Raw genomic sequence first — 286,234 nt, 5'->3', positions numbered from 1 at the left:
CTTTTCCCTCATAGATCCGAAATTTGTGGGTATAGCCTGTAGCCCTTTCACAGAGCTTATACAATTTGACCCCATACCGGGCACGCTTGCTTGGGATGTATTGTTTGAAGCCAAGGCGCCCGGTAAAATGTATTAGGGACTCGTCTACGCAGATGTTTTGCTCTGGGGTATACAAATCTGCAAATTTCTGGTTGAAGTGGTCTATGAGGGGCCGAATTTTGTGGAGCCGGTCAAAAGCTAGGTGGCCTCTGGGACGGGAGGTGGTGTTGTCGCTAAAATGCAGGAAACTGAGGATGGCCTCAAATCGTGCCCTGGACATAGCAGCAGAGAACATGGGCATGTGATGAATCGGGTTCGTGGACCAATATGACCGCAATTCATGCTTATTAGTTAGACCCATGTTGAGGAGAAGGCCCAAAAAAATTTTAAGTTCGGAAACTTGGACTGGTTTCCACCGGAAAGGCTGGGCATAAAAGCTTCCCGGGTTGGCGGATATAAATTGTGTGGCATACCGGTTTGTCTCTGCCACGACTAAGTCCAAGAGCTCCGCAGTCAAGAACAGCTCAAAAAATCCCAGGGCCGAACCGATTTGAGCCGTCTCAACCCGAACTCCAGACTGGGCGGTGAAAGGGGGAACTAATGGTGCGGCTGAAGTTGGTGACTGCCAATCAGGGTTTGCCAGCACCTCAGGGATTCTAGGGGCTCTACGGGCCTGTCTGTGCGGTGGCTGCGACGGGGTAACTACTGCACGTGCCACCGTACCAGCTTCAACTGCCCTTCTGGTGCTCGCCACGTCACCATGTTGTACGGCAGTGCTGGTACTAGGTCCAGGGAGGGCTGCGCTGCTGGTGTATGCCTCACCACGTGATCCGGCAGCGACAGCCCCACTCTGCTGCTCTTGAAGCGGATCCTGCATAACCTGTGGTCTAGCAACACGGGGCCGGGTACGCCTGGTGCTATCAGGGACCTCCACCTCCTCGTCCGAACTTTGGGTCAGAGAGCCACTGCTTTCCACAGGTTCATATTCTGACCCGCTAGATTCATCAGATGAGGGTTCCCACTCCTCATCCGACTGGGTCAGAATCCTGTAGGCCTCTTCAGAAGAATACCCCCTGTTTGACATTTTGGACTACTAAATTTAGGGGTATTCCCTGAGACTACCCAAGAAAAAAAGCAAGCCTGTCTTACAAATGGGAGGCTAGCGAAGTACCGGAGGCCGCTGCGGTTGATAAAAAATATCAAAACTGATTTTTTTATCGCCGCAGTGCGTGTAAAATGAATCCGCAGTGATCAAAAAAATATATATTTTTTGTCACTGCGGTGGGGCGGGCGCGGGTGAACGCACGTGTGGGCGACCGATCAGGCCTGATCGGGCAAACACTGCGTTTTGGGTGGAGGGCGAGCTAAGGTGACACTAATACAATTATAGATCTGACCGTGATCAGTTTTGATCACTTACAGATACTATAAAAGTACAAATGCTGATTAGCGATACGCTAAACAGCGAATAAGTGACTGCGGTGCGGTGGGCTGGGCGCTAACTCACGCTAAACTACCTAACCAAGGGGCCTAAACTATCCAAAAACCTAACAGCCAATACTGGTGAAAAAAAAAAAGTGACAGTTTACACTGATCACTTTTTTTCCTTTCACTAGTGATTGACAGGGGCGATCAAAGGGGTGATCAAAGGGTTAATTGGGGTGCAGGGGTTGATCCGGGGCTAAGTGTGGTGTTTGGTGCTACTCACAGTTCAGTCTGCTCCTCTGCTGGATCCAACCGACGAAAAGGACCAGCAGAGGAGCCATATAACAGATCATATTTACTAATATGATCTGTTATATGGCTTGTGATTGGATTTTTTGAAAATCGCCAGCCTGCCAGCCAATGATCGTTGCTGGCAGGCTGGTGACAAACTTGTTCTTTAACTTTTGCCGGCCCGCGATGCGCATGCGCGGGCCGGCTTTGAGCGAAATCTCGCGTCTCGCGAGATGACGCGTATATGCGTGACTGTGCGCAGCGCTGCCACCTCCGGAACGCGAATCTGCGTTAGGCGGTCCGGAGGTGGTTAAATTGCCCTATATCTATATAGTGGGGGACGAGTGTGCATTATTTAGGGGATTATTGGGGGCATTTTAGTGTGGTTGCAATAGTGTATATATATGTATATAGGGGTGGTTTATATCCTAATACATTATTCACTTGCACAGGTAAACCTCTTCTTCCCTTTCATGACAGTGAGGGTCTGGGATTATTACAAGACTGCTTTATTATTGTCTGGGATTTAAATATCTTTATTCTACTATATTTCAGAATCCACCCATATGAGAGGATCCTCTCCAGTACGCTCAGCGATTCCCCAAGTTTAGCACGTTCCACCAATTGAAGGGAGGGGGCACCCAGCCATCTCCATAGTAAGTATGATGTATCACGTCACCGTATACTGTCCTATCATGTCTTTTCCTTTGTTAATATATTTTTTTATTTTTGTTTCCTTACTTTTTATTATCTTTATCGTTTATATTGAAGATGGTCTTTTGTCTGTCAATACTAGTTGAGAGACTATTACTATTTGTAATATTTATTACTAATACCAAATTGTTGTTATTCCATTATCTTATAGAAATGGCGAAAATGTAAATCCTTCATTGATTCCATTTGGTGACAGAGATTTTAGGCGATAAATCCATTTAGCCTCTTCTTGCTGCAGCTTATTATCAATGTCTCCCTGTCTCGGGCCTGCTTTTACCTTCTGTATACCCCAGATTTTTAGGCCTGAAGGGCTGCCTCTATGATATTTATTTATGTGTCTAGATAGAGGTGTATCCTCATTGGTTTTTAGGTTGCTGAGATGTTTGGAAATTCTTCTCAGCTCCTGAACTGTCTTCCCAACATACATTTTTGGACAGTCGCACTGAATCACGTATACTACTCCGGTAGTCTTGCAGTTGATGTAATCTTTTATGGTAAACGTCTTCCCATCTGTTGGATTTTCAAAGTCCTTTTTAGGTGACATGTATTTACAAAACGGGCATCCTCCACGGGGAAATGATTCCTGTGTGGATAGCCAGGTTTTGGTACCTTTTTTCCTCTGAAAGTGACTGCACCATAATCTCCTTTAGATTTCCCCCCCTTCTATAGGTTATTGATGTGTTTATAGATAGCACCTCCCTAAGATCTCTATCTGATCTGAGGATATGCCAATGTCTTTTGAAAATTCCATGTACTCTCTGATATTGGGAATTATATGTTCCTAAACATCGTATTGTCTTTTCATTTTTCTATTCCTTCCTTCTAAATAGACTATCTCTCTCAGTGTTTTTTGCTCTGTTATAGGCCTTATACAATGTTTTTCTAGGATATCCTCTGGCCAAAAATCTTTTATACAGTAGTTTTCTTTCCTCCTCAAAAACAGACTCATTCGTACTATTTCTTTTGGCTCTCAAGTACTGGGCTACTGGTATGCCTTTTTTGAGGGGCTGTGGATGACAGCTCTCCCAATGGAGAAAGCTGTTGGTTTCCTATAGATCTCAGTATTGATTTTATCATTGGTTTCTAGCTTAATTTTTAAATCTAGAAAATGTATACTTTTCTTCTGAATCTCTGCTGTAAATGTTAGGCCTATATCATTCTTGTTGAGGTTCTCAGCGAATTGCATAAAATCAAATTCTGTGCCATCCCAAAAAATTATAATGTCGTCTATATACCTTCCCCAGTATAAAATGTGATCTGTATAATGTGTTAAATGCTCAGTGAAAACAAAATTATCTTCCCACCATCCTAAAACTAAATTAGCAAAACTTGGTGCACAAACCGTCCCCATTGCAGTACCGTGTGTCTGTAAATAAAATTGTCCATCAAAAATGAAGAATATTGTCGTGAGGAAAAATCACAACAGTTTAATAACTAAATTATTGTGTTGGTGAAATTGGGTGCCCTTAGTGTAGAGGTAGGATGCTACTGCTTTAATACCTAGCTCGTGATGTATACTTGTGTATAATGCCTCAACGTCCAGGCTAGCTATGAGAGTGTTCTCATTAACATGTATGTCCTGTAACTTGAGAACCATATCACTCGTGTCTTTAAGGTAGGATGGAAGAGTTTGTACAAACGGCCTGATGATGGTATCTACATAGGCACTAATGCCTTCACATAAGTTGTTATTCCCTGAGACGATCGGTCTTCCAGGTATAGGTTCAAGTTTTTATATGAATTTTTGGCAACGCATAAAACGTCGCAATGGTTGGATGTGTTTTATACAGAACTTTGTATTCTTCTTTTGTGATCAATTCTCTGTCTATTGCCTCCATCAGTATCTTTTTTAGATCTTTACTATACTTCTCTGTTGGATTGCTCTCTAGTTTTTTATAAAAAAAAATTTTTTTTATCATCTAATAATCTCTTCACCATCCCTATATAGTCATGTTTATTCATCAGGACTACATTGCCTCCTTTATCAGAAGGTTTTATAATAAGATAATCTCTTGCAGTCAACTCTTGCAGTCGTTTTCCTTTTTATTTTTTCTAGATCCTCTGTCACAAGGTTAATGAACGTTTGTATGTTCCCAAAACCTGATAGAGGTGGAGTATACTTTGATTTTGGACGTATATTACTGAACGGGGCTTTTGGTCCTAAAATTTCTCCTGCTCCTTCTGTAAAGAGCTCCTCTAGAGTCTCTTCTAGAGCCTCTCTTTCTTTATTTTCTGTCTCGCCATATAGACGTTCTTTGATCTATATTTAAGTAATCACCCCCATGTAGTTAAGCCCTGGTAGGATGAGTGAAAAAGGAGAAAATGCACATTTTGATCTATTATATAAGTATTACAACGTACTAAGAAGGGGAAAAGTGAGGGGCATTCATTGAGGTAGCTGCACCAGCGTTTTGGAGAAGTGAGATAAAAGAAGATCTAAGTAAAAACACATGCGCTCTGGTAGTGTATGGCAAGAGAAATCTCTAAGTCCATACGCTTGCGCAGTTCCATCTGTATACTCACCGACTTGATAAATTCCTAAGTCCATGCGCATGCGCAGTACTTTTCCAGTGCGTACCGATGGAGAAGAACAATTCCGAAATTGACGCACATGAGCGAACATACACAGAATATCGCAAGACATAGCGGTCATCGGCAGAACACACCCCAAGCGCGCGACAACCTATCGGAGTGATAGAGGTACAGCAAGAAGGGAGGGAAGCTAGACGGAACGGCATCCCATAGGCAGTGGTGATCGCGTCATTGTAGTACGAGTCTTTAAGACACGGTCTCTGCCCCCAACACTCATACCTGCTCGATCCCCTGAGGACGCCGGGTGACCAGTGAAACATGTTGGGATGCAGGGTGTATGAGTGTGTGTGTTTTTAGGCTCAGTGGCAGAGAGGGATCTCCGCAATAGGAGTAAATTACAGTTAGTTGAGGCACAAAGATTTAAACAGCTGCTAGCCGCAAGACAGGCTGCAGTTGGTATCGACACTATATAAAAGCTGTGAGGCAACAGCAATAATACTGAGATATAGAGGAAAGAGGGAGCGATCCATGCCACTGATAGTATTAATTTGTCTTGTCGTTTAGCACTGACATATAAGTGTTCTTAAAAGGAATAATAAATAAAGGTAATGTTTTAAAGTAACAGCACATGACAAAAGACGTATAGGGGTCCGGTTGGACCACCAGTTAGTTCACTAATTTAGTAAAACGTCGACATGTGCTGTGAGGTCATATTAAATCCTAGCTCAGTGAAAGACTGACACCCTCAAGCTGTTTAGCTGATAGACAGTTCAGTTGCCCATAGCAACCGCCAAGCTTATAATAACAATGTAACTGTATTACCACCTCTTTGTGCCCCCTACTATCTCCTACGGTTAACCCTGTGTCATCATGTGTATTTATTCCAGATCAAGTGTCTGATACAAGTGTCTGTTTCATGGCTGTGCCATCCTCAAGTGCAGTACCAGGATAGGATCGAGGGTCACATATAAAAATGACCACACAATGCTGTTAGTCTGTTCATTTACCTGGTGCAGTCTGGAAGGGGTTAAGTAAGAGCCAATCATCCGGGTACTCAGTGTCGGCAGCTGGACCAGTGTCTGTCAGTAAAAGAACAAACTTGCTCCCCCGAAGGAGAAAACCCTGCAATCGTCGGGGGACCATAAATATATGGCTGAGTATATTGACAATGTGCGGTCAGAAATGGGTTAAGCGCCTCTGCAGTAAGGCAGTATTGACAGTCACTAAAGGGTTAACCCTTCAGAACACTGCCACCAACCTTAGTCATAGACACCTGTGACATCACAAGGACGTGTGTCATAAGGGAAGAACCCTTGTAAAAAGCAGGCGAGCGGCCATATTTGGTGCCGTACTTGATGGCCTGAGGACCTTGAGCTTGACTACCCCCGCCCACCGCACCTTGACGAAATTTGGAGGTTCTAGCAGGAAGCCCATCGCCCAATGGGAGGAAATGGACATCCACCTAGCCAACCAGATCAGCCCGGCTGCTGCAACCCCCTAGTATTTATGTGGCGGCCACATAGTGGCATTACCCTCTAAGCCCAAGGGAAGGGCAGCCCTCCAGCCATGGTTCCCTAGAGGTTTCCTCCACAGGGGGTTTTCCTCTCCTGAGTGCTGGAGGGTGATTCTCCGTGAGTCGGGGGTGTGCCATGTTTAATATTTTAAATAAACAATTTGGCCATTTATCCCCCAAATAATGTGTTCTGTGTCTTTATTCTGTCTCTTTATTTAGCATTCTTTGGTTTCAGGGGTGTATGCATGATTTTCTCAGGGAGGAGGTTAAAGGGGTATTCCCATCTGAGACATATAGGACATATATTAATAGGATGTGCCATAAATGTCTAATAGGTGCGAGTCCCACCTTTGGGACCTGCTCATATGTCCAGAACAGGAGTCTGCAGTAAAACGAGAGCACATTGCGCATGAGTGGCGGCTGCTCAATTTTTTGCTATAGGAGTTCCAAAAATAGCAAGCGAACTCGCCTGTTTTTGGACGTCCGATAGCGGCGAATGGAGAACAAGCAGCACAAGCGCGGCCACCTCTCCATTCACCACTATGGGACTCCTGAAAATAGCCAAACCAGAGCTCAGCTATATTCTGAAGTTCCATAGCAGTGAATGAAGTGTGGCCACCCCTGCGTGAATTGCTGTCTGTACACTTTGGGGGCGCCATCCTATGGATATGTCATAAATGTGCCAAATGGAAATGAAAATAATGAAATTAATTTTGAAATAACCAAGTTAGCAGAGCATTGCTAGGACACTTACCAGTTGTAGTAGTCCCAGCACCGTTGCACCGAATGAGAACAGTCGCTGGTGACGCCGACAGTAAATTACTGCTCAGGTGAACGCTGTGGGGTGAATGGATCAGTCTTCTACACCAGTTTTATGGCGTTGGAAAGTTGCAAATTTAGGTGCATGTCCCATTTTGTACCCACATTGGAACACAGCCTGGCCTAATAATATAAATGCGCAATATATATATATATATATATATAACAAAAAGAAATTCCGCAGCACTTCCAAGGCGTAAAATGAAAAAAAAAATTCTTTATTTACCAGACAGCAACGTTTCGATCCTTCTCTCTGGGATCTTTCTCAAGCAGTGAACATATACTAGCATAGCATGCTTTTTATACAGCTTAGTGTCATTAATCAATAAACATTTCTCAATTGATATATATTAATAAAATGATGCAAAAAATACTAAAAAAACATAATACAAACACGTGAATTCAAAAATTGTGTCAATCATGAGTTCCATATATATAGGATATAGAATTAATATCAAAAATAACATATTATAGTGCAATGCAAATATAAAACGACATGATTCATGATTATATCCATCTGATCATGATTAGCAGTGGTGAATAGTGCAGGTGTACCTGTTAAAAAACATTCACAATCCAAGAAGGTCCTACGGTGGAGATGGGACACAGACCACATGGAGTTCGGCGTATCAATAATGTAACTGCGCATGTCAAAGGACCTTAAAGATCCAGCTCATCATGTGATCTATGTTTTGGTCACATGATCGCTGAAATCATAATGTTAAAGTTCACGCCCTCTCTTAGGACAGCGTCATGCGTTCCAGAGTGGAGCGCAAAATATCCACTTGTATAGAGGAATCCAAGCGCCGCACTAAACAAGTGACGCGCATGCATCCCCATGGAGACCAGCAAATGCTGCGTCACTTGTTTAGTGCGGCGTTTGGATTCCTCTATACAAGTGGATATTTTGCGCTCCACTCTGGAACGCATGACGCTGTCCTAAGAGAGGGCGTGAACTTTAACATTATGATTTCAGCGATCATGTGACCAAAACATAGATCACATGATGAGCTGGATCTTTAAGGTCCTTTGACATGCGCAGTTACATTATTGATACGCCGAACTCCATGTGGTCTGTGTCCCATCTCCACCGTAGGACCTTCTTGGATTGTGAATGTTTTTTAACAGGTACACCTGCACTATTCACCACTGCTAATCATGATCAGATGGATATAATCATGAATCATGTCGTTTTATATTTGCATTGCACTATAATATGTTATTTTTGATATTAATTCTATATCCTATATATATGGAACTCATGATTGACACAATTTTTGAATTCACGTGTTTGTATTATGTTTTTTTAGTATTTTTTGCATCATTTTATTAATATATATCAATTGAGAAATGTTTATTGATTAATGACACTAAGCTGTATAAAAAGCATGCTATGCTAGAATATGTTCACTGCTTGAGAAAGATCCCAGAGAGAAGGATCGAAACGTTGCTGTCTGGTAAATAAAGAACTATTTTTTTCATTTTACGCCTTGGAAGTGCTGCGAAATTTCTTTTTGTTATATGCTTTGAAGGGGGACCGCCTTCATAGCCGCTTGCACTCCGCTGACATCGTTTTTCGCAGTGCGGCTCCTGTTGCCTTTTTTATATATATATATATATATATATATATACAGAGGAAAAATGGCGGCACTGGCTATAAATAAGTAAAAAATCGGGTGCACGTTCCTAGGGAATAGACTTCTCACCCCACAATAGAATCCAGAAAATGGACGGCACTCCAATAAGATGAAAAAATCGATGATACCTTTATTCAACCATCCGGTGCAACGTTTCGGCTCACAATGAGCCTTTTTCAAGCTGAGATACAATGTGAGTGAAAACAGACTTATAGGTGAATCAATTAACAAAGACACACCCATCTCTGGGCGTGTATACACAATTACAAAAAATGTGAACAAAAGACACATCCCACATCGGGTGTGTTCACAAAAACCTGTCAGTGTCATGATAACAAATGAAAAGGTGCAAAACAATAAGTGCTGGAGTGAAATAAAGAAAACATGTGGGTCCCATAATTATACATTACAAGTGCATTTGTAGGTTACATATCCCATGTGGATCTAAAGACACACCCATCGATCGGGCACACAGGACTAATCGATGTGTGTGTCCGGTACCACATGCGTATAGAGAAGGGAGCAGGGACATAGCAATATGGACATATCAGACATCACCTGGAGATATTGTAATGACCGGCGACACGCACAGGGAGGGAAAAGGGAAAGCCCTGCCCATGCGGCGATCACGTGCCTAAACCCTGGCTTTCCCTAGAATGAGCCCTAGATAATGAACGGGCCGGTGGGATCGCTAGTCCGCACCACTGAGACTAAGAGGGAAACACCAGGGAGAGGACAGACAATACAGACAAACACATACACCCAGGTGGGCGACCACAATAGACCACAAAGGTCCAACAGGGATCCGGAGGGTAGCGTTCTGGACCAACAACCAGAGAACGCAGCAACACAGCTCCAGAAGGTCAGAATAGATGTCCAGGCAGGAAGCTCTATATCTGGCAACCAGAGAAGTGTGAGAGGGGAATATAAGGAGGTTGGGAGTGCTGGACAAGGAACAGCTGAGGAGAAGGAGCTACGGATCCCTGAGTGAGCCAAAAGGGTTTGCAAAGCAAACCCAGAAAGCTACCATAAGGAAACAGCCCTATCTTACATAGAGCGCGCAGCCAACCGCTGCGACTTCCTGACCCCGGGTATAACAGAGTCAGGCGTGGTTCTAGACACCCTCGTGACAGATATATTCCATGTGGCTATTCAGCGCTGTGTACATTCCAATACGCAGACGCGGCGTAACACTCATCCCGGACTTAGAACATCATCAAAGCTTGCCGACATCGTTGCGTCATCAAGACGCCCTTGACTAGTCACGGCGCATGCCCAGTGTCAATCCAAATTACAGAGCGCCATCTTTGATACTGGAGGAATGCCCTTAACCTGTGTGACAGCGTACTGAGGTGTATTTAAGCATCGAACCTGTATGGGACCAGAGTGTGGCGGTCAAGACAGGTAGTGACAACAAGGTAAACCAATGTGTCAACAAACCATACCCAAGTATCAACCATGTACACACACGGTAACCGCAGTGTGAAAACAGGTACATACCATGGGTGTCATACCGCAACCTTCACTCAAGAGGGCTCTCCTCTCCAGGTATACAGATGCCACAGGTGGTAAATCCAACCAGCCAAAAAAAAGAATCTGGGCTGCATCGCCGCTAACTAGTGCAACAAGACATGTATATACATAAGCCCCAGGAGGTTCGCCGGTCCCAGCAATATGAAAAAATATGTATAAAAAACACAATAAAAAATGTAATAATATTGTATACACATAGCCCATGGAAATAGAACTCCTGTATATGATGCTGTGTCCAATTCTTCCACTTGCTCCTGCCCAAGGAAGTGTAAAGTAGTGATCTGAAGATAAAACAGAAAAGTACATAAATATATATCTTTTTTTATAGAAAATCTTGAAACAGATTTTAATAATCTCATAGTGTGTACACACGATACAGGACATTAACCTGATGACCATTGGAGGCAAACCACCCCTCATACCACATCACCAAGGTAAAACTCAATATTCAAGCCTTTAGGTTTTAGGCTGTCCAATCTATGGATCCAGCTCAGTTCCCGACGTTTAAGCATTTTGGACCTATCACCCCCACGTCTAGGTTGGGGTATGTGATCGACAATCCAGCATCTAAGATCATTCTCTCTGTGTTTGGCCTCAGAGAAATGCCTTGATACTGGTAAATCTACACGTTTTTTTCTAATACTCAAATGGTGGTTGTTTAACCGTGTCTTGAGGTCCGTTGTCGTTTCACCCACATACAACAGGTTACATGGGCAAGATAAAACATAAATAACATAACTGGAGTTGCATGTAAGGTGAAACGGAATATCATATGATACACCTGTACTGGTATGTACGAAAGCCTTCCCCTTTCTGATGTATCTGCAATTGACACAACCCAAGCAGGGGAAACACCCCAAGCCGGGTTGTGTCAAAGTAGTCTGTTTCAAGGACACCTTAGGACCTATGTCGGCTCTAACCAACTGGTCCCTAAGATTTCTTGAGCGCCGATAGGAGAAAAGTGGTGGGCACTGGAACTCAGGGATACCCTTGAAACAAGAGCCCAAGAGGTCCCAATGTCTCCTAAGATCAATAGAGTACTTAGGAGACATTGGGACCTCTTGGGCTCTTGTTTCAAGGGTATCCCTGAGTTCCAGTGCCCACCACTTTTCTCCTATCGGCGCTCAATAAATTTTAGGGACCAGTGTCAACAAAGGCTTTATTTATTATTCCTTTTAAGAACACTTATATGTCAGTGCTAAACGACAAGACAAACTAATACTATCAGTGGCATGGATCGCTCCCTCTTTCCTCTATATCTCAGTATTATTGCTTTTGCCACACAGCTTTTATATAGTGTTGATACCAACTGCAGCCTGTCTTGCGGCTAGCAGCTGTTTAAATCTTTGTGCCTCAACTAACTGTAATTTACTCTTATTGCGGAGATCCCTCTCTGCCACTGAGCCTAAAAACACACAAACTCATACACCCTGCATCCCAACATGTTTCACTGGTCACCCGGCGTCTTCAGGGGATCGTGCAGGTATGAGTGTTGGGGGCAGAGACCGTGTCTTAAAGACTCGTACTACAATGACGCGATCACCACTGCCTATGGGATGCCGTTCCGTCTAGCTTCCCTCCCTTCTTGCTGTACCTCAATCACTCCGATAGGTTGTCGCGCGCTTGGGGTGTGTTCTGCCGATGACCGCTATGTCTCGCAATATTCTGTGTATGTTCGCTCATGTGCGTCAACTTCGGAATTGTTCTTCTCCATCGGTACGCACTGGAAAAGTACTGCGCATGCGCATGGACTTAGGAATTCATCAAGTCGGTGAGTATACAGATGGAACTGCGCAAGCGTATGGACTTAGAGATTTCTCTTGCCATACACTACCAGAGCGCATGTGTTTTTACTTAGATCTTCTTTCATCTCACTTCTCCAAAACGCTGGTGCAGCTACCTCAATGAATGCCCCTCACTTTTCCCCTTCTTAGTACGTTGTAATACTTATATAATAGATCAAAATGTGCATTTTCTCCTTTTTCACTCATCCTACCAGGGCTTAACTACATGGGGGTGATTACTTAAATATTTTTAGGGTACAGTCACCCCTCTATATATATGTCAAAGGCTATTATGCCAAATCAAAACAAATACTTGAGACTCTTTTAGATTATCCCAATGGATGTATCATTTTTTTTATCGCTTATTAATATTACTTAACCACCTCAGCCCCTATGGCTTAAACACCCTGAAAGACCAGGCCACTTTTTACACTTCTGACCTACACTACTTTCACCGTTTATTGCTCGGTCATGCAACTTACCACCCAAATGAATTTTACCTCCTTTTCTTCTCACTAATAGAGCTTTCATTTGGTGGTATTTCATTGCTGCTGACATTTTTACTTTTTTTGTTATTAATCGAAATTTAACGATTTTTTTGCAAAAAAATGACATTTTTCACTTTCAGTTGTAAAATTTTGCATCCATATATAAATTTTGCTCTAAATTTATTGTTATACATGTCTTTGATAAAAAAAAATGTTTGGGTAAAAAAAAAATGGTTTGGGTAAAAGTTATAGCGTTTACAAACTATGGTACAAAAATGTGAATTTCCGCTTTTTGAAGCAGCTCTGACTTTCTGAGCACCTGTCATGTTTCCTGAGGTTCTACAATGGCCAGACAGTACAAACACCCCACAAATGACCCCATTTCGGAAAGTAGACACCCTAAGGTATTCGCTGATGGGCATAGTGAGTTTATAGAACTTTTTATTTTTTGTCACAAGTTAGCGGAAAATGCTGATTTTTTTTTTTCTTACAAAGTCTCATATTCCACTAACTTGTGACAAAAAATAAAAAGTTCTATGAACTCACTATGCCCATCAGTGAATACCTTGGGGTGTCTTCTTTCCAAAATGGGGTCACTTGTGGGGTAGTTATACTGCCCTGGCATTCTAGGGGCCCAAATGTGTGGTAAGGAGTTTGAAATCAAATTCTGTAAAAAATGGCCAGTGAAATCCGAAAGGTGCTCTTTGGAATGTGGGCCCCTTTGCCCACCTAGGCTGCAAAAAAGTGTCACACATGTGGTATCTCCGTATTCAGGAGAAGTTGGGGAATGTGTTTTGGGGTGTCATTTTACATATACCCATGCTGGGTGAGATAAATATCTTGGTCAAATGCCAACTTTGTATAAAAAAAACTGGAAAAGTTGTCTTTTGCCAAGATATTTCTCTCACCCAGCATGGGTATATGTAAAATGACACCCCAAAACACATTCCCCAACTTCTCCTGAATGCGGAGATACCACATATGTGACACTTTTTTGCAGCCTAGGTGGGCAAAGGGGCCCACATTCCAAAGAGCACCTTTCGGATTTCACTGGCCATTTTTTACAGAATTTGATTTCAAACTCCTTACCACACATTTGGGCCCCTAGAATGCCAGGGCAGTATAACTACCCCACAAGTGACCCGATTTTGGAGAGAAGACACCCCAAGGTATTCGCTGATGGGCTTAGTGAGTTCATGGAAGTTTTTATTTTTTGTCACAAGTTAGTGGAATATGAGACTTTGTAAGAAAAAAAAAAATCATCATTTTCCACTAACTTGTGACAAAAAATAAAAAATTCTATGAACTCGCTATGCCCATCAGCAAATACCTTGGGGTGTCTTCTTTCCAAAATGGGGTCACTTGTGGGGTAGTTATACTGCCCTGGCATTCTAGGGGCCCAAATGTGTGGTAAGTAGGTAAATGACCTGTGAAATCCGAAAGGTGCTCTTTGGAATGTGGGCCCCTTTGCCCACCTAGGCTGCAAAAAAGTGTCAAACATGTGGTATCTCCGTATTCAGGAGAAGTTGGGGAATGTGTTTTGAGGTGTCATTTTACATATACCCATGCTGGGTGAGAGAAATATCTTGGCAAAAGACAACTTTTCCCATTTTTTTATACAAAGTTGGCATTTGACCAAGATATTTATCTCACCCAGCATGGGTATATGTAAAATGACACCCCAAAACACATTCCCCAACTTCTCCTGAATACGGAGATACCACATGTGTGACACTTTTTTGCAGCCTAGGTGGGCAAAGGTGCCCAAATTCCTTTTAGGAGGGCATTTTTAGACATTTGGATACCAGACTTCTTCTCACGCTTTGGGGCCCCTAAAATACCAGGGCAGTATAAATACCCCACATGTGACCCCATTTTGGAAAGAAGACACCCCAAGGTATTCAATGAGGGGCATGGCGAGTTCATAGAAAAAAAAATTTTTTGCCACAAGTTAGCGGAAATTGATTTTTTTCTCACAAAGTCTCCCTTTCCGCTAACTTGGGACAAAAATTTCAATCTTTCATGGACTCAATATGCCCCTCAGCGAATACCTTGGGGTGTCTTCTTTCCAAAATGGTGTTATTTGTGGGGTGTTTGTACTGCCCTGGCATTTGAGGGTCTCCGCAATCATTACATGTATGCCCAGCATTAGGAGTTTCTGCTATTCTCCTTATATTGAGCATACAGGTAATGAGATTTTTTTTTTCCGTTCAGCCTCTGGGCTGAAAGAAAAAAATGAACGGCACAGATTTCTTCATTCGCATCGATCAATGTGGATGAAAAAATCTCTGCCAAAAAAAGAAAAAGGAGGGGAAAGGCGTCTGCCAGGACATAGGAGCTCCGCCCAACATCCATACCCACTTAGCTCGTATGCCCTGGCAAACCAGATTTCTCCATTCACATCAATCGATGTGGATGAATAAATCATTGCCGGGATTTTTTTTTTTATATATACAAAGTGTTTGCCAAAGTATATGAACACCGCCACCTCCTCAGCTCATATGCCTCGGCAAACGTATCTTTTACTGCAGAGGAGAAATCTCGTCTTGCAGCGCCGCATACACCGACTTGCGTGTAATCTGACAGCAGCGCAATGCTTCTGTCCGAATGCACATCAGTGCTGCAGCTAGTCGATCGGTTGGTCCACCTGGAAGGTAAAAAAAACAAAACAAAAAAGAAAAAACCAGGCCGCAACGCAATAAATTTATTAACTTTTGAACAGAACATATTAACTTTTTTTAACTTTTTTTAACTGAACGTAAACTTTTTTACTTACCGGTATTTTTTTTGTTTGTTTAGTTTTTTTTACCTTTTATAGAACAAACCTCTCCTTCCCCATGGGACAATGTGCAAAGCGCAAATCGCCCAAAGATGTGGCGAAGTACGTTATGCACTTTATCCCAGGTGAAAGGAGAGGTTTGCAGCAGCTGTGAGTAAAAGGGCCCTAATAGCCCTGTGTGCCTGTCCTGTGAGATGCAATCCCTATGCTAGGTGTACCTGTGTGTGGTACTTCCGGAAACACTCACCAAAGCATAGGGCAGGGTGGTCAGGACAATAAAGGTGACACCAAGTCCCAGACTGTCTTCCCACTGCTCCCCAGGTAGTCAGGGCAACCGACCGGCTCCAGGGTCTGATCTTTTCCCTCATAGATCCGAAATTTGTGGGTATAGCCTGTAGCCCTTTCACAGAGCTTATACAATTTGACCCCATACCGGGCACGCTTGCTTGGGATGTATTGTTTGAAGCCAAGGCGCCCGGTAAAATGTATTAGGGACTCGTCTACGCAGATGTTTTGCTCTGGGGTATACAAATCTGCAAATTTCTGGTTGAAGTGGTCTATGAGGGGCCGAATTTTGTGGAGCCGGTCAAAAGCTAGGTGGCCTCTGGGACGGGAGGTGGTGTTGTCGCTAAAATGCAGGAAACTGAGGATGGCCTCAAATCGTGCCCTGGACATAGCAGCAGAGAACATGGGCATGTGATGAATCGGGTTCGTGGACCAATATGACCGCAATTCATGCTTATTAGTTAGACCCATGTTGAGGAGAAGGCCCAAAAAAATTTTAAGTTCGGAAACTTGGACTGGTTTCCACCGGAAAGGCTGGGCATAAAAGCTTCCCGGGTTGGCGGATATAAATTGTGTGGCATACCGGTTTGTCTCTGCCACGACTAAGTCCAAGAGCTCCGCAGTCAAGAACAGCTCAAAAAATCCCAGGGCCGAACCGATTTGAGCCGTCTCAACCCGAACTCCAGACTGGGCGGTGAAAGGGGGAACTAATGGTGCGGCTGAAGTTGGTGACTGCCAATCAGGGTTTGCCAGCACCTCAGGGATTCTAGGGGCTCTACGGGCCTGTCTGTGCGGTGGCTGCGACGGGGTAACTACTGCACGTGCCACCGTACCAGCTTCAACTGCCCTTCTGGTGCTCGCCACGTCACCATGTTGTACGGCAGTGCTGGTACTAGGTCCAGGGAGGGCTGCGCTGCTGGTGTATGCCTCACCACGTGATCCGGCAGCGACAGCCCCACTCTGCTGCTCTTGAAGCGGATCCTGCATAACCTGTGGTCTAGCAACACGGGGCCGGGTACGCCTGGTGCTATCAGGGACCTCCACCTCCTCGTCCGAACTTTGGGTCAGAGAGCCACTGCTTTCCACAGGTTCATATTCTGACCCGCTAGATTCATCAGATGAGGGTTCCCACTCCTCATCCGACTGGGTCAGAATCCTGTAGGCCTCTTCAGAAGAATACCCCCTGTTTGACATTTTGGACTACTAAATTTAGGGGTATTCCCTGAGACTACCCAAGAAAAAAAGCAAGCCTGTCTTACAAATGGGAGGCTAGCGAAGTACCGGAGGCCGCTGCGGTTGATAAAAAATATCAAAACTGATTTTTTTATCGCCGCAGTGCGTGTAAAATGAATGTGCAGTGATCAAAAAAATATATATTTTTTGTCACTGCGGTGGGGCGGGCGCGGGTGAACGCACGTGTGGGCGACCGATCAGGCCTGATCGGGCAAACACTGCGTTTTGGGTGGAGGGCGAGCTAAGGTGACACTAATACAATTATAGATCTGACCGTGATCAGTTTTGATCACTTACAGATACTATAAAAGTACAAATGCTGATTAGCGATACGCTAAACAGCGAATAAGTGACTGCGGTGCGGTGGGCTGGGCGCTAACTCACGCTAAACTACCTAACCAAGGGGCCTAAACTATCCAAAAACCTAACAGCCAATACTGGTGAAAAAAAAAAAGTGACAGTTTACACTGATCACTTTTTTTCCTTTCACTAGTGATTGACAGGGGCGATCAAAGGGGTGATCAAAGGGTTAATTGGGGTGCAGGGGTTGATCCGGGGCTAAGTGTGGTGTTTGGTGCTACTCACAGTTCAGTCTGCTCCTCTGCTGGATCCAACCGACGAAAAGGACCAGCAGAGGAGCCATATAACAGATCATATTTACTAATATGATCTGTTATATGGCTTGTGATTGGATTTTTTGAAAATCGCCAGCCTGCCAGCCAATGATCGTTGCTGGCAGGCTGGTGACAAACTTGTTCTTTAACTTTTGCCGGCCCGCGATGCGCATGCGCGGGCCGGCTTTGAGCGAAATCTCGCGTCTCGCGAGATGACGCGTATATGCGTGACTGTGCGCAGCGCTGCCACCTCCGGAACGCGAATCTGCGTTAGGCGGTCCGGAGGTGGTTAAATTGCCCTATATCTATATAGTGGGGGACGAGTGTGCATTATTTAGGGGATTATTGGGGGCATTTTAGTGTGGTTGCAATAGTGTATATATATGTATATAGGGGTGGTTTATATCCTAATACATTATTCACTTGCACAGGTAAACCTCTTCTTCCCTTTCATGACAGTGAGGGTCTGGGATTATTACAAGACTGCTTTATTATTGTCTGGGATTTAAATATCTTTATTCTACTATATTTCAGAATCCACCCATATGAGAGGATCCTCTCCAGTACGCTCAGCGATTCCCCAAGTTTAGCACGTTCCACCAATTGAAGGGAGGGGGCACCCAGCCATCTCCATAGTAAGTATGATGTATCACGTCACCGTATACTGTCCTATCATGTCTTTTCCTTTGTTAATATATTTTTTTATTTTTGTTTCCTTACTTTTTATTATCTTTATCGTTTATATTGAAGATGGTCTTTTGTCTGTCAATACTAGTTGAGAGACTATTACTATTTGTAATATTTATTACTAATACCAAATTGTTGCTATTCCATTATCTTATAGAAATGGCGAAAATGTAAATCCTTCATTGGTGACAGAGATTTTAGGCGATAAATCCATTTAGCCTCTTCTTGCTGCAGCTTATTATCAATGTCTCCCTGTCTCGGGCCTGCTTTTACCTTCTGTATACCCCAGATTTTTAGGCCTGAAGGGCTGCCTCTATGATATTTATTTATGTGTCTAGATAGAGGTGTATCCTCATTTGTTTTTAGGTTGCTGAGATGTTTGGAAATTCTTCTCAGCTCCTGAACTGTCTTCCCAACATACATTTTTGGACAGTCGCACTGAATCACGTATACTACTCCGGTAGTCTTGCAGTTGATGTAATCTTTTATGGTAAACGTCTTCCCATCTGTTGGATTTTCAAAGTCCTTTTTAGGTGACATGTATTTACAAAACGGGCATCCTCCACGGGGAAATGATTCCTGTGTGGATAGCCAGGTTTTGGTACCTTTTTTCCTCTGAAAGTGACTGCACCATAATCTCCTTTAGATTTCCCCCCCTTCTATAGGTTATTGATGTGTTTATAGATAGCACCTCCCTAAGATCTCTATCTGATCTGAGGATATGCCAATGTCTTTTGAAAATTCCATGTACTCTCTGATATTGGGAATTATATGTTCCTAAACATCGTATTGTCTTTTCATTTTTCTATTCCTTCCTTCTAAATAGACTATCTCTCTCAGTGTTTTTTGCTCTGTTATAGGCCTTATACAATGTTTTTCTAGGATATCCTCTGGCCAAAAATCTTTTATACAGTAGTTTTCTTGCCTCCTCAAAAACAGACTCATTCGTACTATTTCTTTTGGCTCTCAAGTACTGGGCTACTGGTATGCCTTTTTTGAGGGGCTGTGGATGACAGCTCTCCCAATGGAGAAAGCTGTTGGTTTCCTATAGATCTCAGTATTGATTTTATCATTGGTTTCTAGCTTAATTTTTAAATCTAGAAAATGTATACTTTTCTTCTGAATCTCTGCTGTAAATGTTAGGCCTATATCATTCTTGTTGAGGTTCTCAGCGAATTGCATAAAATCAAATTCTGTGCCATCCCAAAAAATTATAATGTCGTCTATATACCTTCCCCAGTATAAAATGTGATCTGTATAATGTGTTAAATGCTCAGTGAAAACAAAATTATCTTCCCACCATCCTAAAACTAAATTAGCAAAACTTGGTGCACAAACCGTCCCCATTGCAGTACCGTGTGTCTGTAAATAAAATTGTCTATCAAAAATGAAGAATATTGTCGTGAGGAGAAATCACAACAGTTTAATAACTAAATTATTGTGTTGGTGAAATTGGGTGCCCTTAGTGTAGAGGTAGGATGCTACTGCTTTAATACCTAGCTCGTGATGTATACTTGTGTATAATGCCTCAACGTCCAGGCTAGCTATGAGAGTGTTCTCATTAACATGTATGTCCTGTAACTTGAGAACCATATCACTCGTGTCTTTAAGGTAGGATGGAAGAGTTTGTACAAACGGCCTGATGATGGTATCTACATAGGCACTAATGCCTTCACATAAGTTGTTATTCCCTGAGACGATCGGTCTTCCAGGTATAGGTTCAAGTTTTTATATGAATTTTTGGCAACGCATAAAACGTCGCAATGGTTGGATGTGTTTTATACAGAACTTTGTATTCTTCTTTTGTGATCAATTCTCTGTCTATTGCCTCCATCAGTATCTTTTTTAGATCTTTACTATACTTCTCTGTTGGATTGCTCTCTAGTTTTTTATAAAAAAAATTTTTTTTTATCATCTAATAATCTCTTCACCATCCCTATATAGTCATGTTTATTCATCAGGACTACATTGCCTCCTTTATCAGAAGGTTTTATAATAAGATAATCTCTTGCAGTCAACTCTTGCAGTCGTTTTCCTTTTTATTTTTTCTAGATCCTCTGTCACAAGGTTAATGAACGTTTGTATGTTCCCAAAACCTGATAGAGGTGGAGTATACTTTGATTTTGGACGTATATTACTGAACGGGGCTTTTGGTCCTAAAATTTCTCCTGCTCCTTCTGTAAAGAGCTCCTCTAGAGTCTCTTCTAGAGCCTCTCTTTCTTTATTTTCTGTCTCGCCATATAGACGTTCTTTGATCTATATTTAAGTAATCACCCCCATGTAGTTAAGCCCTGGTAGGATGAGTGAAAAAGGAGAAAATGCACATTTTGATCTATTATATAAGTATTACAACGTACTAAGAAGGGGAAAAGTGAGGGGCATTCATTGAGGTAGCTGCACCAGCGTTTTGGAGAAGTGAGATAAAAGAAGATCTAAGTAAAAACACATGCGCTCTTGTAGTGTATGGCAAGAGAAATCTCTAAGTCCATACGCTTGCGCAGTTCCATCTGTATACTCACCGACTTGATAAATTCCTAAGTCCATGCGCATGCGCAGTACTTTTCCAGTGCGTACCGATGGAGAAGAACAATTCCGAAATTGACGCACATGAGCGAACATACACAGAATATCGCAAGACATAGCGGTCATCGGCAGAACACACCCCAAGCGCGCGACAACCTATCGGAGTGATAGAGGTACAGCAAGAAGGGAGGGAAGCTAGACGGAACGGCATCCCATAGGCAGTCATTGTAGTACGAGTCTTTAAGACACGGTCTCTGCCCCCAACACTCATACCTGCACGATCCCCTGAAGACGCCGGGTGACCAGTGAAACATGTTGGGATGCAGGGTGTATGAGTGTGTGTGTTTTTAGGCTCAGTGGCAGAGAGGGAGCTCCGCAATAGGAGTAAATTACAGTTAGTTGAGGCACAAAGATTTAAACAGCTGCTAGCCGCAAGACAGGCTGCAGTTGGTATCGACACTATATAAAAGCTGTGAGGCAACAGCAATAATACTGAGATATAGAGGAAAGAGGGAGCGATCCATGCCACTGATAGTATTAGTTTGTCTTGTCGTTTAGCACTGACATATAAGTGTTCTTAAAAGGAATAATAAATAAAGGTAATGTTTTAAAGTAACAGCACATGACAAAAGACGTATAAGGGTCCGGTTGGACCACCAGTTAGTTCACTAATTTAGTAAAACGTCGACATGTGCTGTGAGGTCATATTAAATCCTAGCTCAGTGAAAGACTGACACCCTCAAGCTGTTTAGCTGATAGACAGTTCAGTTGCCCATAGCAACCGCCAAGCTTATAATAACAATGTAACTGTATTACCACCTCTTTGTGCCCCCTACTATCTCCTACGGTTAACCCTGTGTCATCATGTGTATTTATTCCAGATCAAGTGTCTGATACAAGTGTCTGTTTCATGGCTGTGCCATCCTCAAGTGCAGTACCAGGATAGGATCGAGGGTCACATATAAAAATGACCACACAATGCTGTTAGTCTGTTCATTTACCTGGTGCAGTCTGGAAGGGGTTAAGTAAGAGCCAATCATCCGGGTACTCGGTGTCGGCAGCTGGACCAGTGTCTGTCAGTAACAGAACAAACTTGCTCCCCCGAAGGAGAAAACCCTGCAATCGTCGGGGGACCATAAATATATAGCTGAGTATATTGACAATGTGCGGTCAGAAATGGGTTAAGCGCCTCTGCAGTAAGGCATATTGACAGTCACTAAAGGGTTAACCCTTCAGAACACTGCCACCAACCTTAGTCATAGACACCTGTGACATCACAAGGACGTGTGTCATAAGGGAAGAACCCTTGTAAAAAGCAGGCGAGCGGCCATATTTGGTGCCGTACTTGATGGCCTGAGGACCTTGAGCTTGACTACCCCCGCCCACCGCACCTTGACAAAATTTGGAGGTTCTAGCAGGAAGCCCATCGCCCAATGGGAGGAAATGGACATCCACCTAGCCAACCAGATCAGCCCGGCTGCTGCAACCCCCTAGTATTTATGTGGCGGCCACATAGTGGCATTACCCTCTAAGCCCAAGGGAAGGGCAGCCCTCCAGCCATGGTTCCCTAGAGGTTTCCTCCACAGGGGGTTTTCCTCTCCTGAGTGCTGGAGGGTGACTCTCCGTGAGTCGGGGGTTTGCCATTTTTTATATTTTAAATAAACAATTTGGCCATTTATCCCTCAATTAATGTGTTCTGTGTCTTTATTCTGTCTCTTTATTTTGCATTCTTTGGTTTCAGGGGTGTATGCATGATTTTGTCAGAGAGGAGGTTAAAGGGGTATTCCCATCTGGGACATATAGGGCATATATTGATAGGATGTGCCATAAATGTCTAATAGGTGCGAGTCCCACCTTTGGGACCTGCTCATATGTCCAGAACAGGAGTCCGAAGATAAAGGAGACCACATTGCGCATGAGTGGCGTCCTCTCCATTTTTTGCTATGGGAGTTCCAAAAATAGCAAGCGAACTCGCCTGTTTTTGGATGTCCGATAGCGGCGAATGGAGAACAAGCATGGGACTCCTGAAAATAGCCAAACCAGAGCTCAGCTATATTCTGAAGTTCCATAGGGGTGAATGAAGTGTGGCCACCCCTGCGTGACTTGCTGTCTGTACACTTTGGGGGCGCTATACTATGGATATGTCATAAATGTCCCAAATGGAAATACCCCTTAAAATGAAATTCATTTTGAAATAACCAAGTTAGCAGAATATTGCTAGGACTCTTAGCAGCTTTAGGAGTCCCAGCACCGTTGCACCGAATGAGAACAGTCACTGGTGACGCCGACAGTAAATGACTGCTCAGGTGAACGCTGTGGGGTGAATGGATCAGTCTTCTACACCAGTTTTATGGCGTTGGAAAGTTGCAAATTTAGGTGCATGTCCCATTTTGTACCTCTATTGGAACACAGCCTGGCCTAATAATATAAATGCGCAACATATATATATATATATATATATATATATATAGGGATTACATACAATAAATAATAATATAGGCGCACCTCCCCCTTGAGGAATTGGTTCTCATTCATCAAAGCTATCTACCAGTAAGTCTTCATTGCCCATAGCAACCAATCAGAGAGCAGCTTTATTTTTCCTGATCAGTTAAAGAAATTAAAGCCGAGCTCTGATTGGTTGCTAAGAGCAACAAAGAAAGTCCTTGGTAAATAAGGCCTAAGACGTACTTTGGAACAGATTTTTCGCATGTCAGTACAGCAATAACATCACAAGTCGCAGTACTAGTACCCTCATTGTGCCCTTTTACCATAAGTTCCCCTCATACATTTAGTAAAGTGTCTGGGATTGCCCTAATAACTACCAACCATAGTTAGTGCCAGCCACACTCCTCCTACAGATCCTAGAATTATGGGACCCTTGTGCTATCCACAGTATCCCCATTAGAGATAGTGAGCGATAACGCCATATAAATGCCAACCAATGCCCCCATAGGTTTCATCTGCTGTCTCTATAACTGGCAGCCATAGTTCGCCAAGAAATCCCAGCAATACTGACCCCTACAGTGATGCCAGGGGTGATAGCCCCATAACTGCTAGTCAATGTGCCACCATAACTGCCAGCCACTGTACCTCCATAATTGAAAGCCACTGTGTCCCCACACTGCCTGCCACTGAGACTCCATAAGTGAAATACACATTGCGCCTACCACTCCCAGCAATTTTGCTAACACAGGAGCTATCTACACTGATGCCAAAAGGTGACAACTATGGTGCCCCTACCAGGAGCGTCGTTAGGTCAAAACATTCGGTGCTGGAGCCCAGGATGTTTTGTCCAGTGCCCCGAAACTTTATGCTGGTGGGATTTTTATATATATTTTTTAATTAGGCTATTCCTCGCAGTCTGGGCAATCCCACAGATCATCCCCCAACTTCCCTTGTACTTGTTCCGCTACTTGTAGGCTGCGCGGGCATGAGTTCAGAACTTCAGTCACTTCGGTCCACAATTCTGTTCTGCAGCGCGTGATCCCGCAAGACCCACCGGGATCACGCGCCGCAGAACAGAATTGCGGACCGAAGTGACTGAAGTTTTGAACTCATGCCCGCGCAGCCTGCAAGTAGCGGAACAAGTACAAGGGGGGTTAATGGGTTCCAACTTCCTACACTTGTTGATGGGTTCCTTCACAGATTACAACTGATTCTGGCATCCAAGCAGCACAATCTGTGATTAGTTTATAGTTGGGGGGTTTGCTTAATTTTAAATTAGGCTGACCATAGATTAGGATGATCTGTGGGGTTGCCCAGACGGCTAGGCCCTTCACTGTAGTTATTAACCCCTTTCAGCAGTCCCCCATTCACTGAAGCACTGAAGGGGGGACTGCTGAAAGGGGTTAATAACTACTGTGAAGGCCCCAACCCAATGGCGATGAGGGTGTGACTTCATGGGATGGGGGCGTGGCTTCATGGGGGCTCATGCCCCAGATGTCTTCAGACCCTAGCAATGCCCCTGGCCCCTACACATGCCATCCACATAATAGATGGGCATAGTGGCTGCAACCTAACAGAGCAACCACAGTGCTACCATAAAAGACAGCTATTGACAGTGCTATATGAGTGCCAGTCAGTGCCCAAAAACATTTTATCCACTGCCTCGATAACTGCTTGCCATAGTTTTTTTTATTCCTCCTGTAAGAAACTTTACTCACTTGACCAGTGTACAGCAACTACCTTAGTGGACACCTAATCTAGGGGCCTTTACCCCACCAAGGCCGGGCACCTTGGTTACACGTTCCCGGTGCAAACAAAACCTCTTTTAGAATGCTTCCTGCAGCATTCTGGGTGACACATATCTCCCATCATAAATATCACTGCCTCACAATTCCCCCCCCCCTTTGTTAAAACCTGTGGGGGTGAACACATGCCATACAGTGGACTATGGACAGTGCATCTGCATTCCCCTGCAGCGTCCCTGCCCTGTGTTCCATTGTAAACTTAAAATTTTGCATGAAGAGGAACCATCTGGTGACCCGAGCATTCCTCTCCTTCGCCTGACACATCCACGTGAGAGGTGAATGATCGGTCACCAGGCGGAATGTCCTCCCCAGCAGATAATAGCGGAGAGACTCGAGTGCCCACTTGATGGCGAGGCATTCCCTCTCCACTATACTATACCTAGTTTCGGCTGGCATTAGCTTGCGGCTCAGGAAACTAACGGGATGCTCCTCCCGGTTAACCTCCTCAGACAGCACTGCACCTAGATCTACTTCAGAGGGATCTGTCTGTACAAGAAACTCTTTATTGAAGTCAGGTGTAACCAGGACAGATGTCCCACACAACACCGACTTCAATGTCCTGAAGGCCTCCTCTGCCTGAACACCCCAGCGGACCATTACGGACTTCCGCCCTTTCAGGAGGTCTGTTAATGGAGCTAACAAGTGACAACGTGGCAAAATTGGGAATAAACCTCCGGTAATATCCCACTAACCCTAGGAAGGCTTTCACCTGCCTCGTCATAAGGGGCCGGGGCCAGTTCTCTATGGCTTCTATTTTATTTCCCTGGGGTTTGATGACTCCCCACCCAATTACATACCCCAGGTACCGAGCTTCTTCCAACTCTATAGTACATTTCTTTGGGTTGGCGGTCAATCCCGCTTTCCGGAGAGAATCTACCACCGCCTACACCAGGGGTGGCCAACCTTACAGACACAAAGAGCCACCGCATAGGAAATATTTTTTTATATTTTAATAGTTCACACTTTTTTGGGCATGGCGATATGTAATATGTTTATTTTTTATTGTTTGTAAATTTTATATGTAAAATTGGGAAAGGGAGCAATTTAGGCTACTTTCACACTAGCGTTGTTTTAATCCGGCGTTCAATTCCGACACCGGAACTGCCCGCCGGATCCGGAAAAACGTGTGAGAACGGATTACATTTGAATCCTGATCAGGATTTTGATCACAATGAAAAAATGCATTGAAAAAAACGGATCCGCCATTTATGGACTTTAACTTTTTTTTCAAATTTTTCGGGTTTAACATGCAAAATCCGGTTTGACTGAACACACAGCGACGGATCCGGCGTTAATGCAAGTCAATGGGAAAAAGACCGGATCCGGCGTTCAGTCAAAGTGTTCAGGATTTTTGGCCGGAGGTAAAAATACTGCATGCTACGTTTTTCTGAAAAGCCTGATCAGTCAAAAAGACTGAAGTGAAAACTGATGCATCCTGAACGGATTACTCTCCATTCAGAATGCATTAGGATAAAACTGATCAGTTCTTTTCCGGATTTGAGCCCCTAGGACGGAACTCAGCGCCGGAAAAGAAAAACGCTAGTGTGAAAATACCCTTAAACGTTTAGTATTTTGCTGTAACTTTTTTTTATTTATTATTTACTATTAGCCCCCTTAGGGGCTAGAACCCTTGTCCTATTCACCCTAATAGAGATCTATTAGGGTGAATAGGACTTCACACTCTCCCTGCTGCCCTGTGCATAGTACACACAACAGCAAAGAGTTTACCATGGCAGCCAGGGCTTCAGTAGTGTCCTGGCTGCCATGGTAACAGATCGGAGCCCCAGGATTACACTGCTGGGGCTCCGATTGGAACTGCCACCAATGAAGAGGGGGGAGGGGACCCTGTGACCACCGCCACCAATGATACTAATACTTGGGGGGGGGGGGCACTGCACCACCAATGGTTAGAATTTATAATCCTAGGTGCGGCGCACTGCGCCATCAATGAATGTAATTAACACATTAATTCAAGTATAGGAGGCAGCGGGTGCCGGCGGCGGTATCACATACCCAGCCTCAATAACAGGGCATGCGATCCGCCGTGCAGCACCTGAGGGGTTAATTTCCGTGGTTCGGCGGGTCGCATGCCCTGTTATTGAGGCCGGGTGCCAGTTATGTGATACCGCTGCCATCACCCTCTGCCTCCTATACTTGAATTAATGTGTTAATTACATTCATTGGTGGTGCAGTGGCCACAGCCGCTCCCCTTCTCCTCTCTGCTATCTCCCCATTGGTGGCAGCGGCAGCCACATCACGGTGGAGAGGGAGGGACTCCCTCTTTTCTTTCTCCACTGTGCTAGTGAAGAGAACATGGTACGCGCTGAGAGCGGCGCATGCCATGTTCTCTATTAGGCTGCGCAGCTGCTTCCCATCTCCACCGCAAGAGCTGCACTTGAAGCGGCAAAGAGCCGCATGCAGCTCGAGAGCCGCGGGTTGGCCACCCCTGGCCTACACCTTCGGTAAGTGACTCTCCCAGTCCATGCTAAATACGACTATATCATCGAGGTAGGCGGAACTGGTACTGACGATGGGGCCGAAGGATGATATCATTGACCGCTGGAATGTGGCTGGAGCGCCACTTAAGCCAAAGGGCAACACCTTATATTGAAACAGCCCTTCGGGGGTGACAAAGGCAGTTTTCTCAGTTGCAGCCTCCATTAAGGGCACCTGCCAGTACCCTTTTGTGAGGTCCAAGACCGAAAAGTATCAAGCTTGCCCTAATCGCTCTATCAACTCATCGACCCGAGGCATGGGGTAGGCGTCAAACTTTGATATCTCATTGAGCTTTTGGAAGTCGTTACAGAACTGTAACGTTCCATCTGTTTTTAGTATAAGGACTATTGGACTAGCCCACTCACTCCGGGACTCATCAATGACCCCTAGTCGCAGCATCGACTTCACTTCCTCAGAGATGGCTTGTCGCCGAGACTCAGGCACCCGATATGGCTTTAAGCGAACTTTGACCTGGGGCTCAGTGACAATGTCATGCCGGACTACGGAGGTACGTCCAGGAAGTTTGGAGAATACATCCCTATTCTGACTCACAAACTCCCTGGCCTCCTGAACCTGTTTAGTAGACAGGCCATCCGCTATCTTCACCGCGACGGAGGCTTTCCCCGGGACCGCCGGTGGCAACTGAGCCTTTCCCGCAGCCAAGACAGAGAGTGGGCTGTCCCCAAACAGACTTTTCCTATCTTTCCAGGGCTTTAGTAAATTAACATGGTATACCTGCTCCGGCTTTCGCCGACCTGGCTGGTATACCTTGTGGTTTACTGTCCCCACTTTCTCTATCACCTCGTAAGGTCCTTGCCATCTTGCAAAGAACTTACTGTCGACCGTGGGCACAAGTACCAGTACCCGTCCGTTAAACATCCGTACCTGGGTTGTATACCCAACTCTGGGCCACTTGTGCCACCTCCATATGTTCCCGGACAATCGGCAGAACTGTCCCTATCCTTTTTTGCATTTTTTCTATATGTTCGATGACACTCTTATGTGGGTTGGGCTGTTGCTCTTCTTTAGCAACGTCGAGCAACCCCCGAGGATGTCTGCCGTACAATAGTTCAAAGGGCGAGAACCCAGTGGAGGCATGTTCTTTAAAGTTTTGTTAAACCTTTCCACCAGTCCGTCTGTTTGGGGATGGTAAACAGACGTGCGTAAGTGTTTAACATTTAACAACCGGCAGAGTTCCTTCATAACCTTACACATAAAGGGAGTACCCTGGTCTGTCAAAATCTCCTTAGGTATCCCTACCCAGCGATGGACTGGCCATCGGGAGTACCGGGAGAATCCCGGTGGGCCGATCGAATTATGGGCCGGCCAGGGCCGCCATCAGGGGGGTAAAGCAGATACCCCAGTAAGGGGCCCGGACCCCGGGGGGGCCCGGCCGGTCGCGAGCCATTTTAATTTTTTTGCTGTCAGTGTGTTAACACTTTAAAATCAGCGCTCATCTCTTTACTAACTGACTCAGCTCCAGTAACAGCAGGCAGTGTGGGGGCGGCGCTCACTCACTGACGTCACACGCCTGCTCCTCCCACTAGGCGGCGCAGGCGCGTGACGTCAGTGAGTGAGCGCTGCCGCCCGCACTTGTTACTGGAGGCTGGACTGGAGGGTGGAGGGAGCTGAATGTAAGGTAGTAAAGAGATGAGCGCTGTGTTAAAATTAAAGTTACTGTCTGCAGCCTGCAGGATACCGATTTATTAATGTATACTACTGTGAGTGGCGGGGAGGGGGATCTATGGATGACGGCACTGTTATAGGGAGGGCGGGGGATCCGTGGATGGCACTGTTATGGGGGGGGGGTCTGTCATGTGGATGACACTTATGGGGGGGGGGGGGTCTGTGGATGACACTTATGGGGGGGATCTGTGGATGGCACCATTATGGAGGGGGATCTGTGGATGACACTGTTATGGAGGGGGATCTGTGGATGACACTTATGGAGGGGGATCTGTGGATGACACTGTTATGGAGGGGGATCTGTGGATGGCACCGTTATGGAAGGGGATCTGTGGATGGCACCGTTATGGAGGGAGATCTGTGGATGGCACCGTTATGGAGGGGGATCTGTGGATGGCACCGTTATGGGGAATCTGTGGATGATACATACCGTATATAACATCTTATGCTATATGTGTCATCCACAGATCCACCCCATGACAATGTCATCCACAGATCCCCCTCCATAACAGTGTTCTGTGGATGACACTATTATGGGGGGGATCTGTGGATGACACTATTATGGGGGGGGATCTGTGGATGACACTGTTATGGGGGGGATCTGTGGATGACACTGTTATGGGGGGATCTGTGGATGAACTGTTTCTTGTTGTTATATTTAAAAATAAGATGTTATTTATAACTGTTTTCCTTATTTATGACACCCGCCATTGAATGGAGTGTAACTTACACATGTCATTCTAAAGGCATCTGTAATGTTGGCATGCATTCTTTTTTTCTAAATTAAGAGTAAAAATAAAAAACCTGTTTATACTTACAGTGGAATGTTTTTACTTATGTTTTTTTTTGAGTGTGTTTGGGAAAAATAAAGTGGGCCGGTCTGGCTGAAGTCCAGGGCCACTTTATTGTCCCAGTCCATCCCTGTCCCTACCCAAGAAAACATGCCCATTCATTCTTTGGCTATAAGCTTAACCGATGTATGGCGCAGTGGAACCGCCTCATGATACCTAGTAGCATAATCTAAGACCACCAAGATATGCTGATGACCTCTGGCCAACTTATTTATTGGACCCACCAGATCCATGGCTATCCTTTCGAACGGTACCTCTATGATTGGCATAGGTACTAATTGACTACGGTAGTGGGGCTGGTTACCTGACACTACCTTACCTGACAAAAAAAACTCTCAGGCGATTGGCCAGCGCTACAGCATGGGATAAGGAGACGCCGGCAGGCTCAACTGGGTGGAGCCGAACATATGAAGATACCAGAGGCTATACCGGGAGAACGGAGCGGCGCCCAGGTATAACAGTAAGTGCAGAGAGATCCCTGGGCGCCGCTCTCCATGTCTGTATACTTAGTTTAGATTTTCTATTCTAGTGAAAGGTCCTCTTTAACTTCCTCATATATCCCAGTCCAAAAAAAACTCTGCAATATTCGCTCTTGGGTCTTTTTCACCCCAAGATGACCTCCCAGTACATGCATGTGGGCCAAGTTTAATACCATCCGGCGGTAGGGCTGTGGTACCACCAACTGCTCTAGTACCTCTTGTTGAACCTTGTCCACCCTGCACAATAGGTCTTCTATAACTGCCAGGTGGGGAAACACAGATTCTGTACCTGGGTGCTGAGCTACCCATTGATTACAGTTACCCTTTCTCTCGCCCGCACCAATGTAGGATCCTGGAGTTGGGCTGTCCCAAACGTGTCTCGGGACACCTCCAGGTCCGGGATGGATGGGGTCTCTACAATCTCGCCAGCCAACACCTCTAGGGGAAACCTATCAGGGTTACACTCTAGACCTGTGGTGGGGACCCCTACAGCTGGTACCCCAGAATTGGGGTCTTCGGGTTCAGGACCCGGACAGTTTTCCTCCCCAAGAGAATGCATTCCTTCCTTCCATAAGGTCCAGAAAATAAGTAAGTCTCTTCCCAAAATGGCATCATAAGGGACATGTCGCACTACCGCCACAACATGTTGTACTTCCCTGCCTGACGCAGACAGGGTAACCCTCGTTGTTGGATACTCCCGGAGGTCCCCATGGATACAGACTAGGGCTGGCGTGTCTCCCTCATCTGAGCAGAGCCCGCATTATTGCCTGGGTCACCATATACCGCTCAACCAAAAAAAAAAGCATTTTTCTGTCCGCGATGTGTCAGAGAAAACGGATCCGTCCCCATTGACTTACATTGTGTGCCAGGATGGATCCGTTTTGTCTGACACAAAAGAAAACGGATCCGTCCCCCATTGACTTACAACCGGATTCGTTCAGAACGGATGCAGACGGTTGTATTATTATGACGGATCCAGCAAAAACACTGGTGTGAAAGTAACCTTAGATACACAGATAAATAGACAGATAGATAGACAGATAAATAGATAGATGATAGATAGATAGATAGATAGACAGATAAATAGATAGATAGATAGATAGATAGATAATAGATTAAATAGATAGACAGACAGATAGATAGATGATAGGTAGGTAGATAGATAGATAGATAGATAGACAGACAGACAGATAGATAGATAGATATGAGATAGATAGATAGATAGATAGATAGATAGATAGGTAGATAGATGATAGATAGATAGTTAAATAAATAGATAGATAGATAATAGATTAAATAGATAGATGATAGGTAGGTAGATAGATAATAGATAGATAGATAATAGATAGATAGATAGATAGATAGATAGATAGATAGATAGATAGATAGATAATAGATAGATAGATAATAGATAGATAGATAGATAGATAGATAGATAGATAGATAATAGATAGATAGATAGATAGATAGATAGATAGATAGATAATAGATTAAATAGATAGATAGATAGATAGATAATAGATTAAATAGATAGATAGATATGAGATACAGGTAGATAGATAGATAGATAATAGATTAGATAGATAGATAGATAGATAGATGATAGATAGATAGATAGATAGATAGAGAGATAACAGATAGATAGATAGATAGATAGAGAGATAACAGGTAGATAGATAGATAGATAATAGATTAGATAGATAGATAGATAGATAGATGATAGATAGATAGATAGATAGATAGATAGATAGATAGATAGATAGATAGACAGACAGACAGACTTCCTGCTGGATGATGTTGGTTCTATATGAAGCAGCTAACCCTGGAAGGTTTGCTGCTAGTATTTCTTAACCAGCTCACTAGTGCCATCTAATGGTCATAACATTATGTGTGGTATCGGTGGTACTGCCACTTACTTAAGACTTATTGCTATGTCTATTCTTCTAATGTATATCCTAATAAACTGCAGTGTGTTATAGGACACGGTATGTCTGTATACTTATATGTAACGTCCTATCGGTCATGGTTTCATGTTTGTTTCTGCACAGTTAACGGCTCAGGCAAACCACTATATAACCAGATAAAAAGACATCAGTACATAAGAGTGGCGCTACCCGTCTCAGCCATTGCTCCTTTTTAAAAATTAGCATGAAGAAGTGGTGCAACTTCTGCCCACTTCAGTTATGTTTCATCTACAGGCATGGATATCGTCATCATGTCAATATGAAGAGTACCAGGGGCTGGCAGAGAGTGGTGCCCTGGCAATCTAATCAGTAGCCAATTTCATATTGATGAGTGACCAAAAGCAATAGACCTGTGATTTGCACTGGGGTTTGCTTGAGGAGGAAGGGGGGATTTCTAGCTATAGGGGCTGTATATGGGGGCTGTGTGACTGTCACTAGATACTGACATTGTATGAGGACACTGGCTGTCACAGTACGAGGCCTTGTGGCTGTCATTCTATGGTAGGTCAGTCCTGCAGCTAGTACTACTGATAGGATTGCCACCGTGGGGGACTGCCATATACCCCCGATGCCCAGGGGGACCCACCTAAGCCCTCCTCATGGCCACCAGTCAAGTATATAACAATCTGATGCTCTCAGCATTATTAATGTAGGAGCATTAGGCACTTATTCAGCTGGTCAGCCGCCGCAGGTGCCCTCCTGACTTCAACTGTATTGCCGTTCTCAGGGCGATGACACAGTTCCATACTGTGGTGAGGGCACCAGTATTTTGTGCTGCACTGTGGTATTTGGTTCTGCTGGGGCGGTATTTGTTTTGCACTATAGTATTGCTGGCCCCGCCTACTTCTGTTGTCCCTGCATACATGCGTTATCCTGCCTTCTGTCAATTTGGACCCGCTTACAACATAGGTTTTAGGCCAATTTTTAGGTTTATTTCTAGGGCCACTTTAAGTTCCCAATCCGCTCCTGGTTACCACCTAGCCAACCAGTCAGGCTGACATCAGGAGGCTAGTATAGGTTAAAAAAATATAGTAATAAAGTCATCTGTGACCTCTCTGTATTAAAAACAAAAAAGAAAAACACAGTAACTACTCACCTTGTCCTGTTCCTGAAGCTCACAGTCCTCTCTCCCCTGCAGGCACAGATCGCTCTGCAGCACTGTGTGGACGAAGCTTATGCAGATTACCCGGCTGCAGGCTCCACCCACACAGGCCAGCAGCGCAATCTGTGCCTGCAGGCTGAATGGTGGAGCAGGGAGAAGTCTTCCTGCTTCACCATTCCATGCGCCGCCGGCCTGAAGGAGGGGAGGAGCGCGGGGAGCTGAGCGGTGAGTGACAGGACCCAGCTCCCTGCGCTTCAACAATGAGCGCTTCCAACTGTATTGATGGAAGCGCTCATTGCTTCTGGCCTCTGGCAGCTGTGCTGTGCGGGTATGCCGGGTGCTGACGCCGGCCTTGCTGACGTCTCTCTGTATATTCAGTTTCCAGCTTTCTAGTGGGAGAGGTGGAGTGGAGAATGACAGGCTAACAGAAGCATTGTTGCAGTTTTAATGGGCCATAGACTTTAACAGAATTTCAATACAAGTCTATGGGAATAACTAAGCAGTTTTTCCAGACATAAACAAATCTTTAAATGTAAACAACAGAGTTAAAGCAGACAGTCAAAAGGTCAGTATGTTTATTTTTCCCTCCAAAACTTTGCATAGTCACTTATAGTAACTGTGGGGCACCCTTAGGTCACCTGTACATGAGTGCAGGTGAACGCACATAAGATCCGCACAAATTTCTGTGCGAGTTTATGTGCTTTTTTGCAGCACATCCGCCCAAAAAACGGTTTTAACGCAGATCTCATCCTTCCATTAAAAAGGGTGAAATCCGCAGCTAAAAACCGCAAACATTATTGACATGCTGCAGATTTGGAAATCCACAATGCAGGTGAATTTCTGCATGGAAACAATCCGGAAAGTGTACATTAGATTAGTCTGAGATCCTCCGTTCTGTAATACGTTGCGGTTTCTCCACGCAGGAATCCACATGGAAAAACTGCACATATTCCACAACGTGCGCAGGTTGCCTAAGGGTCTGTCTGTGCTGCAATCTTGGTCACACGGCAGCTATCACGGGCAAGAATCATAGTGTTGAGGTGCTAGCATAGATATGAATAGGGTCGCACTGTGATCACTATGTAACTGAACCCGTGATTAGGAAATCTGCTTGTGATGCCTCCATAAACCACAGTGGAACCAGTGATAAGCAGCGCCTGCTATTGGATATTTTGATCCGCGCGACGGGGAGATGCAGCTGCGGCCGTGCAGGGATCCAGAGTAACACGGGTGCTGGGGAACGGGGTAAGTATGATCCATAGGAGGGGCCCGGGCATTGTGGGAGGGAACATTTTTAGAATTGGATAACCCCTTAAACGCTGTATCAGACAGCCAGATCAGGCAGACGATTGTTGGGAGGGAATCGTTCCTTCCCGGCCTCGCTAGTGGAGGAAACCCGCTGTTATGACACGCAGCGATCTCCTCCACATCATAGGGAGGAGCGATCATTATGCCATTGCTTGTCCCCATGCTGTCCAGTTGTTTGCCGGCAGCAGATTGTGATTACACAGCATGATCTGCCACCGGCAAATGAGTTTTAAGCAAGCTTAAAGGGAGTCTGTCACCAACCGGACCGGTTTTAAGCTGATCACATAGTTCAGTGGGGCACATGACATGACATAGATGTTACATGTGTTTAGTTTTCAGATCCTCTAAATCGTTTTTATGATATGCTAATAGGCCATCTCAAGCGGCCAGGGAGGAGAATTTGCTGAAAGGGCCCAGGTTCCACTGCCTTACTTGCGTCTAACGCTGCCCCTTAGTAAGCTCCAGCCTAGGGTGGCCACTGGCTTCACCCAAGAAAGCCGGACCTCACCGGCCATGCCCCCAAACCGATAAACCACGCCCACCTCCGTGAGTCCATACCTCCTGCCTCCGTGAAGCCACGCTGCCATCGCCAACCGGGAAAAAAAACGGAGGGAGGAGAGGGAAGAAGTTTCTGAGCGGAAGGTGAGCTGGGTGTGCTTCTTTCCCCCTCAGTCAGCCACAGGGAGCCATGTCTGCGGCTCTAGTGACTGACTGGGGGTGAGAGAAGCCTCAGTCAGTTGCTGCAGCTCACGCTCTAACAGCGCAGTGCTGCTGTCTGAGCGTGAGCTACTGAAAGGGTGGACATCCCTGTCCAGAAAACCGGACTGTCCGGCCTAAAACCAGACATCTGGCCATCCTACTCCAGCCAGCCCTGTGTCTCTGTGACATTTTTCCCTGTAGCCCCTGCACACTTTACTGCCAGGCCCGGGCATGCGCAGTGTGCAGCCAGCCAGTCGCAGGGGCAACACGTGAGGTGCACGGTGGACCGATGAGGGGCCAAATGATATAACACACAGTTCATCAGTTTACTCACGGTCAGCAGAAAGCCTCCCTGGGCTGGCAGCACAGTGTTGAGGTGGACAGCACGAAATCCTCCGGGGCACGCTCTGTGGTAGGAAGCATCAGCCAAGATGGTGGTTGAGGTGCCCTTGATGTCAGGGGTGCTTAGGTTGCTTGTTGCGGCTGAGTCCCTTGATGGTTTTTGTTGTGACGCCAGTACCGTTAATGGTGGTACAACCATTAGTAGTAATAATGAGGTAGACAGTGGTAGGATACAACTCACAACTTTTACTGTGGATGACTCTGGTTGCAGCAGTACAAAAATGCAGTCTCGTGATGTTAACAGAGTTGATTCTGCAAATCCACTGTTTCTAGGCTTTACAGGTTTGACTTGGAGCTGTGGGTTCGGTGTACCTTGTTCCTATTGATGTGCTGGGTCCTATTCCTTGTTCTTTCCCTACAAGCTGAACATTTGGACAGGAAAACTCATCTGTCTCTCAGAAGTATGGAGTGGCTGCCAGAAGCTATAAGTCCTCCACCATGCGCAAAGGTGTCTGTGGCCCTCAATAATGGCTCTTATCACCGATGATTCCTTAGGAAGCTTGTTTCTATTCCAGGGAGGCAAACTCTTCTCCTACTGGTCAGGGATGCAAGTCTATAGTCCGGCCACAGAAGGAAAACGCTCTTCTGCGCCTCACATCTTAGTATCACCTCTTAGCAAAGTTGGCTCCACTCACTAATCTGTGTCATGGAGTCTTCAGTCTACATTCTCTCCCACTAATCTAATCTGACTTCCTCAGATCTGCTCTCATCTCTGACTACATTTTTAATCTGCCTAATCCCCACTCAACTGACTAACTAGGCCTGACCTAGGTATATATAAGACCTGAACTTTATCCCCATCTAGTGGTGGGATGTATAAATTACACCTAATCTGCCTGGTAACAGGGATTTTACAGATACATTAATACAAAGTACCACAATACAACATAATGCAATTGACAAGGTAAAAAGTGCTTTTAAGCATTGCCCACACACACGGACGCTGCAAGTGTTATACCCACTGTGGGCAGAGGTACAGAGATATGTAGTGCGTATGCGCCAGTTACTGGTGCAAAATAGGCGCATTTGCACTGCATATCTCTGTGCCTCTGCCCACAGTGGGTATAACACTGCGCATGCCCGGGCCTGGCGGTGAAGCGTGCAGGGGCTACAGGGAAATATGATGTCTCAGAGACACAAGGCTGGCCGGAGATTTACTTGGTCACCTCTCCCCTAGGGTCTGCCTGCCAGCTACCTGTCTGCTAAAGGGTTATTCTATGATAATATAAAGTGTAATAAAACAACAATAGATGCTATACTTACCTATTGTAACATCCCAGAGTTATGTTACGAAACGCTTTTACCCCGCTACAACTTGTTAAGTGTATTTATACTGTCATCTAATGTAATTTTATCTAATTTTCTCACATATGTGCATATTCTAAGCCTGTTACATATTTATTGCTGTAAGTTTTATGTTTACCAGCAGGTGGCAGCAATGTGTTCAACAGGGACTTAGCTACAGTTTAGTGTTGCTGAGCTGGAATAGTTCATTCCAGTTTAGCTCCCCCCTCTTTGAGCAGAGTGGGCTCGCCCATGTCCTGCCTCATGGGGAGGGAAGGAAGTTCAGTTGGTGTGTGCCAGCCACCCCTGCTAGGGGAAGGCTGTGCTTTTAGGATCTCCCAGATATAGGGAATCCAGACAGGATCTTGTCTCGGCTGAGACAAAAGATCATAATTCCCAGTCTGAGCCCTTCAGCCTCAGCTGGTGGAAAGCAAGCAGCCACCTCCAGAACTCCAGGAAGAAGCATACCCTGTGAGCACAACTGTGAGTACTGTCCAGAGACCAGGAGAAGCCAAATTCCTCCTCAGCTAGTAAGTCCCATACACAGCAGAAGACAGATAGCGCAGAAGATATAAATTCCTGCCACATTACAGAGCTACAAGCAGACGACTTATCCTGCAAAGAGCTCCAGGCACATGATAGAAGCAGAAGATAGATTCCTGGCACACATTGCCAATACCTGCTGGGACCAGACTATTGCTGTATCTCGCATGGATTAATGCTGCAACAAGTAAAGACCAGTTTGAACTATATTCCAAGTCTGGATCTCAATTACTGCTACTAAATTCCTCAATTACTCCTACTAGCAACACACTCATTTTATTGCAAGTGAGACAGGATCCAGGAGTCCAGTCGTACCCAGGTAGGAGACACCGTTGACACTATTACTACTATCACACAGAGACATTACACCACTCTGGCATTCCTAATCTGGTACGTGAGTTTCAACACCTTAAAGGGCCCTGTGTTAGTACCCTGCACACGCTGCAATTGGCGTCACGAACAAACCATAGACTATCATTTACACCTGACCCAGCCAGGGATGGACTGGGACAATAAAGTGGCCCTGGACTTCAGCCAGACCGGCCCACTTTATTTTTCCCAAACACACTCAAAAAAGGGGTTATGTCTCTTCAGCAAGTGGCATTTATCTTGTAGAGAAAGTTAATACAAGGCACTTACTAATGTATTGTGATTGTCCATATTGCTTCCTTTGCTGGCGGGAGTCATTTTTCCATCACATTATGCACTGCTCGTTTCCATGGTTTTGACCACCCTGTAATCCAGCAGCGGTGGTCATGCTTGCACACTATAGGAGTAGCCGGGATTGTGGGAGTGCACATAGTTTGGTGCTTTTTTCGACCACCAATGCTGGATTACAGGGAGGTCGTAACCATGATGACGAGCCATGTATAATGTGCTGGGAGACATTTTGTCTCTATGGCACTATCTGCCCTAATAGTGATACAGTGCCCACATAGAGCACGATAGTGCCCTCCTATTCACAGAAAAATAGCGCATTTGTACCCATATAGTACCTACCTAGGTGCATAGAAAGTGCCATACTTTGGCTCTATGTCGGCACTGTATGACTGTGGCCAAAGTACTGTAGGTTTTCACTTTAGGTAGGTACTGTATGGCACCATAAGCAAGAAATACACCATTTATCTGTGCATAACATGGCGCTATCTGAGCACTGTATGACCGTGGGAAGACCTGGGCATACTATGCTCAGATAAGTTGTGTATTTAGTGTCTACAGTGCCCACAAAGTGCCATATCATACCTACCTAGAGCTAAAACGTGGGCAGAAAGTGCCATACTTTGCCTATAATTATACTCTGTCTACACAAGTATGGCGCTTTCCGAGTATGGGTTCTATATGGCACTATGTGGGCACGACAGGCACTAAATGCGCCATTTATCTGTGGATAGTATGGCACTATCTGCCCACAATCATACAGTGCCCACATAGAACCAAATATCGCCGTACCGTACCCACACTATTATATGGCAGTGCCCAGAGCGCCATATGTTGACTATGTGGGCAGATAGTGCCCTACTATGCCCAGATAAATAGTGCCCTTAGTGACTGCAGTGCCACACTGTACCCACCTAGAGCCAATCTGTGCACAGAAAGTGCCATACTTTGTCCACAGTGACAAAGTGCCCTTTCTGTGCACAGTCTGGCACTGGCTCCAGGTAGGTATTCTACTACACGTGGGGGCACAGCGCTCATCTCTTTAGTAAAGAGTCTTTACTACCTTACATATTCAGCTCCCGCCTCCAGCCTCCAGTAACAAGTGCGGGCGGCAGCGCTCACTCACTGACGTCACGCGCCTGCGCCGCCTAGTGGGAGGAGCAGGCGTGTGACGTCAGTGAGTGAGCGCCGCCCCCACACTGCCTGCTGTTACTGGAGCTTTACCCCCCTGATGCCTGGCGGCCCTGGCCGGCCCATAATTCGATCGGCCCACCGGGATTCTCCCGGTACTCCCGATGGCCAGTCCATCGCTGGACCCAGCCATTGCATATTATTGGTGTCAGAGTGCATTTCCCAATCCGGCTTACTGCACTATCATGTCAGGAGAGGCACCGCGGCATGCTGGTCGGTGGGGTCGCCAATGTCCAGTGGGTATCGCAGGTCCCATTAATTAGAAAAGGACCCATGTAATATACTGACACTGGAGGATGCGTCACCCCAGCGTGCAGTGCCGTCAGGGCCGGCGTTAGGGGGGGACAAACAGGCAATTGCTCAGGGCCCCCATCCCAAAATGGGGCCCCCTGCTGAGCTGCCAAAACAGAAGTGGAAGAGAGCTGGTGGCCGCACCTGAGAAGAGTACAGACAGCACAGCAAGGAGCGCTGGTCCCTGGTCTACCGCCCACTGTAGCCCGCCCGTAGGGTCCTTATGCTGTAGTGAGGAGCTGGGTGCTGCATCCATAGCACCGGCTCCACAGCAGTCAGGCAGACCTTGGCCACGCCCCCTTCCGCTATCTCACCGGAGGCCCTGCACTGTGAAGGTAATGGCCTCCTCTGCTCCTGTGGTTTGTAATCTATCTCATATCTATCTATCTGTCTATTTATGTATCTATCTACCTACCTATCTATCTATCTATCTATCTATCTATCTATCTATCTATCTATCTCATATCTATCTATCTGTCTATTTATGTATCTATCTACCTACCTGTCTATCTATCTATCTATCTATCTATCTATCTATCTATCTATCTATCTATCTATCTATCTATCTATCTATCTATCTATTTATCTCATATTTATCTAGAAAAGAAAATTCCATGTTGCTCCCAAAAGTTGTTCAAAGGCCGTGTTCTTTAATCATCAATGCAATGTTTCAGTCCTCTTAGGGCTCGTTCACACAAACGCTTTTTGCGTTCCGTATACGGGCCGTTTTTTGTGTTCTGTATACGGTCCGTATACGGAACCAGTCATTTCAATGGTTCCGCACAAAAAACTGAATGTACTCCGTATGCATTCCATTTCTGTATTTCCGTTTTTCCGTTCAAAGATAGAAAATGTCCTATTATTGCCCGTAAATCACGTTCCGTGGCTCCATTCAAGTCAATGGGTCCGCAAAAAAACCTGAACTCATGCGGAACCATCTATTGAAAATGTTATGCCCAGCCCCATTTTTTCTATGTAATTACTGTATACTGTATATGCGATACGGAAAAACGGAACTGGAAACACTACTGAATCAAAAAACAGAAAAACTGATCCGTTAAAAACGGCCCGCAAAACACTGTAAAAGCCATACGGTCGTGTGAACGAGCCCTTACCAGGACTTTTCTCAAGCATTATAAAAATACTGTGTGAGAAAAGTCCTGGTAAGACGAGTGAAACGTGATTAAAGAACACGACCTTTGAACAATTTTTGGGAGCAGCGTGGAATTTTCTTTTCTAGTTAGACCTCTTTCCCACGGGCGTGTACGCCCCGTTGCCGTATTGCGGAACCGCATTTGAGGATCCGCAATCCATGGGTGCCGTTTCGTGGGCATTCCGCATCACGGATGCGGACCCATTCACTTTAATGCGGAGATGCGGAATGGTGCAGAACGGAAGCACGGAACTTGAATGGGTCCGCGATCCGGCCGTTTCGCAAAAAGATAGGACATGTTCTATCTTTTAGCGGAACGGAAGTACGGGACGAAACCCCACGGAAGCACTCCGTAGTGCTGTCTATTTATCTATCTAAAATGATAGAAGAAAGGCAGCATTTTGACTCCAGTGAAACAAGTGGATTCCTTTATCCCCCGACCCTCCCGGCTCCCTCCTGTTGGCAGTCTATACATTGCTCAGCTCCAGTGTGTATCGTGTGCATTCCTTATTACTGAGCCATTGCATTCTTTTTTTATTGAATCTTGGTATAAATCTGGCTTTTGAACACAAATCGGCCGTTCCGTGCATTGGGGACTGCAATTTGCTGTCCCCAATGCACGGGCACCATCCATGCAGTTGCCGCAAACGGAAACAGACCCATTCAACTTGAAAGGGTCCGTGATCCGTCCGCACTGCAAAAAAATAGAACATATAGAAACCTCACAGCAGCGCTCCATAGTTCTTCCGCAGGGTTCCGTGCCTCCGTTCCGCACCTTCTGGATTGCGGATCCATTCAAGTGAATGGGTCCACATCCATGATATGATGAGCACACAGTCGGTGCCCACATATTGCAGACAAGCAACGGCCGTCTGCCTGAGCCCTTAGGCTTCATGCACACGGCCGTTGTTCTGGTCCGCACCCAAGCCGCAGATTTTGCGGCTCGGGTGCGGACCCATTCACTTCAATGGGGCCGCAAAAGATGCAGACAGCACACGGAGCGCTCCGTTCCGTGGCCCCGCAAAAAAAATATATAACATGTCCTATTCTTGTCCGTTTTGCGGACAAGAATAGGCATTTCTGCAATGGGCCACCCGTTCCGTTCATTCTGTGCATGAGGCCCTTATTTCCATCAGTTATTGTGAGCCAAACACACAGAGCAGGAGGAAATCTTTCCACTACACCTTATCTCTGAGAAGCCTTCACTACTGGTTTGGGCTCACAATAACTGATGGAAATAACTGACCAAACTGAAGTGTGACCTGGGCCTGACCTGCTCCCTGACACTGGCTCTGGTGCTCTCCGACCTCTGCTCAGGTCCCTGGATGTCATCATCCATTTTGACGCTGCCTGCAACCAATCGTGGGCCACGGCGGGGACTTCTCCGCTTGCGTCATAAATAAATGTGACTGTTGATACAGTACTTCAGAATTTGGGGCCCTACTTTTAATTTCACCCAGGGCCACATTTAGTCTAAAACCGGCCCTGAGTGCCGTCTCTCCACACCCAATGTCAGGTCTTCCTGGTCAATTCCTTTAGAGAGAATCACCGAAATGCAACACCCTAACAACGCTGCAAGAAATGTCTTTCCTGGGGCTAAAAGCTGGGGCGGCGGTTGTCCGGGACGCCATATATCTGCTACATGTGCTCTGCCACTGCATTTCTTCTATACCCAGAAATAACTGTAAGGCCTCATGCACACGACCGTGTTTTTAGTCCGCGTCCAATCTACATTTTTTGTGGTTCGGACATGGACCCATTCATTTCTATGGGACCAATGTCATCCGCGTGCGGTCTACATCAGTGCGGCCATTCCGTAAATTATAGAACGCCCTATTCTTGTCACACAGTGATTTCGTCAGTGATTTCCACCAGTGATTGCGACTAGTGTTGAGTGAACTTCTGTTTTCAAGTTCGGCGTACAAGGCTCGGGTTATCTAAGAATTCCGTTGTGGATTCCGCTACCACGGACCATAAGTTATGGTCCGTGGTAGCGGAATCCATAATGGACTTCTTAGATAACCTGAACCTTGTACGCCGAACTTGAAAACAGAAGTTCGCTCATCCCTATTTGCGATTGCGGACAATAGGACATGTTCTGTCTTTTTGTGGGGACGCGGAACAAAACTACGGATGCAGACAGCACGAGGTGTGCTGTCCACATCTTTTGCGGACAAAATTGTGGAACGGATGCGGACCCAGAACTACGGATGTGTGAATGGACCCTTAAATCAATCAGTACGTGTGCTGTCTGCAGAAAATGCGGAAAGCACACATCAGTGAAAAACAGAAATGTGGACGAGGCCTTACTCATGCACACGACCGTAGTTTTGGTCCGCATCCGAGCCGCAGTTTTTGCGGCTCAGATACGGACCCATTCACTTCAATGGGGCCGCCAAAGATGTGGACAGCACTCCGTGTGCTGTCCGCATCCGTTGCTCCGTTCCGTGGCCCCGCAAAAAATAAATAAATAACACGTCCTATTCTTAGGCATTTCTACAACGGGCCGCCCATTACGGAAATTACGGAAGTCACACGGGCGGCTTCCGTTTTTTGCAGACCTCATAAAACGGAATGGTGGTGTGCATGTAGCTAAGGGCTCGTTCACACAAACGTTTTTTGCGTTCCGTATACGGAACCATTCATTTCAATGGTTCCGCCAAAAAACGGAATGTTCTCTGTATGCATTCCGTTTCCGTATTTTCATTCCGTTGAAAGATAGAACATGTCCTATTATTGCCCGCAAATCACGTTCCGTGGCTCCATTCAAGTCAATGGGTCCGTAAAAAAACCGGAACACATACAGAAATGCATCCGTATCCGTTCCGTTTTTGCGGAACCATCTACTGAAAATGTTATGCCCAGCCCAATTTTTTCTATGTAATTACTGTATACTGAACATGGCATACGGAAAAACGGAACAGAAACGGAAACAAAAAAACAGAACGGATCTGTGAAAGGGCTCTTTCACACCTGCATTATTGTCTTCCGGCATAGAGTTCCGTCGTCGGGGCTCTATGCCGGAAGAATCCTGATCAGGATTATCCCCATGCATTCTGAATGGAGAGAAATCCGTTCAGGATGCATCAGGATGTCTTCAGTTCCGGAACGGAACGTTTTTTGGCCGGAGAAAATACCGCAGCATGCTGCGCTTTTTGCTCCGGCCAAAAATCCGGAACACTTGCCGCAAGGCCGGATCCGGAATTAATGCCCATTGGAAGGCATTGATCCGGATCCGGCCTTAAGCTAAACGTCGTTTCGGCGCATTGCAGGAGCCGACATTTAGCTTTTTCTGAATGGTTACCATGGCTGCCAGGACACTAAAGTCCTGGCAGCCATGGTAAGTGTAGTGGGAGCGGGGGAGCAGTATACTTACCGTCCGTGCGGCTCCCCGTGTGCTCCAGAGTGACGTCAGGGCGCCCCAAGCGCATGGATCACGTGATCGCATGGACACGTCATCCATGCGCATGGGGCGCTCTGACGTCATTCTGGAGCGCCCCGGGAGCCGCACGGACTGTAAGTATACCGCTCCCCCGCTCCTACTATGGCAACCAGGACTTTAATAGCATCCTGGGTGCCATAGTAACACTGAAAGCATTTTGAAGACGGATCCGTCTTCAAATGCTTTCAGTACACTTGCGTTTTTCCGGTTCCGGCGGGCACCTCCGGCAACGGAAGTGCATGCCGGATCCCAACAACGCAAGTGTGAAAGAGGCCAAAAACGGCCCGCAAAACACTGAAAAAAGACATACGGTCGTGTGAACGAGCCCTTATAGTGACCTCCGTATTCTGTCCATCTAGTTGAATTCACACTGAGAAACCCATTGCTTTTCTATCTCTGCTGCACGTCTAAGGGCTCCCCCTTGCGGCACTACACAGCTTGAACGGCACCCAATGACGTCACCGCTCCTACAGAATGACCTCTACAGGCTCCTCCCAGGACCCCGAGAATCGAAACTGGATAGTCGCGCGGTGACGTGGTGACGTCGCTAGGAGCGCCAGCCAATGAGCGCGCACGTTGTGGGCAGGGTGACGGACAGCTGTCATGGCCGCCTCCTTGAGATGCCGGTTTGAAGTGATGAGCGGAGTGCTGTGCAGGACATGGAGCTCGGCCGGGGGGCGGAAGCGGCGCTGTGTCCTGCCCTGGTCCCGGGCACACTTGTATGGAGCAGTGAGGGCAGCTAGCCGCTCCGTGTGTATGGAGCTGGGGGGCAGGTAACGCATGACACGTGACACAGGCTCTGAGACCGGGAGCGTGTGCTGTAGGGGTGGCAGGTCACTATGGAGACGCTGGGCAGCTGCTTGGAGAGCAATCCCCTCATCTGAGGACTGGTCACTTCTCCTAGTAAATAATACCGCAGCACTTTTCATCTGATGTTCCTCTGTTAATCCTACTAGAAATGTGTAAATACATCCCACAACTGAGTGTTGCCATTCCTCTTGCTTAAAGGGGTTTTCTGGGGGTTTGATATTGATGTCATGAGCATCTGAGTGTTGGGGGGTCTTCCACCTGGCACCCCCGCCGATCAGCTGTTTGAAGAGGTGGCCTGATGACTGCATACCCAATAGGACTGCGCTGCACATAGGCCACATGACCCCTTCAAATGGCTGATCAGCGGGGGTGCCTGGGGTCGGACCCCTACCGATCAGATACTGATGTCCTATCCTGGGGATAGATCAGTAATATGGACACCGTCAGCTCTGTGTTACACTGGTTCAGGGATACACCCTATTAACCAGGGGAATGTGACCTGCAGTTCATTCACACATTCCTAGGAGGAATAACAGAGGGACAGCACAACACAGAGTTGTAAGAGAAGATGATCCAGACTTGTTACTTCTTGAGGACTGGAATTACCGGCTAATACAGACATGTCAGGTCTTTAGGGGCTTTATCTCTCTTGGACGGGGATCGCACATCGGTGGGGTTTTCCATCACTGTCTAGTTTGGGCATAACTGCTCGGATCTCCACTGATCCCAAAAATGAAGGGGCGGTGTAGGGGAAAACATCCCCCTTTGGCTTTTCTCCTGACATTGTAGCAGTGTTTTCTTAGGCTACTTTCACACTGGCGTTCTGGCTTTCCGTTTGTGAAATCAGTTTCAGGGCTCTCACGAGCGGTCCAAAACGGATCAGTTTTGCCCTTAATGCATTCTGAATGGAAAAGGATCCGCTCAGAATGCATCAGTTTGCCTCCGATCAGTCTCCGCTCCGCTCTGGTGTCCGTCTGACGAAACTGAGCCAAATGGGGACGGATCCGTTTTCTCGGACACAATAGAAAACGGATCCGTCCCCCATTGACTTTCAATGGTGTTCAAGACGGATCCGTCATGGCTATAGAAGACATAATACAACCGGATCCGTTCATGACGGATGCATGTAGTTGTATTATTGTAACTGAAGCGTTTTTTGCAGATCCATGACTGATCCGCAAAAACCGTTAGTGTGAAAGTAGCCTCAGTCGACTGTGTTGCAGTTCTCGTGCTCGTCACCAGTGTGTCTTACTGAGTGCAGTAGCCCCTGGGTGGCAGGGATCGGGGTTCCATCTGTGGGCATGCATTAAAGCTACATTCATGTGACCATATCTGTTTTCTGGTCCCCAAATTACGGATTCGCCAAATACAGAGAATTCCCATGTGCGTCCTGCACTTTCAGCAGGCCTTGTTCTAGAGAAGTCTGTTCTCGCCTGCAAAACGGACAAGAACAGGACATGTTCTGTAATTGGCGGTATGGCCGCACGGATGTGGTCAGCAGACGGGTGACATCCATGTGCCGTCCGCATTTTTGTTGGCTCCATAGAAACATGGCCGCTGACCGAAAGTCCGGTTGTGTGAATGTAGCTTTAAGGCTCGTGCACGCGACCGTAGCCTGTTTTGCGGGCCACTCCTGCTCTATAGAACAGACCTATTCTTGGCCGTAAGACGGGCAAGAATAGGACACGTTCTCTTTTTATACGGAAGTGGACAGCCCACGGTGTGCTGTCCGCTTATTTTGCCGCCCCATTGAAGTTAATGCGCCGCCTACAACCTATACAAACTGCGGATCGGATGCAGACCAAAAATGCGTTCATGTGCATGAGGCCTTACTTGTTGTAGGATCCCCATGCTGTTTAAAATGTCCCATCTTTGGGGATCTACGTGCCGTACATGAAGCCAGCGGTGGAGGTCACCTGGCAGACATATAATGGTGGGGTTCACACGACTGTATGTATTTTGTGGTCTGCAAAATGAGGATCCACAAAAAATAAGCATGACGTCCGCGTTGCATCCGTTTTTGTTTTTTTGCAGATCCATTGTAACAATGCCTATTCCTGTCCGCAAAACGGATAAGAATAGGACATGGTCTATAATTTAGCAGATGGCACGGAACAGACGTACGGATGTAGACAGCGCACACGGTGCTGTCCGCATTTTTTGTGGACCCATTGAAATCGGTCTGCATCAGACCCGCAAAAAATGCAGATCGGATGCGGACCAAAAATACGGTCGTGTGAATGGGGCCTTACAAGGAGGTTCTCACTCCTGCCACGATGATGGTGGTGAAAATCTCCAAAAGAAATCGCATGCCGAAAAAGTGCACAGCATGTTTGTAAGGCTCACTCCCTGCCAGCGCTGTGACCTGCACAGAGGGGTCAGGAATGTCGCCCAGAGGACGCGCTCACGCTTTGTAGGACTGATTCCATGGACAGGACTGTGGAACTGTGCGGACATTTTGGTCATGTTCACTGATCCTTCAGCGTTGGGGTTGGGTGGTGACATTTCCATGCTATCCTGGTCATTTCCCAGTAACCCATCCCTTGGTATCCGTTCATATGGAACCATCACTTATCCCTGAGGTCAGTGCAGATTTAGCCAAGGATTTATCTAAGTTGCTCGTATCAACCCATCAGCTTCCCATTTTCATTTTTCACAGCTCCTTTGGGAAATGAAAGGATCCATCGGATTGGTTGCTGTGGAAAAGCTAAGCCCGTTTTCCATTACACCACTTTTGATAACTCTCCCCCAAGTCTTAAAGGGGTTGTCTCACTTCAGTAAGTGGCATTTATCATGTAGAGAACGTTAATACAAGGCACTTACTAATGTATTGGGATTGTCCATATTGCTTCCTTTACTGGCTGGATTCATTTTTCCATCACATTATGCACTGCTCGTTTCCATGGTTACTGACCACCCTGCAATTCATCAGTGGTAGTTGTGCTTGCACACTATATAGTCCGGTGAGCGCACATAGGCTGGTGCTTTTTCCTATATTGTGCAAGCACGGCCACCACTGCTGGATTTCAGGGTGGTCGTAACCATGGAAACGAGCAGTGTATAATGTGATAGAAAAATAAACCCAGCCAGCAAAGGAGGCAATATGGACAATAACGATACATTAGCAAGTGCCTTGTATTAACGTTCTCTACATGATAAATGCCACTTACTGAAGTGAGACAGCCCCTTTAAGGGGGTTCACCCCCAAAGTGTGTTCTATAGCATGTCCTAACACACTGATCGTGGCTCCCATTCACGTCAATGAGCAAAGACGCACTTGTTCTTTCTCAGAAGGAATGGTGTTTTTAAGGATGTGGAAGGATGTCTTTAACAAATGAATAAACACAATAAAATATTTCTAAAACCGTGCGACATAGTAAAGATCTGTAGTGAATGGTGGCGGTCCGGTCATGTGGGGTATGCACTCTCCAGGCTCCTCAGTTTGGCACTGTTTTAGGGAGAACGTATCTATGAGGATGGTAAACTCTTTTGCGAGGCTTATTATTTTGCATATAATTTTAGGATTTGCTGAAAAATAATTATTTATTAATTTTTTATTTTTTTTTGCCCTCAGGAAGTTGGAAATAGCTTCGGGGAAGTTAGCCCGGTTTGCAGACGGATGTGCTGTAGTAAAGGTAAGAGCCTATCAGTACAGGATATGGCCACAGGCTTCACCTAGACCAGGGATCAGCCACCTTCAGCACTCCAGCTGTGAAACTACAACTCCCAGCATGCACACTTTCTTGGCTGTTCTTGTAATTTCCATGGAAGTGAAAGTAGGATTCTGGGAGTTGCAGGTTCAGAACGGCTGGCGTGCCGGAGGTTGCTGATCCCTGACCCCATCTATCTGGTAGGGAGGTGTGTATCTGGCAGCTCCTTAATATGTTGTTGGAATTATTTCTGATAAGCCTGGACAGTCTACTTTACAGTACTGGAAGTGATGGTGGACTAGGAGGCCTGCAGGGCGAAGATCTGAAGGCGTTTTTCCAGAATTGACTTTTATCACCTATCCACATACATGCCTGGTCACTAAAACACGCACCTTCACAAGTCCCTCATTCCACGTAGCTGTATGATCGCGGTGAGGAAGAGTTTGAATGGGGGAGCGGTTGAGCATGCACCCTGCCCTTCTATTCAGTATCTATGGGCCTGACGGGTGCAGCCGCCTACGGTTCTCAGCAGCTTTTTCAGCCCCCAGACACAGGAGAGCACATGTTCAGCTGTCACTCCATTTAAACAAAGCAGTCTTGCAGTGAGGAGAAGGATCAGGGTCCTCGGGGCCCCCCTCCCCCCCTGGCAGTGATCAAAGTAGACCCTATTTTTTTTTACCTATTCTATGGATAGGTAGGTAAGTCAGTTCTGGTGTCCTCTGTTCATAGACTCCTACCCCTTGATTCAATTAAAGCTGCCCAAAAACCTTAGAGACCTTTTGGCCTGAGCGATGTAAAATGTATGGTCTCCCTAAGCAGTGCTTGGACATTTGTCAGACATGTGGAGGGCTGAAAGGGAGCAGTTTTGACTAGGGGCCAAGGAGAACAGTACAAATGTACCTTTTATGCAGCTTTTATTATCAGGAGTAGCGTGAATATGAGGATTTGATTCTACAAGCTAGTGCACCGTAAAGAAAATCTCTCCCTTTCCAACTGTTTGCATAGACACACATAGCTGTAGTTCACCTGATTAAAAAAATGTTAAACTGAGGCTCCGTTCCTGAGTCATGATTTTATTCCTTAATATGCAAATGAGGTCCCTTGTGCAATGAGGACATCACACCATTGCTCTTGTTGCACCCAAGGTACACTCCTTTCTGTGGCCATCCCCTCCCTTGCTGCTTTGCCACTGCTTGGCTCTGTATATTAAAGCAGAGCGGGAGGGATTGGTCACAGAAAGGAGCAGAGCATGGGGGCAGCAAAAGCAATGGTGACGCCTCACCATTGCACCAAAAGCCTAATTTGTATATTAAGAAAAAATATCATACCTTGGGAACTGAGCCTCGGATCTAGAAAAGATAAATAGCATTTTAATCAGGTGAACCACAGCTATTTGTGCAAACAAATGATAGGGAGGTCACTGGTGCCAGATTCCCTTTATGGGGCAGAAGCTGCTAGAATAAAACTTCATATTCACACTACTCCTGATAATTAAAGCTTTGCTCTGTGCTTTAAGCTGCTTGACGGCCTCTCCCCTCTACTCGGAGTGACAGCTGTAACATCCAACCAGGAGACTACTATAGCTGTCATGCACAGCAGTGGGGGAGGAGCTGTGAAGCAGTTCAATGCAGAAAACATTTCATGGTGAAGCTTCGCCTCTTGGGCACTTAAATTTAGAGCAGTGTCTGAAAGAATAAAACTTCATATTATCACTGATCCTGATAATAACAAAATATATCCTTAGCATGCTTAAAACTGCTGACAGATTCCCTCGAAATCCCCCTTTTTTTTGTTTAATTAGTGGTGAGGCTAGATGTGGATCCCCATCTTATGACATATCAGACGTTAGTTTTTTTTTTTTTTGTTTTTTTTTTAAAATAAATTATTGTATAATAGTCTAAGTACTAAATGCAGTGATGCAGGTAAGGACATTGTATAAGGTATTTCCTATTATGAGAGCAAGGTTAGTAGTCCTGGCCGACATTTACAGCGGACTGCAGTAAGATCTAGTTGGCTTTACACCCCCGGGGCCTCATGTACATGACTGCGTAGATCTCGGTCCATAATTCCAAATGTATTTCAATTGATGGGCACTTTAATATGAGTTAATCTGTTATGTAAATTTAAATATTGTCATTTACATATAATTATTATTTTTCATTAAGCTCGGTGATACATCTGTAATGGTAACAGCTGTGAGTAAAACAAAGCCGTCTCCATCTCAGTTCATGCCGTTGGTGGTGAGTACAGATCAGTTAAAATCATAAGTAGAACCACAGTGTGAATTCTGTTGTGTCCTCGTTGGACAGTCCCCTTCCATGAGACTGGTACCCCGGCGATCAGCTGATCGTGGTTGGTGAGCCAGCCCCATGACAGTATTATTCAAAGGCTTTAGCTTTCCATATAGCAGGGATCAGCACCTTCCAGCTGTTGTAAAACTACAATTCCCAGCATGCTCCATTCGTTTCTGAGTTCTTAGAAGAGCACAGCAAGTATGCATGCTGGGAGTTGTAGTTTCACAACAACTGGAGTGCCAGAGGTTACCTACCCCTGCACTACAGTGATGGCTGGTCTTTCCAGCTTCTCCAACTAATTGTTGAGGGTCCCAGGGGTCTATTACTTTCATATACCCTAATGTCTCATACATTTATCCCTTATCCCTTTATACTTAGAGAAAGAGGCTGTCATTCAGAGTTAAAAATTGCTAAATGACTGGAGTGCGGTTAAAATAATAAAACAAGTTCCACATACCGGCTCACCCCCATGCTTTGTTCACAAGTTTACTGAAAGTACAGTGCCACTTTAAGTAAAACTTGTTTTATTTTAACCCCTTATCTGTCATTTAGCATTTTTTATTTTAACTCTAATAACCCGTTTAATTGCTATAGTTTCACATTTCTTATGGTGGTGTTTATTAACCACCTCAGCCCCCAGTGCTTAAACACCCTGAAAGACCAGGCCACTTTTTACACTTCTGACCTACACTACTTTCACCGTTTATTGCTCGGTCATGCAACTTACCACCCAAATGAATTTTACCTCCTTTTCTTCTCACTAATAGAGCTTTCATTTGGTGGTATTTCATTGCTGCTGACATTTTTACTTTTTTTGTTATTAATCGAAATTTAACGATTTTTTTGCAAAAAAAAGACATTTTTCACTTTCAGTTGTAAAATTTTGCAAAAAAAAACGACATCCATATAGAAATTTTGCTCTAAATTTATAGTTCTACATGTCTTTGATAAAAAAAAAATGTTTGGGTAAAAAAAAAATGGTTTGGGTAAAAGTTATAGCGTTTACAAACTATGGTACAAAAATGTGAATTTCCGCTTTTTGAAGCAGCTCTGACTTTCTGAGCACCTGTCATGTTTCCTGAGGTTCTACAATGGCCAGACAGTACAAACACCCCACAAATGACCCCATTTCGGAAAGTACACACCCTAAGGTATTCGCTGATGGGCATAGTGAGTTCATAGAAGTTTTTATTTTTTGTCACAAGTTAGCGGAAAATGATGATTTTTTTTTTATTTTATTTTTTTCTTACAAAGTCTCATATTCCACTAACTTGTGACAAAAAATAAAAACTTCTATGAACTCACTATGCCCATCACGAAATACCTTGGGGTCTCTTCTTTCCAAAATGGGGTCACTTGTGGGGTAGTTATACTGCCCTGGCATTCTAGGGGCCCAAATGTGTGGTAAGGAGTTTGAAATCAAATTCTGTAAAAAATGACGAGTGAAATCCGAAAGGTGCTCTTTGGAATATGGGCCCCTTTGCCCACCTAGGCTGCAAAAAAGTGTCACACATCTGGTATCTCTGTATTCAGGAGAAGTTGAGGAATGTGTTTTGGGGTGTCTTTTTACATATACCCATGCTGGGTGAGATAAATATCTTGGTCAAATGCCAACTTTGTATAAAAAAATGGGAAAAGTTGTCTTTTGCCAAGATATTTCTCTCACCCAGCATGGGTATATGTAAAAAGACACCCCAAAACACATTCCCCACCTTCTCCTGAGTACGGCAATACCAGATGTGTGACACTTTTTTGCAGCCTAGGTGGGCAAAGGGGCCCATATTCCAAAGAGTACCTTTCGGATTTCACTCGTCATTTTTTACAGAATTTGATTTCAAACTCCTTACCACACATTTGGGCCCCTAGAATGCCAGGGCAGTATAACTACCCCACAAGTGACCCCATTTTGGAAAGAAGACACCCCAAGGTATTTCGTGAGGGGCATGGCAAGTTCCTAGAATTTTTTATTTTTTGTCACAAGTTAGTGGAAAATGATGATTTTTTTTTTTTTTTTTTTTTTTCATACAAAGTCTCATATTCCACTAACTTGTGACAAAAAATAAAAACTTCCATGAACTCACTATGCCCATCAGCGAATACCTTGGGGTCTCTTCTTTCCAAAATGGGGTCACTTGTGGGGTAGTTATACTGCCCTGGCATTCTAGGGGCCCAAATGTGTGGTAAGGAGTTTGAAATCAAATTCTGTAAAAAATGACGAGTGAAATCCGAAAGGTGCTCTTTGGAATGTGGGCCCCTTTGCCCACCTAGGCTGCAAAAAAGTGTCACACATCTGGTATCTCCGTATTCAGTAGAAGTTGGGGAATGTGTTTTGGGGTGTCTTTTTACATATACCCATGCTGGGTGAGAGAAATATCTTGGTCAAATGCCAACTTTGTATAAAAAAATGGGAAAAGTTGTCTTTTGCCAAGATATTTCTCTCACCCAGCAGGGGTATATGTAAAATTACACCCCAAAACACATTCCCCACCTTCTCCTGAGTACGGAGATACCAGATGTGTGACACTTTTTTGCAGCCTAGGTGGGCAAAGGGGCCCATATTCCAAAGAGCACCTTTCGGATTTCACAGGTCATTTATTACAGAATTTGATTTCAAACTCCTTACCACACATTTGGGCCACTAGAATGCCAGGGCAGTATAACTACCCCACAAGTGACCCCATTTTGGAAAGAAGACACCCCAAGGTATTCGCTGATGGGCATAGTGAGTTCATGGAAGTTTTTATTTTTTGTCACAAGTTAGTGGAATATGAGACTTTGTATGGAAAAAAAAAAATCAGCATTTTCCACTAACTTGTGACAAAAAATAAAAAATTCTAGGAACTCGCCATGCCCCTCACGGAATACCTTGGGGTGTCTTCTTTCCAAAATGGGGTCACTTGTGGGGTAGTTATACTGCCCTGGCATTTTCCAGGGGCCCTAATGTGTGGTAAGTAGGTAAATGACCTGTGAAATCCTAAAGGTGCTCTTTGGAATATGGGCCCCTTTGCCCACCTAGGCTGCAAAAAAGTGTCACACATGTGGTATCGCCGTATTCAGGAGAAGTTGGGGAATGTGTTTTGGGGTGTCATTTTACATATACCCTTGCTGGGTGAGAGAAATATCTTGGCAAAAGACAACTTTTCCCATTTTTTTATACAAAGTTGGCATTTGACCAAGATATTTCTCTCACCCAGCATGGGTATATGTAAAATGACACCCCAAAACACATTCCCCAACTTCTCCTGAGTACGGCGATACCAGATGTGTGACACTTTTTTGCAGCCTAGATGCGCAAAGGTGCCCAAATTCCTTTTAGGAGGGCATTTTTAGACATTTGGATACCAGACTTCTTCTCACGCTTTGGGGCCCCTAGAATGCCAGGGCAGTATAAATACCCCACATGTGACCCCATTTTGGAAAGAAGACACCCCAAGGTATTCAATGAGGGGCATGGCGAGTTCATAGAAAAAAAATTTTTTTGCCACAAGTTAGCGGAAATTGATATTTTTAATTTTTTTCTCACAAAGTCTCCCGTTCCGCTAACTTGGGACAAAAATTTCAATCTTTCATGGACTCAATATGCCCCTCACGGAATACCTGGGGGTGTCTTCTTTCCGAAATGGGGTCACATGTGGGGTATTTATACTGCCCTGGCATTCTAGGGGCCCTAAAGCGTGAGAAGAAGTCTGGAATATAAATGTCTAAAAAATTTTACGCATTTGGATTCCGTGAGGGGTATGGTGAGTTCATGTGAGATTTTATTTTTTGACACAAGTTAGTGGAATATGAGACTTTGTAAGAAAAAAAAAATAAAAATCCGCTAACTTGGGCCAAAAAAATGTCTGAATGGAGCCTGACAGGGGGGGTGATCAATGACAGGGGGAGTGATCAATGACAGGGGGGGGTGATCAATGACAGGGGGAGTGATCAATGACAGGGGGAGTGATCAATGACAGGGGGGGTGATCAATGACAGGGGGAGTGATCAATGACAGGGGGGGTGATCAATGACAGGGGGGGGGGATCAATGACAGGGGGGGTGATCAATGACAGGGGGAGTGATCAATGACAGGGGGAGTGATCAATGACAGGGGGAGTGATCAATGACAGGGGGAGTGATCAATGACAGGGGGAGTGATCAATGACAGGGGGGGTGATCAATGACAGGGGGGTGATCAATGACAGGGGGGTGATCAGAGAGTCTATATGGGGTGATAACCACAGTCATTGATCACGCCCGTGTAAGGCTTCATTCAGACGTCCGTATGCGTTTTGCGGATCCGATCCATCTATCAGTGGATCCGTAAAAATCATGCGGACATCTGAATGGAGCTTTACAGGGGGTTGATCAATGACAGGGGGGTGATCAGGGAGTCTATATGGGGTGATCACCACAGTCATTGATCATGCCCCTGTAAGGCTTCATTCAGACGTCCGGATGCGTTTTGCGGATCCGATCCATCTATCAGTGGATCCGTAAAAATCATGCGGACGTCTGAATGGAGCTTTACAGGGGGTTGATCAATGACAGGGGTGTAATCAATGACAGGGGGGTGATCAGGGAGTCTATATGGGGTGATAACCACAGTCATTGATCACGCCCCTGTAAGGCTTCATTCAGACGTCCGGATGCGTTTTGCGGATCCGATCCATCTATCAGTGCATCCGTAAAAATCATGCGGACATCTGAATGGAGCTTTACAGGGGGTTGATCAATGACAGGGGGGTGATCAGGGAGTCTATATGGGGTGATAACCACAGTCATTGATCACGCCCCTGTAAGGCTTCATTCAGACGTCCGTATGCGTTTTGCGGATCCGATCCATCTATCAGTGCATCCGTAAAAATCATGCGGACATCTGAATGGAGCTTTACAAGGGGGTGATCAGGGAGTCTATATGGGGTGATCACCACAGTCATTGATCATGCCCCTGTAAGGCTTCATTCAGACGTCCGGATGCGTTTTGCGGATCGGATCCATCTATCAGTGCATCCGTAAAAATCATGCGGACATCTGAATGGAGCTTTACAGGGGGGTGATCAGGGAGTCTATATGGGGTGATCACCACAGTCATTGATCATGCCCCTGTAAGGCTTCATTCAGACGTCCGGATGCGTTTTGCGGATCGGATCCATCTATCAGTGCATCCGTAAAAATCATGCGGACATCTGAATGGAGCTTTACAGGGGGGTGATCAGGGAGTCTATATGGGGTGATCACCACAGTCATTGATCATGCCCCTGTAAGGCTTCATTCAGACGTCCGGATGCGTTTTGCGGATCCGATCCATCTATCAGTGCATCCGTAAAAATCATGCGGACGTCTGAATGGAGCTTTACAGGGGGGTAATCAATGACAGGGGTGTAATCAATGACGGGGGTGATCAGGGAGTCTATATGGGGTGATAACCACAGTCATTGATCACGCCCCTGTAAGGCTTTATTCAGACGTCCGGATGCGTTTTGCGGATCCGATCCATCTATCAGTGGATCCGTAAAAATCATGCGGACGTCTGAATGGAGCTTTACAGGGGGTTGATCAATGACAGGGGGGTAATCAATGACAGGGGGGTGATCAGGGAGTCTATATGGGGTGATCAGGGGTGATCAGGGGCTAATAAGGGGTTAATAAGTGACGGGGGGGGGGTGTAGTGTAGTGTAGTGGTGCTTGGTGGGACTTTACTGAGCTACCTGTGTCCTCTGGTGGTCGATCCAAACAAAGGGGACCACCAGAGGACCAGGTAGCAGGTATATTAGACGCTGTTATCAAAACAGCGTCTAATATACCTGTTAGGGGTTAAAAAAAACACATCTCCAGCCTGCCAGCGAACGATCGCCGCTGGCAGGCTGGAGATCAACTCTCTTACCTTCCGTTCCTGTGAGCGCGCGCGCCTGTGTGCGCGCGTTCACAGGAAGTCTCGGCTCGCGCGAGATGACGCATATATGCGTGACTCTGCGCAGGGCTGCCACCTCCGGAACGCGATCCTGCGTTAGGCGGTCCGGAGGTGGTTAAATACATCCACTTGGTGAGAATATATTAATATTTTTTACCCGTCTCTTATAGGTTGACTACAGACAGAAAGCTGCCGCTGCAGGAAGGATACCTACAAATCATCTGAGAAGAGAACTGGGCTCAACTCCACATGAAATTCTAACCAGCAGAGTTATAGGTACTTAAAACAATAAGTTTTATTAAAAAGGACCTAAACTTTTGGTGAAACTGCGATCGTGGAGCGGTGCTCTGCCCTATCTGGTTTCCTCTGCTTAGCTTTTTCAGCTTGCAGAGTACAGATACACAGAAAGTAAGATAATTGTTTGCAATTTCTCGCTCGTATCATTGGGGGACACAGGACCGTGGGTATAGCTGCTTGCTGCCACTAGGAGGCGACACTAGGCTGAAAAGTGATAACTCCTCCCCTGCCGGCTATACCCCCTCCAGCCTAGAGAGAGCATATCCATATTTAGCTTGGTGTCGTAGGAGGCAGACCTCCTTTTTTCTTTCTGGTTTTATCTTTTTTCCATTTAGGTAGGGGAAACAGAGGTGCCTAACCCTCGGTCTACCCCGGGAGCTAGACCAGTGTCGGATTCCCTCACCGCTCGACCTCCCCAAGAAGCAAAAGTGGACAAGGGCAGCCCAGCTCCCCTGCTTCCCACCAGCCAAAGGGTCACCTGGATCCGGCGAGACCCCCCACCATTCCAGTCTCCTGCCACTTCGGGTGCCAGCTGCTGAAGAGGTGACCCTGCTGGTAATCTGAGGAGGGATGAAGAGAAGAGGATAAAGATGGGGTGAGTAGTCCGGATTGGGTGAGTATCCAATGGAGGACCTCTGAAAGTTCCCAATCCACCCTCCTGGGTCGTTTGGTTGATTAAGCACTGCCTTTACAATTCGGTGAGTGGACCCGTAGAAGTTCCTATTCCATCCCCTGGGTAGTTTGGTTGTTATATCACCTCCGGCGCAGCCTGCAACTGCCATGGGCTAGATGCTGAGAGGTAGAACTGCGTATGAGCAGGACATACCGTATTTTTCGCCCCATAAGACGCACTTTTTCTCCCCCCAAAATGGGGGGAAAATGCCCCTGCGTCTTATGGGGCGAATGCTGGCAGTTTTACATCGCAAGCTGCGATGTACGAGCGAGCGGGGACTCGGGGAGGGACTGGGAGGAGGAGCTGGGGGCCGGCAATAGCGGCGGGGCGGTGCAGTCAGTGTACTATAGCCCCGCCGCTCCGGTATACTAATATAAGATGTCTTATTCAATTAATAGTTATTAAACATGCCCCCTCACTCCTAATAGTACCTTACATCCTAACCGCTTCAGTAGAATGCAGGCAGGCAGGCCGGGCGGGCGGCAGCGTAACTCCCTGATGTCACGTGCCTGCGCCGCCTACTTTATGAATGAAGCAGGCGGTGCAGGCAAGTGACGTCAGTGAGTGACGCGCCGGCCTGCCTGCCTGCATTGTACTGAAGCGATTAGGATGTAAGGTACTATTAGGAGTGAGGGGGCATGTTTAATAACTATTAATTGAATAAGACATCTTATATTTGTATACTGAAGCAGCGGGGCTATAGTACACTGACTGCACCGCACCGCCGCTATTGCCGGCCCCCAGCTCCTCCTCCCAGAGTCCCCGCTCGCTCGTACATCGCAGCTTGCGATGTAAAACTGCCAGCATTCACCCCATAAGACGCAGGGGCATTTTGTATACTGGAGCGGCGGGGGGGGGGGGGGTGATCTGTGGGTGACATTTTTATGGGGGACATCTGTGGATGGCACAGTTATGGGCTGGGGGGGTCTGTGGATGGCACTGTTATGGGCTGGGGGGGTCTGTGGATGGCACATATATAACAGTGCCACCCACAGATCCCCCCCTGTAACAGTGCCACCCACAGATCCCCCCTGTAACAGTGCCACCCACAGATCCCCCCTGTAACAGTGCCACCCACAGATCCCCCCTGTAACAGTGCAAGCCACAGATCCCCCCTGTAACAGTGCAAGCCACAGAACCCCCCGTAACAGTGTCCGCCATCCACAGATCCCTCCCCATAACAGTGTCCGCCATCCACAGATCCCTCCCCATAACAGTGTCCGTCATCCACAGATCCCTCCCCATAACAGTGTCGGTCATCCACAGATCCCCCCAATAACAGTGTCGGTCATCCACAGATCCCCCCAATAACAGTGTCGGTCATCCACAGATCCCCCCAATAACAGTGTCGGTCATCCACAGATCCCCCCAATAACAGTGTCAGTCATCCACAGATCCCCCCAATAACAGTGTCGGTCATCCACAGATCCCCCCAATAACAGTGTCGGTCATCCACAGATCCCCCCAATAACAGTGTCGGTCATCCACAGATCCCCCCAATAACAGTGTCGGTCATCCACAGATCCCCCCAATAACAGTGTCGGTCATCCACAGATCCCCCCAATAACAGTGTCGGTCATCCACAGATCCCCCCAATAACAGTGTCGGTCATCCACAGATCCCCCCCAATAACAGTGTCGGTCATCAACAGATCCCCCCCCCCCCCACAACAGTGTCCGTCATCCACAGATCCCCCCCCCCATAAGTGTCTGTCATCCACAGATCCCCCCCCCCCCATAAGTGTCCGTCATTATCCACAGATCCCCCCCCCCCCATAAGTGTCCGTCATCCACAGATTCCCCCCCCCATAACAGTGTCCGTCATCCACAGATCCCCCCCCATAACAGTGTCCGTCATCCACAGATCCCCCCCCCCATAACAGTGTCCGTTATCCACAGACCCCCCCCATAACAGTGTCCGTCATCCACAGACCCCCCCCATAACAGTGTCCGTCATCCACAGATCCCCCCCCCCATAACAGTGTCCGTCATCCACAGATCCCCCCCCCCATAACAGTGTCCGTCATCCACAGATCCCCCCCCCCCCATAACAGTGTCCGTCATCCACAGATCCCCCCCATAAGTGTCCGTGATCCACAGATCCCCCCCATAACAGTGTCCGTGATCCACAGATCCCCCCCATAACAGGGTCCGTCATCCACAGATCCTCCCCATAACAGTGTCCGTCATCCACAGATCCCCCCCATAACAGTGTCCGTCATCCACAGATCCCCCAGTAATAGTGCCATCCACAGACCACCATTAGTTCCAACCCCACCAAACACACAGCACACCTTTTGGTTAAAAATATTTTTTTTTATTATTTTCCTCCCCAAAAACCTAGGTGCGTCTAATAGGGCGAAAAATACGGTATTTCCTCCTTGCTCACCTCCACACCTCACCCTTCCTCCCTAGGGTCACGCTCAGAACCCTCCCTCCCTCCCTGGAGGGTTTAGTTCCGAGGGGGGGGTATCAGTTATTCGGACTCTGACATGAATCCGGTTCAATCTTCCAAGATTGCGTGCATGCTAGCCAGCAGTACTGGTTGTATGCATTACCCCCTTCCTTAGGCGGCATTTGCACTACTACTGGATACAGTACTTACCTTATGTATTACCTCCTTCCATAGGTGGACTAACTGCACTAGCACTGGTCTCAGTGCCAGCCATAGGCGTTCCCCCTTCCGTAGGTGGCGGAATTGCAGTTCCACTAGGTACAATACTGGCCGTATGCATTAGCCTCTTTTATAGGTGGCGTTATGGCATTATCACTGGTTGCAGTGTTTACCGTATGCATTACCCCCTTACATAGGTGGAGACATGGCACTTCCCACAGGGTACATGACTCGTCGTATGCATTACCCCCTTCTATAAGGGGTGTAATTTCTCTACCATTGGATTCAGTTCCTGCCTTGTGCATTAACCCCTTCCATAGGTGGTGTACTTGCACTACCTTGGGATACAGTACTTGCCGTATATATTTCTCCCCTCCATAGGTGGGGTAATTACCCTACCGTTGGATACGGTTCTAACTGTTGCGCTACCCCCTTCCTTAACTGGAGGATTGCACTACCACTGGATGCTATTCCATCAGTCGTTTGCCATCACCATGCTTCCTGTGGCATTACCTCCTTCCACAAGTGATCCGTTAATGGGGGAATCACTAAGCATCTTTGCATGCTATAATTCAACTACGCCACGACACTTGATGCCTTGGCTTCCTTCACAGGGGGGCCGTGGCAACAGTCGGTTCCCGCTGGTGCCTTGTACTCTTAATCTAGTGGCATATGGATACTGTGGCTACTTCGATATTGTATCCTTCTATTCTTCTGGCGTTGGTTGGGGGCTCAAATATGTCGACCTTAGTTCTCTCAGGGGGGTCACCCAGCAACACTTAAGTGTCCCAGAGACCCCATCCCCATGGGCCTCCACCGGTCAGGTTGGTCATGGTATTGGTCCTCGACAACGTGTAGTGCGCATGCCATTACACAGAATATTGTGATTACGATCCAGCGAGCAGAATGTTGCACTGACTCTGTATTCTTTGTCCACCACTCTTTCTTATCTAGGTGAGGGTGTTATGCTCGCACTCTGCAGTGGCTACTACAGCGTGTTCTCCTCCGCAGGGGAAGTTTTCACGCTAGGGCTAGAGATCGTAGTCGCTGCAGTGGGGCAGCCCCCCTCAGGTAGGGGTTCTACCCTGGCACTGCTTCGGCGGTCGCTCCTGTTCAGCGCCCTTTTCAGGTGGAGTGTTAAGGCTAGCTCTACTGAACTGGGACAGCATGGTACCATGGCTTCTACTGGATGTCCTCATGCCTCCCCCTCAGTTTTACGCTGGCGGAGCATGCTGTAGCTCCTACTGTACAAGGGGTATTTGCGTCCCACTACATAATAGGGTTCCTACTGCACAGCTCCTTCGTCAGGTGTCGGATTCTTCTAACACTGGAATTGGTGGCCTCTACGGTGTGGCCTCCTCCTCAGCTGGAGTATGGCGTTAGCATTACTTTCGTGGCTTCCCTTGTATGGCCTCCTCCTTAGGCGCAGTATTGCATTACCACTAGATTCTGTAGAGCGCCAGTCCCAGATGGGAATGGGCTTTAGCCCTGCCCTCTTACTGGTTTACACTACCGATAATTGACCGTTGCTCTGACAACTGTTGTCCTTCTGACGTCAACTCGGGCTTTGCGATGGCGTAATTGCCATAGCTGATCAGCAACTACTTTCGGGTGCGCTCTACTGGGTAGCTTAGTCCCTGCGGCACTCGTCTACCACTAGATTGCCGTTATAAGCGGGACTTGGGTGCTAATAGTTGATGCCGTGACGCAATTGGTGCTACCTCTCTTTAGATATGAGTAATGTCTACGGCACCTCAAGCCGATGGTGGTCATTCCTTTCACTGCTCATTCCGGGGGTGGACTACGAGTCTCCCCACGCCACGCAGAGCGGGTGTCTGTCACGCCTTGCCACCGCTGGTAGGGGTTTCGTTCTGGGAACGGAACACCTTTTTCTTTTCCTGTCCCTCCTCGAGCTGGATGGCTGACCACCTTCCCCTTCTGTCTAGCTGACCAGTAGCCATGGGTTGTACGGCTCTGGAATCCCATCTCTATTTTTTCCACGTGACAAGGGTACCTCTGGTACGGTGGGGGCGTTGGATGTCGTAACCGCACTCCACCCGGCAAGAGTATTTCTCTCATCTTGGTCCTACTTTTCTGCCCTACCAGGCAGGGTTGCCACATTGTCAAAATATGGTCACTGACGGGGCTTCCCATCACCGGTGATGCTCACATCGGCTTTACTTCTACCTTTCTCCAAGGTATTGGTTCTTTGGCCTGCAGTTGGGCATGCCTGGCTCAGGCGTTTTTTTTCTCTGTGGTTTCTCAAGCAGCTTCTCTCGCTAGAAGTCTCACCACAAGCCTTTACGGCTCTAGGGGCATTGGTCTACCAATTTACCACTTCCTAGGGGGCATTCTCTTGACCAGAGGAGGATCTTGCGGACCTGGATTTTTGGTTCTGCTTCCACAGTTGCGGCCAGGAGCTGGCTTCGTCCAAACGAACTGTAGGTTGTTTGGTGGAGTTTCAGTGAGGATTAGGTCCTCCCTCTGGGACGTCTTCTTCTCCTTTTTATTTCTGGGAAGGCAGCATTCCGGGTGGCGGGATCATCCACCCAGCGTTTTTCGGAGTTGATAGCGCCGTCTTGCACGTACATTTTTCTTTTGTCATAAACATAAGGCAGTGCTCCGCCCAGTATCTTAGTCGCCCTTTCACGTCATCACAGACATGGGTTTCTCTTCTTTCTCCCTCGCATTATGAAGAGCGAGCTCTCCATTAGCCATGTAATTTGGCCTCTGAGGTTTGCTTGTCCATGAATAGCGCCTACCGCCGTACAGACTTTTACCAGTTTTTTCCTGGAGGTCCTTGTCAAAGCTTGACGGCCTCCAAATGGATGTTTTCCAGGTATATCTGTTTGACAGTTGCTCGGGCATTCCGCTCCCGGGGTAAGGCACCGCCCAGCGGAGTTATAGCCCACCCGACCAGCGGTCAGCGCTTCTCGGGTTCATCTCCTCCATGCATCAGCTTTCCAGTTGTAGAAGGCAGTGTCTTGGTCTTCCGGGCACACGTTCACCAAGTTTTACCGGGTGCCTTCCTAGGCATCGGCAGATGCTGCTCCGGGCAGCAGGGTCTTGCAGGCGGCAGTGGATTACGCATCCTCGAGGGCGCTTTCTCCATGGGCGTGTGGTTCTTCCCTCCCCGTGGACTGCTTTGGAACGTCCCACGGTCCTGTGTCCCCAATGATACGAACGAGAAAACAAGATTTTTGTGAACTCACCTGTAAAATCTTTCTCGCTTAGTTCATTGGGGGACACAGCTCCCACCCAGTGATTTCTGTTTGCAGCAAATGATGGCGGTTGGTGGGGCCAGTATGGTCCTCAGTTCTGGTTCGGTCCGACTGGCATTTGTCAGTTATTGGTTGTTTACCGTGTTGTTGTTTTTTTTTTTTTCCTCTCCATCCTACTCCTATTGCTTGGGCACAAACTGACATGCTCTCTCCAGGCTGGAGGGGGTATAGCTGGCAGGGGAGGAGTTATCACTTTTCAGCCTATTGTCGCCTCCTAGTGGCAGCAAGCAGCTATACCCACGGTCCTGTGTCCCCCAATGAACTAATGAAAACTCGTGGGTTTTTTTTCCTAAAAAGTTACTAACCTTTTAGACACTTTATGCAAAAATGTTCAAAATGCTTGGAAACTCATTTTTGTGATATACTTTATTTACCGATTTTACTGTTTTAGCAGGGTATGGGTTCCACTGTACTACTGGGATGGGGGCAGCAGCGAGCTTAAAGCTCTGCACAGCACTTTGGTACACGAGACCCCACACTTATGTGCTATGCAGAGCTTTTAGCTAAGGATACTTCGTAAAACAGCAAAAACATTACATGCAGTGTATTAAAGGGGCCATTGTTACTTTCCCAGAAACAGCACCACACCTGTCTTTGGGTTGCTTCTGGTGTTGCAGCTGATCTCCAGTGAAATGAATAGCTCTGAGCTGCAGTACTTGGCACAATCAGTGGACAGGTATGTCACTGTTTTTAGTAGGTAGCAACCATGTTTTTCTAATTCTGTATAACCCCTTTAAATACATGACCGAGGGGCCTGAAATTTGAAGCCAGTTTCACCCATTGTTTACAGCAACTTGTATGTGCTTATTAGATACTGAGGAGCAGGTTGACCTCAACTCAGCACTTGTACTGCACCTCCTAGTTTCCCAGTATGAGTGCATTAACCATGCAACAAAGTGCCAAGTCCTACATTTCTGATCAATTTCCATTTTTAGTTTTGTTTTAATTTAAGGGGTGTTCTCAGAAATTGGTGGCATATCGCTAGGATATGCCACCAATGTCAGGTAGGTACAGGTCCCAGAACAGGATCAACAAAGTGAATGGAGAACAGCTGCGCTTGAGCGGCCACCCTTCATTCATTTTTATGGGAGTACCGAAAAGAGGCAAGCCCTCACCTTTTTCCACCAGTCCCGTAGAGGTGAATGGAGCAGTGGCTGACTTCCGAAACTCCCACAGAAGTGAAGGGAGAGCACGTCGCTCATGCTTGGTGTGCTCTTGTTCACTTTGGGGGCCCTGTTCTAGACATAGGTGCACCAATGTCTGGGGTGACGCAACCCCTTTAAGAAGAAAAAAAATTTAAGGAAAAAGTTGTAATACAAAAGTCATCCTTGGCCTCACCCACTTTATCCCACTTCTGTGTCGGTGTACAGGTGCTTCCTAAATATGGCACTCATTCTGAACAATATATTTCTCAATGTATTCAAGCCAAACAACTGTCATAAATACAATGATAATTCCACTTCCCATCTATTAAAAAAGGTGTCTGCCTGCAGCCACCAATAGGGGGAGCTCAGTACATAGGAATTAATTCTTTTACATTTGGCCTTCATTGAACTTTTGCCATACTGCATGATGGAAGTCACTGTGTATGTTGCTCATTTTGATCTAAAATATTCTGTGTTCCTAGATCGTTCAATTCGGCCTCTATTTCATGCCGGTTATTTTTATGATACACAGGTGAGTGTTACAGCTTATTTAAAGGAGTTTCTGGATGGAGTTCTTGTGCAGCTGTGTCAGGTATTGCAGCTCTGCTCTGGTAACTGGGCCGTGTAGGAGCTGCAGTATCAGACACAGTCCATAGACTAGACAAGAGCGGCACTGCTGCTGGGGGGTAAAAAAAACATTAAAGGGGTTCTGCACTTTGTTTTAACTGATGATCTATCATCTGGATAGATCAACATCTGATCGTCGGGGGTCCGACACCTGGGACCCCCGCCGATCAGCTGTTTGAGAAGGCAGCGGCGCTCCAGGAGCGCTGCGGCCTTCTCACTGTTTACCGCAGGGCCAGTGACGTCACGACTTGTATCAACTAGCGTGGGCGGGGCTAAGCTCTGATCTGTTGCCTTGAATGGAGCTTAGCCTCGCCCACACTAGTTGATACTAGTCGTGACATCAGTGGGCCGGCGGTAAACAGTGAGAATTCCGCAGCGCTCCTGGAGCGCTGCTGCCTTCTCAAACAGCTGATCGGCGGGGGTCCCGGGTGTCTGATTCCCACCAATCAGAAGCTGATGACCTATCCAGAGGATAGATCATCAGTTAAAACAAAGTGCAGAACCCCTTTAAACTTTTTACGATACGTTATATTCATACTTGTGTATGTGCGCTAATGCTGTTGCAATTTATTTTCCCAACTACAGATCCTGTGTAACTTATTAGCAGTGGATGGGATCAATGAACCCGATGTCTTGGCAATAAATGGAGGTATTTACAGCAGTGTTTCCCAATTTCCTGGGTTTTCTAACTGTAAGTAAGTTATGGGATATCAGTAGGGTATACCATGACTTACAAATTAATGGGGACTGTGACCCATCACTAATCACTAGAGTGTAGACACTGCAGTGGAAATGAAGCATAAGGCTAGGGCCATACAGTGACTTGTGGCAGAAAAGTCGCGCAACATTTTTAATAATGGTAGTCAATGGTGTCGCACTGGGATAGTCGCAAAAAAATCCATCCAGGTTGGGTTTCTGTGCGACACCATTGACTATTATTACAAAAAATGTTGTGCGATATCACGGTGTATCCGTAGCCTAATGGTCCCTTCTAGTATTCTTCCCTGCACAATAGCACTCCCAGTGCCACACTGCAGGTTATCTCTACTCGCTTGTATGGGGTTTGGGTTTCAGTTCCTGCATTAAGCCTGGTCAGAAGCTGGGCTACATAAAGAAATGGTCCAGTAGTTCATTCGTTCTAGAAATTGCGCTGATCGCAGACATTTGACCCTTCAGTTGCCATTGTGAAATGTGACCATAGCATCTGAAGGCTGAAAACTCGGGAGCGCTGCGCTTCCAAGCCTGGAACGGCTCCACATAGTGGTGATTGGAGGAACCGTTCATTCCCTGCAGCAGCCTGGTCCTCCAGAATGACCCAGGGCCACTGCAGCTATGTTCCTGTGGAGGCCCTCCCTGTTACAGGGTTCCATAGGAACATATTGGAATTCTCATGCACTCCAATGGTAATACATTGGAGTCTATCACAGAAGCGATCTGATGATCACATGTGCACGTTTCCTAGGGGAAGTTTAAAAAATATATACACTGCTCAAAAAAATAAAGGGAACACAAAAATAACACATCCTAGATCTGAATTAATTAAATATTTTTCTGAAATACTTTGTTCTTTACATAGTTGAATGTGCTGACAACAAAATCACACAAAAATAAAAAAATGGAAATCAAATTTTTTAACCAATGGAGGTCTGGATTTGGAGTCACACTCAAAATTAAAGTGGAAAAACACACTACAGGCTGATCCAACTTTGATGTAATGTCCTTAAAACAAGTCAAAATGAGGCTCAGTAGTGTGTGTGGCCTCCACGTGCCTGTATGACCTCCCTACAACGCCTGTGCATGCTCCTGATGAGGTGGCGGATGGTCTCCTGAGGGATCTCCTCCCAGACCTGGACTAAAGCATCTGCCAACTCCTGGACAGTCTGTGGTGCAACGTGACGTTGGTGGATAGAGCGAGACATCATGTCCCAGATGTGCTCAATTGGATTCAGGTCTGGGGAACGGGCGGGCCAGTCCATAGCATCAATGCCTTGGTCTTGCAGGAACTGCTGACACACTCCAGCCACATGAGGTCTAGCATTGTCTTGCATTAGGAGGAACCCAGGGCCAACCGCACCAGCATATGGTCTCACAAGGGGTCTGAGGATCTCATCTCGGTACCTAATGGCAGTCAGGCTACCTCTGGCGAGCACATGGAGGGCTGTGCGGCCCTCCAAAGAAATGCCACCCCACACCATTACTGACCCAATGCCAAACCGGTCATGCTGGAGGATGTTGCAGGCAGCAGAACGTTCTCCACGGCGTCTCCAGACTCTGTCACATCTGTCACATGTGCTCCGTGTGAACCTGCTTTCATCTGTGAAGAGCACAGGGCGCCAGTGGCGAATTTGCCAATCTTGGTGTTCTCTGGCAAATGCCAAACGTCCTGCACGGTGTTGGGCTGTAAGCACAACCCCCACCTGTGGACGTCGGGCCCTCATATCACCCTCATGGAGTCTGTTTCTGACCGTTTGAGTAGACACATGCACATTTGTGGCCTGCTGGAGGTCATTTTGCAGGGCTCTGGCAGTGCTCCTCCTGTTCCTCCTTGCACAAAGGCGGAGGTAGCGGTCCTGCTGCTGGGTTGTTGCCCTCCTACGGCCTCCTCCACGTCTCCTGATGTACTGGCCTGTCTCCTGGTAGCGCCTCCATGCTCTGGACACTACGCTGACAGACACAGCAAACCTTCTTGCCACAGCTCGCATTGATGTGCCATCCTGGATAAGCTGCACTACCTGAGCCACTTGTGTGGGTTTTAGACTCCGTCTCATGCTACCACTAGAGTGAAAGCACCGCCAGCATTCAAAAGTGACCAAAACATCAGCCAGGAAGCATAGGAACTGAGAAGTGGTCAGGTCACCACCTGCAGAACCACTCCTTTATTGGGGGTGTCTTGCTAATTGCCTATAATTTCCACCTGTTGTCTATCCCATTTGCACAACAGCATGTGAAATTGATTGTCACTCAGTGTTGCTTCCTAAGTGGACAGTTTGATTTCACAGAAGTGTGATTGACTTGGAGTTACATTGTGTTGTTTAAGTGTTCCTTTTATTTTTTTGAGCAGTGTATATATATTTATAAATCGCCCCCATTTTCCCAAAATTTAAATAAACAAAGAAATCATAGGCATCGCCCTGACCGAAAACCCTGTTCTATTAAAATATAAAGATATGTATCCCATAGCGTCGTAACGGAAAAAAAACCCCATCAAATTCACCTCCCTGGTGCCAAAATAGTATCAATAAAAACTACAGACTAACCCTCAAAAATTAAGCCCTCGCCCATCTCTGTAGCCATAACTATAAAAAAAAACTTATGGGGTCAGAATATGGTGATGAAAAGAAAAAACTTTTTTTTTTCAAAATTTCTATTTCCATGTTAAGACACAAGAAAAACTATGTGATTGTGGTATGTAATGGTACTGACCCAGAGAATGAAGGGCACAGGTCAGTTTAAAAAAAAAAAAATCCCTTCAGAAAAGAGTGTCGTGGATATGAACTGCTTCAGGCCAAATCCAGAAGTGGATTCAAAAAAGTATAAAAGAAAGATTTTTTGTATCCACTCTTGTGTTTTGGATAAAAATAAAACTTCCACAAAATTGCATGTGTGAATCCAGCCCTTGAAGAATCTTGAACCTTTCTTCAGTTGGACAATAACTACATGCTATGATGTATTGAACCTCTGACTTCACCCTGTCTGTGTCTTTTTAGCCTCCGCTGCACTGGCGTTGTCGGATATACCTTGGAATGGGCCAGTAGGTAAGATAAGACTGGAATAGAAATTAAAGGGAGTCGGTCACCAACGTTTTACATTGTACACTGCCCATATTGCATTCTTGCAATGCGCATGCGCACTCCAATAACCACTGTGGGCATCGGCTTTGTTTGCAGTCGTAGTCAGCAGCAACTGGTGGCTTGCCGTACAGTCAGACAACCAAGGGACCCAGCACTAACCAACTGTTGCTGCTTCCCTTAATATTGTCAGAGTTTTAAAGGTTTGCCCTACCCCAAAAAACATTTTTAGTGATGGCCTGGAAAATTGTGTTTATACTCCGCTGCTCTGTTCCATCACTGAGACTCCGATCCCTGCTCCTTTTGGCAGGTTGACCAGAAGTGTGATGCCCCATCCATGGTCACGTGCACCACGCTGCAGCCTTTGAATTGAAAAATTCCATGGCTAAATGTTTCATTACATCCAATTACAAAAGTATTCAGATCCAGGTGTTGGTTTGAAAAATGTAGAATATTATTCATGGTACAACCCCTTTAAGAGCCCTAATACACTTTAGACAGCAGTCACCAAATGCTTGTTCCACTGACAGCTATTACTTCTGACTCCCTATACACTATTGGCTCAGCTGAATGTGCTTGTATTTTCAACAGGGAGAGGGGAATAAACTGGCAGTAGTTCATCACACGTAACAGAGGACTACATGCCCCATCATTCTTTTCTCTGATACATGTAGTTGGTCGGTCAGTTCTTTGAAAAACAGTGTAATCAGCTGACTTTCTTCTAACTTGTATAGGCACCTTAAGGCCTCTTTCACACGGGCGTCATGTTTTTGGCCCGGATAAGATGCGGGTGCGTTGCGGGAAAATGCGCGATTTTTCCGCCCGAGTGCAAAACATTGTAATGCGTTTTGCACGCGCGTGAGAAAAATCAGTATTTTTGGTACCCAAACCCGAACTTCTTCACAGAAGTTCGGGTTTGGAATCGGTGTTGTGTAGATTGTATTATTTTCCCTTATAACATGGTTACAAGGGAAAATAATAGCATTCTGAATACAGAATGCATAGTACAATAGCGCTGGAGGGGTTAAAAAATAAATAAATTTACTCACCTTAATCCACTTGCTCGCGCAGCCGACATCTCTTCTGTCTTCTTCTTTGCTGTGCACAGGAAAAGGACCTGTGGTGACGTCACTGCGCTCAACACATGGTCCATCACATGATCCAGCACCATGGTAAAAAAAGATCATGTTGATGGACCATGTGATGAGTGCAGTGACGTCACCACAGGTCCTTTTCCTGTGCACAGCAAAGATGAAGACAGAAGAGAAGCCGGGCTGCGCGAGCAAGTGGATTAAGGCGAGTTAAATAATTTTTTTTTAACCCCTCCAGCCCTATTGTACTATGCATTCTGTATTAAGAATGCTATTATTTTCCCTTATAACCATGTTATAAGGGAAAATAATAATGATCGGGTCCCCATCCCGATCGTCTCCTAGCAACCGTGCGTGAAAATCGCACCGCTCCCGCACTTGCTTGCGGATGCTTGCGATTTTCACGCAGCCCCATTCACTTCTATGTGGCCTGCGTTGCGTGAAAAACGCACAAAATAGAGCATGCTGCGATTTTCACGCAACGCACAAGTGATGCGTGAAAATCACCGCTCATGTGCACAGCCCCATAGAAATTAACCCCTTAAGGACACAGCCTTTTTACACCTTAGGACCAGGCCATTTTTTGCAATTCTGACCAGAGTCCCTTTAAGTGCTGATAACTTTAAAACGCTTTGACTTATCCAGGCCGTTCTGAGATTGTTTTTTCGTCACATATTGTACTTCATGACACTGGTAAAATGAAGCCAAAAAAATTATTTTTTTTGCACCAAAAAATACCTATTTTAACAAAAATTTGGAAAAAATTTGCAAATTTCAAAGTTTGTTTCTCTACTTCTGTAATACATAGTAATACCCCCAAAAATTGTGATGACTTTACATTCCCCATATGTCTACTTTATGTTTGAATTGTTTTGGGAATGATATTTTATTTTTTGGGGATGTTATAAGGCTTAGAAGTTTAGAAGCAAATCTTGAAATTTTTCAGAAATTTACAAAAACTCAATTTTTAGGGACCAGTTCAGGTCTGAAGTCACTTTGCAAGGCTTACATAATAGAAACCACCCAAAAATGACCCCATCTAAGAAACTACACCCCTCAAGGTATTCAAAACTGATTTTGCATACGTTGTTAACCCTTTAGGTGTTGCACAAGTTATTGGCAAATGGGGAGGAAATTTGAGAATTTCATTTTTTTGTCTAATTTTTCATTTTAACCCATTTTTTCCACTAACAAATCAAGGGTTAACAGCCAAACAAGACTGTATCTTTATTGCCCTGACTCTGCCGTTTACAGAAACACCCAATATGTGGCCGTAAACTACTGTACGGCCACACAGCGGGGCGTACAGTGAAAGGTGCGCCGTATGGTTTTTGGAAGGCTGATTTTTATGGACTGGTTTATTTACACCATGTCCCATTTGAAGCCCCCCTGATGCACCCCTAGAGGAGAAACTCCCTAAAAGTGACCCCATCTAAGAAACTACACCCCTCAAGGTATTCAAAACTGATTTTACATACATCGTTAACCCTTTAGGTGTTGCACAAGAGTTATTGGCAAATGGCGATGAAATTTGAGAACTTCATTTTTTTGCCTAATTTTCCATTTTAACCCATTTTTTCCACTAACAAAGCAAGGGTTAACAGCCAAACAAGACTGTATCTTTATTGCCCTGACTCTGCTGTTTACAGAAACACCCCATATGTGGCCGTAAACTACTGTACTGGCACACAGCGGGGCGTAGAGTGAAAGGTGCGCCGTATGGTTTTTGGAGGGCTGATTTTGCTGGACTGTTTTTTTGGCACCATGTCCCATTTGAAGCCCCCCTGATGCACCCCTAGAGTAGAAACTCCATAAAAGTGACCCCATCTAAGAAACTACACCCCTCAAGGTATTCAAAACTGATTTTACAAACTTTGTTAACCCTTTAGGTGTTGCACAAGATTTAATGGAAAATAGAGATACAATTTCAAAATTTCACTTTTTTGGCAGATTTTCCATTTTAATATTTTTTTTCCAGTTACAAAGCAAGGGTTAACAGCCAAACAAAACTCATTATTTATGGCCCTGATTCTGTAGTTTACAGAAACACCCCATATGTGGTCGTAAACAGCTGTACGGCCACACGGCAGGGCGCAGAAGGAAAGGAATGCCATACGGTTTTTGGAAGGCAGATTTTGCTGGACAGTTTTTTTTTTTACACCATGTCCCATTTGAAGCCCCCCTGATGCACCCCTAGAGTAGAAACTCCAAAAAAGTGACCCCATTTTAGAAACTACGGGATAGGGTGGCAGTTTTGTTGGTACTAGTTTAGGGTACATATGATTTTTGGTTGCTCTATATTACACTTTTTGTGCGGCAAGGTAACAAGAAATAGATTTTTTGGCACGTTTTTATTTTTTGTTATTTACAACATTCATCTGACAGGTTAGATCATGTGGTAATTTTATAGAGCAGGTTGTCACGGACGCGGCGATACCTAATATGTATACAATTTTTTTTATTTATGTAAGTTTTACACAATAATTTCATTTTTAAAACAAAAAAAATGTTTTAGTGTCTCCATAGTCTAAGAGCCATAGTTTTTTCAGTTTTTGGGCGATTATCTTAAGTAGGGTCTCATTTTTTGCGGGATGAAATGACGGTTTGATTGGCATCTATTTTGGGGTGCATATGACTTTTTGATTGCTTGCTATTACACTTTTTGTGACGTAAGATGACAAAAAATGGCTTTTTTTACACTGTTTTTATTTTAATTTTTTTACGGTGGTCATCTGAGGGGTTAGATCATGTGATATTTTTATAGAGCCGGTCGATACGGACGCGGCGATACCTAAGGCTACTTTCACACTAGCGTTCGGAGCGGATCCGTCTGCATTAAAACTTAGAAAATTTTCTAAGTATGAAAGTAGCCTGAGCGGATCCGTTCAGACTTTACATTGTAAGTCAATGGGGAACGGATCCGCTTGAAGATTGAGCCATTTGGTGTCATCTTCAAGCGGATCCGTCCCCATTGACTTACATTGTAAGTCTGGACGGATCCGCTCGCCTCCGCACGGCCAGGCGGACACCCGAACGCTGCAAGCAGCGTTCAGGTGTCCGCTCACTGAGCGGAGCGGAGGCTGAGCGCTGGCAGGCGGATGCATTCTCAGTGGATCCGCCTCCATTGAGAATGCATTGCGGCCGGGCGGCTGCGTTCAGGACCGCTCGTGAGCCCCTTCAAACGGAGCGCACGAGCGGACACCTGAACGCAGGTGTGAAAGTAGCCTTATATGTATACTTTTTTTTTATTTATGTAAGTTTTACACAATGATTTCATTTTTGAAACAAAAAAAATCATGTTTTAGTGTTTCCATAGTCTAAGAGCCATAGTTTTTTCAGTTTTTGGGCGATTATCTTGAGTAGGGTATGATTTTTGCGGGATGAGATGACGGTTTGATTGTTACAATTTTGGCGTACATGCGACTTTTTTGATCACTTTTATTACCTTTTTTGGGAAGTAAGGTGGGCAAAATTTCAATTTCATCATAGTTTTTTATTTTTATGGCGTTCACCGTTCGGGTAAAGTAACATAACCGTTTTATAGATCAGGTCGTTACGGACGCGGCGATACCAAACGTGTAGGGAATTTTATTTTTTTAATTTTTAATCAGTGATAAATGTGTTTTTTTATTTTTACTTTTTTTTCCACTTTTTTTCACTTTTTTAACTTTTTTTTTGACCCAGACCCACTTGGTTCTTGAAGATCCAGTGGGTCTGATGTCTGTATAATACAGTACAGAACAATATATATTGTACTGTACTGTATTTTACTTACACTGAACAGATCTATGCTTTTAGCATAGATCTGTTCAGCACCATGGACAGCAGGACGCCTGAGAGGCGTCGTGTTGCCATGGGAACCTTCCCCGTCTGCTCAGAACTTCGCAGACGGGGAAGGGTAAGCACAGGGCTGAGGGGAACTCTCTGGGGGCTCTCTCCCTCTCCCATCGGGGGGCTGCAAAGGCACAGCAGCCCCCCGATGGGAGAGGGAGGGAGCTCCCTGCGCTGTTAACCTTTTCCATACAGCGGTCCGTACGGACCGCTGTATGGAAAGGGTTAAATGGCTGACATCGCATCGCAGATGTCAGCCGTTTATACCAGGGTGCCAGCAATGTGCTGGCACCCTGGTATACCCACTAGAAACCAACGATTATACAAGGGGAGGCGGGCGGGGGATCGCGATCCTGCCTGCCGCACCGCCCGCCTCCCGCACCGCCCACACCGCCCGCAACCCTCCCCCTGCACCTCCCGCCACCATAAAATCATTCGGGGGTGCAGGGGGGGGTTAATAAAACATTATTTTAGGCATATAAAGTTTCTGATCAGAAACTGCAGAAATCGCAGCAAACCGCAGGTCTGAATTGACCTGCGGTTTGCCGCGATCGCCGACATGGGGGGGTCACGGGACCCCCCCGCGCATTTAGCCTAGGTGCCTGCTCAATGATTTGAGCAGGCACCAGGTTCCGATCACTGCCGGCCGGGCGGCAGTGATCGGAACAACACATGACGTACCGGTACGTCATGTGTCCTTAAGTACCAGGACATCATGACGTACCAGTACGTCATGTGTCCTTAAGAGGTTAATGGGTCCGGATTCAGTGCGGGTGCAATTCGTTCATCTCACGCATTGCACCCGCGCAGAAAACTCGCCCGTGTGAAAGGGGCCTAAGGCCTCTTTCACACGAGCGTGACAGATTAGGTCCGGATGCGTTCAGGGTGCGTTCAGTGAAACTCGCACTATTTTGCAAGCAAGTCCTGCACCTAGAGGCTCCCGTCTCCCACCTCAAGTCACGCCTTCCAAGTGTTGATTGACAGTGCCTCGCATCCTTCTGCCTACCCTGTGCCCTGTGGAAATCTTGCACCGTTCGCTATTCTGCGCTGGCGCATTGAGGAAGCTGGCAGCCTGCGAGTGTCCTTCCCTCACCACGCCTGCGCAGAATACCAAACGGCGCAAGATTTCCCCAGGGCACAGGGTAGGCAGAAGGATGCGAACAATGCCTGGCTCTGTCAATCAACACTTGGAAGGCGTGACTTGAGGTGGGGGACAGGAGCCTCTAGGTGCAGGAGCAATGCCCCCCCCACCCCCACCCCCAATCCTAGATGCTAATTTACATATTATAAAAGTAAGAATTCTAATGTCAGCCAGTTTAATACTGAAAATTCTAGTGCCAGAAACCCTTTAAAATAATAATGTTGCTTGCAGCCACCCCTGCTCATTGAATACCAATTGATACAGATCCTATTGCATTCAATGGGAGCTGCATAAATCTATTTGCAGTGAGCTCCCCCTTGTGGTGGCTGCCAGTAAACACAATTGTATCATTTTAACTATAGCTATGTAAATTGTAGATGCAGCATGTGTTAACAAGTGCCATCCTTTTGGCTGTACTATGAAATTTACTATAACTACAGCTAAACAGAAAACGAAATTCTGATAATCTGCCAACTCCTGGATCTTTTGGGTGCTGCTTTATAGAAAATTAATATGGGCACAATTGTAGTATAGCTCTTTTTTTCTTTTCTTTTTTCTGCTTCAGAGTTGGGATCCTTTCTGAGTTTTGCTGAGTTTCTAAAAGTTTGTGTATCTGGCATTTCATAAACCATTTGACGTGTTCTAGTGACGTCAGAAGTTTTGATAGGTCGGGTTCCAGCTGCTGAGACTCCCACTGATCGGTGTACAGGCCCTTAGACTCAGATCTCCTCGGAGGCGTACAGAAAGTCCTTACGCCGTTAACCCTGCCTACCTGAAGAGAGCCGTTCAAAACACTAAGCCGATTGCTTCTGCCCCTTTGTTTCAATGGATGATGGGGATCTCGACACTCTGCCTCCACCAAGCAAAACTTCTGATATGTCTCCAGTACATGTTAAAAGCTTTATGAAATGACCGAAACCCTTTAATGTGAGCTGTGGGGTCCGTATTGCAGTCGCAGAGATGGTAGAAATTCTCTGGTTGTAGTGATTACTTTCCGGACTTTACCCCCTAATTCTTAGGACCGCACGGCTTGGATCTCTTTAGTGTAATATGTGTTATTTGCTATTGATGCTTTGTATTTGATGTAGTTCCCTTTTGTTTCCTCCTAATCGAGTATTTCCTTTGTTTTGTCCATATAGGAGCTGTTAGAATTGGCCTGATCGATGGAGAGTTTATTGTTAACCCTAGCAGAAAAGAAATGTCAAGCAGTTTATTGAATCTGGTAGTTACTGGGGCTGCCCAAAACCAAGTAGGTAAGTAACCTGTTGGCATCTTTTTTGTTTTTTTTCGTATCTCTTTCTAGCCATGATATGCATAGATAATATTGCCACTTTTGTTGCTGCGTACATTTAAGTCTTCCTCTATACGTCACTCTTTAAGGCCTCATGCACACGACCGTTGTTTTATTCCGTGTCCGTTGTTCCGTTTTTTGTGATTTTCTGCAGACCCATTGACTTTCAATGGGTCCGTTGAAAACTCGGCTAATGCACCGGTTGTCATCCGCATCCGTGGTTCCAGTCCGTTAAAAAAATATAACCTGTCCTATTTTTTTCACGGAAAATGGTTCGCGGACCCATTCAAGTCAATGGGACCGTGAAAAAACGCGGAGGCACACAAGATTGTCATCCGCGTCCGTTTTTTTCCTATCATTTGCATGGCAAACTTGACTTAGACTTCTTTTTACTTTCCTTCATGTCTGGTAAACCTCCAAAAGTAAAGGAAGACACACGGAAACGGATCACGGAACAACGGAACCCCATTTTGCGGCCTCATGTACACGACCGTATTTGGTTTCCGCGTCCGCTCCGTTTTTTTTGCGGATAGGATGCGGACCCATCCTGTCCGCATCAGAATGTCCGCAACAAAAATAGTGCATGTCCTATTTTTTTCTAGTTTGCGGACAAGGATAGGCATTATTACAATGGATCCGCAAAAAAAAAACGGATGCCATACGGAACGTCAAAACACATACGGTCGTGTGCATGAGGCCTAAGATCCATTTCTAAACCAGTTCGACTTCACAGAAGTTCATAGATTTTCTATTTGTCATTGTTCAAACACCTTTTCCGTCTCTCTTTGGTAGTCATGCTTGAGGCGGCAGCAGAGAATGTTCTACAGCAGGATTTGTGTCACGCTGTTAAACTGGGAGTGAAGCAAACAAGTCAAATAATCAACTGCATACAGCAATTAGCAAAAGAACATGGGAAGCCAAAGCGCGCTGTACAGAAAATGTACACCCCTCCTGAGGAGATTGTAGAGACTGCAAAGACGTGAGTAAAGCTTTGTCAAGGATTGCCAAAAAAATGTTCACCCCCCACCAATCCAAAAGTAATTAAGGGCAGAGACACACGAGCGAGTCCAATGTAATAGTGTGAGTACCCATTTTGACCTCTGCTTCCCTGACCGGATCGCACTGCATTATAGTGATTTATAGGGCTGTGTCGCTGTGAGACCTGGAATCTATTGAATTACACTGACGTATTGCTGTTAAAGAGGACCTTTCATTGGTTTGTAGTAAGTGAGATAAATATCTGTACCTGCGGGGTACCCCCTGCTGTGCTGCCACCCTGCCTGTTTTATTTTTTTTAAATAGCGCTTCTGCGCCCCGTTATGGCCCCCGCAAATTTCGCACTCAGTATGCTAATACTGAGCAGCAGAGCAATGGGGAGGCGACGCAGTCTTTCTCTGTCAGCTTCTCCTTCTCCCCTGGCTGTAGCGCTGTTCAATCACAGCGCAGAGCGTCACAGCCAGGGAGTTTTTTTCTCCCTGGCTGTGACGCTCTGCGCTGCGATTGGACAGCGCTACAACCAGGGAGAAGGAGACGCCCACAGAGAAAGACGGTGTCTCCTCCCCATTGCTCTGCTGCTCAGTATTAGCATACTGAGTGCGAAATTTGCGGGGGGCCATAACGGGGCGCAGGAGCGCTATTTTAAAAAAATAAAACAGGCAGGGTGGCAGCACAGCAGGGGGTACCCCGCAGGTACAGATATTTATCTCACTTACTACAAACCAATGAAAGGTCCTCTTTAATGTAATACAGTACAGTTCGGGACTCTCAGGGACACATTATAATGATGTGCGATCCTGTCATAGGATCGGAGGTCAGAATGGAGTGAATTTCTCGCATTGCACTTGTTTGTGTGTGTCTGGCCTAAGCCTAAGGGCTTGAATGTGTTTAAAGGGGTTATCCAGCAATGGGGGTCCAAGTCCTGGCACCTTCGCAGATCAGCTCTTTCAAGGAGTCACCGCGCTCTGGTGAGCGCAGCCAGCTCCTGCCATTTCTCCAAGCACAGTACCGTACAGTGGTTGTGCCTGGTACTGCATTGAAGTGAATGGGACTGACCTGCAGTTAGGCCATTTGACCGATGTACGGTGACATCATCACATGGTCTAGAAAGAGGCCGCGGCGCCAGCATCTTCTAGCAGCTGATTGGCAGGGTTCCTGGGTGTTGGACCTCCACTGATCTGATATTGATGACTTATCCAGAGGATAGGTCCTCAATATTAACTACCAGATAATCCCTTTAAGGCCGCACTTACACAAATTCATCTGTATGGGAGTTCTGGAAATAGCGAACTAGAACTCGGCTATTTTCGGTACTCCCATAGGAGTGAATGGAGGGTGGCCATGCTTGTGCAGTGTGTCCTCGTTCCCTTTGGGGTCCCTGGTGAGACTGTCATTGGCTGCAGATTTGTGTGGAAAAACCGCTTCGTAATGCAGTTCCAGTAAAGAGAATGAGATTTGCAAAATCTTGTGTACGCTTTGAATATCTTTTAGAAATTGATGTGTCGTGCAGATTTGAAAATCTGCAGCATGTTGATTGTTTGTGTCATTCCACACCTTTTATATATAGTGATTTTCCCCATAGACTTCAATGGGGTTGTTAATATAAACTGAAAATCCTCAATAAAAAAAGCACCGAAACAGTGATAAATAGTGCGGATGTGCTTTTTGCCGTGGATTTTCTACATACAAATACGCAACTTGTGCAGGTAGCCTAAGGGCTCACTCTGATCATTTTGTACCCCCCCAAGGGTCGGGCTCAGGACGTATTTAGTTTTTTCCCCACTGTGGTTGACCCTACAGTTTGCTGTGCAATGGATCAGTGATAAATGGACCACACAAGGATGGCACCTTGTGTGTGATGGTTTTCATAGACCTATTGAAGAGAATGGGCATGTTCCGTCTATAAAATAGGGCAATGTGGTGCATGCTCATCTGGGTTTTTTCTGGACCACATGGACAGCACGTGGACATGATTCACTTGCTTTGCTTCTTAGCAGCACATGTATCTTCTGTTCTGCATGTGCCACGCATTGAATACATTAAGGAAAAAACTAAGCAAGGTTTGACTTGAAAATAAAGTGGATTAGTATCACCCAGTCGTGCCTTACAAGCATCTCCACTAGGTGGTGCTAGTGTATTTTTATTTTTTGTGTCCTTATATTTTTTTGCTAGCTTTTATATTATGAGCATTTTTAGTTATTGAAAGGTATTTAAGGTTGAGGTATAAGTAGTAGTTTTTTTGTCTTGACCTATATGAGTGGCTTGTATTTCTATGTCCTGTTATCTGTGAGGCCGCATTGTTTCTAAAATGGGAGGCATAACACTGAATAAGAATAATGATGAATTGATAGCATTTAACAGAAACCTGTCATCAGGTTAATGCTGCCAAAACCGTGGGCAGCATGAATTCCCAATAGGGTTCCTCGTGACAGAGCTACTCTACATAGCTTTATAAATGAGAATGGCACACGGAGAAGAGTACACTTGTTTAGAGTTACTTTTCATTATTTAAAGGGGCATCCAACCCTTTGTAACCTGTGACCTATCCACATGAATGGGGCTGAGTTGCACCTAGGCCACGTGACTAATGGTCATGACATCACAGGCCCTAGGGTCAGCTGCGAGAAGGTTGTCGCCCTCACAGGAGCATCGGGTCTTCTCTCAAGCAAATGTCGGCGGGGGCCCAGGTGTCTCACTCCGATCTACCAGAGGATAGGTCATCAGTTACAAAGACTCTGATAACACCTTTAATCATTTCAAGGGGTTGCCTCATTACAGAGACTTATCCTCTATCCACATTATAGGGCATAGGTGTCTGATTTGTGGGGGTCTGACCATTGGGACCCCCACTGATCACAAAAGTGGAAGTCCTGTGTTCTACCCCCCTTCGAATGGAGTAGGAGTTGCTCCGTTCATCTGTATAGGACTGCCAGCAGAGCGCAAGCTCCTGTGGGTAAGGGGATAAATGCAACCCCTTTAAGAGTATAGAATATTTGAAGCTACAAGAAAATTTATACTAGAACCTTCAGAATCACAGGTGCATATCCATGAAGCAAACATGATTATAAAAAACAAAATGGCTGCACACCGTTATATATACAAACAATAGAGCTAAGAAATGGGGGTCATTCTAGATAACAAGTGGTACAATACCTAGTGAATATTGTAGGCTTAGGAAGTCCAAAGAGAGGCAGTATACTAGTGTTAGGGACCCATCTGCGGAAGCCACCTTGACGCCTGGTAGATGGGCCCGACACGTATGTGCACTAAGAGCTTCCATTACTCATTTCTAGTCGGTATTGTACCACTTTTATTTAGAATGACCCCCATTTCTTAGCTCTATTGTTTGTATGTATAACGGTGTGCAGCCATTTTCTTTTTTAGAATATTTGAAGCTGTCATTGTATTGCTTCTTGCTGATTTCATTCTAATTTACTTCTGCTCTTTTTCCCCCCTCAGGCTTGCATCAGAGAGGCTATATGCAATTTTTTCAGATTTCACACATGATAAAGTAAGGGTTAAAAGCTTTGTTTTCTCTTTGTTTCTTTTTTTTGTGTGAATAATTTTCTCAGTTGAACTACACATTATATGTAAGTGACAGAACTGAGGATTTGGAGAATAATATTTAACGTTCATTGCACAGAATATTACAGGTGTTTCTGTCACACACAGTCTGTCTTAAAGTTTGGTGCTGCCAGGGTCCCTACACTTTTTTTTGACATTCTCAACATGGGGGGAGGCCTTAGCAGAAAGGGGTTTACAGGGGTTGACCGGGCTTTTAATAATGAGTCATAGGTCATTAATATCAGATCAGTGGTGGTCCGACACCTGGCACCCCTGCCGATCAGCTGTATGAGGAGATGGCACAGCAGGAAGAGAGAAGGGAGACGGCACGTGCGCGCTGCGTCGGACCCCCCGCCGATCTGATATCGCTGACCTATCCTCTGGACAACCCCTTTAAGATGTGCCATTTTGCACCAAATTGCGCCCCAATTCTGGTGTAAAAATCTGTCTAAAAAGTAAGCCAACTAATAGTTGGTGTAGAGTTAGGGTCCATTCACACGTCCCTAGTGTATTGCGGATCCACAATACACCCGGCCGGCACCCCCCATAGAACTGCCTATTCTTTTCCGCAATTGCGGACAATGTAGGACATGTTCTATTTTTTGCGAAGCTGCAGCCAGGAAGTTCGGGGCCGCCGGATGACAATGAGGATAGCACACTGTGTACTGTCCGCATCTTTTCTGTCCCCATAGAGAATGAATGGGTCCGCACCCGTTCCGCAAAATTGTGGGAACGGATGCGGACCCATTTGCGGACGTGTGAATGGAGCCTTAGTGAAATTTTTTTATCCCTACACCACATTTATCATTCAGCCTGAGCCCCTGTAATAATTGTGGTGCTGGTCTAGACAGCGGGTGTAAGCTTACGCCATCTTTAGGATTAGTAAATTCAGTGTACCTCTAATGTGATATGGTGACAGGCAAGGAGCACCGTGGTGATGCAGAGTATTAAATGTCAAAAGGACAGGGAAACTGAAATCTGTGAACATCGGTACAGAAAACACACAGACAATGCAAAAGGCAGTGGGCGGAAAACCAGAGAAGGGGAGCAGCCCAGCAGTCATCACGAACCAAGCCACAGATCACGTACGTAGGAGACGGTATGCAAAAATCGCAAATCACGTCTCCCACAGAGAGTATGAAATCTAAGAGTCCATCGATCCCATCTTTTATGAAACTTGGCCTCCTTGTTACTGTGTTTTATAAATCCATTTCTTGTGGGGTAGCGTCTTATTTATGGAGTGTGTCCAGTCACAGTGCCAGCCATCCAGTATCGGGCAACAGTCTTCCTGTCCTGGTACAAGGTTTCATTGAGAAATATCAGCAGTGGACAGGAATAGCTCATGATCGTCAAACACTAGGCATACCTCTGCCACGGTTATTCCCATGTTGTCATATAAAAACTTAAGGATCTGCTCCCAAAACCCCTTCACCTGAGAACAGGACCATATTGAATGGAAAAAGGAAGCAAATACCTCATTACGTTTGGGACAAAGGTCAGGGAATTTGGGACTAAGGGTACTTTCACACTAGCGTTAGTCTTTTCCGGTATTGAGTTCTGTCCTCGGGGCTCAATACTGGAAAAAAACGGATCAGTTTTATCCTAATGCATTCTGAATGGAGAGCAATCCGTTCAGGATGCATCAGGATATCTTCAGTCACTCTTACGGTATTTGGCCGGAGAAAATACTGCAGCATGCTGCAGTATTTTCTCCGTCCAAAATTCCGGAACACTTGCCGGAAAGCCGGATCTGGCGTTATTTTCCATTGAAATGCATTAATGCCGGATCCGGTACCAAGTATTCCAGCAAAACGGATCTGGTTTTCCGGTGTTTCAATGCATTTGTTATCCGGATCCGTCTACAAATGCTATCCGTTTTCACACGGATTTGCGGATCCGGCCGGAACTGCCTGCTGGATCTTCACAACGCAAGTGTGAAAGTATCCTAAATCCTAAGTTTATGAAGCCTCCACGTGGTCATATAGGCTCTCTGAAGTATATAAACCTGAGACATTCTTTCACTTTGACTTGGGGTCAACAAGTTAAGGCCCCTTTACGCTGCCCGTACAGTGGGCAGATCGTTGCTAACGCGCATTCCTCACTTGCTAGCAATAATCTGTCGGTGTAAAGCCTCTGCCGGTTACCCAGTGAACAAGTGAAACACTCATCCATTGGGTAATTGGATTGTGCGGTCTGCATCTGCTGCTGGCAAACAATGATTCAGTATGGGGGACGAGCGATAGTATTAGTGATCATTCCTCCCCATACTGCAGAGGAGATTGCTGCATGTACAGTGCCTTGCAAAACTATTCACCCCCTTGACTTATTTTGTATTTTGGTGCCTCACAACCTGGAATTAACATGGATTGTTTGAGGATTTGCATCATTTATTTACAGAACATGCCGACAACTTTGAAGATGTTTGTTTTTTATTGTGAAGCAAACAACAAATAGAACAAAATAACAGAAAAAGTCGATGAGTATAACTATTCACCCCCCTAAAGTCAATACTTTGTAGAGCCACCTTTTGTGGCAATCACAGCTCCAATTCTCTTTGGATAAGTCTCTATGAACTTGCCACATCCTACCACTGGGATTTTTGCCCATTCCTCCTTGCAAAACTGCTCCAGCTCCTTCAAGTTGGATGGTTTGTACTTGTGAACAGCAATCTTTAAGTCTGACCACAGATTTTCTATTGGATTGCGATCTAGGCTTTGACTAGGCCATTCCAACACATTTATATGTTTCCCCTTAAACCACTCAAGTGTTGCTTTAGCCGTGTGTTTGGGGTCATTGTCCTGCTGGAAGGTGAACCTCCATCCTAGCCTCAAATCACGCGCAGAGTGGTACAGGTTTTACTCAAGAATATCCCTGTATTTAGCACCATCCATCTTTCCCTCAACTACGACCAGTTTCCCAATCCCGGCAGCTGAAAAACATCCCCACAGCATGCTGCCACCACCATGTTTCATTCTGGGGTTGGTGTTCTTTGGGTGATGTGATGTGTTTGTTGGGTTTGCGCCACACATAGCGGTTTCTATGATGGCCGAAAAGTTCAATTTTAGTCTCATCAGACCAGAGCACCTTCCTCCATACATTTTGGGAGTCTCCCACATGCCTTTTGGCAAACTCACAACGTGCCTTTTTGTTTTTAGCTGAAAGTAATGGCTTTCTTCTGGCCACTCCGCCATAAAGCCCAACTCTATGGAGCGTATGGCTTATTGTCGTCTTATGTACAGATACTTCAGTCTCTGCAGCTCCCCCATGGTTACATTAGGTCTCTGTGCTGCCTCTGATTAATGCCCTCTTTGCCCGGTCCGTGAGTTTTGGTGGGCGGCCGTCTCTTGGCAGGTTTGCTGTTGGGCCATGTTCTTTCCATTTGGTTATGATAGATTTGATGGTGCTCCTGGGGAACATCAAAGATTTGGATATTTTTTTTTTTATAACCTAACCCTGACTTGTACTTCCTAGCAACATTGTCCCTTACTTGTTTGGAGAAATAACCTTTAAAAAAACGTTGTTGCGGACGTTTTTTTAAAGGTTATTTCTCTTCATCTGCCACCTGCCTTGAGCACACGCAGAGGACCGCGGCCGCAGCTCAAGACAACCGCACGCTGGTCGGGACACCAAATAACCAGCAAAGCGATCTACAGTTGTTGTGACTCTTAACAACATCTGGTAAGCAGACTCGTAAGCTTTTTAACACAATAAGGAAGCGTTTAATGCACATGTGGCGCTCTACTCTCCCAATTTTATCTCTACATACTTACTTGTTTGGAGAGTTCCTTGGTCTTCATGGCAGTGTTGGGTTAGTGATGCCTCTGGCTTAGGTGTTGCAGCCTCTGGGGCCTTTCAAAAGAGATGTGCATATGTAATGACAGATCATGTGACACTTAGATTGCACACAGGTGGACATCATTTCACTAATTATGTGACTTCTGAAGGTAATTGGTTGGGCTTTTTTGGGCTTTCTAACAAAGGGGGTGAATACTTGCGCACATGCAAATTTTCTGTTTTCTATTTCTAAACAATAGTTTTATGTATTTTTCTCATTTCACTTCACCAACTTAGACTATTGTGTTCTGATCATCACATACAATTCAGATTATCAAAACATTGAACTTAAAGGGAACCTGTCACCGTGTTCTGACATATAAAACCAAATGTACCTTAATTCTTGTTTACCCTGATAGTTCCCAGCGATCGATCGATAATCTTGTCAGGACTAACATGTGCTATTTTATCGCCCTATAACGCTTTCCTGCCTTTTATGCTAATTAATAGAAAAGAGTCATATCTTACATGCTTGACCAGAGAAGAGTCATATTTTCTCTGAGTCAAGCTCCTTAGCTCTGCCTAAGAAACGCCCCTACAGATAAAATCCCGCCTGAGCTTCCTTGCTTCGAGTCTAGGTAAGCGCGCCGCCTAACCGCCCCCTCTTTTGTTAGATTGACAGCCTGCAGTGGGGACGGTTGGGGGGGTGCTTACCTAGACTCGAAGCAAGGAAGCCTCATTTGCATATGACCTGCGGGGGATTAAAAGTTGTTTTACCAGCGCCTCAGACATCTTACACAAGAACATCATTAGAAGCCTGATGTTAACAGCTTTAAGGTACTGCTGACGGTTTATGATCCATTTTGGTGCTGACAGGTTCCCTTTTAAAGAGGACCTTTCACAACTGTACAAAATAAAAACTAACTAGATCAGTGGGCAGAGTGGTGCCCAGGGGTCCCCCTGCACTTACTAGTATGTCTGGGCGCCGCTCCGTTTGCCCGGTATAGGCTCCGGTGTCTGCGCTCCCTCTGACTGATTTTTTGTATGAGGCGTGTCTTGCTGCAGCGCTGGCCAATCGCAGCGCACAGCTCATAGCCTGGCTAGAAGGAGGAGCGGGGGGTCGATCCAGTGCTGAGGGGAGGAACCAGGCTCTGTTCAGTGCTGAGGGGAGGAACCAGGCTCTGTTCAGTGCTGAGGGGAGGAACCAGGCTCTGTTCAGTGCTGAGGGGAGGAACCAGGCTCTGTTCAGTGCTGAGGGGAGGAACCAGGCTCTGTTCAGTGCTGAGGGGAGGAACCAGGCTCTGTTCAGTGCTGAGGGGAGGAACCAGGCTCTGTTCAGTGCTGAGGGGAGGAACCAGGCTCTGTTCAGTGCTGAGGGGAGGAACCAGGCTCTGTTCAGTGCTGAGGGGAGGAACCAGGCTCTGTTCAGTGCTGAGGGGAGGAACCAGGCTCTGTTCAGTGCTGAGGGGAGAAACCAGGCTCTGTTCAGTGCTGAGGGGAGGAACCAGGCTCTGTTCAGTGCTGAGGGGAGGAACCAGGCTCTGTTCAGTGCTCGGAGAAAACGTGCTGAGGGGAGGAGCTGGGCTCCATTCAGTTGGGTGCGCCTGGGCACCGGTTAGCTACGGGACCGCCCCTTGGACTTCTTTTAAGTAATTTGCATATGAATTGAGACATTTTACAGGGGCTCAGATTATAAAAAATCGGATAATAAAGGTATGTTTAAGATACTGTACATGTCAACTGCAGGGCACCAAGAACAGTTTAAAGGGGTCGTCTCACTTCAGCAAGTGGCATTTATTGCATGGAGAAAGTTAATAGAAGGCGCTTACTAATGTATTGTGATTGTCCATATTGCTTCCTTTGCTGGCTTGAATAATTTTTCCATCACATTATACACTGCTTGTTTCCATGGTTACGACCACTCTGCAATCCATCAGTGGTGGTTGTGCTTGCACGCTATAGGGAAAAGCACCAGCCTATGTGCGCTCCCAAGGTCCCAACCATGAGAGAGGCCAATGCTTTTTCCTATAGTGTGCCAGCATGACCACCACTGATGGATTGCAGGCTGCTCGTAACCATGGAAACGAGCAGTGTATAATGTGATGGAAAAATGATTCTAGCCAGCAAATGAAGCAATATGGACAATCACAATACGTTAGTAAGTGGCTTGTATTAACGTTCTCTACGCAATAAATGCCACTTACTGAAGTGAGACAACCCCTTTAATTTGTGAATTTGAGGTGACAGACTCCCATTAAAACATGTCTTCTTTGGATACAGAAATCTACATCTGTACCCTAATCAAAAAGGTGTGATATATTAGTATGGTCCTCCGGGCTAACTGACCAAGAAGCATCAACCAGGATCACCATGTGGCTCCGTTCTACGTGATCCTGACAGGCTGCAGTAATCTACCCATGGCCGAACAGTAGATCTTAGTAGTAGTTTGGGGTACAGCAGTATCTGCTGGTACATAATAATGTGTTTGCACTTTATTTTTATTTTTTTTAGATCTCTAGAGATGAATCTGTGAATAAGGTCAGGCTTGAAACGGAGGAAGTGCTGAAAGGTATTACTTAATATATGAAATGACTGATGATTAATGTAAAAAGTGAAAATGAAATCGTATAGTACTTGACAATATCCTTCTATAGCTATCAGCCTTGTAGCTCAAATTTATAAATTCCCCCATTTATTGAACCAGTTGCTCTGCTAGATTTATTTCAAACGTGTCCTTTCTGCTGCAGCTGTCTCTCTGTAAGGGTCCATTCACGCGTCCGCACTTTGGGTCGGACCCATTCATTTTCAATGGGAACAGAAAAGTTGCGGACAGCACAGTGTGCTGTCCACATCCGCATTTCCGGTCCGCGGGCCTGAACTTCCTGTCCTTGACTTCGCAAAAAAAATAGAACATGTCCTATTGTCTGCAGCATTTCTATTGGGGTGCCGGGTGCGGACATGTGAATGGACGCTTTAAGGTCACAGCTGCTAACAGAAAATGGGGCTGTTGTCAGTTGAAGGATGGGACTGAGCATGTGCATCCACCTTAGCGATTTTACCAGGAAATAAGGAATAGAACAAACAGCAGGTGGCGCTGTGCAGATACATTTTGTTGAGTAACTCAGCGGCTCCACTAAATTAATATTACATGCAATTCTAAAGCAATCAGATCTTGGTGCTAGTTTGGAAAATGGAGAATATTTTTCACAGCCAAACCCCTTAAAATGTATTATTATACAATCCTAATTGGTCTATTTATGTAAAACCAGATAGCCCGTTTCATTTTGAGGGTTTTGAATACACAAATTACTAAAATATTTTATTTGTATTATTTTTTTAATGTTAAAAGGGGTTTTCAAGATTTTGATATCCTTGGAATAGGTCATCAATATCAGATCAGCCTCATCAAACAGCCAATTGATGGGCACCACAGGTGTCGGACCCCCATCCTGATGTTATAATATTGGAAAACCCTTAAACGTATTAATTTGTTGTTCTCACTTTACAATGTGCAACTGTCAACCTTGTTTCTTTCTAGACAAATTCCCAAGTGCAGATTCGTTTGATGTAATTGAGGCTTTCAATATCGTTGCTAAAGAAGTTTTTAGAAACATCATACTAAACGAGTATAGAAGGTATTGTGTCTCTTCTACCCACTATATGTAACTCGGCAGAGTTGGCAACATGGGCGTATTCTTAACCATTGAATCCTTTCGCTGAAGGTGTGATGGCAGAGACTTAACATCCCTCAGAGATATCAGCTGTGATGTCGATCTGTTTAAACCGCTCCATGGTTCTGCTTTATTCCAGCGGGGGCAAACTCAGGTAGGTGTTTTCCTGTGAAAAACCTCTCTAGCGTAGCATATATTGTCACTATGTGAATAAAGAGCAACTGTCTGCATGATGAACCCTATTAAACCAGGCATACAGCCTGCTAGAGGTGATCGTGCTGATAAAAACGAAACCCTGATTATGGCTATCCGTTGCCCCGCTGCTGAGAAAACGGCTTTTTCTGTACATGTGCAAAAGACCTTCCTGGAGCACCAAGGGCCTGACCACAGCCCTTGGAGCACCAGTTTGTTACAGCAGTTCAGCTTTAGTCCCTCACCCCTTCACCTGGATTGACAGGACTAGACATCTTTTCTAACCCAGTCTTCTTGCACCTGTGCTGTGTTTCTACCAGGGGACACGGCACAGGCGCAAGAAGACTGGGCTAGACAAAATGTCTGACACATTAAAGGGGTTCTCCGGGCTTTTAATATTGATGAGCTGTCCTCAGGATAGGTCATCAATATCAGATCGGCGGGGGTCTGACATCCGGCACCCCCGCCGATCAGCTGTTTGAAGAGGAGGCGCGCGCCGTGCCAGCGCTGCCTCCTCTTCACTGTTTACCTTCTCGACGTCACTTCTGCAGCGGTGAGCAGGTGTAATTACACCCAAGCCGTCCCATTCATTTCAATGGGACAGATCACTCCTATACACTGCGTGCAGAATTATTAGGCAAATGAGTATTTTGACCACATCATCCTCTTTATGCAAGTTGTCTTACTCCAAGCTGTATAGGCTCGAAAGCCTACTACCAATTAAGCATATTAGGTGATGTGCATCTCTGTAATGAGAAGGGGTGTGGTCCCATGACATCAACACCCTATATTAGGTGTGCATAATTATTAGGCAACTTTCTTTCCTTTGGCAAAATGGGTCAAAAGAAGGACTTGACAGGCTCAGAAAAGTCAAAAATAGTGAGATATCTTGCAGAGGGATGCAGCACTCTTAAAATTGCAAAGCTTCTGAAGCGTGATCATCGAACAATCAAGCGTTTCATTCAAAATAGTCAACAGGGTCGCAAGAAGCGTGTGGAAAAACCAAGGCGCAAAATAACTGCCCATGAACTGAGAAAAGTCAAGCGTGCAGCTGCCAAGATGCCACTTGCCACCAGTTTGGCCATATTTCAGAGCTGCAACATCACTGGAGTGCCCAAAAGCACAAGGTGTGCAATACTAAGAGACATGGCCAAGGTAAGAAAGGCTGAAAGACGACCACCACTGAACAAGACACACAAACTGAAACGTCAAGACTGGGCCAAGAAATATCTCAAGACTGATTTTTCTAAGGTTTTATGGACTAATGAAATGAGAGTGAGTCTTGGTGGGCCAGATGGATGGGCCCGTGGCTGGATTGGTAAAGGGCAGAGAGCTCCAGTCCGACTCAGACGCCAGCAAGGTGGAGGTGGAGTACTGGTTTGGGCTGGTATCATCAAAGATGAGCTTGTGGGGCCTTTTCGGGTTGAGGATGGAGTCAAGCTCAACTCCCAGTCCTACTGCCAGTTTCTGGAAGACACCTTCTTCAAGCAGTGGTACAGGAAGAAGTCTGCATCCTTCAAGAAAAACATGATTTTCATGCAGGACAATGCTCCATCACACGCGTCCAAGTACTCCACAGCGTGGCTGGCAAGAAAGGGTATAAAAGAAGAAAATCTAATGACATGGCCTCCTTGTTCACCTGATCTGAACCCCATTGAGAACCTGTGGTCCATCATCAAATGTGAGATTTACAAGGAGGGAAAACGGTACACCTCTCTGAACAGTGTCTGGGAGGCTGTGGTTGCTGCTGCACGCAATGTTGATGGTGAACAGATCAAAACACTGACAGAATCCATGGATGGCAGGCTTTTGAGTGTCCTTGCAAAGAAAGGTGGCTATATTGGTCACTGATTTGTTTTTGTTTTGTTTTTGAATGTCAGAAATGTATATTTGTGAATGTTGAGATGTTATATTGGTTTCACTGGTAAAAATAAATAATTGAAATGGGTATATATTTGTTTTTTGTTAAGTTGCCTAATAATTATGCACAGTAATAGTCACCTGCACACACACACACATCCCCCTAAAATAGCTAAAACTAAAAACAAACTAAAAACTACTTCCAAAAATATTCAGCTTTGATATTAATGAATTTTTTGGGTTCATTGAGAACATGGTTGTTGTTCAATAATAAAATTAATCCTCAAAAATACAACTTGCCTAATAATTCTGCACTCCCTGTACAAGTGTTTGGGAACGATCCTTCCCATTGAAATGAATGGGACGGTTAGGTGTAATTACACCTGCTCACCACTGCAGAGGCAACAGCGAGAGGGTAAACAGTGAAGAGGAGTCAGCGCTGGCACGGCGGGGGTGCCAGGTGTCGGACCCCCGCCGATCTGATATTGATGACCTATCCTGAGATCCTATCAATATTAAAAGCCCCGAGAACCCCTTTATCAATATTTAAAGGGATTCTCGACAACCAATAAATTATCTTTGTTATGGTCTGCATTCCAGGCATCATCTTTGGTCCCTCACATAGAACTAGACTTCCATTGGCTGAACCCTCTGACAGCCGCTAGCATGAGGAGAGAGAAGCCTCACATAGCATGGCCTCTCTCCTTGATACAGGAGATGGGCTCAATACAAAGTCTTAAAGCCCGTCTTAATCCCGTCTTCTGCAGCAAGCGGAGAGAGCGTGCTATGTGAGCGCTTCTTTGTTCTAGTGTTTGTGGGGGTCTCGACTTACGACATATCAAAAGTTTTTTTGAAAGCTCAGGAACACTTTAATGGATGGATTTGGATAAATGTTTTTAAACATGGTGTTTGTTATGCTAAACTGCATTTCTTTTCTTTGATTAGGTTTTATCTACGGTTACCTTTGATTCTATTGAGTCCAGTATGAAGGCTGATCACATTACAACAGCATTAAGGTTAGAAAAATATGACTGCTTCCTTCTGAAATCAGCGCCACACCTGTCAACAGGTTGTGTGTGGTACTGCAGCTTGGCCCTATTCATTTCTAAGGAGCTGCAGTATCAAAGAATGTGTAGCTGTGTAAATAATGGAAGGAATACTGATGGACTACCACTAATCTAACGCATAGCAATTGTTCACACAGATGTTTCATTGTGCTTGTGGTACGGTTGTGGTAATTTTTACCGGTATAGGCTATACAAGGCCATTATGATGTGCTTTAGTAGTGAGTGTCCATGAGCCTGGATACCTGAAGGTACCTTTAACAATGGGGATCAGCTTTGAAATGCCCTTTCAGATGTGACTTATATTCTGTAAATAAGTCCTAGCTGTGAATGGCTATTGGCTTTTAAATTTGTTTTCTGAGATTTTCATATTGATGGGCTATCTTCAGGATAGGTCATCAATATCAGATCAGCGGGGCTGCCGATAATCGTACCCTTGCCTATCTGATATTGATCAAGTGAATGGGGCTGTGCTGCAGTACCGATACAGCCGGCGTTGCGCTTGGTAAACTGTGAAAAGGCTACGGTGCTCCCCAGCCTCCTCAAACAGCTGATCAGTGGTGGTCCCGGGTATCGCAAGGATAGGTCATCGATATGGGACATATTATACCCCCATATCTTTTATATTTTCCTGAAAGTCGCCTTGCACATTGTTAAAATACCACAGAACGCTTAACACTCATGGACACCTTCATGCACTTTTGCACGAAAGCTTGAAAGGAGTCTGTCAGCAGTTGTGACCCTGCAAAACTGCTGACAGTGCCATGTTGGAGACCTGTTTAAACATATCTATGTGGGTGATTTTGATATCAACAATACTTTGATAGAACCATTTTAATCCGTTGCACACAAATCCCACTAGTAACACACAGGCAGTCCCACACTTTGAAGTGAGCTGCTTCACAAACCCCCCACTGCTCCGGGTGGTACTGTAGCATTAGCGACCACTTTCAGGGCATTTGCAGATGTGTGCACTTAGCAGTACAATGTCTCTTTGGCCTCATGCACACAACAGTATTTTTTTGCGGTCCACAAAAAGCTGTTCCGTGATCAGTTTCCGTTTTTGTTTCCGTGTGTCTTCCTTGATTTTTGGAGGATCACCAGACATGAAAAGTGAAAAAAAAAATCTAAGTCAAGCTTGCCTTGAAAATGTTAGGAAAAAAACGGACGCGTGGACGCGGATGACAATCTTGTGTGCCTCCGTGTTTTTTCACGAACCCATTGACTTGAATGGGACCGCGAACCGTTGTCCGTGGAAAAAAATAGGACAGGTCATATTTTTTTGACGGACTGGAAACACGGATCACGGACGCGGATGACAAACGGTGCATTATCAGAGTTTTCAACGGACCCATTGAAAGTCAATGGGTCCGCAGAAAACCACGAAAAACGGAACAACTGACACGGAACGCAACAACGGTCGTGTGCATGAGGCCTTTCAATGTAATGCTGATACTACAACCACCCAGTTAGGGCAGCTATCTGTTGCTGTCAGCAGTTTTGCTGGGTGAAAACTGCTAGCAGACTCCCTTTAACATTTTTGTGGCTAAAAGTGTAGTCTAAGGCCGAATGCACACGGCTGTGGAACACGGACGTGAGCGGTCCGTGGTATCCCGGCCTGGCATCCTGCTGACAGCAGGAGCGCACGGCATCATTGGTTGCTATGACGCTGTGCGCTTCATGCCGCCACTGCACTACAGTAATACATTCGTATGATCTATAGGAGTGTATTACTGTAGTGCAGCAGCGGCATGAAGTGCATGGCGTCATAGCAACCAATGACGCCGTGCTCTCCTGCTGTCAGCAGGATGCCAGGCTGGGATACCACGGACCGCTCACGTCCGTGTTCCACGGCTGTGTGCATTCGGCCTAAGCAAGAAAAAGTTCAGAATGTGCAGACTTCATAAATGGCACCTATGCCTGCATGCACATATCATTACACAATCACCAAAAGGAAAGTGACCTGCTCGTCTTCTCAGCCTTTTGCATTCCCACATGCACATACCATTTCAGAATCGCCAAAAATAAATGGCCTGCTGCTCAGGTGGCTGTGCAGGATGAAGATGCCACCATATCAGACGTTCTCCCTTCTCGGTTTTGCAGCACCCCTGCATTCGATGCATACACAGACCGTGGATCTAAAGTTTTCCAACTTCTAACAAGTGCTGCATCTCAGGAAATATCAGAGGTGTCATGTAGATCGGCACATGCTGTATATTCAGAGTTCTTCTCTAGATCTCCTGAATTCAGTATCTCTAAGGCCCCTTTCACATGGGCGAGATTTACGCGCGGGTGCAATGCGTTAGGTGAGCGCATTGGACCCATTCATTTCTATGGGGCTGTGCACCTGAGCGGTGATTCTCACTGCATCACTTGTGCGTTGCGTGAAAATCGCAGCATGCTCCTCTTTGTGCCTTTTTCACGCAACGCAGGCCCCATAGAAGTGAATGGGGCTGCGTGAAAATCGCAAGCATCCGCAAGCAAGTGCGGATGCGGTGCAATTTTCACGCACGGTTACTAGGAGACTATCGGGATGGAGACCCGATCATTATTATTTTCCCTTATAACATGGTTATAAAGGAAAATAATAGCATTCTTAAAACAGAATGCATAGTACAATGGGGCTGGAGGGGTTAAAAAACTTTAACTCACCTTAATCCACTTGTTTGCGCAGCCCGAGTCCTCTTCATCTTTGCTGTGCACATGAAAAGGACCTGTAGTAACGTCACAACGCTCATTACATGGTCCGGCACATGATCCATCACCATGGTAAAAAGATCATGTGATGGACCATGTGATGAGCGCAGTGACGTCATCAAAGGTCCTATTCCTCAAAGAAGAAGATCGAAGAGAAGCCGGGTTGCGCGAACAAGTGGATTAAGGTGAGTTAAATTATTAGGTGTATTAAGAATGTATTATTTTCCCTTATAACATGGTTATAAGAGAAAATAATAGCAATCTACACAACCTTGAACCCAAACATGAACTTCTGTGAAGAAGTTCGGGTCTGGGTACCACATTCAGTTTTTTATCATGCGAGTGCAAAACACATTGCACCCGCGCGATAAAAACTGAACAACGGAAAAACTGACTGCAATTGGGTACCTACTCGCGCGGGTTTGCCGCATTGCACCCGGGACGCCTCTGGAGCCAAAGCGTGACGCCCGTGTGAAAGAGGCCTAAAGTAAAATGTAGGGCTGGAATGGGAACCCTAAAAAAACATAAGTGACCCCAATGTTGAAGGGGGGGGGGGGTCACAATTAGATGGGGCCTATACACGTTAGCAAGGTCAGTAACATCGTAGTTCAGCACAGAATGCGATTCCAACGAACCAAAATATATGCCCAAAAGCTGTCCCTCTGTGGTGGCCATCAATAGCTGCCATGTTCTCTCCTCCTCCAACTGTCTCTGATAAGGACATGAACCAGGGGTCTTAGACCAAGCCAGCCCCTACCTTCAGCATACTGCCTGGACGTCCTCTAATAGTTCCTTCCTGTAGTATGTACCCCGCCAGCGGCAGTGAGGAGGGTTGGCATGGTCCACCAGGAAAGTTCCCTCTAGGTCAGTGATGGGGAACCTTTTAGAGACAGAGTGCCCAAACTGCATTCCAAAACCCACTTATTTATCGCAAAGTGCCGACATGGCAATTTACCCTGAACATTACAATCCAATATAGTATATCTTCAATGTACTTTATCAGGTAGCTATAATATCCTGCCTACATTCAGTGCGCTGCCTACGATGTTCATAGTGCGCCCTGCGCTGATGAATGGCAGGTAAAGTCTAAGGCATATTGGTACACCATAGACTTTTTTCAGGGTTCGGTTGCCCACAGAGTGCCGCCTCTGGCACCCGTGCCATAGGTTCGCCATCACTGCTCTAGGTTCTATGGCTGGTATTTTATCTGTGCGATGAACACTCACAACAAGACACTTGGTACCTTTTTTATTTTTCAAAAGATTTGAGAACCAAATCTTTCCACCATGCGATGTCATTTAAGATGGATATTAGCTATGTACATGATCATTTTTCATAATTTTTTATTTTTGTCCATGCAAAATCGGTCGCAAACAATACCTCTCTTGAGTCGCCAAAACATCACTGCTATAATGTCAGGATATAGTATTTTTTACTCTAAAGTGAATCCTGTTTACTACCAAAATCTATTTCACTCGTGCTGTACAATACAATTTCTCAGTGATCAGTTTTTCCTATCTGGTGAGATGGCGGTACACGGTGACAAATCATGTAGTCATACACTTGACATTCACATTTCTGGAAATGGAGTGAGTGGGTGGGTTCTTACAAGCTACATTACATGCGTGCCTCAAAAAAAACACTTTCCTGGCTGATATTTGTATTAGATTGTGCTGAGAAATTCTATTTACCGTTTGGCCTTGACACGCTTCATTTTTATTTTTCTAGTGGTGTGAAAGACAAGAACTTTATGCTGCATTATGAGGTAAAGTGACTTACATTGCATAATGAGCAGCTATTGCAAAGCCAATCACTCCTGTGCAGCGCAGACCTATTCTGTGGAGTTGTACTAAGAATGTCCTCCGTTACTGTTTTCAGTCTAATTTCCCTCAAACGCACATCCCCCCCCCCCCAGGCCCTATAAACACTAAGGCAGTGTTCACACTTATTGGCCCTATAAACATTTGTAAGTTACTGTTCACATTTATTGGCTTTGCCATTGACAATCCATTATGGCGTTTTCAAAGAATTCACAGATGAAGTCTGAGGCAAAAACCCGATTTTTCTTCCCCGGATGCACCAGTGCGTTGGGGTTTATCTGCTTCTTTTCTGTCTGGAATCTGCAGCAATAACGCAGCGATGCTGTGGATTTAAAAATCTGCGGCATATTAGTTTTCTCTTTGTCAGTGGGGGTGTAAAATACCCCATTTACTTGAATTTAAGGGAATTTCTGATACTTAGATATTCATGACTTATCCTCCTATCAGATCGGGGTAGGGGTCCGACATCCAGCACCCACACTGATCCGTTCTTTCAGGCAGCCGCTGGTACTGTAAACTGTACAGTGGCCGGAGGCAAGGTACTGCAGCTTAGTTCCCATTCAAGTGAATGTCGTTCACTGGCGCCGGCGCACTGCAGCTCATTTCGCAATGTGGACAGAACCTTCTGCTTCCGACTCCGTCTACTGTAGAGTTGCCCCAGCTGATCAGTGGGGTTGTCAGACCCCACTGATCTGATATTGATGACCTATCCTAGAATAGGTCATCAGTAAGTACCAAAAAACGGCTTTAAAGATGTTTTGGTGAGGGTCCGAAACCTTGCATTCCGACCGATCAGGTGTTCCCTGCAGCCTTTAGTGCTGCGACTAGCCCTTTGAATGGAGCAGGAAGCACAGCTCCGTTCAAAGTGTAGTGGTCGTGTCGGGTTACTGCAGCTCAGCTCTTATTCTCTTCAATGGTAGCTGGGCTGCAGTAACACAGGGCGGCCACTACACTTTGAACGGAGCTGTGCTTCCTGCTAGATCCAGCACTGGAAGCTGCAGGGAACACCTGATCGGTTGGGATGCGAGGTTTCGAACCCTCACCAATCGGATATTAGTGACCTGTCCGGAGTGTAGGTCATAAATATCAGGAGCTTGAAAAACCCCTTTAACTGCACAATGTCAGTCGATTCCAAACAGGTGAGCGCAGCATAAATCCCTTGAGATATTGGTAGGAAGATTCAACCACTACAGACATTATGGTTTATTAACGCTGTGTTTTGGCCTATGTGACAGTATCCTGTACATAATAATAAATGTGGTACATGATTGTAGATTGTACTCTCCACAGTCTTACTGGTTGTGCTTTTCAGTTTCCTCCATATGCTACAAATGAGATTGGAAAGGTCATGGGAATGAATAGGAGAGAACTTGGTCATGGTAAGTAAACCTGCATGAAACTGTGAAGGGAATGTAGCGCTCTACCAGTGCTGTGCACCCTTAAGGGGCTTTCCAGGACTTTTAGATTATGACTTATGCTTAGAATAGGTCATAATATGTGATTGGCGGGCGATCTGACACGCCAACCCCCTTCCCCCAATCATCAGTTTTTTCAGTAGCTCCAGCACAGGAAATATCCACTGGAACTGCAGAGCTCCTTCCACTGTGTAGTAGACAGAGCTGGTTACTGCAGCACTGGTCCCATTCAACTTAAAGGCATTGTCTGGGGTTACAGATGAACCCGGACATATCCCCTTTTTCACCACGCAGCCCCTCTGAAATGAGCATCGGAGCATTTTCTGTTTGCAAACTTAGACTGCTAGGCGGGGGCTTCCGCCTAGCAGTGTTCCCGGTGACGTCACCAGCATTAATGGGTGGGCTTTAGCACTGCCCTAGTCTGCTAAAGCCCACCCATTAGTGTCAGTGACATCACCGGGAACAGCTTCCGCCTAGTAGAGACCCGGATATGCTGAAAAATCCCTTGCCTGCGCAATTTCATGAAATGCTCCGATGCTCATCTCAGAGGGTCTGTCTGGGTTTAGAAGGGGATATGTCCAGGTTCAGCTCTGAACCAGGACAACCCCTTTAATGGGACCAGTGCTGAAATAACAGTCTCCATCTACTGTAGTGCTGGGGCCTATTTCTGATGCTTTTGAAAAACAGCTTGTCGGAGAGGGTTTTGGAACTGGGATCCCTGCCGAACAAATATTGATGATCTATTCTAATCATAGACCATCAATCTAAAAGTCCCTGAAAAACCCTTTGATTTTAAGGATTGGTGTGGATCCTGGGAGCCTGACCCACACGGATCAGAAAGTGATGGCATATCTTAGTGATGGAAATAACCCTTTAACTATTTTTAATAGAAGCTGGTTCAGCTTTGATAACCACTGACAGTTGTCTGTTATTGCCGAGGCAAACTCCATCTAGCAGATGACCATGTAATATATTGACAAACCAGGTCCCAAGAGAACCCACACTTACACAACCAGCCGCCTGGTCTGGTTCATAGAGGGATCTCCTGAACTCCATAAGTTCTAATGGTTTTAGCAATGCTATAAAAGGCAAACACATTATGAAGGAATGTACTCGGCACTTCTGGTTGAAGTTGACTCTGTTGAGCATACAGGCAAAACTTTGCAATAAATGTGGTTTTGTTTGATGCACGCTCAGCATTTCTATTGTTTTTGAGAATTCTCTCTTTGCTCGGTACTTAGGTGCGCTAGCAGAGAAAGCCTTAAAGGCAGTGATACCGAAAGATTTTCCTTTCACGATAAGAGTAACGGCAGAAGTACTGGAGTCCAATGGTAAGCAAAATGTAAATGATGACGAATATACTGTATTCTACATCCCCTCAGTACTTGTGGTGATCCACCGCATTGGAAATGAAGAACTTATTTCTAGAAGGCTGTACTGTATGTATGTATGTATGTATGTATGTATGTATGTATGTAGCAGCACGCCTTCATTAGATACACACATTCATCCTGTTATTTATATGTCGTGTGGTTGGCCTTATTATCGCTATACAGCTAAGTACCTTCACATCTGACCACCAAGTGCCGTCATCATAATAGATGCAGCGGTCTCCTACACTGACGAGCAGGCAATTGTCAGGAAGGAACGCTCTCTTCCCCACAATCGTCTGCTCAATTGAACGATAATAAGGGGTCTTAAAGGGGTTATCCAGGAGAAGACATTTATGACTTCTCTTCAGGATAGGTCATCAGTATCAGATCTGCAGGGGTGCAACACCCGCCGATCAGTGGTTACAAGAAGCCTTGAGCGCTGCAGCCTCTTAGGCCATCACTGGACATCGGCCACATGGACTAGTTGCAGGTCAGCCCTATTCAAGTCAGTGCTGCAATACCAAGCACTACCACTATATGATGTACGGCACTGTTCTCGGGAAGCTGCCGGGAGCCTGCATCGTTCACCAGAGCTCCAGTAAGCGCAGCGGCTTCCTGAAACAGTTATCGTGGAGGTGCTGGGACTTGGACCCCCGAAGATGTGACAATGATGACCTATCCTAGGAATAGGTCATTATTATCATTTCCCACATAACCCCTTTAACTCTGGAATGCATTTTATTTGAGCCGGAGCCAGAAGTGGATTCAAATGGAATGGGAAATATAAAGGAATGAATTTTACGTCTGGCTTTGCTCAGAAAACTGCACCTCGAACTGCATGTTTTTCCGGCCTAACTGACAGTAAGAGCCCGTTCACACAACATTTTTTTTTGTGTTCCGTGGCAAAAACACCTAAAAAACCTCCCATTTATTTCAATCGGAGGCAGAGCTTGCTTTTTTCCCACAGTGTGTGTGGAAAAAAGAAGCTGCATGCTCTGTCTTGGAGCAGAATCTGCACTGATTCTTCCATTGAAACGAATGGGAAGCTGCAAAAACACACCAAAACTGCACAGAAAATGGCGGGTTTTCAAAATCCGTTGTGTGAACATGACCTAAAGCTTTAAACACTGCAGTAACTAAGTATTTGACTGTGTTGTTGTCTGTTTTTAATGCTCATTTTTTGCATAATTATTTCTAAATAATAAAAAATAAAAAAAATTCTCATCTGTGTCATTGGGGGCAAAAACCTTGGGTATAGCTGCTGCCACTAAGAGGCGGACACTAAGCAAAAAGTGTTAAAGGGAACCTGTCATCAACTTTGTGCTGCCGATACTAACAGCAGAATAAAGTAGAGACAGGTGAGTTAATTTCAGCGGTCTGTCATTTATAAGGTAACAGTAATGCTAAGTTCACAAATCGCGGGCCGCAATACACGGCCACAGTTCCGTGTGAATTCCGCATCACGGATGCGGACCCATTCACTTCAATGGGTGCGCTAATCCGGAATCGCGGAACGGCCGCACAGGACGGGACCCCTCGGAAGCACTACGGAGTGCCTCCTGGGGTTACGTCCCGTTCTTCCGTTACGCAAAAAGATAGAACAGGTCCTATCTTTTAGCGGAACGGCCGGATCGCGGACCCATTAAAGTGAATGGGTCCGCGATCCGATGCGGCTGACCTACGGCCGGCGATCGTGCATTGCGGGCCGCAGCACAGGCACGGGTCACACACGTTCGTGTGAACTCGGCCTAAGTGGTTGCCGAGAACCAACATCACAATCATTGCAGACTGAGCCTGGAAAAGAGTCACGGCCACCTGAGAAGAGTCCTGGTTCTTCATGTATTCCTGCTCTCCTGCCCGCCTGCTGATGACTGACAGTCTTCTACCTAGTTTTCTCCCTTTCTCTCTAGGAGAGAACTGCCAATCATCAGCAGATGGGCGAGAGAGCAGGAGATTATAATAACCAGGACTCTTCTCAGGTAGATTTGACTCTTTTCAAGGCCTGGGCTGCAATGACTGTTACTATTTTATGCTGCCTTCAGTGAGATCAGCATAAAGTTGATGACAGGTTCCCTTTAACTCCTCCCTCCAGCTATACCCCTTCTGCAGGCGGTGAGCTAATCAGTTGTAGCTTAGTGTCCGTAGGAAGCAGACATCTTCTCTGCAGGTCTTGCTGTTTTTCACACACTTGGGGCCCAGGGTGGAATTATCCCCCAGTTACCCATCTGGCAGCATATAGGGATGCCCCCAAAAATCCCCAGTAGCCAGGTCAGATGAAAAGGTGGTATGGAGGACCACCAAATCCTCCACTGCCCACCAGCCTCGGGTCTTCACTACCTCGGGCACCGTGCCACTGTACTCTGCTGGAACCAAAGCTGGACTTCAGGGATCTGGAATGAGGGGAGTATGGGGACAAAACCGTTTTACCACCACAACCATCAATCCCTCGCCTCCCAGCAACCCTTGGCCTTGGTCTTTCTCTCCACCTCCATTCTGGCTCCTCCTTCTTCTCTTCCTCCCGGCTCTTGGATGAAGGCACATGTGTTCTGGCCTGCTCCTGGGACCCTCTGCTCTCCAAACGAGTAGGCTCTTCCCTAGGTGGCAACCCTCCTCTATACCTCCAGCAGGCTTAGTTATTAGCTAATTTTGTTTTGTCGACATCCGTTTCCCTAGTTGTGTCGTCCTCCAGGGACTCATTTTTCTCCCCCAAGGTCCCCATCTTGTCCGACCTTAGAGGGGAAGCACCCAGACAGGAGTCCACCATCGCTACCTACTTTGCTTGCGCACACTGATTAGCTTACTGCTTGCAGGAGAGGTATAGCTGGTGAGAGGCATTAACAGTTTTTGCTTGGTGGCAGTAGCTATACCCAATGTCTTTGCTGTGTCCCCCAATGAACGAGACTAGAAAAGGATTTTATGGTAACAAAAAATCCAATTTTTTTTCACTCTTTTTGCTTGCCTGTTTTTATTTCTCTTAGGCTCCTCATCCATGGCTTCTGCTTGTGGCGGTTCTTTGGCTTTAATGGATGCAGGTAATAAAGTGTTTTCAGATCATTTCATTGGCATTCTCATTTTTATTTTGGCTCTGACAAATGATAATGAGTCTTAGTGATCCATTTAGAGGTGACTGGTGCAATCTTGTCACTAGGGTCGAACTCTTTAAAAGGGTTCTCCGGGAATGATTAAAAATGGCCGCCAGCAACCTGGCTTAGAATGTGAGGAGAACTGGTTGCCTCCACTTGCAGAGCTGCCTAGGGGGATGAGAGGGCGGGGCCTTATTATGCACGATACTGTTCTACGATAGATGGTAATGGTACGATCCTGCCTATGATATGTCATCATGGCTGAGCAGCCTGACGGGAAAACCCACCAATATGTAGTATATGCAAGTGCCAGAGCGTAATGTGTAGTGAGGCCCCGCTACCTCCCCTCCCAGGCAGCTTTACAAGTGGAGGAAACCATTTCTGCTCATTTTTTAGGACAAATTGATGGCGGCCATTTTAAATCATTCCAGGAGAAGGGATGATTCATAAATAACCTTTGTCCAAGATAATTAAAAATCTCGGACAATGCCTACAATACCTTAGAATAAAAAAACTATATATGCTCACCAGCTTTCTCTGTCGCCGCTCTTCGGTTCGGGTATTCCTGACGCAGTTTGTTTACAGACAGCCTAGATGAGTCACGCGAGTGCAGCAGCAGTCAGATGTATCTCAGCAAGTCACTCTGCATGTCACCAACACGGTGACATGCCGATATATGGTACCCGACCTCTGCAGCCAGTCACTGACCTCCGCTATAATTGGCTGCAGTGGTCATGTGCCTTATCCAGGTTTGTAAGCAGACCGCAGCAGGAGTACCAGATGAACGCTGGAGAAAGGGATGAGTATATAATGTTTTTTTTTATTTTTATTATTTTCTTAATTTTAAGCTATTGTGGGAGTTGTCCATGACTTCTCGGACAACCCCTTTAAATCTTACTAATACATTATATTACATGTAGCAATAAACATTACATTTTTTAAAGCCGGACACTCAGAGTGGGCCCTCAGGATCATCTCCTCTAGTGGGCCCTCAGGATCATCTCCTCTAGTGGGCCCTCAGGATCATCTCCTCTAGTGGGCCCTCAGGATCATCTCGTCCGACTCTGGAGATAGGGTTATATGGCTATTTCCTTATCACAGTTTTTTAACTTAGACCCATGTCAGGTTAGATATCAGAGGATCCATGTAGGGACACCGGATGAGTAGGAGCTAAATTTGTGTCACTGTGCACATTTCACACAAATACCGTAGATTACAGAAAATGAAGATTATTATTTTTTTCATTGCTATACCATGAGTTGTTTGTGGCTCTGACTGAACTACCCCATCAAGCAAATTTCTTCCTGCTAGCGGCCGATGAACCTAGCTGCAGAATGGCAACTGTGTGGTGGTTTGTTTTTTTGGTTTTTCCTTTTGCGTCTAATTTCGATATATCCGTTGTCAAAGCATCATTAGATATTACTTTTCTTTACTCCAGTAAATGAACCAGACTAGTAACATATGGACTATTCAAATGTTGATTACTGTCATTCTAATTCTGTTATAATTTCAAGGGGTACCTATTTCTGCTCCGGTTGCTGGTGTTGCAGTTGGTTTAATAACAAAGTACAGCCAAGAAAAACCTGAAGAAATGGAGGATTATCGCATACTAACTGATATATTAGTGAGTGCAATTTCTTTTGTTTCTGTGGATTAAGGTAAACTGATGAATATTGTTGACACTAAAACAATTATGACCAGTAGGTTTCAGCGACCCTCCGGTCCTAAAATGATACAGTCAACATAGCTGGTGCCTTACATGACTCCCATGCTGCCTCTGTTCTTGTCCACCCTGGGATTCCTTTCAAAGTGACCTCCTCAGGCTCGCGCAGAGAAGTGTGGGGAACTCCAACCCCACTGCAAGGGAAAGTCTGAAACAGTGGCTACCATTTTGAAAAGACTGCGACAAGGCAGCAGAAAAGCGGACTGGAGGGTATCAAATATTGTTATATACGATTTGTTTGTAGATCATCTTAGAAGATTGATGCCAGAGAGGGGCTTGAAAACAAGCCATCAGACAGCCAGACTGATTTGTTACTGGACAGCATCCTGCAGCTGCCATGTACTGTGAAACCTGGAAGGTGCAGAAACCAAACAAAAAACATTTTCTTAAAAAGCTCCAAAGGTGCCAACAGCCTTTTAAGACGGCTTGTCACCAGTTTAAATATATAAAACAGTACTTTCCCGAAGTCTCACTGCTCCCAAGAGTATTCAGAGTATTAATTATTTTTTTCTTTCTAGCCACCCTTCCTCGTCTCCAAGATACAGGACCCGTTACTTCTGGCTCCCAGTGTGTGAATGTGCCAGTGGTCACCAGGGGGTGGTCGCAAGGACTCTTCTCACTAGAGGGATTGATCTTCATTGCTCTGACATGGACTATTAAGTACAGACATCAACAGAGTGGTAAGCTCACTGTGATCTTGCGAGAGATACCTTCTCTCACAAGACAACAGTGTCCTCACTTCAGCTCACAGTGAAGGCATCATGGAGCGAAGGCCTAGAGAGCCAGGGAGGAAAACCCAACAGCAGAGTTGGCACGGACCTGCACCACTGAAGCTACCCAGGTGAAGCTCCAGCCTGGCATGCTTGTAAATTGGGTTCTCTGATGACTTCACTGAGGGATTGCCACTGACATTATCCATGGTGATTGGACAGCCATCAGGGTCCATTGAAGTCCATGAAGTGCCCTCCCCCCCTTGGGAAAAGAGTCCTGGTCACCATCCGCTTGGCATTTATATACTGGGTGCCAGAAGTAACAGGGCCTTCATCTTGGGAATGACGGGAGAGGGACAAGAGATTACAGAATACTCAGTACTTAAAACTGGTGACTGGGTCACTGTACTTTCACACAAATTTGTTTGTTTTAATAGAGAATAGTGTAACTAGTAAATTTCTAAATCACCTCAAAAATATGCCTGCATCCACATGAAGAAAAATCTGTAAAGTCATGGCGACTAGTGGCCTCACTTTCACCTAATTTGCAGTCCACTGTCTGTTGTCAGGCATGACCCATCCCTAGTAATAGAGACGCAGAAGTCGGCTCACAGAAGATGGACACGTGTCAGAGGTAGCTGAGATTGTGAGCCTGATAAAAGAACTGCTTCTACACTGCTTTTGGAGATTATAGGTGCGTCCTGCCTTTCTGGAAGTGTGATCCCCCCTCCCCTTATCCATTCTGTGAACTCTGGAGATGAAGGCAAACATAGTGGGAAGTAAGGGAAAGGACGTCACAGCAGTACAGTGCTTGCAGATTCCACAGAAGGGAGACATGGAATAATATGGCTGAAAAAGATATTGCGGAAGCCCAAAAAAGACCCCTTCCTTCACCCTTATGATTGTAAAAAGAAGCACAGACATTATGCAAACTTATTTTGAAAATTCAGGTACTCAAGTCCCGAAAAATAATTTAAAAGGTTATTAAAGTGATGCTCCAGTACAAACCTAACATTTAAAGGGGTTTTCCCATCTCGGACAATGTGGGCATATCGCTAGCATATGCCCCCACTGTCTGATAGGTGCGGGTCCCACCTCTGAGACCCACACCTACACCAAGAACGGAGCCCCGAAAGTTGTGGAGGGCGCATTTACAGCCACCCTCTATTCATTTCTATGGGGCCACTGAAAATAGACAAGAGCTGGCTCGGCTATTTCCGTCAGCCCCACAGAAATGAATGGAAGCGGTGGCCGCGCAAGCGCAGTGCACTCCCATTCACTACTACGGGGAGAGCAATTGGTGGTGGCCAGACCCAGGGAAACACGAGGTCCTCCTGCCACCACTTTCCCTGTTCCATTATTGTCTGATAGGTGCGAGTACCAGATCAGACAATGGGGGAATATCCTAGCGATATGCCCCCATTGTCACGACGAGTGAGGAATCGCTCTTTTCTCGCCAATTGTGATCTTTCATCCTTCTAAAAAATGATCATTCCTCAATCACAGATCCGTTCATATAATGTGCAGTCGACTACTCGCTTACAGATCACGTAGAGGCGCGGTCCTTTGTAGAGAACGATTAACTAGCGAAAGTAAGAACGGACATCGCTCTATGTAATAAACACATTTTTGGTCGCTAACGAGTCGCAAAATCTTTGATCTTTAATTGTTATCTGTAAGACATCTGCTGGTCTAATACAAGCCTCAGTCACTTGACCTAAACCCAACAACAATGGTTTGGGATGTACTGGATTGGAGAGGGAATGAAAAGCTGCTAGAAGTGCTCAGCATATATGAGAACTGCTCAAAGTTTGTTGGAAAAGCTTCTTCTTAGGTGGCTACTGCAAGAAGTTCATCGGGAGAATGTCAAGGATGTGCAACTGCGGTGGGATCCAGCAATGCACCATAGCTTCCATCATGAATAAAAGTGAACAAACACTATTGCAGTGTCTTCACAGGACTGAGTTTGTTGAAGCATATACTTCACCTTTATGTTACAGCAAACCATCTTCTATCATGTTTTGCAGACTGTCCAAGATTATACTTTTTTTTTTATCGTTGTTTTTAACTGCCTTCGTTTCTGTGTAATTGACACTTCCTCCTTTTGCCTCCCACAACTGACTCGCTGCTGACGTTTCCATTACAGGATGTGTTTCCCAGTAGATGCATGGTTGTAAATGTGCTTTCATACAAATAGTACATCCTTTTGTTCAGTGGCTCACCGCAAATAGATGTTTTTCTTTTCATTTTCTGTCACATGCAGACAACTTTACAGTCATGTCTTGGATTTTTAGATCATGATATGTCAAGCAAATATGTGTATAAGGAAGGAAAATCCAGTATGCAATGTATAATTCTTACAGGGCATGAACACCTTTTGAGGGATGGATATATATATATATATATATATATATATATATATATATTTATATATTAGCACTTTTCTTGGGCTAAAAATCATTTTTCCAGTTGGTCGTTATTAAAAATTTTCAACAATTTGTCTTCTACAGCCTCTAGTTTTCACTGCCTCTTCAGTCTGTTCTTTCTCCTTCTCACTGGAATCCGTCAATCAGTAGGCCTTGTCTCTAGTTTCCCGACTGCCCATAAACGCTCATTTAACCTTAACAGTTTGATAACAATTTAGCTTCAATGAGTGTTTATGAGCTGTTAGGAAAGGACAGATAAGGTCTACAGATCGAGCCATCGGAGCCACTCTCTAACAGATTTCAGTGAGCAGCAGAAAGAACAGTCTACAGTCAGTGAGACCTAAAGGCTATAGAAGGCAGACAGTTGGAAATGTTTAATAGAGACTAATTGGAGAAACTATTTTAGCACAAAATAACTAGGATACCGTGGTAAAAGAAATATGGCCCCAGGGATGTCCATACCCTTTACCCCTTTTATGTCCTATTTCTGGTACCGATGTGGCTTAAAAAGCGTTTTCCTGACCAAATAATTATTGACCTACATTTAGGATAGGTTTAATATCTGATTGGTTGATGTCCGACTCCTTCTGATCAGCTGCTGGAAAGGGTTGCATCCTCATCCTGTGACGTCACATGGCTTTTGCATCCTCATCCTGTGACGTCACATGGCCTTTGCATCCTCATCCTGTGACGTCACATGGCTTTTGCATCCTCATCCTGTGACGTCACATGGCCTTTGCATCCTCATCCTGTGACGTCACATGGCCTTTGCCTCCTCATCCTGTGACGTCACATGGCCTTTGCCTCCTCATCCTGTGACGTCACATGGCCTTTGCCTCCTCATCCTGTGACGTCACATGGCCTTTGCCTCCTCATCCTGTGACGTCACATGGCCTTTGCCTCCTCATCCTGTGACGTCACATGGCCTTTGCCTCCTCATCCTGTGACGTCACATGGCCTTTGCCTCCTCATCCTGTGACGTCACATGGCCTTTGCCTCCTCATCCTGTGACGTCACATGGCCTTTGCCTCCTCATCCTGTGACGTCACATGGCCTTTGCCTCCTCATCCTGTGACGTCACATGGCCTTTGCCTCCTCATCCTGTGACGTCCCATGGCCTTTGCCTCCTCATCCTGTGACGTCACATGGCCTTTGCCTCCTCATCCTGTGACGTCACATGGCCTTTGCCTCCTCATCCTGTGACGTCACATGGCCTTTGCCTCCTCATCCTGTGACGTCACATGGCCTCAGGGATGGAGCTGCTCTACAAGATACAGTGCTGTGCTTCTGTACAGCCAATTCAAACAGCTGATCGGCGGGGCGCCGCTAGTTAGACCCCCACCAATCAATGAATAGTCTTGGACAACCATCCCCTTTAATGATGACAACCCATTTTATTACTGAACTTTTGCTGGCATAGAGGCAGTAACTTCCTACACTGACAGAAGGTGTCTTGAGAACAAGGAAAATGCAGCCTAGAGATCCGTATGTGTCTTCTGACATACTGAATTGTAGACATTGGGACAGATTTACTAATTGTATAGATGATATAAACCTAGACCTGCACCATTTATCACAGACTCTCTTGTAACTCTTTGGGGGAGATTTTTTTCAAAACTGGTATAAAGAAAAAACTGGCTTAGTTGCCCATAGCAACCAATCGGATTCCACCTTTACATTTTCCAAAGCAGCTCTGAAAAATTAAGGTGGAATCGGATTGGTTGCTTTTGGCAACTAAGCCAGTTTTTCTTTGAACCAGTTTTGATAAATCCTCCCCATAACAACTGTTGGTTGGCTTAAATTGTCACAGAATTTTCTTCCCAAAATGGGGCTCAATTTTGCTGCTTCTTAGACCACACCTTTCTTGGCCCAGATAGTTTTTCTAAACCCAGAAACGCCAAATGGCGTCACGAAATTACACCAAAATCTAGGTGCACTCACATTAGTAAATGTGGGTCATTGTATTTCAGGGCATAGAAGATTACTTGGGTGACATGGATTTTAAGATGGCTGGCACTAGCAAAGGTATAACCGCTTTGCAAGTAAGTTACCTTTTCCATTTAGTTTTCTTTCTTCTTATTATTTTTTTTATGTTTTCCCCTTTTTACCAGCTTTTACTTTAAAGTTATTTGCTTAAAACTTTTCTCTCTTTATTTTTATAGGCAGATATTAAGATCCCAGGATTACCGCTGAAAGTTGTCATGGAAGCTATCCAGCAGGCTAGTGGTAAGGTTTTATCACCAGATTAAAAAGCTTTTTTTTTCTTTTGTTGATCCGAGGCTCCATCACTGAGATATGATACGTTTTTTTTTTTAATATGCAAATTAGGCCCCTGGTGCAAGGAGGGCATCACCGTTTCTTTTGTCACGCCAAGCTCCTCTCCTTTCTGTGCCAGCCGCCCCTCACTGCTTTGTCACTGCTTGGCCTTGTCAATCAAAGCAGTGAGAGAGTCTGGCCACAGAAGTGAGTGGAGCTTGGGTGCAACAAGAGCAATGGTGATGCCAGTGTTGAACCAAAAGCCTAATTTAGATATTGCAAAAAAGTATTCTAACTTGGGAACGGAGCCTCAGATCAACAAAAGAAAACCAGCGTTTTTAATCAGATGAACTACAGCTATGCAAGTAGTTGGATACGGAGTTCACTGGTGACAGATTCCCTTTGAGGGGGTTGTCTGGTCTCAGGAAAAAAAAAAACTCTGTATCAGCCTTCAATAAATAACCGTTAAGTACTTCCTTGGTAGGTCCCCTGCTCTTGCTCCTGTTCTCCCGGCGGGCTCTATTTACCCAGCTGCAGCAGTAATGTCACAGAACACTTGACTGCTGCAGCCAATCACTGGCCTCAACGGTGCTCCAAAGAGGCCAGTGAATAGCTGCAGCAGTCATGTGTGGATGTGATGTCACCGCTGTAGTCTGATAAATATTGCCCAGGCAGGAGAACCAGAATGGTGGCTCAAGATCTGCCAGGTAAGTACTTACCTGCTACCGAGAGTTGTCCGGTTTCCTCACTGGACAACCCCTTTAATAATAGATGGAAGAGTGCTAGCATTTTAGTATAGAAACATAGAATGTGTCGGCAGATAAGAACCATTTGGCCCATCTAGTCTGCCCAATATACTGAATACTATGAATAGCCCTTGGCCCTATCTTATATGAAGGATGGCCTTATGCCTATCCCATGCATGCTTAAACCCCTTCACTGTATTTGCAGCTACCACTTCTGCAGGAAGGCTATTCCATGCATCCACTACTCTCTCAGTAAAGTAATACTTCCTGATATTACTTTTAAACCTTTGCCCCTCTAATTTAAAACCATGTCCTCTTGTAGCAGTTTTTCTTCTAAATATTCTCTCCTCTTTTACCTTGTTGATTCCCTTTATGTATTTAAAAGTTTCTATCATATCCCCTCTGTCTCGTCGTTCTTCCAAGCTTTACATGTTCTTCCAAGCTATACATGCATGGGATGAGCTGCAATAACAGACTTATGGAGCATATACAAGAGGGGCAATGTCTGATACAAATCTTTACAGTCCCTTTGTTCTAGTCAGTGAAGTTCCCTTAAAGGGGTATTCCCATCTCAGACAATGGGGGCATATCGCTAGGATATGCCCCCATTGTCTGATAGATGCGGGTCCTACTCGGGGGTCCGTCCATCACCAAGCGCTGCTCCCATAGAAGTGAATGGGAGTGCACCGATCGCGCGCTGCCCCTGCTCATATTCATTTCTATGGGGCAGACGGAAACAGCCGAGCCAGAGCTCGGCTATTTTCGGCGGCCCCATAGAAATGAATGGAGGGCGGCTGCTTATACGCAGTGCGCCCTCCGTTCATTGACCCGCACCTATCAGACAATGGAAGCATATCCTAGCGATATGCCCTCATTGTCTGAGACGGGAAAACCCCTTTAAGTCAGACTTGCACCCATCAGATAATGACAGCATACTCTAGAGGAGCAAAAGAGTAACAATGTTTAGAACTTTTGACTTTCAGGCCCCATATCTCATCATCCACTACAGCTTCGAACGTGAGCCTACCATCATTTTATAGACAATCATCTTGGCTATCTCATACATAAATTGGATCTTTTTCTTGTATACTACAAATTGCAACCTGTTCTCATATTCCCTAATAGCTGTGTATTATTCGGTTGATTCCCAAGTGAAAGGTCACTGGTTCGAATTGAGGAGCAGCCATAAGGAAGATTTCCCAAGAAAAGAGAAACCGCATCATCCAGCTCATTGATAGCGGTATCTCGGCTAAGAAAATTGCCAAACTGCATCATGTGAGTGCCATGATAGTTGGAAGAATACGAAATGAAGTCTGTCCATCTATTCTAAAGCCAAGAGGCGGACGTCCAGGCAAAATATCAGTCAACAAGTCGGATCATCAGGCGGTCTATCAGTTCTGTCTCAACAAACTCGACAGTAGAGGTGGCTCGTATGCTTCGTAATAGTGAGATCACATGAGTCCATGATAGCCCCATGTGACACGCATTACACAAGTGTGGAATGATGGCGAGAAGAAAGGTGAAGAGGTCTCAACTTCAATATCATCCTAAGAAGCGTCAGCTTGAGTTTGCAAAAAAGCATGAACAGTGGACAGTAGAAGATTGGAAACGTGATTTGGAGCAATGAGACTGACATCAATAGACTGGGCTCTGATGGGTGCAAATGGGTCTGGAAGAAACATGGGAAAAGGGGCTAACAGATTAAGAAATTGAAGGAATTAAGTTTGGTGGAGCAAGCCAGATGATATGGGGTTGTTTCACAGCCAAAGGCGTTGGATACTTGATCAGGATCGATGGTGGCCTCAATGCTGAGCTATATGTGAGTATCCTACAAGACGAGTTACTCTCTACACTCGAGTACTTCGGGTATGAAGAGGACGACATTGGTGTTCCATCAGGATAACGACCCAAAGCATACGTCGAGATTGGCGAAGAAATGCTTCAATGACAATGAATTAGAGGTGCTGTTTGGCCCCAGTCCTCAACCCAATCGAACACTTGTAGGTAGAGTTGAAGAAAAATCTGTATTCTTACCCAAGTGTTAGACCAGTATGCACCTACACTGAGAACGTGACCTGGCAACAAATTTTGGTCGAGACATGCTTGAATCTGATCGAGAGCATGCCCAGAAGGATTCAGGCAGTGTTGAATGCCAATGGTGGTTTTACAAAATAATGAAAATTTAGAATTTTAGGAGCAGAACAGGAACAATGTAGTTACAGGACAAGAATCTGCATAACTAATCATATGCTAAATAGTTGTAAGTCAATTTATATATGAGATAACCAAGATGATTGTCTATAAAATGATGGTAGTCTCATGTTCAAAGCTGTAGTGGATGGTGAGATATGGAGCCTGAAAGTCAAAAGTTCAAAAGATTGTTACTCTTTCGCTCGTCAGTGTATGCTGTTACGGTAGTGTTAAAAATTTAAACTTTCCTTAATGAAATTATGAACAGTACCCATTGTTCATAAATCTATGTTCCTTTATCAGACCAGTTGTAAGAAGAGAAGGTACACTTTACACAGCTATTTACTAGTTATTAAAAAACATGAAAAATTGGCCTGGACCGACTTCTTCCAGTTACTGTGTAAAGAACTTCAGCACAACGCCATGTAACGGGAAGCGGCACTCCTTCAGGAAAAAGCTAATGAATTACTGCAAACCAGAGCAACCGAGTCCGCTTTTTCTCTCAACCAGTCAGATCCCTACATTGGTGGGGAAACCTATTTAATATTTTTTTTGTAGAAAAGAGTGTAAAATTATGTATCTGTCAAACTTGTCTTGCATGTTTTATCTTCTTTCTTTATTATCCTCTTTAGTTGCGAAAAAAGAAATCCTGCAGATCATGAATAAAAGACTCTCTAAGCCGAGAGAAAACCGGAAAGAGAACAGTCCTGTAATTGGTAATAAATCAAAAATTAAAGGGGTTGTCTCACCTTGCAGCCTGGATCTTTAGCTGTGCACTTCCAGTTCATTCTGGGGGCCGCCACACTTCATTTGATGGCACAGGGAGCGCGGTAATCACGCCCACAGCTTGCCTGTGCCCTGCTCGCTCCCCTGGCTGAGAGTGCAAGGGCGCACTATATTACAAAGTTAAAAGCCGCCCGAACAGCTGTCATCTATCACAGATGACAGCCCAGATTCCGAACATGTAGTAGTTCACCCCCATGCCTGCAGCTCTCAGGATTCTGACATTATCGGGAGCTGTTCAACCCAGTACATAGGAGGTGGCCGGGACAGGAGGGAGCTAGTGCGCATGAGCAGCTTTAGGAGCTCGCTCCCGTGATCCCAACCACCATACAAGCCAGCTCTGTACTTCACAATGAGCAGATTGCAGTGGTGGCCGTAACCTCTGACAACGGGCATGCTCTAAAGGGCTACAAGATGAGGATCATCTAGGAGAGGAGGCAGTTTTGAAGCATGAAGTATATTAGTAAGTTGTTTATTATGGGGTTATATTGAACATAACTACCATTGTTCCAAGTGAGACAACCCCTTCCTAGTAAAATAGGAATTGAACTGAGGGTTTAAGAGTAGCAGAAACACTAAGGTAGCTTAGTCTACTTGGTGATGGCAGTTTACTGTCTAAAAAAGTGTGCCAATACACTTGTCTTCTATTCAGCCATATCTCTTACACCCAGTGGAGTTTTGGATTCTACTGAGAAGTTTTGCAGATTGTTGTATCCAAGAATATATTTGCTGACATTACTTTTTTTTTTTTCTACATTTATGCAATTATGGCATAAATGGGGTTTTCAGGCTCCTGATACTGAAGACCTATCCTTAGGATAGATCATTAAAGGGGTTGTCTCACCTGATCTCTTGATCGGAGCGCTCAAAGTGACACCACGCATACAAAGTTGCCCTCCATTCATTTTTCTAGCTGTGCCAAAAATAGCTTGGCTATTTTTGGCATAGTGGGACTCGCACCTATCTAGTAAACGTGGACGGCAAAGTGAAGGAGGGCGCACCACGCATCTGCAGCCACCCTGGTGGCCAGACCCAGCACTGATGGCCACTACTTTGCCGGCTTCGTTTTGTGGCTGCGTTTACAAGATAGGTGTGTGCTCCAGAGGTCTGACCCGCACCTGTCAGACAATATAAGATATGCCCCTATTGTCTGAGATGGGAATACCCCTTTAAAGGGTTTTTCCGAGATTTCAATATTGATGACCTATCCCCAGGATAGGTCACCCATATCAGATTGGCAGGGGTCCACCACCCGGCAACCCCACCGATCAGCTGTTTGAAGAGAAGGCCGCTGTGATGTCGACGTTGAGCAGGTGTTGGGAGTTCAGTGCAGTGTGTTAGTATGGAGGACAATGAGTGATGTTTCTGGTCACAAGACCCTCCATCATATAGACCGGACCTCTATGTGGACAGCACAGAAGATTTGCCCAACGAGGAGCCATGGCTTATGAGATATAGCAAACAGCAGACAATATCAGCAAAGGTTATATTAGTAAATGTAATATAGACATCTAAGGCCTCATTCACACATACGTGGACCACGGTCCGTGACAATCCGGCCTGCTGAGTGCACGAGCGCACAGTGTCATTGGTTGCTATGACACCGTGTGCTTCGTGCCTCCGCCGCTGTACAGTAATACACTCGTATTGCCTTACATACACATTGGTCAGAAAGTGGTCAACCCCTGTAATTTGTAAAGTTTTTGTGTATATTGAGTTAAGACAGTCATTTTTACTTTGTGGTATGGTGTTGAGAAGATAGCGCTTTACCTGATGGATGAACTTTTTTTTGTTTTTGTTTTTTTATGCCTTTATCTCAATATCATATTAGACATTATACAAATTTTTGCCATTTCTATTTCATTCCCCAGAAACTGTCCAAGTACCCTTATCCAAGAGAACCAGATTTGTTGGGCCTGGAGGATATAATTTAAAAAAACTTCAAGCAGAAACAGGTCAGTGCCACCGCTTTAAGCCTTTGTGCGTGTGATGCAAATGCATCACTCTAATTTCTCTTCCCAATCCTTTGCAATGCCCATATTTAACACATTAATTGCCACGGTTAAATGCAGAAATGCACAGACAAGATTATATTTGGGCTTTATGGCTTGAGATATTGAGCGAATCAAAGAAACCAATTGAAAACTATTCCTGCCGAGTTTGTGTGCAGGATGAGCTTTCAGTTGCTCTGTAGAGCAGGACAGTGTCATGCAGGTAGAGCCCAAGTGTTAAGCAAGTACCAAATAGAAGTGTGTCCATGGAGGTTTAATCTCTTAAAGAGTCACTTCCTTTCACACAATTTCATTTAACCCCTTAGTGACTAAGGACGTACTGTGTACGTCATGATGTGGTGTTAGTTACTTCATCATGACGTGCACAGTACGTCATGAGATCAAAGTGTCACCGCAAGTATACTTGTGGTGACACCGGCATCAAAACGGGTGCTATGGACAGCTGAGCTGTCCGGGCACCTGGCAGGGGACCAATCACAGCGGTCCCTGCCTTTTGGATCGCTTCGATTGGTCAGTCAGATTTGACTGACCAATCGCAGCATTCAGCAGCGCAGCTCTGATCTTCTCAGTGAGTGTTGAGGAGATCGGGGCTGCGCTGCTGTGTCTATTGTGCCCCTATCACGTAGCCGACATAAGGATCCGCTCAGGCTACTTTCAGGCTTATAAATTTTTCTAAGTTATAATGCAGACGGATCCGTTCTGAACGGATGCAAACGTCTGCATTATAGGAGCGGATCCGTCTGATGAAACATCAGACGGACCCGCTCCGAACGCTAGTGTGAAAGTAGCCTTAAAACGTCAACTCTTCCTGGAAAAAACGAGCCCCTGCACTTCATCAACTTCAATTCGCTCATCTCTAATCGATATCATTAATAAAAAAATTAAATAATAGAGAACCCAGCACTGAACACCACTTATAACCCGGAACCATTCTGATAAGACTATCGTTATAAATGTAAAAAAAATATATGGCGTTCAGAAAATGGGACACAAACATACCGTAATTTTTTTTCAAAAATGCTTAATTATGTAAAACTGAAACAAACAAAGAAAGTAGACGTATTTGATATCACTGCGTCTGTAACAACCTGCTCTATAAAAATAGCACATGATCTAACCTGTCAGATGAACATTGTAAAAAAAATAAAAATAAAAACGGTGCCAAAACATCCATTCTTTGGTTACCTTGCCTCACAAAAAAACATAATAGAGAGCTATTAAAAATAACATGTACCAATAAAACTGTCACCTTATCCCGTAGTGGGGTCACTTTTTGATTGTTTCTACTGTAGGGGTGCATCTGGGGGGCTTCAAATGGGACATGGTGTCTAAAAACCAGTCCAGCAAAATCTGCCCTCCAAAAACCATACGGCGCTCCTTTTCTTCTGCCCCCTGCCATGCGCCCATACAGCAGTTTACCACCACATGTGGGGTGTTTCTGTAAACCGCAGAATCAGAGTAATAAATATTGAGTTTTGTTTGGCTGTTAACCCTCGATGTGTTAAAGAAAAAAATTTATTAAAATAGAAAATCTAACAAAAAAGTGAAATTTAGAAATTTCAGCTCATATTTTTCCTTTAATTCTTGTGGAGTATCTAAAGGGTTAACAAAGTTTGTAAAATCAGTTTTGAGTAACCTGAGCGGTGTAGTTTCCAAAATTGGATTATTTATGGGGGGTCTCTACTATGTAAGCCCCAGAAAGTGACTTCAGACCTGAACTGGTCCTTAAAAAGTGGGTTTTGGAAATTTTCTGAAAAATTTTAAGAATTGCTTCTAAAATTCTAAGCCTTCTAACGTCCCAAAAAAATAAAATGACATTTACAAAATGATGTCAACATAAAGTGGACATATGGGAAATGTTAAGTAATAAATATTTTATGAGGTATCACTTTCTGTTTTAAAAGCAGAGAAATTGAAATTTTTGAAATTGTGAGTTTTTCAAAATTTTTGGTAAATTTGGGATTTTTTCATAAATAAAGGTGAAATATATTGTCTCAAATTTATGACTGTCAAGGTGCAAAATGCTCCGGTCATTAAGGGGTTAATAGGGAATGGTGTGAATAGAACATTTCTCGCCCATATTCCTTGGGGGACACAGGAAACCATGGTATAGCTCTGCTCCCTAGGAGGCGTGACACTAAGCGAAAGCTGTAAGCCCCTCCTCCATCAGCTATACCCTTCAGCCTGGAGAAGAGACTGCCAGTTTTTGCTTAGTGTCCAAGGAGGCAAGACACCCCCTGCTTATGCAGGGTTGTTATCCTATGATTTTTATTTTTTACGTATTTGTTGTTTTTAACTCGGTTTTTTTCTACCTACAGGGACAACAGAGGCGCATTAGACCCCTCTGTTTCTCCCGGGGTTGAGTTGCGCCAGTGCCGGTAATTCCGCACTGCCGCCTCCCCCACAGAAGACAAGGTGGACCAGGGCAGCCTCGCTCCCCTGCGTCCCGCCAGCTCAGGGTCGCCCGCACGCCAAGTCCCTCCCCCGGCTTCCTGCCACCGCGGTGCCAGGAGCTGAAGGGGCGACCCCGCTGGATGGACTGAGGGCGAAGACAGCGTATGGTGAGAGTGGCTGCTCCAGCCTCCCCTTCCTCCCTCCCACCGCTGCTACCAACATGGCCACTGTTACATGACCACTGCAAACCCCCCCCCGCCCCCCCCCCCGCCCCCCCCCCCCCCCCCCCGCATATCGGGACGTTACCGGGCATAGTTGGAGGGCAGTCTATCTGGGCAAGTCCTAGAACGCTGCCTTACAGGGGACGGCTGCAGACTTGCAAGCCGTCTGCTACATCTAGGCGCGGTGGGAGCCGTTCTCCTGGCATGAACGGCGCCATGTCATGGCCGGCACTTCAACATCCTTGGGGGTTAAAATCATTTTGCCGCGCGCGCGCGGCTCTGCTTCGGCTTCAGCGCGGCAGAGGGGGGCGGAGCTTCCTTACACATTCAGCTCCGTGCTGCTGCGCTCCGCTACTTCCGGGTTCATCTCTCTGCCGTGCGATCCTGAAGCCTTTCAGCTCCGTGCTGCTGCCTCTCCTCCACAGCCTCCTCAGTCTGTTCCCCTTACAGCTGCCGCTTGTATCATCGGGTCTGGTAGGACTGTTTAACCCCCTCCGTGCCACAGTACTGTTGCTTTAAAGTGCAACATCTTTCCACCATGTCAGACCCTTCTGCAGCCGCCAAGCCATGGTACCATGCCTGTACCGCTTGTAGGGAACCCTTTCCCCGGGGGCAGTCTGATCCGCACTGTACTGCATGCCGAGCTCCACCGCAGCCTCAGTCGCCCGCTGTGTCGCTCCCTGCTTCCTCTGACCCGCCTGACTGGGCTAGATCCCTGTCCCAGGCCGTGGAAAGCCTCACTCATGTCGTGGGCCGCCTAATAGACAGGCCACCTACCCCGCAGGACGCCACTCTGACTGTCGCGCCCTCCGGGTCCACTGCTTCTGCCGCTGCAGCGGGTTCATCCTCTCCTAGTGACCCCTCCCGAGCTAGGCACTCTCAGAAGCGTATTAGAGTAGAGCGAGCCTCCTCCTCGGATGCCTCCCTCTCCCCGCCACGCGTGCGCACCCAGACGAGCCTCTCCTCTCCAAAGGATTCGCTCTCTGAAGGTGAATTGGCGGCTTCAGATTTGGAAATGGACTCGGCCCTGCCGTCCAAGCTAGCCTCAGCGATGGCTCAACTCATCTCTGATATACGTGACACCTTTAAGGTGCAGGATGACCCCCCTAGCTCGGACGCAGCTAGCGTCTCCTTTATCAGACCCAGGCAGGCCTCAAAAGTCTTTCCAATCCACTCTGATTTCTCCTCCGTGGTGTCTAAGGCTTGGGCTCGCCCGGACGCCCGTTTTGTCAACCCAAAGAAGCTGGACATTTGCTATCCTTTTCCAGCCGATGTCGTGGCCACCTGGTCTTCCCCACCCAAGGTAGACCCCCCTGTGGCCCGGCTGTCAAAGAACACGGCCATCCCTGTTCCCGACGGGTCCTCTCTTCAGTCAGCGGAGGACCGTCGCATGGAGACCCTGTCCAAGGGCATTTTTGCTGCCTCCGGTTCTGCCCTCAGACCGGTTTTTGCCTCTGCTTGGGCAGGGAAAGCAATCTCTGCTTGGGGTACGCAGCTGGAACAGGAGTTGGACTCGGACATCCCCATCCAGGACCTACGTTCCTTGGCCCAGCTTATTATTCGGGCCGGGAATTTTGTCTGTGAGGCCTCCCTTGATGCGGGAGCCCTTATTGCGCGCTCCTCCGCCCTGGCAGTTGCCGTCAGGAGGGAGCTCTGGCTGAAGGTCTGGAAAGCGGACGCTGCCTCCAAACGTTCCTTGGCGGGGCTACCGTTTGCGGGTTCCCGCCTTTTCGGGGTCCGCTTAGACGAACTTATTTCAGAGGCCACGGGTGGTAAAAGCACCCATCTTCCTCAACCCCAAGCCAGGGGCGCCCCCCGCGGACGCCCTGGTGCGTCTCGTTTTCGGTCCTCCCGCAGGGCCTCTGGGGCTCCCACCACAGCTGCCGCTTCGGCTCCTCCCCAGGACAAGCGTAGGAAGCCGTTTTTTCGGGCGCAGCCCTCCTGGCGCAAGCCGCAGGCTGCCCGCACACCCGCAGCAAAACAGTCCTCTGCCTGAAGGCGCGCCCCCACCCACCCGGGTGGGGGGCCGGCTCCTCCTTTTCAAGGACGTCTGGATGGCTCACGTCTCCGACGCCTGGGCCCTCGAAATTGTGTCCTCCGGATACAAAATCGAATTTGCATCCTTCCCTCCGGATCGGTTCTTTCGCTCCCGCCCCACGCGAGACCCGAAAGACGCGGCCGCGTTCTCCGCGGCCGTTCAAGCTTTACTGGACAGGGGGGTGATTACCCCCGTTCCTCTAGAGGAAAGATTCCAAGGGTTCTACTCGAACCTCTTTGTAGTTCCCAAGAAGGGAGGTTCGGTGCGGCCCATTTTGGACCTCAAAAAGCTCAACCGTTTTCTCCTCCTTCGACGGTTTCGGATGGAGTCCCTCCGCTCCGCGGTGGCTTCCCTGGAGCAGGGAGATTTCATGTCTTCCATCGATATACAGGATGCCTACCTCCATGTTCCGGTAGCCCAGTGTCACCATCGCTTCCTTCGATTCGCCGTGGGGGATCTCCACTTCCAATTTGTCGCCCTTCCCTTTGGACTGGCAACAGCCCCCCGGGTGTTCACCAAGGTCCTGGCCCCGGTTTTAGCCTTACTCCGTTCCAGGGGTGTTTTTCTGCTACCGTACTTGGACGATATCCTCATCAAGGCTCCGTCCCTTTCTCAAGCGGTTGCCAGCGTGGATCTCACTCTAGAGACTCTGGCGAGGTTTGGTTGGGTCATCAACTTCCCCAAGTCCTCCCTTCCCCCCTCCAGACAACTCGTCTTCCTGGGAATGCTTTTAGACACGGGAACGGCGGAGGTACGTCTTCCCTCGGAAAAACGTCTGATCCTCCGTGGGGCGGTTCGGGGTCTCCTTCTCCACCGTCGACCGTCCTTCCGCTTCTGCATGCGGGTATTGGGGCAGATGGTTGCCTGCTTCGAGGCGATCCCATTTGCGCAGTTTCACTCCCGCCCTCTCCAACGGGCGATCCTCTCCTCCTGGGACAAATCGCCGCAGTCTCTGGATCATCCCTTCCATCTGTCGCCTCCGGTGCGGTCATCTCTCCGCTGGTGGTTACAGTCCCCTCTTCTGGGCAGGTCCTTTCTGCCACTCAACTGGTTGGTGGTTACAACCGATGCCAGTCTCTCGGGCTGGGGAGGCGTGTTTCCTCCCCGATCCGTCCAGGGCATTTGGTCTCCATCGGAGTCCAAACTCTCGATCAATGTCCTGGAACTGAGAGCGGCCCTTCTGTCTCTACGACACTGGACTCATCTGCTGAAGGGTCATCCAGTTCGTGTACAATCAGACAACGCCACGGCCGTGGCGTACATAAACCACCAGGGGGGCACTCGCAGCGCTGCAGCGATGCGGGAGGTCACCAGCATTCTCCGTTGGGCGGAAGCCCACGTCCCGGCCCTATCTGCAATTTTTATTCCAGGGGTGGACAATTGGGCGGCGGACTTCCTCAGTCGCACCACCGTCGACCCCGGCGAGTGGTCTCTTCACCCGGAGGTATTCGAGGCCATTTGCCTTCGTTGGGGCATTCCGGACGTGGACCTCATGGCCTCAAAATTCAATCACAAGGTCCCCGCCTATCTGTCCAGGGCCAGGGATCCGGGAGCTTGCGGAGCCGACGCCCTCGTTCTTCCTTGGCGAGGCTTCGCGCGCCCATACATATTCCCTCCCATCCCTCTCCTGCCCAAGGTCCTTCGGAAGATCGCGGCGGAAGGCGTCTCGGTGATTCTGGTCGCTCCGGACTGGCCCCGCCGGTCTTGGTATGCCGACCTCATGCTGCTCCTGGCAGACGCGCCCTGGCCACTGCCCGCCAGGGAAGATCTTCTCTCTCAGGGACCGATCTTCCACCCGCGTTTAGGGTCCCTACGTTTGACGGCGTGGTTGTTGAGACCACCGTCCTGACACGTAGGGGTTTTTCTGCGGATGTCGTCCGCACCATGATCCGCGCCCGTAAGCCGTCCTCTTCTAGGATCTATTATAGGACCTGGAGGACTTTTTTGGGGTTCTGTACCGATCTGGGGATTCCTCCGCTCCGCTTTTCTCTCCCCACCGTTTTGTCCTTCCTGCAGAGCGGACTGGCCCAAGGTCTAGGCCTTAGTTCTTTGAAGGGTCAGGTATCTGCGCTGTCCATTTTGTTTCAGCGCCCACTGGCCCCCCTTGGTCCTGTCAAGACCTTCCTTCAGGGCGTGGCTCACGCGGTTCCCCCGTATCGCCCTCCGGTACCGCCCTGGGACCTGAACCTGGTTCTCTCAGCGCTCCAGGCTTCTCCTTTCGAGCCACTGCGGACGGTTTCCTTGCGACTTCTGTCCTGCAAGGTTATTTTCCTTGTAGCCATCACCTCTCTTCGGAGGGTGTCCGAATTGGCTGCACTCTCCTGTCTGGAACCTTTCCTAGTGTTCCACCAGGACAAGGTGGTTCTTCGTCCGGTCCCTTCCTTCCTTCCTAAGGTGGTCTCCGCCTTTCATCTGAACGAGGACATCGTTCTCCCCTCTTTGTGTCCTTCCCCTTCCCATCCGCGGGAGAGGAAGCTTCATCGCCTGGACGTTGTCAGGGCGCTCAAGATTTACCTGGAAGTAACCAGATCTTTCAGGCATACTGACTCGCTCTTTGTGGTCCCGGAAGGGTCGCGCAGAGGGATGGCGGCATCCAAAGTTGCTATCGCTCGTTTTGTCAAGATGGCTGTTACTGAGGCTTATCTCGCCAAGGGCAGGGTTCCTCCCCTTGGTGTTACCGCTCACTCCACTAGAGCGGTCGGGGCTTCCTGGGCTCAGAGAAATCGGGCTTCTTCGGAGCAGATTTGCAAGGCGGCCACTTGGTCCTCCTTGCACACCTTCACCAAGTTCTACAGGGTGCATACTCATGCGTCGGCTGACGCTGCTTTAGGCCGTCTGGTGTTGCAGGCGGCAGTTGATTGATGCCTCTGGCGTTGGTTGAGTTTGTTCTGGTCCCTCCCTTCTGGGACTGCTCTGGAACGTCCCATGGTTTCCTGTGTCCCCCAAGGAATATGGGCGAGAAAAGGAGACTTTTGTATTACTTACCAGTAAAGTCTCTTTCTCGCTCTTCCTTGGGGGACACAGCACCCGCCCTTCATTGGGTTACAGTTGTGGTTCCGGCTTGGTTGCCCCCGTTGGGGCTCGACAGTTCTTTTTCCGGTTGGTGGTTATCTTTCACTACTTGGACACGCAACTGGCAGTCTCTTCTCCAGGCTGAAGGGTATAGCTGATGGAGGAGGGGCTTACAGCTTTCGCTTAGTGTCACGCCTCCTAGGGAGCAGAGCTATACCATGGTTTCCTGTGTCCCCCAAGGAAGAGCGAGAAAGAGACTTTACTGGTAAGTAATACAAAAGTCTCCTTTTCTAAATCACTTAATTTATAAAATATGCCTGCATCCCCCTGAAAAAAGCTGTAACGTTATGACCACTAGGGGTCTCACTTCCACCTTCCAGTCCACTGCTTGTTGTCAGGCAAGATACGTCCCTAGTAACAGAGACTCAGAAGATGGTTCACAGGAAGTGGGGGTATGTCAGAGCTAGCTGAGATCCTGGACCTGGTAAAAGAACTGATTTTGAAGATTATAGGAGCTCCTGCCTTTTTGTAAGTGTGATGTATCCCTCCTTTATCTGTTCTTTTAACTCTCGAGCTGAAAACAAACATAGTGGGAAGTAAGGGAAAGGACGTCACAGCAGTACAGTGCTGGCAGAAGGGAGACACCCCTGCTTCTGAGTAAAATGCATCTAGCTGTGCAGCTGAAACAGGGAATAATATGGCTGGAAAAAAAAAATTGTGATTTTTTGGAAAACCTTGGTATGTTTTAAAATAGTACCTTGCAGTGTCCCCAAAATAGTGCAGTTAAAATAGAGTTCCTAAAAACAGCACCATGCATAGTGCCCCCAAAAATAGTGCCAATCTGTGGCATGTGGGAGTGGCCTAAACGACTGATTGAAATCAGAATGTTTTAACCACATGAAACCCCAGAAATCTTATCAAGTCTTGTGGAATGGTTCTACTATAACTCGCATGTCAACGAACAGGGTATCTCCTCCACTTGTCGCAGACTGAGAGGGACAGATTTCTTGAACTGAGACACCTTGGTTTATCACTCTTAAAGATAGCTTTTTGCCCAGGCCGGGATGTCAGCGCTGTTCAACGTTACATGCCCCAGTGTTTGGGAGAACAATGACAAACTGGAATTACAGCAAGAGGTGCACAGAGGCTAACTTCTGCACGAACGTATGATCTGATTATAAGAATGGCGCGTAGTCATCCATTCTGTACTGAAAGTGAAATTGAATGTTACATCCCAAGCCTAGGGCGACAAACAGTGTCTACACAAACCATCCAATGACGTTTGCCTGACTGAGTCAGACTTCCAGCTACAGGAATTCCCTTGACCTCACACCACTGCTCTCAAAGGCTGTCATGGTGCACAGCATTGTGTGATATCCAGTGATTGATATGGAGACTATGGGGACAGTGCCATAAGAGGCCTTCATAAGGCATTGTCACACCTGTCCTTCTCCCATGATTACCGTGTAGTGTGGCATAATGTACTGTAGACAAATCCTTCTAGTCTTCATATCAGTGTTAGATTGATTTGATCATGGAACCAGTGGTACTGTTATTTTTCCAAAGTGTCCCTGGAGCCGTTATTCATCAGGACATCGCTAGGCCGCATGTTGCTTGTACTACTGTGAGCAGCCTCTGCAGCCTAACCATCCGGACTTGTCTCGCGTTGAGTACATCTGGGACGTCATTGTTCGGCAATTGCAAAGGGAGCTGCCAGCAGTGGATCTTGATGATTTGCGTGCCCAAGTGCATTCAGTCTGGCAGAACATTCCTCAGACAACCAATAAAAAAAAGTCAGTGGCCTACACACTTGTTAGCGGTGTATGGATGCACCACCATTTCTCCCAGTGCGATCCTGAAGCCAAACATCCACAAGATATGACCAGAATTTCAGCAGTACAGGGGTAGTAGGAAAAAAAAAATAATTTTTTATTTATTTTTTTGGTGTGTGTGTGTGTGTGCAAGTAAACTTTGGGTTTTTATTCTCCAGGGGTAACCGTTAGTCAGTTAGATGAAGAAGTGTTTTCCGTTTTTGCGCCAACACCTAGTGCCATGCAAGAGGCCAGGGAGTTCATCAGTGACATCTGCAAAGATGATGTAAGCATTACCCTTCTGTGCCCCAACCAATGATCATGGTGTTCTTTATACTTTCTCCTTCCTAAAGAATTTTCTGTTTTGCAGCAAGATTTTCAGTTAGAGTTTGGAGCCATATATACAGCCACCATAACAGAAATAAGGTAAGGTTGAGTCTTAATCTTGTGGCCTTATTTTATAATTAAAGTGTGAAACTTTGAACGTTCACTGATGACTATGAGCTTCCTATTATTAATCTGAATTCTACCATTTGAATGGTAAAAGGCTATACATTGATGACCTATCTTGGTCTGATCACCAGAATGAAGGAGGAGCAGCATGACACAACCGCCTCCTTGCAGTATCCAGCAGGATGACGTCCACATGAGGGTGGCTGTGCCTGGTGCAGCTCAGGTAGTTCACTTGAATGGGTTGAACTACTGTGCAAGGCATGGCTACACTTTGCTGCTCCTGAGACAACAGAGACCCGCCAATCATATATTGATCTGTCCAGAGCACAGGTCAGAAATTGATAATTACAGAAAATCCTTTAAGAAAATTGGAATGGATCTGTGCTGCAGTTTCCAGTCCAGGAGCGTTTCTGTGCAGGGAAAAACTGAAGAGGTCGTAGCCAGGGATGTGGAGTGGTTAAGCCAAAGTTCTGACTCCGGCTCCTTCATAAATGGCCAATAATTTAGTAATACATTTACTGTAGTAAAATGGTAACATTGGGCTTTTTCTTACTATCATGTAAGTAATCAGGCTACTTAGATGGAACATAAACCATACTTATTGGAATACAATTTCTGAAATTACCTAAATTCCTCTAGGTAAATTTGCAATGCACTTTGCATATAACCTGAAAAAGCTCCATGTATGTCCTGGAGAATCATGTGCAAGTCTAAATGGGAATAAACATGTAAAATGTGAAGCTGCTATATTCAGTGCTGCCATCAAGGGGTTGTCTGGGGAAAAAAATAACTTTTCACAGGTACCTGCAGCCTGCCTCCGCTGTGGAAAGATGTATACTTGCCTGCTACCCACAGTTCTGGTCCTGTGCACTGGCTCCCCTGTGTCCATCTTCCGGTACGCGGTTTGTTTACTTCTGGTGACCATGCCCATGCTGGGGACGAATTAAACAATCCGAGGACGGGAAGATGGACACACGGGAGCCAGCACACACACAGGACCGGAGTGGCGGGGAGTAGGTAAGTATCAATCTTTCCATAGCACAGGCAAGCAGGGGGCACCTGTGAAAAGTTACCGTATATACCGGCGTATAAGACGACTTTTGAGCCCTAGAAAATATTTTCTAGAGTGGGGGGTCGTCTTATACGCCGGGTATGGCGGGTGCTGCAGTGCTGAGACCCCCGAATTATCAACAGAGAGAGCCCGGGGCCTTGTATCCCCAGCAGCTGAGAGCTGCTATGTAACCCATGGCATATGCCCCCCCTGCTCTGTACCTTGTATACCGCCCCCTGCTCTGTACCTTGTATGCCTCCCCCCGGCTCTGTACTTTGTATGCTCCTTGTACCGCCATCTTCCCGGCCGCTCGCATCTCGCTCCTACGCATGTGCGAGATTTCATGCGGCGAGCATGGATACACGGGATCCTCACGGCCGCTCGCATCTCGCTCCTGCGCATGTGCGAGATCTCCATGCGGCGTATCTAAGTGCGGCGCAGATGTGCATATGTGAATGTGAATATGAAGAATAACATAACAAAAACATGTTCAGGGTATAGGTGGCACATGTTTAGGGTCTGGGAGGCAGGGAGGGAGGACAAGGAAGGTGGTTTTTACATGTTTGATGACAAACAGCATGTCATACTTATTTGAATTAAAATTACCATATTGATATCAGATCTAATGCTTTTTACATTTTTCTTTGGTGTGTGTTGAAAAAGGGGTAGTCTTATACGGCGAGTATATCCCAAACTCTATATTTTCAGTGTAAAAGTTGGGGGTCATCTTATACGCCCAGTCGTCTTATACACCGGCATATACGGTACTTATTCCTGGACAACACCGTAAATGCTGTCTTCCTGTTCTTTGTAGCCGTTTTGAGATTACTGCAGACTTGCCCAGTGGTGAACTTCTTTCTCTCATCTCTGGAGGAGGAACTATCTACTGAGCACGTGCAGAACAGTTTAAGGCATTGTAACTAAGGGTGTTTGAACAGTATGAAGATGCCTAGTATAAGGGACAAGAGAGAACACGGGAGAGGTGAGAACTGATGACCACTAGAACACCCTGCTTATCACTAATTATAGTATAAGGGACAGGAGAGAGAACACAGGAGAGGCGAGAACTGATTTTCTATCACCAGTGGAACACCCTGCTTATCACGGTTTATAGCAGGGATCAGCAACCTTTGGCACTCCAGCTGCTGCAAAACTACAACTCCCAGCATACAAACTTACTCGGCTGTTCTTGTAATTCCCACAGAAGTGAAAGGAGGATTCTGGGAGTTGTAGTTTCAGAACAGCTGGAGTGCCGGCCATTGCTGATCCCTGGTTTATAGTATAAGGGACACAGGAGAGGTGAGAACTGATTTTCTATCACCACTAGAACACCCTGCTTATCACTAATTATAGTATAAGGTACAGGAGAGGTGAGAACTGATTTTCTATCACCACTAGAACTCTGATCACTGTGCTGGATAAAAAAGGGCCTTATAACATAAAATATATTCATGATTAACTTTTCTAAATATATAAGAAAGTATTACTAAATTAATTATACAATAACAGTACATTTCTACTGATTCAGATTCCACCCAAAACTAGCTTTTTACCTGGTTGTAGCCTTTATTCTTAGATTAGTCCTAGAGTTTTGACCACCACTGATGAGAATGTTATGGTATAACTTTCGATAATTTTCAATGATGATCAACGCCATCAACAGAAGTTTTTATCAACGCCATCAACAGAAGTTGCTTCTGCCTGTTGTTCTCCATTTACACCACAACCGAAGTTTGATTTCTAAAAAAATATATATTTGTAAGATTTCTAGATTTATCTGTTTACTAGCATATTTTTTTCCTTTTTATCAGTGTTTGACACTATTCAGTGATGTGTTATATGGTTACATTTTTTCAGAGATATTGGCGTGATGGTAAAGCTGTACCCAAATATGACTCCGGTTTTGCTTCATAATTCACAGCTTGATCATCGAAAAGTAAGTACGTTTTAAAGGACAGCTGATATGGGGGGGGGGGGGGGGGGGGTCAGGAGTCCGTCCCACACCGGTCAGATATTGATGACTTGTCCTGAGGATATGTCATCAGTATTAAACACTAAAACAACCCCTTTAAAACATATGAAGATGCTACAATTTACAGAAATTCACGTGTAAACCCACTTATGCCAATGCAGTTCCTGTAGTAGCAGTCCCTGAAATCTGCTCTGAGAAAACAAATTGATGCAGAATATATATTATATAGTTGATAAGGTTGGAAAAAGACACTTTGGACTTGTTCAATGAATCAACCATCACAACTTCCTGTGGCAGATAGTCCTACTGCTCTTACAGTAATAAATCCCTGTCTATAATGTCTTACCTCTGGCGTAGAATATAACCTCTTGTCATGGCTATAGGCTTAGGTATAAAAAACGAGATTTTGTGAAACTCGCCTGTAAAATCTCTTTCTTGCGGGGTTCATTGGGGGACACAGGACCGTGGGTATAGCTTGCTGCTGCCGCTAGGAGGCGACACTAGGCTGAAAAAAGACTTAGCTCCTCCCCTGCAGGCTATACCCCCTCCAGCCTGGAGAGAGCATGTCAGTTTGTGCACAAGCAGTAGGAGCAGTAGAAAACATGTGCCAAGTAAAGGAGAATGCAACAATAATAAATACTGGGTGGGTGCTGTGTCCCCCAATGAACCCCGCGAGAAAGAGATTTTACAGGTGAGTTTCACAAAATCTCGTTTTCTCGCTGGTATCATTGGGGGACACAGGACCGTGGGACGTCCTAAAGCAGTCCACGGAGAGGGAAAAAGATCCACGCCCATGGAATAGCACCCACGAGAATGCTAAATGCACTGCTGCCTGCGAGACCCGGAAGCCCGGAGCCGCACTGTCGATGCCTAGGAAGCACCTGGCAAAAAAACTTGGTGAACGTGCGCCAGGAAGATCAAGGCGCTGCCGTATACAACCGCGAAGCTGATGCAGGGTGAAACACTTATCCCCCGAAGAGCTGACCGCTGGTCAGATGTCCCGAACTCCGCTGGGTGGTGTCTTGCCCTGGGAGCGTAATGCCTAAGCAGCCGCCAACGGATCCACCTGGAACACCCCTTCGTGACCATCGAGCACCTCCAAGGACCTCCAGGAATGACCAGGTAAAAATCCGCACAGCGGAAGAGCTAGTCATGGACAAGACTCCGAGCTCGAATACATTCTGATGGAGAGCTCACTCTCTCGAGTGCGAGGGAGTAGGGAAAACAATGTCCTGTCGACATGGAAGGCGGCGACTACCGTCAGCAAAAAGAAGGTAATGAGCGGAGCACTGCCTTATGCGCGTACCTGATAAGAAAAACGTACTTACAAGAAAAGTACTCCCAACTCCCAAAGTCGTTGGGTGGAAAAGCCCGCCCCCAGGAATGCCACCTTCCCAGAATAAAGAGGGGAAGAAGACTCACAGAGAGGGGACATGTTCCTCACTGAAACGCCACCAAACGACCCATCGGTCGTCTGGACGAAACCAGATACCTGGCCCTAACCCTGGATGTAGATGACTTGGAAAAATGTACGTAAAAGAAGGCGCTATCAACTCGGAAAGCCGCCGGGTGGAAGATCCCGCCATCTTCTCTCCTCTCATTGGCGGCAGCACAGGGGGAGGGAGACACTGCTTCCTTCTCCTCTGTGCTGCTGAGGGAACACGGAGAGCGCTGACAGCAGCGCGATCCTTGTTCCCAATACGTTATCGGTATATCGGCAAAATAGATGCCGATACTGATAACTGTCAAAATCCTGAATATCGGCAAAACCGATAATCGGTCGATCCCTAAATCAAACCACCCAGGAGGTGGAATCGGACCCTCCACAGGACCGCTCGCTGGATTGAGTGGGCGGTACTTAATCAACCCACGACCCCAGAGGGTGGATTGGGAACTTCCAGAGGTCACCCTTGGAATGCACAGGTGGAGAATTATCAACCAAATGACCCAGGAGGGTGGATTGGGAATCCTTCAGGTGTGCTCCCCTGTAATTGCGCAGGTGGAGCATTATCAACCAAACGGCCTCGTAGGGCGGATTGGGAATACTCAGATGTGCTCCCCTTGATTTTGTGCAGGCGGAGTATTATCAACCAAACGGCCTCAGAGGGCGGATTGGGAGTCCTCCAGATGTGCTTCCCTGATTTTGCGCAGGTGGAGTATCATCAACCAAACGGCCCCGTAGGGCGGATTGGGAATTACAGAGGTCCTGGACTGGATAGCACAGGTGATGGCATATCAACCAGACGACCCAGAAGGGTGGTTTGGGAATTCTTCTGTCCTTTGTCAACCAAACGACCCCGGAGGGCGGATTGGGAACTGTGAGCAATCCTCCACTGTCCGGATAGGACATGGGCCAGTCTGGTATCACACCATCAGGATGGTCCGGCGGTGATGTGGGCTGAGGGGCGCAGGACTATCGGTAATGTCCCCGCAAAATGAATCGGAGGCAGGTTACATTTCTTAAACTTAAATCATTTGGTCTGCAGAAAGGGGGCACTGGCATGTCCAGTGCCTGCTGCAAAAATGCGGCTTACCATGAAGGGTTAACCCAGCTTAGAGGACCGGAGGCCGGAGCTCAGCTGGCACCTGGGGAGGGGGACCGCTAGCCGGGGAAAATTCGCGCCAAAGGGACGAACCCGCCCCCTCCAGCATCGGAATGAAAGTTGTGGCCTAGTAGGCCGCAAAGCCGGGACATAATGTCGGCGCATGACCAACCGGTACAAGGAGGGACTTGGCAGTTCAACCTCCCAATCGGTGGTCGGATGTGTCCGCTGCATCCACCTGCTGCGGCCGCAACAGCGCGTGCCGAGTACCGGAGGCCCGAAGAGAAGCCGGGGCCTAAATTTTTCGGCGCCCGGTCGAACGGGCCGGGAAGCGTTATGTCCGGAGCGGCGCTCAAGCGCCCTGTTGCATACCGGCCGCGGGTGCTCACCCCGCAGGCCGGATAAGGTGAGGCCGCGGAATGAGATCCCCCATCAGAGATGCGCCCTTAGATGATCCCCCCCCCCCCCCCCCGATTATGATGGGGGAACCCAGGCCCCGAGACATAGCTAGAAGTCCAAACCTACCTCAGGTGGCTGAGGTAATGTGGGGGCCCTCACTAGGGAATGGTCCACTTTAAAGACAAGAAGGTATTTACTGACGAGGTGACCGAGGGGGAGCTGAGGATACTTACCCACTCCAGAGTACTCACCTGCCTTCATCTGTGTTCTTCACCCTTGTGACAAGGACCAGCAGAGCCACCTCTTCAGTCCCTGGCACAAGTGACAGGGACCAGGTTGAAGGGCAGGAACAGGTGGCCCTATGGCTGGGGGGAGCAGGAAGGTCAAGCCCTCCTGGTCCTCTTTGTCTTCTTGTGGGAGGCAGAGCGGTGGAATAAGCGTCACCGGTCAGCCTCCCCGGGGATGCAGAGCTCTTAGTAGCTCTGGACCCCCAACCTAAAAGGAAATAAAAATAAAAAAAAGAGCAGGGGGTCTGCCTCCTACGACACTAAGCTAAAACTGACATGCTCTCTCCAGGCTGGAGGGGGTATAGCCTGCAGGGGAGGAGCTAAGTCTTTTTTCAGCCTAGTGTCGCCTCCTAGTGGCAGCAGCAAGCTATACCCACAGTCCTGTGTCCCCCAATGATACCAGCAAGAAAGATCTCTGTAGTGCCCTATTTTGTATTTGTACGTTGAAATTACATCACCCCCTAAGTCGTCTGTTTTCCAGACTAAACAAACCCACGTTTAAAGGGGTTATCCAATGTCATAAACAGCCCCCCCATGTGCCGGGCCCCTCAGAGGGAATATACTTACCTGGTCCCTGCACCACCACCACTGCTGCTTCTCCCTGTACACTGATGAAAACATCCGGTGTCCGGTGGGAGCAGCCAATGGCAGACGGGGAAGAGTCACCCGCGATACTAGGGAGGCTCGTCCCCGCCCCTGCCTGCCGTTGGCTGCTCTCCCCCGACACCGGATGTTTTCATCCGTGTACAGGGAGAAGCGGGGAGCGGGGTAAGTATATTCCCTCTGAGGGGCCCGACACGTGGGGGGGGGTTGTTGTATGATGATGGATAACCCCTTTAACCTGTCTGGGTACTGCAGTCACCTTGCTTGCCCTTCTCTGCACCCGCCAAGTCCTTCATATACACAGATGTCCATAATTGTAAGCATATTGAGTGTGCAATGAAATAAACTTTACAGTCTCCACCTTGCAAAAGTAAGTGCCCCCTACCCCTCAGAAATTTCTATTAAGGAGCTCCAGGAGGAGCCAAACGCTGGAGTCCTCCTATTAATGAGCTGCATGAGTCCCCCTGACCTCCCATGAATGGCCGACAACAGTCTTCCTGCCAGCAGTGGGGGGAGGCAGGAACTCATTAGTATGAGGACTCTAGCGAGCATGCACTGCATTCAGTGGACTTAAATGTGACAATGAGGCATTTAAAGTAGGGGTGGGCGATATGGCCTAAAATCTATATTGCAATATAATTTTAAGCATGTGCGATATGCGATATATATTGCGATATATTGTTTTCTATATTGGGGAGGGGGGGTTTAAACTTTTTTTTTACTTTTTATTTAATAACTATTAGCCTCCTTAAGGGCTAGAACCCTTGTCATATTCACCTTAATAGAGCTCTATTAGGGTGAATAGGACTTTACACTCTCCCTGCTGCCCTGTGCTTTGTGCACACAACAGCTGGGAGCTGACCATGGCAGCCAGCCTCTGATGTGTCCCCCCCAGCCTCTGATGTGTCCCCCCCCCCCCAGCCTCTGATGTGTCGTCGTCCCCCCAGCCTCTGATGTGTCCCCCCCCCAGCCTCTGATGTGCCCCCCCCCCCAGCCTCTGATGTGCCCCCCCCAGCCTCTGATGTGCCCCCCCCAGCCTCTGATGTGTCCCCCCCAGCCTCTGATGTGTCCCCCCCAGCCTCTGATGTGTCCCCCCCAGCCTCTGATGTGTCCCCCCCAGCCTCTGATGTGTCCCCCCCAGCCTCTGATGTGTCCCCCCCAGCCTCTGATGTGTCCCCCCCAGCCTCTGATGTGTCCCCCCCAGCCTCTGATGTGTCGTCCCCCCCCCAGCCTCTGATGTGTCCCCCCCCCAGCCTCTGATGTGTCCCCCCCCAGCCTCTGATCCGCCCCCTCTGATAACTCCAGGCCAGGACTTCAGTAGCGTGACTCCTGGCTGCCATGGTAACCGATCGGAGCCCCAGCATTACACTGCTGGGACTCCGATCGGAACTGCCCACTTCCACCAATGATGGGGGGGAAGGGAGGGGGACCCTGTGGGATATGGCCGGCACATTCATTGGTGGTGCAGTGGCCACAGTCCCTCCCCTCCTCCTCCTACTCTGTCCTCATTGGTGTTCAGCGGCAGCCGCGCACAGTGGGGAGGGAGGAACTCTCTCCTTCTCCCTCCACTGTGCCGGCCGGCTCATCAGGAGAAAAGGGTGCGCGCAGAGAGCGCGATCATATCGCGGTCCGGCGATATGGCGAAAATCCATTTCGTGGCCCAAATTTATATCGCCGATACCGCCCACCCCTAATTTAAAGTGACTTTTGAACAATTCTCTTTAAATGGCTCATCAATGTGAGCAAAAGAAGAAAAAACACTGTCTACTTTCACACTAGCGTTTTGGCTTTCCGTTTGTGAGATCCGTTCTGGGCTCTCACAAGCGGTCCAAAACGGATCAGTTTTGCCCTAATAAATTCTAAATGGAAAAGGATCCGCTCAGAGTGAATCAGTTTGCCATCAGTTTCTCCATTCCGCTCTGGAGGCTGCCTGCAGCGTTTTGGTGTACGTCTGACGAAACTGAGCCAAACGTAACCGTCCTGGCACACAATGTAAGTCAATGGGGACAGATCCGTTTTCTATGGCACAATAGAAAACTGATCCGTCCCCCATTGACTTTCAATGGTGTTCAAGATGGATCCGTCATGGCTATAGAAGACATAATACAACCGGATCTGTTCATGATGGATGCATTTGGTTGTATTATTGTAACGGAAGCGTTTTTTGCAGATCAATGACGCTAGTGTGAAAGTAGCCTAAGAAATAATTCTCTAAAGGTGGACATCACTTTCCAGAATACTGATTGTTCATGTGAGCTTCCTATCATGATGAGGTTAATGCTGAATGTTTTTCAGATACAACATCCAAATGCATTGGGTTTTGAAATTGGTCAGCAGATCCAGGTATTTATACTAACAGTATTGTTATGTTTTTTTATGCTTTTTTTATGCTATAGATTTTGGTTGTTTTTTTTTTTTATTAATGAAGTGCCTGATATTCTGTCATCAGTCTTAAAATAGTTATTTGGGGAGCTTAAAAAAAAAGCCAGAGCCCATTGCAATCTTACAATTTAGTGCCCCCTTGCTAAAACAGATGGGGGGAGATTTATCAAGACTGGTATTCCCATACGCCAGTCTTAATCTCTGTGCGCTGGAGTAAGATGCACCTGGTTTATTAAGAAGCAAATTAGTCTCGTCTCTGGCTCTCCGTGCTCCAGAAACTCGAGTCTGGCGTCGGCTTCAGCTGTAACTTACACCAGTTTCTGGCGTCAGTTAAAGTAAATCCGTCAGGCTGCGCTAAGCCACACACGCCTCCTGCCAAGCCTCACCCCTTTTCTCGCCACTTCAGAAAAGTGGCGAGAAGCTTAAAAAGTTGCTAATTATGTCATGCATCATAATATGCAATTTTTTTTTTTTTTTTTTTTAAAGCATTAGTAAATGTCCCCCATTTCACAACTTCTAGCTTGCACTTCTGTATTGTAGGTGAGCACTGAAAGACTACAAGTCCCAGCATTTTCTCTGCATTACTGCTGTTTCCACCCTCTCACGCAATTCTTGTGATTAATACAAGGCCAGTCCCTTGCTTGAAGACAGCATCCTTCTCCCCTTTGTCTCCGGACGTCTGCGATCACATGAGCTCCAGGGGCCGTCAGTCACACTGTCCAGCCCCTGGCAGTGGCATGAACGATGACAACCCAACAGCAAGGGGTTCATCGCACAGAAAAAATACACAACTCGCTCTGTCCGTCAACTGAGGGTTGTAGTGGAGCGAACATGGCTTACGTTGGCTTATGAAGATATATTAGTATGGGCTCATTCACACGACCGTATGAGTCTGCATCCGTTTTGCGGAACAGGAACGGACCCATTCATTTCAATGGGTCTGCAAAAGATGCAGACAGCACACCGTTTGCAGTCCGTATCCGGTTTTCCGTTCCGCGCCCCTCCAAAAAATATAGAGCATGTCCTATTCTGGACTGCACGCTTCGCTGCAGGGCCCGGGCGTTGGATTACGAATGCAGATGATAATGACGCTGCAAGGCTACAGTGCTGGCCGGGCGATACAGAGGGGAGGACTCAGATGCAAGTAAGGCGGTGGGCACTGGCAGCACACTCGCCGCCTCTGGGCACTTACGATGGCTAATTTGTATATCTTTAAAACTTTGTTTTTGGTGCTTTGGAGACTCTGAAACACTAAAGCAAGGTACCATCAGTGTTATGTATTGGCGGCCCACAGAGCTATATTATCAGTTTAAATCATGTCATGTAGGTGACAGACTCCCTTAAAAAATAAATAAACTTTTAAAAAAATCTCTTTTCTTTGCAGTGCCATTTTCTGACAGCCTTCCATGCAGTTAATGACAGGCCTGGGAACCGTCAGAAGGCCCCAGGCTGGAGCCGTGTGATTTAGCTGCAGGGGCTCGCATCAGAACGCAGAGTGAGGCCCTCCCTCTGCCTAACCCCACAGATGCCGCGATTGCTATTGACCACGGCATCTGAGGGGTTAAATATTGGGGTTCCCCATCGTCACTGCTGATCTCACTCATTGCGGCGGGTGCCTGCTGTATTTTACCCGGGCAGCTCGCTCCATACAACCCCTCAAGCATAATGACATACATATACGTGATTATGCATTAAAGCGGTTATCCAAGAGTATAAAGTATCCCCCCGTGTGCCGGGCCCCCCACATGGAATATACTTGCGCTGCTCCCTGCGGCACTCCTGGTCCCCACACCGCTGCTGCTGTTTCTTCCGGTACACGGCTGAATCGTGGGTGACGCTAGGGAGGCTCATCCCCGCCTGCCATTGGCTGCTCCCCCCCTGACACCGGATGTTTTCATCCATGCATGGGGAGAAGCAGCAGCGGCGATGCGGGGACCAGAAGCACTGCGGGGAGCCAGGTGAGTATATTCCATGTGAGGGGCCCGGCACAGCACTTTTTGGATAACCCCTTTAAGGGGCTAAGAAATGTGCATATGATTTTATGACTGAGTCACTATTTTGTGACTTTATGAATTCTGGGGTGCAGGGGGTGTTAAGTTCTGTATAATTTTTGTTTTGTAATCGCTCAGTAGATGGCAGTGGAATAATAATGGTTCGCTCAGCAGAAAACGTACAGCCATGTTTCTTTTTCTCCCAGGTAAAATACTTTGGCCGTGATCCGACTGATGGTAGAATGAGGCTGTCCAGAAAAGTTCTGCAGTCCCCGGCCAGCACTGTGACCAGGACCCTGAGTGACAAGAACAGTATTACCATGGGCGGAGCAAACTCTTCAGCGTCACCATAGACATAACCTGTGTATCCGTGACCCCACTCTGTATATTCTGTATATAAATTATTTTAAATACTGGATAAATATTTGATACAGTGTCAATAAATGGCGTGTGATTCCTTTCTTACATCCTGCTGTGTTGTGGTATGACGGTATTCATGTGTAGTATATAGTCCAGTGCGTTGTCAGCAGCTGTCAGAACTGCTGATAGCACCCTATAGGTGATGGGAAGAATGCCACAGACATGCATTATATGGACTAAAGTATTGGGACACTTACAGGAGCATTTCTGACCAACTGTTCTAAATCCATAGGCATTAAGTCTACAAGATTTTGGAGTGTACAGTAAGTGTGGGAATTTTTTCCCATTCATGCAGAAAGTTGAAGCATTAAAGGGGTATTCCAGTTCTTATTATTGTGCAAAACTTAAATAAATAAGAAAAAGTATACATATTAGGTATTGCCACGTCCGTAACGATCTGCTCTATAAACATGTCACATGACCAGGTGAACGCTATAAAAATAAATAAATAAAAACTGCGCTAAAACAACCAATTTTTTGGTCACCTTGCCCCATAAAGTAAAATAATGAATGATCAAAAAAATCATTCGTACCCAAAAATGGTACCAATAAAAACGTCAACTCTTCTTGCAAAAAACGAGCCCCTGCCCCTGTTCATAAAATGGAGACACCCAAAAAAAAAAAATTCTTTATTATGTAAGACTGGAACAAACAAACAAAGTAGACATATTTGATATCATTGCGTCCGTAACTACTTGGTCTATAGAAATAGCACATGATCTACCCTGTCAGATGAATGTTGTAAAAAATAAAAATTATATGTACCCCAAAATAGTACCAATAAAACTGGCACCTTATCCTCTAGTTTCCAAAATGGGGTCACTTTTTGGGAGTTTCTACTGTAAAGGTGCATCAGGTGGGCTTCAAATGGGACATGCCATCTAAAAACCAGTTCAGATAAATCTGCCTTCCAAAAACCATACGGCAGTCCTTTTCTTCTGCGCCCTGCCGTGTGCCCTTACATCAGTTTACGACCACTTGGGGTGTTTCTGTAAACCGCAGAGTCAGGGTAATAAATATAGAATTTTGTTTGGCTGCTAACGCTCTATGTGTTAAAGAGAAAAATGGATTAAAATGGAAATCTGCCAAAAAAGTGAAAATTAGAAATGTCATATTCATTTTCCTTTAATTCTTCTGGAACACCTAAAGAGTTAACAAAGTTTGTAAAATCTGTTTTGAGTAACTTGAGGGGTGTAGTTTTTAAAAAGGGGTCATTTATGGGGGGTTTCCACTATGTAAGCCCCACAAAGTGACTTCAGTCCTGAACTGGTCCTTAAAAAGTGTGTTTTGGAAATTTTCTTAAAAATTGTAAGAATTGCTTCTACAATTCTAAGCCTTCTAACGTCCTAAAAAAATAAAATGACATTTCCAAAATGATGCCAACATAAAGTAGACATATGGGGAATGTTAAGTAATAAATATTTTATCACTTTCTGTTTTAAAAGAAGAGAAATAGAAAATTGGAATATTGAGAATTTTTCAAGGATGTTTGTAAATTTTGAATTATTTTATATATAAAGGTGAACTATATCGACTCAAATTTACCACTGTCATGAAGTAAAATGTGTCACGAGAAAACAATCTCAGAATGGCTTGGATAAGTAAAAGCGTTCCAAAGTTATTACCATATAACGTGACACATGTCAGATTTGCAAAATTAGGCTGTCAGCAAGGGGGAAATGCCCGGACGGGAAGTGGTTAAACAGCTGATTGACAAGAGTGCTGGGAGTCGAACCCTCACTAATCAGACATTGATGCGGGCAGGTCATCAATATCAACCTCCCGGACAACCCCTTTTAATGTTCAGAGCCCTGGACTGTGTGCACGGAGTGCTTCCCACCCTTTGCTGACCGCTCCCTGATCGGACACTAGAACTTTCATTTAGAGCAGAGGACCTGAGTGACAGACCACCTCTAGGACACTTGCGGTTATGGCACCAAGGGGATGAAACGCTTAATTTCTCTGGCGTGCTGCCTTCATGACCATCACTCTAGGAATATCTCTACCACTCTCTCCTTCACCTATAAAGTGCTGCCAGCAGTTCTGAGCAGTTTAAGGGTGCATTCACACGACCGTATTAATGGATCCGCATCTGTTCCACAATTTTGCGAAACGGGTGCGAACCCATTCATTTTAATGGGGCCGCAAAAGCGGCGGGCAACACACTGTCTGCATCCATTGTTCCGTTCCGCGGCCCCGCAAAAAATATGGAGCATGTCCACTTGCGGACAAGAATAGGCATTCTCTATATAGTGCAGGCCATGTGCGGTCCGGAAAATGCGGAACGCACATGGCCGGGATAAGTGTTTTGCGGCCCGCAATACACGGTCGTGTGAATGCACCCTTAATCTGCTGACAGACTACACGTAAGGGATTGCTCTCTCTAGCAGGGTGGCAGTGAGATTCCTTTGCAGACAACAGGATTAAAGTCCAAATTGATGCTTTATTTTATGACACTCCGGCAATTTACAGGCAAACCCAGTTATAAATCACTAGGTACGGTGAAGTTCCAGCACCACAAAACATAAACAAAATAAACTCTAGCCCATCTGGGCTCTAACTAAGGCCTCCTGCACACGTGTGCGCCTGTGGTCATATTGCGGATCCGCAATACACGGGCACCGTTCCGTTTGGGTCCACATCCATGATGCGGAATGCATTCACTTCAATGGGTCCGCAAATACGGAGATACGGAACCCTATGGGAGCACTACGGAGTGCTTCCGTGGGGTTTCGTCCCGTACTTCCATTCTGCAAAAAAAAAAAAGTCCTATCTTTTTGCGGATCGCGGACCCATCAAAGTGAATGGGTCCATGATCCGCTGCCCCACGGACGGTGTTCGAGCATTACCACGGGGCGCACATGTTTGTGTGCAGGAGGCCTAAAACAGATTAGTTACATGCTCGCCTATTGCGCGCAGGTCACACACAGAGAATCTGGCGTCTCAAGACAGCCAGCTTCCTAGACTTTTCCAGGCGTAACTCTCTCTGACAGCCTGGGATGTGCTGATTTCCCCTAACTATCCCAGCTGGCTACACCTGGGGATCCCTCGGGGGGGAAAACCTTCCCTGGAATGGGGGTGGACTGGGGAGGTCCCACTACCAAACCTACCTTCCCAGTCCAAATAAAATCCAGCCCTTGAATTTTTAACATAACTGTCTCAGCAACCTACACCTTGCTAAAACCACTTTAGCTTTTCTGGATTTTACTTACCTCACCCAGTTGAGGAACCTGGGTGAGATCTATACCCCATTCCAGGACTTTTCCATACACTTTACCACACCTCATATACAGGTCCTTCTCAAAAAATTAGCATATTGTGATAAAGTTCATTATTTTCTGTAATGTACTGATAAACATTAGACTTTCATATATTTTAGATTCATTACACACAACTGAAGTAGTTCAAGTAGTTTTCTTGTTTTAATATTGATGATTTTGGCATACAGCTTATGAAAACCCAAAATTCCTATCTCAAAAAATTTGCATATCATGAAAAGGTTCTCTAAACGAGCTATTAACCTAATCATCTGAATCAACTAATTAACTCTAAACACCTGCAAAAGATTCCTGAGGCTTTTAAAAACTCCCAGCCTGGTTCATTACTCAAAACCACAATCATGGGTAAGACTGCCGACCTGACTGCTGTCCAGAAGGCCATCATTGACACCCTCAAGCAAGAGGGTAAGACACAGAAAGAAATTTCTGAACGAATAGGCTGTTCCCAGAGTGCTGTATCAAGGCACCTCAGTGGGAAGGAAAAAGTGTGGCAGAAAATGCTGCACAACGAGAAGAGGTGACCGGACCCTGAGGAAGAATGTGGAGAAGGACCGATTCCAGACCTTGGGGGACCTGCGGAAGCAGTGGACTGAGTCTGGAGTAGAAACATCCAGAGCCACCGTGTACTGGCGTGTGCAGAAAATGGGCTACAGGTGCCGCTTTCCCCAGGTCAAGCCACTTTTGAACCAGAAACAGCGGCAGAAGCGCCTGACCTAGGCTACAGAGAAGCTTTTTTCAGATGAAAGCAAATTTTGCATGTCATTCGGAAATCAAGGTGCCAGAGTCTGGAGGAAGACTGTGGAGAGGGAAATGCCAAAATGCCTGAAGTCCAGTGTCAAGTACCCACAGTCAGTGATGGTCTGGGGTGCCATGTCAGCTGCTGGTGTTGGTCCACTGTGTTTTATCAAGGGCAGGGTCAATGCAGCTAGCTATCAGGAGATTTTGGAGCACTTCATGCTTCCATCTGCTGAAAAGCTTTATGGAGATGAAGATTTCATTTTTCAGCACGACCTGGCACCTGCTTACAGTGCCAAAACCACTGGTAAATGGTTTACTGACCATGGTATTACTGTGCTCAATTGGCCTGCCAACTCTCCTGACCTGAACCCCATAGAGAATCTGTGGGATATTGGGAAGAGAAAGTTGAGAGACGCAAGACCCAACACTCTGGATGAGCTTAAGGCCGCTATCGAAGCATCCTGGGCCTCCATAACACCTCAGCAGTGCCACAGGCTGATTGCCTCCATGCCACGCCGCATTGAAGCAGTCATTTCTGCAAAAGGATTCCCGACCAAGTATTGAGTGCATAACTGAACTTAATTATTTGAAGGTTGACTTTTTTTGTATTAAAAACACTTTTCTTTTATTGGTCGGATGAAATATGCTAATTTTTTGAGATAGGAATTTTGGGTTTTCATGAGCTGTATGCCAAAATCATCAATATTAAAACAAGAAAAGGCTTGAACTACTTCAGTTGTGTGTAATGAATCTAAAATATATGAAAGTCTAATGTTTATCAGTACATTACAGAAAATAATAAACTTTATCACAATATGCTAATTTTTTGGAGAAGGACCTGTACTACCACTACAATAGCATGCTCCAGTTTAGTAATACAGAATGGTGTACTAATGCGTTTTATGCCTCGTATGTACTGTTAAAGCGGCTTTTAATTAAAGCCTTTAAGATACACTCTGGTGCTCCAAATCAAAGTACCTCCCAGGGGTTAATATCCACGCGTGGCTGAGAGATTAGATGCTGACACATAGTTGGTCAATGCAATCTCTAATTTATTACAGAAAGTAAGTGGTATATGTATCTTCAGAAAAGGGCAGTACTTTCTGAGGCCCAGGCATTATTTTATTGGCTCAAAAGGAAGAAGAGATAAGAGATAACACCCTGGCATCTGCGCACTGGGCACTACTTTGGAATGTGAACTAATGTAAACATCTGGTTATCGTCGCCATTTTGTAATGGCTTCTATTCTAACAATACTGCATACGTCATATGTGACACTTCAAGGAGGTGCTTCTCTATAGGCAGTGAATAATATATACACTGCTCAAAAAAATAAAGGGAACACAAAAATAACACATCCTAGATCTGAATTAATTAAATATTCTTCTGAAATACTTTGTTCTTTACATAGTTGAATATGCTGACAACAAAATCACACAAAAATAAAAATCACATTTTTTAACCCATGGAGGTCTGGATTTGGAGTCACACTCAAAATTAAAGTGGAAAAACACACTACAGGCTGATCCAACTTTGATGCAATGTCCTTAAAACAAGTCAAAATGAGGCTCAGTAGTGTGTGTGGCCTCCACGTGCCTGTATGACCTCCCTACAACGCCTGTGCATGCTCCTGATGAGGTGGCAGATGGTCTCCTGAGGGATCTCCTCCCAGACCTGGACTAAAGCATCTGCCAACTCCTGGACAGTCTGTGGTGCAACGTGACGTTGGTGGATAGAGCGAGACATGATGTCCCAGATGTGCTCAATTGGATTCAGGTCTGGGGAACGGGCGGGCCAGTCCATAGCATCAATGCCTTCGTCTTGCAGGAACTGCTGACACACTCCAGCCACATGAGGTCTAGCATTGTCTTGCATTAGGAGGAACCCAGGGCCAACCGCACCAGCATATGGTCTCACAAGGGGTCTGAGGATCTCATCTCGGTACCTAATGATAGTCAGGCTACCTCTGGCGAGCACATGGAGGGCTGTGCGGCCCTCCAAAGAAATGCCATCCCACACCATTACTGACCCAATGCCAAACCGGTCATGCTGGAGGATGTTGCAGGCAGCAGAACGTTCTCCACGGCGTCTCCAGACTCTGTCACATGTGCTCAGTGTGAACCTGCTTTCATCTGTGAAGAGCACAGGGCGTCAGTGGCGAATTTGCCAATCTTGGTGTTCTCTGGCAAATGCCAAACGTCCTGCACGGTGTTGGGCTGTAAGCACAACCCCCACCTGTGGACGTCGGGCCCTTATATCACCCTCATGGAGTCTGTTTCTGACCGTTTGAGCAGACACATGCACATTTGTGGCCTGCTGGAGGTCATTTTGCAGGGTTCTGGCAGTGCTCCTCCTGTTCCTCCTTGCACAAAGGCGGAGGTAGCGGTCCTGCTGCTGGGTTGTTGCCCTCCTACGGCCTCCTCCACGTCTCCTGATGTACTGGCCTGTCTCCTGGTAGCGCCTCCATGCTCTGGACACTATGCTGACAGACACCGCAAACCTTCTTGCCACAGCTCGCATTGATGTGCCATCCTGGATAAGCTGCACTACCTGAGCCACTTGTGTGGGTTGTAGACTCCGTCTCATGCTACCACTAGAGTGAAAGCACCGCCAGCATTCAAAAGTGACCAAAACATCAGCCAGGAAGCATAGGAACTGAGAAGTGGTCTGTGATCACCACCTGCAGAACCACTCCTTTATTGGGGGTGTCTTGCTAATTGCCTATAATTTCCACCTGTTGTCTATCCCATTTGCACAACAGCATGTGAAATTGATTGTCACTCAGTGTTGCTTCCTAAGTGGACAGTTTGATTTCACAGAAGTGTGATTGACTTGGAGTTACATTGTGTTGTTTAAGTGTTCCCTTTATTTTTTTGAGCAGTGTACATATCATCAAGTCATATGATTGGCTTATGCATTCCTCCACACTCTATATACCTCCCTTGGGACACCTGTAGAAAGATGAGAAAAATCGCGCGCCTCTGTTCATTCGGCGCAGGCGCTCTGAGATGAGGAGGCTCGTCTCCTCAGAACTCCCTCAGTGCGCCGATGACATCACCGAAAGAGAAGACGTCATCGGCGCAGTTGCACTGAGGGAGTTCTGAGGAGACGAGCCTCCTCATCTCAGAGCGCCTGCGCCGAATGAACAGAGGCGCGCGATTTTTGAAATACTGACAGGGCCGGCCGGAGGAGGAGATCACGGCTGGCCCTGTCAATCAACACGGCGAGGGGGCGGTTTTCTGCTGCGGCTACCAGCAAGTAGACGCCCTACTTGCTGGTAGAGACCGGATTTACATATTATAAAACTTCGTTTTCTAAAGAAACGGCCGCATGAAAGTAAGTGACAAGATTATATTCTCCTATATCGCGCTATAAGGAATGTAACTATCCCAAAAAAAAAATATGACTTTTGTGGGGTGACAGAAGCCCTTTAATCCCAAAAAAAACTTTCCACTGCATTTCATTGCTGTCATTAAAGGACCTGCTGAGATCATTTCAGTAATCGTCTTGTTAACTCAGGTGAGAATGTTGACGAGCACAAGGCTGGAGATCATTATGTCAGGCTGATTGGGTTAAAATGGCAGACTTGACATGTTAAAAGGAGGGTGATGCTTGAAATCATTGTTCTTCCATTGTTAACCATGGTGACCTGCAAAGAAATGCGTGCAGCCATCATTGCGTTGCATAAAAATGGCATTCACAGGCAAGGATATTGTGGCTACTAAAATTGCACCTCAATCAACAATTTATAGATCCATCAAGAACTTCAAGGAAAGAGGTTCAATTCTTGTTAAGAAGGCTTCAGGGCATCCAAGAAAGTCCAGCAAGCGCCAGGATCGTCTCCTAAAGAGGATTCAGCTGCGGGATCGGAGTGCCACCATTGCAGAGCTTGCTCAGGAATGGCAGCAGGCAGGTGTGAGCGCATCTGCACGCACAGTGAGGCGAAGACTTTTGGAAAATGGCCTGGTGTCAAGAAGGGCAGCAAAGAAGCCACTTCTCTCCAACAAAAACATCAGGGACAGATTGATCTTCTGCAGAAAGTATGGTGAATGGACTGCTGAGGACTGGGGCAAAGTCATATTCTCCGATGAAGCCTCTTTCCGATTGTTTGGGGAATCTGGAAAAAGGCTTGTCCGGAGAAGAAAAGGTGAGCGCTACCATCAGTCCTGTGTCATGCCAACAGTAAAGCATCCTGAGACCATTCATGTGTGGGGTTGCTTCTCCCATGAATAAAGAATGGTACCAAAACACCCTCCAACAGCAACTTCTTCCAACAATCCAACAACAGTTTGCTGAAGAACAATGCATTTTCCAGCACGATGGAGCACCGTGCCATGAGGCAAAAGTGATAACTAAGTGGCTCGGGGACCAAAACGTTGACATTTTGGGTCCATGGCCTGGAAACTCCCCAGATCTTAATCCCATTGAGAACTTGTGGTCAATCCTCAGGAGGCGGGTGGACAAACAAAAACCCACTATTTCTGACAAACTCCAAGAAGTGATTATGAAAGAATGGGTTGCTATCAGTCAGGAATTGGCCCAGAAGTTGATTGAGAGCATGCCCAGTCGAATTGCAGAGGTCCTGAAAAAGAAGGGCCAACATTGCAAATACTGACTCTTTGCATAAATGTCATGTAATTGTCGATAAAAGCCTTTGAAACGTATGAAGTGCGTGTAATTATATTTCACTACATCACAGAAACAACTGAAACAAAGATCTAAAAGCCGTTTAGCAGCAAACTTTGTGAAGACTAATATTTGTGTTATTCTCAAAACTTTTGGCCACGACTGTAGTTACCATGTCTCTATTACATTATCTTCTATGAAGTAATTGATACTCAATATGTACCGTCATCCCAGTCTGCTAAAATAGGGTACACGGTTGGGGTCTGTCCACACTAGTATCATGGCTTCCAATAAATTGACTTTAATGGATCATTTTGGGTTTCCAGTATTTTTTATGACACAAATAGCGCTACAGCCATTAAAATACTGGGAGCGGATGAAGGAACCCAGTGGAGAATGAAACGTCTGTGTGACCGAGGGTAAGATTATCAGATACCAAGATGAATATGCCGTAATGGTGGTGCACGCTGCTAGGTGGCTTTACATGGCCACAATTTATAGTTGCCAGACCATCGAGCGCTTACACAGCGATTTGCTGATCTTATGATCACGTTTTTAGCAATGATCTAAAGTAGAGGGATTGCTGGGACTCCCACTGATCACATGACTGGAGCAGCCGCACACATTCAGCTCCATGGGAGGAGAGGCCCAGTACAGTGCCATAGAGCTGAATGAAGTGGATTCACTGCGGACTCCAGCGACTCATTGCTATGATCTGTTGGGGTTCCACCAGTCAGACCCCCTCCGATCAGACACTTACTCCCTGAGAGCACACACATCCGGGGGCTGGAGCCCTCTGCATACATTGATCCCGTCATTGTGTCCATCAAAGAGAGGTGGATTGGGGGGAGGGGGGGGGGGTCTCAAGTTTTAAGCCCATATTACACAGCCCGATATTGTCGGGAAGGAAGCGTTCCCTCCCAGCAATCGCCCGCTCGGTAGCAGAGGAGACCACTGCTGTTACATGCAGTGATCTCCTCCTCAGTATAGGGAGGAGCGATCGTTATACTGATCAGGATTACACACCACAATCTGCCGCCAGCAGACGATGATTTTTAAACCTGTGAAAAGATCCTGATTACCCGATGAAGGTGTGTCCTTCCCGCTGCCACTATCTCTGTGGGGGCACTCGTACCTGTGCCCGCTCCACTCTGTCAAAGCCTGGCATAGCGCATTTGATGCCGTGTGCACGCTGGGAGTCATAGTTTCTCCACAGCTGGAGGGCGGCAGGTTGCTGACCGCTGGTGTAGTGGATGGAGCCGGTCACTGCTCTGCTATTCCAGCTCCATTCAGCACACAGTGGTCACAGCTGTTCATTGAGGGACTGGGGGTACTGAACCCCCCACCGAATCAAGATTGGGAATAGGCCATCAATATAAAAATCCAGGAGAACCCCTTTAAGTTCCCAAAATGCAATTCCCTCTGATATGGGAGAAGTAGCAGACCATAGGAGTCAGCTTTGGATGTGACTGGAGTAGAACACGCCGGAGCTGTCACATGGAGGTCGCTGACTACAGAGCCGCCCTGTGTGGACGTGACCAGCGTGTTGTGGAAACAGCTGACGGTGGGCGGAGCCCGGGCCGCAGTCACTGTCACTGGCCGCCTCTGATTGGCTGGCGGCATTGTTTGTTTTCCTGCCGTTTCCCTGGGGTCATAAAGATAAACCCTGTCCATTTATTTACTCGCTCGATTCCAAGCCAAAGTCTTGCGAGTAGGAAACTGTAGAGGGCGACAGAGAGCAAGCCGCGAAGAGCCAGCCGCCATCTTTCTTTCGGGTCATTTCCTTCTGCCGTGCTCAGCGTGGAGCCTCCGTCTCTCTGTATCTGTATTATATGAGGTTTTACTGGTCGTATTGTATCTGGTGACCAATATATACGCCGTTGTCTCGTTTGACTCTCGTTATATTACACATCTATGATACAGTTCACTGCCTTGCCCACATAAAATATGCCCGCCATTGACCTCCCCCTCCCTGCATGATGACTCTGCCCTCTGGCGGCCTCCACCATTTCGCGGAAGTCCGTGCAAAGCTTTTTGACCCTGGAAGGACACGGTAGCCATTACTTGGCCAGCGCCCTCTGCTGGTAATCCGTGTTTCGCGGAAGTCTTTAGTGGGTTTCTTGTCCCTGGAAAGGCACCGTAGCCCCTGCTGAACTGGCCAGTGCAACCTGTTTCATTTATCGTTGGAGGAAGAGAAAGGAGAGAATCGGGTTACAAGATGGCGGCTGTGTGATCTACCAGTCAAGCCGAGGAGGCAGAGGGATCGGCGCTGGCGGGAGGAGGACGGTGACACCGGATCCATCAGGAGACGAGAAACCCGCGGCCCCCGGGGCTCCTCCTGCTAATAGCCAGCGGCTCCAACTTCAGGCAACCGGCAAAGGATGAGCCGCGGTGGGGGCTTACCGTGAAGAAAGCCGGGGCGAGAACGAGCGGGCGGCATCATGTCTGACACCAGGCGGCGGGTCAAGGTCTACACCCTGAACGAGGAGCGCCAGTGGGACGACCGGGGCACCGGCCATGTGTCCTCCACCTATGTGGACCGGCTGAAGGGGATCTCGCTGCTGGTGCGGGCCGAGGCTGACGGTGAGAGGGGGGTTGTTACAGCACGAGAACTACACGTCCCAGCATGGCCTGAGTGTGTGGAGGGGGCTGAGATTTACTGCTTCAGAGGTAAACCTGGCAGAGCCCCTCCTGGCCTATCACGTGTCCAGGGGTGGAAGCCCCCCTTATACTGACTGTAGTAGGTAGGATAGTAGCCCCTGCAGTGTAATATTGGGGAAGGTATGATCGCCTTGAGGTAATACTGGCAGAGCCCCTCCTGGCCCTATCACGTGTCCAGGGATGGAAGCCCCCCTTATACTGACTGTAGTAGGTAGGATAGTAGCCCCTGCAGTGTAATATTGGGGAAGGTGTGATCGCCTTGAGGTAATACTGGCAGAGCCCCTCCTGGCCCTATCACGTGTCCAGGGATGGAAGCCCCCCTTATACTGACTAGTAGGTAGGATAGTAGCCCCTGCAGTGTAATATTGGGGAAGGTATGATCGCCTTGAGGTAATACTGGCAGAGCCCCTCCTGGCCCTATCACGTGTCCAGGGGTGGAAGCCCCTCTTATACTGACTGTAGTAGGTAGGATAGTAGCCCCTGCAGTGTAATATTGGGGAAGGTGTGATCGCCCTGAGGTAATACTGGCGGAGCCCCTCCTGGCGCTATCACGTGTCCAGGGATGGAAGCCCCCCTTATACTGACTAGTAGGTAGGATAGTAGCCCCTGCAGTGTAATATTGGGGAAGGTATGATCGCCTTGAGGTAATACTGGCAGAGCCCCTCCTGGCGCTATCGCGTGTCCAGGGGTGGAAGCCCCCCTTATACTGACTGTAGTAGGTAGGATAGTAGCCCCTGCAGTGTAATATTGGGGAAGGTATGATCGCCCTGAGGTAATACTGGCAGAGCCCCTCCTGGCGCTATCATCGCCCCATGGTAAGGTATGATCGCCCCATGGTAAGTGGCTTCAGAGTCGCATGCTGCGCTAATTTTGCCACACCCCCTTATGTGTTGATGGATCCGTCAGGCGCAGGTCCTGTTCTCAGCAGCAGCCATGATGCTGGTGCAATGTACGTTTATTTAAATCCTGAAAAAAAAAAAAAAAAAAGCTCTGTTCACACCTACATCATAACTGGAAACCACAGCGCATGCGCTCCCGGATCTGTTGCACTGCGTTCATCGCTGGTGACCCACGGACCCCCACTAATTTCCATAGAAAATTAACCAAAGCGTTAGAGTATTTCTGACTAGTCTTTGGACTTAAAGGAATTGTCCAACATTATATCAGACCTCTTAGTGGCCGACCCATGGTGGTGATCATACTTAAAGGGGTTGTCTAACATTTATATTTGACCTCAGAGTAGCCGACGACCGGTGTTGACCGTACTTAAAGGGGTAGGACGCGTTTTATAGCATTTTACATTTCCCTACTGTATCTTTCCATCGTATAACTTACCTTCCTTCCTGACCCCCGCTTTGCTGTTAGTTTGTGGTCGCATCCTCTGCTGTAAACAGTGGCAGTGCTGTTCGTGGCACAGTCATATGACCTCATCCAGTGGAGGACTCGCTTCAACCAACCGTCCATTCAGTAGTGCACGCCCCTGGCTTTCATTTTACTGCGCAGACTCAGATCATCCTCCTCTGCTTGCTCCCGTCCCACCGAGTGTTATTACTTCTACTGTGCAGACGCAGGAGGAAGCGTTCTGCGCATGCCCAATCTTCTCCTGCTCTGCATCAAGGTATATGGAGGCTCCGGTCCTTGTTTTCCCTGTGCCGACTCCCTGTGAAGCGTTTAGTTTAGACAGCGCATGCGCCACTTCCCTGGGGGCCGGTGCAGTGGAAACTAGGCGCCTGCATATATCACGATGCAGAGCAGGATAAAATTAAGCGCGTGCTGAACGCTTCCTCCTGCGTCTGCGCAGTACAAGAATGAACGCCTAATGGGACAGGAGCAAGTGGAGGAGGATGATATCGCGCCTGTGCAGTGAAATGGAAGCCGGGGGCGTGCACTAATGGATAGACGGATGGTTGAAGCGAGTCATACGACCGTGCCACGAACAGCCACTGTTTACAGCAGAGGATGCGACTGCAAACTAAGAAAAGCGGGGGCAGGAAGGAAGGTAAGTTATACGATGGGTAGATACAGTAGAGAAATGTAAAATGCTATAAAAGTGTCCTACCCCTTTAAGGGTACCCTGCCGCTAGGTTCGGTCTCTATTGCTCCACCGCCGGCTCTTCATCCCCCTGGTGACCCCTCCCTTGCATCATGTGACCGTTTGTCGTGATGCAAGAGGAGTAGGTCACTGCTGCAGTCAACTATTGGCTGCAGCGGTCACATGCATGTCAGCAGGATACTGACATCCGAGCAGAGCTGGCCGTGGAGCAGCAGAGACCAAACCCAGTGGTGGGGACCAGGTAAGTGATCATCGGCCACTGTGAGGTCGGATATGTTGGACAACTCCTTTAAAGTGGTACTCCCATATCAGACATTGGTGGCATATCGCTAGAAAATGTCAGATGGGTGCGGGTCTCACCTCTGGGACCTGCTCCGATCTAGAGAACAAGGCCTCCTGAACTGAAGGAGACCATAAGTGTGGCCACCCTCCATGCACCTCCGTGGGAGTTCTAGAAATAACCAAGCTCTGGCTCAGCTATTTCAGGCAGTGAATGGAGGAGAGGTGGCTGCGCAATGCCCAGCGAGCTCCCTATTCGCCATTATGGGACTTGCTATGGTATTGTAGGAACTCCCATAGCAGTAAATGGAGAGCGCTGCGCATGCAATGTGTGCTCTCGTTCACTTTGAGGGGGTCCCGTTCAGTTGTCATCAATGTCTGGGATGGGTATAACCCTTAAAGGGGTGGTCCGGGTTCAGAGCTGAGCCCAGACATTCCTCCATTTTCACCCCGGCAGCCCCCCTGACATGAGCATCGGAGAAGTTCATGCTCCTATGCTCTCCTTTGACCTGCGCTAAATCGCGCAGGGCAAAGGCATTTTTTGGAAATCCGGTGACGTACCGGGGCTCTCCATGGGGCTGCCAGGAAGCCCAGTGACGTCACCAGCACTGATGGGCGGGATTTACCGCTGCCCTAGCCAGTTAAACGGCTAGGGCAGCGCTAAAGCCCGCCCATCTGAGCCGGTGACGTCACCGAACACACTGCCGGGCGGAAGTTACCGCCCGGCAGTGTGTTATTGTAAACAAAAGAGCCCGTGCCCTGCGCGATTTAGCGCAGGGCAAGGGAGCGCATCGGAGCATGAACTACTCCGATGCTAGCCTCAGGGGGGCTGCCAGCTCTGAACCCGGACAACCCCTTTAAGAGGTCCTTCTGCCAATGACACTTGCGGATTGTCCATCCAGTATACCCTATCTGTTTGATGGGAGGAGAATCCCACTGCCGAGACCCCCAGCAGTCATGTACAGATCAGGGAGGGCTCGAGAGCTGGACAGATACGGTGATCGCACTCGCTGGTTCTGAGGTCTAACGCTCGGAAATTGCCTAAAAAATGGTTCTCGTAAACAGTGCCCCAAGAAGAACTCGGCACCCCCCAAACTTGTATCAAAATAAAGCCCCAAAAGCACCCGTAGCCCTGTACAAACCTCTACAGCCTGCAGGACCGGTGCACAAAGAAATCCGATTTCATTCAGTCTCGCACAAAGTGGAAGCCATCGTGATGTGCGGTATGAAATGGCACATCCGATCCCATAAATGCCTAATAGCAGTGTACAGAAACGTCAAGCCAGACAAGAAGCTCAAACGAAATTGCCAGGAGTGGAGGTTGGGCCCCTGGATGCCGCCATTTTAGTGTGTGCGCAGTTTATCTGCTCCCTGCATTTGCTGTTTAGGTTCTGCCCCAGTCATGTCCTCCAGCCCTAAGGGTGGGAAAATACATTGTACCCTTCACCACGTGTCTGCAGCAGTGCTACTTAATGTGCCAAGATGGCTGAAGCCTAGCGGGAAGCTGTCTTCACATCACCTTTATCGCCGCAGTTTGATAGATGCCGTCGCGGGTATGTTAAATTGATGCCATATTTTCTGCTGTATACTGGCAGACAGGGGGCGAGGTAAGGCAATGTTGATTGTGTATGGCGGGAGTTTTCCTGACGTGCACGCTAAATGGACATTCACATCTCTGTGCGATATAGATAAGGCGCTTCCTTCTGAAACCCAGTTCAAGGGGACCTCTCACATTGAACCTGGTGTCCGAGCTGAAGGCAGCAGGTTATAGAGCAGGAGGAGCTGAGCAGATTGGTATGTAGTTTTATGGGAAAATATTCAATCTAAATAGTTTAATTTATATTCCTGCTCATTCTGGGCTTTAAAGTCAATGAGTCGGTCCTATCGGTGATTGACAGCGATCTCTGTGTACACCGTCATAGAGGGAAGGCCGGCAGTCACTGGAAGATTCATACTTGCCTACTCCCAGCCACTCCAGTCCTGGCTTGTCTCTTCCTGCCATGGCCAAGTGTGCCGCTGAAGCCAGTCATTGGCTGCAGTCGCCCCAAGTGACTTGGCACACATGGGAATGTCCATGCCCCAGCCAGAAGAAGCAATCTGGAGACCAGAAGATGGCTTTTTTTTTTTAAGCGGGACAATGCTCGACTACACACAGCAAAGATTTTTTTCAGGCATGTCTCCTCCAGATTACCAAACTTCCTGTCTTCCCCACTCTCATGTATGGGACCAATGTGCCACAGGATGCCATATGGAACCTGTATGCCTCCATGCCCAACCATATCCAGGCTAGAGACGGCCCAGCAGGTCCTAGAGCTCCTCTCAGTTCTACGGTATTCCCCAATAAACGTATGTTGTAATCACCTACATACAAAGCATTGAGAATGTCTTCAGGCCCTTTCACTTTTTTCACATTTTATGTGCTTATGCTAAAATTAAAAAGAAAAACAAGCACTTAATACCCTATAATGAGAGTTAAAACGGACTTGGGCCCCTTTCACACGAGCGAGTGCAATGCGTGACGTGAACGCAGAGCACCCGCACTGAATCCTCACCCATTCATTTCAATGTGTTCTGCGTTGCGTGAAAAAGGCACCATGTTCTATATTCTGCGTTTTTTCACGCAGCCCTGGCCCCATAGAAGTGAATGGGGCCTCAGTGAAAAACGCATTGCATCCGGAAACAAGTGCGGGTGCGATGAGTTATTCACTGATTGTTGCTAGGAGATGTTGTTTGTAAACCTTCAGGTTTTTTATCACGCGCGTGAAAAACACATCAAAATGCATTGCACCTGCGTGGAAAAAACTGACTGAACTTGCTTGCAAAATGGTGCGAGTATCACTGAACGCATCCAGAGCCAATCCGTCACGCCGTGTGAAAGAGGCCTAAGGCTGCACCACCGCAGCTGCCGCGTTTTGGCAGTTCATTTCAGCACAGTCACTGAAATTGGGTTTAGACTTGCGTCTAAAGTGTCTTAAAGACCTAATGAGGGACGTTTTACGCCAATAGTGGCATAAATAAAAAGTCTCACATTATGGTGCCCGCCACAATTTGTGACCTTTTTTTAGGCTTCTCACCACTTTTCCAGAGTGGCGATAAAAGGGGTGCGGTTTAGTGTAGGCCGGCAGGGCTTTGCGCCAGGAAATGGCGGAAGTTATAGGTGAAGTCTGCGCCAATCTGTAGCTGGCGTAGACTTCCGTTTCGGGCAGAGAATTGTCTGATTTGTTAAGAAGCTTCTGCCTCTTACATAAATAAGGCTGGAGGGCGGATGTGCCCCAATGTCTGTAAGGTTAGCGCCTCACTCTAGGCCGCAGGTTTCAAGCTTTATTCCCATATTTCTAGGACAAGGCGCTCCAGATTGGTTGTATAATGGGGAGACACGAGGAGCTTCTGATGAGAAAAACGTGTGACTACCTGACCGTTTCCGGGGTGAGCGCTGTGCTGGGACAACGGAGGGAGGTTTACTATGGAAAATGCGCTAGAATTCTGCACATTGTATAGATTATTATAAAAAAAAAAATATTGTATTTATTTTAATTTTTTTTGGGCTTTGCACATATTCACTTCCCATGGAGCATTGCCCATAATTCTCCACCCCATGTAGTGCTTCCAGTAAGTCTCCATACGGGACTGATTGATATTAGTTCGGCCGTGATCCGTTATGGAAGAAACAGAGCATTAAAGGGTTTCTGTCACCAGATTTAACCCTATAAAGCTAGCTGACATTAGCGATGTGCTAATGTCAGCTAAACCTAACTAGCCTATTCCTACTTTTATCTATGCCCCCGTTACGCCAGACGCTCGCAGGTTTTCAGCTTCCTCACCGTCCCTGCGCCGAATGCTGAACGGCACGAGGTGTCTCCAGAGCACAGGGCTGGCGACAGATGCGAGCGCTGCCTGGCCCTGCCAATCAGGACTTGGAGGAGGCGACAAAGGTGGGAGAACGGAGCCTCTAGGAGCAGGAACAAGGCCCCAAGAGACAGAAACCCTTTAAGAGATAAGGAGCAGGTCCAATGGCAGCAGAATCAGAAGCTAAGGCCTTGTTCACATCTATTAATCAGACGCAGAACAGCCTACCGGATATCGCAGGATTTGGCATTGCCGGATTCTGTACTTTACTGCCGTGTACCCATTGGCTGTAATGAGGTCTGGTGGTGGTCCGGCCGCCTTCCAGCATAAATGCCAGGTTTCGGCCAGGAATGAACAAATACATGCAACAGTGTTTTTCTTGACTGGCAGCCAGCATTTGTGCCCGATCTCATCGCATTGACGGAGATTTGCACTCTGCCTTATCCTACAACATCTCATGGCCCCTGACCCAAGAGCCATCGCTGCTTTCTAGGCCTCCAGCTGAGCTGATTTTTCTGATGTTTCTCCTGGAGATGTAGCAGTTCATGGTGCTAAGCTGGTCTACACATCAGATGTGCTTCTGGCCTCTCCTCCGACAGCTGATGTTGGTGCAAGATGGGGATTGGACATGTTGGATTTCAGCTGCCTGATCCTCTTGTTAGCGGAAAGGCTTCTGGCAGCAGCTTTTCCCCTCTCCCGTTTACTACGTATGGGAGCATGGGGAGAGGCCTGTGGCTGTCCCAGCACAGTCTGTCTGTATCCAGCCAGAGTCACACTGTAAAGGGACCCACCCCCCGACTGGTGACACCCAGAAGGACCTGACTGCTGGTAATACTTCCGGAAGGAATAATAGAGGAATGGCACAGCATGGAATCATAACGATAAATGGTCCAGTATTATTACATGGGAAACAGAAGTTTTTACTAAAACGGACATTACAGGTGAGAGATCCTCTAAGTATGGCGAAATGTTAAGCCTGTCCGTCTGATCTGTCGGCAGGCAGGCCCCGAAAGACACAAGCCGCATGGCAAATGTTCCTCCAGCACCAAACCTCTGTGCCCGAGCAATAGGGATAAAGTCTGGCTCCCAGGTTGGGCTATTGGTCTACAGTAAAATGTCTGCCCCGGATGCAGGAAGGGGCTTTACCTCTGGCACCCGGCCTGATCTAGACAAGAGGGGAGGAAGAAGTTCTAAAAGATAACTTTTCATTGTACTGTTAAAAATTTGCCAGTGTTACACATATATGTACAAGTGTGCCCAGGTGCCAGATGAGGTGATGTCCACAAATACCGGTACCGTACCCTAAGCTGGTTCTGCTGGAGTCCGGTAAGGTTGTCACATTGGGGTATTTATTGGATTTGAGGTTCGACATGCCTCCAACCTGTTGATACCAGCTGGGCACATCTGTACAGATGTGAAACATTGACGTTTTTTTAACAGTACAATTAAGTTATGTTTTAGAACTTATTCCTCTCCTGTCTAGTTTTGCTGATTTAGGGAGAGTTATCTTGTGTGGGCGTTTTCGTTATAGCCTTCCCCTCACCCCTTATGGTATTTGTGTGTTTTTTTTAATTGGTCGCTATTTTTCTGCTCCACAATTCCTTTACTGCTGGAGTGCAAAAAAAAATTAAAAAAATACATTCTGGCTCCTGAAGGTCAAATGCTGGGTTTACAGGGCCAAGTTGTCGGGCAGATTATCGGGGACAAACTTTCTTTAAATAAAAAAAAGAGCTTATTCCCGATAATCTACGTGTGTAAATGTTCCGCCGATCTTCGGGTGATGCCGTCTTTCCTGCATCACCTGGGCAGCAGATCGTGCGATCCAAACGGCAATCTGCTGCCCAGAATCAATGCAACTGTATGAGGACGAGCGATGGCAATAGTGACTGTGGAGGTGATCGCTACATGTAAATGCTGCGCTTCTCCCTCCCTGAACGAGCGGAAGACTGTCGGTAAGGAGCGCTTCCTTCCCAATAACCGGCCGCACCTCTAATCTGACTGTCCCATTCATGTAAATTAGGGATGCTCAGCCTGCGGCCCTCCAGCTGTTGTTAAACTACAACTCCCATCATGCCCTCCTGTAGGCTGTCTGGGCATGCTGGGAGTTGTAGTTTTGAAACAGCGGAGGGCCGCAGGTTGGGCATCCCTGATCTAAATGGAATTTGTAATAAGCCATGCTCGCGTGGCAGAGATTTTCAGATTCATACAATTCTGCTGCATGTCAACATGCTCTAAAGGTCCTTTTACATGGGCCAAGAGAGCAGGTAGTGATCTGGAACCATCAACCCTATGGACCTTTATTCCTGATCGTCTGCTCATTGGCTAGATTTACATGTAGCAGGGATGTGCGGTATGTGGCTGGATGATCGTTACCATAGTCCGTCCCAGGGTTAGGCAACCTCCGGCATTTCAACTGTTGTGAAACTCCAACTCCCAGCATGCATACTTGCTCTGCGCAGAACTCTCATAGAAAATGATTAGAGCATGCTGGGAATTGTAGTTTCACAACAGCTGGCAAGCCGAAGGTTGCTGAGCCCTGTCAATCAGTTTCCACAGGGCACCATATTGGCGATGAACAGGGATCTTGGGTGATTGACAGATGAGATCCCCCAACAAATAAGCTTTTGCCTGCTTGTTGGGGATTGGCGGCACGTTTTCTCGGGCAGTTATCAGCAGCTATTGCCTTAAAGTTGGCAGTCGCTTGGGCATAGTGGAGAACACAATTAAAGTGTAGGGGGGTCAAACAAGGAAGGGTTAGGAATAAGGCATGCCACAGTTCTGGACAAGGCCTTGCTCTAATACAGGCATCCTCAAACTGCGGCCCTCCAGCTGTTGCAAAACTACAACTCCCAGCATGCCCGAACAGCCTACAGGTATCAGCCTACAGCAGCACATTGTGGGAGTTGTAGTTTTACAACAGCTGGAGGGCCGCAGTTTGAGGAGGCCTGCTCTAATACTTGAACAGTGTGAAGAATATTGAATGCGATGATTTCTGGCTTTATTCTCATTCTTCGTGTTTCTGTCTTCAGGTTCGTTGCTTTTAGAGTCGAAGATTAACCCGAATACTGCATATCAAAAGCAGCAGGTGTGTATTGGTTTGGTCACGGCGTATTTTATGTGGATTTCCACACGGATTTTACTGTTTCTATTTAGACAACACCAGGGAATTGCGCCTGCGCAGTTCATTCATTGATGTAGCTGCCCACGGTGGGTAATGTGCTGTGCATGCCCGGGCCCGGCAGTGACGCTCCCAGGCGCAGGTTTTCATTGAGCTGAGACAGTGACGTAAAGGGCCCTTTACAGGTGCCGAGTATCTGCCAGATGATCACTAATGAGCATTCGTGGGAACACTTGTTAGCGATTTATCTGGCGGTGTAAAAGTGCCACCGATTACCGGATGAGTGAAACGCTCGTTCATCTGGTAATAGATGATTTATGCAGACCCAAAAACCGGCATTTGCCGGCAGCAGATTGTGCTGTGTAAACAGCATCTGCAACAATGAGTCTGTACGGGGACGAGCAATGGCATTAGAGTGCGCTCCTCCCCATACGGCGGCGGAGATCGCTTTACTTATATATGGCGGTCTCCTTCACTGACGAGCAGGCATTTACTGGGTAGGAACGCTTCCTTCCCGACAATCGCCTGCTGTATCTTCCTGTGTAAAGGGTCCTTAAGGCCTCTTTCACACGGGCGAGATTTCCACGCGGGTGCAATGCGTGAGGTGAACGCATTGCACCCGCACTGAATCCGGACACATTCATTTCTATGGGGCTGTGCACATGAGCGGTAATTTTCACGCATCACTTGTGCTTTGCGTGAAAATCGCAGCATGCTCTATATTGTGCGTTTTTCATGCAACGCAGGCCCCATAGAAGTGAATGGGGCTGCGTCAAAATCGCAAGCAAGTGCGGATGCGGTGCGATTTTCACGCACGGTTGCTAGGAGACGATCGGGATGGGGACCCGATCATTATTATTTTCCCTTTTATAATATGGATATAAGGGAAAATAATAGTATTCTTAATACAGAATGCTTGGTAAAATAGTGATGGAGGGGTTAAAATATATATATATATATATATATATATATATATATATATATATATTTATATTTATATTTATATATTTATTTTAACTCGCCTTAATCCACATGTTTGCGCAGCCCGGCTTCTCTTCTTTAAGGAAAAGGACCTGTGGTGACGTCACTGCGCTCATCACATGGTCCATCACCATGGTGATGGATCATGTGACTGAACATGTGATGAGCACAGTGACGTCACCACATTTCCTTTTCCTCCTGGACAGCATAGACAGAAGAGAAGCCGGGCTGCGCAAACAAGTGGATTAAGGTGAGTTAAAATTTTATTTATTTTTTTCTTTCCCCTCCAGCGCTATTGTACTTTGCATTCTGTATTCAGAATGCTATTATTTTCCCTTATAACCATGTAATAAGGGAAAATAATAAAATCTACACAACACCTAACCCGAACTTCTGTGAAGAGGTTTGGGTACCAAACATGCCGATTTTTTTAATTTTATTTTTTATTTTTTCTCACGCGCGTGCAAAACGCATTAAGACTCTTTGCACTCGCGGGGGAAAATCGCGCATTTTCCCGCACGTCACCCGCAACGCCTGTGTGAACCCAGCCTAAGGAGGAGCGAATGCCTGATTTGAGTTCTGGCATGTATTGGATAGCACTGACAGCATTGTGTCAGTGTTACTCTATACATTTCAGAACTCTAAGGGTTACATATCCTAAATCAGTATAATGCTATAGGACCCCGGCAGTGTTAGGGAGGTCAGTACGGGAACTTCTGCAGACGCACACGTTGAGCTTGCTCTGTGAAACCAGCCTAAGGAGGACACGGCCGGGCTTACAGTGATCAATGACTAGCACCAGGGGGCGCTTGTGAGCTCATTAGCATATCGCTTCAAAGCAGCTTCGTAGCAGAGGAAGACAGAGGTACCGTTTGTGGACACTGTATATCGCCTACAGTACAATGAGGGACGTTTATTATGTGAAAAGTAGTGGTCTATCAAATCTCTATAAAACATGTTATTTGAGGTTGGAGCTAAGCCATGTCCTTGCTTTTGCCTAGGATACACTGATAGTTTGGTCTGAAGGGGAAAACTATGACTTGGCTCTCAGTTTTCAAGAAAAAGCCGGCTGTGACGAAATATGGGAAAAGATTTGTCAGGTAATGTGTCTTTTATTACTAAAATACGTTTGACCTATTTCACAGCTTCAGCTGCGCTTCACACACATCCGTAGGAATTGCATTGTCACTTTTTTTTTATATATATCCGAGACGCTGTGTTGAGCAAGGACCAAGACTGAATTTTCCAGTTCACTTGAAATGAAACTGGAAATTATTAACACTTTCCAGCTTGGATTGCCTTATGTTATCACAGGGTTTGAGTCATGCAACTGGCCTGTACCTAAGATCAGAGGCATTACCGAAACCCGGGAACAGTCTATTCGTTATTTGTTTGCTGCCTTTTCGGAGCCAGAAATGGATTTTTCTGTTAATAAAGCCTGAGGATTGTTTAATGCAGGACACGTTGTACCTAGTGAACCCATTTATTATATATCATGTAGTGGGGAGCAGGAGTAAAATGTAAATGGAGTGGAATTGAGGGGGAAAAAGTCATAGGTTTCGTTTTCACGGCATTCCCTATACGCCAAAAATTACATGTTAACTTCTTTCTGTGGGGCAGCACGGTTACAGCGATGCCATATTTTTATAGTTTTTCTTGTGTAAAACGGGTTTGAACTATTCTCTGGATACGTCATCAGTATCTTATCGGTGGGGGTCTGACACCCGGGATCCCCACCAATCAGCTGTTTGAGAAGGCACTTTCAGTAGCGCTGCGGCCTTCTCACAGCTTTGCCTTGGCTGTGTGACGTCACGTTCATCGGTCACATGGCTTAGGCGCAGTTCCGCCCCATTGAAGTGAACAGGGAGAAGGCCACTGTGTTACTGCGAGCATTGGTGCCTTCTCATACAGCTAATCATCAGGGTCCCTGGTGTTGAACCCCCACCAATCCAGAGGAGAGTTCATCAGTATCTGAAGTCTCGGGGGAAAAACCCCTTTTAATGCTTTAAAAAAAAAATTGGGGAGGTATACGGGATAAATACCCTTATTTTTTTAAAAAAAGGGTATTTATCCCATATACCTCCCCAAATTTTTTTTATAAAAAGTGATCAAAGTCACACCCCAATATGGAATCAATGGAAAATATAAAAATCAGCAAACAAAAAATTAGTCCTCAAACAGCTCTGTTAATATAAAAGTTATAGGGTTGAGAATATGGTTAAAAAAAAAAAATTAAATAAAATAGTTTTTTATTTTTTAGTATGAGGATTTTAGGACACAGCAGTACTGATGATCTATATTCTGTTTTGCATTTATAAGTTTCCCTAGGGGAATTTAACACGTGATTGTCGGATTGCCTGTCCCATAGACTGCAATGAGTTACCATTGCAGCTAGTGGGGGAATCGCTGAGTTCTATCGAGCTGTGGCACAGGCAGGGCTTGATAGGAATTTTGCTATGGCAGGCCTTGGAGCCTTCAGAAAGCCTGAGACTATAGCAACTAAACACCTCACACAATCTTGTTACGGGGGAGCCATTTGGTCAATGGGTCCCAGTAATTGAATGCTCAAATGCTTTTCTCACAAATGACCACGGCATCTGAGGGGTTACAAGTCCGTGATCGGCATTGTCACTGATCATGGATCCTGGCACCAAGCGTCAGGGGGAATAAGCCTCCACTAGAAGTGATTTTATTTATTTTTCCCCCTTTTGTAAACTTGTTTGTTATTCCTTTTTCATGTATTTTAATATATATAGGTTCAAGGCAAAGACCCCTCTGTGGAAGTCACACAAGACCCGATTGATGAATCGGAAGAAGAACGCTTTGAGGAGATGCCTGACTCAAGCAACTTGATTGATCTTCCTACTTGTGAACTCAGTAAACTTGAAGAGATTGCTGACCTTGTTACCTCAGTCCTATCATCACCTATCCGCAGAGAGAAGCTAGCTCTGGCTCTGGAGAATGAGGGCTATATTAAGAAACTGTTGCAGCTCTTCCAAACCTGCGAGAATCTGGACAACGCAGAAGGTTTGCATCATTTATACGAGATCATACGAGGAATCTTATTTCTCAATAAAGCAACTCTGTTTGAGGTGATGTTTTCGGACGAGTGTATTATGGATGTTGTGGGGTGCTTGGAGTACGACCCAGCCTTGGCCCAGCCAAAGAGACATCGTGAATTCTTAACCAAAACTGCAAAGTTTAAGGAAGTAATCCCCATAACAGACTCCGAACTTAGACAAAAGATTCACCAAACGTACAGGGTACAGTACATTCAAGATGTCATCTTGCCTACGCCATCTGTCTTTGAAGACAATTTTCTTTCTACGCTTACATCCTTCATTTTCTTCAACAAAGTGGAGATAGTCAGCATGCTGCAAGTAAGTAATATTCCTGTACTTGGAGGGCGTACATTTTCTTAGTCAAGACTTTTCTACTTTGTTTCCTCACTGAACTTCTCCGAGTTGTCCCCAAATCCAAGCCTCAGTGACGTTTCATCCATATTGACAGGTGGAATGTTTTTGAGGCCTATTTCTTATGTGCTGCTGACAGTAAGTATTTCAGAAAATGTATTTTCCTTTAGGAGTCTAGTGTGTGGGGTGGTTATCGTCAGACTCTAAGGGCTGACTCACACAGTCATGGTTGGCCTGGACAACACGGTCTGTATGTCAGCCCCATCTCCTGGGCCAACAGCGGCCCCGCTGACCCGAGCTCTCATCATGTGAGCGCACTGCAGTAGTCCCATGATCAGATGGAGACCGTATCACAAATTACTATGTCAGTTCAGTGCTGGTCGTGGTTGATCCTTCATGCAGCCGAGACACGGACGGTGTTTCCTGGGCAGACCACGGTTGTGTGCATGAGCTTTAAGACTAACACCATTTAGGATGGCTCCACATAACTCTTTCCCCACTTGTATTGTTTTGTCGATTGCCACAGATTTGTGGTGCAAAATCAACACTGCAATTCTGCCAGGTCTGAACCCGGTTTTATGGTTGGCACTGCTCTAAGAAAAGACGTTTCTCAGGTGGTGTAGGAGCTTTAAAAGTGAAAATGTTCCTTTTAGAGTGTATAATGCAGTAGATCAAACCTTATGGGCTGATTCATTTCTTACTATATTGGTCAGAGCTCCATTTTTATGATGTAGAGCTCCAAACCGCCTTTTTAGAGAAGTTATGTAATTCTTGCGGCTGGCTCTGTGGAGAACGTAGACTTAGTGCATTGTAGTGTTTATTCATTAATGACGCCGTACACAGAAAGATCCCCTGAGTGCCCTTTGCCGTCCTCCGACATTGTCATTTAAAGCGATTCTCAGCGGACCATCTTGCTAGGGAAGCCTCAGCCACCGAGACATGACTTTCTTTGAAATCTAAGGATGCTGGGCAGAACGAGTGCTCATACAGAGCAGCTCTTTTTTGTTGTTCATTGTGGGTGCTGAACCCTTAAAGAGTAAACTTTTGTACTAACTTTTAATGTCGTCCCTAACCCCCTAAAAAATATTTTTCTAATATACTTTATTACCGTATTTTTCGCCCTATAGGTTTTAGAGGAGGACAATAAGAAAACAATATTTTTCCTCTGACCTCAGATCAGCAATTAGACCCCCAATATTAATCAGACCTCAGCTCGCGGCCCCAATTAGACCCCCAATGTTAATAAGACTCTCAATCAGACCTCAGATCAGAGCCCAATATAAAGACACCCAGCCCCCAGCCATGTTTGAGCAGCCCCCAGCCATAGATCACAAAATAAACCACTTACCTCTCCTGCTCTTGGACACGGCCGCTCCTCACTGGCGCGCACAGCTTGAGGTCACAGAGCACCCCCATTCATAAAATAAGTACTCCGTGCACCGCTGACAGCTCAGTGGTGTAGGGAGAACTGAGTTTTAGCGCACCAGTGAATGGTGCGCTTTAGAGGTGAAAAAGTATGGTAAAATAGAAAACTAATAAAGTATATTAGAAAAAAGATTTTTTAGGGGACTACGGACAACATAGTAAAAGTTAGTACAAAAGTTTAGTTACTCTTTAAGGGGGGTGGGGGGACACCCTCTTTGATATCTATAAGTCCAAACTGCGCATTATGGCCAGGGGTTGTCTTCATTAATCAGATTGCCCTCGTACATGTACGGGCATTCGGGGGGCTTTAATCCGGAGCACTGTAAATGTAAGACTGATGAGATGGAGATATAACCTTTTTTATGCTGAAGTTATTCTGTACAGGTCGTTGGCTAGAATAGGAAAGGAAGTTTAAGGGCCTGTTCTCATCACGTCATGCAGCGTATGTTGGAGTGGTGAGGACTCGTGATGTAAGGCTGTATCCCACTGTATAAGTGTATAGTGTGACGCTTCCCACCTTCACCACAGTAGATGCCAGTGCTTGGCACTGTCTGGGTTGTCTCCTTCCAGGCCCACTGCACCTGTGTAGTAATGGGCATTCCCACCAGTCCTCTCCCCATACTGCTGCCTCATCTGGCCTGGGCATGGGTCTCCCGACCCTCCACCCGCATCTTGTTCTTCCTGCCCAGAAACAGAACTGCCACTTGCTCCCAGCCGCCCTACAAAGCTCCAGTGACTAAACTAGCACTAATAGGCATTTCCCATATATACATTTAGCGGAGCCTGTGAGTGATGGTGGCATCTGTCAGCTATAGGCTGTTGTAGCCATAGTTAAAAGTGTAAGGGCTTTTTTTCCCCCCCACGGTATGGAGCAGCGTCGTCTACTACACCATTCTATACTTTTATACCAGCTTGTGCTGGCCAGATGGAGGCCAAAGGGGCCCTCTTGGCCTCCGCCTGACTCTGGAGCCCTAAGTACACATGGTCTTGGAGGCTCTGTTACCTGTTTCAAGTATACCATGCCATATATATAGTGAGGTGTATGGTATACTTGAAGCAGGTGACAGAGCCGCTTTAATAAAAGCCCTGTGCTAGCGGTGGCTCGCCGTAGTTATCAAAAGGCGCCGGCCTCTCCATAACGAAGGCCTATCCAGCACCTTTCCATATCCTGACCTATCCTCAGAACAGCTGATCGGCGGGGTGTCAAACCCCCACTGATCAACTAGTGATGCCTCCTCCTGAGGATGTAGGCTGGACAGCATCTTCAAAGCCCCTAGCTCTACTTCTGTTTCACCTCCGCTCCACTTTTGTTTTATTTGATGTCTATGAAAGTTTTTACCCGATTCCACGCAGGGAATGTTATTCTGTCTGTGTTCCTGTGTAGATTGAAGGTAGCGCTCTTTGTCTGGATTAGTCCTATTTACAACCTTACTTGGTGTTGCTGCATTTAGTTTTTCCATGTAGTCATGAAATATTGCAGTCATGAAGGTGGTATGTTATGTATATTCAGAGGTTTTCCGAGGTAACAGTGTGACACACGCCCTGCAGACGTCAGCATGCGGCGGGATTATGTAAGCTGTTGGCTGCGGGGCAGACGGCAATGAGTACTAGTATGTACAGGTAATATTCAGCACTTCTTCCTGCGGCCTCACTGCTGTACACCAGTAAATGGAAGGCCTTCAGTTTTCCTCTTTTGTCAGCTGCTTTTTAAAAGATTTTGCCGAGCAAAATGAAAATTAAGTAGAGGCAATGAGGTGGGGGCTGTTTAAAAAAAACAACAAAAAACGCCCAACTTTTGGAAAGTCCTGTTGCCATGACTCCTGTCCCTGCTAGACATGACTTGATAACCTGCCATTTCCATTCATGTCACTGCTGCGGCTCTGCTGCCACATGCCATTCTTGCATACGTGCACTGCAAAACGAAAGTTTAAAACTTTGAATAGACTAATTGATAAAAAAAAATATTTTATGGGTTTTCCTTTTAGTAATGATTTCGATTTTTTGCACGTGCCCGTAGCCTGCCCCCAAAACTGAAGATTCATATTGCTCATACCTGCTCCGCGCTGCCGCCGCTGTTTTCATTTTTTAGTCCCAACACGGTTTACATCCTGTGGTGCATAGATATGGTCACGTACACTGGCTTCAGCGGTGATGTGGCCACAAACATGTTAACGCCATGCCCGTGCACCTCCGGAAAAATAACGATGTGGGGACCAGAGAGACGGAGGGAAGGTAAATGAGTCTTCTGTTTCAGGAGACAGCGTGTGGGCACATGCTAAAAAATCATAATTCCTGGAAAACCCCTTTAAGACTATGGACTCACTTGGGAGTATTATTATTTTTATTATTGCATAGAACGTTGTAACTTTTTATTTTATTTTTTTTTTTTTTTTTTTTTTTTTTCCCTCTATAGCTTTCATTTTCAGTGCATCTGTGGACTGTTCCTTCTCTCTTCCCAGTGAACCTGTCAGAGAGCTGCTCTGTTGGCTCGATCTGTCGACCTTATCTGCCCTTCCCTAACAGCTCATAAACACGCCTTATATCTATGTTATGAGTTTGATAAAAAAAACGTAAATGAGTGCTTATGAGCTGTCAGGAGTTCAGAGATGAGGGCTACACATCGAACCGTCAGAGCAGCTCTCTGACGGATTCACTGATGAAACAGTCTGCAGACACAAACTGAAAGCTGGGGAGGAAAATGTTGTAAATTGTTAGTAAAGACCAATTAAAAAATATTTTGGCACAAAGAAAAGAATGCAATAATCAATGACCCCAAAGGTGTCCATGGCCTTTAACACCTTACAGGATGCAGCAGGTAAGTGGCACCCCCGTTAATATGATGATATGACGCTATCCAGCGTCCATGAGCTTAGGAGATTTAGAAGAGACATTCTTTCTCGTGCATGGCATTGGGGGACACAGCACCATGGGTATATGTCCAACTACCACTAGGAGGCGACACTAGACATAAAAAAAGTGTTGGCTCCTCCCCGTTGGGCTATACCCTCTCCACAGACACTAGGAAGCTCAGTTTTGTTCTAGTGTCCATAGGAGGCAGACCTGACCTGCTTTTTTGTGCAGGTCATCCTGCTACTTTTTTAGTTTATTTTTTCTTCAATCATTTTCTCTTTCTCTGCAGGTTTCGGCCTGCGGCAGGGGTGGCTCCATCGTGTTCCACTTTAGTTGCCCCCCTGCGGGCGCGTACTCAGGTACCTGGCAGCCACCCAGTCCCCACTTGTAACTGCTTCCGCAGTGGAATTCCGGTAGACCCACGGCTCCCGTGTTGAGTCCGCCGAGGGGGTGGTCATTGCTGCGCCTGAAGACATCGGAAGGTAAGTGATCCGGATCCATTGTGGGGGCCCTGTAGTCCCCTTCTCCTTCCCCAACTCCCTCCCATGGCCTCTTAGGGTCTGGGGCACTTTGCTGGGTGGTCCACCCACTTTATCTCCCCTATCCCCATGAAGGGGGTTATTTTGGGGCCAAGATACCTGCAGAGAGGCCCATGTCTCTTCTGGGTCCGGCACTTCCACGGAAGTCGCAGCATTAATGGGACGTGGGGCGGAGCGGAGCGGGTGTTTTTCCTGAGGGCTTCCTCAATTCCCCTCGGCCCTGTGTTCCTCCCGGCTTCAGGACGCCTCCGCGATCGCAAGCTTCCCTTTCCGGCTGCACTTCCTAATCTAGGCCCCGGCTTTTCGGCCGACTAGGCCGCAGGTCACGTGGGGCGGAGCCTTCTCTCCGCCCACTCCTGGTTTCCCGGGCTCTCTCATTCGCCCTCCCTCCTTGGGAGGGGCCTCTGCTCCTTGCCCAATCCAGCGTCACGTGGGGCGGAGCCTTCTCTCCGCCCACTCCTGGCTTCCCGGGCTTTCATTCTCCCTCCCTCCGTGGGAGGGGCCTCTGCTCCTTGCCCAATCCAGCTACAGCTGCCCTGCTCTGTCAGAGGGGCGGTTCTTCCTCCGGCTGCCGGCTTCTTTCTCTTCACCGGTTCCATCTTCTGCTGCATGGGGCGCGCTGACACAGCTCCTGGGGTCGGGTAGGCAGCCTCTGGCTGATTTTGCTCTGCAGGCTCCCCCCCCCCCCTTCCTCTCAATTGCTGCATTCTCCTGCAGCCCTGCCACCTGATCTATTGCTGCTGCACCTCTTAGGATCAGTGGCTCCGGGGACAGTTAGGTCAGCCCTGCTGCTCTGAGGGCCTCCTCTCCCAGCCTCCTCATCGCCACGTATTTCACGTGCGTCCGTTGTCTTACGGAGGTTTCCATGTGGTCGGCTTGTAGTCGTCTCCCCCCCCCCCCCCCTTTTTCCACCCTTTTGTGTAGGTCCCCCCTGAATGGGCTCCCTCCTTGTCGAACCATGGGAACCTGGCCTGACTCGCCCAATCCCCGGCGGAGTCGCTGGAGCGCTACCTACGAATTGCGGTCTCCTCTCCCGCTAGGCTCACGTCGATACAGGGTCACGCAAGGAGTAGCCCACGGACCAACCTCTGGTGGTCTTAACTAGCTTCCACCCCTCCTCGGCATCCTTGGGTCTCCCCAGGACAAGCCTGAGGCTGGTGACGAAGCCTTCTCTGCCAGTTGCCTCTGGGGACACCTCTGCACCGATTCTCTCGGAACAGAGCATCAGGCGGTCTTCCACCATACAGAAGCCCTCTGTGAGGTCAAGACAAACGTGCACGGAGGAACCTACCCTACCCAGGTTTCGGTGTCCCTCTAGTGGACTTTCGGATGGCGCTCTCCTACCTGCACAGGTAATTACCGCACTGGTAAGCCAGCTGTCTCCGTGCTTAGCAACTGGGACACCTACGTGGTGTCTCTGGTACGTGCGCCCTCGTAGGCTGTACACGACAGACCTTCCTGGTTCCCCTCACCAGGGGCTATGTTCCAGGCAAGCTGATAATTCAGGCAAACGCCTCTGGTAGGGTTGGTAACCCTCCTCGGCCTCTAAAGGTTCTTTTGTAGTAGCCTGTATCAGAGAATACAGGCCGGCTTTTATTGCCGTGGCGATAAGTTCCTACACTTACTCCAGATGCTGTAGCCATTACCCCTGGTTAGCTCTATGGTGTTCCACGTGGCACTATTTCCCCCTGCCGGGTGAGATACACAGGCCGCCAGCAATTGCCCCTGTCTGTTTCCAGCCACCTTGCTCCCTTCATAGGTAGAGTTCCTACACCATCTCCTGATGCTGTAGCCAATACCCCTGGCGGGCTCTATTGTGTTCCATGCGGCAACATTTCTCCCTACGGGCGAGATATAGAGGCCACTTTCAATTGCCATAGAATTGCCCCTCTCTGGGTCTAGTGGGCACCAAGTTGCCACCTTGATCCCTTTATAGGTAGAGTACCTGCACCATCTCCGGATGCTGTAGCCGTTACTCCTGTCTGGCTTCATGGTTTACCATGTGGCATTTTCTCTCCCTTACCGGACGAGATATTGAGGCCTCCTCCAATTGCCGTGGCCATTGCACCTACCTCATCATAGTGTGCACCAAACAGCCATCTTACTCTCTTCTTAGGTAGATTCCTGCAACCGTTACACCTGTCTGGCTCTATGGAGTACTATGCGGCCCTGTTTCCCTCTGGTGAAATAGAGGGCCTCCTTCAGTTGCCATTGCACTTAATTGTGGTGTACACCTGTCGTTCTTGTGGTACCGTGTGCCCTATTTCCCCCCTCCCGAGCGGAATATAGGTAGCATTGCTAACGCGGTAGCCGCTGGACTTCTCTGGTCCTAGGGGGCACCATGCGGCCACATTGCTCTAATTTTAAATCTAGTACCTCTACCATCTCCAGATGCTGTACCCATTGCACCTGTCTGGTTGTATCTCTGCACTACACAGCCGTATTGCTACTTTACCAGGTTGTAGACCTGTTCCCTCCAAATGCGGTTGCATTTCCGGATGCTGTGGCTTTGTTTCCACTCTCCTTAGTGTGCAACATGCTGCCACTTTAGCTCGGTTTTAGGCGTGTATTTTTAGCCCACGTGCTGGGCCCTAGGGTGCAATCTGTGGCCCATACAGTTTCTGTATTACGGGGTGCTTCCTTCCCTGGACTCTATTCTATAATCCAGACATCTACTGTCGTGCTCTATGGTCTTCTTGTGTTTTCTCAAGGCACTGTCTACAATAGGCCATCCTGGTTCAGCATGTACACGGTAACCATATCTGGCAGGGCTGGGCCAGCCCAACCCCCACCTCCACCTTGTCGGTCTACTGCTACTTCTGTGTACCCAGTATATGGCTGATCTGTTCGGATCTGGTGGGTGGTCCACATACAACCACGCTCCCTACACCATGGCCATGTGGTTGTTGGCTTTCGTGCTAGGGTTGCTCTTGCCATCCCTATAAAGTACTTCTGTCTGCGGCACTCCGCGTTACCCCATATCATAAGGAGTACCCGCGTTTTTCTGTTACAGAGCGGACCACTCCTGGTGGAGTACAGTCATCTCCACTGGATCTTTTTCCTTGTTGGGGTACGGGGTTGGTGAGCTCCGGCCGCTGCAGCGGTTTTCGGCCATCACTGGATGTCCTCCGCCACACGGAATCCTTCTGGGGTCACCGTTTTTTCCTCGTTGGACGTCCTTCCTAATGGTCAGGGACGGAAACACTGAGCGCCACACACCTGCCTGGTAGGTGAATTTTCTGCTGATTGCTCTGGCATCGGACAGGGTTCCGTAGTTCCTTCTGGGTCCGGGTGTTCCCTTATATTCTCTGCTTAGTTGTACTATATGACAGAGGGCAGTTCCCTTGGACCTTGCTATTGTCTGCGCCTGTCTGGTACTCCCCCTGGGAGTCTTCTGTGTGTCGGTCGCAGCTGGTTTCTACATTTCGTGTAGTCACTCCCAGTTTCTTTATAACGACTTCGCCATTCCTCATGCGTATGGGTGTTTGTCGATTTTGTGGTACAACCCAAGCGGCTGTACTTGTCCTCTCCGGGACAATGTATATAGATTGCTAGCCACTTTTCTTAGAATGGTTAGTTGTCCATGACCAATCCCTTCCCATGTAGCGGTTCTTTTAATTTTTTTCTTGGTTATTCGGCCTTTCGTTGTCCTCTAGTGGTTCAGTTCCTGGTTCCTTGTGAGCCCATACCGGGTACTCATTTCTGGAGTCCCTGCCCCTGTTCATGGACCACGCAGATTCTGTATGATAATCGTTGTTTGTAGAATCTTCCTCCTTATATTGTTGGGAGTACTCTCCTTCTCCTCCCACGCCTTTCAGTCCAGTGTGTCCCTGCTGAGATTTCCTGGGCCTGCATCTCCATGATACTTAATTTGGCCGGAGTTTCTCCGGTCTTGCGCTTTTCAGCGATATTTTGTTTTCAGAGGCTCGTTCCTCGTCTCCTGGTTGTGGGATGCAGGTCTTATCTTATCTTTTTTCCTGGCCTTTACTTGCAACCCCCTCCCTTTCCAAGGGTTGGCGGTTTCCCTTGGCGCCTTTGGGGTTTCAACCTTTCAATAGGGCGCTTATCTTCAATACCTGCCTTGCGGTGGGGGGAGTCCTGCTCACTTCATGTGAGCCTTGCTATGGCTTCTCTCACTCCAGGGTGTCCCTGCTGAGATTTCCAGGGCCTGCATCTGGTCCCCTTTTTTCCCTGATACTTCTTTTGGCCAGAGTTTCTCCGGTCTTGCGCTTCTCAGCGATATTTTGTTTTCAGGGGCTCGTTCCTCGTCTCCTGATTTTGTGATGCCGGCCTCATCTTTTCTCTTTTCCTGGCATTTACTTACAACCCCTTCCCTTTTCAAGGGTTGTCGGTTTCCGTTATAGTCTTTGGGGTTTTTTCCTTTCAATAGGGCGCTTATTTTCATCACCTGTTTTGCGCTGAGGGGAGACCTGCTCCCTTCACATGTGAGCCTTGCTATGGCTTCCCTCACTCGTTTGGCCTTCATTGAGTCCATGTTCCCTTGTTCCCCTGGCCTGTCAGGGGTTGACCTCAGGGTGTTTGTGCTTTTGCCTGAGTCAATTAGAATATTGGGTAGCTCCACTACGTGGTGCTGTCCTACTTTCTCTCTCCAGCCTTTGACTGAGCTCGGTGTTTCCCTTTTGCCGCCTTCTTGCATTTGGGTCCTTCTCCCAGGCATTTGTCCTGGGGTGCGGGCAGTCTTCGCTGTTGCTTCATTGGTGTTTCTACCTTATTATGAGGCTTCTTGCCTATTCTGTGCTTTTCCCCCTGTTGGGTCACATGGTTCTCACGCACCTGTATGCCCAACCGGTGGCATGGCTGTTCTTTTTCCCACCCTCGGGGACTGCTTTGGGACGTCCCATGGTGCTGTGTCCCCCAATGCCATGCACGAGAAAATTGGATTTTTTGTACTCACCGTAAAATCCTTTTCTCGTAGTAGGCATTGGGGGACACAGATCCCACCCTATGTTGTTTTACTTCCTCTTCTCCGGGCTGGTCTCTTGATCTTTCCCGGTACGGGAGTTGTTGGTTCCTTGCCTTTCTTCTCTCTCCTACTGCTTTTGGTACAAACTGAGCTTCCTAGTGTCTGTGGAGAGGGTATAGCCCAACGGGGAGGAGCCAACACTTTTTTTATGTCTAGTGTCGCCTCCTAGTGGTAGTTGGACATATACCCATGGTGCTGTGTCCCCCAATGCCTACTACGAGAAAAGGATTTTACGGTGAGTACAAAAAATCCAATTTTTCTAGGCCACTGGTGCTATGAGGGCGCAAGGTGTCGGTGGAAGTTAGAGGTTGGCAGGGCCTCTTGTACTCTCCCCGGGGTGCAGAATTCTGAGATGAGGACCTGGTGGAGTCCTCACACTGTACGACTGCCTGGCTACAGTCACTGGTGAGGTGTTTGCCTTGCGTCACCACCGGCTGTAGAATTGCCTGGCTTTATCTTTGTATCACTTGAGTAACAGGTTTTGACATTATTTGTTTACTACAGGAGGATGAAAAGTTTTTGTCCGAAGTTTTTGCGCAGTTGACCGACGAAGCCACGGATGATGATAAAAGACGGGAATTGGTAAGAGGTGTTCCCAGATTCCAATCGCCTATTTAACGACTGTGACAACCTATCCTAAGGACTGCCAATACGTGACTTTGCAGCAGCCTTTAAGAGGCTGTATTGTGTAGCACATTTGGCTCCGATTTACTAATAATAAAGATGGCGTCCCCTTAGACTGGCCGTCTAGACCTGCAGCAGATTTATCACAGGGGCTCAGGCTGGAGGATAAATGTGGAACCCTAGGGCTTTCCGTTCACTTGGCCTGCTGCTGGGGCAAAACTTGAAGGGGTTGTCTGGGCTCCAGATATTAATGAGTAGGTTATCAATATTAGATCGGCGACACCCCCTCCGATTAGCTATTTGAAGGGGCTGTGCGACCACTGCGTCCTCGTCTGTGTTTACCTCCCTTGTGGCGGTGGTGCGGCGCAATTACAGATTCTTCCCATTCCAGTGAGGAGGCATTACCAATAAGAACCTCCTATTACTGCTAAAGGCATAGAGCCACCGCTGAGTGGGGACAACAAGACCATAGATATTATACATACATTACAGTAATATCGCCCGGTGCTGGTGCAAAAAACATGCTCTATAATTGACAAAATAATAATAATGATACCTATTGGGGCCTGAATTCAACAGTCTTAACGAATAGAAATACAGGGGCAGGGACATAAAAGTAATATAATTATTAGCTGGACTTCCACAATACAGAGTGGTACAAAAGAGCTAGAATAGCATATTCCAAGCAAGTCCATAAAAAGAGTCCAGACCACCAGCGATATTAAGTGTCCATACACATTATAGAAAATGGTCGGTTCCACTCGGTGAAGAGATGCCTGTGGCTGAGAAGGACACAGCGGTCGCAGGAGCACCACAGCTGATTGGAGGGGAAGTCAGACCTGTGCCGATCTGATATTGGTGACCTGTCTATAGGTCACCAGCAGCCTGATCCATAGTGACTCTGATCCTATTGTGCACCCTACAGGTATAAAATAAAGGTGTAAGAAAAAGTAATGCTTCAGTAGGAATAAATAGTGTCATAAAAATCATTTTAAAAAAATGCCTGCAAAACAATTCCAAAATTCTATTGGGAGTATGTCCCTGCACAGTCTGCCACTGTCCAATCAGCGCTGCCCATGTTAGGCTGTGCAGGGCCACACCCTCAGCCGGTAACGCCCATCTGAGCCTTAATTGCAAACTGCTAGCAATTAATTTATAACCTCTAGTAGGAATAATAGAGGAATGTCACAACAGAGGCATAATAGATGGGATGCTTCAGAATTGTTACAAGTGATTGCCAAAACAAGTTGTTAGAAGAGGTGACGGGTCCTTTTCTCGCTCGTTCATTGGGGGACACAGGACTGTGGGTATAGCTCCTGCTGCCACTAGGAGGCGACACTAGGCTGAAAAAAGTGTTAGCTCCTCCGCTGCAGGCTATACCCCCTCCAGCATGGAGAGAGGAACTCTGTTTTTAGCTTAGTGTCGCAGGAGGCATCATGCTTTATTATTTTCCTTTTTTTCCCTTTTAGGTTATGGGGAACTGAGTAGCCTGTCTACCCAGGGAGCGAGTCCGGTGTCCGGTCTTCCTCACCGGCCGACCTCCCTCAAGAAGAAAACTCTTCACCCTTCCATATAAACTCATAGTTTTGTTTTTGTTTTTTCAGGTCAATTTTTTTAAGGAATTCTGTGCGTTTTCACAGACATTACAACCTCAAAATAGAGATGCTTTTTTCAAAACTTTGGCAAATCTAGGAATTCTTCCTGCCCTGGAAATAGTCATGGTAGGTAATGCAGTCGTCACATTTTCTTTATTGCATGTGCTGCTTTGGGTTTTCTGCAGGTAACTCTGTAGGATGCATCTATGGTGCTTCCATAAAGGGCCAGGTTCTCATCTTACTACTGTGGTTCTCCCACCATAAGCATTCATGCCATATTGTTTCAAGTTAAAGGTGTTATCCAGGAATTTATATTGCTGACCTATCCTCTGGATTGTTTATCAGTATCAGATCGGGGGGGTTATTCCCGAGACCTAGAGGCTGGGCGCTTTGTGAGTGCCGCAACCTGTTCCTAGGCTATGTTACGTCACTGTACATCGGTCACGTAGCCTAGTTGCAGCTTAGCCCCATTCATGGTATAGGTTTATAGTGGCTCACCCTTCAGACAGCTAAGGTAGGTGCTCAAACTAAGGTGTGGTTCACCCTAAACACAGTGGGGGGTTTGGAAATTATGATATAATATAGTGAGCACTCAATATCTGCTGCTATACATCTGGTCCGATTTATAAATTATTTATTAAGTCACAATACAGCATATATTACATGAATTTAGATTAAAATTGAACAGTATATTATATAGCTCAGTCTGATATAAAATATCGCAATTTGTTATTCCAGATATATATCAATAAAAATTGAAAAATTAAAAATAAACTTATTATAAAAATATAAATATAGAAAATCCTTATTGTATCTTTATAAGCGCTGCACCTGTGTTTGCAGCACTACAAAGTCTGTCATATATCTATGCTGGGAGGAAAGGCTCACAATTTCATGCGGTATCTTCGTGAGTGTAAAGTTCAATATTACTCACTTATTTGGGGTCCAGCTTGTGCGTATCAGTCCGTGGTGGCGTCCCACCACAGGTCAGTGCACTCACCCGGTTTCTTTATAGCGCTATAGGATAGCTTCCAATAGCTCCACTCTGCAGTGTCGTTATGGTAGATGAAAAACCTGCTTACAACTGACTTCTATGCGCCCCACGTGTAGCTGGCGTCTTGTGTTTTACCGGCACTCCACGAGGTCAGGGCGTCAGGGAGTCCTCACTTGTAGATCAGTTCGAGGCTCCTATGGTGAGTCAGGAATAATATCAGTTACCGTCTATGCGGTTATGTCCATAACTCTGCATGCTGATCAGCTGGTGATTCCGGTATGGTGAGGTGTCTCTTTCAATATAAGGATCCCATCCGCTATACGCGTTTCAAGGTCTCTGACCTATTCCTCAGTAGCTGGTTATGAGATCCATCTTTACTTCCTTATATACCCTAAAACGGGTTACACCTCTTACTTAATTGGGGCTCATTCCGAAATCTGGTTTGGAGTGAGATGCTTTTGGAGTCATTCTTCATACTGTTTAATCAGGACATTTCTACTACAAATATATACATTGATATATATCATATACATCGGACAAATCTAGCTCATATGTACTATATAGTTCTGTAATAAATATCATTCTATAATCTAAAAATGTATTTATTATTTTCATAAAATTACCAACAAACATTTCAATAAACATTTTATATATATATAAAATTATAAAATTCGACATAGATTCTGTATATTTGTTAAAGGATTTTCTGAAAAGGTTTTTAATACTAAAATATACTAAAATATTAATTTAATTAAAATATTAATATATAATCGAGATTATTCTGAATTCATCTGTGATTCATGTTCGTAGTGATGTATGGGGGGTGGGGACTCCCAGCGAAGGAGAAATCGGGGTGCCAGTTTTATAGCAAAAACACCGATATCTCGTCCGCCAGGGGCACCCACCCCATAATCTACAGAAAACCGAATATTTCAAAATCCGCATTGAGACCCTCAGGTAATAGTGTGTTAAAATCATAAATGCGTCTTGCCTCCTGTCTTGACATATTAGCGATATTATCACCACCCCTCCAATGTATATCTATTTTTTCGAATGCCATAAATTTTAATAGGGAGGGATCCTGATTATGGTGATACTTAAAATGATTGGACAATGAGTGCTTTTCGTATCCTGTTCTGATCTTAGTCATATGTTCAGTGATCCTAACTATTAGTAGCCTTTTTGTCCGCCCTATATATTGTTTTTTACAGGGACATTCTATCATGTATAAAACGTTTGATGTATTACATGATAAAAAGGTATCTATTTCATACGAGAATGAGTTTGATGTGGAAGAGATTAAGCTTGTCTTTTTCGGAAATTTTGTCTTTTTACAATTACTACAGGTGTTACACCTGTAGAAACCCTTCAAATTGAAATAATTTTTATGGGTATTTTCCTTTTTATTTTTTATGGTTGGTGCTACTTTAAGGGCCAGATTGGGTGCTTTCGTGTATACTATTTGAGGACCGTTTGTTAAATATGGTCCTATTAATTTATCATTTGTGACATGATGCCAATGGTTTTTAATAATGGCTTCAATCTTCCTGTATTGTGCACTATAGGGTAAGACAATTCTAATTGGGTCCCCTATTTTGGGGTCAATTTCTATTCTGGTCCCTATTTTTTTCTTCAAAGAATATTTTTCTGTTCATATCTTTCACTTCCACTAGAGCTTTTTCTATTTGTTGCGGAGGGTATTTTTTTGTTAGGAACTGTTCTTTCATGGATATAGCCTCTTTCATATAGTCCTCTTCCCTTGTACAGTTGCGCCGTAGTCTTCTGAATTGTCCCTTAGGGATATTCAGCAGCCATCTCGGGAGATGGCAGCTTGTATAAAGGATATAGCTGTTCCTCGCTATCTCTTTTTGATATGTTTGACAGATTAGTTTTTCATCTTCCACCATAATAGTTAGATCCAAGAACTCTATTTGTTTTTTATGGATTTTAGAACTAAATTTTATATTATTCTTATTCCGATTTTATATGGTCCAAAAATAATGCTAAATGTTCCTCCGTTCCCCTCCAGATACGAACATGAATCACAGATGAATTCAGAATAATCTCTATTATATATTATTTTAATTAAATTAATATTTTAGTATATTTTAGTATTAAAAACCTTTTCAGAAAATCCTTTAACAAATATACAGAATCTATATCGAATTTTATAATTTTATATATATATAAAATGTTTATTGAAATGTTTGTTGGTAATTTTATGAAAATAATAAATAAATTTTTAGATTATAGAATATTTATTACAGAACTATATAGTACATATGAGCTAGATTTGTCCGATGTATATGATATATATCAATGTATATATTTGTAGTAGAAATGTCCTGATTAAACAGTATGAAGAATGACTCCAAAAGCATCTCACTCCAAACCAGATTTCGGAATGAGCCCCAATTAAGTAAGAGGTGTAACCCGTTTTAGGGTATATAAGGAAGTAAAGATGGATCTCATAACCAGCTACTGAGGAAGAGGTCAGAGACCTTGAAATGCGTATAGCGGATGGGATCCTTATATTGAAAGAGACACCTCACCATACCGGAATCACCAGCTGATCAGCATGCAGAGTTATGGACATAACCGCATAGACGGTAACTGATATTATTCCTGACTCACCATAGGAGCCTCGAACTGATCTACAAGTGAGGACTCCCTGACGCCCTGACCTCGTGGAGTGCCGGTAAAACACAAGACGCCAGCTACACGTGGGGCGCATAGAAGTCAGTTGTAAGCAGGTTTTTCATCTACCATAACGATACTGCAGAGTGGAGCTATTGGAAGCTATCCTATAGCGCTATAAAGAAACTGGGTGAGTGCACTGACCTGTGGTGGGACGCCACCACGGACTGATACGCACAAGCTGGACCCCAAATAGTGAGTAATATTGAACTTTACACTCACGAAGATACCGCATGAAATTGTGAGCCTTTCCTCCCAGCATAGATATATGACTGAGACTTTGTAGCGCTGCAAACACAGGTGCAGCGCTTATAAAGATACAATAAGGATTTTCTATATTTATATTTTTATAATAAGTTTATTTTTAATTTTTCAATTTTTATTGATATATATCTTAGCCCCATTCATGTCAGTGGGGCCGAGCTGCAATACCAGACACTGCCACTATACTATGTACAGCGCTGTGCTTGGAAAGCTTGCCAGGAGCCCACAGAGCTACCATCAGCAATGACTGATTCCTGGAACGGCTAATCGGCAATAGGACAGCTGAGGATGGGGCATCATTATCTGTTCCAGGATAACCCCTTGAAAGGGGTTGTCTGGGTTCCGAGCTGAGCCCGGTGACGTCGCCGGCACTAATGGACAGACTTTAGCACTGCTCTAGTCTGTAAAACGGCTAGGGCAGCGCTAAATCCCACCCATCAGTGTCGGTGACGTTACCGGGAACACTGCTAGGCTGAAGCCTCCGCCCGGCAGTGTAAAAAAATGTAAACCATAAAGCCCTTGCCCTGCGTGATGCTGCGCAGGGCAAGGGAGAGCATCTGAGCATGAAATGCTTCGATACTCGTGTCAGAGGGCCTGAGTGATGTGGATTTTAAGTTGTTGCTTCCAGGTTATCTGTAAGACATCCTATGATTTAAAGGAGCTGTCCCAGAATTACAACTCGTCACCTGTTCACTGTGTAGGCGAATAGTAGAAGTTGTTCTGAAACGGCCCTTTTTCTGCCAAGGTTGTTTGGTAGCCAGGATTCTTGTCAGTTTGGACAAATATATAACCTAAATTACAAAATAAAAAAATCCTACTTGCTCCCCATACCCATATATTTTCTAAAAGGAGAACCCCCGCCACGTTCTCAAAATGCCACTCAGCACTTTATACCCACGGACATCTTCATTCAGCACAGTCGCGTCACAGTATTATGACCACCAGCTAATATCCAGAGTAACCTCAATGTGCCGCATGGACATCAGCTAGACGGACTGGGAGTGACTCAGTAAGGTCCTGGTAGGTTGTCACAGGTATCTGGAGCCATGCTGACTGCAGTGCATCCCACAGCTGCTGGGGGGCGCATGGGGGGATGATCCGTAGATCGATTATGACAAGCGAGGGTTCAAGTCTGAGGAAGTCTTGGCCATGCTCTTCCATCCATTGTCATTTTGCGGCCCCAAAATTCCTCCAGCGACTGCTTAGTGTCATGTTCCTTCTTTGCTCGGTGTGTGAACTGCCACTTGCAGCTGTGGAGGTTGTCCGCTTGCGAATGTTGAATTGAATAGAGCACGTCTGCAGCGTCCAAACTGAACAACTGCAGCAGAAACTGTCGGAATCTGCCATATGAACGGGCCCTAACGGTAAAATGCAAGTTAATTGAAGTTTATAAAAACCCCATTCACACACTGCAGATTTCATACTTTGCAGTGCAGGGTGCAAAACATGCATGTGACACATGTACATTGGTGGCTTGGAATTGTCCCCCTTCTATGAACTTGGCCTTTAAAGGGATTGTCTGGAAATGCCTAAATGAAAGTAGTTGTCCACTTCTTATTCTATTGATGACCTATCCTCAGATCGCACTTGCTTGCGCTCTGGCTGTCATGTCTTTGCAGCTTCTTTACTTCCTCCATGGTCGCCGGCTCCGACGCAGCGAGGGACTGGCTTTAGCAGTGATGTGTCCACAGGACAGAAGTCTCAGCTGAAGCCGGTGATGAGCTGCAGCGGAGAAGGTGAAGGAAGTAAACAGGCTGTAGATTGGAAGCCAGCCCGCAGGACCGGACCAGCTGAGGGCAGGTAAGTATGGGTCTTTCCCATAGCGGAGGCCGGCTGCAGACATCAGTTGAAAGTTGGGTACAACCCCTTTAATGGTCGTCTTGTTGAGGCTACTTTTACACTAGCGTTTTCAGTTCCGCTATTGAGATCTGTCATAGGACTGAACGAAACGGAATGCACCAAAATGCATTCCTTTCCGTTTGGTTGCGATCGCATCGCGGTCCGCAATGTGGTGCGGAGCAAGACCGATCCGTCCTGGCACACAATGTAAGTCAATGGGGAACGGTCTGTTTTCTCTCGACACAATCGAAAACGGATCCGTCCCCCATTGACTTTCAATTGAGTTCATGGCGGATCCGTCATGGCTATAGAAGACATAATACAACAGAATCCGTTCATGACGGATGCATGCGGTTGTATTATTGTAACGGAAGCGTTTTTGCCGATCCATGACTGATCCGCAAAAAACGCTAATGTGAAAGTAGCCATTTCCAACACATGTAAGTTCTTTGTGATAATATTCTCTCTGTATTTAATATCTGTTCTATTCACCTGCTCTTTTTAGGGTATGGACGACTTACAAGTTCGAGCTGCTGCCACAGATATATTTTCATATCTGGTAGAATTTAGTCCATCCATGGTGCGGGAGTTTGTGATGCAGGAAGCTCAGCAGAGTGACGATGTAAGTACTCCACATACACCCGGCCTTGTCTTTTCTGGTTACTACTTCTCTTGTAGATCACTGCTTGTTTCATTTTTATCGAGCGTCCATCCCTAAGAAAACAGACGCCTTCAAGGCATTCTGTCCATGTAACTTAAAGGATGATCCCCATCTCAGCCGTTCATGGGTGAGATCGAAATAACCCTCATAAGCGACTGCCGGAGCTGGGTAGTTATCGAACAGCCGAGCGGGCTGCGCTATGCTGATTCCGTAACTACCATAGCAGGAAAAGGGAGCTTTGTAAACGCCCAGGTCAGCCTTAACATTAACACCACTGACAGGTTAACACCTTCCCGTCCGGGCCATTTCCCCCTTGCTGACAGCCTAATTTTGCAAATCTGACATGTCACGTTATGTGGTAATAACTTTGGAACGCTTTTACTTATCCAAGCCATTCTGAGATTGTTTTCTCGTGACACATTGTACTTCATGACAGCGGTAAATTTGAGTCGATATATTTCACCTTTATTTATAAAATAATCCAAAATTTCAATTTCTCTGCTTTTAAAACCGAAAGTGATGCCTCATAAAATATTTATTACTTAACATTCCCCATATGTCTACTTCATGTTGGCATCATTTTGGAAATGTCCTTTTTATTTTTTTAGGACGTTAGAAGGCTTAGAATTGTAGAAGCAATTCTTACAATTTTTAAGAAAATTTCCAAAACCCACTTTTTAAGGACCAGCTCAGGTCTGAAGTCACTTTGTGGGGCTTACATAGTGGAAACCCCCCTTAAATGACCCCATTGTAGAAACTACACCCCTCAAGTTACTCAAAACTGATTTTACAAACTGTTAACCCTTTAGGTGTTCCACAAGAATTAAAGGAAAATGGAGATGACATTCCTAAATTTCACTTTTTTGGGAGATTTTCCATTTTTTCTTTAACACGTCGAGGGTTAACAGCCAGACAAAACTCAATATTTATTACCCTGATTCTGCGGTTTACAGAAACACCCCACATGTGGTCGTAAACTGATGTAAGGGCGCAGATGAAAAGGCGTGCCGTATGGTTTTGGGAAGGCAGATTTACCTGAACTGGCTTTTAGATACCATGTCCCATTTGAAGCCCCCTGATGCACCCTTACAGTAGAAACTCCCAAAAAGTGACCCCATTTTGGAAACTAGGGGATAAGGTGCCAGTTTTATTGGTACTATTTTGGGGTACATATAATTTTTAATTGCTCTATTACATTTTTTTGTGAGGCAAGGTAACCAAAAAATGGATGTTTTGACACGGTTTCTCTTTTACAACATTCATCTGACAGGGTAGATCATGTGCTATTTTTATAGACCAAGTAGTTACGGACACTGATATCAAATATGTCTACTTTGTTTGTTTTCAGTTTTACATAATAAAGCATTTTTGAAAAAAATTGTTTTTGTCTCCATTTTCTGAACACCATTTTATTTTTATTTTTCTGCCGATCGTCTGGTGCAGGGGCTAGTATTTTGCAGGAAGAGTTGATGTTTTTATTGGTACCATTTTTAGGTACATATGATTTTTTGATCATTATTTCACTTTTATAGGGCAAGGTGACCAAAAAATTGGTTGTTTTTTATCACCATTTTTATTTATTTTTACAGCGTTTATCTGAGGGGTTAGGTCATGTGCCATTTTTAAAGAGCAGATCGTTACGGATGTAGCAATACCCAATATGTATACTTTTTCTTATTTGTTTTACACTAAATTCTGTTTCAAAAATGCTGTTTTAGTGTCTCCATAGTCTGAGAGCCATAGCTTTTTTATTTTTTTGACCGATTGTCTTAGTTAGCGTCTCATTTTTTGCAGCATGAGGTGACTGCTACTATTTTGGGGGGCATACGCCTTTTTGATTGCTTGGTGTTGCACTTTGTGATGTTAGTTGACAAAATGTTTTTTTTTTTGCACTGTGTTTTTATTGTGTTCACCTGAGGGGTTAGGTCATGTGATATTTTTATAGAGCAGTTTTTTGTGGATGCGGCGATACCTAATATGTCTATTTTTTTTAATTTATTTTACTTTAAAACAATAAGTTTTGAAGAAAATAAAATATATATTTTAGTGTCTCCATTGTCTGAGTGTCAGTTTTTTTTAATATTTTTTGACTGATTGTCTTAGGTAAGGTCTCATTTTTTGTGGGATGAGGTGACTGGTACTATTTGGGGGGGCATACGCCTTTTTTATTGCTTGGTGTTGCAATTTTTGTGATGCAAGATGACCAAAAAATGCCCTTTTGGCTTTTTTTTTTTTTTTTTTTACGGTGTTCACCTGAGGGGTTAGGTCATTTGATATTTTTATAGAGCTGGTTGTTACAGATGTGGCGAAACCTAATATGTATATATATTTTATTTTAGTTTTTTTCACTTTAATTATTTTTTGTGGTGTTTATCGGACGAGGTGGATCATGTGATATATTTATAAAGCCGGTCGTTACGGACGCGGCAATACCAAATATGTCTTAATTTTTTTATTTTTTTTTCTACTTTTTAAATTATTTTTTACATGTGTCATACAAGACCTCTGGGGGACATTTACCTTTTCTTTCTTCTCTCTGGGGTGGCCTGCTGTCACAGACAGCGGGCTCGCTGCACGGTTAGCGTGCAGCTGCCATCTCTGAATGGATGTTCCACAACGTCCATTCAGAGATGAACATCCACCCATAGGACGTTTATATCCTATGGGCAGATGTGAAGTGGTTAAAGTGTAACTGCAATTTTATTTTTGTAATGTATAGGGGCAGCGATACTGATCAGTTTTGTAATATACTTTTCATTACTGAAAACGTACATTTCTATTTGAAAAATAGCTCTAAAGTGGCCCATTTTGAGCCTTCTGTTTACAGAACACATGCAGTGTTAGCAAGTCTCCACAGTTATGTATTACATAAGTGGTCAGTATCGCTGCCCCTACACATTACACGCATACAAATAGTGGCAGTTACACATGTTCATCTCCTTTATTAATCAATGCTGTAAGGGGTGCGTAAGGATCTCAGTGACTTTGACACAGACCAGGATCAGGGCATGTCCAAAATGACAACTCGTGTGTAAGTCTCCTGTTGTGTGGTGGTAAGTTCCTACCAAAAGTGGACCAAGGAAGGACAACCGGGCAACACAATTATGCTCTCAATCTGCTGCCCAGAAACAATGATTCGGTATGGGGACGAGGGATCACTACAGCCAACTGTTCGGAAGGAACCCCACAATCAGCCCGTCTGAACCCGCCTTTATAATAAGACAAAACAACGTGCGCTTGGAGTTGATTAATGCTGCCTTCTTTTTCTTACATAAAGGGGTTAAGTAAAAATTGGGCAGCCCCTGTCAGTGAGAATCAATACTTGCTCCAGTGCTGCTGCCGCCGCCCTCCTGTTCCTGGCTGCAGTGGTGAATTTCCATGCACACAGGTCACCATGCAGCCAGCCACTGGTCTCAGCAGTACATGGGATGTCTGCACTGGAAGAAGAAAGGGGCGAGGATTGAGTCTCTTGGGATTTCACCCCAATGAGTGTTTGTTTCTCTTTAATGAACTTTGGGGCTCAGTTCTCATTCCTTGCTTTGCTATTGAGGAAATGTGAAGGGATTAGGGGCCGGCCGGCCGGAGGTACAGCTAGCGCTCTGCGTTCAGGTTCTGTGTTACTGTAACGTTTTTTTTCTTCTTTGTCACAGGACATTCTGTTAATAAATGTTGTGATCGAGCAAATGATTTGTGATACGGACCCGGAGCTTGGAGGAGCGGTTCAGCTGATGGGACTTCTGCGGACTCTGATAGACCCGGAGAACATGTTAGCGACAGCTAATGTAAGAACATGCAAATGGGTAAAAGCATCATTTCTTTTTATTTTTTTTTCCAGTTTTTGTACATGTGCAGTGCAGACATACGTGTGGTAACAGAGCTACATATGGCGGTTTAGAAGTATTTCAGCATATATATTCAGGAATTTCAGAAGACACCATTGTCACATGATTGTAACCTCCTTATGGAGTTTTCCAGTACTTATTGTTAGGACAGGGCATCCATATCAGATTGGCAGGTGTCCACCATCCCCGACGATCCGTTATTTGGTGCAGCTGCCAGTCAGGATGCATCAGTTTGCCTCCGTTCAGTCACCATTCCGCTCTGGAGGCCGCCTGCAGCGTTTTGGTGTCCGTCTGATGAAACTGAGCCAAACTGATCCGTCCTGGCACACAATGTAAGTCAGTGGGGACGGATCAGTTTTCTATGACACAATAGAAAACTGATCCGTCCCCCTTTGACTTTCAATGGAGTTCATGACTGATCCGTCTTGGCTATAGAAGACCTAATACAACTGGATCCGTTCATGATGGATGCGTTTTTGCAGATCCATGACGGATCCACAAAAATGCTAGTGTGAAAGTGGCCTTAGGGGGGAAAATTCAATCGCACCTTGTAGCTTCTACACTAAATTCTCTGCTCTTTCTGAGCTCAGTAGCTAATTGGGCGGTCGTCTTACCAGTGATGGGTAACATTCCCTGTATAAGTGTCTACACAGAGGTGTCAGTCATTGATTTTAATGTAAGAATTACGGGTTTTGATTGGGTTTTTCTCCCCAGCACTATATACCAGTCTGATCAGCTCCTGCTCTAGAACATGCATTTTGTGGTGACTGGTTCTATAGAGATATATAGATAGAGATATAGATATATAGATAGAGAGAGATATAGATATATAGATAGAGTGTGTATATGTGTGTGTGTGTATATATATATATATATATATATATATATATATATATATATATATATATATATATAAATTTTTTTTTTTTTATTCATTCAGTTTCATTTGAGCAGATTGATGTATATTTTTGTGGGAAAAGATTCAGTAATACCTGTAACTTATACATTTGTCTCCTGTGAACAGATATCAGTATGAGATGACCTTGTGTAAGTGTGCATATATACAGTAGACGTCAGTCACTGACAGGCTGCAGAAATGTAGAAATTACCAGTTATGCTGAATCTTTTCCCCCAAAGGTGCAAATTGCTCTTTTTTTTTTATTTTTATTTTTTTGGTGACCGTTCCTGTTTTAAATGAAATATATTCCAGAATGATTACATGGGGGGGGGGGGATGCAAGTAGATACTAAACTGACACTGGCAGTGGTTAGAGGTCCTCTTTAACCTTCCGTGCAGAGTATGCACAATGCAGGATATCCCCCACGATACTGTAGAAGGATGGGCTTCATGATCCTCTTGGTTCAGTATCGATTGCTGTATGTGCTTATATTTTATTTATTTTTTGTCTTACAGAAAACGGAAAAAAGCGAGTTTCTGAATTTCTTCTACAACCATTGTATGCAAGTTCTCACTGCGCCTCTCCTGGCAAACACATCTGAAGACAAACCGGATAAGGGTATGCTTGCGGCATATGCCCAAATGTGTGTGTGTGTGTGTGTGTGTGTGTGTGTAGGCTTACAACAGATGAAATGAGTCTGTGTTTTCTATTCGGTTGTTATATGACCAAATAAATAGAATAGCTGCTCTTGTTTCACTGGACCCTCATCTGTCTATGCTATATAGAAAATGTAGGGTTGGGTTATTAAGACAAGCAATCAAATGCCATTCTCAAACTGAAGAAAATTGAGGTAAAATATGCCACATTTATATAGCTGAGCATGTCTTAATACATTTCTTTATTTTGGTGCTTTTCCCTCAGATTCTAGTATTGGACCCAGTACGGACAGCACCATTTGTCCAGGTAAGTGTATTTTGTGTCTGTTAGAGAGGCCAGCGTTAAACTGTCCCTGTCCCCCACCATCACTAGAACAAGGGGCGAGAGCAGGGCTCACATAGCACCTCTCCTTGCTGCAGGAGAATCAATTGCGACTGGCCCCATAAACCTTCTTTTGGGCCATTCGGCCTCTTTCACACGAGCGTGACGGATTAGGTCCGGATGCGTTCAGGGTGCAAGCAAGTTCAGTCAGTTTCGTCTGCGATTGTGTTCAGTTCAGTTTTTTTTTGCACGGGTGCAATGCGTTTTGATGTGTTTTCACTCTTGTGATAAAAAACTGAAAGTTTACAAACAACATCTCTTAGCAACCATCAGTGAAAGCGCCTCGTACCCGCACTTGCTTCTGGATGCAATGTGTTTTTCACTGAAGCCCCATTCACTTCTATAGGGTCAGGGCTGCGTGCGAATGCAGAATATGGAACATCGTGTGATTTTTCACGCAAAGAACTGATGTGTGAAAAAAAAGCTCATGTACACAGACCCATGGAAATGAATGGGTCAGGATTCAGTGCGGGTGCTATGTGTTCACGTCACGCATTGCACTCCGCGCAGAAAACTCGCTCGTGTGAAAGGGGCCTTAGACTTATTGAGTCCATCTCGCTTCCCCCCCCCCCCCCCCCCCCTCTTCCCGCAGGGGGTGTTTTTCAAAAGAAGCCAGAGAGACCAATTCCACCTAATTAACAAAAATACCATTACCAATAAAACCACGTGTCCTGCGTTCTAGATTTCCAAGACCTTCAGCTAACATCTAGAACTGGGATATTTACAGCAAAAAAGCCACTAAAAGTACAATACTTAAGTTGTTTTAAAACTAATTTTCCATCCCCCGGGCTGATAAGTGGAGAGCATTTTTGGCCCCTGCACCATCATAGGTATATGAAATGTGCGGCTTTTCCCTGCTGCCACCACTAGAGGGCGCCTGCTGATTCTTGCTGCTCTCTCTCGCTCTCTCTCTTTGTAATATAGAGCTCAACCTCCCCTATAAGAGATATTAGGAACGTAACTGGCACCATTTTTTACCCCTAAAAACTTAATGGTTGTCATAGTCGCCTGCATTCTAGAAGGAAAATTCCCATGTTGTATACCTGCGTAGGCTGGGTGCACGTGCATCAGTTTCCGGACAGTGTGTTTTTTTTTTTTTTTTTTTTTCTTCATAGCTGGGATCAACTGATATGTAGCGCTCAGGTCCGGCATCTGTAGACGGATAGCACTGGAGGGAAGAATGCTACATGCAGAGTTTTTCTGTCCAGCGCTATGAATATGAACAATGTCATACAGACCTATGGGGTCAGTTCTAGCTAACCTCCCTCCGGCGTTCTCCGTCCGTGCTTGTCGGCTGACTTTTTCTCTTCTGCATTTCAGATAACTATCAGACGGCTCAGCTGCTGGCGTTAATTTTGGAGCTGTTGACGTTCTGTGTGGAGCATCATACGTACCACATCAAAAACTACATCATGAACAAGGATTTGCTCCGTCGAGTGTTAATACTAATGAACTCCAAGCATACTTTTTTAGCACTTTGTGAGTCCCTTTCTAATTTATGAATATTTTGATGCCCTTCATACCAAGGCAGGACTGTTCTACAGCAGGAGACCAGTGTCTTAAAGGGCTTGTCCAGCCCCTTTCTCCCATCTGATCAGACACGTTGGGCGTGGAGAAACACTGCTGAACACAGGGTGGGACAGTCGCTGAGGCCACCGGCAGGTTTTGTTGCAGAAAATGTCTGCCACTGAAATCTGTTCCATTCCCCAGAACGAGGTTATTTGGGCAGGAAGCGAGTGGATTTCTTCAAGTCCCATTCGGACAAAAATTTCTCACATGTGAAGACACCCCTAATGCGAGTGTCTTAAAGGAGTGATCCAGGACTTCGATATTGATGACCTATCCTCAGGATAGGTCATCAATATCAGATTGGCGGGGGTCTGACTTCCTGCACTCACCTGGTCGGCTGTTTGAAGAGGCAGCGGTGAGCTCTTTGGTCCCTTCACAGCTTACCAAGCACAGTGCCATACATCATCTAGTGGCTGTACTTGATATTACAGCTTGGCTCTATTCACTTGAACGGAACTGAGCTGCGACCAGGTCATGTGACCGATGTATGGTGACATCACTGACCTAGGAAGAGGCTTGAGCACTATGGCCTCTTCCAACAGCTGATCAGCAGGGGTCCCAGAAGCTGGACCCTTGCAGGTCTGATATTGATGACCTTACCTGAGGATAGGTCATCAATAGCAAACTCCCAGATAACCCCTTTAATGGAACACATGCACAATATTTTCAGGGTTATGGACGGTTGCCTTGACTGCTGTCCTGCAGCAGCATTGGTACATCTGATGTCTGATTAGACAGGAGAAAGGGACTAGAAAACCCCTTTTAAGGCCTTATGCGCGCGGCCGTCACGGATGCGGACTCATTCACTTGAATAGGTTCGTAATCCAGAAGGTGTGGTGTGAAACGGAGGCACGGAAGCAGTATGAGCATGCGCTACTTTTTTGTGGTGCAGACCTTAGGATGCCAATCGGGGACCCCATTGAAGTAAATGGGTCAGCGTCCATAGACGGCAGCCACATGGTTGGTGCCTATGCATTGCCGACTGCAATTTTGCGGTCCGCGGCACTAGCAAGGCTGGCACACATTCGTGTGCATGAGGCCTAAGTCACGAGCACTGCACACACTGGGAAGAGGCTGTGTCTGGGGTTAAACGTAGGTAATAGGCTGGAGACTGGTTCCTTGTTTGATGGAGGAGTCCCTATTGTTCTAGATCAGGGATCCAGCTGTTCTGAAATTACAACTCTCAGAATCCAAGCAAGTGTAAATGCTAGGAGGAGTAGTTCAAACGGCCGCTGGAGTGCCTCAGGTTGCCGACCCCTCTTCTAGTTCCTAGCCAGCTGCTTCTCTGGCAGCATAGCAAGGAACCTGCGACATGTTCAATATTCTGGTGTCCATCTTGGCAAGTGTTGACTCTGCTGACTGACAAGTTCCTCCTCGCAATGCGCATCCCACGTAGCCCTCTTACCTAGATGCCGTTAGGGGGTTGGCAACCTCCACCACGCCAGCTGTTTGGAAACTACGGTTTCCTGCATGCACACTTGCTCGTTTCTTCTCAGAACTCCCAAAGAATTTTAATGGAGCATGTTGGGAGTTGTAGTTGTACTACAGCTGGAGGCTGCTGACCGCTGCTATAGAATATGGTTGTGGGAGCTCCTGGTAACCTCTAGTGTCTCTCTCTATGGGCTTCTTATAGAAGGCCTTAACTGAATGTGTCCAATGACGTTGGTCCTTCATGCTGCACATTTATGTCTTGTTCTATTAGTGCTTGTTTGGATGGTTTTGTACAGAGATAGGCAACCTCCGGCGCTCCAGCTGTTGCGAGTACAACTCCCAGCATGCATTCTTAGGCCCCTTTCACATGAGTGACTGATTAGTTCCGGGTGCGTTCAGTGAAACTCGCACCATGTTGCAAGCAAGTTCAGTCGGATTTGTCTGCGATTCAGTTTTTATTGCGTGAGTGCAATGCGTTTTTCACGCGCGTGATTAAAAAACTGAAGGTTTGCAAACAACCTCTCTCAGCAGTCATCAGTGAAAAACGTATCGCATCCGTACTTTTTTCCGGATGCAATGCGTTTTTCACTGAAGCCCCATTGACTTCTATGGGGCCAGGGCTGCGTGAAAAACGCAGAATATAGAACATGCTGCGTTTTTCACACAGCGCAGAACTGATGCGTGAAAAAAAACCCCGCTCACGTACATGGACCCATGGAAATGAATGGGTCCGGATTCAGTGCGGGTGCTATGCGTTCACGTCACGCAACGGCCTTGCTCTGCTCTTCTCTGAACTCCCATAGAAATGAATGGAGCATGCTGGGAAGTGCCAAAGGTTGCTGATCCCTGGTTTTGTTGGACCGGGTTTATATTACCAGTCACATTAGGAGCTTATGTTTTTTTTCTAGTTCAAAGACCTCGCCTCACCTAACCTGTCTGTTTTAGTAACCCTTTGCATTCCCCATGTAATAAATCTGGCGAAATTTAATCTTATGACTGTGTTGTGCCATTATTTTATTATTCCTGCTAGCAGTTCTGAACTGTTACTAGCTGGACCTTCACTGCAAACTGTTAATAGTTCATAACTTCTAGCAGGAATAATAAAGGAATGGCACAGCATAGTTATGCGAATAGTTACTAAAACGGACCTATCTGGAAAGGTGACGGGTCCTCTTTTAATGTTTGCCTTTCTCGCTCATGCAGTGTATTTGTATTTTAGGTGCTTTACGTTTCTTGAGGCGAATAATTGGGCTGAAGGATGAATTCTACAACCGTTATATTATAAAGGGAAACCTTTTTGAACCAGTTATTAATGCGCTTCTGGATAACGGAACCAGATACAACCTGCTGAACTCTGCAATAATAGAGCTGTTTGAGTTCATCAGAGTGGTAAGTGGCCATTCACCCACAGCAGTGCGTACGGTCAGTGAGCTCCTTACCATCCGCCCCACTAAACCCTCTCGGGGGAGGTTTCTGTCTCGGTTGTTCTGGTTACGTTTCGTACATATCCAATTTCTGGGGTGCAAGTCCCAGCACAGTCTGGATTGGCCAGCTGTTATCGTATGCAGGCAGCGTCCCAGAGTATATGCCGTCACTTCTGTATCTCAGCCGGTCACCGCTTTCTGCACATTTGCGCCCCCCCCCCCCCCCCTTCCCTACAGTAATGTGAGCTGTTTAGTGATGTGAGCTGGTTTTAAATCATGTCTTTACCGCGCAGGAGGACATAAAGTCGCTGACGGCAAATATAGTGGACAACTTCTATAAAGATCTTGAATCCATTGAATACGTTCAGACATTCAAGGGACTGAAGACCAAGTATGAGCAAGAAAAAGACAGACAGAGTCAGAAACTAAACAGGTGAGGCCGCAGCACCCATCTCCTTTCAGACAGTTGGCTCAGCCCAATGTGGGTATTGTAACGTGTGAACGGAGGCAAGCAAAGAATGGGTTGGGAAGGAACTTTTAAAGTCTGGGTCCACTTTTTATCATGGCGTTTTTAAAGGGAACCTGTCACCGGGATTTTGTGTATAGAACTGAGGACATGGGCTGCTAGATGGCCGCTAGCACATCCGCAATACCCAGTCCCCATAGCTCTGTGTGCTTTTATTGTGTCAAACAATTTTATAGATATGTAAATGAACCTTAGATGAGTCCTGTCTCCTCCATGCTTCAGAGAGGAGTCCAGCGTTCTCTGACTCAGCCCAGCATCCTCCGAATCTCCTCCTTGCTCCCCGACGTCACGAAACTAGAGCTGCGTAATTTTTGCGATGTGAGTTAGCGCAATCGCAGTTTATTCATTCCCTGATGCTAATGCCAGTACAAGGAAGGAACACTATGCCGACACTGCGCATGCGCTAGCTCGCGCATCGCGGGATTACGGCGCTCTAGCTTTGTGACGTCGTGGAGCAAGGAGGAGATTCGGAGGATGCGGGGCGGTGCTGGGCTCCGGAAACATTAGTAACAGCTCCTTGGGCTTCTTACTTGCCTCATTTACATATCAATAAAACCGTTTTTTGGACACAATAAAAGCACACAGAGCTATGGGGACTGGATATTGCAGATGTGCTAGCAGCCATCTAGCAACCCATGTCCTCAGCTATATACCCAAAATCCAGATGACAGGTTCCCTTTAAGTGTACAATTCTTTGCGGATTAATTTCTATACATATGTTTATATTCGTCTAAGGCCTCATGCACACGACCGTTGTTTTGGTCCGCATCCGAGCCGCAGTATTTGTGGCTTGGATGCGAACCCATTCACTTCAATGGGGCCGCAAAAGATGTGGACAGCACTCCGTGTGCCTTCTGCATCCGTTGCTCCGTTCCGTGGTCCGCAAAAAAAATATAACCTGTCCTATTCTTGTCCGTTTTGCAGACAAGAATAGGCAGTTATAGTAATGGCTGTCCGCGCTGTTCTGCAAATTGTGGAACGCACACGGACGCCATTCGTGTTTTGCGGACCGCAAAACACGCAACGGTCGTGTGCATGAGGCTTAAGACAGAGCTCCAAATCCCCAGCATTGACTAAGATGTATCTGAGAGCATGCTCGCTGCCTGCCACTAGATGGTGCTGTTACACAAATCAGCTCTGATAGTCTGCTCCTTAGCTGCCCCAGGTAGCAACATTTTCTGTTTTAAAAAGAAAAGGAGACTCACATGCAAATTTTTGTATGTATTTGCTTATTCCCTTATTGAAAACAATAAAATATATGTATAAAAAAATAAATAAGAATTTCCCCTCATAAAATGACCTATTGTTTGAATGAAGCAATTTCTTTTATTTATTTATTTTTTTTCCATGTCACTAAGTCCTGTTCCTGCACAGGCAGGATTACAAGGACAGGTTACACCTATCTATAGATGACACAGGGTCCATCATTCAGATGATATCACAGCTTTCCACCTCCCTGCACATTGACCTCTGCACAGGTCATGGAGCATGCTCAGAACTATTTTACTAGTTTATAGGGGCACATCCTCTCTGCATCAAGGAAGATGACCCCCAGATGATTGCTGCCTGAGAAACAATTTTGAATTAAAGGTTTTTTCGGGGACTAAAAAACCATGACGGCACAGTCCAGCCCCTATTCAATTGAACGGCAGTTGTGTGGCGGTACCTGAGAACTACATTGTACGGAGCGGTGAGGCTTCAACTCCGTAGACTGTTTTCTTCCTGGGACCGCAGGCGAAGGCAGCAACTATAATCGGTGGGTTTGCCGGGCGTCAGACCACCACCAATCCGATATTGATGACCTGTCCTAAGGATAGGTCATAATATCGTACTCCAGCAAAACCGTTTTAAGCCAGAAAAATGTATGTCCATTCAGGGCATTTGGACTGTATTGCTATTGGCTTGTGGTGTCTGTATTCTGTCTTTTTTTTTTTTTTTTTAAGCCATCCTAAAACTTCTGCGGTTTTCTCTCTAGCGTACCATCTATACTGCGCAGCAACAGATTCCGAAGAGATGCAAGAGCTTTGGAAGAAGATGAAGAGCTATGGTTCAATGAAGACGAGGAGGAAGAAGGCGAAGCCGTCGTGCCTCCTATTGAAAAGTCTAAAGCAGAAGACGACTTTCCTGACAGTTATGAGAAATTTATGGAAACTAAGAAAGGTATAAATGTGGTTTAGTGGGCGACATCTTTTTCGGTGTACAGTGAAAGCTATACATTATTCTAATACACATTTATAGATCAGTTCTTCATGGGAAACGTCATTGATTCCTTCTTTGGGAAAAAAAAATGATCCTGTCACGCAGGACTTGGTACAAGTATGGTTCAGTTATGAGAGCTCTGTCTTGTATTAAGCCGCCCGCTGTGTGTCCATCATGAGACCAGGATAGATATTTTTTTTGTTATTATTATTTTTTCCCTTAAGGGAGAATACCTCCATAATATTAGGGTACTTCTCGCAGCGCAGCCCCCGTCCTGAACTTCCAGCACTGCCAGGGTCGCATAGCATTGTATTGATTTATGATGCTATGTAACCCTTAGGCCCCTTTCACACGGGCGAGAATTCCGCACGGCTGCCATGCTGGAGGTGAACCCGCACTGAATCCGGACCCATTCACTTTAATGGGGCTGTTCAGATGAGCAGTGATTTTTCACGTATCACTTGTGCGTTGCGTGAAAATCGCAGCATATTCTGTGTTTTTCACGAAATGCAGGCCCCATAGAAATGAATGGGGATGCGTGAAAATGGCAAGCAAGTGCGGATGCAATGCGATTTTCACGCATGGCTGCTAAGGAGACGAGAGATGAGTTACCAGGGACCCCATTTACTTTATTATTTTCCATTATAACATGGTTATAATGGAAAATGGCATTCTTAAATTCAGAATGCTAAGTAAAATGTCCATTGTGGGGATAAAAAATAAAATAAAAATGTAACTCCCTCATCCACTTGATCGCGCAGTCTGGCTCGTCTTCTTTCTTTCTTCTTCTTGCAGGACCTGGCTGGAAATGGACCTTCGGTGACGTCATCGCGCTCACCACGTAGTGAAGCGCGGTGACTTCTGCACAGGTCCTGCTGAATGAAGATAGAAGGTCCTTTTCCAGCCAGGTCCTGCAAGAAGAAAAGAAGACTAGCTCGGCTGCGCAATCATGTGGAAGAGGTGAGTTACATATTTTTAATTTTTACCCCTCGATGGACCTTAATGCTGCTATTTTCCATTCTAATCATGTTATAATGGAAAATGATAAAATCTACAGAACACCGATCCCAAACTTAAGTGAAGTTCGTGTTTGGGTACCACAGTTTTTTTTTTTTTTTGTTTTTTTATCATCACGTGCGTGCAAAACGCATTGCATCCGCGCGATAAAAACTGAACATCAGACCGCAATCGCAGTCAAAACTGACTGCAATTGCGTACCTACTCCCACGATTTTCCCTGATCGCAGACTCAACGCATCCGGACACGCTAGTCTGCAAGGGGCCTTACAGTTCTGAAATGTTATGGGAAACACTGACATAATGCTGTCAGTGTTGTCCAATACATTTCAGAGCGTGACACTCTCTCATCTGAAACCAGCCTAAGGTGGATGTACTCTGAGGTTGCACAGAGCTGTAATGGCCATTTGCATGTGCCCTTAAACAGAATCCCTTTCCACAAAGCAGTCTGCTCAGCTGTTGATCCCCCTTTTCCTACATATATAGTAGCAAATGCACACAGGCTCCATTTATGCACTTATGTTCATAACCAATTTTTTATTTTTTTATTTTTAATAAAAAGCTAAAGAAAGTGAAGACAAGGAGAATCTTCCAAAGAGGACTTCAGTGGGGGGATTCAAGTTCACCTTTTCTCACTCTGCCAGTTCAGCTAACGGAGCAAATAGTGCAAACAGCAAATCTGTGGCAGCTCAGACCCCACCAGCAGGATCGAACGGGTCATCCTCCAAAAATACAACTTTATCTGCGACAGTTGCGTCCGCAAAGGTGAGGCAATACCATGTACTGAAAAAATCCGGATGCGATTAACTTTCAGCCTGAATCTTGACCCATTCATTTCAGTTGGGTATGTGTCGTTTTTCACGCATCCTTTTGAGTGCAGGAGGAATGACGGCATGTTATGTGTTTTTCACGCCGCACTGACCCCACAGAAATTAATGGGACTTGGATGAAAAAACGGAAGGCATCTGGTTTTTCACTGATCATTGCTATGAGATGTTGAATGTTATTCTTCACACGTGAAAAACACCTAAAAAACTGATTGCATTCACAGAAAAAAAAAAATGATTCAACTTTCGGGCAAAACAATCAGTTTTTCCCTGACTAGACCCTGACACGAGTTGTATCTTATAGTGAATGGGCTAGGCTGTACCCCTGCCGGACCCTGCTAGCGCAAGTGTGAAAGTAGCCTTAGGAGACTGATGGAACTCAAATCAGCAAGATCTCTTAGTAGTAGCGATGCATGTAACGTTATTTTGTCTTGAGTATGATTAAAACTTTAACGCCAGCGTTCTCTTTTCTGCAGCAGGGAAGTCTGATCGGACTGGTGGATTACCCCGATGATGAGGAAGAAGAGGAGGAGGAAGACACCTCGCCCAGAAAAAGACCTAGGCTGGGATCTTAAATTGACAGCCATAAGCTTTGGGTTAACACAGCAACTGATGTCTGAGCATAGTGTGAGTCAGGAAGCTTTCTCCCTTGAATAATGCGGAAGTAGCCAAACTCCACTAGAAGGGTGTAAATGTCAAGATTTCATGGAGGCCCCACAAGCGTTCATGAATTCTTGTAGGGTTTCAGAATGAAGGGTTAGCTATGACACAGAGATGATTGCTTCAGTCCATCTTGTGTTTGGGGAAGGGGACAGAATGGATCACTTAGAAAGACACTTTAACGTTGCAGGGTTGCCCCAAGATGTAACTCAATAAAAAGCAAAACGCTTTTATTTGCACACCGGTAATCTTAATTTTTAATGGTGCTGGCCATAGTGTTTTAATAATTGCCTATTTTATAAAAAAAAAAAGAGAGAGAAATGGAAGGGAATGAATTCTGATCTAACTTTGGGGACCATTCTTTGTAAATTTAATTCCCATCTTTGGTAGTAGGAATGGGAGGGGGATGGGTGACACATCGTAGTGCATGTTAACTTTAAAAACGAAAAAATGAAAAAAAAAATGAATGAGAACCTTTCAGTGTGTATTTTATTCAAATCTGAAGTCAGAATGAACAGATGTCATAAGTAGCCCGTCCTGCGTACTGCACTTCCAGAAATACTGATGCCAAGGATCAGTAGCTTCCAAAACCTAGTCTGGAAACTGCCCGTTGACCTCCTTACCAGTGCCTCAATCTCTTGCAGTGTTACTATTTTTGTGTTAATTATATGAACGGTGTGTTTAGTTTTTTTAGTTTTTTTTTCTCCCCATTTTTTTTTCTTCTTTAGCATTCGACGTCCTTGGTTTTTAACGCTATTATCGGTTTTAGTCCATATAAATTAAATATCCCAATTTTTTTAAAGTGCTAAAACACCATCATGGCTATACAAGAAACGATATACCAAAGGGGTTAACACCGCAAGCAATGAATTAATATCAGCCATTTGTTTCATAGTCGGGGAAGCCTGCCGTTACACATTTTATACATAGCAATTCAGAGCACATTCCGTGGATGGAAGTGAATTGCAGCTGATGCGCCGTCACCGGTCTACTTGTAGGATACAACCTGGTTTGATTTTTATTTTTTAAAGTAGCACCTGAACCTGTAAATATTTTACTAGTTTCCGCCCTGTTCATATATGATCTGAGATCATGCAGAAGAAAAGTGTTCCCTCCTTCACGTCAACTTACTGTCCAGAGACGCACAGAGCTGCTGCGGTCCTCTGACAGTCGCCCTCATAACAGGTTCTCGATCCGTTCCTCCTGATAATAGTTGAAGCAGTTTCCCAAGTTTTGGAGATTTTGTAGTTTAATTATAATTTTAGTTATTATTTGGAAAGATGGGCCGTCTGTGTAGATATGAAGTATAGTTCTTTTTTTTTTTTTTCTTTTTTTCTTTTTTTTCCATAAAAATACAGAAGTTTATTTTGTATTAAATACCACTGTACTTGTTTTACACCATTTGTATACATGTGGTGATATTAATGCTGAACTGTAAAATTCAGGAATTAAAATGTGACCGACCCTGTAATTACATATCTTTTGCTTGATTTTATTTTTGTGTACCATATATAGTCACTGGGAATCTGTCCACTCTCTATATACTGGACAAGCTGCTCTGTGCGGGGCTTGTGTTTAATCACTTTCCATTAGGATCCATCATATCGCCAATCAACCATAACATTAAAACCACCTGTCTAATAAAAGGTAAAAAGAACGCCTGGAAGACTTGGTGCCATTGAGCTGAAATTGACGACTGCTAGTGCTGCTTGGTCAATGACTATACCACCAAGGTGGCGCCCCCTTTATTTTGGGTTCTGCAGCAGGGTGTATGTTGAGGCAGGGTCACATTAATACTGGGTGGCATCTCATTTTGCTGCGATATAGGCTACCACTCTGACATGGTACCGGTCATACAGATGCTGGATATCCTCCTGTGGTCATCTTTCAGCTTGGACTTGTAGTTCAGGGGGTTGAGGGCTGCTGTCCATTGGAGATCCATCGCTCTCAATGGGGAAGAGATCTGGTCATCATGCTGGCCAGGCGAGCTGCTGGATACCCTGGCACCTAGTAACAAGGCAGAACCCTATTGTTTGCCATTCATGCCTCTCGCCACATACCAGGCAGGCAGGATGAGCTGTAGTTCTGCTTCAAGTAGACTTTCTTTTGGTCTGGGCAGTCACAGCATGGCTACTGCAAATCTAATTTGTAATGCCATGGCTGTCCTTTGAGATGCAGCAGCTCTGCTTATATGGAGATCTTGCCGTGCATTTGTCTGTCTTGACTACCCAGAACCCTCTCTACGTACACAAGTGTCCTTCTGATCACTTTCAACACCACCAACTTTTTATCCAACTCTTTGTGAGATTTGATGGATGGACTGTTCAGCTTCTCTAAGTCCCACTGTTTTGGCCCTTTTCAAAGTCCATTAATTGCACAAATGGTGCACACCTTCATCTAGCAGGTAGGGTTGCACCAGGAATGGAAGTATCGATACTTTGATGCCTAGATAGATACTGAGTGATTGTTTCGCTACTAAGCTGCACTAGAGAACATGGCGCGCAGCACACACTATGGTCTCGTCAGCGGCCACACGTGGAGAAGGAAGGAGCGTCCCTCTCTTCCCACAGTGACACAGCTGCCACCAAGGAAAATGTGGGGCCTATAGTGATTGCTCAGTTACCGAGTTGGCTCTGGTCTGACAGCCAAATGATAGAGAACCCCCCTCCTGAGCTCCAAAGGAAGGAAGAGAGGAGCAGAAGAGAGCGACTGTTAAATAGGGAGCCAAAATAGCAGGCTCTACTTGCAAAGCTGACCGAAAGGATCTAACCCGCAATCGGCATAGAGGAACATTGGGGTTAATGAACTCTGCAATGCCTTTCATGTGAAGTAAATGATGGGGGTCACTTATTAATGTAAGGCACATGGCGTTATTACTTTTGAACCTCCATGTGCCTCACAATATTAAAGCCCTCCCACAATCAAGTACCTCCCAACACAATGGGGTTAATGTGAGGCACACGAGGAGGTTATTTACCATCAGTATGAGGGACATGGAGGCACAAATTGATAAAACCTTGTGCCTCACATTAATGGTAAGCAAAAGCCTTCATGTTTCTCATGCATTAACCCATGTTGCCCATTATGTTGGCAAGTATCGATTTGGTGTCTTGCAGCGTGATTTACTTGGTATTGAAATCAAAGTTCAGATTGTGGTAAAGTGACAACCCCACTAACGGGCATAGTGAACACTGCAACAAAACCCAACACTGATGCCAGTTTGTGGAACATCTAAGTAAAGTTCGGATCTTGGAACTTTTCTCACTACATGTAACCCCCTCCAGCATTGCCATATTGTAAAATAGGCTTTTTTTTTTTTATCTTAAAGGGATTGTCTCACTTCAGTAAATGGCATTTATCATGTAGACCAGGCATGCTCAACCTGCGGCCCTTCAGCTGTTGCAAAACTACAACTCCCATCATTCCCTGACAGCCTACAACTATCACCCTACAGAAGGGCATCGTGGGAGTTGTAGTTTTACAACAGCTGGAGGGCCGCAGGTTGAGCGTGCCTGATGTAGACAAATTTTAATACGAGGCTAATGCATTGTGATTGTCCATATTGCCTCCTTTAGGCTACATTCACACTCGCGTTTGGTGCGGATCCGTCATGGATCTGCACAGACGGATCCATTCAGATAATACAAATGTCTGCATCCGTTCAGAACGGATCCGTTTGTATTATCTTTAACATAGCCAAGACGGATTCGTCTTGAACACCATTGAAAGTCAATGGAGGACGGATCCGGTTTCTATTGTGTCATAGAAAACGGATCCGTCCCCATTGACTTACATTGTGTGTCAGAAACTGAGCGTTTGGCTCAGTTTTATCAGACGGACACCAAAACGCTGCAAGCAGAATGGAGACGGAACGGAGGCAAACTGATGGATTCTGAGCGGATCCTTTTCCATTCAGAATGCATTAGGGCAAAACTGATCCGTTTTGGACCGCTTCTGAGAGCCTATTTTTTATTTTTTTGTGCAGAGTTGATACGGTTTTGCTGCAGATCTCGCCCTTCATTGGAAAAGGGTGAGATCTGCAGCTAAAACTGCAAACATAATTGACATGGTTACGAATTTGGAAATCTGCACGTCGGGTCAATTGTCACACAGATGAAAATCTGCAAAGTGGACATCATCTTATACACTGCTGGTACTGAACTAGGCTGCGGTTTTCCCACATAGAATCCGCGCTGAAAAACTGCACATATTCCCCAAAGTGTGCTGGCGCCCTAAGGGGTTTATCCAGTAAATGACGATGAGCTATCCTTAGGATAGGTCATCATTATCACTTCGTCAGGGGTCTGAGTCTTGGCACCCCCTGCCGATCAGCTGTTTCATGGAGCCGCGTGGCTCGCCGTTGATCTGGTGAGCGAGGCAGCCTGCCAGCAGCTTACCATGCACAACGCTGTACCGGGGGTAGTTATCGGGGAAGCTGCTGCTTTGTGGTCCGAGTCAACAGTTTTAACAATATTCTACAAAGACCTTATATACAGTGTCACTGGAGCGGCTGCTGGGCCTCGTCTGACTTGCCACAGGAGTGAGAGTTACGAAGAAGCTACTGGGAGTAAAGGGGTCCATTCAAAAATTTGCTGTGGGGCCCAGTAATTTCTGGTTACGCCACTGGCACAGTACATTGTATAGCGGTTGTGCTTGGTATTACAGATCAGACCCATTGACTTAAATGGGGCTGAGCTGCAACCAGGCCATGTGACCAATGTATGGTGATGTCACTGGCCTAGAAAGAGGCCATGGTGCTCACTGAGCCACAGGTAATTGCCGGGGGCCCTGGGAGTCAGACCCCTGTCGATCTGATATTATCAATCTTTTTGGTGTTTTTTTTTAAGCAAGAAAGGCTGCATCCAGATGTTACATGTTGGCCAATAGGAACTTATAAAAAAACTACCCTTTTTTTTTTTTTTTTTTTTTCCCTGTGGTGCCTGACATTTTTTTTTAAACTCCAAATGCTCTGAATGTGGTGTTTTTTCAGACATCTTCCAATAGACTTCTCTATGGGGAAAAAAAAGTATGAAAGAAGACACATGTAACTGAGTGACTAACACACTCCTTAAGGTCATGGTGTATTTTACAAGCCCAAAAAAACAACCATGGCGTGGCTGCACCCTCAAGATGGAAATCCAGTATGGAAAAAGATGTTGGTGGTTCCCAGCCAGTTGCGTGTAAGATTAGGTGCAAGTATAAGAGCTGATTCACACTACGGCGTGTCAGCCCCATCTCCCAGACCGACTATGGCTCCTCTGACCCAAACTGACTGCATCATAGTGATTTATGATCGTGGCTCTACCGTGATAGAAAATGCAAAGCAATATGCTTTGAAATTGAAATGCCCCACAGAAGAAAGGGGCAGAAACGGGAGTTTTTACAGCACTTATGTATCAGTAAAACAAAAAAAAGTGGGTGAGGTGTGGCTTCCTGCAGCTCCGCAGATTTAGTTTTGGGGACCAGTTCTCACAACTGATTTTGAAAAACATGCTTTAACAAAATCAGCATGGAATCTGATTTTTTTATTTTTTTTTCAGTGTGCAAAATGTGTTTTTTAATGCGTTTTTTTGCACTTTTTTTTTTTTTTTTTTAACCAATGGGTGTTCACTTAAATACACTGCTCAAAAAAATAAAGGGAACACTTAAACAACACAATGTAACTCCAAGTCAATCACACTTCTGTGAAATCAAACTGTCCACAGTGACAATCAATTTCACATGTTGTTGTGCAAATGGGATAGACAACAGGTGGAAATTATAGGCAATTAGCAAGACACCCCCAATAAAGGAGTGGTTCTGCAGGTGGTGACCACAGACCACTTCTCAGTTCCTATGCTTCCTGGCTGATGTTTTGGTCACTTTTGAATGCTGGCGGTGCTTTCACTCTAGTGGTAGCATGAGACGGAGTCTACAACCCACACAAGTGGCTCAGGTAGTGCAGCTTATCCAGGATGGCACATCAATGCGAGCTGTGGCAAGAAGGTTTGCTGTGTCTGTCAGCGTAGTGTCCAGAGCATGGAGGTGCTATCAGGAGACGTGGAGGAGGCCGTAGGAGGGCAACAACCCAGCAGCAGGACCGCTACCTCCGCCTTTGTGCAAGGAGGAACAGGAGGAGCACTGCCAGAACCCTGCAAAATGACCTCCAGCAGGCCACAAATGTGCATGTGTCTGCTCAAACGGTCAGAAACAGACTCCATGAGGGTGATATAAGGGCCCGACGTCCACAGGTGGGAGTTGTGCTTACAGCCCAACACCGTGCAGGATGTTTGGCATTTGCCAGAGAACACAAAGATTGGCAAATTCGCCACTGGCACCCTGTGCTCTTCACAGATGAAAGCAGGTTCACACTGAGCACATGTGACAGAGTCTGGAGATGCCGTGGAGAATGTTCTGCTGCCTGCAACATCCTCCAGCATGACCGGTTTGGCATTGGGTCAGTAATGGTGTGGGGTGGCATTTCTTTGGAGGGCCGCACAGCCCTCCATGTGCTCGCCAAAGGTAACCTGACTGCCATTAGGTACCGAGATGAGATCCTCAGACCCCTTGTGAGACCATATGTTGGTGCGGTTGGCCCTGGGTTCCTCCTAATGCAAGACAATGCTAGACCTCATGTGGCTGGAGTGTATCAGCAGTTCCTGCAAGACGAAGGCATTGATGCTATGGACTGGCCCGCCCGTTCCCCAGACCTGAATCCAATTGAGCACATCTGGGACATCATGTCTCGCTCTATCCACCAACAGACTGTCCAGGAGTTGGCAGATGCTTTAGTCCTGGTCTGGGAGGAGATCCCTCAGGAGACCATCCGCCACCTCATCAGGAGCATGCACAGGCGTTGTAGGGAGGTCATACAGGCACGTGGAGGCCACACACACTACTGAGCCTCATTTTGACTTGTTTTAAGGACATTACATCAAAGTTGGATCAGCCTGTAGTGTGTTTTTCCACTTTAATTTTGAGGGTGACTCCAAATCCAGACCTCCATGGGTTGAAAAATTTGATTTCCATTTTTTTATTTTTGTGTGATTTTGTTGTCAGCACATTCAACTATGTAAAGAACAAAGTATTTCAGAAGAATATTTAATTAATTCAGATCTAGGATGTGTTATTTTTGTGTTCCCTTTATTTTTTTGAGCAGTGTACAAAGCTGAATTTTCAGCTTGAGGTTTTTGAAGCAGATCTATGCAGATTTTGTTGCAGAATTTATCTGCAGCGTTTTCCACTACAGAATCAGTTTGTCGTAGGGTAACATGGTGGAAGTCTTGATGTAGGTGGATTTTCTTGCAAAATTTGTGAAGGCACTCTAATTTATGCCAGAAACTGGCATAAATTACCATATAAGACACACCCCAGATTTAGACAAAAAAATAATTTCTCTGTTACATGTTTTTCTCTTCCAGTCATCAGTATGCCATCTCAGGCCTTAAGCTGTCCCCCACTTGGAAATCCCCGCTCCTACTATTGTTCCGGCTGGAAGGCCTTCCGGAAAGCCTTACTCCTACATGAGGCCCTGGCTTTTGTGGCACTTACCGGGCCACTTTGGGGGAAAGCGAGACCCGTCCTCCGAGCGCAAAATTTTCTCGTCCATACTAGAGATATGCGAATTTCATGTTATGAAATTCGTTCACGCTTCGTTTGGTGGTAAAAGCAGAATTGCGTTATGGATTCCGTTACCACGGACCATAATGCAATTCTATGACTCCCCTTCTTAACGTAAACGGGACGTATCTGTTTTGCAGCCCATAGACTTCTATTATGACGGGATGAATAACGGAGTGCCTCTAAAGGCATTCCGTCATTGAATTGTGTTTATGGTCCATGAGATGCAATTCTGCTTTTACCACCAAACAAAGCGTGAACGAATTTCAAAATATGAAATTCGCTCATCTCTAGTCCTTACATTCTCCTCCTCCAGGAGCCTGCTGAGTTCTGCCCCCACAAAAAATAAATAAAAAAAACAGCCCAGTTAATCCCTGGTGCACTTTAACGCTTCTACAGGTGGCGTATTTGCGACCACCACATGTGGTACCTTCTACCACACTTCCCACCAGCCACAGGTGAAGTAATTGCACTACACAGGATACTATACATCCTGTTGCATTACCCCCTTCCACAGGTGGAGTAATTGTACTACCACTGTATACCGTATATCCTATCACATTAACCCCATTCACAAGTGGAGTAATTGGACTAACACTGGATACTGTACATCCTGTTGCAGTATGGCCCCCTTCTCAGTTGCAGTATTTGCATTCAGCCTGAAGGTGGCGATGGCAACTGTTACTTCCTCACATTACATATTTGCACTGGACGCTGGATCTGTAGTTTCTACCACATTGCCTTCTACTGCATGATGAGTATCAGCCTTGGCATTGTATGCTGTAGCTGCTCCAACAGGTGTTGTCTTTATGCTGGCACTTGGTGCCGTAGCTGACAAGTCCATTTATTGCTGATGACTTGATGGTCATCTGCATTACTTCCATCAACAGGCCAGGTATTTGCAATAGCATGGGATGCTGTAGCTGATGATTGCCTCACTTCTGGTGTGCGCTAGTTGGGGTCTTCAGCTGGCAGCAGGGGTGGATTGACCATAGACCCTGCAGGGAAATTTCCCAGTGGGCCACCAAAGCTCTCCTAATGGCAGCAGGCAGGGGCGTTGCTAGGGTCTGAAGACATCCGGGGCACGAGCCCCCGTAAAACCACTCCCCCACCCCATGAAGCTATGCCCTCATCGCCACCGGGGGAGGGGGCCTTCACAGTAGTTAATTAACCCTTTTCAACAGTCCCCCCTTCAGTGAATAGGGGACTGCTGAAAGGGGTTAATAACTACAGTGAAGGGCCTAGCCGTCTGGGCAACCCCACAGATCATCCTAATTTAAAATTACGCAAACCCCCCAACTACACTGCTCAAAAAAATAAAGGGAACACTTAAACAACACAATGTAACTCCAAGTCAATCACACTTCTGTGAAATCAAACTGTCCACTTAGGAAGCAACACTGAGTGACAATCAATTTCACATGCTGTTGTGCAAATGGGATAGACAACAGGTGGAAATTATAGGCAATTAGCAAGACACCCCCAATAAAGGAGTGGTTCTGCAGGTGGTGACCACAGACCACTTCTCAGTTCCTATGCTTCCTGGCTGATGTTTTGGTCACTTTTGAATGCTGGCGGTGCTTTCACTCTAGTGGTAGCATGAGACGGAGTCTACAATCCACACAAGTGGCTCAGGTAGTGCAGCTTATCCAGGATGGCACATCAATGTGAGCTGTGGCAAGAAGGTTTGCTGTGTCTGTCAGCGTAGTGTCCAGAACATGGAGGCGCTACCAGGAGACGTGTAGGAGGGCAACAACCCAGCAGCAGGACCGCTATCTGCCTTTGTGCAAGGAGGAACAGGAGGAGCACTGCCAGAGCCCTGCAAAATGACCTCCAGCATGCCACAAATGTGCATGTGTCTGCTCAAACGGTCAGAAACAGACTCCATGAGGGTGATATGAGGGCCCGACGTCCACAGGTGGGGGTTGTGCTTACAGCCCAACACCGTGCAGGACGTTTGGCATTTGCCAGAGAACACCAAGATTGGCAAATTCGCCACTGGCGCCCTGTGCTCTTCACAGATGAAAGCAGGTTCACACTGAGCACATGTGACAGACGTGACAGAGTCTTGAGACCTCCAGCATGACCGGTTTGGCATTGGGTCAGTAATGGTGTGGGGTGGCATTTCTTTGGAGGGCCGGACAGCCCTCCATGTGCTCGCCAGAGGTAGCCTGACTGCCATTAGGTACCGAGATGAGATCCTCAGACCCCTTGTGAGACCATATGCTGGTGCGGTTGGCCCTGGGTTCCTCCTAATGCAAGACCATGCTAGACCTCATGTGGCTGGAGTGTGTCAGCAGTTCCTGCAAGACGAAGGCATTGATGCTATGGACTGGCCCGCCCGTTCCCCAGACCTGAATCCAATTGAGCACATCTGGGACATCATGTCTCGCTCTATCCACCAACGTCACGTTGCACCACAGACTGTCCAGGAGTTGGCAGATGCTTTAGTCCAGGTCTGGGAGGAGATCCTCAGGAGACCGTCCGCCACCTCATCAGGAGCATGCACAGGCGTTGTAGAGAGGTCATACAGGCACGTGGAGGCTACACACACTACTGAGCCTCATTTTGACTTGTTTTAAGGACATTACATCAAAGTTGGATCAGCCTATAGTGTGTTTTTCCACTTTAATTTTGAGTGTAACTCCAAATCCAGACCTCCATGGGTTGAAAAATTTTATTTCCATTTTTTTCTTTTTATGTGATTTTGTTGTCAGCACATTCAACTATGTAAAGAACAAAGTATTTCAGAAGAATATTTAATTAATTCAGATCTAGGATGTGTTATTTTTGTGTTCCCTTTATTTTTTTGAGCAGTGTATAAACTAATCACAGATTGTGCTGCTGGGATGCCAGAATCAGTTGTAGTCTGTGAAGGAACCCATCAACAAGCGTAGGAAGTTGGAACCCATCAACCCCCCTTGTACTTGTTCCGCTACTTGCAGGCTGCGCGGGCATGAGTTCAGAACTTCAGTCACTTCGGTTTGCAATTCTATTCTGCGGCGCGTGATCCCACGAGACACGTAACCGCTCGCGGGATCACGCGCCGCAAAACAGAATTGCGGACCGAAGTGACTGAAGTTCTGAACTCATGCCCGCGCAGCCTGCAAGTAGCGGAACAAGTACAAGGGGGGTTGGGGGATGATCTGTGGGATTGCCCAGATGGATAGGAATAGCCTAATAAAAATCCCACCAGCATAAACATTCGGGGCTCCAGCCCCGAATATTTTGACTTAACGACGCCCCTGGCAGCAGGCCAGGTACATAATGATCTGATGTTCAGTTGCCCTCCTGAACTTAACTGTATTACTGTCCTTAGAACAGTTACGGTGATACAGTTGGATAATGCAGCGAGGGCGGCAGTATTTTGTGCTGCACTGTTGTATTTGATTATACTGGGGCGGTACTTTGTGCTGCACTATGGTATTGCAGGGCCTGTCTACTTCTGTAGTCCCTGCCTACTTATGTTGCCCTGTCTTCTATCAATTTAGTCCCGCCTAAAACATGGGACCACTTAGTTTTTTCCCAGGGCCACTCCGCCCCTGGCATTATTCCCTTCACAAGTGTGACACTGGCGCTAACAATTTATGCAGTGACATCTCAGCATTGCCCCATTTTAGGAGATTGTGTATTTGCAATGATGTCCTGTTGTAGCGGCCATACCTATTCAGTTCACATTGTGTGAGTCACCTACATTACTTCCCCTCACTGGATGGAGCGGCTGTACTGTGGACACGAATAGCTGATTCCCTCTCTACTTTTCTCCGTCCATTAGGCGAGTAGTTGCACTCCCGCCCCGTTACTGTTTCTGTCTACTTGGCCAGTATCCATGTCCATTGGGTTAGCGTATTATTCCTGTGGAGTGCCTGTACTGATGCTAATTTTTTCTGGTACTTTAGTGGCAATAGACATCCAAATCACACTCCCCTACTGGCGCCAATCTCTGGTCACTGTCGATCCACTTTGTGCATTCCTCTGATAACCACATTTTCACCTTCAGATGGAGTTGCTACGCTATGGTGGTAGATAGTCTATGACAGGGATGCCCAACCTGCGGCCCTCCAGCTGTTACAAAACTACAACTCCCAGCATGCCCGGACAGTCAAAAGCTATCAGCCTACAGCAGGGCATGATGGGAGTTGTAGTTTTACGCTGGAGGGCCGCAGGTTGAGCATCTCTGGTCTATGACAAGTCTACAGACTTCTGATGTTTCAAGTGTCGGCATCGCTTCTACCTACTGCTAAGGTATTATTTTAGTATTTTTTTTTTTATCCACATCTTCTGAAGTCTCCCAAACCGTTTTGTCTTTGTTTAACCACTTCAGCCCCCCCCCTAGCTTAAACCCCCTTAATGACCAGACCACTTTTTACAATTCTGCACTACACTACTTTCACGGTTTATTGCTCGGTCATACAACTTACCACCCAAATGAATTTTACCTCCTTTTCTTCTCACTAATAGAGCTTTCATTTGGTGGTATTTCATTGCTGCTGACATTTTTACTTTTTTTGTTATTAATCGAAATTTAACAATTTTTTTTCCAAAAAATGACATTTTTCACTTTCAGTTGTAATTTTTTTTTTTTTTAAATACATTTCTATATTAATTTTTCTCTAAATTTATTGTTCTACATGTCTTTGATTTTAAAAAAATGCTTGGGTAAAAGTTATAGCGTTTACAAACTATGGTACAAAAATGTGAATTTCCACATTTTGAAGCAACTCTGACTTTCTGAGCACCTGTCATGTTTCCTGAGGTTCTACAATGGCCAGACAGTACAAACACCCCACAAATGACCCCATTTCAGAAAGTAGACACCCTAAGGCAGGGATCAGCAACCTTCGGCACTCCAGCTGTTGTGAAACTACAACTCCCAGCATGCAAACTTACTCGGCTGTTCTTATAACTCCCACAGAAGTGAAAGGAGGATTCTGGGAGTTGTAGTTTCAGAACAGCTGGAGTGCCGGAGGTTGCTGATCCCTGCCCTAAGGTATTCACTAATGGGCATAGTGAGTTCATAGAACTTTTTCTTTTTTGTCACAAGTTATCGGAAAATTATGATTTTTTTTTTTTTTTTTTCTTACAAAGTCTCATATTCCACTAACTTGTGACAAAAAATAAAAACTTCCATGAACTCACTATGCCCATCACAAAATACCTTGGGGTGTCTTCTTTCCAAAATGGGGTCACTTGTTGGGTAGTTATTCTGCCCTGGCATTTTAGGGGCCCTAATGTGTGAGAAGAAGTCTGGAATCCAAATGTGTAAAAAATGCCCTGTAAAATCCTAAAAGTACTCATTGGAATTTGGGCCCCTTTGCCCACCTAGGCTGCAAAAAAGTGTCACACATGTGGTATCGCTGTACTCAGGAGAAGTAGGGCAATGTGTTTTGGGGTGTCTTTCTACATATACCCATGATGGGTGAGAGAAATATATCTCTCTAAAAGTCAACTTTTCCCATTTTTTTTATACAAAGTTGTCATTATAGAGAGATATTTCTCTCACCCAGCATGGGTATATGTAAAAAGATACCCCAAAACACATTGCCCAACTTCTCCTGAGTACAGCGTTACCACATGTGTGACACTTTTTTGCAGCCTAGGTGCGCATAGGGGCCCAAATTCCAATGAGTATCTTTTAGGAGGGCATTTGGATTCCAGACTTCTTCTCACGCTTTAGGGCCCCTAAAATGCCAGGGCAGTATAAATACCCCACATGTGACCCCATTTTGGAAAGAAGACACCCCAAGGTATTCCATGAGGGGCATGGCGAGTTCATAGAAGTTTTTTTTTTTTGGCACAAGTTAGCGGAAATTTTTTATTTTTTTTTCTCACAAAGTCTCCCTTTCCGCTAACTTGTGACAAAAAATAAAATTTTACATGAACTCGCCATGTCCCTCACAAAATACCTTGAGGTGTCTTCTTTCCAAAATGGGGTCACATGTGGGGTATTTATACTGCCCTGGCATTCTAGGGGCCCTAAAGCGTGAGAAGAAGTCTGGAATATAAATGTCTAAAAATTTTTACGCATTTGGATTCCGTGAGGGGTATGGTGAGTTCATGTGAGATTTTATTTTTTGTCACAAGTCAGTGGAATATGTGCTAACTTGTGCCAAAAAAAATGTCTGAATGGAGCCTTACAGGGGGGTGATCAATGACAGGGGGGTGATCAGGGAGTCTATATGGGGTGATCACCCCCCTGTCATTGATCACCCCCCTGTAAGGCTCCATTCAGAGGTCCGTATGTGTTTTGCGGATCCACGGATCCATGGATCGGATCCGCAAAACACATACGGACCTCTGAATGGAGCCTTACAGGGGGGTGATCAGGGAGTCTATATGGGGTGATCACCCCCCTGTAAGGCTCCATTCAGAGGTCCGTATGTGTTTTGCGGATCCACGGATCGGATCCGCAAAACACATACGGACGTCTGAATGGATCCTTACAGGGGGGTGATCAGTGACAGGGGGGTGATCAAGGAGTCTATATGGGGTGATCACCCCCCTGTAAGGCTCCATTCAGAGGTCCGTATGTGTTTTGCGGATCCATGGATCGGATCCGCAAAACACATACGGACCTCTGAATGGAGCCTTACAGGGGGGTGATCAATGACAGGGGGGTGATCAGGGAGTCTATATGGGGTGATCACCCCCCTGTAAGGCTCCATTCAGAGGTCCGTATGTGTTTTGCGGATCCACGGATCGGATCCGCAAAACACATACGGACGTCTGAATGGAGCCTTACAGGGGGGTGATCAGTGACAGGGGGGTGATCAGGGGTTAATAAGTGACAGGAGGGGGGGGTGTAGTGTAGTGGTGCTTGGTGCTACTTATCACAGAGCTGCCTGTGTCCTCTGGTGGTCGATCCAAGCAAAAGGGACCACCAGAGGACCAGGTAGCAGGTATATTAGACGCTGTTATCAAAAGCGTCTAATATACCTGTTAGGGGTTAAAAAAAATCGCATCTACAGCCTGCCAGCGAACAATCGCCGCTGGCACGCTGTAGATCAGCTAGTTTACCTCCGGTGCCTGTGTGCGCGCGTTCACAGGAAATCTCGCATCTCGCGAGAGGACGCGCCAGCGCGTCCACCCAGAATAACAGGGCCGACGCAATCCTGCGTACGGCGGTCCTGTAGTGGTTAACTGGGCTATCCTCTTTCTGCCCATATTCTACGCGCTCTCTCTCTCTCTGGTTGGCCTTCCTGTTAGGGTACTTTCACACTTGCGGCAGGACGGATCCGACATGCTGTTCACCATGTCGGATACGTCCTTCCACTAGTTCGCCGGACCGCCGCTCCGTCCCCATTGACTATTATGGGGGCGGAGCTCCGGCGCAGCACGGCGAAAGGCCGCCGGACTAAAAGTCCTGCATGTCCGACTTTTTAGTCCGGCGGCTTTCGCCGTGCACCGCCGTGCTGCGCCGGGGCTCCGCCCACATCCCCATTATAGTTAATGGGGACGGAGCGGTGATCCGGCGGCACAGAGAAATAGCGGAAGGACGGATCCGACATGGTGAACAGCATGTCGGATCCGTCCTGCCGCAAGTGTGAAAGTAGCCTTACATGCTCTTCTTGTCCTAGTCAGGGTTTCCTGTGCATCCTTTACCCGCATTTCCGTGCGGGACCTTATTACCAGCCTTCTTCTGGTCTTTAGAACATCCCATGGTCTTTTGTGTCCCCCCAATGATATGAGCGAGAAAATAGTTTTTTTTTTTTTTTGTGCTTACCTGTATAATTCAATTTCTCATTGGGGGGACACAACTCCCACCCAGTAAGTACAATTGCTAGTTCTTCCTGATTGCTCCTACATGTTCTTCGTTAAGACCCATCTCCAGCACTCTTTCTTAGGCCTCTTGCACACAGAAATGCGGAACAGAAGCACGTCTCGGAACCCCACGGAAGCACTATGGAGTGCAGACAGATCACGGACCCATTCAAGTTGAATGGGTCTCGATCCATCCTGGCCACCGCCTGTGCATTGGGGACTGCAAATTGCAGTCCCCAATGCACGGAACGGAAGCACAATGTTCATGTGCAAGAGGCCTCACTATTGCTTTCTGTTGTCTTCTCCTGGCTGCTCCTACTGCTTTTGCACAAACTGATTAGCTCAGTGTCTGCAGGAGGGGTATAGCTGAGAGGAGATAACACTTTTCAGGTTAGTGTTTCCTCCTAGTTGTAGCAGCTATACCCATGGCCTTCTGCGTCTCCGAATTCAGTGAGAAAATGATTTTTACAGGTAAGCACAAAAAATCCTATTTTGTGGGGTTTTTATGTTGTAAAACATTTTTGAAAAAAACATTTTACATTTTTTGTCCCCTTAGGGGACTTGAACATGCATGTACTCACTTGCATGTAAACTACACTACAATACTGGCATCCTATTACACCCTGCTAGAGTCTGGGTGTAATGAGTCCTAACATGGCAGGTGTAGTGGGGCCTTCATAAGGCCACCAGCTGCTAGGAGAATCGCTCAGTACTTAGTGACGCAGTCATGGGTGTGGGACAGAGGGAGTACTCCTCCCTTCCCTCAAACTCCTCAGATGCCATAGAAACATAGAATGTGTCGGCAAATAAGAACCATTCGGCCCATCTAGTCTTTCCAATATACTGAATACTATGGCCCTATCTTATATGAAGGATGGCCTTATGCCTATCCCATGCATGCTTAAACTCCTTCACTGTATTTGCAGCTACCACTTCTGCAGGAAGGCTATTCCATGCATCCACTACTCTCGCAGTAAAGTAATACTTCCTGATATTACTTTTAAACCTTTGCCCCTCTAATTTAAAACTATGTCCTCTTGTAGCAGTTTTTCTTCTTTTAAATATTCTCTCCTCTTTTACCTTGTTGATTCCCTTTATGTATTTAAAAGTTTCTATCATATCCCCTCTGTCTCGTCTTTCTTCCAAGCTATACATGTTAAGGTCCTTTAATCTTTCCTGGTAAGTTTTGTCCTGCAATCCATGTACTAGTTTAGTAGCTCTTCTCTGAACTCTCTCCAAAGTATCAATATCCTTCTGGAGATATGGCCTCCAGTACTGCGCACAATACTCCAAATGAGGTCTCACTAGTGCTCTATAGAGCGGCATGAGCACCTCCCTCTTTCTACTGGTAATGCCTCTCCCTATACACCCAAGCATTCTGCTAGTATTTCCTGCTGCTCTATGACATTGTCTGCCTACCTTTAAGTCTTCTAAAATAATGACCCCTAAATCCCTTTCCTCAGATACTGAGGTTAGGACTGTATCACTGATTTTATATTCTGCTCTTGGGTTTTTACGCCCCAGGTGAATTATCTTGCACTTATCAACATTAAATTTTAGTTGCCAGATTTTTGACCATTCTTCTAGTTTTCCTAAATCCTTTTCCATTTGGTGTATCCCTCCATGAACAACAACCCTGTTACAAATCTTTGTGTCATCAGCAAAAAGACACACCAGAGTGTTTATTAACCATGGTATATGAGCAGTTGAATGTCCGGGATCAGATTTATCTCAAATCCTGGCTGCTGCAGGCTAGTGTCAGCTGTATAAAACAGCCTGCACCCACTGCATATGGAACAGCCTTAGTCTCAAAATATCTGCAACTGAAAATTTATATTCATCTGAATGGGGCCGATTTGACGGCAAGCATATGGATTTCTGCAATACGGATGAATGTGACAGTCAACAGAAATTTCTGCAATAAATGTGCCATGTGTGAATTGTATCCTTAGGGGGTGGGGGGGGGGGGGGGGTTCGACTAGGGATGTGTGCCAGTCGTCGTGGCGAATTCAGGCCACGAGAATGACGGGTAGACCTTTGGACTTGATTTTTCAGAGAAGACGGAAAAGAGGTGGGAACACGTAGGGAAACGTGAACTGACTCCATGGAATCACGAGGGAGTCGTACGCCAGGGTCAGGGGATCCTTGGACTGCGCAACGAAGTTCTCAACCTTGCGGTTGAAGCTGGAAGCCATGAGATCCATGTCCGGCCAACCCGTCCGCTAGCACATCGCTAGAAAAACCTGGGGTTGAAGAGCCCATTCGCCAGGATAGACGTTCCCGGCTGAGAAAGTCAGCGATCCAGATGTCGACACTGGGAATGTAAAGTGCCGAAATATGGCTCTCTGCCCAGCTGAGAATCGGCGCTGTTTCTGCCATGGCTGCAGGTGCTGCCCTGGTGGTTGAGGTACCCAACAGCCGTGGAATTGTCGGACTGAACCCAAACCGGACATCCCCAGAGGTGTTCGGTCCAATGAAGCAGAGAGAGATGAATCGCCCTCAATTCCAGAATGTTTATGGGAAGGGAGCGTTCCTTACGTGACCAAGTGCCTTAAACAGATATTTTGCAACACTCCCATCCCCAGCGGCTGGCGTCCAGCGGAAGGGAAGGAAAGAACGGCCCGACGTCAGCATCGGGGAAACCAACCACCACCTGAGGGCACGGCGGGTCGGGGCAGGGAGACATAGAGCCAATCCAGGGAAGCTGGGAATCGGGCCCAATTGGTTAGAATGGCTCGCTGAAGAGTCCTGGAATGGAACTGAGCATAGGGCACTGCTTCGAACCCAGAACCCCCATGCAGTGGCAAATGGGAAGAGGACGGGGGCGCAACAAGGGAAGAATCTGAAGACGGAGAGTGTACAGCTTCTCTGGGGGCAAGAATACCTTGGCCCGATAGGTGTTGAATAACATGCCCAGAAACGTTAGCCGCTGAGATGGGTAAAGACATGACTTTGGCCAGTTCAGAATCCATCTGAAGCGTTCCAGGGGGTCCAGGACGATGCACAGGCTGTTTGCCAAAAAGTCTGCTGCCGGTAAAGGGGAGGGCCGTTAAGGTCCGCTTTTAAGGCATTATCTGCTGCCCAGCAGGAGAGCCATAGCGTATGGCGAATGGCCACCAAGAGGGCTGAAGAGCAGTCCCTAAGTCTGGCCGCATCCAGAGAGGCTTCACAAACGTAAGAATTGATATGGGAGAGCTGAAGGGCAATATCAGAAAGTTCCTCCGAGGGGTAAACAAAAATTATATACCAGCACACTTGCAAATGGTGGGAGCAGAAGTTTGTATAGATTTGATAACATACGGTTAAACCACGATGCCTTTTGTTTCAGGCCCGTTACCACATACAGTATGTTGTACTCAGAAATTGTTCTATTTTGTCTGTAAATAATGTCCACAACAAAATGTATGTCTTTCGGCTATATTATGCACAACTAGAAGAAGTTTTTTAAGTAAATGTTTGTGGCTAAAATAACTAGAAAACCACAAGCTCCATTACAGTATGCTTTAGATTTATTGCTTGTGTGCATATATAATCTGTCATCAAAAATAAAAATGTAAAAATACATATCTATTAAATAAAACCAGCAAGAATTCATGTATGATTTACATCCATATATGCAGATTATCATTTACACCAGTCATTCACTACAGTAATGTAGGAAAGACTTGTATAAGTTATATTGCATTACAGGGTAACGAACATTTTATTTTTGTTTTGTTTAAGAGGACCTGATTTTATATATATAATTTCTGACAAAAAGAGAGTGGTGGTTGGGCTCTTCTCTCTCACTACATTTTACTCCGGTCTGAGTGAGACACTGTCCCACTGGAAGCTATGGTACAGCGTGGTCTCACGAGAAGTTGCAAGATCTCCCTGCATCAGGAGGCTGTGTGAAGGAGACTGTCACACCAGGGAGAAACTAGTCACATCTCTGTGGCTAGTCACTTCAGATTGACATGTGTGGTGCCAAAAATCTCAGGGGACTTTCTTGAAGAACAGGGGGTGCATATTCATAAATCCGTCCCGTTTCAGTTATGCAGGCGTGGCGGAGCAGTTGCAGAGAAAGCTGAGCCCATTGCTTCTAGAGGCTCATTTGCATATATTAAAACATCATTTTTCTCAGCAATGAGGGCACATATGACCATGGGAACAACAGAGATGCCTTCAGCTGTCAAGCGAACATGCAAGAGGTCAGCCAGTTTTATAGGTACAAATCTACTGACAGATGCTCTTTAAATACACACTTTATGATAAAGACTGGCCAATCACTAACATTAGTGGCGAAAAAGCTTCACCACTATACAAAGTCACACCTAAACTTCTGCTACAGTCACAGATTTTGCAGGTGGTTTTTAATGCTGCACATTGACCCATTCACTACAATGTAATAACTGGCCAGCAAGTACCAACGGTCTTAACACTAAGCAGGATATGAATTTGGATCCATACAAACTTGACAGGTGGAAGAGTTGTCATAGGGAGAGCGACTGTGGGGAACTGCAAGCAAATTCCAACTCTGTGGTTGAGTAATGATGAGATTGTTTTAGCAGACAAACTAATGCTAACGTTACTTTCAAGAGGAAATCACGTCCATTAACTCCTATTAAGTGCACTTCCATGTTTTGGCAACATTTGTCTATTCCAGGGATGCCCAACCTGCGGCCCTCCAGCTGTTGCAAAACTATAATGCCCAGACAGCCTACAGCAGGGCATGGTGGAAGTTGTAGTTATTAAACAGCTGGAGGGCCGCAGGTTGAGCATCCCTGGTCTATTCCATAGAAAAGAAAATAAGGCATTTTTCATAGTTTATTATTAGCAAAAATGTAATTTTAAAAATATTTTCTCACTGTATATTTAGGACATATCCACAGGCTACATGTCTGATAGGTAGAGGCCTAACAGAGGTCAGGGGACCCATATGTTGGGGTTCATTGAGGACAGGAAAGAGAGGCATCTGGCACTAGGCAGTACAGGAGACCAAATGAAGAGGGGGGCCTTATGGAATGTGGATTCTCCCTGGAGGTGGGGCCCCTACCTATCACACATTAATGGTATGGATAAGCTGTAAATGTCTGCATGTGGAACAGCCTTTAAAAATGTCCGTTTTTTTTCCCTGTCATCATAAGCTCCATTTCTTTCCAAATTAAATGTATTTAGAGGCTAGAACAAAGTATTTTTAAAGGGGTTGTGCCAAGTTTAAAAGTTATCCCTTCATTGGCTGATCGGTGGGTGTCCAAACACTTTGCTATCTCCGGCAGTCTCAGAAAATGAATGGAGCGTCAGCACATGCATAATCAACCTGCCTGCCATTCAATTTCAGGTTCTATGGGGTCCTAGAAGCCTACCAATGAGATATTTATCCCCTATTCTGTGGATAGGGAGTAACTTTTAAACTTGGTACAACACCTTAAGGCTAACAATGTGTATACGGAAAGCTTTGGCAATCTATTGAATGGAAGAATATGCAAAGCAGAGGGCGACTTTTCACTTGTGAATTACTTCCTCTTTAAGCTTTTCTGCAAGTTGCTTTCTTTTCTGTAAGTTCTTCAGTTCTTCTTCAGTCATCCGCTTTTGCTGCTGTAACATAAAAAGCAGACAAAGTTATAAGAGCTAAATTTTAACAAAAAATGGAGTGGCTCTACTGCTCCGTAGGGTGGAGAGGTGCTCAATATCTAGGTGTAAACTCCAAACACCAGAAAGTAAAAAATTCAAATAATATTGGAGATATGGCACTCAATATCTGGAAATTTTGCTCAAAACAAGTCACTTTATTGATACAATATAATACTTAAAATGTCATACAAAGTACGTAGTTTGTACAGAAATTAAATAACATAATGATAAAAAGTCACAATCGACAATATAAAATCACTTATAGTGTATATATAAACACACATCAGACAGCAAATGGGTACTTGTCTGTAATCTGATTGAATAGGTCCAGAAGGTTAAATTCTCAACACTAGAGCACTAAATATATTTGTTGCTCAATAGTTTTCAATAAGAAATGTCACCATTGATTCGGTATAAATCACCGATTATTATTATTGTAGTGCAGTCGCAGGATTTTCTGATTGAATAATAGAAGTTATTCCGAATATATATATATCACAGTTCATGAAACTTATCGGATTACAGTTCAGAAAATGTTAGCTCTAGGTGGCGTCCCACCCTTTTATCAAGCTATTTCGATCCCTTACCTCCACTTCTCAATGCGGTTTTTTTCAATCACCGTTTCCTCAACGTCCCAAATATTCGATTTCTCCTTACTTGTAAATCAGAATGTCTCACTCTGAGGAGTTTTCGAACTTGATGTAGGACGAGTTTATCACTTAGGAGGTTATTGGTAGGGGAGGTGTAGCTGTAGATCTCCTTGCGTACGCCAAAATGGTGGTAATGTGGGGTCCAGGTTCCTCCCAGACGCGTTTCGAAGTCCCAAGGGGTGCTGACTTCTTCCTCAGTGGTGACCTGGCTCCCCCTAAACCACCTCTTTTTATACCATCTTTGTTAATTGGTTCCAAATATCCCAAAAATCAGTCCTGGATCACAATCCAGGTACCATAGTGACAAAATCTGGTCTGGATTATTACAATGTACTATATTCAATAATAAAATTGAATATTTTAATGATAAAATAAATTCAATCAGCAATATAGCTCCCACATTTCTTCCATCAATATAATACATCAAAATCTTACTATTTTTGAAAAAAACGCATATGCGGTAATGATGCGGTTTCCATGCGTTTTTTTTTTTGTTTTTTATGGTCGATGCGTTTTTTTCAGAAAAGCTGCTGAAATTACATCCTTAGTCATTTACCTAAGGGATTTAATGTTATTTGCTTCCTTACTCTCATTATTCACAATAACATGATTTGAAATACATAAATGAATATAAAAAATATTTAATTGATAAAAAATGTAACAAATAAGTGCACCTTCGCATATTTTTCAAACTGACACAGTCTAGCATGGAGGACTGTTGTCAGATTAGATGAACACGAGATTGTGGCTGAAAGGACGGTGGGTGCCGTCCACCAAGGCACGGTCAGATGTACGTAATTAATATACCATCTGACCATGTGTCGGTGGGAGGCAACCACCCCAGGCTTTAATCTACTACAAGAAGCCAAAGATTTCTAACTCTGCATTTAATCCATGTGGTATAAGGGTGTCCAGTTCAAAAATCCATCTCGATTCTATTCTGGACATTTTCTCCACATGGTTACCTCCTCTCCAATCTACTTCCACTTTCTCTATCGCTGCAAAACATAGATCTGTTTGTTGACCATGATGTTCTTTGAAATGTTTTGACAGTGGGTGGTCCATGTGGCCTTTCCTGATATTGTTGAGATGTTCTGCAATTCTTTTCTTTAATGTTCTTTTTGTCCTTCCCACATAGATTTTATTGCATGGACAACTTATTATATAAATAACACTTGTAGTATTACATGTGAGGTATTCTTTTATTTTATGTCTGAGTTGGTTAGTCGGGGATATTATTTCCTGTGTCTTTCGTGGGAACTTAGTCGATCGGCAGTTGATACAGGTGCCACATCTATAGAAACCTTTGATATCTAACATTGCCTGTATCGTGGGTTTGTTGATTTTCTCCTTTTTTATTGTAGGGGCTACCTTTAATCCTAAATTGGGGGCCTTACTGTACACAATATGTGGTGTGATCGGGATCAATGAGCCTATCAATCTATCTTCTTTAAGAAAATGCCAATGTTTTTTAATTATATGTTGTATTTTTCGGTATTGGGCATTAAAGGGTAAGACCATTCTCATAGTCCCCTCATCTTTATTTTTCTTTTTCACTTTAGGCTACTTTCACACTAGCGTTCTGCTGTCCGCTCGTGAGCTCCGTTTGAAGGGGCTCACGAGCGGAGCAGAACGCTTCCGTCCAGCCCTGATGCAGTCTGAATGGATGCGGATCCGCTCAGACTGCATCAGTCTGGCGGCGTTCAGCCTCCGCTCCGCTCGCCTCCGCACGGCCAGGCGGACAGCTGAACGCTGCTTGCAGCGTTCGGGTGTCCGCCTGGCCGTGCGGAGGCGTGCGGATCCGTCCAGACTTACAATGTAAGTCAATGGGAACGGATCCGCTTGAAGATGACACCATATGGCTCAATCTTCAAGCGGATCCGTCCCCCATTGACTTTACATTGAAAGTCTGAACGGATCCGCTCAGGCTAATTTCGCACTTAGAAATTTTTCTAAGTTATTAATGCAGACGGATCCGTACTGAACGGAGCCTCCGTCTGCATTAATATGATCGGATCCGTTCAGAACGGATCCGATCAAGCGCTAGTGTGAAAGTAGCCTTAGTTGGATTAAAGAAGGATTTTCTGTCTAATTCTCTCACCTTATTTAGTGATGAATCTACTAAAATTTCTGGGTATTCTCTAGTTACAAATTGTTCCTTCATTTTACATGCTTCCTCTTCAAATTGCTCTTCTTTAATTGCACTAAACGTAATTGCACTAAAGAAGAGCAATTTGAAGAGGAAGCATGTAAAATGAAGGAACAATTTGTAACTAGAGAATACCCAGAAATTTTTGTAGATTCATCACTAAATAAGGTGAGAGAATTAGACAGAAAATCCTTCTTCAATCCAACTAAAGTGAAAAAGAAAAATAAAGATGAGGGGACTATGAGAATGGTCTTACCCTTTAATGCCCAATACCGAAAAATACAACATATAATTAAAAAACATTGGCATTTTCTTAAAGAAGATAGATTGATAGGCTCATTGATCCCGATCACACCACATATTGTGTACAGTAAGGCCCCCAATTTAGGATTAAAGGTAGCCCCTACAATAAAAAAGGAGAAAATCAACAAACCCACGATACAGGCAATGTTAGATATCAAAGGTTTCTATAGATGTGGCACCTGTATCAACTGCCGATCGACTAAGTTCCCACGAAAGACACAGGAAATAATATCCCCGACTAACCAACTCAGACATAAAATAAAAGAATACCTCACATGTAATACTACAAGTGTTATTTATATAATAAGTTGTCCATGCAATAAAATCTATGTGGGAAGGACAAAAAGAACATTAAAGAAAAGAATTGCAGAACATCTCAACAATATCAGGAAAGGCCACATGGACCACCCACTGTCAAAACATTTCAAAGAACATCATGGTCAACAAACAGATCTATGTTTTGCAGCGATAGAGAAAGTGGAAGTAGATTGGAGAGGAGGTAACCATGTGGAGAAAATGTCCAGAATAGAATCGAGATGGATTTTTGAACTGGACACCCTTATACCACATGGATTAAATGCAGAGTTAGAAATCTTTGGCTTCTTGTAGTAGATTAAAGCCTGGGGTGGTTGCCTCCCACCGACACATGGTCAGATGGTATATTAATTACGTACATCTGACCGTGCCTTGGTGGACGGCACCCACCGTCCTTTCAGCCACAATCTCGTGTTCATCTAATCTGACAACAGTCCTCCATGCTAGACTGTGTCAGTTTGAAAAATATGCGAAGGTGCACTTATTTGTTACATTTTTTATCAATTAAATATTTTTTATATTCATTTATGTATTTTAAATCATGTTATTGTGAATAATGAGAGTAAGGAAGCAAATAACATTAAATCCCTTAGGTAAATGACTAAGGATGTAATTTCAGCAGCTTTTCTGAAAAAAACGCATCGACCATAAAAAAAAAAAAAAAAAAAAAAAAAAAAAAACGCATGGAAACCGCATCATTACCGCATATGCGTTTTTTTCAAAAATAGTAAGATTTTGATGTATTATATTGATGGAAGAAATGTGGGAGCTATATGCTGATTGAATTTATTTTATCATTAAAATATTCAATTTTATTATTGAATATAGTACATTGTAATAATCCAGACCAGATTTTGTCACTATGGTACCTGGATTGTGATCCAGGACTGATTTTTGGGATATTTGGAACCAATTAACAAAGATGGTATAAAAAGAGGTGGTTTAGGGGGAGCCAGGTCACCACTGAGGAAGAAGTCAGCACCCCTTGGGACTTCGAAACGCGTCTGGGAGGAACCTGGACCCCACATTACCACCATTTTGGCGTACGCAAGGAGATCTACAGCTACACCTCCCCTACCAATAACCTCCTAAGTGATAAACTCGTCCTACATCAAGTTCGAAAACTCCTCAGAGTGAGACATTCTGATTTACAAGTAAGGAGAAATCGAATATTTGGGACGTTGAGGAAACGGTGATTGAAAAAAACCGCATTGAGAAGTGGAGGTAAGGGATCGAAATAGCTTGATAAAAGGGTGGGACGCCACCTAGAGCTAACATTTTCTGAACTTTAATCCGATAAGTTTCATGAACTGTGATATATATATATTCGGAATAACTTCTATTATTCAATCAGAAAATCCTGCGACTGCACTACAATAATAATAATCGGTGATTTATACCGAATCAATGGTGACATTTCTTATTGAAAACTATTGAGCAACAAATATATTTAGTGCTCTAGTGTTGAGAATTTAACCTTCTGGACCTATTCAATCAGATTACAGACAAGTACCCATTTGCTGTCTGATGTGTGTTTATATATACACTATAAGTGATTTTATATTGTCGATTGTGACTTTTTATCATTATGTTATTTAATTTCTGTACAAACTACGTACTTTGTATGACATTTTAAGTATTATATTGTATCAATAAAGTGACTTGTTTTGAGCAAAATTTCCAGATATTGAGTGCCATATCTCCAATATTATTTAAAGTTATAAGAGCTCCTAAAGATAGCAGTTCTGTCCCTGGAACTGACTCTCACGCACACAATGCCTTTGCTGTTCAAATAGATGAACAGCATTAAATAGGCCTTAACATTGGAGGTGCCAGCATCTATCCTGCATCTATCTACCCGAAGAACGATTTATTATTTGGAGAAATGCATTGGGACATTCTGAGATATAGTGTTCTATGCAGGGTCTCTATAGAGACTGAAAGGACGAGAAGTTGGGTAGCCAATGTCGGAACAGGTGCTCTGCTTGTAGGCAGGGGTAACTCAGGGACGTCTGAAGGACAGAAGAGAAAGATCCCAAGCCTTTGAGCAACTTGGCTTTGTAGCCATACTGTATTCAACTAAACTGTAGGGAGGACGCACTGGGTACACATGGTACCGTCTGTGCCTTTATCTAAGTGACTGCTGCGTTTATCAGATGTTAAGCTATCAATTAGCTTTTTAGCATATTCCTTATTTTTTTATCTGATATATATCTATTTAGAGACTGACCAGAACTAACAGGGATCATTTCCTGGTCAGAAAAAGTGCTGCAGCCGATCAATGGATTCAGTAGTCACATGTGTAAGAATGAAGTGTCACTGAAGAGCCTGAGGCCAGAGAACAGGCAGTTGGAGTTAACAGGTTTTCCTTTGATAACTACCATTACCAGCAGGTTACCTGATTCGGGGAGGATGCATTTTCTTTGCTCTGCTCAGTATTTTGGGTTCCCTTCTTAGTTTCCCCTTTCCGTGCTAAAAGTTCTGCTCTTTTTTGCCTGAGATATTCTGCACGTTCTTGGAGTTGTTCCTTCTCTGCCTGCGACAAGCTCTGCGGACAAAATTTTACATGCTTTATATTTATTTTGATTAATATCTCCAATAGACAATTAAGTCAATATCGAGCGGAGGCTTCTTTTCTCATCCGTATCATCAGGGGACACAGGTTTGACCATGGGTATAGCTGCTGCCACTAGGAGGCGGACACAAAGCACAAAAGTGGCAGCTCCTTCCTTCAGCTATACCCTTCCTACAGGGACTAAGCTAACACAGTTTTAGCTTAGTATCCGTAGGAGGCAGACCTCCCTGCTTTGCAGGTCTGCTGATCTTTTTTATTTTCTTTTTCTTTCTTTTAGCTGGGCTGCAGGCAGCCTCCACTGCCTGCGTTCCTACCCAGGAGAGGGGAGTCCAGAAGACTCGTTCCCAGTCTCCAGAAGAAAAAGGAGGACCAGAGGTTCCCAAAGCCTCTGTATCCCGCCAGCTTTCGGGTCACCAAGTCTGGCCAACACTAAGTCCCCGCTGTTACCGGTGTAGCAACCCTCCCCAAGGGGTAGCACAACAAAGGTGGTGACCCGGCTGGAGCCAGGGGATCAGAGAATGCCAGAAGGGTGAGTATTCTCTCGGTCCCCAAGGCCCCCTTTCTCCTCCCCCTTCTCAGGTTACTTCATGTGTGAATGTCTCCCACCGAGGCCTGCTTACTTTCACCTGAGACCTCAGACCTAGAAATCTAGACATATCTAGACATCATCGACCGGCTGGAGTTTTTCCTTCAGGCGGTCCCGTCGCTCGACCAACATGTTTCCCTAACCACCAGGATTTTGATTCCTCTCTTTCAAAGGAGTGGAATTTCCCTGACAGACATTTTTCTTTGCCTAAACACTTAAGACATCTTATACCCCTTTCCAGAAGATTTGACAAAGAAGTGGTCGTCCTCTCCTATTGTGGACCTCTTCCGTATCCCGCTTGGCTAAACATACCACCCTGCCTATGGCAGATGGGGCTTCCTTTTCCGACCACAGGGATAAAAAAAATTTGAACCTTTTGCAAAGTCATCCTTTGAAGCAGTGGGCACAGCACTGAGTCCAGTTTTTCCCTCTACATGGGTGAGCAAAGCTATGGGTGAGTGGGCAAACAAGCTATGCCAGGGCCTCTCCTCTGGGGACCACTCGGGGGAACTTTCTGATTTTGCCCTGCAGCTCTCCCAAGACAGTTTGTGAAGCCTCTCTAGACGCGTCCAGACTTAGGGACCGCACGACAGCTCTCTTGGTGGCTATTCGCCATACCCTTTGGCTCTCCTGCTGGGCGGCAGATATATTGTCTCAAAACGAGCCTTGACGGCCCTCCTCTTTGCTGGCAGTAGACTTTTTGGCAAACGCCTCGATTAAATCATATCCGACGCTACAGGTGGTAAGAGCACTCATTTACCACAGAACAGGGCGCGCTCCAACAGGTCGAAAAAGCGTAGGCCTCTTTTTCGCCCCTTTCAGAGTATTTCCAGCCCCAAGCGGCCAGCCGACAAGGCTACCCTGGATCAGAAGGGCAAGCCTTCCGTCAAACCTCGCCCTTCCTGGCGAGGTTTGACGAAAGGCTTGCCCTTCTGATCCAGGGTAGCCTTGTCGGCTGGCCGCTTGGGGCTGGAAAAACTCTGAAAGGGGCGAAAAAGAGGCCTATTTCCAAGTCCTATACCCCAAGACTTCCTTGGCATGACGGGCGGCTTTCAACGCTCCCCAACCGGGTGGGCGGCCACCTTAATCTGTTCCGTCGTGTCTGGCGGGCTTACTTCTCGGATGCCTGGGTGAGAGAAGTCATCTCAGAGGGTTTCAAGCTGGAGTTCAGCTCCACCCCGATTTTTCCGCTCATCTCCCTGACCTCTCCCTCCGCCGCCTATTAGCTTTTTCAGGCTATTTCCACCTTTCAGCAGCAGGGAGTGATCGTCCCGGTTCCTGCTCAAGACCATTTTCGCAGGTTTTACTCCAATCTCTTTGTGGCTCCCAAAAAGGAAGGTACATTCCGTCCCATCCTGGACCTGAAAGCCCTAAACCGCTTTCTTCTCCTCCACTGTTTCCAGATGGAGTCCTTGAGATCGGTCATCGCGTCCATGGAACCGGGGGAATACCTGGCCTCGATAGACATCAAGGACGCTTACCTCCATGTCCCCATTTGCATCAGTCACCAGACATTTCTCCGATTTTCTCTACCAGTTTGTGGCTGTCCCGTTCGGTCTGGCCACAGCTCCCAGAGTCTTTACAAAGGTTCTGGCCTCAGTCACAGCTCTGCTCCATGCCAGGGGAATAGTAGCGATTCCATACTTGGACAATATCCTGATAAAGGGTCCGGCATTCTGCGCAACGGCAGACAGCCTGGAACAATTCAGATGGGTTCTGAACCGGCCAAAGTCATGTCTCCATCCATCTCAGCGGCTGACTTTTCTGGGCATGTTGTTATTTGACACCTTTCAGGTATTCTTGCCCCTGGAGAAGCTATCCACTCTCCAGCTTCAGATTCTTCTCTTGTTGTGGCCCCGTCTGCCCATTAGTCTCTGCATGAGGGTTCTGGGTCACATGGTCTCCGCCTTCGAGACATATGCCCTATGTTCCATACCAGGACTCTTCAGCGAGACATTCTAACCCATTGGGACCGATCCCCAGCCTCCCTGGATCGGCTTGTACGCCTCCCTGCTCCGACCCGCAGGTAGTGGTTGAGACGTCGGGCCGCTCTTTCCTTCCCCTCCTTCAGATATGCAGGGTGGCTACCTGGTCGTCTTTGCACACCTTTTCAAAGAGTACACACCTTTGCGTCTTCTGAATCTTCTCTGGGGTGTAGAGTTTTGCAGACAGCGGTTCTCTGATTGGCTGGAGGGTTTCTTCATTTATAACTCACCCTTGGGACTGCTCTGTAACGTCCCATGGTCAAGCCTGTGTCCCCCAATGATACGGATGAGAAAAATAGATTTTTGTACACACCGTAAAATCTGTTTCTCTTCTGTATATTGGGGGGGGGGACACAGCTCCCACCCAATCTCTCTTTTTACGGGCCTCTTTGTGGCCTGCCTGGTTCTGGGTTTGTTCATGGTTGGTTTTCCTGTTTTTTTCTTGCTTCTCCTACTGCTTTTGCACAAACTGTTTTAGCTTAGTCCCTGTAGGAAGTGTAAGCTGAGGGGAGGAGATCACACTTTTGTGCTTAGTGTCTGCCTCCTAGTGGCAGCAGCTATACCCATGGTCAAGCTGGTATCCCCCAATGAACGGAAGAGAAACAGATTTTACGGTAACTACAAAAATCAAATTATTTCTAGCCATCATGGATGACAATGTCGAGTGCAGCCACTTGTAGGTTTTCCAACTTCCTAGATGTTAATGGAAAATTGGCCCATCTCCTCTAAGAAACCTCTACCTTCTGCAATCCTTATAAAAAAAAAAAAAAGCAAACTACTTACAGTTAAAGCGCCCTGTATGCCTGCTTCTTTCCTGGCTTGCTCCATCCAGGCCTCAGCAGCTTCTGTGCTACTAAGCTCTTTCAATCTTGCAGACAGTTGTTTGTATGGAAGTTCCTCCTCTTTCAAGGACGGCTTGATGCTTTGAAGAGGTTTGACTTGTTCAGGGGCTAAGGAGAACAATGAGCACATAGTACAAAGTGACACTGGAAACTTAAAAATATCAAACCTAAAAATTGCATGTTTAATTAAAATGGTTTTTCAAGATTTTTATACTGATGACCTATCCCTTGGCTAGGTCACAAGTATCTGATTGGTGCAGGTCTGCCACCCGGGACCCCTGCCGATCAGCTGTTTTGAGAAGGCTCCAGCACTCCTGTGAGCATCGCACCATACATAGCACAGCGGCTGTGTTTGGTATTGTGCTCAACCCCATTCACTTGAATGGGGCTGAGCTTCTAGGCCACGTGACACAAACGTGTCGTCACTTGGCCTAGGAAAAGCTGAGAGAAGGCCACGGCGCTCACAGGAGTGCCGATGCCTTCTCAAACAGCTGATCGGCAGGGGTCCCGGGTGTCGGACCCTCACCAATCAGATACTGATGACCTGTACAGGGGATAGGTCATCAGTATAAAGATCTCGAAAAACCCTTTAAGTTCAAATCAAACACTTCACAGACAAAAATAATACAAATGTAAGAGGATTTTGGAATATGTTCTATAGTTGCCAATAATTTGTCATGTAATGGGAGGCTAATCCCGCTGCTAGGTTTCTTTCTCGATGTTAAGGAGGTTGGCCCACACACAACATTTGTTACCTGTTCACAAGGTCATAAGAATAGGGGTCTAGGTTCCCAATTTGAAAATAGCAGCGGTCACACATGCACAATACATCATAATTTAAAGTCTACCGGACCAACAAACACCCAAGCACTGACCCCTGTACAAATTTAATGGAGTAGCATCATGCATGTGTGACATTGCTCCTTTCAAACAGGGAACACAAGACCCCCATTCTCATGATCAATGGGGGCCCTAGTGGTCGGACTACCAGCAATCATACAATTATCAAGCATCCTGTGGATAGGCCATAAATGTTGTTTGTGGGTAGTGATGGACGAACATCGGCCGGGACGGCTCGCGATCAAATGTTCGCGAACCGCAAGTTCGCGGTGGGCCCCATTCACTTTAATAGCAGGCGAACCTGAAAAACAGGTCAGGTCAGATTTGCAGCCAGCAAACACTTACTAGAACTACACAAATAGTCCAACAACATGGACAGCGATATACCAGAGGGAGATCATTGGCAAAAATTCCCACAAAAAATATGTATTTTAATCAGGGGCCATTTTTATGCGTCTTAAAAGAGAAAATCTCAAAAATGTGCCCTGCTGGAGCCTAGAAAAATGTTATTTCCTATCGGTTTGATGTATACAAATGTGCAGCACTCCACGTTTTTGTATCCTGCAGAGTCTATTTAAAAAAATACATACGTTAACGTAAAATTTTTTTCTACCATAGAACTGTATGGTGAACGGACACCACTGTACGACATCAGTCTGAGGTTTCTGTTAACGCATACATTTTTGGTATGCATTAAATGGATGGCAAAAATAGGATGTGAACCCAGCCCTAGTGTCAGAATAAGCACCAGTACACAGCGGAGCAGCGTGGCGGAGAGGGGAGGCCACCATGTACTGACAGAGCGCTACCTGGTCCTGGTGGTCAGGGATGAGGACTGTGTTTCCCAAGGATCATTTTCTACTGGGAAATACAGGGCACAGTATAATACAGTAGAATCTATATAATATAAAGATATTAGCCCTACCCCTGAATAATAATACAATTAGGTGATCATTTATTATATAGAAATATGTCTATGTTAGGCGTATTTCTGACACAGATTGTGGCGCAAAGGTGCTTAGCCCCACAATCTGCATATTTTTCCCGCTCATGCCAGGTCTAAAAAAGGATGGCGTGGGCAGAGAAAGGGATACAGTTATGGCCATCCAGATATTGGATACCACCGCCATACATTGACCGGATAACACCTCTGTACAGTGACAGGATGACACTGCCATACCGTGACCGGATATAAGGGAATAAGAAGGCACAGTACAGGGAATGACTAGGGGCACTGCACAGGGTGTGGTAAGAGGGCACAATGCAGGGTATAAGGGGGCACATTACGGGGTGAAGGGACAGTACAGGGTGGGGGGCACAGTTACATGACCCTGTGATATTAGAAGGTCCTTATGGTGAATGCGGTTCATACGCCACCATAATGAGAGGCAGAGGAGTGAGACAAGGGTGTGATTATGTGACTAGAGATAAAAAAAAAAAAAAAATTTAACTGTCGGCCAGTACAGGCCCCAAAAATTAGCCAATAGGCATTCACCTGACAGCAAAGAATTTGGGATTCTGTGGCTGGAGGTACATTAGGCGGTCACAGGATAAATATGTCAATGTCGGCCAGTACAGGCCCCAAAAATTAGGCATTCAACGGACATAAAAGGCCTTTTATGCCGCTGTATTTACCTAAGACAGGGACCATGATTTGTTCTGTGTGGTGGCGGATATTTGTGGGCTGACATGAGGAAATTCAATCAAACATGGTCGACTCGTCACATGTGTTGAATTCCTCCGAGATCCATGCCTCATTCATTTTAAGAAATGTGAGGTAGTCCACACTGTTGTGAGCTAGGCGAGTGCGCTTATTGGTCACGATCCCCCCTGCTGCGCTGAACGTCCTTTCAGACAGGACACCGGATGAGGGGCAAGCCAACAGTTCTTTAGCAAATTGTGCCAGCTCTGGCCACAGGTCAAGCCTCACACCCAGTAGTCCAGGGGTTCATCTCTTCTCAGAGCGTCCACATCGGCCGTTAACCCGATGTAGTCGGACACCTGTCAGTCTAGGCGTTCCCTGAGGCTGGATCCGGAGGATACAAGGAGTAATAAGCAGGTGGCTCACTCTGATTTGTCACGATAGGTGCACAGGTTCAAAAAACACCCCTAGGTTCTGGTAGATATAGTAAAATAGGATAGAACCGGCACTCAAACAGTTCGGAATACACGTGGGATTCAAATAAAATTATTTATTAAACAATCAAAGTTGTGTCCTGTGTGCACCAGGATAAAATTCTAAAAATCACATAAAACGTATATACAGCTTATATATAAGCCAGAGATAGATATCTCTAGTATATCAAGTTCTGACTGCTGGCTGCAGCAGGCTGCATCCGTGTCCCTCCTGTCAGGTAGGGCTATTGGATCGCAGTCGTCTGCAAGGCAAACAGAAACCGATATTTACTGTGCTACAAATAAATCCAATAATAATTATCTGGTACAAATGTAATATAGGCCAGAGATGGATATCTCTAATGTATCAAGTTCTGACTGCTGACCGCAGCAGGCTGCATCCGTGTCCCTCCTATCAGGTAGGGCTATTGGATCACAGTCGTCCGCAAGGCAAACAGAAGCTGACAAATACTGTGTTGCAAATAAATCCAATAATAGTTATCTGATACAAAAGTATCAACACTTTATGTTCTCATATAAAAGCCACACAGTCCTAAATGTATCAATTGAGATCTTGTGACATCTTCTGGAATACAAAATATTGAATGGTCTAGGATAAGGTGTTATTTTAGACCGAGAGCAGATTATCCATCATCTATGGCGGTATCGCAGTCTCAGTACGTTGAATATATAGAGTTAGTTATCCAGCACGTTTCGAATCTCAGTGCTGATACCGCTTTTCTTGTAGCGGTTCGGTATATTTCCACTTATGTTTAATGTTACTCACTGCGTCCTCTATGGGCTCACTCAGGTATGCGGAAGGACTTCTGCCGTGGCGTCCCACGCTTCAGCCTTTCTCCGCTACGCTTGTCCCGGGTCCGGTCTTTGCTAGGATCCCGTCTCAACTCTCGTGAGAAACCTGGATTGCCTACTGCGCTTGCGTGAGTCTCCCAACACTCCGTTTATCTTTCGTGGGTAAGTGGATATCGTCTCCGTCCTTTAGTACATGGCCATGTACCGCTGATATATTTTTCTCACAGGTAATACGCCCAGACGCGTTTCGAGATACCTTATCTCTTCCTCAGTGGGTATGACCTGTGAATGTTAGTCTCGTGTCTTATATATTCTTTTCTCAATTAGCTGATTGAGTACACCTGTTTCGAAGTTTCTGTAGGGGAGTGAACCTCTTTGCTTTTCATTAACCTATTCTTTACCATATAGTTCTATTTTTAAAAATCCTCTTTCAAAAGAAGGTTATAATACTTCCAGATATCTTATAATACATATATATGCACTTATAATAGCCATATATTCGAATATTTAAAAATAATAAATAATTACACAAGTTTATTACACAATATTTAAAACATGAATATAGATGTGAATATAAAAATAATAGTATGTCGATCCCGACATATACCATTAATATTATAAAATATATTGGCAGACATTTGACGTCCTATAATCCAGGGGGATATCTTTCTATCAATCTTCTAGAATGAAAAACAGTCTACATGTTCCATTATATGTATGCCAGGTCTCTAATTTTGAGGTATAACTATCCACAGTCATCTCGTCAGAGATCTGTTGCATGTCAGTGCTATGGGTTTGTATCGTACACTGTCCTCTTGAGGGCCGATTACCTCAACTTTAAACTGCTGTGACAGCCTTAACAATTTTCTTTCATATATATTTTTCTTTTGCCGTAGCTATTTTCTTAATTTCAATATAATTTGTATATGCAACTAATCCGCAATTTTTATACATATCGCGTTTTAGTTGCGGTTTTTTTCTGCGTTTTTTTCATATGTGTTTTTTTTTTTTTTTTTTGGGATGCGTTTTTTTGAGAAAAATTATAAAATAAATAAATCCATTAGTTATCTTCTTTCAATATATTAGATATTTTTACTTCTTTTTACTTCTATATTCTATTTTAATTTTTCTATTTTTCTATTTTTCTCATTATCCAGATCTTTATTAGCTTTCCAACCTATTTTGTTATTTTTTATTATTATCTATCCTTCTAAAGGGAAATTTCAACCTAACAGTTTAAATAAAGCCCAAAATTTCCAAATCTGAATTTAACCCAGCAGGGAGAAGGCTGCCAAAATCGTAAATTCTTCTGGACTCAGCCCGCGACATCTTCATAATGTGATTACCTCCCCTCCAGTGTACATCCACCTTCTCCAGGGCCATAAAAGAGAAGCCCCTGGGGTCACTATTATGTGACACTTTAAAGTGTTTGGATAGAGAGTGGTTTTCGTATCCTTTTCTGATATTATTTAGATGTTCCGTAATTCTCACTCTCAGGGGTCTCTTGGTTCTGCCAATGTACTGTTTTTGGCAGGGGCACTGGAAAAGGTAGATGACACTGGAGGAGTCACATGTCAGGCAACCCTTAATATCCAGAGAAAATTGATTTTGAGTGGATTGGACCCTATTCGTCTTTTTTGGGAATGTTGAGTTTTTACACCCCGGACACCTCCCACATCTATAGAAACCATCCATATTCAGCCATTTTTGAAGTGTGGGATGTCTCTTTTTTCTTTTGATTCTTTATTGAAGGTGCTATTTTTATACTTAAATTGGGTGCCTTAGTAAAAGTGATTAGTGGAGAAGTGTGTAACACAGGTCCAATGACCTTGTCCCTTAATAAAAAGTGCCAATGTTGATTGATAATGTGACGTATTTGTTTGAATTGTGAATTGTAGGGTAAAATTAATCTTAATTCACCCTCCTTCTTTGTGTTTTTGTGAGTGTTTGGCTGAAAAAAGGTCTCTCTCTCTGTTCCTCTAATTTTCACTAGAGCATCTGTAAGGACTTTTTCGGGGTACCCTTTACATTCGAATTGTTCTTTCATTTTCAGGGCCTCAATTTCAAAATCAGCTTCCTCGGTACAGTTTCGCTTTATACGGCGAAACTGGCCAGAGGGAATATTCAACAGCCACTGAGGTAAGTGACAGCTCATAAATGGAATAAAGCTATTCTTTGCTGTTGGTTTATAATAAGTGCTGCACTTATATTTCTCATCACGCTGTACAATCTGGATGTCCAGGAACTCTATAGATGTTTCCTTGATTTTGGACAGAAAAATCAAATTTTTATCATTATGATTCAGGGCCTCTAAGAATTCTTGCAGTTGGCTCTCATCTTTTGTCCATATAAATAAAACATCATCTATGTAGCGACGCCATAGGGCCAGGTCCGTCCCCAGTTTGGGGGTGATGATTTCGTGCTCCCACTGTGCCAAAAACAAATTAGCATAACTGGGGGCGAACCTGGTCCCCATGGCCGTCCCACATAGCTGTAAATAATGGTCGCCTTCAAAATAAAAATGGTTATGATGAAGTATGAATTGGATTCCTTCCATCAGGAATTCAATCTGCTTGGTACATAGGGTCCCGTCCATTTCTAGTTGTAGTTTAACTGCTGCTATACCTTGGTCGTGTCTTATACTGGTATAGAGAGACTGGACATCCAATGTCCCTATAATCCAACCTGGTTCTACATCAAGACCTTCCAACGTCCCAATTATATCTGTGGTATCTCGAATGTATGACCCCGTCTTCCTCACCACAGGCTGTAATAATGTATCAATATACTGGGAGAGGTTTGAGGTCAATGACCCTATCCCAGATATTATGGGACGTCCAGGTGGTTGTTCTAAGTTTTTGTGGATTTTGGGCAGGCAGTAGAAGACTGGAAGTCTTCCCTGCGTGCCCAAAATAAAATTACGTTCCTGATCTGACAATATCTTATCCCTTACTCCTTCATCACAATATTTTGTAAGGCTTTTATTAAATTCTTGTCTTGGATCCACTTTTAGTTTCTTGTATGTTGTGATGTCTCCCAGTTGTCTGAGGCATTCATCAACATACTGAGTGGTATTCATGACCACTATAGCCCCCCCCTTGTCTGCGGGGCGTATTGTGATATTTTCCTGTTTCTGCAATTCTTTAATGGCCCGAATTTCCCCCCCTGTTAGGTTATTTCTCTGGCTATTCCTCTCCTTAATTTTTCTCAGATCGTTCTCAACTGATCTTTGGAATGTTGCCATATCATGACCAATCTCATTTCTTGGAAATTTTCGTGATTTGTTCTTCAAGTTGGTATGTTGTATTCTACCCCTACTCTCATTTCCGTCTTGTATTGGAGGTTCCATTGTTATAGGTTTTTTTTGGAAATATTTCCTCAAACATAGCTTCCTCATAAATTTTTGAAGACCTATATAGGTATCAAATTTATTGAGTTTGGATGTGGGTGCGAATTTCAGTCCTTTATCTAGAAGTCTCATCTGTGTATTCGTGAGTGCTGTGGAACTTATATTTACTATGGAATCCAGTGCAGTTGCTAATATCTCCTTCTGTCTCTCCCCCTTCCTCCTCTGTCCTCTTCTTGTCTTTCTTTCTCTGATTTTGTGTATTGGTGTTGGTGATGGTGTCCCCTGTATGGTCGTTTGTATGATTGTTGATGATATATTGGAGATGGATTCCGCTGTCTCAGATTGTATGAGTGGCCTGGTGGAGTTTGACGTGCATGGTTCCTTATTGGTGTCTGTGGGTATTGATTTGGTTTTGGTGAAGGTGATCTGTGTCTTATCCGTGGTTTGTGATGTGGTGGAGTCCTGTCTAAAAAATACTTGTCTTGTAAGGTTTCATATCTATTATGTGTTGGTATATTGTAACCTTCCTGACTGTAGATGTTATTTAGCCGCCCCTCCACTTCTCTCTTGTACATATGGTTCTCTCTCTATGTTTGATACCTCCACTTGTGTCTGTTGAGAATCAAAGTGAGGTTTAGGGTAGTTCTTATATTTCTTTGTTTTTTTGTTCATTATTTCCAATTCTGTCCTATCAAGGCCTTTACATAATTTTTCTTCCCATTCCTGAAATACGCTGTCTTTGGGGAATTTTTCAAGCAGCTGTTTATATTTCGCTATTTCAAGGTTTAAATTTTCCAATATTTCCATTCTTCTTTTTATTATTAAGTGTATTAATGAAATGGAGTGTGAAAATAATAGGCTCTCCCATTCTTTGTTAAAAGGTTCACAGCAAAGATCTTGTGCTGGAGTTTTATTGAGCATCAGCCCTCTAGGGATTTTCCCTTGTTCTATAAATTGTCTCAGTGATCGTACCTCCCAATATTGACGTAGCTGTTTTTGTAATAGATATTCTAATTCCTTAAATGTTCCCACTATTGTGGGTTTGTTGGAATGTTCATTATTAGTATTTCCCTTAAAATTATAGGCTTCGGCCGTCTGTCGTTTTAATTCCACGTGATTCCAAAAGTCCATGACTAAATCAGAGGGGCTCTGACTGCTTAGATAGGGGTATAAAGCAATATACAAGGAGTAATAAGCAGGTGGCTCACTCTGATTTGTCACGATAGGTGCACAGGTTCAAAAAACACCTCTAGGTTCTGGTAGATATAGTAAAATAGGATAGAACCGGCACTCAAACAGTTCGGAATACACGTGGGATTCAAATAAAATTATTTATTAAACAATCAAAGTTGTGTCCGGGATCGACATACTATTATTTTTATATTCACATCTATATTCATGTTTTAAATATTGTGTAATAAACTTGTGTAATTATTTATTATTTTTAAATATTCGAATATATGGCTATTATAAGTGCATATATATGTATTATAAGATATCTGGAAGTATTATAACCTTCTTTTGAAAGAGGATTTTTAAAAATAGAACTATATGGTAAAGAATAGGTTAATGAAAAGCAAAGAGGTTCACTTCCCTACAGAAACTTCGAAACAGGTGTACTCAATCAGCTAATTGAGAAAAGAATATATAAGACACGAGACTAACATTCACAGGTCATACCCACTGAGGAAGAGATAAGGTATCTCGAAACGCGTCTGGGCGTATTACCTGTGAGAAAAATATATCAGCGGTACATGGCCATGTACTAAAGGACGGAGACGATATCCACTTACCCACGAAAGATAAACGGAGTGTTGGGAGACTCACACAAGCGCAGTAGGCAATCCAGGTTTCTCACGAGAGTTGAGACGGGATCCTAGCAAAGACCGGACCCGGGACAAGCGTAGCGGAGAAAGGCTGAAGCGTGGGACGCCACGGCAGAAGTCCTTCCGCATACCTGAGTGAGCCCATAGAGGACGCAGTGAGTAACATTAAACATAAGAGGAAATATACCGAACCGCTACAAGAAAAGCGGTATCAGCACTGAGATTCGAAACGTGCTGGATAACTAACTCTATATATTCAACGTACTGAGAATGCGATACCGCCATAGATGATGGATAATCTGCTCTCGGTCTAAAATAACACCTTATCCTAGACCATTCAATATTTTGTATTCCAGAAGATGTCACAAGATCTCAATTGATACATTTAGGACTGTGTGGCTTTTATATGAGAACATAAAGTGTTGATACTTTTGTATCAGATAACTATTATTGGATTTATTTGCAACACAGTATTTGTCAGCTTCTGTTTGCCTTGCGGACGACTGTGATCCAATAGCCCTACCTGATAGGAGGGACACGGATGCAGCCTGCTGCGGTCAGCAGTCAGAACTTGATACATTAGAGATATCCATCTCTGGCCTATATTACATTTGTACCAGATAATTATTATTGGATTTATTTGTAGCACAGTAAATATCGGTTTCTGTTTGCCTTGCAGACGACTGCGATCCAATAGCCCTACCTGACAGGAGGGACACGGATGCAGCCTGCTGCAGCCAGCAGTCAGAACTTGATATACTAGAGATATCTATCTCTGGCTTATATATAAGCTGTATATACGTTTTATGTGATTTTTAGAATTTTATCCTGGTGCACACAGGACACAACTTTGATTGTTTAATAAATAATTTTATTTGAATCCCACGTGTATTCCGAACTGTTTGAGTGCCGTTCTATCCTATTTTACTGGATCCGGAGGATGGCGGTCGATGGGTTGGCTGCAAGAATGATCTCATATCCGAAGTGACCAACACATCTTCAAACCGCTCTCTTCTTGCATGCGCTGTTGGATTGGTACCCGCAACTGTTTCTCTGCGAGTGGAAATTCCTCTGCCAGCGCCCTCAAAAGAAGAATGCAGCATTTCTCGAAGCAAGGCCTGGAAGTGCTGCATTCTGACAGCCCTCTGTGATCGTGATAACATTTCCGTCATTTTGTGTTTGTACCGGGGGTCTAAGTACGCTGCCACCCAGTACTGGTCCTTGCCCATTATGCTTTTTATACGGGGTCCCTCTTTAAACACTGAGCATTAAGGCCCCCATTTGCACTAAACTGGAAGCGGTGGAGTGGCCTGGCTCCTGCTCATCATCCAGGATGATGTCGTCCTCGTTCTCATCCCCCCAGCCACGGACAACATCAGGGATCCCAGAAACGTTTAAAGCATGCTCTTCTTGCTCCTCCTCCTCCTCCTCATCTTCCTGCTCCTCGACGGCTTGATCAATGACACAACGCAAGGCACGCTCCATAAAAAAGGCATAAGGTACGATGTCACCGATGGTGCCCTGGCTTCGACTGACCAGTTTGGTGATCTCATCAAATGGCTGCAGAAGTCTGCATGCGTCGCGCATGAGCAGCCACTGGCGCGGTGAAAAAAAAGAAAAATCTCCCCAGAACCTGTCCTGCCGCAGAGTTTGCAAGACGTCCTGGGGTATTTGGCAACAAATCGCAGCAGGACTAAGTTCAGGACGTGTGCCATTTTTCCCTGTTTCAGCGCGCTCAGCAGATTGGCACCGTTGTCGCACACCACTTTACCAACTGTCAAATTGAGCGGGGTTAGCCACTGATCGGCCTGTGACCGCAAAGCTGAAAGGAGTGCAGGACAGGTGTGGCTCTTGGCTTCCAGGCACAACAGACGCAGAACAGCATGGCAACGTCTCACATGGCACGTCGAATAGGTTCTGGGGAACTTGGGGGCGCAGCAGAAGAGACGGTAGCAGCGGAAAAGGAGGAGTCAGGCGAGGAGGAGAGGGAGGATGGAGTAGGAGGAGGAGAAGAAGAGACAGGCCTGCATGCAATCCATGGCGGTAACACCAAATCTACACGGGTGCCACGGGTTGCATGCTTGACGGCCGTCAGAAGGTTCACACAGTGGGCAGTAAAAGTTATGTACCTTCCCTGCCCGTGTTTGCTAGACCACGTGTCTGTGGTCAGATGTATCTTGGCACAGACACTGTGCCAGAAATACATTCACTTGCCACTGAACGTGGCCATATATCTCTGGGATGCAATTCTGGGAGAAATATTTCCTTCCGGGGACCTTCTATTGCGGTGTTCATATGTCCACAAATTTTCTAAAGGCCTCCGAGTCCACCAGTTTATATGGCAGTAGTTGGCGGGCTAGCAGTTCTGACAAGCCAGCGGTCAGCCGTTGGGCAAGAGGGTTATCCGGCGTCATCATCTTTTTTCGCTCTAACATTTGGGGCAAGGAAGCCTGCCTTTTGTCAACTAAACGCGACGACAACACGGTGGAAGGTGGAGTGGAGGAGAGAGGAGAAGAAGAAGAGGCAGGACAGGGAGCGCCGGGAGTGTGGCTTTGTGGGTTCCGACGGTGTTGCTCCCACTGGGCTCGATGATGGGAGGCCAGGTGCCTTCTTAAGGCGGTCATCCCTAGGTAAGTGTTGAGCTTACCGCGACTTATGCGTTGACAGCATAGGCTGCAGATGGCAACACCATTGTCAGCAGCGGACACGTTAAAAAAAAAAAAGCCCACACTGCAGAGCCATGTGCCGGTGTCCTGGGAGCGCCAGATGTGACCGTGCATGGTGGATGGCTCGTTCCAAATACATTAGCAGTCTGTTTTTTGCCTCCTGTGCACTGCAAGTTCTGCCTGCTTCTCCTCCCTATCTGCTGCTCCGTCTCTCCCTCTGAACTCCCCTCCTCTTCCTCTCTTGTGGGCACCCACGTGACGTCATCGACACGTCATCATTGGATTCGTCACCTTCACCACCTCTGACAGAGATCTTGGAGCAGGCAGCAACAGCGGGGACCACCCTCCTTGGGCTGATCTGGGTACTGTCGTCAGACTGCTGGGTGGCAACCGTTGATACCTCCTCTTCCTGATCCGATGCCAATAATGGCTGCGCATCGGTAAGGTCTTGTATTGGATGGGAAAATAATTCCTCTGACTTGAGTGGAGGGGATATGGTGGTGGTGTCTTTGGGGGTGCACACAGCAGAGAGTTAAGAGGGTGCAGATAGAGAGGATGAGGAGGGTGCAGAAGCGGGAGACTGAGTGAGCCACTCAACCAAGTCTGGTGCATCCTTTGACGTAATCGCACGCACCTTCTGCAACTTCCCACTTAGGCTGCGGCCTGGTGCACCTGCCCGACCCCTGCAGAATGGCCTGCCTCTTCCTCTGCCTGTCATTTTCAAAATGACCCTGTGACAAAAGTCCCTATAGAAGAGCAGTATTTGTGGAAGAAGGTATATCAAACCCCTGCCTCTGTTTTTTTGGGGGGCAACTGGTAAATCACACTGGTAGAAATTATTTCTTCAAATAGTGTTTTTCACTCGGTGTAGATGCGGTAACGCAGCAAAACCGCTAACAAATGCTGCGCTACCTAAATGCCCTATATAGAAAGTATATTATTGGTATATAACACCGCTGCCTCAATCAGTTTTTTTGGGGGGCAACTGGTTAATCACACGAGTAGAAATTATTGGTTCCAATAGTGTTTGGCACTCTGTGTGGCTGAAGTATCGCATCAGAACCGCACACTACTGCTGCACAATAGAAAGTATATTATAGTGCATTTGTATGTTAGAAAGTATATTATAAGTATATTACTCCCCTCAGTATGTCACACCTATCGATAGCACACCTATACCAGTCCTTAAAAGGACTTTTGTGGCCCTATTAGCTAGCATTTGGTGTCCCTAACAGTCTGTCCCTGCTCCACACAGCAACCTCTCTCTACACTGGCAAAAGACTGAATGTAAAATGGCTGCCAGATCAGGTCTATTTATAAGGTAGGGGGTATGTCCATGTGCTGAAATGTCTCAGTTGGCTGTCCTATACCACCTGATGGATGTGTCATGGGTCAAAGTTCTTCACAATGTAAAAGAAGATGGTGGGCCCGAATATCTCCATATGTTCGCCCGTTCGACGAAAAGCGAATGAGCAAAGTTTGCCGCGAAACGACCGCCGGGCGATCCGCAAGGACATCTTTATTTGTGGGCCAGCCCCTTTAAGAAAAAATGACAGATATTTATGCCACAATATAGGCAGTTACTACAAGCAAGTCTATATATTTCATACATCTGCACAGGGACAGGAATGGAGCCCGTAAATAACGCTAGTAAAAAAACATAGGAGTACACCCCTTTAACCAAGATAAATTATTCTAAATGTGACCGACAACCACTCCTCTATTCAGTTATTGTACAAATTAACTTGCTGAACTCAGCATGGATTTTAGTTTAGGGCAAATCATTTAAAAGTGTACCCATAAAAAAAAAAATCTTTGATTTGTCATAATGACATATCAAAGGTTTTGATTGGTGGGGGTCTGGGCGTTTGGGCCCTCACCAATCGTTAACCCTTTGAGGACCAAGGGACGTATTTCGCCCATCTTTTTAATTGCCTGTATCATCTGATTAAGAACTTAAAATACTTTTTTTTTTTTTTTTTTTTTTTTGAGTCAAAATATTAGTTATTAACAAATGGATCTAGCTTTTTGCCAGTTATTTCATGAAATGGCTTAGTTACAACAACTGAAGTGTACGAACTTTAAAAAATTTTTTTTTATAATAATTGGCTTCTTTTGGCGTTCCATAAAAAGTGACCTAAATAGTCAGATGTTATTGGATCATCTGATATTTGTTGGTAGACTGGTGTTTGACAACAAATAGTTTTTTGAGAGAATTTTTATCATTTGAACCAATTTGGCTGACAATTTTTTGCTCTGGGACACATATGTCCCTATGGTCCTCAACGGACCATACCTTAAAGAAACCTTGACGCTACGCAGAGTTGTTTATCAAATAACTTTGGACAGGTATAGAAGTCATTCGGCCTGTGCTTTATCTGAGCTCTGTGGAACTTTAGGGACCGTCGATAATGCTAGTTACTGTACAGTTTTACCTCTTGGAACTCAACAGCAACTGATAAAACGGTCATTCAGCATGACACTAGATGTACACAGGCATACAGCTAATGCTATGCTAAGCAATAGCAGTGTTAGAAAGTAAAAGATAATTTGTACAGAAGATAATGTGCTACACTCCCTTCTGTAACCATTTGAGAAGAAGGGAAGGGGGAGTGAGGAGATGCAGCACAAAGCCATCAGTGGAAAAGGTCTGTTTGTTGGTCCCATTGCTGTATGATTGAAGTGTGCTGTACAGGAGACATTTTCATTACACAAGTATTATTACCTAATTACAGCAGTACATCAGGAGGCAGCTTGAGGAAAGCATTCACTTCTTCAGCTACATGAAGTGGCAGAGTCACTGCCGTAACCCATTTTATTCGCTATTGTTCATCTGTTCTTAGCAAGGCCTCAAACACGATGGCACGGCGTGAACGCTTGTTTACAATACGGGAAGAGGATATACAATGGCTGTTGTTTGCCGACCACAGTGATGAAGTGGACCTCACTCTTGATGACGAAGATCAGAGTTTCTTGCTTGAAGCTGTTGACAGCGTTACCCAGGAAGTGATCATAGAGCATCCTGATCCTTCATCATCAACTGAACTCAGCTCTAGCACAAACCTAGCTTGTACAGCTCTACCTGTCAAACCTTTGGTGTTCTATGGCTTACCGAAACGTAAATGTACACTCCAAACTTCAGCAGCGAACTCCGAAGAAGGAGAGCAACTGCCTCTGCCAAAAAAGTTGCCATCTAGTTCAAAAACTCAGTCAGTGATCACTGGTTTTGGCTTTAGGTGGAAAAGGGGAGCAACTAAAGTCATAACAAACACTAGTGAATAGGACTATGGACAAGTGAACTTGAAATTAGATGACTCTGCAGATATTGATGCTGTTGAAGTCTTTGAACAAGCATCTGATTTCAGCACTTTATTCTCACTAGTTGTGGAGCAAAGTGAGCTTTATATGAAACCGAAGGGCATTCCATTCCAGACAAATGCAGATGAGCTTCGAGCCTTCTTTGGAATAGGTCTTGTTATCATGTTCTGCCATCGATCAGAGACTATTGGTCTACTCATCCAGATCTTCAGGTACCATTTATAGCAAATCCAAAGACAATGAGTCGTGCTCGATTTGAAGCAATTCGCTCTGCTTTGCACTTTGCAAATAATGAGGACATGTTACCTAGAACTCATCCCCAGTGTGATAGAGCTTTTAAAGTTAGTCCATTGATTGAGCACTTCAATCGATGCTTCCAGGCTGCGAGAACTCCAAGCAAGCAACAGTCGATTGATGAGCACATGATAAAACATCATGAAGCAGTACATCAGAAACCAGCCTGTGAAATGGGGATTCAAGCTATGGTGCAGATGTGATGCCATCTCAGGCTATTTTTTTTTTTATCAGTTTGACATCTATACTGGATGAAAAACAGACACAGAACAAGGTCTTGGAGAGAGTGTCATTGTTATGCTGACAAAACAACTAGAACAGCTATGCTGTCAGGTTTTGAGCGACAATGTTTTTTAATTCACCACTGCTGCAATACGAGATGTTGCAGAAGAAGATCTACCTTTGTGGCACAGTTCGTGTGGACAGGAAAAATATGCCCAAAAACTTGATAGCTGACAAAGAAATGAAACGAGGAGATGTGAATACTATGAGTGCAAATGGCGTCTCATGTGTAAAATGGATGGACAATGGATCAGTGACACGGTTGTCAAAATTCCTTACATGCAAAAAGGATGATATGACGCATGTGCGGAGAAGGCAGGCAGGATGTGCAGAAAAGCTGCATATTCCATGTCCAACCATTGCTACTATTTACAAAAGTACATGGGGGGTGTGGACCTGATCGATCAGAAGAAAGTGTCCTATGAGACAGACCAGAAGTCAAAAATAAAGTTTTATTTGAGGATTTTCTTTGACCTCCTAGATATTGCTGTAAACAACAGTCACTGCATTTATATACAAGCAAATGAAGAGAGGCACCCAGAGTACAAAGCGATTACACCACTGGAATATCGGCAGATGATAGCAAGGAGTCTGGTGGGTGGATACTCCAACAGACAAAGAAAAGCTCCGTCAGCGCCAGTCAGAAGTTCACGAAGTGTCCTTCCAGCACCAAAGCCGAAACATTCCATAATTAGAAGCGATAGACGCAAACAATGTGCCAAACGTGGGAATGAAAATCGCACAGACAGCCTCTGCGACACATGTATCGTGCACCTTTGTTACACAAAGACACGCAACTGCTTTGCTGACTATCATAGCCTGAACTGTTAGGCTATCACATATTGAGATTTTGCATTTTGAGACAGTGACAGTACCTTGACACATACGTTTTTGTACATAAATACATGTTATTGTTAAAATTGTTTCGAGCAAGTATCTGAATAAATGTCAAAATAGTTTAAGAGTAGCAGCATTTGACTCAATTTATTATGAAATCAAACTAGGGTGGTGTACTGGATATACGCCTATATATACAATCAAGCAAATAATGTGGGAATAGGCGCTAAAACAAAATAATAATATTATCTTTATTATATGTACGGTTAAAATAAAGGGTATCACCCGTCAGTGTAACAGTCAGCACTGACTAATACTAAGTATGTGAGAAGGAAATAATGTCTCCAAACAGCGCCACCATCTGGAGCACTAGAACAGTCTCACAGACTAACCAACACGTAAAGGGGCTCGATACACCACAGGGTACAAGGTATTTGACCCAGGGTGAGGACTATAATCAAGGGGATGTCTGGTGTCAGGAATTCACCAACCAACACTCCAAACAGCGAGAGCCAGCGCGCAGACTCTCACTGCACTAGAATAGTCACAGGTGCAGGACTATGGCAGAGCATAAGCCGTCACTCCAATGTTGAATTACGGAGCAAGGATTGCCCTGACATACCCCTAATTGGTAACAGCTCAACGCGTTTCTATGCATTGGGAATGCATTTCATCAGGAGTTATGTGCACCAAACTTAAAACAGAGCCCAAAGCCTCAACTATGATTTTTAGACCGAGGTAGTCGACGGACAGGCAGCAGTAGAATAACCTGCCTAACACCGCATTCCTCTAGTATGAGGTACGGAGCTGTAAATAACAGACTACTGTCCTGCCTGAGCTAGCAGCCTCTAGGTTGAGGCGCAGCGTGCTAGTGTGCATATGAATCGGCGCTGTAATGGCCGGATTGGCTGTGAGACTGAGGCGTGTCTAGCAGGGCGGGGTTTCACCCTGTAAATTTCGGCGTTCTGTGGGCCGCTTTGCGGCCATTACAGCGCCGATTCATATGCACACTAGCACGCTGCGCCTCAACCTAGAGGCTGCTAGCTCAGGCAGGACAGTAGTCTGTTATTTACAGCTCCGTACCTCATACTAGAGGAATGCGGTGTTAGGCAGGTTATTCTACTGCTGCCTGTCCGTCCACTACCTCGGTCTAAAAATCATAGTTGAGGCTTTGGGCTCTGTTTTAAGTTTGGTGCACATAGCTCCTGATGAAATGCATTCCCAATGCATAGAAACGCGTTGAGCTGTTACCAATTAGGGGTATGTCAGGGCAATCCTTGCTCCGTAATTCAACATTGGAGTGACGGCTTATGCTCTGCCATAGTCCTGCACCTGTGACTATTCTAGTGCAGTGAGAGTCTGCGCGCTGACTCTCGCTGTTTGGAGTGTTGGTTGGTGAATTCCTGACACCAGACATCCCCTTGATTATCGTCCTCACCCTGGGTCAAATACCTTGTACCCTGTGGTGTATCGAGCCCCTTTACGTGTTGGTTAGTCTGTGAGACTGTTCTAGTGCTCCAGATGGTGGCGCTGTTTGGAGACATTATTTCCTTCTCACATACTTAGTATTAGTCAGTGCTGACTGTTACACTGACGGGTGATACCCTTTATTTTAACCGTACATATAATAAAGATAATATTATTATTTTGTTTTAGCGCCTATTCCCACATTATTTGCTCAATTTATTATGACCTTCTTTAGAATTCATTGTAAAATAAATTTAAAGTTCCAGAAACAGACAATGCTTGCAACCTCGTCTCCCTTGAGGACCATAGGGACACATTTGTCCCTTGTCATAACTCCTCCCCCAAAAATGACACAAGTGTGGAAATGGTTTTATTTATTGTTCAAATGCATTCTTAAAAAGGGAAAAAAATATATAATTATTTTTATATTGATGACGGTAATCTTATGGTCCTCAAAGGGTTAAAACGATGCAAAAGCCGTGAGAAGTTCACACTATCCAGATGGTTTTGTTAAAAGGAGATTTTGTATAACTTACCAGTAAAATCTCTTTCTCGCTCTTCATTGGGGGACACAGGGGGTATAGCTATGTTCTCTAGGAGGCGTTGACACTAGTAAAAGCTGTTAGCTCCTCCCCTGGCAGCTATACCCCCTCCAGCCTGAAAAGAGAGCTTCAGTTTGTGCATAAGCAGTAGGAGAAGCAAGCCCACCAAAGAAAAAAGGACCCAACAGGGTTCAAACCAGGAACAGCTACAACTGTGGTTTAACAACAATACTGGGTGGGTGTTTGTTCCCCAATGAAGAGCGAGAAAGAGATTTTACTGGTAAGTTATACAAAATCTCCTTATCTCGCCCATATTCATTGGGGGACACAGGAACCGTGGGACGTCCTAAAGCAGTCCACAGGGAGGGGAAAACCACAGACCCCTGGAAGCAAGTGTTCCTGCTGGCATCTAAGAAACTGCCGCCTGCAAAACCACGCGGTCCAAGGTGGTGTCTACCGATGCAGAGTATGCACCTGGTAAAATCTTGTGAATGTGTGTAAGGAGGACAAGGAGCCACCTTACATGATTGTGCAGCCGAAGCGTGATCCCTCCGAGCCCAAGATGCGCCCACCGCCCTGGGGGAGTTAGCCGTGACACCTAAGGGCGGAACCCTGCCCCGGGCGCAGTATGCGTCAGCAAACGCAGACCGAATCCAACGTGCGATTTCCACCTTGGAGGCCGCCAATCCCTTGTGAGGACCCTCCGTAAGACAAAAAAGGGAGTCCGTACAGCGGAAGGGACCGGAGACTGCTAAATAGATCTTCAGAGCAACGACAACGTCCAAATCGTGTAACTCCTGTTCCTTAGGGTATGAAGGAGATGAACACAATGAGGGAAAGAATTTCCTCATTAATATGGAAGTCAGAGACCACCTTCGGAAGAAAAGAAGGGACAGGCCGGAAAACCATTTGTCCCTATGAATAACCAGGAAGGGTTCTCTGGAAGAGAACGCCGCCAACTTGGACACCCATCTAATGGATGTGATAGCAACCAGAAAAAACTACCTTCCAGGACAGGAGTCTGAGTGAACAACCCCCGCAAGGGCTCAGGGGGAAGCCTGGCGCACTGAGAGGACTAATTCAGATCCGAAGGCGTTAAAAGAGGCCGGCACAGAGGAACTGTATGTGCCACTCCCAGAAAGAAGGTTCTTACAGGCCCTAGGGGGCCAGAGGACGCTGGAAAAAGATAGAAAACGCCAACACCTGACCCTGCCAAGAACTAAAGGCCAGACCAAGGTCCAACCCTGATTGAAGGAAGGACAGGACCCTGGGGAGAGAAACAACGAAGTGGGGGAATGTTCCGGTTCCCCAGAAACCAGGAAGACCTCCCGGTCCTGTAATGGATCCCGGACGATGCAGGCTTCCTGGCCTGAATCATAGTGCGGATGACGTCCGCTAAAAAACCTCTTCACGTCAGAACGGTGGTTGCAATAGTCACACCGTCAAACGAAGAGACCTTAAATGCTGATAGAAGACCAGACCCTGAAGAGGGTCGTCTCTGAGCGGCAGCAACCAAGGGACATCTCCTAGAAGGAGAACGAGGTCGTTGTACCACGCCCGACTGGGCCAATCTGGAGCGACTAGGAATGTCGGAATGCCGTCCATGATGATCTTCCGTAGAACCCTGAATAGGAGGGGAAGGAAAAAACATGTAGAGGAGGGAAACTCCTACCAAGGGTAGAGCAGGACGACTACGCCGCATGCTTCTGGATCTCTGGTTCGGGAGAAGGGTAGGAAGCTTCGTGTAGACACAGTAAGCACACCCAGGACCAATGGGAAGGATTCCCTGTAAAAGGGGAATGGAAGGCCACAACGAATACCCCATACAATGCAGACGAGGGAAGGCAGTAACATAGGAGCCACTAAGGCTTGCGGGGTGGCTATGAGCCTTAAAAACTCTACCTGGAAGGGCGCTGAACAGGAGCAACTGCCAAGCTAATGCCAGGGTAGGACCCCCACCTGAGGGGAATGCTTCACTGCAGCAACCACGAACTCGAGCCTTCGCGTAAAATCTGCCCCTGCGGAAGAGAACTGGTTGTAGCAGCTAAACTAGCGTGCCAGCATAAGCACTTTCCCATAAGGAGGAGTGGTGGATAGAGAATACAGAATCAGCGAAAACACACAACTGCAATGGTGTACGCACTACGTATTGATGCGGACAAATTCATGACCGACTGGAACAGTGGAGGCTCATGGAGATGGGAGGTCTCTGGGACACAAGTGTTGCTAGGTAACCCCCTGAAGGCAGAGGAAGTTACAATCCTGCCCAAAACCAGCACCAAAAAGAAGAGGATACAAAGTGGAATAGCCACCGTATCCACTGGCGGTACCCATATGCCACTAGATGAAGAGTACCGGGCACCCGCGGGTACCGACTGGTGCCACGCCCCACGTGCGAAACAAAATAAGGCATCCAGGAAGCCATGCAAGGGGAGTTGTAACGGAACGCCTAGCACCCCGACCGGGTACCTCCGTCGATAGAAGCTCCTAGTGCTTCCAGAGGACTCCAAGCACTCCACTTGACACCGTCAGCGCTGCAGACCCCACGAACCGCCGAAGCTTGGTTGAGGTCTCGCCGTCTCCTACCCACCCTGGACCTACGACAAGGCTCCAGTGGGTGAACCTCTCCTAAATCTAGAGACAGGAACCAGGAGCAAGCTCTTACAAGAGCTTATACTCAGGGGAGTATTATGATATAGCAATCCCCAAGAGTGTAGTTATCCCATCCCCCAAACATGAGCCAAGACTTCATGAAGGTATAAAAACAGGAACTCTTTATTTTAACACACAAGCATTTTATACACATCTTCCAACAAGGTTACCACCCACAGGGTTTTGTAAAAACAGCCAATAACCACATACAATACACTCAGACACTCCCACACAAAATCCTCCCCTCTGCCAGTGATAGAATTACCTCACACTGGGTTGATGCAATCATCACAGGCAGGCGAATACACAATATCCTCTGTCCTGAAGACAACCGAGAAGTAATTCAATTATCTCTCAGGACAAAGGACATCGCCAGTACACACAGAGACAATGGAACAGACCTCCCTACTCAACGTATACAATGTCCCACCCTTTTCAATACACAGACATTTAACATCCCAAAATGGCACGAATTAGACCAGGGTTCAAGTTAGTCCAAGTCCTTTGTGAACAAATGAGGCCTGGCTGATGAGAGGGCCCATAATCCTGGGGCAAGAGGCTAGTAGCCAGGCCCCTCCAAAACCCAGTGGCGAGGTTGGTTTCGCCACAGGAGTCATACTGAATTGCTAGCCCATTACTCCAGCAAAGGAGGGCCACCCGCAAAGGCCACCGAATTCAGTACTAGAAGAATCCGCCACCTGCGAAGAGCTGTACAGTAAGCACCCCATAAAGCAATTACCACTCCCACAGTAGTAGCCAGCGCTTGCCCAGTCAGCGCAAGACTGAGGGGGGAGGCCTGAGACTATCCCGTAGAAGCCATGGTCCAGATGAATTGCGGCATCCCAAGATGCTCCTTATTTCCCCGCTAGTGGAAGGGGGTAATGCAACAGGAAGCACAGTGATGTGCAACACTTCACCTATGGAAAGGAACAGCGTGACAGTCGGGACCGAATCCAATGGTAGTGTAATTACCCTACCTATGGAAGGTGGAATGCATACGCAAGTACTTAAGCCAGTGGAAGTAGAAATACTCCACCTATGAAGGGGGGGGGGGTCGATGCCTACAGCGGAACTAGTGCATATGGCGAGTCCTGTACCCCGTGGGAGTGTAATTACTGCACCTAAGTAAGGCGTAATGCCTACAGCAGATGTTGCAACCAGAGATAATGTAATTGCGCCACCTATGGAAGGGGCTAATACATACGTCAGGTACTGAACCCAGTGAAGATGCAATTCCGCCACCTAAGAAGGGGGAAAAATACATCCGGCACTGAACACCACTGTTATCGTACTCAGTCCACTTAAGGAAGGGGATGGATATAAAGGCGAGTACTGTATCCTGTAGAAGTGCAATGACTCTGCATATGGAAGGAAAGCCTGGACATGTGAGCGCAAGTCTACCACTTAGAACCTCGCCCCTGGCAGTTGTGAACTGCGCAGGAGGGGGCTTATCAACCAAACTACCCAGGTGGTGGAATAAGAAGTCTAGAGGTCCATCCACTGGATTGCGCAGGCAATGTATCATCACCAAACAACCCCGGAGGGTGGATTGGGAAGTTCCAAAGGTCCTCCGCTGAATTGCGCAGGTGGAGAATTATCAACCAAATGACCCGGAAGGGTGGATAGAAGTCCTTTATTGAAATGCGCAGGTGGAGGATTATCAACCAAACTACCCAGGGGGTGGAATGGGAAGTCTAGAGGTCCTCCACTCGAACGCGCAAGCGATGCATTATCAACCAAACGACCCCGGAGGGTGGATTGGGAAGTTCCAGAGGTCATCCACTGGAATGCGCAGGCGGTGCATTATCAACCAAACGACCCCGGAGGGTGGATTGGGAATTCCAGAGGTCCTTAATTGGATTGCGCAGGCGGTGCATTATCAACCAACAGACCCCGGGGGGTGGATTGGGAACTCCAGAGGTCCTCAACTGGATTGCAGCGGTGGAAAATAATCAACCAAGCTACCCCGGAGGGTGGGTTGAGAACTGTCAGAGGTCCTCCACTGGATTACGCAGGTGGAGGATTATCAACCAAACAGCCCCAGAGGGCGGAGTGGGGGTTCAACAGGTGTCCTTCACTGTATTGCGCAGGCGGGGAGCCTCCTCATCATTCCCCTTGATAGCCAGCCACACCTCTCCCACCGCGGAGGGCGGATTGGAAAACTATGAAAGGCCATCACGTGATCCGGAATGGGGCACAGTCCCATCATGGTGCCGCACAGTCAGAGTGGATTGTGACTGAGGAGAGTAGTTCCCATATGGATGTAAACGTTTGTTTTTATTTCTCCCCATTTATTTTTTTTTTTTTTTTTTTTTTTAACTGGTATGCCTAGCCTCAAGTATTAAGAGGCAGGAAGGGCTTAACTGTGCAATATGATCCCCCGCTAGTAGGCAATTTTGCAAAGCCCATCTAACCCCTGATAATCCGGTGCCGGCCTAATTGGCTGGCCAGTAAGGGTTAAAAAAAAAATTAAAAAAATAAGGGACTTGAAGCCCAGGGGCGGTGCTGATGGGGGCGGGGGCAGCTAGGCAGGAAGAATTCGCGCCAGCCCGCCTCCCTGCCCCTCACATACTTGGATGGGTTGCGGCCTAAAGTCCTGATGCTCGGTCAACCGGGACCCTCCCCCTCTGTACTGAAAGTCAGCCGGAGGGTAGAGGGACCCGGAGCGGTGCGCGACATACACCTTCCGGCCGGAGGAGCCGCCCCACGGCCGGAATGACACAGGGGAGGAAGAACCTGTAGGCCCCATTTGAAGCCGGGGCCTAAAGTTTTTCGGCGCCCGGAGACCGGAATGTTCACCCCGCGGCCGGGAACTTGTTTGTGCTCCCATGTAGAGTAAGTGCCTCGCGGTACGAGAGTCCCGCAAGGGCTCAGTTGTCCGCGATAGGTAAACGGCATTAACCCCTTTCGCAGCGGCGCGTTTGGAATCTGGTGGACACTGCAGTGGGTGTCGCCCTGCGCTCCAGTCTTTCGCTGGAGTAGCCCGGGGAGAAGATACATTAACCCTCTATGAGCCGGACAGCCGTCGGCCTAGAGGGGAAGTGAGAGAGAGGGTCCGCGTGTCTTGGTGGTGCATGGTGCCCGCCGGATTAACCCCTTCTCTGCTTAGGGGTCTAGTCCCTAGCTAAATAAAGTCCCCTTGCCATTAACCCTTAAGGGATTGAGGGAGGGAGGGGGAAGAGGGCTTCATACTTACCTAATCCAGTGTACTCACCTCATCTTCATCCTCTTCTCTTCACCCTCCCTAAGTGGGCCTATAAGGTCACCTTCTCCAGCAGGGTCACCTCCTCAGCAGCTGGCACCGGAGTGGCAGGAGTCTGGTATGGCGGGAGGGTCTTCTCTTTGCGGACCTAGGTGACCCTCTGGCTGGCGGGAGCAGGGGAGCGAGGCTGCCCTGGTCCACCTTGTCTTCTTGTGGGGGGAGGAGGCAGCGTGGCGAACCAACCCTGGCATGCTCCCCCGGGAGAACAGGGAGACGAGGCGACCACTGTCTCCCACCTAAAAGAAAAGAAAAAAAAGAAAAGAAAAAATCTTCAGGAGGTCTTGCCTCCTATTGACACTAGAAAAAACTGAAGCTCTCTCTCCAGGCTGGAGGGGGTATAGCTGCTAGGGGAGGAGCTAACAGCTTTTACTAGTGTCAACGCCTCCTAGAGGACATAGCTATACCCACGGTTCCTGTGTCCCCCAATGAATATGGGCGAGAAATTGGTATTGAAAATTTGTAAATCATCTCCCAGCAAGGTGACAGTATCACGTTTTGTGCCTACAATTATTATTATTTCCCAACATTTTTTAAACAAAAGAAAAGAATGGAGATGGGTGTTCTCACACACAGTGCGGTCTCTCCTTACTGTTGGAGACGGGCTCAAAGACTGTCTAGAGTCCTTCTCAGTGACTGCTGGGGGTCTCACCATTCGTACCCCCTACTGATCAAAACCTTTGACAGGTCACTATGACACGATACATTTTATGAAAGCACAGGGGCACTTTAAATGTTGGCTGATGATCGTTCAGCCAACAAAATTGACGCATGAAAACATATGTAACTAAGGCTCTGTTCACATCTGCATTGGTGATCTATTAGGAGCCTCTATCGCAGATTCTGTACCTTTTTTAACCTCCTAACAGTCACATTAAAATCGGGGGGAAAAAACTTCCAAAATTTTTTTATTGTAGATTTTTAACAGGAGTCTGAAGTAAATCTTGTTGGTGCACAATCCAGGGGACACAACTGAATTTTTAACCCCTGAGTGACATAATTAATTTTAGCCTTAAGTACCAATAATATTTTTTCCCTTTGTATTCCAGCAGTCCTAACTTTTTTATTTTGCAGCATTACAGGATTAAGGCTAGGTCTACACGACGACATTTGTCGCGCGACAATAAGTCGCGCGACAAATAAGGCGCAACATTTGTCGCGCAACATTTTGTTGCACTAATGTCGCGCAACAATTTTTATAATGGCAGTCTATGGTGTCGCACTGCAACATGCAACATTCTGCGACTGCGACGCAACAGTCGCAGAAAAATCCATCTCGTTGGATTTTCTGCGACTGTTGCGTCGCAGTCGCAGCATGTTGCAGTGCGACACCATAGACTGCCATTATAAAAATTGTCGCGCGACATTGGTGCAACAAAATGTCGCGCGACAAATGTCGTCGTGTAGACCTAGCCTAAGAACCATTTTTTTAAGAACCATATTGAGGGAAAGAAAAAAAAATTGAAATTTTAACATTATTTTGTGGAATTTATTTACGCTCACTGTGTGGTAAAACTGACAATGTTTATTATGTGGGTCATTACAATGATGATAATGCCACATTTCTATATATATTTATTTTTTTAACTATTTTTCCTTTCCTCCTGCAGCTGCTCCCCCTCCTCCAGACTGAAGGGATGGAGTGGGGGAGAGGCTGCTTTAGCTGCTGGTATCTCTGATTTGGTAGCAGCTAGAAATACAGTATGGGCTGGCATTCCAAGCTTTTAAACAATACCAAAATGACAGCAATATCTTCGCTACATGGGGAGATATCACTATTAGAAATCAGGATGCAGCTGAAAGTGAAAGTAAAAGCAGGTTTTACACGCAATTATTTCCGACTTGATTTTTAACAGCGATATCTCCTGCTTATCTTGGGCTAATGCTTGTATGAAAGCCTGGAATGCTAGCTTTCAAACATGCTCCTATAGAGAGCTATCAGCACATGAGAGAGGAAATAAGCAACAAGAGAACTACAGTGATCACAGGAGATTCTGTTGGGCTATGTTCACATCTGCCGCGCATATTCAGTTTCTATTCTGGCGTGAAAACCCCCCAAAAAACCTTGAAGAATATCTGGATCCAGCATGTGACTGACACCATAGGACCCCATTGACTATAATGACATTCAACTTATTTTTTGCTGGAACCTCCACTGCAAATGTGAACACAGCTTGAAAGAAAATATATACCGGTAACCTACATAATACTGTCCTACCATTACCTGGAGTTGTCACTTTCTCTTGTGAGGACGTTTTGGGGAAATTTTTATGTACATTAGCTTCCCTTTTTTCCTAGAAAACAAAAGGAGATAAAAAGTTACAAAAATATCTGATGTGTCCAGAAAGTGCACCTAAAAATTATAGTAATTTTCCAACCTTTCTGCGCAGCTGTTCCTGTTCGTATTCCTCCTTTGATATCCTAGAAAAATACAAGCATATCTTCTATAACTGAAGGAGAATTCTGCCGTCTGGCTGATCAGCGAGCATTTTACTGATCATTACAGTACACGATATACTGCCTGACTAATAAAATATGTGACTCTCCTAAAGGACACTGCTAATTTCAATAAGCTACTTTAGTCCAAATTTGCACCCAATGCATGGTTCTGTATCCACATAGTACAAGCTGTATAGAGGGGGTTACTATATCAGTACACACCATTTCCAACTAGCACAACAGGGCTCTTAGGGGAGAGCCAAAAGTACGAGCAGCTCTTAATCCATGGTCATTTATTCATCTGACTTGGAACTTTTTAAGGGTGCATTCACACGACCGTATGTATTCTACAGTCCACAAAACACAAATCCACAAAAAATACGTGTGACGTCCGTGTTACATCTGTTTATTTGCAAAATGCTTATTCTTGTCTGCAAAATGGACTTGTTGTATCTCTTTGGTGTGTTGTCCAGGTTTTTTGTGGACCAGGTGCAGACTAAAAATACGGTTATGTGAATGGGGCCTTAGACTAACGAAGGGGAAAAGTGTAATTGCTGGCAATTCCCCGCAAGCAATATTAACAGATACTGGCAAGCCTGTACTCAGAAAAGGGGCATCCATGGCAAATGAAGACGATGCACCTCCAACGCTTTATGTAACCAAGCAGCCTTTCATAGGTTACACTACTACTGCTTCTCCCAAAATTCAACAAGCAGCAATAGAAGGACTAATATACTCTTAAAAATGAAATGCTATGATCAACTCTGGGAGAAATTGTTTTATTATTTAATTTTACTCTACACATTTTTTTAATTGGTATTTATTAAAAATGTTCAGCCCTTTTCTCTGCACAGATGTCAGTCTCTGTATTTGCAGAGAGACAGTCTCTCTGTTCACAATGAGTCCAGATCATGTGTAGCACTCACCTCTGAATTCCTGACAGCTCATAAACACTCGCTATAGCTCAATTCTTATCTAACTAATTTTAATTTAGCTTAAATAAGTGTTTATTGGCTGAAAATGGCTACACATAAACAGTCAGAGATTCTATATCAGATGGGACTCACCGTGAACAAAGACGGCTACTCTGCAAATACAAAGACTGACATCTGTGCAGAGAAAATTGTAGCCCAAAAAAAGTAGAAAGCAATCATAAAAAAAAACAAAAAAACTATTACCTCCAGAGGTGTCCATAGCCTTTAATGCTAGCCAAAGGATATCATCCCTACGTGTTCTCAATAGGGACAATGGAGTAAGCTGCTGCCAGACACCTCTAGTGGTGGCTTATCTTCCCGACAGCAAAAGGATCGGTCATGTTGAAATCCTGCCCAAACCTTTTCTCCTCAATGATCTGCCATGTTGGGGAGACTTGGGAATCACCCATACACATTAGATCGTCAACTAGGCCTGCCAAAGCATGGGCACTGTCAGTGTGGCCTGCGCTGATAGATGCAGACCCATTCAACTTGAATGGAGGCACGGCAAAACAAAATATAGCATGTTCTATGCTTTTCCGGAGGCACGGGCCGAAATGCCACGGAAGCATGCCGTAGTGCTTCTGTGGCTTTCCGCTCTGTATGTTCCGACCTGCAATATGGGCATGGCCGAAACACGTTCTTGTGATGTGTATGGCCAGATTATGTGTGCAATGGCTGGAGGAGTTTTATCACTTTAACCACACCAAGCTGTAATGTATGACCCCTGTTCCATATCTGTAGGCACAACATTATACCTCAGTGCCAATCATCCAAGCCAATATAGATTTATAGTAGAACAGACAAGATCTTGACTATTTACCTTAAAGCTTCAGAGATCATTTTTATTTCCTGTTGTTCAAGGTCTGAAATAAAATCTGCACCATTTTTCAGGCATTCTGGAAGGTCACCTATAGGCAAAAAAAAATTCTCCAACTGAAAACTACAGTTGCAAGAAAAAGTATGTAAACCCTTTGGAATAATATGGATTTCTGCACAAATTGGTCATAAAATGTGATCTGATCTTTATCTAAGTCACAACAATAGACAATCACAGTCTGCTTAAACTAATAACACACAAAGAATTAAATGTTACCATGTTTTTATTGAACACACCATGTAAACATTCACAGTGCAGGTAGAAAAAGTATGTGAACCCTTGGATTTAATAACTGGTTGAACCTCCTTTGGCAGCAATAACTTCCACCAAACATTTCCTGTAGTTGCAGATCAGACGTGCACAACGGTCAGGAGTAATTCTAGACCATTCCTCTTTACAGAACTGTCACAGTTCAGCAATATTCTTGGGATGTCTGGTGTGAATCGCTTTCTTGAGGTCATGCCACAGCATCTCAATCGGGTTGAGGTCAGGACTCTGACTGGGCCACTTCAGAAGGCGTATTTTCTTCTGTTTAAGCCATTCTGTTGTTGATTTACTTCTATGCTTTGGGTCGTTGTCCTGTTGCAACACCAATCTTCTGTTGAGCTTCAGCTGGTGGACAGATGGCCTTAAGTTCTCCTGCAAAATGTCTTGATAAACTTGGGAATTCATTTTTCATTCGATGATAGCAATCCGTCCAGGCCCTGATGCAGCAAAGCAGCCCCAAACCATGATGCCCCCACCACCATACTTCACAGTTGGGATAAGGTTTTGATGTTGGTGTGCTGTGCCTCTTTTTCTCCACACATAGTGTTCTTCCAAACAACTCAACTTTGGTTTCATCTGTCCATAGAATATTTTGCCAGTACTGCTGTGGAACATCCAGGTGCTCTTGTGCAAACTGTAAACGTGCAGCAATGGTTTTTTTGAACAGCAGTGGCTTCCTCTGTGGTATCCTCCCATGAAATCCATTCTTGTTTAGTGTTTTACGTATCGTAGATTCGCTAACAGGGATGTTAGCATATGCCAGAGACTTTTGTAAGTCTTTAGCTGACACTCTAGGATTCTTCTTCACCTCATTGAGCAGTCTGCGCTGTGCTCTTACAGTCATCTTTACAGGACGGCCACTCCTAGGGAGAGTAGCAGCAGTGCAGAACTTTCTCCATTTATAGCCAATTTTTCTTACCGTGGACTGATGAACAGCAAGGCTTTTGGAGATACTTTTATAACCCTTTCCAGCTTTATGCAAGTCAACAATTCTTAATCATAGGTCTTCGGAGAGCTCTTTTGTGCGAGGCATCATTCACATCAGGCAATGCTTCTTGTGAAAAGCAAACCCAGAACTGGTGTGTGTTTTTTTTTATAGGGCAGGGCAGCTGTAACCAACACCTCCAAGCTCATCTCATTGATTGGACTCCAGTTGGCTGACACCTCACTCCAATTAGCTCTTGGAGATGTCATTAGTCTAGGGGTTCACATACTTTTTCCACCTGCACTGTGAATGTTTACATGGTGTGTTCAATAAAAACATGGTAACATTTAATTCTTTGTGTGTTATTAGTTTAAGCAGACTGTGGTTGTCTATTGTTGTGACTTAGATGAAGATCAGATCACATTTTATGACCAATTTGTGCAGAAATCCATATCATTCCAAAGGGTTCACATACTTTTTCTTGCAACTGTATATCTAAAGTGAAAAAAAAAAAAAAAAAGCCAAATAGTGGGCGGCAATCTCCATGTATTACCGTTCTTTTGCTGGATGATCTGGATTGCTTGCAACTGAAGCTCTATGTTCTTCTGCAGCATCATTTCTTTAAAGACCACAAAGTCTTCTACAGCGACCACAGATTGCAAGATCATCTACAAATGAAGACAACACAACTGAGCTTCATCTCATAAAATATCGAGAAAATGAAAGGTTACACCTATTCTCTGTTAATTCCCTGCCACATCAATTAAAGCTTAGTTTATGGCAGTTCAGAAAGCAACGGCACTCAGATCTCCACGTAGATTAACCCACCTAAGGTCAATAGGAGGATTACAATTGTATTATCCCTTAATCTAGGTTATCCCTCAAAGAGTGTCCGGAAAGATTTACGGCAAGAGGAAACACGGTATATGTTACCTTGTCATGACCGGAAACAAAATATGCTGCCAATGTCATGAGGCTGGAATTTTATTTTATAAAAGAACAGGTATCCAGAGAATTTATAACTAAGTTACTGATAAAGATGACTGGAAAGGCTGTATTGTTGGTGACCATTACATTGTTGGTACCCAATACCCAAGCACCCATGCACAAAAACGTTAGTAGATGGGTTATCTCATTTATAAGCACCTACAGAATAGTCATCCATTAGCGAGTGGCTACAATGTCCAGTAAAACCTGATGGACCCCACTACAATGGGGCCCCGCAAGAACTCTTGGTGCCCGGTATGCCATGGATTCGGCACTGCAGTTATTTTTGTTGTTCTGCTCTTATAATGGAGGAAGGGAATAACAATAAAGGTGTAGCCTTATTTAAAGCCGTAGCCTTATTTAAAGTCCCAAATACCCTGGCATAGCACATCAGAACCCTGTAGAGATCGCGGTCCTGCCCGTGCCTGCTCCACTCTGCTAAAAGCTCACATCAGTGGCGGATTATAATTGGGGCGTTTGGGTCTGTAGCCCCGGGCCCAGCATCGTTGGGGGGCCCAACACCGACCCAAATGCCTACAAACTACGGTGGGGCACGGGAGCGCATAGTTCCCTGCGCCACGATCACCACTATAGGCTTCGCGAGCCATTGCGTGTCTGCGCCCGGACGTAGCACACTAACGTGTGTGCGCAGCGTACCTGCCTACCACCTATGATTGAGCGCCCACTGGGACACAGGTAAGTATTAGCTTTTATTTGCATTTTTTTTATGCCAACTTTGGGGGGACATTACTGAGCGGCACAGGAGAATATTACTGAAGGGACAGTGGGGGCAAACTACTACATGGGGAGCAAACTACTACGTGGGGGCAAATTACTAGTGTGGGGGAAATTAATACTGTGGGGGCAGTGTGGGGGACAATTAATACTATGGGGGCAGTGTGGGGGATAATTACTACCGTGGGGGGAATTAATACTGTGGGGGCAGTGTGGAAAAATTAATACTGTGGGGGCAGTGTGGAGAAATTAATACTGTTGGGGCAGTGTGGGGGCAAACTACTATATGGGGGTAGTGTGGAAATGTGGCTATTGGGGAGGAACTATAGGGGCATTTCTATTAAAAGGACATATTAGGGGACATTATTTTTCAGGGACACTATACAGGCATTATTACCTCGAGCACAATATAGGATGTTATTACTGGGGGCACTCTAGGAGACATTATAATTGCTGTAGACACTATAGGGACATTTGGGGGTCATTTATTAAACTGGTGTAACGTAGAACTGGCTTAGTCGCCCATGGCAACCAGATTCTACTTTAATTTTAGACAGCTCCTTTTGAAAATGAAAGGTGGAATCTGATTAGTTGCTATGGGCAACTAAGCCTGTTGTACTTTACATCAGTTTGGTAAATGACCCCAACTATGAGAAATCTAACATGTCTGTGTAACAAACTCTGTAGAGACAAGATGCGGCTGAAATAATTAGTCATGGCATTCTGGGGCAAATGGAGGAGAACAGGAAAGAGAAGAGCTACATGACAGGAGATGTCACTGGAAGTAAGAGGTATGTGGTGCTGTATTCTATCATATGTAGAGCTGGCTCACTACTGTGAGCAGTGTCTCAACTTTTTATTATAATTTACCATATTTTTCGCTTTATAAGACACACTTTTCCCCCCCAAAATGGGGGGAAGAAGTCAATGCATATTATAAAGCGAACGTGCCCAGAAATATGGCCATCACAATGCAGACTGTTATCTAGAGATGCACCTCCAGTGTTAATAATGTGAGGCGGAGCCTTCTAGTAGGAAGTCTGGGGTGGGCGGCGGTCATTGAAGCTAAATGCCGCCAGCACACATGTTTAATAGGAAGTGTGAGCGCTCAGTCTGCTGTTGCTTAGCAGCACTGACGCTGTGCTGTCCTCCGAACCACACCTCCCTCCCCTACTGTGACGCGCTCCGGCACTGCTGCCCTGTATGTTGAGCTGATTGGTGGTGAGCACGGCAGGCTCTGCTGCTCTGCCGCCTCCACCAATCAGTTTAGTCAGTTGCCCGACCGTTTGTCACTACCAACTGCTCGTAGATACTGAACCTCCGGCACCCCGAGTCAGCACTGCTTTCCCCTGGGACTACTGGGCTGTCTCTATCTGAGACTTAATGAGTGACAGCCTGGATATAAAGAAGGGGAGATCAAGGGCCGACCTGGACAGATACATATTACATATGGCTAGAACCTCTCCTCATCTATAGGAATACACCCATGTACTGCAGTACATGGGTGCACTCTTTAGGATGAGGGGGTTATAGTCACATTTAATATAAACACTGTCCAGGAGCTGTACTATTATTGACCTAAGTATTTGCATTAAAGGGAGTCTGTCACCACATTTCAGCATATTAGACCGATCAAATAGAGTTATATGATCCACCCAGAACTTAAAAACAGTACCTTTGTTGTAGAAAACGGACTTTTCTTTTAGCCGAAAATGAACTTATAAGGTTATGTTAATGAGCCCTCTCAAGTGCCCAGGACGGTCTCTCAATCCTCGGAGCCCCAGGCAGCACCTCCTAAACGGCTCATAACCCCGCCCTCCGTGCGCCTCTGCCCGCCCGTTTACTCCCCTCCCCTGTCCTTTTCCACTGCGGCTGTGCGGTCCAAATCGTAGCGGGCGCATGCGCAGTAGGTATCACGATGCCCTGCCAGGAGCGGGCATCGCATTGCGCATGCGCCCGCTACGATTTGGACCGCACAGCCGCAGTGGAAAAGGACAGGGGAGGGGAGTAAACGGGCGGGCAGAGGCGCACCCATGTGCAGCAGCTCACAAAGCACCACAGCCTCTTCATATAGAAAAAAAAACTAAACTAAAATGGAGGGAGGGCCCCGAGTTGGGTAGACAGCTCCGGGTCCATCATGCACTTAATCAGCCTCTGGCTCACATACAGGACTTTCAGCTGAACCCCACTCCGCTCAGCTAACCCTGGCATAGCACATCAGCACAGGGTTTTGATGTGCTATGTAAGTCTTCAGCCAAGATCAGGGGGCACAGTGTGTGCTCCTGCCCATACACTAATAACTGGAGGCCCCACTGCAACAGTGCAAGGAATCCGTACTACGGATGTGCGAATATAATGAATTTAAAGCGCAGTAGAAATCAGGACTTTGGGTGTCAATTTCTTTAGTATAAAGGCAAAATCTGTTAATTAAGGCTACTTTCACACTTGCTGCAGAGTGATCCGGCAAGCAGTTCCGTCGCCGGAACTGGCAATCTGCATGCAAACTGACATTATTTGTAGACTGATCCGGATACGGATCAGTCTTAAAAAATGCATTGCAAGAACGGATCTGTCTCTCCGGATGTGATCCGGAGAAACGGATCCGTAATATATTTTTTTTACATTTTTACCGATCTGCGCATGCGCAGACCGGAAGGACGGAACCAGCATTGCGGTATTTTTAATCCGGCACTAATACATTTCAATGTAAATTAATGCCAGCATTCCGGCAACTGATCCGGAATTTTGGACAGAGATAATACCGCAGCATGCGGTGTTCAGTGACTGAACTGAAGACATCCTGAACGGATTTCTCTCCATTCAGAATGCAGGGGGATGAAACTGATCAGTTCTTTTCTGGTATAGAGCCCCTATGACGGAACTCAGTGCCGGAAAAGAAAAACGCTAGTGTAAAAGTACCCTAACAAAGTTAAAAAATATATATCTTTAGGACATTTGGGGCATCTTTTTTTTAAATAATAATAAAATAAAATAAAAAAAACATTAAATCAAAGTTTAGTTACTCTTCAAACTTTCAAATCTGGCTTTGTTAGGGTGGAATTTAATTTTGTTTTGTTAGTGTTCATGCTCGGACTTGTAGTTGGCCTAACAGAAAAGTATGGTTAGGCAATGTGCCACGTAGAGAATTTGCTGCGGATTCACTGCAGAATCCGAACTAAACAAAATACGCAACTTAAGAACATGTGCAATGCACGTGAATGGGATTTGACAAAAAAAATTAAAAATAAAAACTCCATCCAGATTTGACTGTATGCTACAGCTTTTATTCTGGATTGTCACATGTCAGCCATTAGCCTGCAATGGGCCACGCCTGTGGCAAAATTAACAGATGCAGATCCTGCTGGCCATTCCAGGTCACTCTGGAGCGGATGGGCAAGTTTGTGTAAAAAGGAAGATAATCTCATAAACAACTAGGATCTGTACACAAGCAAAAGAAAAGTTCTGGAGCTGAAAAAATAAAAGGAAACAAAAACTCCTTTCCACACGGCTCCTGGCATGTGCAGTCTTTACAGCAATGTACTCTTACCAGCTTGCGGCATCTTAAAGGGGCTGGCCACTTTCTGGTCACTGTTGACCAATGTGTAAGTAAAATGACTATATGACACTTTCTTATATAGACTTTCTTGAAATTCTGCATCATTTTCTTTATTTCATAAGCCATGTCCCTTTGTTGCCCAAGTCTTTTGTGCTGTCCACTCAGAGGTCCTGTCCATACAATGGCTGCTGATGGAGGGTCATGTGACCAGGCAAATCCCTCAGTCTCCTCCATTCCAATACACTGCACCTGCCATCTACACTGTTGGGCGTTTAGTGCTGGTGGAGTGTGTTTGAATGGAGGCGGCTGTGCGATGTGTCTGGTCACAAGACCCTCCATCAGCGCCCATCTTATGGACAGAACCTCTAGGCGGACAGCACAGAAGATCTGTCCAAGAAGAAGACATGACTTATGAAGTATAGCACATGGCACACAAAATCAACAAAGGGTATATTAGTAAAGGCCATATACACATTGGTCACCAGTAACCAAAAAGTGGCCAACCCCTTTAATTGTTGGTCACAATAAACCTCCATTCCACTTTCTGTAGTATACCGTCCTCCCTCTGGAGCACATAGGGTGATAGTGTTTCTATGCGCTTGGTCAGCACCACCCCTGTGCACAGAGTTATACCAATGACAGGCCTCAGCGGTCACGTGACCCAGCAGTGACACGCCCCTTGAGACAAGTTTACTGCTGAGGCCAGTCATTGGCAGCAGAGGCACATGTGACCCCATCCGTGCAAGAAGTTAACACGCACAGACCGGAAGTGCTATGAAGACAGGTCGGGACCTATGGAGCTGGAACCAAGTGATAGGGAGCAGGTAAGTACATTTCCCTTCACAGATCCAGCAGCATGGGGAAAGTCAAACCCTCGATGTATAAAGGCAGACATTACATATCATTTATAAAATGCCGGAGAGAAGTCTAAGCCCATTGTTACCTTAACGTCTGGTGAATTGGCAAGGGGAGATAAGCATGCTTGTTGAAACTGCTCCTCACTAATCCCCATGTCATTCAGATGTTCTTGTATGAGCTTTTCCACCTGCAGAATTTAAAGGAATTCAGAGAAAGGTTGGGGACATAGATGGTTGGTACACATGATATGTCCTAAGACGTGATCTAACGATCTGCTTTGTGACCTGGAATAACACAAGACCAGATGTTGTTGGGGCAGATCTGGTTTGACTCTCACGAGGTTCTCCGCTCCAGTAATATGTGTACATTAATATCTATCTCCTATCAGAGGGCGTAGGCTTCGAGCACTGGGGCCCCCACCATTCTGAGAACTTCTATGGGACAGGGCAGTGTCTATGACAGCTCCTCAGCAGAGAATGGAGCAGTGGACCAACATGCCCCCTACAGATCCATTTAGAGTGGGCTCAGGACCCCTTATTCTCAGCATGGTTGGGGTCCCAGCAGTCAGTGACCTGATAATTATCTCCTATACTGCGGATGGGTGCTATATAGTTATAGTATAAGCCCTATGATTTTGTACAATCCCAAGAGGACCTTCCACACTGGACATCAGAGAGGGTTTCTTAAGATTTTTTATTTTTTTACTGCACATAGCACAGTAGAAGTCACATCTACACCAGGTCTTATACTAGTACTTGTACTATGTGAACCCCCTCTGCACTTTGATTGGCAGGTCCAGGCAGGCGTGATGATGCTTTCACTGCCTGGCCCTGTCAAAGTGCAGAGGGTGCGGCATTGGCAGAGAGAGCAGAGCCTCTAGGTGTAATGGCTACACCCCTGTTGCTCTAAGAGGCTCATTTGCATATATTAAAACATCATATTTCTCAGCAATGCGGGCACATATGAACATGGGACAAACACAGATGCCCTCAGCTGCCAAGCGCACATGTAACAGGTCAGCCAGGGTCATAGGTACAAATCTGCTGACAGATGACCTTTAACCTGAACTAGGCTCCTAATAACTCCATGAACCATATTCCACTCCTACTGGATAAGAGGCAATGATATATTTACCAGTATCTTGTATTCATTGTGAATCTCTGTGTACGACAGCTTATTCTCTTCTTCATCATCAAACACTGCAATCAGAAACGTCAGGAAGTCTTCTTAGAAAATACATACAATATATTAGTGGATAGAGGAACATACGGAAACATTAGGCCGTCGCGATCACAGACAGATCGCCAAAACCTAAAACCACCCACCATTTATAATACTGGTGCATCCTGATGTGGAAGACCGGGCCTACGGGCACGAGCCCTTGGTTCATACACATTTGGGAGGACAGTGGCTATCAGCGCATGATGTTATACAGCTGCCGCCACGTAGTGCTGAAACTAATTGCAAGGCCGCACACCACCACAGCCTTCTGCACGTCTGGCCTAGGGCTGGTATCCTGCACCGAGATCACACCGCTCCCTGCCCCTACTTGGACTACAAGGACTGACTATTGCCATGGTAAAGCAGATTGTGCCCGCGCTGTCCGGACTACTGCATGGGACGCAGGCACAGGAAGGCATGCGCAGAGCCTAACAATAGGCTACTCCTAAGCATCTTTTTGCCGGAGGAGGTGGAGGAGGAGGAGCAGCATGGAGGTGGAGGAGCATGGAGGTGGAGGAGGAGGAGGAGGAGCATTGAGGTGGAGGAGGAGCATGGAGGTGGAGGAGGAGGAGCATGGAGGTGGAGGAGGAGCATGGAGGTGGAGGAGAGCATGGAGGTGAGGAGGAGGAGAGCATGGAGGTGAGGAGGAGGAGAGCATGGAGGTGAGGAGGACCCTGCTGTGATCACTGCCATGATTGCTCTAGGGCAGGCATGGCCAACCTGCAGCTCTCCAGCTGTTGTAAAACTACAACCCCCACCATGCCCTGCTGTAGGCAGTCTGGGAATGCTGAGAGTTGTAGTTTTGCAACATCTGGAGAGCCTCAGGTTGGCCATCCCTGCTCTAGGGACTGGGAAAATGCATGAGGGGGCCCTACTGTGACATTACCCTACTGGCAGGGGTCCCAGAACCTGAAGCGATGCGTAACATATAGTTTTAAGACTTTTCGTCCCCGAAATGTGAGTGTGCATCACTCCTCAGCTAGATCATGTGCCTGGACCCTAGATGGCGGCACACAGAGCCCCTATGGCTCTGCAGTACAAAAAATAAAAATAAGAATGTGGATCGGATGCGGACCACACATACGGTCATGTGAACGGGGCCCTTAGGGTCCATTCACACGTCCGTTTTTTCTTTCCTGATCTGGTCCGTTTTTTCAGGAACAGATCAGGACCAGATCTGGACCCATTCATTTTCAATGGGTCCTGGAAAAAAATCGGACAGCACAATGTGTGCTGTCCGTTTCCGTTGTTCCGTTCCGCATGTCCGTTTAAATATAAAACATGTCCTATTCTTGTCCTGAAAAATCGGATCCTGGTACAATACAAAGTCAATGGATCCGCAAAAAACGGATGACATACGGATGTCATTCCGTATGTCATCCGTTTTATACGGAATCCGTTCCTGGAAATTACATTTAAATTTTTTTTTTTAATTTTTTTTTTAAAGAAATCCAAACAACTTTATTTGCTTATTGAAATTTATACATGTTTCCGTTTTTTGCGGATCCGCAAAAAACGGATTACATACGGAAACATTTTCAGGAACAACGGATCCGCAAAAAACGGACAGAAAATCGGATTATAGAAAAATACTGACGTGTGAATGTAGCCTAAGATTGCAAATGGTGAAGTCTGCACTAAAAATCCACAGAAAATTTTTTTACACTGTGTGGCTTTCAAAATCTGCACAGAATTTTTTTTAAAAAATTTGCAAAGTGCACATGAAACTAGTCAAATCTTATTCACCATGCAGGTACTGTACACTGCGGTTTAAAACCAGCACGTAGCGCCTCCTGACATGCCTGCTTTAGTAATTACTTGCATTCCCAATGTAATTCTGGAGAATATATTCTCATGAATAGGATGTGTCATTCCTCTATTATTCCTGCTAGAAGTTATGTATGAATTGCTAGCAGTTTGCAGTGAAGGTCCAGATGGGTGTAACCAGTTGGGGGGGGGGGTGTACATGCACATTGTGACTCTGACATAATCCAATCAGTGCTGCCAGACTGTGCAGGGAGACACCCCCCCAACTGGTAACACCCATCTGGACCTTCACTGCAAAATGCTGCAGGGAGACACCCCCCCAACTGGTAACACCCATCTGGACCTTCACTGCAAAATGCTAGCAATTCATACATAAGTTCTAGCAGGAATCATAGAGGGATGGCACATCATAAGAATAGATGCTCCAGAATTACATTGGGAATGCAAGTAATTACTAAAATAGGCATGTCAGGAGAGATGACAGGTCCTCTTTGATATGGGCCACACATATACTACTAGTCTGCATAATTTTACTTGTGGTAAATACTGTACTTTTCAGACTATAAGACACACTTTCCCCCCAAAAGTGAGGGAAAAAAGGCAGTGCGTCATATAGTCCGAATGCTAATGACCGCTTCCATTATGGAAGGCAAGTTTATTTATCTATTTTTTAAGGGGCGCCGATCCGAGGTCTGATTGAGCTTGGGGATCTGATGAGGGTCTGATGGAGCTTAAGAGAATGATGAAAAGTATTTTTTTTTCCTTATTTTCCTCCTCCAAATCTTAGATCCATCCAAAAAATATGATTTATAGGGAGACTATTGCCGGGTGTGGTTACAGCCATTTTTGTTACAATACTGTATCAATTGATGATTTTTGTCTTGGTCAATGTAGCGAAATGAGAGCAGTAATTACAGGACAATCACTACAGGGACAAGTAAATGATCTTCCCAGGCCAAACATCCCCCAGGAGCCGCATTCACAATGACGCCCGTTCCCATAGACACAATCTAAACGTGCGACCAGAAGTCCTCCAAGATCAGTCGTCTGGATGAGTTTGACCCGAAGAGGGCTCGACACCAGGTGTTCAGGTGTCCATACAGCGCCCCAGATATTGCTCACAACCCCCCATACGAACTTGTATACTGGGCTTGGTTGATCAGGCATGCGAAAGTCCAACATGCTTGATCCTTCTAGCCCCTGATATTTGTTGTCTAGCCCCACCAAAAAAAAAAAAAAAAAAAAAAAACACACACACACACACACACACACACACAACAGGGGGTCCGCAGGTCCTGCCAAAACTGAGATTGAGTTTTCCCTACAGCCTCAAGTACGCTGAAATTAATAAATTAATAGAGGGGCACTGCCACTTCAGTCCTCCAGAGCTGAAAGCAAAACTCGTCACCTATGCATCAGAGTTTCTATCACAGATTTGCCAGGAAGAAAGCAGCCGGAAGCTTTTAGCGCCATTCTTTCCATCAAAGGAACAGACACAATGTAGAAACCTTGGGGAGCACATGCAGGGGTCAGTGGGGTCCTTCAGGTGCCGTGTGGTGGTTTCCATTAGAGACAGCAATCATAAGGCAGATGTAAACAGAGCTTAAAGGGGGTTTTCCATCTTCAGGGGGCTTTCGGGTTTGAAGGCCGCTGCAGCCAATCTCCTTTGCATCATGTGACCCATTGATCAGCTTCACTGCAGCGGACAGTGACTGGCTGCGGCAGCCATCAAACCGATGTTGACACTTGGGGACGGAGCAGGCCATGGGAGGGGGAAAGATGGACAAACCCTTTAATAAACAGGTGCGCTGATCACAGAAATCCTGCTACTGTGGTGACACGATCAGTGGGGACTCCACAGAGGACTCCAGTAATGCACCGACTGCTAAAGTGTAACTATGTCATACTATGGAAAGACTCTCCATCAAGACAGAGTTACTTCTGCCGCTCCCCCCATGCCAGTATATATAACCCATCTAATGCACCCATTAAATCTGCCGCCTCCTGCTAAGCCTCGCCTACTCACCCAAAAAAAAGCAATAGTAGTGAAAAATGTTTTATGGAAAACCAGTTTGCATCAAAAATTTTTACTTTTTTCCAGCACAAATCTACAGCAATGCCGTTAAATTGCCCCCGATTTGCGTTGAAATTTTTCTGCAGTGGGGTCGTGTGTGAAGACAGAGATACAGTCGGAACCAGAAGTTTACATACACTGCATAAAAAGACAATATCCGACAAGAAATCAGCATAAACCTTTCCGGTTTTTGGTCAATTAGGATTACCATAATTATTATTATTATTTGCCAAATGCCAGAATAAAGAGAGAAAGAGTCAAGAGAGAATGTTTTAAGGCATTTTTATTATTTTCTGCAATGTCAAAAGTTTACATACATTTCAGTAATATTTGGGACCATTGCCCTTGTATGACTTGGGTCAAACGTTTTAGATATCCTTCCACAAGCTTCTCACAATAGTTGGTCGGAATTTGGGCCCATTCCTCCTGACAAATCTGGTGTAACTGAGCCTTGTTTGTTGGTGGCACCTGCCTTTTCAATAGGATTGAGATCAGGGCTTTGTGATGGCCACTCCAAAACATTGACTTAGTTATCAGTTTGGCAGTATGCTTCCGGTCATTGTCCATTTGGAAGACCCATTTCCGCCCAAGCTTTGACTTCCTAGCTGATGTCTTGAGATGTTGCTTCAGTATTTCCACATAATCTCATGATGCCATCTATTTTGTGAAGTCCACCAGTCCCTCCTGCAGCAAATCAACCCCACCACATGATGCTGCCACCCCCATGTTTCACAGTTGGGATGTTGTTCTTAGGCTTCCAAGCTTCTCCCTTTTTCCTCCAAACGTAAAGATGGTCATTATGGCCAAAAAGTTTAATTTTAGTTTCGTCAGACCACAGGACGTGTCTCCAGAAATGTAGGTCTTTGTTCCTGTGTGCATTTGCAAACATTAATCTGCCTTTTTTAGGTTTCTTTTGGAGTAATGGCTTCTTCCTGGCAGAGGGGCCTTTCAGCCCATGTTGATACAGAACTCATTTCACTGTGGATATTGACACAATCTTACCAGCTTCTGTCATCATCTTCACAAGGTCATTGCTTTTGTTCTTGGGGTGATATGCACATGTCGGACCAAAGAACGTTCATCTCTGGGACACAGAACCCGTCTCCTTCCTGAGCGGTATGATGGCTGGACATTCCCATCTTGTTTGTACTTGCGTATAATTGTTTGTACAGTTGAATGAGGCACCTTCAGGTATGTTGAAATTGCACCCAAGGTTGAGCCAGACTTGTGCAAGTCCACAATTCTCTTCCAGATATCTTCGCTGATTTCTTTAGACTTTCCCATGACGCTACACAAAGAAGCAGTGTGTTTCAGGCGTGCATTTAAAGGGTTTCTGTCATCAGAAAAATCGTTGTGCGACGTGCTAATGTCAGCAGAACATAACTGTATGACTTATATCTCCCTGCCGGCCGCCGTTCGCGCTAAATAATGATTTTCATAATATGCAAATGAGCCTCTAGGTGCTAGTGGGGCGTTGCTGCAGCACCTAGAGCAGGCATGGCCAACCTGCGGCTCTCCAGCTGTTGTAAAACTACAACTCCCAGCATGCCCTGCTGTAGGCTGATAGCTGTAGGCAGTCTGAGCATAGTGGGAGTTGTAGTTTTGCAACAGCTGGAGAGCCTCAGGTTGGCCATCCCTGACCTAGAGGCTCCGTCCTCTCACCGTTTGGCACGCCCTTGTAAAGGTGATTGACATCCTCGGTCTACCCTGTGCCCCACAAATCCCGCGCCTACGCCGTCCCGTTTAGTATTCGGCACAGGCGCAGTGAGTGAAGCCGGCAGCAGGCAAGCGTCCTTTACTCACAGCGCCTAATACTAAAATGGATGGCGCATGTGCGGAATTTGCAGGGCATACTTATGTCTACTGAGATGTTTAGGGGCTCATTTTTTTGCGGGACAATTCATAGTTTCTATTGATACCATTCTGGAGTGTGCATGACTTTTGGATCACATTTTATTTAATTTTTTGGGGTAAGAGAAGAAATGAAAAAATGGCAAATCGGCCATTTTGACCCTTTTTTCCATTACGCCGTATTGGATTTATTTTTTTATTTTAATTTTTTTTTTTTTTTTATATTATGGCCGTTTTCGGTCGCGGAGATTCCCAGGATGTTTATATTTATTGTTATTTAAGTATTTCTTTTTTTTCATTATACAAAAAGGGGTGCGATTTAAACTTTTATATTTTTTTTTAATCATTTTAAGGCTCATAAATGACCTTATAAATTATATTTTTGAATTTTTCATTTTGACCTATAAGGAATTTAAAACATTTATTTGCATTTTGCTCATTTCTCATGTTGGCCTGCCATCTGGTGGCCAAAATAAGAATTGCAGCATTAAGGCTACATTCACACGTCCGTGGTGTGTTGCGGACCCGCAACACACCAGCCCGTCACCCCCATAGAAATGCCTATTCTTGTCCGCAAGCTGCGGACAAGAATAGGACATGCTCTATCTTTTTGCGGAGCTGCGGACCCAAAATCGGGGCCGCGCTCCGCAATTGCGGCTGCAGACAGCACACTGTGTGCTGTCCGCATCCATTCCGTCCCCATAGAGAATGAATGGGTCCGCACCCATTCCGCAAAATTGCGGAAAGGATGCGGACCCATTTTGCGGACGTGTGAATGGAGCCTAATGCTCTGAATTTCTTCATAGAGACTCAGCGCATGTACTGAAGTCCCGATTGGCCGCACGGGGCTTTAGTACTAAGTCCGGGTTTTTGCGCATTCAAGTGCCGTGATCTCACTTGATCACGGCATCTAAAGCATTTAATTACCGCGATCTGCATTATTAGCCGCAGGTCTCTGCTGTTTGAAACAGCAGAGACTTGCCGTCCATGACGCCCAGTGCACGCGCGTCATGCTTGCACAGCGCTGGTAGTGAAAGGGTTAAATACATCCAAACGAACAGAAACTCCCAAACACATGACATCATCATATGGCAGTCCAGAACGGTTTAAAGGCATAGTGATCTTAGTGCATGTAAACTTTAGACATTGCAGAAAGTAATAAAAAATGCCTTAAAACATTCTCTCTCATTATTCTGGCATTTGGCAAATAATAATAATTATGGTAATCGTAATTGACCATAAACAGGAAAGGTTTATTCTGATTTCTTGTCAGATATTGAGAAAACCATGCCTATGTGTCTTTTTCTATAGTGTATGTAAACGTCTGGTTTCAACTGTACTTGGGGCCAGTTCTAGGGGCCCCCGGCTGCCCCTCCATGTGACACATGGGCCTGGGGGCTGCAGCAGCTCTTGGCTCTGGCTGATTGCGGCCCATGTGCCCCAGCAGGACAGTGCGCCCCTAGTGATCAGCACGGAAATGGCACAGCGCTGGTTACTCCACTCATCTCCATTACCAATCACTGCACACAGCTGTACACAGGCACAGATTACAGGCCAGCAAAGCATGACGGGAAGACGCGCTCCGGTACCTGAGCATTGGCGCTCTATGAAGCCGCTGACGGGCACGGTCCAGGCCGGGCAGCTGAGGAAGGCCAGCACGCTCTCCAGCACCCACTCCGTGTCTTCGGCCATTGCACACACCGGGCCTGGCCCGCCGGACTCCTCCTCTACCTCTTGCTGTGGCGCTGAAGTCAGGACCCCGGATGAAGTGCGAGGGACCGGGCGCGCGCTGAGGGCGGGGGCGTCTCCATGGCGACTGGCGTCACAGCCGTGGACCAAACATTGCCGGGAACGCGCCCCCTGCAGTCTCTGCCTAGTGACTCCCTGTGAGAACTGGCCTCACCTGTACGAGTAGCAGAGCTGAGTGTGACATCTGGATGTAGTTCTCTGGAGAAAATGGCCCCTGTGCTGTGGAGCACCTCTGACGCCCCCCGTTCTCCCCCACTCAGCATAATGTGAGACCGCAGGAGCAGCGGGGTGAAGACGTACAGCCAGGAGACCGTCAGTGAGAGGGGTGCAGACTGCAGGGAGACAGTCAGTGAGAGGGGTGCAGACTGCAGGGAGACAGTCAGTGAGAGGGGTGCAGACTGCAGGGAGACAGTCAGTGAGAGGGGTGCACACTGCAGGGAGACAGTCAGTGAGAGGGGTGCACACTGCAGGGAGACAGTCAGTGAGAGGGGTGCAGACTGCAGGGAGACAGTCAGTGAGAGGGGTGCAGACTGCAGGGAGACAGTCAGTGAGAGGGGTGCAGACTGCAGGGAGACAGTCAGTGAGAGGGGTGCAGACTGCAGGGAGACAGTCAGTGAGAGGGGTGCAGACTGCAGGGAGACTGTCAGTGAGAGGGGTGCAGACTGCAGGGAGACTGTCAGTGAGAGGGGTGCAGACTGCAGGGAGACTGTCAGTGAGAGGGGTGCAGACTGCAGGGAGACTGTCAGTGAGAAGGGTGCAGACTGCAGGGAGACTGTCAGTGAGAAGGGTGCACAATGCAGGGAGACTGTCAGTGAGAGTGGTGCACAATGCAGGGAGACTGTCAGTGAGAGCGGTGCAGACTGCAGGGAGACTGTCAGTGAGAGCGGTGCAGACTGCAGGGAGACTGTCAGTGAGAGGGGTGCAGACTGCAGGGAGACTGTCAGTGAGAGGTCTGAGGACTCTAGGGGCTGCTGTCTGTATTCTGTACAGAGCTTCAGTGCTTATTTAATGGCTTTTGCTGCCTCGTGAAGCACAGTGTGGGAGAATTATCAAAACTGGCTTAGTTGCCCATAGCAACCAATCATTTTCACAGTTCATTTTTCACAGCTCCTTTGGAAAATGAAAGGTGGAATCTGATTGGTTGCTATGGGCAACTAAGCCAGTTTTCCTTTACACCCGTTTTGATAAATCTCCCGCAGTTTGTTTTCCTCCATAGACTCCCTGCCCCCTACTCTGCCCCAACCTCTTATCTCGCTCAGCTTTTGGAGCCCCCGCTATCTTCTTCCCCCCCTCATTTATCCATATCCTGTTTGTTGCTGCCGCCCTGCACAGACCTCCTACATCTTGTACAGGAAAAAGTAGCCTCCAATATCTCCAAACCAAACTGCCTAATAGTGAATCTGTCTGAGTTAGCAACCAATCAGAGCTCAGCTTTCATTTTCTCAGAGCCTAAAAGTGGCCTGTTGTGTGAGAAAGATGGTGTTCTCCCTGGAAGAGCGAATAGTGATTGTGGAAGGCCTTCGCTGACAAGTACCCAGGAAAGTAACCACCAAACGCTGTATTCAGAGTCAGCTTCGGAGATGGCGTAAAACTGGCTCAAACATGAAGAAACTGAGGCCTCCATCGATCAGGACAGGTGAAGTTGTGCGTGAAACTCAGCAGCAGGTAGCCCCCAAAAATTACCTCAAAGACTGTCTCAGCAAGTTGGTGTGTCACGTGTCACCGAGTGCTGAAATCTCTGAACCTGAAACCGTACCGAATAACGTGTGTGTAGGAACTGAAAGAATCTGACAAAGCTAAACGCAGACATTACTGGACTTACTGGCTGCTGACTATGATTGGTGACAGGCATTTGGATCCATTCCTGTACCTCATGGAAGATGAAGCTTGGTTTCATTTATTAGGTCACATAAATTCCCGGAATACAAGGTACTTGTCCGCTGAAAATCCCCACTTGACCCACGAAACACCACTTCACGACCAGAAAATTGGTGTTTGGTGCGCAGTTTTAGTAACATGAATAGTGGGCGCAATTTTCTTCAAATCACCTGTGAATACTGCAATTTACCTGGACATCTCTGAACCGTTTTAGAACCGACTAACTCCAAAAGAAAAAATGTGCTGCAACGTGCCGCACCTCAGGGAACTCACTGGCACGGGTTTATGGACTGTTGATGGAGAAGTGAACTGTGAGCGAGGGGTTATGGCCACCATGTTCACCAGACTTGTCCACATGTGATTTTTAAAACAGAAAGTGTCCGCTAACAATCCACATCCCCTGGATGAACTCAAGAAAAACCTCACAAACACTGTCCGCATCATCACAAGCGGTGTCAGCCAACGTAATCCGACCTGAACGGGGACCACTTTCAGTATCTTTTGTGACTTGTGGGGAATTTTCAAAAAAAATCCACTTTCTCGTTCATCTTGTCATACTATCGCTGGAGGAGGGCTAATTTTTCGTGAGCCACCCTGTATTACTCCCCCTTAGAGCCCCTTCCATCTACTTGCTGTGTTAACCTTCCCCCCTAACTCCTGCAACTTTGTTCACCATCTCACTCCACTGCCTCGCATAAGGGTAGGGTGACCACTTGGTTCACCCCTAAAAGCTAGACACTCTAGCCACGCTGTGACCCTGCTAAGCCCCAACCCCCAGAGATAAGCGTAACAAAGTATTTTTTACTAAGTGCAACATAGAACTTGAAATAGATACAGTAACAGCAGGCTTTTAGTGCAATTCTTCTCTGGCACCAGCAAGGAAATGGAGGCAGGTTGGTCGGTGGCAATTCTGCACTTAGGTGATACTGGCCTAGTAGTTGTTCAGTGATGGATGCCTTGGCTGTAGTCCCTCACCTTACAGCAGTGTCTGTAGATACAGAGGTTGCAGGTCACTCTGCTGTCTGGAATCTCAAGGCTTTACTTGAAGACAATTTGGAACGGTTCCCTCTGAAGATTAGCTAACAGGAGCTCTGCAGATTGCCTCCTCTCCTCCCTGTGTCTACACAGAGGAACTCCTCCTTTTGGCAGGAAGCAGGACCAGCCCACTCCCACCAAGAGGAGCGGAACAGGGTGGTAGTAATAGCCAGCAAACAATAAAATGCACAACATAACAGTAAACAATTTGTAGTGCCCTCAGTATGGTGCACTACATATTCACCTCTTTGGATACGATCTATCTCACATTTGGGGGCCAGTTCTGGAGATAGGTGTGGGTCTCAGAGGTGGGACCTGCACCTATCTGACTTGGATGGCATATCCTAGTGACCTGCCATCAATGTCTGAGATGAACCATCTCTTAAGTTTTATATATGAAAGCTCAGGGAGGTCCTGGAGGTAACCCACTGACTCAGCCTCAGGAACCGCTGTGACTCTTCCAGAACGCTACCTCCATTTACACGTGGAAGAGATTTGCAGTAGTCATGCCGGTGAAGACTGGGAGTTCAACTGTTTTCCACCCTTCTTTATGTTTCTCCTATCCTTTCCACCCCACCACCAGCAACATCAATGGCACCCCACTTTTTTTATTTTTCAAAATTAAGTTTTATTAATAATTGACAGTGTACAGCAATAAAGACAAATGACATATGATGCTTGTAGCTTTTATAATCTACGCAGGGATATATGACATGAGACAAATTTTTTAATCGTCAAGAAACTGTATCCAACACATAACTAAATAACAACAGAGTTGAACAAATAAGAACATGGCGGATTTAGGCATATCAACATGCAGTATTTTACATAATCCAAGTAGCGTAGCTCAACGTGGTTGCACGATCAAGGTGGATATCTATGAGCCTCTATTTGAAGGTGATTGTGTGTTTGAAAAACTTACCCATATCTCCCATCTTGGAGCCACTTTATCCCATGAGCATGTTCTAACAGGATATAGTTTCTCTAGATCATAAGCTGCCCGGATTGTAGACATTAATTCCTGTATTGTCAATGGTGAGCTGGATTTCCAGGTTTTTACGATCATAGCTCTAGCTGCCAAGATTACTTGACCGCAGGGGCGGACTGACCGGTCGGGCACTTCGGACATGGTCCGAGGGCCCGGCCAGGATGGGGGCCCGCCGCAGAATAACATTATGTGTTAATGTTATGCCCAGCACCCCGATTCCGAATGTTATGCTGGCCTGGTAATGGCAGCGGGGCCCGGTGCAGTCACTGTATTCTATTACACCGGGCCCCGCTCACCTTAATACTAATATTCATATGTGAACAACTTGAAATCCTCTCCCTCTGAGCTCTCTGTACTCAGTACTCACAAACTCGGTAGCAGACCGGGCGGCAGCGCAACTCACTGATGTCACGCGCCTGCTCCTCCCACTTTATGAATGAAGTAGGAGGAGCAGGCGCATGACGTCAGGGAGTTGCGCTGCCGCCCAGCCTGCTACTGAGTTTGTGAGTACTGAGTACAGAGAGCTCAGAGGGACAGGATCGCAGAGGATTTCAAGTTGTTCACATATGAATATTTAGTATTACAGTGAGCGGGGCCCGGTGTAATAGAATACAGTGACTGCACCGGGCCCCGCTGCCATTACAACACCAGATGCCGGCCCCCAGACCCTGTATTGGGGATCATTCACTCACAGGGACACTGTTGTGGGGGCTCTGTGGATGGCACTGTTGTGGGGGCTCTGTGGATGGCACTGTTGTGGGGGATCTGTGGATGACACATATATAGCATAAGGTGCTATATATGTGTCACCCACAGATCCCCCTCCACAACAGTGCCATCCACAGAGCCCCCACAACAGTGCCATCCACAGAGCCCCCATAACAGTGCCATCCACAGAGCCCCCATAACACCTTTTGGTTCAAAATATTTTTTAATTTGGCTATTCCCCACCCCTCTTGTAATTGTTCCGCTACTTGTGGGCTGCGCGGGAATGAGTTCAGTCACTTTGGTGGGCAATCCCGTCCTGCAGCGCGTGATCCCGCGAGACCCATCGCTGTAGGTCACTGGTCTCGCGGGATCACGCGCCGCAGGATGGGATTGCGCACCGATGTGACTGAACTCATGCCCATGTAGCGAATCAGTGGAACAAGTACAAGGTGGGTGGGGGGATGATCTGTGGGGTTGGCCAGACGGCTAGGCCCTTCACAGTAGTTATTAACCCCTTTCAGCAGTCCCCCATTCACTGAAGGGGGGACTGCTGAAAGGGATTAATAACTACTGTGAAGGGCCTCCCCCCCTTTCACAGTAGTTATGCCCACACTGCTTCTAACAGAGGCTCACTAATGGATGCTGAGATTAGATCACCCCATACGAAAGCATTGAATCAATGCTTTCCTATGGGGAAAAATCTGACCCTGGAGGTCATCATGCAGAGTGTGAGGACGTCCAGCGTCAGATACCGGACCAAAGGTCTGTTTTAATCCAGGAAGCCCTCAGGTGGCTGCCAGCGACTAGAGGCTGACTTATTGCTGGAACGTAAACAATGCAGTTTCTCTAGAACATTGCAGCTCGATTTGCAAAAGGGACACTGTACCCAGACCACTTCAATGAGCTGAAGTGGTCTGGGTGCCTTTTGTGTCGCTTTAACTTTGAAATCTTATTTAAGATTGTGTAGGGTGTGGCTGGAGGCGGGACAATGGTGGGGCTTGCAGCAGAACATGGGTGGGGCCTGTAAGGGGGCCCTTGATTTATTTTGCCTGGGGGCCCTGAGGGTTCTCAGTCCGCCCCTGCTTGACCACATATTAGTCTCATAAGTGGAGGGAGGTCAGCTAGTCCTACGAAACATAGGGCTAAAGATGGTGATAAAGGTATTTCTACCCCAGTTATGGTTCGAAGTAGGAGAAAAGTAGCCTTCCAAAAAGCAAGCACCAGAAGGCAGTCCCACCACACGTTTATATGTTCCAGTAAAATAATTATAGTGGATGGCACTCCTTGTGTAGTTGTTGGTGCTCAGTGGAAATAATCAATTTGAAATAGGAAGGAACCACGGCACTTGTTTTAAATAATCAGAAATAATTCATTTATTGTCCATCCCAGAATTGGATCTTTTGAACAATGGCCAACGTTTCGGTCCACTAGGACCTTGTTCACGGCCGTAGTGTTGTAGATCCGGATGACTCCAGATCTACAACACTAAGGCCGTGAACAAGGTCCTAGTGGACCGAAACGTTGGCCAATGTTCAAAAGATCCAATTCTGGGATGGACAATAAATGAATTATTTCTGATTATTTAAACCGAGTGCCGTGGTTCCTTCCTATTTTATATGTTCCAGTATGCCCACAGTTCCTCCAGCATAAAGGTGAATATGAGGGGTTAATTTTATGTATATGTGCTGGTGTTAAGTACCAGTGGAGGAGAATTTTAAAAAGTGTTTCCCAATGGGTAACGCCCCTGGATACTTGCTTCACTATAGGGAATGCTGCATACCATTCTTCTACAGAATGTGTAGTTTCCAGCTTCCTTTCCCATTTCAGCACAAAGGTTGGTTTTTTGGAAGTGTTAGGGGAACATAATATATTGTAAAAGAAAGAAATGCCTTTAATGGAGGTTGTAATGGATGAGAGGAAGTCCGGAATTTGGGAGATATCTTGACTAGATAAGGCATGTCTGATTCTCGGGTATTTATAAAAATCTTTCTGTGATATGGAGAAATTTTGGGATATGTTTTTCAAAGGAGCGTAAGAGTGTGTTCCTTCATATAGTTGATTAATGTGGTGCAAGCCCGCTGTCACCCAATTATCGAGTTGTAAATCTGGAATCCAGACATTTAAATAGAGAAGAGGGAGCTTCTCTATTGTGGCTTTGGGTAAGTCTGTTAAATATGTGCATGATGCCTTCACACTCAGTACTGAGGACAAAATTCCCAACTTGTTCTTAGGTTGTATATCAAATGCTGAAATGAGAGGGCGGCCACTAGTGGATAATTCTAGGGCGACCCATCTTTTATCTTTATTGTTTAGTCACCAATCTTTCATTTTAATGAGGATATTTGCCCAGTAATATTTTCTAACATCGGGAATGCTCATTTCCCCCCTTCGCCCAAGGTCTAGACATTGTGGAGAAGCTAATTCTAGGCCTCCTACCCGCCCAGACAAAGTCGGTGAGCAATTTTTGTAGGGACTGGAAATATGCTGCCGTTACCGGGATTACCACTCTTCGGAAGATATACAAAATGGTTGGTAGCATCATCATTTTTATAATAGCTACTCCTACATGCCCATGAAATAAGTGGCTGGGAGAATTTTACTATCATAGAGGAGATTTTGGTCAGCAGTGGTTGGTAGTTTGCTCAGTATAGATCTTTGCTAGAATTCATAAGAGTTATTCCCAAATATGTAAAGCCTTTATCTTGCCAGCTAAAGGGGTATTTGGAAACTAAATTTGCCCTTAGTGTATAGTCCATGCCTACTGTGAAGGCCTGCGTATTATATAGGTTCAGTTTATTATAGGAGATATTTTGGAATGTGTCTATCACTCTTTGAACTCCTATAAGGGGAGAGAAATAATATAACGTCGTCCGCATAAAGGCCCAGAACATGGGAGGTATCATCCACCTTAATCCCTAATATGTCAGACGAGTTGCGGATAGTTTCTGCGAGGAGTTCCATCACCAAGGCAAAGATGACAGGGGATAATGGGCATCCCTGTCTGGTCCCATTGGATATAGTAAACTTGTCTGATAGGAAACCCGATGTGTATACGCGGGCAGATGGAGATGAGTAGAGGGCGAGGGTAGCTGATTTGATGAAGCCCTGAAATCCAAATTTGTCCAGTGTGGCAGATAAGTGTCCCCAGTATACCCTGTCGAATGCCTACTCTGCATCCAAAGCCAGGAACAGAGAAGGCGTCCAAGCTTTTTCAGCTATCTGGATCAAATTGATGAACCTTCTCGTTCCATCGGGGGCCTGTATACCTGCCACAAACCCTACTGGGTGTACTAGTAGTGGGATTATTTTGTTTTTTAAAACATGTTTTTATAGTCCTGATCAAAAGTTTAAGACCACTTGAAAAATGGCAAAAAATCATATTTAGCATTTCTGGATCTTAACAAGGTTCCAAGTAGAGCTTCAACATGCAACAAGAAGAAATGGGAGTGAGACAAAACATTTTTTGAGCATTCAATTTAATTAAAACAACGAATAAACTGAAACAGGCTGTTTTTCAGCTGATCAAAAGTTTAGGACCACACCTCCAAAAAAAAACTAAACTCCCCCAAAACAGAAATCCAACTTCCAAACATGAACTCAGTAATGAGTAGCCCCGCCGTTATTGTTTATCACTTCCAAAATTCGTTTCGGCATGCTTGATGCAAGCGTTTCCATGAGGCAAGCATTTCTCCAAGTGGTGAAGACGGCCGCACGAAGGCCATCTACTGTCTGGAACTGTTGTCCATTTTTGTAAACCTCCCTTGCCATCCATCCCCAAAGGTTCTCAATTGGATTTAGATCAGGGGAACACGCAGGATGGGCCAAAAGAGTGATGTTATTCTCCTGGAAGAAGTCCCTTGTCCTGCGGGCATTGTGTACTGTAGCGTTGTTCTGTTGAAAAACCCAGTCGTTACCACACAGACGGGGGCCCTAAGTCATGAGGAATGCTCTCTGCAACATCTGGACATAGCCAGCGGCCGTTTGACGCCCCTGCACTTCCTGAAGCTCCATTGTTCCACTGAAGGAAAAAGCACCCCAGACCATTATGGCGCCCCCTCCACTGTGGCGCATAGAAAACATCTCAGCTGGGATCTGCTTGTCATGCCAGTAACATTGGAAACCATCAGGACCATCAAGGTTAAATTTTTTCTCATCAGAGAATAAAACTTTCTTCCACCTTTGAATGTCCCATGTTTGGTGCTCTCTTGCAAAGTCCAAACGAGCAGTTCTGTGGCGTTCAAGGAGACGAGGTCTTTGAAGACGTTTTTTTGTTTTTGAAGCCCTTCAGTCTCAGATGCCGTCTGATGGTTATGGGGCTGCAGTCAGCACCAGTAAGGGCCTTAATTTGGGTTGAGGATCGTCCAGTGTCTTGACGGACAGCCAATTGGATCCTCTGGCTCAGTACTGATTACATTTTTTTGGGTCTTTCACTTGACTTTTTTGTTCTTACTGCGTCCCACCTCAGTAGCGATGGCGCGCTGTGAGAGACCCTGCTTATGCACCCGACCACATTCAAAAAGGGAGAGTTTTTTTGCCTTTGTCATCACAACGTGTGACTACCTGACAGAAAATGACAATGAATCCACATCTTTGCACAGATTTGGCCTTTTAAAGGCATGTGGTCCTAAAATTTTGATCAGCTGAAAAACAGCCTGTTTCAGTTTAATCGTTTTTTCAATTAATTGAATGCTCAAAAAATGTTTTGTCTCACTCTCATTTCTTCTTGTTGCATGTTGAAGCTCTACTTGGAACCTTGTTAAGATCCAACAATGTAAAATATGATTTTTTGCCATTTTTCAAGTGGTCTTAAACTTTTGATCAGGACTGTATTTAAAGTTTTCCTCATAACATCAGTCATTTTACATTAGACAGATAAATATGAAAACTCTTTACAGAAGAAAATCCCACCTCCCACCCTCCCAACTCTTTGCCATCTTAAAATGGTTTATTTCAACTACCTATGTTCTGAATTTTGTTTCTTGTCTGTTCCAAATGCAATTGGTACCACTGGTCTGAAATCTCCAATTTGGCAAACCATTCAGTGTATATAAATGGATAAATAGTGTCCAACATTTCTTGGTCAGTAAAAAAAATCATAAAAGGTTTACATTTTCTAAAAAAAGGGGTTGTAATTTTTTATTTACACCCTTCGGCATCAATGCGTTCCAATATCAAACAATTAGTGGAATGTTGGATGACTTCTTTCAGTTGTGGTGTAGCAGGTTTAAGCCAGTACCTTAGAAGACACCTTTTTGCAGTCAATATCATCACATGGAATGCAGCCGCAATTTTGGGTCAGGCTGCAACTTTCCCCGCATGAAATAGAATTTCTGGATCCATTGGAATCTGCGAGTGAAATTTGGAGTTTACCATGGATACAAAGGACTGCCAGAAGGATTGTATCTTCGTACATGACCAAAGACCATGGGTTATGTCTGTATTAAGTAATTTACACTTTGGACAGTGTGTTATTCTATCTGCCGAAGTTTTGCCGGTATGTCGAGGTAAGTGAAAACCATATATAGCTCTATGGATTATTTTGAAGCAAGTTTCTCTCATATCTCGTTATACACGATTTTCCTAATCAGGTTCCAACCCTCTAATAATTGGTCCGGAAGATTCAGATTAGGGAAATCTTGAAGCCATGCTTTGAATAAAGAAACATCTCCCTGCTTGGAGTCTAGTTCTCTCATAGATCCATATATGGTCGTCAAGTCCTTCCTAGTTTCTGTTGGGCCTAAGAAGGTATCAAAAGGGTTAGTAGAGAATTCTCTCGACAGGTCTTGTACCCTGGGGCGTAAAAATGACATAATCTGGTGATATGCTAAAAAAGTGGTCCATGGGTATTTGATATAGGGATTGTAATTCCTGAAAAGTAAGAAATTTCTGGTCAGTTTGATTCCATAGGTGTCAGACTTCAATTATGCCCTTTCCTATCCACTTAAGGAATTGTTTATTTATCGACAGTGCCCTAAATTCCGGATGATTCCATAACATCATCTTTTTGGATGTTAAAAAAGGAAGATTAAACAGTTTTCTAACTGCTTTCCAAGCTGCTATGGTGTCACGTAACAAGGTACTGTGTTTTATCTGGGTAGGTAACAAAGCATACTTAGTATGTAAAAGAGTGTTAAGATTCCAGGGCTTAGCCATTTCTGCCTCTATGGACGATACTGAGTAATGGGAGGTATTATTCATCCAATCTAGGCTGTGTCTCATTAAGCTTGCTAGGTTATATTTTCTAATATCAGGAAATCCTACCCCTCCCCTGAGTTTCTGCCTGGTAAGTGTATGTAGGGATATTCTGCATCTCTTGGATTGCCAAACAAAAGAGCGGAAGGATTTTAACAGGACTTGAATATCGGTGTATTTTAGGAGGAGTGGTAGTGTTTGCATAGGGTATAAGAGTTTACTGAAGCTCATCATCTTCAATAGATGGCAACGCCCCAGGAAAGATATAGACAAGTATGACCAAGACATAAGTTCTGAAGTCATCTTTTTAAGTAGAGGGGGATAGTTCAATGTATATAGTGAATCCGGCGCTTTTCCTATTTTAATTCCCAAATATTTGATGAAATGAGTTGCTATTGTAACTGGGAGGTTATGCAGTAGTGTCTTGTTTGTGCGTTGGGGTGGAGACAAATCCAATAATTCACATTTGGACAGATCAACCTTAAAACCTGATGACCGAAATGAGAGAGAAGATCAAACAGGATTGGTATATATGTCTGAGGTTGTGCCAGGAACATCAACAGGTCATCAGCAAATAAGGCATGTTTAAGAGTTTTCTGCCCAACAGCTATGCCTTTGATATGGTCATTACAGGTTATTGCTCTTGATAGCGGTTCTAATGCTAGGTTAAATAGCAAAGGTGAGAGAGGGCACCCCTGCCTTTTGCAAATTAAAAGGCCTTGATAAAAATCCTGGAATGGAGATTCTTGCAAGAGGGGAATAGTATAAAGATGAAATGTATGTCCTAAAAGGACCTGTAAAGCCCATACTGTCCAGTACTTCATTAAAAATTTTATTTTAATCCCATCAAGCAGCGCTAACACTTTCCGAATGTTATATACCGCTGATCTACCTTGTATGAATCCTACTTGATGGGGTGTTATGAGTTTGGGCAGAAAAGTGCTTAGTCTGTCCGCTAATATTTTTGATTATTTGAGATTGTTGTCTATGAGAGACTTTGGACGATAGGAAGATGTCGGAGTGCAATCTTTACCCTCTTTTGGTAATACTTTAATATATGCCGTGTTCATATCTGGTGGCAATTTTTGGCCTTGTAGTAGTTGGTTATATAGGGATGTAAGGACTTTGGAAATTTTTGGGGCTAATACTTTATAAAATTAGTTTGTGAACCCGTCCGGGCCTGGTGCCTTTCCATTGCTCGATTGGCGGATTACTCTCTGGACCTCATCTTCTGTGATAGGCTGATTCAATAGCAACAGGTCATCCTGCGAGATTTGGGGCATGAATAGGGTTTCCAGCCACAATTTCCCCTGTTTAAGTGCATTGTTAGAGTTTTAATAGAGGTTTACATACTAAACCTTTTTTACTAACCCATCTGTCATATTCAGCCTTAGCTTCCTGCCATTTGGTTTTGGTAATGTTCGAGGGGTGTGATAAATATTTGGTATAGGAGTCTCTAAGAATACCCGTCAGCTCTTTTAGTTTCAAGAATGTGTTTTTTTTAAAAATCTTTTTGTGTAAGCTAAGATCTTGCCCCGTAAAACCGCCTTCCCTGCCCTCCATACCAGTTGTGAGTCACTGGTAGGTGAATTTGTATCCCAGTACTCTATCCACCAGTGATTCAGCATTTCCGAGAAGTTCTCGTTTGTGGCTAAATCAGAGGGGAATCTCCATAAAAAAAATCTGTCCTCTTTTGAATAGTGTCTGCTATTTCTATGATCACTGGGGAATGGTCAGAGATGACCATGTCTCCTATGTCTACTTCCAGTGTTTTTTGGAGGATAATATCTGAGACCAAAAAATAATCAAGGCGTGACCAGGAGTCATGTGCTGATGAAAAATGAGTGAACTCCCTTTCTTCTGGATGAAAATTACGCCATGCATCATGTCATGCCTTCAGCAAGTTTATTGTTAATTTCATACATAGTTAATGTGTTTTCTGTATCATTCTCTGTTGATTGTGTAACAGCTCCATCTAGTGGCCGTTTTACTTACAATTGCAGCTACTCACACTACACGTTTGGTCTACTACAGCTTCCATATCTTAGTGACATCATCATCCTTGCACATAGCAGCCATTTTCTTCATTCACAGTCATCACTGCATGAGGATAGCACATGGCTTGGAAGTCTCTTCAGTCATCCTCTACATATAAGCTTACGGTAGCATCGCTGTTTTACCGCATACGTATTACATCCTTGCAATAAAGATAAAGTTGGACGTTACTCTATTGTCAATTCATTGCCGGGAAAGGTTTAGCTGTCTGTCAAGCTATGTACCTTCACACATAAGGAGGACAAAACACATCATGTAATCCCACTTCAGAAGTTTATTTATTTTTTAAAATTGTATCTCTATGTCTAGGTCGTACTTGTTTGCCTGTTGAGCTGCGACGATCTTCGTTATGAGACATTACCGCATTCATGTCTCCCGCTATTATATGAAGGGGAACAGAGTCTTGAAGTGTTATATTTCTCAGATTTGTAAAGAACTCCGAATTGTTGTTGTTTGGGCCATAAACATTATATATGCTCAAAGTTTCAGTTGGTAGGCTAAGATGTACATGCAAAAGTCTACCCCCCTGATCTTCGGAGATAAAGATTACCTTGTGATTCAAATGTCTATAAACCAAAAGCAACACTCCTCCCCTAGAACCATTAGATGGCGATCCTAATACACCCATAATCGTTGCATGCGAGGAAAGTCTACCCTAGTTAGGTGAGTTTCTTGGAGTAACGCTATGTCTGTTTTTAAGCGTTTAAGATGTCTCAGTACCATCAACCATTTATGGGGAGACTTTAGACCCTAAACATTCCATGTAACTGTCCTTGTCATAACTCAATGTTATAATAGGTGATTTTCCGGTAACTAGCTTGTTGTGTATGGTGATATTTCTGAGATGTATGAACAAGTTTTCCAAACCCTCCACCCCTTAACCCAACAATCCAAAACAGTTTAAGAACAATAACATAAAGTCACATAAGTGAAAACTGGTTCGGACTTCACTTCTTCCCAACATGGCCACAGTTCTCCATGTATGGACATGCTGAGCTGTTAGCTAACCGCATGTTTTTAGCTCTTTAGAAACATTATTACCGTGTAGGTCAGGGATATTTAAGCAAAGGTATGACCCGATACGTTTGTTCCCCTCTTGAGTGGGTCTGTATCACTGGTTAAAACAGTAGGAGAAATAATAGATGACTTCAACAGTCATTTCAGGGGTCCGCTGGGTCACCTGATCTGTTCCTTGAGGTCCTGTTCTGTTCTGGTATCCGGTGAGGCTATCGGCGAGTCTCTCTGCGGTGAATACCTGTGGCGTCCATTCTTTTGCATTGGTTGTTCCTGGTTCTTTAGTACTTTGTCTTGCAGAGCTTTTTTTGCCTCTTGAAAGTCCTGGTAAGTGTGTGTGGAGCCATCAGCATCATAGATCCGTAGAGTCGCGTTATAGATGAGCGCAAATTTGATCTGTGCCCTGTAAAGATCCGAGCAAATGGACAAGAATTCTCGCCATCATCTGGTAACTTCTGCTGAAAAGTCTTCAAAAAGCAGTGTCCGGTTCCTTTGTATCTCTACGGGGGCTTTACGTCTTTTATACCCCCGGAGGATATAGTCCTTTTCTAAGTAGTCCAGGTAGCGGACTATAACTTGTCTAGGCCTGTGTGCTAGTGCTGCGCGCAGTGGCGAGTCACGTTGGTGCTGTCTGGCAGGTGGGGGGGGTTGGGCCCACTCTATGAGGTCTTTTCACCTTGAAGATAGTGGATAAGCCGAGTGCTTTAGGGAGCTCTTGTTCACAGAGATGTAGAAGGTCATTTAAAGGAACAGATTCAGGTATCCCAACTAACCTTAGATTGTTCCTTCGGCAACAAGTCTCCAGACTATAAAAGCAATCTGCCTCCAGTTTTATGATGGTCTATTTGAAGGCAACATAAACTGGTGACAGAGACCCTCTTGCTGGGTCACTTACTTGAATCGATGCAGTTGTTTTGCTAAAGCTGCTATTAGACAGCTCCAGCACGAGCCAAGTGTGAAGTCCTCTCGGTATGGTGCACAATGTCTGGAGTCCTCATATTCATGAGCTCCCGATTCTCTCCATCTCCTCCACTGCTAATTTCTATTGGAATAGAGCTATCAATCAGCCAAGGAGGTGATGGGAGTTTTGCTCAAGGTCTCTTCACCAGTTTATGCTGCCTTCAGATTTCCTTTAAAGGGGTTATCCCAGGAATAATGTAAAAAAAGAAAATTAGACAACATATAGTACATGGCAATCTCTTACTAATAAACCTAGAACCATCCCTGTACCTCATATAGATCAAAGGGAGTGTATTTTCTGCTGCAGCTAAGGGGGTGTGTCTCAGCTCTCCCTATCACAGCTCAGGAGGCAGTTGAAGGATGAAACTGAGCATGTGCGGCCTTCTCAGTGAACAGGTCAAAGAAATAAGAAAAAAACAGCAAGTGGCGCTATACAGATACATTTTATTGAATAGCTCACTGGCTATGCTAAATTTTACACGCTATTACAAAAGTATTTAGATCCAGGTGCTGGTTTGAAAACTGTAGAATATTTTT

General features: G+C 45.7%; 3 protein-coding genes across 9 annotated transcripts; 2 read left to right on the top strand and 1 right to left on the bottom strand.

Moving 5' to 3' along the window:
* The first annotated feature begins 45,272 nt into the window (after positions 1-45,272).
* On the top strand, positions 45,273-137,094 carry PNPT1 (polyribonucleotide nucleotidyltransferase 1). Its single transcript, XM_040429711.1, has 28 exons — positions 45,273-45,467; positions 49,079-49,139; positions 51,320-51,394; positions 57,512-57,617; positions 65,833-65,882; positions 66,563-66,626; positions 69,685-69,732; positions 76,968-77,081; positions 77,912-78,098; positions 81,575-81,626; positions 87,965-88,022; positions 88,992-89,088; positions 89,176-89,278; positions 92,122-92,192; positions 96,666-96,702; positions 98,070-98,136; positions 99,414-99,503; positions 102,524-102,577; positions 104,143-104,252; positions 109,458-109,529; positions 109,650-109,713; positions 113,312-113,395; positions 115,334-115,417; positions 125,130-125,236; positions 125,321-125,376; positions 128,312-128,390; positions 134,554-134,601; positions 136,838-137,094. Exons 1-28 carry the CDS (start codon positions 45,298-45,300, stop codon positions 136,982-136,984), a joined length of 2,355 nt encoding a protein of 784 aa, XP_040285645.1. The 5' UTR covers positions 45,273-45,297; the 3' UTR covers positions 136,985-137,094.
* A 10,763-nt stretch (positions 137,095-147,857) lies between these two features.
* On the top strand, positions 147,858-196,969 carry PPP4R3B (protein phosphatase 4 regulatory subunit 3B). 4 transcript variants are annotated; one of them, XM_040429710.1, is made up of 16 exons: positions 147,858-148,276; positions 157,562-157,617; positions 159,633-159,731; positions 161,388-162,011; positions 172,347-172,424; positions 174,071-174,187; positions 180,361-180,477; positions 184,167-184,298; positions 185,772-185,874; positions 186,178-186,219; positions 187,615-187,773; positions 190,514-190,683; positions 191,012-191,151; positions 193,220-193,404; positions 195,022-195,224; positions 195,766-196,969. In XM_040429710.1, the coding sequence occupies exons 1-16, from the start codon at positions 148,135-148,137 to the stop codon at positions 195,859-195,861; spliced, it is 2,463 nt and encodes an 820-aa protein (XP_040285644.1). In that variant the 5' UTR covers positions 147,858-148,134; the 3' UTR covers positions 195,862-196,969. The 4 variants fall into 4 exon arrangements, with proteins under 4 accessions (XP_040285644.1, XP_040285642.1, XP_040285641.1 ...); XM_040429708.1 differs by having other exon boundaries at positions 184,167-184,316; XM_040429707.1 differs by having other exon boundaries at positions 184,167-184,316; positions 195,763-196,969.
* Positions 196,970-214,797: 17,828 nt separating this feature from the next.
* Positions 214,798-270,925, bottom strand: CFAP36 (cilia and flagella associated protein 36). 4 transcript variants are annotated; one of them, XM_040429704.1, is made up of 10 exons: positions 270,708-270,925; positions 263,340-263,404; positions 262,291-262,392; positions 256,623-256,737; positions 254,821-254,908; positions 252,963-253,005; positions 252,809-252,878; positions 226,266-226,432; positions 222,735-222,884; positions 214,798-216,880 (listed from the first exon to the last, which is right to left on the bottom strand). In XM_040429704.1, exons 1-10 carry the CDS (start codon positions 270,808-270,810, stop codon positions 216,791-216,793), a joined length of 993 nt encoding a protein of 330 aa, XP_040285638.1. In that variant the 5' UTR covers positions 270,811-270,925; the 3' UTR covers positions 214,798-216,790. The 4 variants fall into 4 exon arrangements, with proteins under 4 accessions (XP_040285638.1, XP_040285640.1, XP_040285637.1 ...); XM_040429706.1 differs by having other exon boundaries at positions 214,798-216,883; positions 254,821-254,863; positions 270,708-270,923; XM_040429703.1 differs by having other exon boundaries at positions 214,798-216,883; positions 270,708-270,920.
* Positions 270,926-286,234: the final 15,309 nt, after the last annotated feature.

This window comes from Bufo bufo, chromosome 4, assembly GCF_905171765.1.
Source record: "Bufo bufo chromosome 4, aBufBuf1.1, whole genome shotgun sequence".
Taxonomy (NCBI): domain Eukaryota; kingdom Metazoa; phylum Chordata; class Amphibia; order Anura; family Bufonidae; genus Bufo; species Bufo bufo.
This window is presented reverse-complemented; position numbering and strand designations above follow the sequence as displayed.

What these genes read in the sequence shown, in the direction of transcription:
- CFAP36 (XM_040429703.1), bottom strand. Translation starts at nt 270,810, where the DNA reads ATGGCCGAAGACACGGAGTGGGTGCTGGAGAGCGTGCTGGCCTTCCTC. An exon ending in CATAGAGCGCCAATGCTCAG is followed by an intron (nt 263,405 to 270,707) that starts GTACCGGAGCGC and finishes TTCTGATTGCAG; the next exon opens with TGTTTGATGATGAAGAAGAG. An exon ending in ACAATGAATACAAGATACTG is followed by an intron (nt 262,393 to 263,339) that starts GTAAATATATCA and finishes TAAATTCTGCAG; the next exon opens with GTGGAAAAGCTCATACAAGA.
- PNPT1 (XM_040429711.1), top strand. Translation starts at nt 45,298, where the DNA reads ATGGCCGCCTCCTTGAGATGCCGGTTTGAAGTGATGAGCGGAGTGCTG. An exon ending in GGCTGCCCAAAACCAAGTAG is followed by an intron (nt 77,082 to 77,911) that starts GTAAGTAACCTG and finishes TCTCTTTGGTAG; the next exon opens with TCATGCTTGAGGCGGCAGCA. An exon ending in AGCTATCCAGCAGGCTAGTG is followed by an intron (nt 109,714 to 113,311) that starts GTAAGGTTTTAT and finishes TATCCTCTTTAG; the next exon opens with TTGCGAAAAAAGAAATCCTG.
- PPP4R3B (XM_040429707.1), top strand. Translation starts at nt 148,135, where the DNA reads ATGTCTGACACCAGGCGGCGGGTCAAGGTCTACACCCTGAACGAGGAG. An exon ending in TGAAGACAAACCGGATAAGG is followed by an intron (nt 185,875 to 186,177) that starts GTATGCTTGCGG and finishes CTTTTCCCTCAG; the next exon opens with ATTCTAGTATTGGACCCAGT. An exon ending in TGTTTGAGTTCATCAGAGTG is followed by an intron (nt 190,684 to 191,011) that starts GTAAGTGGCCAT and finishes TTTACCGCGCAG; the next exon opens with GAGGACATAAAGTCGCTGAC.